This window comes from Cynocephalus volans, chromosome 1 (assembly GCF_027409185.1).
Source record: "Cynocephalus volans isolate mCynVol1 chromosome 1, mCynVol1.pri, whole genome shotgun sequence".
NCBI lineage: Eukaryota > Metazoa > Chordata > Mammalia > Dermoptera > Cynocephalidae > Cynocephalus > Cynocephalus volans.
In genome coordinates, this window is record NC_084460.1 from 113,076,971 (window position 1) to 113,365,328 (window position 288,358).

At 37.6% G+C, this 288,358-nt stretch overlaps 1 protein-coding gene across 1 annotated transcript; it reads right to left on the reverse strand.

The window, feature by feature from the left end:
• Positions 1-19,696: 19,696 nt before the first annotated feature.
• P3H2 (prolyl 3-hydroxylase 2) lies at positions 19,697-168,297 on the reverse strand. Its single transcript, XM_063101853.1, has 15 exons — positions 167,762-168,297; positions 51,576-51,728; positions 50,305-50,494; positions 44,851-44,982; positions 42,584-42,726; positions 42,165-42,254; positions 40,323-40,363; positions 39,098-39,192; positions 32,512-32,639; positions 31,871-31,966; positions 31,159-31,309; positions 30,483-30,600; positions 29,415-29,490; positions 25,337-25,477; positions 19,697-20,709 (listed from the first exon to the last, which is right to left on the reverse strand). Exons 1-15 carry the CDS (start codon positions 168,224-168,226, stop codon positions 20,617-20,619), a joined length of 2,112 nt encoding a protein of 703 aa, XP_062957923.1. The 5' UTR covers positions 168,227-168,297; the 3' UTR covers positions 19,697-20,616.
• Positions 168,298-288,358: the final 120,061 nt, after the last annotated feature.

Here is a 288,358-nt window from a genome sequence, read left to right on the forward strand (position 1 = left end):
GAGTGATTCCCAGACACTCTAGTAAGAAACTATATCAAATAATTAAGTTGACAGATGAAGTGGAAGAATCAACTAGAACTAGCTTAGGCTGGGTCTCTGACTATTTCCAAGATACAGCATCCTGGAGCCTAAGGTGAAAAGACATGGCTTTTAAAAAAAATACTAAAAAAAATTTCTTTTTTAATTGAGAAGGCCTTAAGTTGCTCAGCTCCTACCTTTTTCTCTTCCCGTCTTTTTTGATTTGCTCAACCATGTTGGGAACCCATTTTACCATGGGTTTTAGGGACAGCAGTGAAATGTTCACTACAGTTTTAGAGAATGACATGGCCGGGAGCTATGGAATGTTTAGAAAATGAAATTAACCTTCAAAAGCTGGATCATTTATTCTGTCTTATTGGTTCCTATTTTCTTAGGTATATTTATCCTTCTAACTGATGTGCTTTCAATTCATTCTGTGAGCCCCAATTTAGATTTAACTCCCATGTGAAGCCTTCACTGTCGCTCTCAGGCTAAACTACATCTCACTTTGTAATTCCCTAGTGTTTTGTATATGCCTCCATTTATAGAAATTACAAGGCATTTACTATTTTAAGGTCTATCTTTCCCTCTAACCAGAACTGAGGGTCTAGATTATCTGATTTATCTTTGTTTTTCCCATAGCAAATAAAGCATCCCTTGATATATTAGGGGCAGGCGATGTATACTAATACAATAAACAAATGAACAAATGAGTTGCTGGCCTCTTCCCTTTTCTTCCTGACACCATGGGTATAACTAGCCCTTTCTTGAGCACTGTGGGGACCTGCCACTCCCATGCTCTATCCTTGTGATGGGCCCCATGGGAATTTGCCCTGTCCTTGTCAGGTAGGTCACCACCCTTTTTGGTTGGAGAGTGATCAGGTCTGGGTGTTGAAAGTCAGCTCCACCACTGAGTCACAGTGCCTCTAGAGGCCATGGATACACTCCATGTGAAAGGTCTCTCTGAAGCATTCTTGCAAGATGTGTTTTCTAATTAGCTTGCCTTATAAGATGCCAGAAGGGACGATAGGTCAGCACTGGGGCCCACAGATAGGGAAATAGTGGCCAAGAGACTCTGCCTGAAGCCATTGGGTGGGCTGAAGCCTTACAGCTAACATATGGTGAGAATATGAGTCTACTCCCCACCCCAGGTTCCCTCACCCACCAGTATTCTCCATTTTTACCAGACCTGAACCTTGAGATCATGAAAGAGTGTCACCTGATTCTGTGACTGTGCTACTGGCTGCATTGTGCATTGGTCCAGGAAAGCACAGGCTGAAGTGACTTTGTCTTTAAGTGGCTAGAAGGGGACAGGATACTCCTCTGAGTACCCTTTGAATCTAGCATCTTTGTTTGGGATGCTCCAAAGGAAAAGAGCAGAGACAGGCCAAGAGTTTACAGAGTGGTAGAGATGTTGAATAATAACTGAAGAGCAATAACACTCACATGTGTTATGTCTTTGAATGTTTAAAGGACTTTTGTGTACCACTGCATGCAACTTTATGAAATATGTATTTTTAAAAATATATATCTCTTTAGGATAAAACTAGTAAATTTCTCAGTGTTAAAAATTGGAAAATATGAGAAGAAAAACAACCAAAAAATGTTTACTTACCATCCTACCATCTAGAAATAACAATGGTTGATATTTAGGTATTTCTCCTTTATATTTTTTTAACATAACTCTTCATACCATAAGGAATTGATAATTATAATTTCCATTTTATGGAGGAGGAAACGAGGTGGCTAAATGGCTGGATGAGTACTTTAGGAATGGAGAGATTCAGTAGTTCGGATCACTTATTGTGTGATCTTGCATACATCTTAAAAATTTTCCTAGTCCTTAATTTCTGCCCCCAAAGAAGGTAAGAGAATTGGAGTCAATGTCAAAACAATCTCCAAGCCCAGAGATGAAAGTTGATCTTTAAATTCCAAGTATTAGTGTGATGAAAAGTTCATGTACACTCAATGGGAAAAGGCACCTAAACTAACCTTTAACTTCAGACATGGTGCCAGAATTTCTATCAATTAAGGGGGATTGTCTTATAAGTAAATTCTTTACCTGATCCTTTCTTATTCTGCCCATATTTTTAGGTGGCTGAGGTCTAAAAAGGAAAGGGGATGAGGTAGCTCAAAAGACAAGTGAGATGAGAGGATCTGCTATTGTTTTGATCCAGGAAACAGGCGACACATGAATCATAGCGTGGACCATTCCTATCCAAGAAGTGAACTATCGTGTAAAAGGTAGTTTGCTGCATTCAAATTACCTCACATCTTATGACTTGAACATACACATTCTGTGGGCCTCACACCCTCTCCTCTGATGGGCAGACATCATGACAAGAGGACTACCTAAAATGGGCAAAGACTACAGATGAACGAATGCCCACTCTGGGTCAAAGGAATGACCCCCACCTTCAGCACCTACCTCTCCAGACTGGGAAAGCTAGTGGGGTACGAAAAGAAAAGAAAGTCTGGGTTTTCATTTTTGTGTTGCTGGCTGGTGGTTTCTTGACATTTTCCTACCACAAGGTACCTTCTGTTTAGGAGGAAACTCTGATTCTTTGGGGCCAGAGATACCAGGCTAGGACGTGCAAGAAAAAGGTGAGGGCTGGCAGCAGAGGCTTCGTCATGGGCTCTGGACTCCAATCTCTGGACTCAGGGAGAGAGAGGATCCGTCCTCACACTTATTGGTATGTAACCTAGTTTAGGGTAGGAAAGAAGAGGCTCTCAGGGCAGATGTACTTTTCAGGAATAAAGAATGGTCATTGGCTGGAGTATTCCTTGTATTTTACCATCTTGTGGATTGACAACAAAAAGCAAAGAACACCTCAAGTATATAATTTACAGAAATACCCAAACATTGCTGTTCGAACTCTGTTGAATATTGGTGATGATGATGATGGTGATGACTAGAATTATTGCTATTGAGTGTCTTCTGTGTGCCACCTGACGTGCATTATTCTCTCTATAACCCTGAACGATAGTTATCTCCTCCAAGGCACATTTGAAGAACATACTGCTCACATAGAAGGTAAACAATTCTTCCAAAATCATCCAGCTAGTTAGTAACCAGGCCAGAAAGTGAGGTTTTCACATCCTGTGAAATTTCTTTCACGTTTGGCTGTCTATCACCAGCTTTGTGTTAGAACCTTGGATTCAGTCCATTACAGGGAATGCAGGATGCAAAGTCTGAGGACTCCTGCACCCAAAGTGTCTGGGCTGCTGATCTAAGAAGCCCTCACAAGCAGACCCACCTTTACTGGGCGGTACAGGTAGATGGCACATTGCAGCAAAGGCTATATGAGCCTGAAGGGAAGGCTCAGCCCTCATAAATTGCACATTATTTCCCAAGATACCTTCTACAGGAAGAAAGAGATTTGGGCTCTAAAGATAAAGAGGAGAAAGGGCTGCGTTGGGGCCCAGGATGGAAGCAGGAGGCCTGTAGCTATTTCCTGCATCTGTCAGGGCAGGTCACAGCTCACTTAACTTCCCTCAGCCCCAAACAAGTACTTTTTTTTTTTTTTTTTATTTAGAAAAGAGATTATCTTTAGACAAAAGTGGCACTGATATCCTGTCATCCCGATTAAAAGCAGGATGGAGATAAAATGACTTCTCTATCCCTCATGGCCTAGGAAGCCAATGCCTCCCAGGGAAATGGCCCTCTCCCAGAGGCAGCCCAGCTCTCTACCTTTGAAGTGGCCTCTAAACCTGTTTGCTTTCAGAGAGCCAATAAGATTTGCACTCAGTGCTGCAGGCTGGCTCATCTAGGCCGCTCATGCTGAGACGTGGCAGGCTTCCCAGGGGAACAACCACAACAGTCAATTACATCAACCCAATTAGCAGCAGTGCCCACCTTGTCTCAAGCAAGGCTCACCTGCAGTCTTACCCATGTCTGGCAAAGGGCCCTTGGCCTTAGTGGGGAAGCTAGTGAGTTGGGAGGCTAAATGTTTATCAGTGACCTCCCCTCAGAACCCTCTTGTCTTGGAGATAAGCTGGAGAACCTGGAAAAAGACCAATCTCTTACACCATAGTCTGCTAAGCAGCCTGCAGATCATAATGGTTTTCAGATGATTCCACTGAGCAGAAACAAAGTCTTCCCTCAGCACCTAGTGAATGATCAGAGTTGGAACTTTATCAGATTTTGCCTTCGGTAATGAGGCTGTGTCTGCCTTGCCTCCAACAGAACACTAAGAACAGAGCCCTCTCTGTGGAAGGTGGGAGGCAGGCAAGGAATGGCAAGGCTGTTTTCCTTGGCTCCATGCTCATGTTTTCCACCTTTAAAGGGAATCAGAAATGCTGGCTTCAAAGGCAAAATCGAATCATCTATTAACTGCTTACCTTGGGCAGGTTGCTTAAACTCTCTGAGCCCTTGTTTTTTATTTGTTAGAAATGTGATTAAACAAACTATAAGAATGGAGAACAAACCCAGTGATTGCCAGGGAGTAAGTGGGGAAGGAATGACTACAGAGTCAGCAAGGTGGGGTGGGGAGGGTGGGGGAGAAGAACAGTTCCGTGTCATGAGTGTAGTGGTGGCCACACTACTCCATGCATTTGTCAAAACTCAGAGAATTTAGAACGCTAAAAGTTTAATAACTCCACATACTTAATAAAATAATAATTGTTTTTATTTTGATTGAGTCACAGCAGCCCAGAAAGAAGAAATGATTTTCCTGGGGCAGCCATCTGGTCAGCTGTGCTCTGGCTTCCAAAGAGTGATAGTTATAATATGTAACAACCAGCACATAACCACTCAGAACAAGTAAAGTTCTGGGGCCCCTTACATGCCAGGACGTACCCCTTCAGTCTGGATTGTGAGGCAGTCCCGGGGGTTACAGAAACTGAGAAAAGACTGAGGCATCTAGAGCTGGAGGAGTTGAAAAGTGTGAACTGTACTGTATGCAAATGTAAAAAGTAAACAACTTTAAAAGTGTGGTTAAAATAACTTTTAAAAGGGTAAATATGATAAAAGATTTGGAAGTACCTAGCACAATGAATGGTCCATCTATGTCCTAAATGTGTATCAGTTGTTTTCTTTTCTCTCTGAGACTGTTTCTCTCATTGATAAAATGGGAATCAAAATATTACTTTTTATAAAGCATAAAATGTCTTCTTCATTTGCATGGTGCAATGAGAATATGAGATTATGAATGTAAATGCTTTGTCAGCAGTCAAGACATCGCAATTTGTTCATTTATTCTTTCATTCACTCACATTTTTTGAATGCCCTTATTGGGTTAGGCCCTGTGGTGGGCCCTGCTGTAAAAGCGTAACAGAACCAGCCCCTCCCATCCTAATGTAGCTCATAGTCTGGAGAGGGAGACAGAGATGAAAACATCAGTGCAATGGATGCTTCATGGGTGAAGTTCGATTGGCAATAGAAATGTTTCTAAGAGACATCTAATGCAGACAAGGGGGATCAGAGATGGCTCCCTGAAGAAAATATTATCTAGAACGAGACTTGGAAGGCAAGTAAGAGAGAGGCACGAAAAGAAGCAGTGAAAGAGGAAGGTTATTGCAGGCTGACAAAACTACACATAGAAAGATCTAGAAGTGAGGGAGACCAAGGAGGAACAGAGCATCTTTCAGTCTGGTTAGGGTCAGGGATGATTCATCTCGAAGATTCAAGCATTAGACAGGGGATTGGACCAAGTGACCATTCAGGAGCCTTCTGCTCCCATGGGTACATAATTCTATGATGCATGGCTCCCTCTTTGTGCCCATTTGCAGGCAACTGAGGCCTCGGCCCTTTGCCCCCCTTGTTCATCTGTATCAGAACCTAGGAGAAAGTCTCTCTCTTGAGGAGTATGACCTTTCAGTTTTCTTGTATTTGCTTTGAGTAATCACCCAACTTCCAAACTGGGATTTTCACCACCAGTTGGGAGGTGACAGGAGTCATGAAAGGGTTTCAAATCCTCTAAGGCTGTTGGATGATGTCAACCCAATGACCAGAGACAGCACGATCTGAATGGCAATGCCCCTCAGGAATCTGCACCTGTGTGGATCTGGGTGGAATTCTTTGATGTGACACTTGGCTGGCAGAAGGTCTGCTCCTTCCTGCCTCTTTTTTCCTCTCCTGAAAAGGAAGCAGTATCTGCAGTAGGGCAAAGTCCCAGTAGCCTTAAAAGGGTTTCAGTAACTACAAGGAAACCCTGAACCTTTGGATATACTGCTGAGTGAATGCTTACAGGTTAGATAGTATTCATACAGAACTGATACTCCACTGTTATGCACCAGGATGGCAATACCAGTTATTAAATAATCCCAGACTATTTGTAATTAGCCACCTCTCAGCCCGAGCCCCAGCCCCTGGACCATCCCAACCCTGCTGCACTAGCTGCCTCAGTTTCTCCTGTAGGACTCCTGGGACTGCCTCATGATCCAGACTGAAGGGGTACATCCTGACATGGAATAGGCCCCTGGGCCCTGCCCCAGAGCTTTACCTGTTCCGAGTTATGTGCTGGTTGTTACATATTGCAAATATCACTCTTTGGAAGACAGAGGACAGCTGATCAGATGGCTGCCCTGAAAGAAGAAAATCATTTCTTCTTTCTGAGCTGCTAGGACTCAATAAAAATTAAAAAAAAGAATTATTTTATTAAGTATGTGGAGTTAATAAACTTGTTGATTTCTGAGATCTCTTCCACCCTGAGCAGTCTATGATGCTGTAAAGTCTGAAGAAATTCAGGTTTCCACATCTGAGGTCTGACGAGTGAGTCCTTGTCTCGTGGAAGGAGTTGATAGTCTGCATCTGGATATGAGAAGCAGCCTCTCACAATCTTAGATCCGTAGCGCTTTAGAGCTGGGAGAGAGTTAGAGCTCACCCAGCAGGTTTTTTGGATGTGGTCCACAGAGATCTATGAAGACTACAGAGGAAGAAGAGGAGGGCTCTGGGACAGGGCTGCAAATTCCTGACTCTTGCCCCAGTCCAAGCAGGCCTGACTTTTCCTGTTTTATTCACTGGTATTCTGTGTAAGATTTTATTTGAAGAAATGTTTCTGTGTCTGGGGAACAAATCCTAAAAAACTTACATCCCAACTTGACAACTTGCTCTCAGTAGGGCTTTAAGTATGTTATTTAACCTCTCTGAGCCTCAGTTTCCTTGTCTGTAAATGGAACCAATTGTACTAGCTCACAATGTTTAAGAGCAGCACAAAACATCCAGTGCAATGTCTGGCATGAGCTAGGAGTTTGATATCTATTAGTTGGATCTAAATCCAATCCATGGTTATTTCCTTGAGGTGGTAATCTAATTCCCAGAGCTGCTCTGTAAAGATGGACAGGGATGGTAAACACACACACACACACACACACACACACACACACACACACACACACACACACACACACACACACCCGCAGGGACTGCCAAGAGGACATTTCAACAGCAACAGTTACACTTGCAACACTTGCCATTGCTGTGTTACCAAACAAGGTGACAACAGCAAAAATCCCATTCAACCACAATGGTAGAGGGAGATCGTGCTGATAATCACAGCAACATCACAGATTTGGTTACTGCATAGTAACTCCCTGACCTTACTGGGCTTGAGGTTGTTTCCACATAGTAGCTATACAGGGGAAGTTGAATAACCAGTCTGGTCTCTGGAGCTCAGGGTGTGGCAGCTGTAGCACTTGAAGTGTTTCCTTTAAATTTACCAATCCAGCCCCTCTCTCCATGAACCCTTTCTAAGACTAAGTTGTTCCTCCCACCTGAGACAGCACAGCAGTAGACAAAAAGTTGTGTACATGGCGAACTACTTCCCTTTTCTGAAGGGATGATACTTTTCCAAGTGCAACAGCCCAGAACTTATATCTGTCTTCTCTTAAGCCCTCTGTTCTCATATGACTAATTTGAGAATACACCCACTCTGGGGGCCATTAGGCGGGTGCAGGAAAGATTTCCAGGCAGTGTTGTAGTCACAAATTGTATCAGTGCAGAGCTTTGTAGTCAGATGGGGATTGGCCCTCCCGTAGTGTCATTTTCCAGGCTCCTAGGGCAACTTAGCCTCGGGCTGAGGCTGAGTCCCAGCCCTATCGTGAGTTGTGCATCAGCTTGGCTCAGTCACCTGCCTTCTTTGCATTTCCTCACATATGGGATTCTCAAATCTCTTCTACATGGCTTTTTTTTTTTTTTTCTCTCAGTTGGAACTTGCATAATGTTTTTCTTTTTCTTGTTAATGTTTCTTACTTTAAAACTCTGTTTAACAACAAATTTGGATTCTGGTTCTTACTTACCATTGACTCCTAGACTTTGAGGATACCACTACTTATAGTGGCCTTAAAGAGTACTGAGCCTAATACCTTTATTTTATAGTTGAGGAAAATAAAAACTAAAGTGAGAAAGTAGTTTTCTCAAAGTTGCCGAAATCCTAAGTGACTGAGCTAAAATTTGTGACTCTCAGTCAATCACCCTTTCCACTATGTTTGTTCATTCCTTCATTTAATGATGTGTGCGTGCATGCATTTACTCAATCAATTAATCTTTCTGAGTTTCTTCTCTTTGTAACACACTATTTTAAATTCTGAAAATAGAGCAATGAATAAAATTCCTGCCCTAGAAATTATACTTTGGGTGGAGGCAGACAGTCAATAAACAAAATAAGTTAGGTAAAACGTAAGTAGATTTAGATGATAATAAGAGCTATGAAAAAATTAAGCAAAGAAGGGGAGTGTGAATACTGACTACAGGAGTTCCACTGTAAAAAGAGGTCATGGCAGATCTCCCTAGAAAGGTGAACTTTGATCTTGACTTGATGGACCTGAGGAATGAGCCACGTGAACACCTGAGGGAAGAATGGTTCAGGCATAAACAACAGTAAATGCAAAGGCCCTGAGGCTGGAGCATGCTAAGCATGTGTTGGGAATGGTGAGGAGGCCAGTGCCACTGTAGCCAACCTAGGGCAGAGTATATAGGAGACAAGGGCAGAGAGCTAGCTGGCTCAGATCTTGTGGCCTGTTGTAATAATTTAGCCAATGAAATGGAAAGCAGTGAAAGATTTCAAGCAGAGGAGTGGCATGATCTGACTCACGTTTTAAAAGGATTGCTCTGACTTTAGTGTTGAGTAAAGGGACAAGGGTGGAAGCAAGGAGAGAAGTCAGGAGGCTACTGCAGTAATTCAGCAGAGATGACGATTGCTTTGACCAGGGTGATGAGTGTGGTTGTGGCATGGAGACAGCTACTGTGGATAGCAGAGGACATGGACATAGACTCAGTAATGAGGAGTGTGAGAAGGTTCAGGAAGGGGAAGGGAGGTGGTGGCTGGACTACTCATCGGGAAGACCAGACTCAGCCTAGAAGTCTAAACGGGTCAGGGAAGGCTTCCTAGAGGAAGAAGTATCCAAGACTAAAGCTGACGAGTGATGTGGGGTGACCAACTGTTTGGGTTTGCCCGTGACTATCGTGGTTTAACAGTTCTCGTTCCCTGGGAAACCAGGATGGTTGGCTACGCTGCTGTGAGGATTTCCTGGTGACACTGGACTGGTGTTGGGAGGATGAGAGGACAGAAAGTAAACATCTCAGAGACAGCAGAGGGTGATGCTAGGGGACAGGGGGTAGGGGAAGAGAGCTGCAACATACAGGGTTGAGGAGGTAGGCAGGGCTCCAATGTGCAGAGTTCTGTGAACCAGAAGAATATTGCAGTTTGTTTTGATGTAACTGGAAAGATTTGAAGCAAGGAGTGGTAACACTAACAACTCGGCAGTTTTATCCCTCACCTTAGTTTATTTACTTGTAAAAGAGCTATTAAAAATCATTTATAAGTGTTCAGGTGAAGAAAAAGGTAAAAAGCAAGAAATCAATAAACAGAGTAGGAAATATATCTGCATCAAAACCTTCCAGATGAGTGTTCACTTGCTACTTGGAAGCTGTCATGTCCAATACGGTCACGTTCCCCAAGAAACCAATTTATTTGCTCCCTTGTTTCCCTATTTGCATCAATGACATCATTATTTTCCTAGGCTCAAAATCTCAGACTTAAGATTTTTATCTTTTTTCTTGGTGACTCTGTCAGCCTTCAAGTTCTTATTTCTTTTTCTTTCAAAATGTCTCTCCCTAGTCCTTTACTCTCAAGTCCCACTACTGCTAGCCTCAGCCAGGCTGTCCTCACATGTGCCTTGATAGCTATGGACTAAGGGGTGTGTGTGTTAGTGGGATTGGACTTCACTGGGTACAGGCAATTAAGGGGGGTATTGTATGTAGCGAATTGAAAACCAGTATAAAACCAATTAGAAGTCAGTCTGCCTTGTATTATTTCTATGTGCCAGCAATTGTACATAATGACAATGATAAAATCTCCTTCCCACTGGGGCAGACTACTCCCAAAATACCCCTATCCCCAGCCTTGATTATTGCAGCGTTTTTTTCACTTGTCTCCCTGACATCTCTTCTTTTTCTTCTAACCCTTCCTATGCTGACTTTGCTGATATACCAGCTGCAGCATATAAGCACTCATCTCTAGCTTCCCCAAATCTCAGAATCCTCCAAAGGTTTACAGGATCAAGCCCTAATACCTGTTTAGCTTTCAGTCTAGCCCTCAGTAACCCAAAGATAGCCTAACAGCTGAAACTTATCTTATTTACTCTGCATCCCAAATCCTCTTTTCTAGAGTCTGTATCACAACATTCATAGTTTCCAGCTACATTTGCAAAGAGAAAAACTAAGTTTGAATCCCAGCACTACTAGTGACTTCTGTTGTGACTTTAAGCAAGTCACTTTCCCTCTGAGAGCCTTGATTTTCTCATTAGTCAAATTAAGATAATAATACCTGTACAGCTGAAGTCATAAGATTGCAGTAAGGGCCAAATGACCTCATGGTTGTGAAAGCAGCCACCCATGTGAGCCATGATGACTATTAAAAGTGGTAGAGGTAGTGTCAGAGTAGTGGTGGTCATGGTTATCGTGTGGATGTCCATGGCAATGCATGGCTCTTTGCTGTAGACAAACTTCCTCACAAATTCTTCCTGGGCAACAAAAGCCTACCCTGAACTCTGCTCTCTTCATAAACCTCCAAAACAAACATCCTTTGTATTTAGGCAAGTACCACACGTATCTTATACTGTGCATAGTCTTCCCACCTGGACTGTAAGTGCCACATCTTACATTTGTTTAACACCCCTCTCAATGCTGAAACCACAGTGGATGTGACATCAAGACTTGCCAAAATGAAGAAATGAAGGCATAGAGACAGCTCTTTTTCTTTTACCCCTCAAAGCAAAATATGCTCATAGTGCCCTCTGCTGCTGATCAATGATTCTGTGTTTTCTACACAGTGGAAAAGCAAGGGACGGAATGCGTAGTAAAAGGAATAGGTAGAAATTGTGCCTTTCAAAGTGCTTGGGACAAGGTGGACAAGGAAAAGCAGCTGAAATGTCACAGTGAAGCTAGGAAGTCAGAGGGCCAGATGGGGTGGCTGTGGGAAGTCCAGGTATCTTCTTTCTAGACTAGTGATTGACAAGCCAGTTTGGAAGTAAAGCACCCTCTCAATTTTATATAACAAATTTCTCTTCTCCTCTGCCACTGCCCAGAAATAAGTGTGTTATATGTGGCCAGAGACTGTTTCTAAAAATAACTGGATGAAAATTAACTTCGAAGCTTCTGAAGTTCTTCATGGGATAATGCTTTAAAAAAAGAAAAAAAAAAAAAAAAAGATATGAGAGCTGGACAAACATTGCCAGAGAGCTACAGTCCTAATTATTTTCCTTCTTCTTAGGTGTTCTGACATAGTGACAATTGTCATTGTCTTTTAATGATTGCCTGCTATGTGCTTGGCACTTTTCTTCTATTAACTCAATTAAATCTCTTGCTAACTCTCGAGATAGGCATTCCTAGTCTTTTCTTTATAGATGAGGACATTGTAAATGAGAGGATTAGAAATGTGCTCATTATTAAAGAGCTAGCAAAAGGCAGCAAAGGGTGCCAGGCCTATGTGACACAGCCTGCACTCTTCTCTGCTGTACTCTAGATTCCTGAGATGGGGTTCTGAACTAGGACTCAGAACACCTGGGCCTCAGTTCATACTCTACCACTAACTTTTAAAGTAAAGTTGGGTAAATTACCTCCTTCCCTGGGCCTCAGTTTCCCCAACTCTAAAATAAGGGGTGTAGGACTAAGTGCTCTCTGAGGCCTCTTCCAACTTGGAGTCCATTATGTGCAATGGCTTTTATTTACAGAACCATAAATACAACACACTATTGTGGCTGTGATTCTCTCCAGGGGTCCCACCACAGACTTGATCTTCCCAATAACCAGCTCTGAAGAGTTCAGTGCTGACCACAGATCAACAATGGAAAGCACCCTGTGCTGAGCTTAGAGGGCCATTTAAATATCTTTCTGCTTAATTTGTAAATCCTTCTTCATGTAAATGATTTGTTTTTCCACAGAGTTCAAGGCATGGTGGTATATCCTACGCTGATTCTAAAGGCAGGGCAGGTTTAAGTTTTCAGCATGCCAATCTGTCACATTTGATATATTTGACAATCTCTCTCTAGCTGGTAAGTGCCTTGGTAGGCAATGTGTCCCAGGTTGATAGGCACAGCTAGGTAGAGCAGAGTCCCCAGGAACAGCGTTTCTGCATGGTGCCGTGCCTTTGAAGTGGCTCCCTAGTGCTTCAAAGCAGAGTTGCTGGTACAGGGAGCAACACCTGATGTACTTTTATTACCCTTAGAGACAAAAAAAACATCACTCAGAAGCCAAATGTCTGGAAGAAAAAATCTGTACCCTGCATTCAGCCCTGCGGCCTGGAAGTTCAGAGACGGCTCAAAGTGCTCCCTGTGAGGAAACAAGGGCATGTTTGAACAGAGCTTTAATCATACCTGACCTGACCGACTCAGAGCAGCAGCAGCAACCATCTTGCCGAAGACAGTCACCTCCCCATGGGTTTCCACCAGAGTGGGGAGGAGTGGGTGAGACCTGAGGTCAAATAAGCTCATAATAATTCCGCCTGCCTCCCAGCTATTCCAAAAATCAAAAATGGTCAGAACTGTAAAATGTCCTTAGCACAGCCACTTAAGTTTTACTTGAGGAACAGACATCTGCTGTGACTTTGACTTAAGTCAAATGATTCGTCTCCTCTGGCTTTTTTTTCTGTATATGCAAATACTGATCAAGTCTGCTGGGATGTTGTGCAAAGCTTAGTGACCCAGAGCTAAACGATGAAAGAAAGTGGAACATTCGCCCAGGAATCCTCACTTTGTCTAGTCAAGTGAGCTCCAACAATGCCTTTCACGCCTCTTCTTCACTTGATCCTAAGTAGCTAAAGGTAAAATAAATTGTAAATTAAGACAGCTCAAGCTCAGAAGTCAATTGTGCTAAAAGATGTTGTTATTCCTTTATTTCGGATACTGAGGGGGGAAAAAAATCCCTAAGTAGTCTTTATTTAATCACCAATATTAACTTCAAATAAATGTAATTCTAGTTCATATTATCTTGTGAGAAAAACATGTCCTGAAACTCTGAGCTCCATATATAATAAAAATACTGGTGTCTGTTCAGTAAATGTTGCTAAACCCTGGAATATCATGAGACCAGAATATTACTCTAGTGACCAGAAGCCTTGAAGTCAGCTTCTGAGCCTCAGGGACTCTATAATTTATTCTTAATCTAAGGAGTATGATTGCCTAAGACTTTCAAAGGCATTTGCAAAGTTTAACAAACCAAAAAATAGGTACAGAGAACAAACAAAATGGGGTGATTGGACACTTACTGCATGATGTTCCATTTGACTCTTTTATTTTATTTTATTTATTTTTATTTATTTTTTTTTTTGTCGTTTTTTCGTGACCGGCACTCAGCCAGTGAGTGCACCGGTCAGTCCTATATAGGATCCGAACCCGCGGCGGGAGCGTCGCCACGCTCCCAGCGCAGCACTCTACCAAGTGCGCCACGGGCTCGGCCCAACTCTTTGATTTTAAATGAGGCAAATTGGCCCCATTAATTCCTCCTTTTGGAGATGGTTCACTTCCAGTGACTCCTAAGCAGTCTGAAACCCTGTTCCCTGTTTTGACATTGGAAGCAATGTCCTTAAATAAAGAAGAAGCACGTGGTTTTCTGGTTTTATTAAAAGACTGAGTTTACAAAATGCTTTAGGCTTTTCAGACAATATGTCTGTGGGCTGGGCTGGGCTGGAATATCCTCATCATTCCCATTTCTGACATGAAAGTGTAAAGATTTAAGGGCATAGACCGGCTCCAGGGCATGTGGGGTAGAAAGTTTCACAGACTCATAAGCAGAAGGAAATGCTGCTGTAGAGCCCATGAATTTCAGTCTGAATGATGGGTTCACTTCAGCTATTTCTGACACTGGTTGCTCCTTTGCTTTTTAGTAGGAAGCGTGGTCATCGGGGGCTTCACTCCACCCACTTAAATAATAACTCCCTCGCAAGGGAATGTAATTAAACTTCCTCTTTAACTGGTACTTACTTGGATTTTCACAGCATGCATTAAAGTGCTTTCCCAAGGCAATCTGTAGTAAAGATCCAAATTCACCCCACCCCAAAATACCAACTTTAATATGAACTCTCCCAACTTCTCTAAAGGCTTAATATTTTGGAAGCCAAGAAATCATCCAGTTCAAATTCAACACATTTTTTTTTTTTTGTCTTTGTTGTGACCGGTAAGGGGATTGCAACCCTTGGCTTGGCGTCATCCGCACCACGCTCAGCCAGTGAGCGCACCGGCCAGCCCTATATAGGATCCGAACCCACGGTGGGAGCGCCACTGCGCTCCCAGTGCCGCACTCTCCCGAGTGCGCCACGGGGTCGGCCCAAATTCAACACATTTTAATGTTACTTTGTGTTGCTTTGCCCCCCAAGGATTTGTCACCCCACTTCCCCTGGGTGACGGAGATGCAAAGGATTACTCAAGGCCCATCTCTTCTGAGCAGTGAGAAGCCCCAAAGTGATTAACTTCCCTGGGACCCTCCAGCGAGAAGGATCCCTTCCTCAGGAAATTAATGCCGAATTGGGGTTCTCTTCCTGCATTTATTTTCCAGACCAGGAAATTACAGGAAGAGAACAAAGGTGGGGTTATAGTTTGACAATATAGGCTGGTAACTTTCAGTGGAACAAGCCAGATGACATTCCAGTAAGGCAGTTAACAAAAGCTCGATCTTAGCAAGCATTCCTTCTCCCCCTAGCAGTTTTCCAGCAACTTAGATATCAGTCAGTAACTAATCTGTCTTTGAGCCAGCAACCTTGCTGTGTCACAATTCTTTATCTTACACCAGAGGCATATAGCCTGAGGAAAATTTCCAGTCCTCCGCAAGGTCAATATTTGAAACTGCAAGACTTTGGAAAACCAAGCCCTGTGAAGTACATATGCTTTTTAGTATATTCCACATTTTAGTTGAGGACACTGGGTGAAATGAGAGGTCATTTGGCTCATTTTAGCTTATTGGTGAAAAAATAGGCACTCAAGACCCAGCTTAATGTCACCTCCTCTATAAACTTTTCCCTATCCTCAACCACTCCCTTTTCTGAACTCATAGGGCCTTTTCTACCTCCCTTTATCATAACCCTTCTACCATAGCATTTACCTTATTTTGTACTGATCAGTTGTTTACGTCTATTTTTTTCCACTTTAGTTTGAGGTCCTTAAAAGAAGGGATAACATTTTATTTCTCTTTGAACACCCCCCTATTCCCACTGCTGGGCAGCCACTCAAAAACTGTCTGAGGAATGAATTCATGAATGACTAAAGCTTTACTTTTCACCTTCCCTGTGACTATTCATTTTCTCCATTTACAAAATGAAGATTGCATTGATGTGTCTCTCAAGATAATTATAGTTACAAATGATTGCCAAGTGCTTCAAGACCATAAAAAAGCTTTATAATGCCAACCATGATTACTATCCTTGAAACAATGGGATATATGGTTAGCAAGTGGAAAAAGATGAGACATAGCAGATCATGTTTCTTCCCCAGTCCCCATTTCTACCCCTACCCACCACCAGAGAGTAACTTAGAGGTAAAAACATAAACTTGAAAGAAGGAAGAAGGGTTTAACAGGGTCTACATAGAATTTCCAGGACCTTTGCCATCACACTGCCATCATGAGGGAAAGCAATTAAGTCCGACAAGAGAGGCCCAGGGCAAGATTTCCCATATATATGGGTTATTTCCAATTCACTGCTGAAATGGAGACTCACATGAAGAAGGTACTCGGTCTTATCTACTCAAAGTTGGCTGGCCCTTCAAGAGCAAAAGATGAGAGAATCAGGAGAGAGACTGTCAAGATAGAAAAGTGGTCAAACTCTAAAGGATAGCCTGGATCTCCTGTGGCTGGCCCACCAAGGAAGGGAGGGCAGAATGTGTCTTGCTTACCTTCTATTCCTCCTTCCCCCAGATGTATCATAAAAAGTAGCCAGAAAGGGTGTGTCATGTATTGAATGAATGGAGCATTCAGATTCCCTCCCTTCCTCCCGCAATGTGTCAGGAAAGAGAGAGGGCATGGACATTTTGTTTAGTTATTTTTATTGGGGGCCCTAAACAAGATTTTTGCAGCCAGGCATGACTCATCAACCCAACTTTTCACATGGCTGATGACATCCATTGTAGAGCAAACCGGGATCAATGATCACATTGTCCAGACTTGACATTGTCTGGCCTCAGAGGTCAGCAGCAGGCACAGAAAACACCGTTGTTTACAGGGAGGAGGAGGTAAGTGGGGGAAGCTCTGGCAGAATGAGTCTGCAGCTCCAACCCAGCAGTGAGCTCCATGAGTGGTTGATGCTACTTGTCTCGATGTGTCTGAAGAAATCAACCAGGTCCAAAACAAAATGGGCCCTTGTGTCTCATGCTGGAAACATCAAATTAGCTGGCAGGAGAGGATTTGTGGGTGGGCTGCTGGGACTAGTTGGGGAGGTCACTTCACATCACAGGCTTCTTGGCAGGAGGTAGAAGAGCGATCATAACCATGGACGTGTGGTTTGCAGTTTTTACCAAATGGATCCTGTTTCCCCAGAGTTCTGGATGTGGGAACAGTTCAGCTTTTTCCCACTTCTCAGCCTTCCCATTGTCGGTCACCTCAGAATGTTTAATGCTTTGGCATAAGGAACCGGTGAGGCGGCCCCCATGACCTCCTTACTTGACGTCAGTGAGGGAGTTGCTCCCTGTGGCTGTCTTATGTGAAAATAATTCAGCATTCGTACTTCAATTAAACTTCGTAACTGTATATTATTAAAGGGTACTGACTCATGCCATGGCCTCTCCTTAGCCGCATCAGTGCCCAAAAATGTTACATATGTGTTCATAATGAAGAGTGCATTAAACTAAGATTTTTTTTGGTCCAACAATTTACATTCAAGGCTGGGAAGAAAGCACTTTCCTCATCCAGACTGTCATTCTGTCCTGTGTCAGTCTTTTCTGAAGAAGAAATTTAAGTTCAAGATTCTTTCTGCCTTGAAGAGAGAGAAATGATACCTGACTAGGATCCTCTCCCCTTTTGTGAGCTACAGGAAAGCAGGGCCAGGCACAGGTATGTTCGCAAAAATAGGGCTGAATCAAACTGAATTATGCAACCCATATTTAATATTTCCCAGAGGAGAGGAGAAATACACCATCACACATCACTCAGCAGGAAAATAAAAGAGGAAAAGAAGTTTTCTTGACTGTATAAAACCAAACACTTTTGTTCACATTAATTTATTATTTTATATTTAAATTGCCCAGGAGCATGGCTGGGGAGGTGACAACCCTGGTGCTTTTTTCTCTCCTCTGGCTCAAAAGACTCTGCTTCTAGCTCAGACTTTGATGCTCTGAGTTGAGTGACCACAGATGGCCACATCACCTCACCTCTCTCCATTTCTTATCTGCAAATGGGCACCATAATCCATGCCCAGAATGCCTCCCTGGGCTCCTGGCATGTGAATGTGCTCTGTGTTGTAAGCATTCTATATGATCATATAGGTGAAAATAAAAGCTGTGTGAGCTGTAGGCTTTTTACACAAGGGAGGGACAGTCATCAAGACAAATGGTAGTTCCCCAAGTGACTCAGATGAAAAGTACCAGTCATAAATATGGGGCTTTAAAAAGCACATACAGAACTTTGTGTGAATTACAAAAAGTTACCCTTTCTGGACAGACAGTCCTGGAGGTCTATCCATTGGTAAGCAAGTACCATTTTGGACCAAATAGAAAAAATCACCCCTTCCTCTAGGTGGATGAAGGCTGTGCAAGGATTCCAGCCCCCATGTACCGCAGGTCAGGCATTCTTCATAGCCAAATTCAATGGCACTGGCTTTGCCTGCTTTAGTTCTGTAATCATGGGATCCTCTTTCCCACCTCTGGCTCTCAGTTTCCACCCAAAGAGAAAGACAGAATTGAATTGTGATTTCTCCGGCCTTCTTCAGCTCCAAAAGCTACAAAAATTCTAATGTGTTTCCCCATCCATCTACACAAGAAACTATATAGCACACAAACTGCAATTTCTGAGCTCGATTTTTTTTTTTTTTTGGTCATCCAATGACACTCCCTTAATATTTGAATGAAATTATGTATGGTTTGATGTGGAACAGATTAAAAAATAAATGCTTTAGTATATACATGATGTTCTAAGTTAAAGCAACATGGTTAACCTGCAAAACAAGAATAACTACTGTGTTGTCAGCAAATAGCATAAGATGTGGATCTGACATGATGACATCTATTGAGGCCTTCACCCACTTTGTGTGCAACTAAATATCAGAATCAGCACTGAGGTCCCTGCCACTCCCAGCATGGCCATCGCACCCAGGAAGAGGGAATCGCAAGGAGCCAACAACTGTTTTCTTTGTTGATGCCTCGTTGCCAGAAAACAGAAATTAGATCCTAGCCCATATCCTCCTATCAGCAAATCTGAGTGCTGGCAAGCTCTTCGCAGTAAAAGAGCAAACAGATAGCAATCAACCTTTTCAAAACTCAGGAGCTTTTAGCCCTAAAATTAGGTTTGAGGTTTTAAAATTACATACATACATAACGAACCCATTCACAATTCTCAAAATGTTAGCAAAAGTAAATCTGCTTGTATTTGTGAATATTTCTAAAATTAGTTTTGTTTTTTATTTTTATTAGCTTTGTTTTGTATTTTGAGCAAGAGGAAAGGCTTCTAGAAACAATTACAACCCATTATGTCATTTTCAGAAAAAGAAACTGAAGCCCAGAAAGGGAAAGAGAGTAGCTCCACGTCACAGAGCAGGGATTATAATCTAATGCTCTTTCTACTTTCCCATGATAGAAAAGCAACCAGAAAGTTCAGTGGGAAACAGATGGCACATAAATCATGATAACTCAATTTTTGGCTTCAAAGAATAAATGTTCTTACCAGCAACCAAAATCACAAGTGGCAGAAAGTAAATCTTACCTCTATCACTGCCCATCACAAAGCCAGGCAGTCTCCCAATGGTTAATGGCACAGGCTGTCCTAGGCTAGAACAACCCCAGACCCTGTGAACAATGTCTCTGCAGTGTCCTTAGAATTGAGACCAAGAACCATACATTCTCTGGATTAATGCCCATCTGCTAGCCATCTCTGTTTTTCAAAAGCGATGTTCCCACCTTCCTTAGGGCCCCCAAGTGCCTGCCAGCAAAACTCGTCATGGCCCAATGTTTCCCCTATGTTGTCTCCAAAGTTCCTGGCAGAATCACAAAATCACTCTCTGAAAATAAACCAAACATTTGAGAGAAGAAAAATAAATACCAGATATTAAAATAAGGCTCCCTTTATTAAACAAATCAGACACAAGCACAAATCTGTGTGCTGGATAGCAGCAAGGTGGAGGGGCCGCCAAAATATATGCAGATGAAGACTGAATTCAATCCAAAATTCTTTTTTCTTGCTTAAGTTCAAAACATCCCTTTTCACCAGTGGACACCACTCTCAGGCAACCTGGCAATGGTGCCCTGATCCTGGCGGAATTAATGAGGTTCTTCCAAAGTCACTGGGATAAAGAGCCATTCTCTACACCTCTTCAAAGATACAGCTCATAGGGCAGTCCTTCCTGGAGCACTGTGGAGGGTGAATCGAAGCTTCCAGTGTAACTGAAAATACCAGAGCCAAAAACTTCACCAAGGCCCTGGGAAGACTCGGGGTCCCTGTCTCATAGAGCACTCATCAGGGAGGTTCCTTCCTGGTGACTAGGGACCCTCGTGCCTGCAATTCCTGAGGCAGTGTGGACTCTGCCAGGGCTCCTTAGACCTGAAGCTCAGCTGACTCTGTTGAGACAGAGTTTGTGGCCATCAGTACTGGGGGAGGAGGTGACTGGAAGGCCTTCTGAGAAAGGCCTCTGAGACCAAACTGCACAACAACTTTAGAACTGGAGCGTGCATGGGAGCTGCAGTTTCCCAAGAATGAGCTTATTCTGTCTGTTTGAGCTTTTGGATTTGCAGCAAATTAATTGCATCTGTGTATGTGTGTTGGAGAAGGGGCGACTAGACTTTGAGAGATGAACTGATGAAAAAATAAAAAAGACTGAGTGAGGCAAAGCAAGCATCCTTAGGAACAGAAGGGAGATCTGGTGACTCATATTAACCTGTTAATTTATACCACGGCTCTGTACAAAAATAAAAAAGTTCTCATAAGATAAACAATTTAAATAAATACTCGATAGAACATTCTTTTCATTTTTATAGCTCATCTTTGGGGTTGATATTCAGTTCATGCTTCCCTTGCTGTTCTCGATCCAGGATTGCAATCACTTCATCCGCCTGTATTCGCTCCTGCAAAAAAGACAATTTGCACATTTCTCTTACAAGAATAATAATGAGCTCCAGTGGCAGATGCTTTCCAAACACTTTCAGGCATCCATCTGTACATGATTGGTGCTAAATCCAGTTAAGGACTGAACCTCATCTTCATCCCCAGACTGGTGCCTTCTCCTGGCATCCCTATGTCCTAAACAATTACTTTCCAAGACTTCTCTCCTGCAAAGAAATCTCATATGTTCAACTGCTTACTACCTTTGTGCTTCATGGTCCCACAGACATCTCCAGCTCAGTTCAATGTTCCTACTGAACTCACCGTTTTCTCCTCACAGACCAACTCTGCTCTTCTTAACATATTCTCTCTCTCAGCAAAGACCACCAGGGCTCACACATTTGCCTTTAAAACCTGAGAAGTCCCCTAGTCTTCTCCGTTCTATGTCCTGTTCCTGCCCCTTTCTCTTCAATGCACGTTTCTGTTGCCTTAGTTTAGGACAAGGTTTCTCACCCTTGGCGCTACTGACATTTTAGATCAGACAATTCTCTATTGTGGGGGGCTGTCCTGCACATTGTAGGGTGTTTAGCAACATCCCTGGCCTCTACCTACTTCAGGTAGCCAATAGCATCTCCTGCTAAGTTGTGACAACCCAAAATGTCTCCAGACATTGCCAAATGCCACCTAGAGGGCAAAATCACTCCCTCTAGAGAGCCATGGGTTTAGGCCCTCAGCATCTCATAACTCACTTGCTGCAGCAGCCTCAAAATCCATCTGTAACTCCCTACTCCTCCCACACGCTTCTCATGATCCTGCTCACTTAAATCTGACCCCGTCACTTTCCTGCTCACTGCTCACATTCTTAATGGGTCCCTATTGCTTGAAGTTCCAGATCTAGTTTTCTTATGCTTATAAGGAGTTGCCTGATTCAGACCTTTCTTCTTTGGCCTTATTTTGTTGTCTTCTCTCTCCTCACTTTACACGCCAACCTCCTAACTTTTACCTCAAGGTCTCTGAATATGGCACTCTCAAAAGAACTCTCTAGTCTTAGTCTGGGTTAAACGCTCCTCTGCATGGTCCCATCATTTCCTATATTTTCTCTTATCTACCGTATCAGTCCATCAGCAGATCCAGCTGGTCTACCACCAAATTGCATCTCAAGCCTTCCACATCTTTTCTCCGTATCTGTTACTACCCAAGTCTAAGCCCACATTAGCTAAAGTAATCTTCCATATCCTGGAACTCCCCAGGACCGGGGAAGGTGGGTAGGGGGGACTATAATGGCTTCCCACCAGTTAGAATAAGTTTCACATTTCCTCATTGGCCAGTAGAATCTGCCCCCTGCCTCTTCTGTGTCTTCTCTACTTGCCACTGTCCCTCTTGCATGCCATGTTCCAGCCACTCGGGCCTTCTTTGTTTCTTAACCACTCCAAGCTCCCTCTTGTCTCTGGGCCTTTGCAACTTGTCCTCTGCCTGGAATACTCTTCTCCAGGCCTGTACCTTAGTCAGCTTCTTCTTGTCACTCAGGATGCAGCTCACATGTCATTGATCTCACAGGCCACCCATACTCCTTTACTCTCAAATAAGTTACCTTGTTCCATTTCCCACACATCATTTTTCACTGTCGGCAAAGCTCTTGATTATTTTTTTTTTTTTTAACTTATTTGTTGTCCATCTCCTTCCACTAGAATGTGAGCTCCATGACAGCAGGGAGTCATCTTGTTGGTCACTGCTGTACTTCCAGTGCCCAGAAAACTCCTGACATTTGGCAAGGGCTCCGTTACATGCATTTGATGAGTGAATACACAAATGGGTGAAGATTTTCCCTGTCTAAAATGCCTCTGTCTAAAGAAATCTTAATCATCCTTTAAGGCTTATTTCAAATATCTCAATGAAGCCATTTCTGACTGCTTGTTTACATCCCCTAAACACCATGCCTTCGCTGCTAATGATTTTTACTAAACTTTATCATGTGTTTTAATTATTCAGGTCACTGTATTATCTCTCCAATTTGACTTCAAGCTCCTTGAAAATAGGGGTCATGTCTTACCTACTTCGTATCCCCTATAGGTGATCCCTAGCACAGTCAGTTATAAAAATAACTTTTATGACTTGAAAACAAAGCCTCTTTCATTTAAAAGCTTTCAGTTGAAAATGGTATTATTGGCATAAAGGCAACTCAAAGGACCAGATATACTAAATAACAGAAAAGTAAATTGCTGTCATGATGTCTAAGTAAAATTCCTGACTACTACTTTATGGAAAGAACAATCTTGATGCTTAACAAATTGACACACATACAAAACTTCCAGATCTGCTGGCCACAGGAGATCATGCAATTATTGCAATCATGTCTCTTATAAACAGGAAGAAATTCAAGAGCTTTATATATAGAGAACACGCATATACTTATATATATCATTATATATATGCTTCGTGTATATATATTTCAGAAAGTTCATGGAAAAATAGAATTAAAAGATAATAGGAGTCTTTCCATGAACTTTTTGAAATACCCTCACGTATTTGTATGTGCGTGTGTGTGTGTGTGTGTGTGTGTGTATAACTGAAGCTTCTGATATCCTTGCATCATTAACAGTTTATGAAACTGAATACTCCATGAGAATTGAGCGCCTTTAAAGTGACGTATAACAAGCATGGAAATCTGCCAGCTCCAATGACTTGCTCACAGGCAGGCTTTTTTTGCTCAGGGATTCAATCAGAAAAGGTGTCCTAAGGCAAGGACTCCCAAACTTTGCTGCACATTAGAATCAGCTGAAGAGTTTTAAAATTCCTGATACCCAGGCCACACCCTACACCAGTTAAATCAGAATTTCTGTGTCTGGGAGCCAGATGTTAGTAGTTTGTAAAGATCCCCAGGTGATTACAATGTGTAGCAAAGTATGGGAATCACGGACTAAATTTTCTAATAGTTGCTGAAGAGGTTCTGGTCATTTTCCTCTGTGACCACTAGATGCCGCTACTGCCTGAAGAGTGGAGAAGTTTCCTAGCACTGTTTTTCCATCAGAGGGGGCATTAAACCTCAGAAACGGATGTTTTCTGATTATGTAGTAACAAAGAGAATCTATTTTGTGTTAGCTTATTTTGAAAGCTCTGTACTTTGGAAGAAAGGGTTTGAATATTGAATAATGCTGAATTGAATACTAAAATAATAAGGCGATTTTTCAACAATTTATCTTCATTGTCTACTCATTTCCCTGGGTTCCTTAGTACAGGAGTGCTTTGGAGGAGTTCTGGTGTTTTGGAAGTTAGAAACACAAGGTAACAAAAGGGTATTATATGTGAAGTTCAGTGCCCCTTGAAGTTTTCAGAACTCTGTGCTCTGTTCCCTTTCTCAGGACCATTCTTTCTCTCTGTGCTGGCTGTCATCTCTGAGTTTATCTAAGTCTTTCTCGATTCTCACTTCCTACAAAACACAAATTGCTGTCTTCTCATTGCATATTTACTTGTCAATCTCTCAAGTTCCCTGTGGTCAAAGACTGTGTTTTGCTCACCCCTGTACCTTTAGTGCCTACCTAGCAGAGCTTCCTAGGCACATAGTAGGTCTTTTGTACAATGTATGAAAGAATGCTTAGGGAATGTGGACAAAAAACCTTGTGAATTAAGCTTAGTGGTGAAAAGTATATGAGAAAGAGGGATTGTTCTTAAATAGGGGCTGATAAAATTGAGTTCAATTTAGGGATCTGAAGAGGAAAGTTGGGTAGAATGCTGTTTTGAAGAATGGGATTTTATGGATTCATCAGCAGTATGGGCTGGGGAAGACTTTACAGTCTTCAGTTTGGCCCTTGCTATGATGCTACAGTTTCAATTTCAGCATGTCAGGCCAAATAGTCGCCTAGGCTTTGATTGCAGCCATGATATCAGCACTTCCAAAGCAGACAATTCCACCGACAGTGGTGATTATTTGAAAGTTATTCCTTATGTTGAGCTCCTATTTTCCTCCCAGAGGTTTCTACTGGTTGATTTGAATTTATGCCTCTGCAACTTCACAGATAGAGATTATAATTTCTGTCCCAGGGCAACCAAAAGGATGAGATCATGGTCTTTTTTTCCAGGCTAAGTGCCCTCAGCTACTTCAAATATATGAAAATATTTCAATATTTTATTTAACTTAGTAATAATAATAAATAATACTAAACTTTCAGGTTCCCTCACCCTCTTCCAAATATGTTTCATAAATGACTCAATGCTCTTTTTAATGATTTGTTGAGAAAACAAATCAGTCTTCCTGGTGACCAGTAGAAAATGACTCTACTCTCCTGATGCTGCAGTTTGTTAATAAACTCAAGACTGATTAGTGACTGCCAAACGTCACCGACATATCTATTTCTGAAAACATCTTCCCCTAATAGAACTCATTTGGTTAAGAATCGCCCTCAGTGCCCCTCTTCTTTCCCTTGATTCACACTACAAACGTTACATGTGTACTTGCTCGGTCATAGATCTGATCAGGAAAATTTGCTCTTGTTTAGAAAACAGGGCCAGTGGTGGAAACTAGAAAGCACTCTGTAGAAGTGGTGTCATGAACTCTAAGGTTCCTGAAGGGTTATGGAGCAATTTAAAGAACTTTTCAGATAATCAGTTCATGAAGCAAGTCTAATTGGCTTTGTGGGTGGGTCAGAAACTCACCAATTCTCTATAAAGTGGGTCCAAGGTAAACCACAGAGCCACAGCACACCTCTGGCCCTTGGTGACTGCCTTCACTCCATGAGGGTTCTCTCCTCCAGATGAGAAGCTGATCATGCGCCCGCACTTTGGCTTTATAGAGGCCTGAGAAAGAAAGTGACAATTAGACTATCAATTCTCATATCATGAACATTTCTGCAGCCCTTCCTTCACTGGCCTTTGATGGGATTATTTGTGTTAAAGTTTGAACTAAAGGATAATGGAATCTAGGGATTGAAGGAGACATAGATTGTCACAATTTGCTCATGTATAAAACAAAGATAAGGTCAAAATGAGATCTATCTCAAAAAATAAATTTTTTCAAGTAAAATGTGTGACAAAGTCCATGCACATAGTAATTATTCAATACGTGGAATGTTGATTGCCCACAAATTTCAAGAAGGTAAAGGTTCTCTCTTTTAATTCACCTTTTTAGTTTTAGCATTAGCAAAGCATTTGGGTACAAAGTAGGTGTACATCCAATACTGGTGGAATTAAAAGAAACAAATGAAGAGGACATCTGGAGTACTGGAACTGTTCTGTAATTGATCTATGTAGTGGTTACATGAGTATGCCCTTTCTAAGTCTTTAATTGTACATTTATGGGTTTATGTACTTGTCACAATACAAAGATCGTAAGAAGTCAAGTCAAATTCCATATGATACTTACTTCCCTTTACAATATTTCTACCTAGTGGTCATTTAGGCATTGCTTGAAAGCTACCCCTTCAGGTGACCTCTTCCAGGATCACCAAGTGTTCTGAGATGATGGGCACAGAACTTGCAAGCATGTGCATTGCTCAGGTGGAGCTGTCCGCTAATGTGCAGGTAGAAGAGTGCAGTGAGGGAAAAAGAGATACTGCCGGCAGCACTGAGCTGGAGTGTAAAATAAAACGAGCAGGCTCTTCAAGTTGAGTGATCTTAATCAACTGAATACCTGGGGCCTTGCTTCTGTGTTTAAAGAAGTGTCTGACGTCAGTAGAGTTCATTTTTCTTTCTTGGGAAATACAACCTTACTAGTACCAAAGTAGAGCTTAGAGATGGAAAGTAAAATAAAAAAAGTGGTACTAGTCATTCTACTGTGTGATATGTCAAGCCTGTTCTAACTAGCTATTTTCTGAAGTGACTTGAGTTGACACATGTCCAATAGAAGTACCTTTGGTTTCCTTCTGCATAGAATGCGATGGCTATGTTTTTTTCACTGCTAGCTTTAGGAGAAATATTTGAAAAATTTCCTGAAGTCCCTGGATTCTGCATAACATAGGGACTTCTGTGTGACTACACATAGAAGGTCAGAGGTAGATGGAGGAATCAAAAAGTCAGAGACCTACGTGTGTACACGTGTGCCTATGTGTGCATATGTGTGATGTATTTGTGTGCCCGTGTGTGCGTGCATGCATGTGTTGTGTGTGAATGTTAAAGAGCAAAAATCAGCAGTTGGTTCTGATTACAATAATTGAAGAGTGATTTGCCTTTGCTGGGTAGAGACTTTTCTGATATAAATTTAGAGATTACTAGTTACTGGTGCTCTCAGTATCAATCTGATTCCATTTTTCTAAAGAAGAAACTTGCGCATTTTCACATAGAAACAGCAAAACAAATGATATTTGAAGCATATGAAGTAAGACAGAAAAGCCTTCCTGGCAAACGGCCTTGGGATCTGGAGTTTCTAATTTTCTAGGCTGCTCGTTCCTGGTGCTGGTCAGCACTCACTCATCTGCACATGGTTGCCATTGCTTCTTGTGATTAGTACCAAGTCTTGGTGACAAAATCTTATCAAAGATGTGGAGACAGTTTAATGTTTTTTCTCTGATGGAATTGGAAGAATTGAAAGTACTTTTAACCACAAAGAACTGTGGGAAGGTTTAGGAAAAAGAAGCTATCAGCTGCTTGAAGCAGCTGGAATTGATTATAGGTGGGTTCACAAGCATCTCTAGGACTAAGCTCATCAAACGGGGAGCATCAACTGTTATATGTCAGGTACGTGGAGGAATGAACAGGTTTTAGCGAACCTGTCTCCATGCATGTCAGTGCTTCTCTAGGAAAATATGTTCTGAAGTTGAGATAGATGATTGTGAACATACTGTTTGAACACAGCCCCATTCATACTGAATTTAATTTTTCATGAAGCAAATGGAACTTGTTAAATTTTATCTTTTTAAAATCTTATTTCTTGTTCATTTTTATCTTGTTTAATTTTAAACTTTCACAGAGAAATCAAAATCCCTTAATTCCCATGTCTCACAAATACATGCTGCTGTTGAAAATAACTCATGTATCTTCCAATATACTATATTCCAAGTATGATTTTAAAAATTCCTTGTGCTTTCCATCTAGCTGATGATTAAGGGTTGGAGAAGCATTTGTGTTGCACTCATTGTTGTTTACCATTGTTATCTTGAACAATGGTAAACATTCAGCCATCATTCAGTTAATTATACTATTTCCAGATTTTTCCAAAGTAAAGGACTTAGAAAACTGCTTTTTTGTGTGGCCCCAAGTTATGCCATTTCCGTGACTTATTTGTACCTCCAGAGTCAATGAGGGGAAGCAGAAACAAAAAACTATCCATTTCTCTTTGTTATTGGGACTGGAATAAATAGCCTGTGGGAAAGAGGTAAAAACTAACAAGAATTTTAATTATCTACAAATATCCTAAACAATGATCATATGCAAATACGAAGTGTAACTGATTTGAGAAAATAAGTGTTCTAAAGTTGGAGCCTTTGGTTTTAAAAACTGTTTAAATTGGTTTTACTTCTTTGGAGGGGGTTAGATTCAGTGCTTTTAGAAATAGTTATATCTTTTTCTTGAAATTGAAGATACATGAAAGGATAATATTATCTTCCACATCTTTCAAAAGCAGAATTCCAGTTAACTTTCAATCAACAATTGATGAAACTGATTCATACATAGTATTGCAGGCATCACTTGCTTTCAAACATTGATCATTTCCAAATATGGCCACTAGGTGGAGGAGAAGCAAAGAATATTTTTCAACCACCTGTCGGATTTTCTTTCAAACTGTGTGAGAAGCGAGCATTTTTGTACCTCAGTTTCAGTGTTAGCAGAGCTCGGAAATCAAATGCTTTCTACACACGAGCTCTTCTAAAAGCGAGAATCTTATCCACAGTAGTGTGTCATGAATGATATATGAATCACTATTAAGCAAAGTGTGCAAGCTAGGAGGGGAAAAACAAAAAACTCAGGAAAAGTTTTAGAACTAGCTTATATAATTCCAAAACTTTAGATTTTATCACATACATGACCCAAACTACTTAGATTTCATATGAAGGAAAGAGATACCTCATAATGTATTCATAATTTGATTATTTCCTTGATTAAGAAGCCTGTTTTTCTACCATTATATATGTTCCTTGGTTTAAAGACAAAAGATGGTAACTATATGATCTTTAAGTGCTAAGTCAGCTGGTTTTCCAAAGGCATTGCTTTGCTTAGGAAAGGACTGGTTGAATTTAACTGTTGATTTATATATTTGTGTGTATCAATTTGTAGGTATAGGTTTATTACTGATGTCACAATTATATACATAAATATATACATATAGATACACACATATATGATAATTTTAGTAACTAGGGATTTGAAGGCCAATAATCCAAGCATGCAGAACACCAGGTTACTTAAAAGCTGTTTCATCGAATCATTTGAATTATCCTAGAACTGAGTGACTTAGGAACTGAGGTTTTTATGTTTCCATCAGATGACTTGACAAAGAATCCGAAGACCTAGGTTCTGGTTCCAGGTCTAATACTAAGTAGCTGCATAATTATGATCAAATCCTTAATATCACGAATCTTTAATCTACTTATCTTTAAAATGAACTAGAATATTTTTATGGATGCTTCCATTTCTAACATTTTCGAATATATGAATTTACTAGGACTCTCTCCACCTCTTGAATTCTTGAGCTCAGAAGTATTTGAAATCCATCAGTCCATGAGTTCTTGGGAAAATGGCAAGACTGAGATAAAGAAAAAAAAAAAAAGCTAACTAAACTTGCAGGAATATATTTACTCACAGTCACAGTCTTAGCATCCATCTCAGTGAATATGAATTCTCCTCCTTCAAAGTCATCATTCATATAAAGGAGAGCACTATAAGAGAAAAGGGACAACCATTCTACTGCTTACTTGCTTACAACAACATCATGATAGAACACTCAGGTCTGGTGATGAACTGACCAGCCTGACTGGCAAGTTTACTTTGAACTAGACATTGAAATAATTGACCCTCCAAACCCTTGAAGGTAAGATCAGATATAGTTTGGGTTTCCCCCTGAATAATTTATTTATTCCACTTATGTTAAAATTTTAATCACATTTCAAAGCTTATGTCACATTTAACTTTCTACAATAAAACATAACTTGATTTAACTTAATCTGGGCCCATGAATCTGCCCAAAGTACTTATATAATTGTGACTTCTTTCCTTACATAATTGTGACTGTAAAGGATGCATTTTTCTCTCCCTAACTAGCTGGAGAGTTCCTTGTGGTCTAGCCTAACCTTGCAGATAGGGGGCGCTCTATAAATGTTTTTGAATGAACACAGTCTGGCAATAATTAACATACTATTATGCATGGTGACTACATCTCCGGACTCCTCTTTACACACTAAAATATCTGTCAATAAGATACAACATTCTTTTCTTCTGAGTTTCTAGTTTGTTATTTATAAAATGCAGACATAGTTCTTCATGCGTGTGAACACTGATAAGTGATGTGGTAAGACCCCTGTTATGTGTTGGAACACTATGCCCTTCAGTTCTCCGACTGAGATACACATAGGACAAGGGATATGTTTCAGTGAAAACAAAATGATTAAAAAAAAACATAAATTTTACATTTTACATTAAAATAAAAGATATTTTGTGGACTAGAATACAAAATATACCTTATTTTTTAAATATAAAAATGAGATGATGACAACAGTTCTCAGTTATGACAGCTACTTCAGGAGATTACTTAAAAATCTCTGCCTCATGGAGATGAATATGATGACAAGCAGAGCAGAAAGCTTTCTGGTTGCCATGGGGTTTTGTTAACTGTTGGATAAAAGCTTGGTTTGGAAGCAGATGCTGGCTGTACCTATAATCCCGGAAGGTATAAGCGGGAGGCTCTTTCCAGCATTCATTGGCCTCTGGATCCAACAGGCAGTTGTCAGCATGGATGGGATGACTGAGATCATTTCTTCTATCCTGCTGACCTGGCAGAAAAGGGAATGGGGAAGACTGAGAAACTGACAATTTGACTGTCTTCTCCCATTCTCTGGGTCCTCCACAAGCGTGGGGTGACAGAGCACAGGGTGGAATAGATGGAAGAACAGTGGAGTCAGGAGACTCTGGCCCACTTTCGATGTAAACCTGATGTGAATCCTTTTTAAAAAGTCTCTGCCTTTTTAAGAACATTTCTTTCAATAACCGCTTCATCGTCTATGATGCTTGTGGATGTAATGGCCACTGTGATTGTCCGGTTCCTGGTTCCTCGAAAAGGGAAGCCTGGAGCAGAAGAGCATTTTTCTGCATGACTTTGGCAATTAGGAGAAAGGGACTTGAAAGAGAAAATGTGCAAAAAGAGGGTCTTCTAAAACTTTAGGCACCCAGAAAGGAGAAAAAGAGAAGGGAAGAGTAAGAGTTTGTAAGCTTCTTTAGTTTTAGAAATCTAGAACTCTTCTAAAATATTCTTCTAAAATGTAATAGGGCCTTGTTTTGCATTGTTTTCTTTTGGTTGTTGAAAGAAACAAGTTCAGGTTATGGAATCTCACCAGTCAGGGCTGTTCTGCAGACCATGTGTGTATAGGAAAAATATAGGGTTGAGTTCAGCATGAAATAGGATTCTACGATCTTCCGAGCCTTCTCACTGATGTCATAAAACAGACGGGCGCTCTTCAGTGGGACTCGGCCTTCATAACCAAACTGAAAAAAATAAAAACATTAGACACCGAGTTGACTGGAGGACTTGAGAAAAAAATAGGCACTAGGTTTCATTAAGCCTGTGTAGGATAGTCGTTTCTGTGTGGACCTACGGGAATACTACTACGTGCTTGTGGCTTAGGGTTAGGACAGTGAACTCCTGAAATGAGCTCTTCCCAATCACAGAGGGGAAGTTAAAAGCTAATCGCTCTCTCCTCTCTTCTCTCATAATACGTTCGTCACTCCTCGCTAACAACACTTGGCAGGAGAGAATAATTACTTGTTAGGGTATGTCTCCGCTACTACATCATGAACTCTTTGAGGACAGGGCTTGTATATTTTTTGTCATGTACAAATTTAGGATATGTAAAGTTTGATAAATTGATGACTGAATAAAGAAATGATTCAAAACAACGAAAGTCCCATTTCATACTTGCTCCCTTCAACTGACCCGATGATGTAGGTATGTATTCTAAACTCAATTCTCTTTCCTGTTTCTGCCGTTCACAGAAGCTCCTGGATTGACACTTAGAAACCCAAACTCAAAAGAAATTTCAACTTTACTTTGAGCGCTTTCAGGACAGTTGCACCTTCAAACTTTTCATTGGGCGTATGGGGTGAAGTTTTTCCTCTGTATCCATCACCGACAAGCATGATTCCCTGGAAGCAAAATGCACGAAAGTACTTTGTCAGTGCTAACTATGAATTTATCGTGTCTGTCTTTCTGCCTTGGCTGCCAGAAATCTGAGAACCAAAGCCAATGCTCAGAACCATTCCCATTTTATTCTAGGATCCTGGGATAATTAACTCTTCCAATCAAAAGAGATATCTTTATTTAATCTTCCTTCTACATTTCATTATAAAATAGTTTCATTTGTCATAGAAATAAATAGAATGCAAATGATCAATATATTAATTTTCAATTAAAATAAAATGATTTTCCCAGTGACTTTATATGATAGGCAGGGCACTTGCTGGATGGCCATTGTCCTAGTAATTAAGCCACTAGCTATTCCAGATCCCACCTGGAAAAATTAAAATCATCCCAATCCAAAGGCTATGCAAGTGCCTTCACAATCAATGTCTTTTTCCTAAAGAGAAATTTCAGGCATTATTCCCTGCTTCAAATGAGACCAGGACCAAAGCACTTCCAGGCTTATGACAGGCTAGCACAATAGGGGTCCCCTTCCCCTCCAGGTCCTCACACTGGCCACGCTGTGGAGCTCTCGGCACTGTTCTTCTGACAGGACATTATCCAGGAGAACTCGCTGAGTCCCGTTCAGCTGCTCCGAGTTGTAGACAAATGTGACGTTCTCGTAGAGCAGAGGACCACCTGAAGGGACAGAGCACATCATCTTCGCTGTTACCCTGTCCCCAAGGAGGGGAGCACAGAATACCCAATAGCTTTCGATGTGCAGTTTTGGAGACTGTTTCCTCATGAATATTTGAGAATACAAAGACAAATTACAAATTAGGAAGCTTGATAAACACAATATGGATTCAGGAAAAAGGCAAATGTCTGGCTACCAGGTTTCCCCATAATATCATAATAATATGTTACATTTGCATAATATTTTGGTATGGGTAAACTATTTCTTCATTTGGTTCCATTGATGATCGTAAAAAGTAGACTGGGCACCTTATAGAATTCTTCTCTGAAAAGACCCAACTTCCTCCACAGCCCCTCATTCGCACCTGTTACATCACAGGCAATTACTTGATTATGTGTTTGTGTCCCCCAGGCATGACATGTACACCTTGGTTTCACTGGCATCTAGAGCAGTGCCTTTATCAGGTAACTCAGGTAGTCACACCTAAGTCACTGGACTCCTCCAGTCTTCTTCCCACTGCTTAAGTGACCCTAGATTGTCTTGCTTTGGGGGTATTTATTTTTCTCTACTGTCTAGGCAAAATCATTACATTGCTTTTGCTATGCAGGAGGTTTTCTTGTAGGCACCTGCTCTGTCCCTGGAGAGAGCCCATGACTTTATAAAATCAGCCTCATGTAGGCTCTTCAGAGGGTCATGCTTTTGGGTCACATTTTAGGTTGTGAAATTACATAATCCAAAGTTGACGAGGTCCTTTCCTCAAGGAGTAGGACTGAAGGACAAAGCCTCTGGTGGTGAGAAAATCTTTAGATGTAGCAGAGAGAAACATCTTGACCCAGAAAACTGAAAAGAAAATACCCCAGTGCTTTTCTACTCTATATAATACTCCTAAGAGACCTTGTATGTGCCTGTTCCTAACAGCAGCTCGCCAGCAAGGGAGGGGGGTGGGGAAGACACCACTCTTCTCTTTCTCCCCCAGTCTAGAAATGGCACCAGCTCATTAGTCTAAAACACATCTGTTGAGGAAGAAGAGACCATTAAAACTAGTGTCTGTTTTATCTCTGTAAAATGTATTAGCCAAACTAGGGAACAGTACTATCTAAGCGTTTACTAGCCTAGTTAGGATAAAAGATTCACTACAGCCCATTATTAATGTAATATTAAAAGAATGAGACAGTGTTGTGCCATCTTGAGTGATGCATGGTTACCTGTCAAAGCAAAGGTTCCCTTAGGGACTTTAGTGCTGACAAATTATTTTTACCATAATTTTATTTTTCATATTTGCAATCTATGTAGACATTATTTTTATAGTTCAATGCAACTATAATACCAAAAAAATTAAATAGATTAAATAAAAGCCAGACCATAAAACCAACTAAATTCAAAGTAACAATATTAATGAAATGGTTAATGTTATCTTGTTGAAAAAGAAAAGCCACATTCCACATGAATATTCTACTAACTGATCTGGCCCAGGTTGTTTTGAGCCAGCATTCCTTATAGTACTTTTGGTGTATAATGACTTCTTCTACCACAACTTTTCTCTCCTGAAGCTATTACAAAATCTTAGTTTACCATGATGAAGTTTGGCCTTCATTTGGTCCTAACATATTATTTATAAGTTCACCCTACCTCATTCATGGTTAGTCTTTAACCAATGAATTATTACCAACTGGTGCCAGTGTGACCACAGCTGCACTCACACCCACTGAGATGTGAAATCTCAAGCAGTATGTGGCTATAAGGTGGTCATTCAGATGATCCACTAATTGCCTCTCTTAATGTTTAAAATTGTCATCAAAATTTATAAACACAGAATTTCTTGAATTCCAAGAATATATCCAAAAGCTCACAGTTTCTTTATCACATCTTTTGAATAAATAGAAAAATATATATGTTTTACTACATTTCAATGTTTTTCAAACTTCATCATGCTGAAAAGTTTTTGGGAAGTCCTGCATTAAATAAAATTTAAGAGGATTTCTTGGAACTTTCAATATGTGAACAGGCCTTGTGAATCTCCAAAGTAGTGATATGGTATGTAGCAGTTCTCAGCCTTAATTGAACACAATACTCGTCTTTCTTTCTTTCCTTCCTTCCTTCCCTCCCCTTCCCTTCCTGCATCCATTCCCTTCCCTTCTTCTTTCCTATGACAGAGAGACTCTAAGATGGTCACCAATGATCATTGTCTCCTGGTATTCATACCCTTGAGTAATCTGCTTTCCACAAGCGTGGATGGGTCTGGAATTTGCTTCTAACCAGTAGAATATGGCAAAGGTGATGGGATGTCAACAGTGACACAATGTTACCTAAGATTGTGACTTCTATCTTACTAGCAGACTCAGTTTCCTGTCTTCCCAGTTTTCATGCTTTGATGAAGCAAGTGGTGGCACAGGAGAGGCTCACATGGCGAAGAATTGAGGCATCTTCTGGCTGACAACAAACTAGGAACTGAAGGACCAAAGCCCACCAACCCTTTAGGAGCTGAATTCTGCCATCTAACATGGAAGAAGATACTTCCCAGCCAAACCTCAGAAGAGACCCCAGCCCTGGTCAACAACTTGACTGAGGCCTTGTGAGAGACCCTAAGGCACTGGACTCAGCTAAGTTGTCCCCATACCCCTGACCCACAGAAACTATGAGATAACAAATTGATGTTGTAAGCTACTACCTTTGTCCTAAATTTTTTCAGAACAATAATTTTTTTTAAAAAAGTGGTCTCTTCCCCTCTCATAGAACTTCTTAATATAGAGCACAATTTGGGAAAGTTTGGTCTAGTCTTTGTAGTTGATTAAGATTCATAGTCAAAGTGAGGCAGGCTCTCTCTCAAATATCTGGAAAAGTGAACTGCGTATTCTACTCCAAACATTTCTTGAATAAGAAAGACAAGAGACTTTTCGGTTCACTGAAAACCATTTGCTAATATAAAATTAAAATAGTAAATAGAACACAGACAAGGGCTTTAGTGAACTAGGTTGGCTTGTACTTTGCCAAGTTTTCCTCCTTTTTTATATTGAGGGTATGTTATTTTAAATATAATTAGCTTATTTTTACAATATGATTTTTAAAGTTACTAAAACTTATAGAAAAATGCCTACCAGTCTTAAGCTCTGTCAAGTATTTATTATTATTATTATTATCATTATTATTAAATTAATAAACTATGCCTGGAATATTATGTTGAGTTCTGACTAGACATCTTAATAAGCATATGGCATAATAAGGTATATATAAAAGAGGGCTACTAAGATATTGACAATTCCCCTAACCATGCTGTAAGTAACATATAAAGATCAGGCAAGTGCCTGTGGAAGGGAGGGAGGGAGGGAGGAAGAAAGTGCCACGTGGAGTCTCAAATATCTAAATCCTAACAGGTTCAGGGGGAATCTGTATTAGACATCTGCCTTTCATGCAGCTAACATAATCACAAAGCATAGAGTTTTATTCAGAAATTTCCCACACATACATTTAACAAAAAAACAACCAATTACCTACTCACTAACCAAAAGGGGAAAAAAAAAAAAAGGAAGAAATAAACCCTGCCATTCAAAAGTCAGTCCACCAGCCTACAGATGACTAGTAGCACAGCAGACAGAAGAAAACATTGAAATAAAAATAAAAATGTAGTCCAATAAATTGTGGTTCCTGGGGCCTCATTTGATGACTTCAGCCAGTTCTTAACCACAGCCCAAGGAGATTTAGTCAAACAACTTAATTCTTCTCTCATTCATGAAGTATGTGCCTGGCTCTGACTCTCTGACTGCAAAAAAGAGGGATCATCTAGAAAAGTACTGCTTTGTGTTACTGCCTATGGCTCATGGCAAGAAGAATCATTTTACCCTACGTATCATAATGCCACGCAGGGCATGATGGGGTTGTGTACATTAACGAGGCCTATAGGAGGACAGCCCTTATAGTTTACAAAAAAGATGTTCATCATCTCAAACAAGTTATCATCCTTCTTTTACAGATAAGGATCACAGGGCCTAGAGAGATGAGTTTCTAGTTCTCTATAACTGTGGAGCACATCAGACTAAGATAATCCTAGAAGCAAAGGCTCCTGATCCCAAGTTCAATGTCATTTCTACTAAATCCCCACTGACTCTGGGATCTTTGATTACCAGACAGAGGCTTTCCAATTACGGTGTACGAAGAAATATATTTGGTCTTTGTTCCCTTTGGTCCTTTCACAGAGTTCTTAAACCCTTGGAATTTCCTGAGCGATAGGAATATCTCTTGTTATTCATAATGAGCCCATCTTGATCACACCTGAGTTTATGCTAATGAGGTGACTTAGGGTAGGGCACCTAGATAGACTCAGGATGGAGTGGGTCACCAAGTGATTAGTGTTGAAATATTTAGGCCCATCCACAAATATCTGGGAATGGGGTGGGGAGGGGCAGAGCTGGAGATCAAGCTCTATAAAAATTCCTGAACAAGGTTTGATGTGCTTCCTGTTTGCTGAACACATGGAGGTGTTGGGAGAGTGGTTTGCTCAGAGAGAGCATGGAAGCTCTGCTCCTCACACCCCCCACACCTTGCCCTATATACCCCTGCATCTGGCTGTTCATCTGTATCCTTTATCATATCTTTTACAATAACCAGTAAACACAAGTGTTTTCCTGAGTTCTGTGACCCATTCTAGAAAATTAATCGAATCCAAGGTGGGGGTTGAAAGAACCCCAGTTCTTAGCCAGTTGGTCAGAAGGTCGGTCAGAAGTATAGGTGACAACCTTCTACCTGCAATTGGCCTCTGAAGTGGGGTTAGTCTTGTGGGGCTAAGCCCTCAATCTGTGGGATCTGACACTGTCTCCAGGTACGTAGTGTCAGAGTTCAATTGATTTATAGGACACCCAGTTGCTGTCTGCTAGAGAACTGTTTGATGTGTAGAGAAAAAAAAACCCTATACATCAGGTCCCTGAAGTGTTCTCTGTTGAGTGGGAGTACAGTAGAAAAACAAGTTTCTTTTAAGACCAGTAGTTTCCCAAAGAACATTTTAAGATCCATTGGACAATTCAACTAAGAAAATTCTTCAGAAATTGTGATTTGAGTAGCTCTATCAGTCATGATCTTTCTCCATCACATGTTGTCTTCTGTTCTACTCTTCCCATTAACCTTCCAAGCAGTTGCTGGACATCAGATTCCCCGGTAGCCAAAAGAAAAAAATGCTTTGAAATTTGGCAACTGCGCTGGAGTTTCCCTAACATTTACAGCAAAGTGCTGGCTTTTTGGCATGCACTTCCTGGGTGATTTCTCAGCTTAAAAAGCAACATGAACTCTGGCTGACATGCAGCTCTCTGGCAGTTGTAAAACGGCTTGGGCTTTGTGGCTACAAACTGAGGTCCAGGTCAGATTAGATGAGCACATTATCCTGTTTACTGCTTCATACTGACTTGGAAGCTAAGGAAGGAAAGGGCTGGGAAATGCGAGAACTGTGCAGCCTGAGTTTTCAAATCAGCTGGAGGAACATGCCAACAAGCTCTCTTGGGGAAAGGAGCACTGCACTGTACTCGTACTTCTTCTCAATGCAGGTTTTTGAAAGCCTCTTCTTATATTGCAATTATTTAATCAATAGAGGATATGTTGTGGTTATCTAGAAACTTCTATGTTCCATGCAGCAGGTGAAAAAGAGAAAATAGGATTTGGATTCAAAGGTCTAGGTCCAAATGTCTGCTTAACCTGCTATAAGCTGTGAGACTCTGGAGAAGTCACTAAGTCTTCTCACATGAGATCCTGCTAGTATTAAAATGAATTGTGTCTGAAAAATGATAAAACATACAGAAATAACAACAATTGTTAAGAATTACGACGGCTCTTAGTACTAGTATTGCTAATAGTTTATTCGTATAACAATTGTTGGCTCTATTTGAAAACTATTTTTGGCAACACTCCATCTGTGTCTCCACTAATTTTGATCTTATATAAGTAGGACATAATGTTCTCTCCCTCCATCTCTGTGCCTTTGCTACGTTTGTTTTACTCACTAGAATGACTCTTTCCCCACACCTGTTTATTCAGCCTAAATTCCACTTTCTCTGAAAGCTCTGCTCAGGTCTATGTGCTTCAAGTGTCTTAGGTTAACTAACATAACATTCCACGTGACCTGTGTTCTCTCCACTTTCCTCTGATAAACACTCACTGGCTTTGTGACAGAAGTAAGTCATGTGGCCTCGATAAGCCACAGGTATTTAACCATGACCATATAGTCCCTGCCTAACTCACAGGACTCCTGTGGGAAACGATGAGGGAGTAAATTTAGAAGCACCTCTGTTGGAAACCAAAGGTGATGATATACAAACCTGAGATATTCCTGTCTTAGTTTCAGACTTTTATGAACTGTAGTAGCTTAGTCCTATTCTTTAGTTTTCAGAGTGTGGGTTCTGCCTTTCTCTGGATAAGAACTGGTCTAGCCTTAGCCTCTCCTTACACTCCTTCAACAGACTGAAAGCACACAGGTACTTACCTTCTCTTAGGTCTCGTTCTATCTTGGGTGATGACTTTTTTCCCACTGACAATCCATAAACTTCTGCCCCCTCCACGTTCACTCCTGAAGGGACTCTGCCCATTCAAACAAAAATTGAAATGGCAATTTTCCACTGAATAAAGATGTTCAAAGGCAAACGATAGTTTACCCAGGTAGTCTATGATTCTATGTTGCATATTTTTGTTGTATACAAGTCTACCTCTTTCAAGATCAAATTAAACATCACTGCTCCCATGAAGTTTATTTCTTCAAGAAGTATGGCATATTTCACTCTTTTAAATCTTTTTACCATCGTCTCTTAAAATTAATTGTATGTATAACTCATCCAACTTCAGATTAAACTTTAGTTCCAACATAGCAGAAAAAAATTGTCATGTGCATCTTTATAATGCTCACAGTTTCGTATTGTGCCGTGAGCATCGAGTGCATCACCGAACAATGACTGAATTGAAGTAAATTGTGTTCTAATGGAGTAGCTCTTGACTATTCTGATACAAAAGACACAGGTTTGTGTCAAAATTTGCAAACACACAAACCATAGCAGAATGTCCTTTTAATATATACAGACTGAACAAATCCGAGTGTACATATATATTCTTGGATATCCTGCAATAATTTTGGGCCACCCAAGGGTTGCATCCTTATAGCCTAGAGAAAGTCTTCAAGATTTTGAGTAAGAATATCTGAATCTTCCAGTCCCTTGTGGTGAGACTCTAAGCAAGTCTTCTGCCTTGTCAGGGCTTTAGCTTCCCAATTTAAAAATAAATAGGCCAGATGATGTGATCTCAAACATGGAACTCAAACATTCTATAAATTTGAGTTCAGATACGTAAATTGACTTTTACTGTTTTAAAAAACAAGCCCTCCTAATTTCTGATTTAGTTAGTGATACCTATATTTTAGCTTGCAGTATAACCTTCTTAACTTCTTGATTTCAAATAAGTACAGCAAAAGAATCCACCATCCAAAAGCAGCATCCAACTTTATCTGATTTGGAATTTCAGAATGTTAGTGCTCTGCGATCACCTGATTCAACCCCTTCATTTGAGGAAAAAACAGGAGACCCAGAGAAGAAGACAAATTACTTAGCGTCACACAAAAATGACCTGGAGAGCTGGGACCAGGATGCAGAGCTCCTAATTTGCAGCTTGGAACTCTTTTTCTTCCTTAAATAAAAAGTTTGTGTTTCGAATGGAGGACTCACCGATTTTCATCCTGTCGTCCTCCATATCTGATCCAATAATTCTGTTTTAAATTAAGAAAAAACACACTGTAATTTTGTCACTAAAACATCATTTACAAAAACAAGATTTAAAATATAATATGTATACTCAGAACACTCAAAAGACCTAAAATATTAGGAAAGTTACATACTATAGAAAGATACAATATATTTTTATTTAGAAATTTAATAAAAAGGAAGGCCAAGGTTGATGAAATTTTGGAAAAGACAAAATGTAGACCAAATGGACTAAAAATATAGTAAGGAACCGGCCTGGGCATCCATCCTTTGGTCCAAGAAAGTGATTTAGAATTTGGTGGCAGAAAGATACTTGAAAGATCATTCAGTCAAACTCCTTTATGATTAATCATCTGTATAAGATCGTGAAAATGCATAAGTGACATTTTCTAGTGTCTCTTGGGATAATGCAATTAAAAAAAAATAGTAAGTAGGAACAGATATAAATATATTAGAAGTATTAAATTAGATACATTACATTAAAACTAACCTAATTCTTTAAATATGCCAATGAGAACAAGACATAACTAAGAAAAATTAAAAAATATGCAAATAATTACTTTATAAACATATTAACATGTATCTTTTTTTATAAAATAACTTATACTATATAAGAAACTTACATAGAAACAAATAGATAAATAAACAAAGTCCATGCCCAGGTAATTCAAAGAGGAGGAAAAATAATTAATAATATGTGGAAAGATTATTCTTGCTGGTCATCAAAAGAATGCAGATTAAAACAGCAAAGATGTATCATTTTGTACATAATATATGAGTAATACAAGTGATTTAAAAATATCATTTCTCATTGCTGAGAAGTTTGTGGTCAGCTGGTGCTTAAGGTGTCAGAAAACTCTCTTAGAAAAGTAATTTAGTTTCAGGGACGGCCCGTGGCTCACTTGGGACAGTGTGGTGCTGATAACACCAAGGCCATGGGTTTGGATCCCTTTATAGGGATGGCCGGTTAGCTCACTTGGGAGACCATGGTGCTGACAACACCAAGCCAAGGGTTAAGATCCCCTTACCGGTCATCTTTTTTTTTAAAAAAAAAAAAAAAAAAGATATTTAGTTTTAGAAACTTTAGGACCTCATATCCATTGATGGCAGAACAATCCCACTCCTAGGTATGTAGTGAAGGATGTAGTTTAATAGAGAGAAAAATACTTAATGCATCAAGCATAGTAGAAAAAATAAGAAATAATTCAAATGTCCAGCAGCAGGAGAAGAGTTCATTTATTTATTGTACATCAACTCTGCATATGTAGCTAAAAAATAATTTTAAAAGTTGGACAAATATAGTAATTGCTTATGATATCTTTTAAAATAAAAATCAGGACACAAATCTATTTATACCATAGTATTAGTTCTGCAAAAAGTATGTCTTTACACAAACAATAATCAGAAGACAACATAGAAAAGGAGTAAAGTCAGCATGATGGGGAGTATAATTGTGACTGATGTTGTTCTTTTTGAAATTTCTTTAATTTTAGGTAATAAACAGGCATTAAGAGTAAATGTAAAATGTTGCATCCAGATTTGGAAAAATAAAGTCATTCTAAGACAAATGAATCATGTACAAAATACTTCTAACCAATATATTTGCTTTCGACTTTGGGCCTCACTGAAGTGAAAATCTGTTAAACTCTTAAAGTTCATCTCATATGTGGAATAAATATCTCCAATTTTTAACTCAAGGAGGGTATCAGAATCATCAGCAAATGGGAGTGGGGAATAAAAAGATAAGTAAGAATTCCACTGACTAGTTCTTTTAATAAACATTTTCTCTTTCCTCTTTGCTCTTACTGGTTCAGTATATGAAAATCCCAGACTCTCTGCAGCTGATTTAATCAATTCAGATTCCAGTTTATGACGTTTCACAAACATGGTCAAATCCTAGAGAAAGAAAGAAAGAAAATTTATGTTTAAATAATAGGTAAGAGATATAACATATGTTCGCATGGAAATTTTTTTGATTAGGTAGTGATAAATGAGCTAACAAACATTCAGAGCTGCAAAAAAAAAAGCTGTCCCATCTCAACAGATTTTCACAAGCTGACACATATGAGAAGAAAATGCTTCTGGAATGAATAATTAAAGTTTGAAGGAAATGAGTTCTATCTAACTAAATTGTTAGATATCTTTGATAGCAGTGGTATATTTCTATCACTCTCGCCACAGCACATAGCAGAATTAAGAGTTTCTTCTCAGAACATTGGTCTCACCTCTCTGGGCTCAATGGATGCTGAGTCAACGCTGTCATCCAACAGATTCTCATAGTATTCCACATTGTCTAGAACATCCTCATCATCTGGATGGAACAGAAGATAGGCCTTGGCACACTCCAAGGCCTTCACATATTCACCAACTGAAAGACCGAGGAGTTGTGGCATTAGAGTCAGCCTAGGTCTGCCCAAAGGATTTTAAAGAGAGACTTCAACATGTCTATAGAGGTAAGCATTAAACATCAATAATAGGGAATATAACTGAGGTTGAGCAGAGTGAGCAGAAACAGTACCAGACAAAAGGAAGGACAAGATTTCAGGTATTCAAAAGGGATTACCTTTGGTCTGCTTTGGTGCTATATGTTTTGCATAAATTATCAAAAGTGTCCTACCTGAAGATGTTTGTTGACAATTTATATTATTTAATATAGATAAACAGAAGAATTGTAGGAGTTAATTTTGATTTTGGTACTGAGTCTGAGTTAAGTAAACATCCTGAAGATGACCTTGTACAAAAATGACCAATATACATAGGTATCATTTTGTATGTAATGTATGAGTAATGCAAGTGATTTAAAATGTTATTTCTCATTGCTGCAAAGTTTGTGGTAAACTGGTACTTATATGCAAAGTCCTTCAGAGCCCCACATGCTCTGGAGGGCCCTCCCTCCACCCCCTCACTATACAACTACAGGAATTCCAACAGTAGCAAACTACTAAAGGAACTGATAAGAATGTTTAACTGTAAACTCTTTGTTATAGAAATAGCTATTATAAGAGGATTGTTTAGAAACATTTAGCTATTATAAGAGAAAAATTTAAATGCTGTATGTCTTATTTTCAAATAGGCCACAACATTGGATTTCTTTCAAAAGTATTTTCCTCCAGATATATCTGCTCAGAGATGGCTCTGATTTTTAATAAAAATGATAAAAATTAACTCTCAGTTCCTTTGAATTCACTTCTCATGACTGGAGCTTGAGTGCATACATGATTTATTGTTTTCCATCAGCGCCAGGATAATGAGTAATGTTTTGCTTTTGGAAAGGAAGAGGATTTTTGCCAAAGTAGCTTTAAAATGTTGGCTTAAGACTTTTTCTTATTATGATTTTAAAAGGGAAACACTTTCTTTACTGATGCTGGAGATAGTGAGAGATAATGAGAAGAGCAATGAACCAGGAATTATGACTTGTCACTAAACTAGGTGACTTTATGTGAGTTGCTTCTTTGCGAAATGAAGGCATTAAACAACCTGATACTTAAGACCAATTTCAGAAATCTGAATTCTATGCTCAATCTCTCTTCTTCTCAGTAAGGTAAGAGAAAACGAAACTATGTTGAAATATTAATTCTTACCTAATGGACTAGGGAATATCTAAAAATTTACTTATACATTCGTTGATGAGCAATGGAAAATGTAATCCAGATGGAGGAAAATTTGGCAACATCTATCAAAATTACAAATGAATAAACCATTTGACCAAGCAATTGTACTTTTAGATATTTATCTTATAGATATTTGCATACAGATGTGCAATGACAAATGTAAAATATTATTCATTTGAATGTTGATTGTAATAGCAAAAGATTATAAACAATTTTCCATCAGTATGGAAACACATGAAATAAATTATAGTACAATGATATGCAGATGTAAAGAAAAATGAATGAGAAAGATCTCTATATACTAATACAATTAAATTAACCATATAAACTTGCCAAGATGTAACCACTTTTGGCCTAAGAAAATAGTAATTTCCTAAGTCTAACCTACTAAAAAAAATCTGACATGTATTAAGTGTAGAAAACAACGTAAAATTAGTGTGAATAATATGCTAGCTTCTGTGTAAAAGAAGGAAAAATAAATCTGTATGCATGGGTAAGTACTTGTTTTTCTACAAAAGTTTGAAAAGGTGAATAAGAAATTAGGTTGTAGGGCATGAAACTGGATGGTAAAGACAGGAATGAGAGGGAGGCTTTATAATATTTGGTCTTTAAACTATGTGAAAATATTACCTATTAAAATTAAGTTAAAATTGTTTAAAAATCATATAAAACGTCAGTCTAGTACAGTTTTCAGGAAATTATCACAGTATTTGCCCACTTATGGTTTCACTTTCTGCTCTTCTTGCCTTGAGCTGCAGTGATGTGAGATGAGAGAGAAAACACATAAACGCCCACAGCAGTGGACTAAATCACAAACGTGCAATGTCTGTAATGATGAACAGTAACCCCACAAAGGTCTTCACGGATGATCCACGCTTTACCTCGATAGTAGGCAAACTGTAGGTAGTCATAATGCAGAGGAAGAAAGTTCTCAATTGGTGAGAGGCGGCCAGGGCGGGTGGCAAGTTCCCTCACGCATTCATGCTGACAAACCAGCACCTGCATGAAGTGGTCTGGAAGACAAGAGGCAAGAGGTGTGTCCCTGGCCCCGTCTGCCTGCCGAAAGCCCAAACTTCAAAGTCAGGGCCACGTTTACACAGGGCATTCCTCACCTCACCGTAGTCTGAGAGAGAAATCATTATCCTCACTTTGTGATGGTAAAACCTTTCCACAGAAAAAGCACAGTAGTCCCCCATTATCTGCAGGAAATACGTACCAAGACCCCCAGTGGATGCCAGAAGCCATGGATAGTACCAAACCCTTTCCTATCCAAGTCTTCCACTCATAAATCGAGTGCCTTTTCCATCATAACAAAGCACTTATCTTTCACTGTGGCTGTAACTTTTGCAGTTTGAGATGTGACAGCAAAACTAGCACAAATTCCTTTTTCCTTCTTCACAATTTCACGGACAAAAGATTCATTCTTACCATAGATCTTAGTAACCTAGGCATACAATTTTTTTTCCCTTCCTTATTAAGTTGAGAATTTTCACCTTTTCACTTAGAGAAAGCACTTTATGGCTTACTTTTGTCATATCTGAATTGCCAGCATCCCTACTCTTGCGCTTTTGAGCCATTATGAAGTAAAATAAAGGTTACTTGAAGACAAGTGCTGCAAAAGAGTGACAGCCAATCTGATAACCAGCAATCCTAAATCCTCTGGCTCCTGTTCTTTTCTGTATCCTGCACTTTTATACCCTTTTTTCTACCTCTCCAGAGAGGGATATAAGACGTTTCACCCCACTCACACCTAGTTGAATGTTGATTTTCTTATTTAACAATTTTGGGGCCTCTCTGGATACTTTAGATGGCCTGAGTGTCATGGAATCAGGATGGGAAGTTTAGATTCTGGTGATTTTAAGGAATAGTTCAAAGAAAGGAGCTGCCAGGTACATGGAGAGTTCAGACAGAGAAGTGAGGCAGAAGCGCTCTTTTTCCTTGTCAACATTTTCAAAACAAATTTTCCTAAAGGAAAATAAAAACATTATTTCTTTACATCTATTGATCAGAACCTTATTCTACCCCATTACAATTAGTCCATCACTTGGACGTTGCATATTTTAATACTGAAGGCATTGTACATTCTTTAACAGAGACTGGTAAAGTAGGGAGATGGATGAAAGCTAGAGAATGTTAAGCGTAGGGGTTTTCATGGCCCCGTTAGCTCTAGGCTCTATCTCATCCAAGCACGACATGAGGAAACCCAAGTGGGTAATGTCCCAGAGAAGAAAACACCTCCTACGTTTTGCCTGAACCCTGATTTTCACAATAAAGATAAGTACACTTTTCCAGAAAGAGGGTGTTGCCGTCATACTTGTGCTCAGTAGGTTCCCTTGAAGATGATGATAAAATCATTTGATTTCATAGCCGTACAATTTAATTTACCACAATTGCCTTCTTTCAAAACCTTCTCTGTTAGTCAGGTTTGGCTTGGATCTCAATGATCATGCAGAAGGACCCCAAAACACAACAGGAAGGAAATGCTTTTTTTGGTGTGAGAGAAAATGTGCCAGTTTTGCATAACCTGTCTAACTCCATCCTGTACAGCACAGCTAACAGAATCCCTGAAGTCCACTGGTATTAACCCCAACTGGGAGAAGTGAAGAGAGGAATGAGTTCTATTTGTTTGATTAGCATGTCAGAAATAAATAGCTAGCTGTTTTATTTCTTAAGGAAACAACAGCAAACAACTTTCAAATGTTTTCTCCTAGTTAACTGTCCATTCGCATTACTACACAGTCCTTCTTATTCCAAACGACAAGCAAAAGGGAAAAGTGGGCGACACATCCACCAAGAACTCAAAATCTGAATGAGGATGTTTTTCAAGGCAGGATATAAATAGCAGCAAAATAAGAGTGAAAAAAAAATTATAACTTTTAGAGTTCCAGCAAGCATAGCTAGTAGTAAATAACTACATGCAGGAATTATTTGTATTTTTCTCCAACTTTTAATGTCTCTTCTAACTATAAAATTCAAATATTCTGGCTTTCTAATTCATTCTGTATTTTATTTTATTTTATTTTATTTTATTTTTTTATTTTTTTTAATTTTATTTTGTCAATATACATTGTGGCTGATTATAGCTCCCCATCTCATTCTGTATTTTAAAAGAGAGTTTTACTCCTAGTTTAGGGCAATTTTGAACCAGACAAGAATTTACATAGTGAGAGTTGTCATATTACTTTTTCTTAATTGTATTCTTTGCCTCCTTTTTTTTTTTTAAATCTCAAATATCATTGAGCAATTAATGTCTTAATAAGTTTGAGAACCAAGACACTTGTGCAGGAATACTTTTAAAAATTTCCTTCTCATAATAAATTAATATGCTTCAAATTCCCAAGAAGACTTACCATATGTCTGTAATTGATAATATTTGATTTGGATTTATGTCTCTAATTTATAATATTTGATTTGGATTTATGTCTCTAATTTATAATATTTGATTTGAATTTGAGGGATTATAACTTTTTTCTTCTTTTAAAACACTTTTCTTTATTAGAAGTTGTGGTGGTGTTGGTGGTAGCTGTGTTAAGAATTAGAGACCCTGAGTTAGGAGACCCCTCTTCTTTTCCAGCAACCGACATGTTGTGGTGACCCTGAGCAATCACTAAATGCTAATCTGTGGGAAGCTGTCAGCCATTTACCCAAACCAGATCTAGGACATTTGTCAAAATTGTCTCATTTGTCAAAATTATCCCATTGATAAAGGCAGGTATAGAGGTGAACATGGGGGTAGAGTCTGGGCACAGATCCCCACAAAACCACAACACAGTAAATTACAATAAAGGAAAAGCCTGCCCGTCCCCAAATAAAAATTAAGTACAGAGAAATGCTCAGCAACTATAATGTGAAACACAGGTAAAAATGACATTCAAATGAGCAGTGCTCACAAAAATGTAGAAAAATGGATCTGGCACAGGCCCAGTGAAACAAAACTTTTGAAGAAAAAATCCTCAGTAATTCAGATAATTGTATAGCTTTTAGGTGAATTGAGTTGATTTGGGGTAACTGGTGTGTCACAAATTGGTCATTTGACATACTGATTTTCAGTTTACTTCCTAGTCTAAATTTTAATAGCTATTTTCTAATTGTCTCTCTAAAGAACCTTAACAATTTATGATCTACATTCTCACAAACATGGAGTATTATTAATCTTTTTTCTGCACTGTGACTGGCAGATATATCAACTCCTCCATTCATTCATTCATCAACCCGTTTATTTAACCAATATTTACTAAGCATCTACTATTTCCCAGTCACTGTACTTAGGCACTGAGGATTGAGCACTGAACAATATAGGGCTTTCACCAAATGTTAGAGGAAAACAACATTTTGAAAGTCTGCAAGTAGAAATGAGCATGGCATATGCAAGGAATTAAAAGAAATGTAGTAACAATAGATCAAAGAGAGAGAGAGAGAGGATGAAAACATATACAAGTGCCCGGCCATGAAAGTCCTTACTAAAGTTTGTGTATTTTATTCCAAATGGAATGTAAACCATTGGTGAATTTTAAGCAAGTCTATGAGCAGAATTTTCTATTTTTAGAGACTGTTCTCTCTGTCTGTGTCTGTCTGCAAAACCTGAACAGGACAGGGGGGCTGCAAGGAGGCAATCATACTGGGTTAGTTAAAATAGACTGTTGATTTGAGCCAGGGTGGTAGCAAAAGGGGTGGAGACAGCCAGGAAGTCTTAAGTGTTGTAAGGAGGTACCATCTATCAAAGTTTGGTAACAATCAGATGGGAATAGGAATTGAGGAAGATGTTGAATTGAAAGATAATTTCCTGGGATTTGGTTTAAGCTACTAGGTGAGTGCTGCTTTTTTAAAGAGACAGGAAACCTTAGAAGTTGGTGAGAGCAAAATGACTTCATTAATTTGTATTTCTATAAGTACATAAACTTGAACATTGTTTTACATATATATATATATATATATATAAATAACTAGGAAGACAACAAATATTTGGTAAACATTTATTATTGAATAAATTAACCTTTGCCCATTTTTAAAATTGTGTACACCTTAAAAGTACGGGTTCTAGACTCAGAAAACCTAGATTTGATTCCCAGCTTCACTTTAGTCACATTTCTGAGATACAAATTCCTCATTTAAAAGAGGGAGAGGAGAGTAGATAATACTATTTTTCTACAAAGAGCCGTTTAGAGGATTAAAAAAATATACATATACAAAGTGCTTGGTATGTTATAACTGCTACATAAGTGTTGGTTATTACTACTACTATTATTAATTAAAATGTAAATTATTACCAATAATAATTTGCATGCTCCCTTAAATATGAAGGATGTTACATATTGCACACAGGTATTGATACTCGACTCTGCACTCCACAGATATGTATGATCAACTATGTTACAACTAAAAAAAAAGTTAATTTGTAAACACACATACACACACAATATCAAGGATATTAATTTTTTGCCTGTAAAATATTTTACAATATTTCCATTTGTCTTTTGTAGATTAGCTTTGTTTATTGTATAAATCCATATTTATAAATTTCAAGTAAAGTCTACCTGTTTCTTCATTTTTCTTGTCTTTTGTTATGTTTAGAGGAGCTTTCTCTCTTCATATTATACAAATATTCTCTTACATTCCCTTTAACAGTTTTAATTTTTACATTTATATTGTTAACACAAATAGAACTTATTTTTGAATATGGTGTACATCAGAGAACCCACTTTTCCCCGTAAATGGTTAACAAGCCAATATCTCCAATTACTGTATAATGCATGTTATCTACTATTTTAAATGCCACTTTGCAATATATTAAATGCCCATATATAATAAAATACTCTATTAAGTAATTGAAGAAGACTATACAAAATTGTTCACTACTACATTGTTTATAATAATAAAAAACAGCAACTTCCCTAGTGTTCATCAGTAAAGCCCTGGTCAAATAAATTATGAAGTACCAATATAATAGAACATTACCCAGCCATTAAATGCAATATGGTAGATCTACATGTACTTACATGAGACGAAGTCCACAATATATTGTTAAGCATAAAATAAAACAAAAACAAAAAGTATGTTGAAAAGCACTATTTATAGTATTGCTCTATTTTTATGAAAAATAAAACAATAACTATGAATAAATACATAAATATTTACATAACGCACTCAAAAAGTTTGAGAGGACAATCACCAAAGTTTTAGCTACATAAATTTAGCTATGGGAGACTGGATGGGATAGACTTATAAAAGCTTTCAGTTTGTACAATGTATACTTCTATAGTGTTGGAATATTTTTACAAATTGCATGTAGTATTTTTATAATCAGAAAATAAATCAAGGTTAAAAATAAGCTTTACCTGCAATGGCTTCATAGAGTCCAGCTTTATACCTTAAATACTCATACTCTTCAAATCTCTGAGGCCCCTCACACAGACTTCGGCATTCCATATCTTCACTGAAATAGTCTCTTAAAGCTTGTTCAAAGTACTTGATAGCCTCCTCAAAGTCATCAGCCTCATAATGTTTAACTCCTGCACTGTAACTTTCCTGCAAAAAGAAAAAACTATATTTTCGAAGAGCAGGATATAGGCAGACTCAGGATCACTTAGGTAGGTGGGGTACTGTATTCTTGTGCTGCAGAGGGATAGAGAAGGGTTGTGCTGGGAGATAAAGTGTGACTTCTCCAACTTCAAATAAATTGTAAATGAGAGGGGACTTGCCAAGAAATTAGACTGCTATGGCACCAGTTAGTTTCATTTTCTTCCTGAGCACACATGAGACTGTATTTCCTATTCCCTTTGCCTGTAAGTGGGGCCATGTAGCAAGTGCAGGACAACAGGTGTGGGGGAAGTGACATCCTCTTCCCTCATCCTCTTCTTAATGGGCTAATGTACACTATGTATAGCAACCCAGCATCTTTCATGTGATCCTGAAGCTGAAAGGAGGAGAGCTTTGCCATGTACCTTTTCCCTTTAAAAGTCCCATCTCCATGAGTACAGAAAAGCGTCCCAGGGCTTTAAATTTAGCCTCTTCTAATTAGGCCTTGCCCAATTAAAAAAAAAAAGTCTTCCATCTGAAATCTTCCTCTCATCTTTTTCTGCAAAGATTTTCAAGGCCACGCATTGAGAATGGTGATGCCAAAAATTGAAAAACAAAAACAAAACCCTTTCAACATGAGATTTCAAGTACTATTTCCTAAACAAAGAATTATGTGTCTTTTAAAAGATTCGATAGAAAACAGTAGTGTGACCCTGAATGATTCACATGGACTTCAACTCTCAGGCATAAAATAAAAGCACTGGAGAGGAGTGAAGGCTCAGAGGGGGTTACATGTATTTATATGATGTTCTAGTTTTCACCACATTATACTAATTTTCTAAATTAATTTTCATTTCCTCTCAATGTTTACATTTTTATTTTTTTCATTTTTAATTAAAAATTTTTTAATTTTCAAAAAAAATTAATTTTCTCTTAACTTTTTTTAACCTTGATAATTATAATAAGTAAAAAATTTTACTGGTAATTGAGAATGAATTTGAGATACCCATTTATACAAATCTGCTTGAGTCAAATAAAACTTAGGAGAACCTAGCTCCATGTGGTAAGGTCAGGGGTCCCCAGAGCTCACCAGGTGTGGTTTGGCTTCTCGATCTACCAATTTGAATGCTTCGACACCTGCCATTGTTTTGTAATTCTCTATGTTCTGCTGCAATTCCATGTGCTCTGGATTGGCCATGAAAAATGTGTGGGCTGCTTCCATTGCCTTTTCCAGCTGGTTAAGCTATAGAGAGATAGAGGGGAAAAAAAAAAGAACCAAATGAAGGCAAATATTTCTAAACTGGCTCAGAGAAATAAAAAGATCAATCCAAGTTCTTACAGCTTGAATGTGGCAAGGCTAGGATTCCAGTTCACATTTACTATACTCAACCTCCTTACGTCTGTGCTGGGAGTCTGATAATAAACAGTGTTCCTAAAGTGACATATGAATAACTTGGCTTTGGTGAACAAGAATAAAAATGCTTTGTTCCAAATTTATTCTCTTCCCTTTCTTTTCTAACCCATCTGTGTTTTCTGGAAAATTGAATATATATGCTTTTCTTTGTTCTATGATTAATCAAAATAAAGAGCTGCCAGGGTCCTCCAATTCACATTTTCAACATTTTTGTCTTATATTTTCTCTTTTTTTCTTTTTGTTTGTTTTGCTTTTGATCCTGAAACTAGTAGTACAAACACACTTCTGGCTTTCCAAAGAAGGGGACTGAGTATCCCTCTCCCTCCACCAAATTTGTTCTCGAGTAAATTATTTCAATGCATAAAAGATGCTACATACAGCATATAAAATCTTCTCCACACTCCTTGAGTGAGGTATGTGATTGCAAACTTACACCTTTGATCCTCATTAATACAAAAGAAAGAATTTTTAGTTACCAGTACACGACACTGTCAATCTCCTCTAAACCTCTGCTCTCCATGTGAGAAGCAATAATGCATTTTTACAAAATGGAATTAAATTTACTCAGTGTAAGACATTTTGACATAAGCTTTAATTATGGAAAGTGCCTATAGACAGATCCACTTACCTCATATCAGAAAAATGAATATTTACATTAGCAGTCTTTTTCATGGAAAATCAAAAATATGTTTGATCTGTTTTAGAGTGTGAAGAAATGAAAACTCATTGTTATTGAGCAAGTAAATATAGACTCATGAAACAGCATATAAGATTCAACTGGGTCTGCTTTTGACAATCTAATCACTCAATTATTTAAAAATAGAAAGAAGTAGTAGGTTCACAAGTTCCCAGTCACTGCAATCTGGTTTTATGTAAGGAATCAGCTTTCATCGCAGAAAACATAAACTCCCCTACTTTAAGACCTAGTACTCTTAATTTGTCTAATAATAGTAAAACCTTCCCTTTTTTCATTTAACTTGCAGATTCTTAGCTAGTGACCTTCGTTCCCTTAAATCCTGCCTGAAATCTGCTGTCTTGCCACTTCTACCTTTATACTCAGTTCTGTGCACCCAGAATCATTTTGGCTGACAGAATCACTAATTTTGGATCTGGTTTCCTTCTCAATTTTAGTTTTCTTAATTTCTTACACACCAGTAGAGGTAAATAGGAATTGCATGGACATCTACATGGTGACAGTTATGTAGGCATAGAGGAAAAAGAATGGGTTCTAAAATGTGTGTGTGTCCACTTTTATTGAGAAAGAAAACCTGGAAAAGGTTTGAACATTTGTGGTTCAGTTTTCCTTTAGGAAAAAGTGCTCATACAAACTGCATACCAACATTTACTACTTAGGATTTTGGGAAGACTTAATTAATTGTGTAATATATATGAATGTGCTTCAGAAATCACTAAAGCACTAAAAAAATACATAATACCATACAATTTATAAATGATCTATCAGATTCAAGGATATGAATATGCTTCCCCTAATGAATACAGTTTATAGCTCCCATGAGCACATAATTTATGGGGATACAGTAGGTACTTATGGCTGGTGAAAACTATCTCCAGCTAATAGCCAAATAGTAAGTTATGAGTAAAATAGATTAGCACTAACAAACTCTGGTTCTTTAGCGCCAGACATTAAAGTGGATAGATCACAAATAAATATTTATGTTCTTCATTTTCCTACCTTCATGCTTTGGCTCACGCTGTTCCACTGACTTAGAGAACCTTGGTCTCTCTGTCTTTTCTCACTGAAATATCACATATCCTATAATGCCAAACTTAAATCCTGCCTTCTCTAAGAGACCTTTTCCCAACCCTATCTACAACTATAGACAAGCATTACAATATCATCTTATCCTTATTCCTCTATTGGTATTTACCATACTCTGCCTTATGCCATATGTATCTGAATATATTTGCTTCTCCCAGTAGAGCTCTCTGTGGATAGGAACCATATGACTTATATTTTTATTTTCCACCTATTTTACATATAAATGATGTCTATGATATGTCTAAAATGAAAAAAAAAAAAAACTTGTAAGAAGCAAATCTTTTACACCTAAATCAAAAGGTATATTACAGGTGAGTACTTCATAAGTAACAAGGTTTTACTAAAAGGATGTGAATTTGATAAAAAGATCTCCAAAGCCATCATTCACATTGACAGCTTCCAGTACTGGTTACCACAGAAGAATATGATTCAGTAGCTCTTGAAAACTGTCAGCCAATTTGGATAATCTGGTTCCTTTTCTTAAATTTGACAAAATTGACTTTTCACTTATTTGGTGCTTTCCCCCTTTATAACCCAGTATTCAACATAATACTATTTTCCCCAATATAAAAATAGATATAAAGGGGAGTCCATGACTTAAGGCTGAACCATAAAAATTCTTCATGAACCGGCTCTGGCTTTTAAATTATTGTGAACCAATTCAGGAAACTAGAATTGGCTGCCAGAGTCTATAAAATAGTACATTGTTTTAACTGGAAGCTTGATATCTTTGTACTCCATCTTAGAGATTAAATACACACATCTGAAGTGGTAGGAAAAGTCCAAATGAACATGTGTATACTACAAATAATGTTGTGCTATTGAATGAAAAAGATTTGCAAGGCCTTGTAAATACTAGGTTTCAGCTAAGAAAGGATCTACCCATGACTTCACTGAAACAGACCAAAAGCAAACTGCATATAAAGGTTCCAAACTGGACTTCCTTTAAGATTTTATTAACATACCACAGGAAAGAATAACTCTAATATGAGGGTAATTCCATGCATTAGAAAATAAATTGTGAAATAAAGAACAATTGAGGAAAGGGGAATGCTTTTACAAGAAGTTGGTATCAAACTCTTAAGGAGGGCCACTGCCCCACTGGGATGTGATAAATACTGGTGAGAAATGCCTTCCAGAAGCTCTGGGTCATTTCATCTCAGGCTGTGAAGAACTAAAGCAAACATTTTCTCCTGCCAGCCCAGAAGCACGACTGTATGCAGCAGTCACGCTACATGGAAAAACAAATGAACACTGACTAAATCAACACCCTGCTAACATTCAGAAGTTACACTGTCCTTGAATTGATGAGTGAAGGAGACTCTTCTGACACACAAATTGTTTTCCATTGCTAGTCATGAAAAAGGCACTTCTAAAGGACATGTTGACTATTCAAATATCTTCAGTAGCAATCTGCTGACCAGGAAAGAGATTCCAGACACTCTGCACCATGGCATTCAGGAACTCCAGGATATTTCCCCAGTCTTTCTAGCATAACTTCCTCCTATCTGCCATTATGCAAACTTTTCCTAGACAAAAGGAACCTCCTTAAGTTTTATAACTTACCATCCCCCTATTCAAAAAACACATTTAGGTCCAGTAGTCCACTCGTAACCAAATTCCTTATTTCACTCATTCACTTATGCAGCATGTATTTATTTTGTGCCATCTCTGTGCCAGACAAAAGGACAGTCAATGAGAATATCTACAAGGTCAAGACATACAAAGGCCCTTTTCTCTTGAGATAGATAGTCTTGAGAATATCTACATGGTCAAAACATACAAAGGCCTTATATTCTCATCAAAAGGGACAAGTCTCAAGTAAAAAAATTAATGAAAGTAATTTCAGATAGTGCTAATTGCTATGAAGAAATAAATGAGCAAATTTGTGAGCACAGACTGAGATTGGGAGGAGGACTCCCTTAGAAAAATTAGTTCTGATAAATTGTTTTATCTCTCTGCAACATAATTTTTGAGCTAAGACTTAAAAGTTGAGAAGCCAGTCATGAATGGAACAGGAGGAAGAGCATTCCAAGCAAAAGGAAGTCAGTGAAAGGGCCCTGAAGTGGAAAAAGTATTTGTGTGTTTTAAAAGCAGAGCAGACACTAAGGAGAGAGATTTGAGAAGAGGCTGGAGAAGGACAGATCACTGACAGGTTATGGGAAAGAGGCTGAATATCATTCAAAGTGCAAGAAGAAACCATTAAAGAATTTTAAGGAGAGATGTAACAAGATCTGATACACACGTTTAAGTGATAATTCAGTCTGCTGTCTGGAAAACAGATCTCTGTAGCAGGCAAGGGAGGACTGCCATGATTCAAGTCAGAGAAAATGCTTCTACTTTGCAAAATTAAAATAGGACCTGATAGGTCTGTCACTTCTTTCTTTCCTCTCCTCTCCATGCCCGTCATCCCTTTCTCTTCCTCTCTTTGCTGTAACAATGTTTCTCAATTCAAAAGGCAGGCACATAGCACAAAAGGAAAAACATTCTAAAATTTCCAAACGTATTATAGGGAAAGTATACAAGTTCCCTTTCTTCTGAATTAGGAAAAAATATAAAGCTCAGCTATTTTGGACATGAAATTGGGAACAGCTTGCAAGACCATGTGTAACAAAGAACAGGGGCTAATTCTGAAGCACATTGCAACATGTGAAGACCACTATGCACTTTTGAAATAGATTTTTGGCATCACTTTTTATCTTCTGAAGGCTTTCTGTACAATCAGAGTAAAACATCAAGCTAAAATAAGTAATTTCCATTCTTCTACCCAAACATCAATGTTTTCGATAAAGAAGGGAATTTTTTCTCCACTTTCATCACCCTTACTTTGGTAATTGATCCAATATCACACATTACATTTTGAAGAAGTGCTATATTTTTTTTCCTTGGTTCTTTACTTAATTTCACAATGTAGTGACTTTAGAGATTTTTGACCCCATATGGGATTTCTTATCAACTGATGAGCATGTAAGTAGACACTAAAGAGATCCTGTTTCTAAGCCATGACAGAACTTTTAAGTTCTAGCTAGCAGCATGAACACACTAGACAGAGAGACAGGAAGTCATCAGATTACAGCATGTATATCATACTAAACACTAAAAGCTCATGGGCTAAAAACATTAGTCTTTTCTTTAATGGAGCTAGCTATATTTTATATATATATATATATATCACACACCAAAAATTTTTATACATAGTTTATCGCTAGCTAAAGTCTCCAAATTTACCTTATTTTTTGACAATCCACTTAACTTTCCTTCACAAAACCAATAAGTAAGTAAATAAGTATTTTTTTTTTACAAATTAAACAACATGGTAGAAGAATATTCTCAAAATAAAAAACCATCAAATTTTGAAACAAAATTTGGAAGCAATTTGTTTGACCTACTGGATTAAACTAAATTCTATGAACTTAGTATAATGTAAAATGAGAATTCAATATTATTTTAGGAAATTTCTAAACATTTCTATATGATGGATTAAGATTTTTAGAGACAAAAAAGAAAATAACCATATATATATAAAAAAAAAACTTTGCATTTTATTTCACAATTGCTGATAATACTACCATTCTTTAAGTTAAAATAACTTGTAAGGAGAGTCATGTATGAAGTTATTTGTATAATTCAGTTACAGAAAGTAATAGTTTGTTTCTCCTGACAAATCGATAAATTTAATTTTAGCATACATTGAGAACTACATAATATACTGTGTTTTCTCTTTTGCCTTGACTACTAGGAAGCTCAGAAGTACATATTGAGTCTTGTTTACACTAACTATATTATGTTAGGTTTCTAGCATGTCAAGCTGAAGCTGGTATAATTCCCTTTTTTCTTTGATTGTTTTTGGTTTTGTTTCCATTTCAAAAATCTAATTATACAAATAATTGCTTTAGCCAGGCAATTCAAAGTCCTCTTGGACTTGGGAAAGGTAAAATTTATTAAAAAGATATACCCCCACAGTAAGAGAAATTTCTAAAAATTGTGTTTATTTCCTACATCTTAGAACATTTAGAAATTTCTAGCTTTAAAGAACACAGATTAATTCAACGTCAGGTGTTTATGCTAATGTAGAAAATAAACTTTGCATTTATGGAATGTTAGTCTAAAATGTAGTCATGGCTCTAAGTAAATATTTATAGCTTTCAAAATGCTATTTGGTAAGGACTAAATAGGAAATGACATTTCTAAAGAGTAACATTTCCTCTGTGGAGTAAGTTGGATAGAGAGAATATGTCTTTTAAAAGTACTTTCGTTTGCCAAACTTCTTATGCTCTTTCTTTCAATTACTTATGGTTCTAAGTCTGATTAATAGACTTTTGCTCTTTCTAAACACTCTAAGTTTTAATCTGATGTTTACATTTTAATGTTAAACACTGACAGTGAACAGCCGATGCTAATTGAGGCTACCCTTATGAGCTCAGTAGAACGACAGATTCCATCAACTAAATTTGCTAGAAGGTGGCTTATCTAAATAAAAACCATCTTTCTGGGTAAGGAAAACACTAAAATGAAGAAGCAGAATTTTAAACATGCTACTTTAGATTAGAGACCATTTAAAACAAAAACCTTTGATGTTTTAAGAAAACAAAAAAACAAAAAAAACCACCTCAGTGTATTAGCCAAAAAAAGTGCGTGCTTAATTGGACGAAATCCCTCAAGCCATCTGTGTATTGTCTAACTTCCTAACAAAAGAACAGCCAAAACTTGGATGGCTGCTGCCTAAGGAGGAAAGTGCACTATTTTAGTGACGGAATGTGGACAAGTCATCTCTTCCTCGGATCGAATGAAATTAGTGTGTGTAGCTGGTCGGTATATTGCTGTTGATTTTGATTCTAAACGCTAGGACAAGGTGAGGCTGAACAACTGGGCAGGCTCTTAACCTCTGCAGTGGTTGTCCAGCAGTCTCCCTTGAGGTGTCAGAGGATGACTAATGGTTACTAAAAAAGTGGGTTTGAGCCAAGACCTCGCTGACATTTGCTTCCTGCTACTGTTTTTGGAAACATGCCTCTAATCCTCTTCAAAAATTTCTTTTGAAGGTAGATGTCACTCATTTCATACTCCAGTTTTGCCAGCATCCCATGACTATTGTAATAGTCATCACAAAACAAGTAAAGAATCGTATTCACACCTGATTTTATTTGTTTTTGTCTTTTTCGTGACCGGCACTCAGCCACTGAGTGCACCGGCCATTCCTACATAGGATCCGAACCCGTGGCGGAAGCGTCGCTGCGCTCCCAACGCCGCACTCTCCCGAGTGTGCCACGGGCTCGGCCCACACCTGATTTTAAAATAGAAATAAATAGAAATCCAGTGTGAGCTCTGAACCATACGCCTCTCATAGGTGGCCCCCAAATTAATGAGTATAACCTAGTATGTGAAGTTGTTAATAATAAGAATTTACCCTTGTGTATTGTTGTAGAGTTTGCAAAGCACTTTACAATACTACTGATAAAAACAAAGGCAATAAAAATGATCATTTACTGAGTGCCTACTCAATAGGAATGTGAAATTCCTCAAAAAGCTGGGAGATGAGTCCCTACCACTACCTCAGGCCCAGTGCAGAAGATCATTATCTGCAAGCTCACATTATAAACATAAACAATGATTTACAGCGTCGAATAAAAATTTTGCTCGGACAGGCAGGGTTGCCCTTAATGAACTTCATGGTATAAAAACAAATTTTGTTGTGCTAACCCTATCTCATGTTTTGCTTTTGCCTGGTTTTTCATTATGATAAATGGAGATGAGTGCTGTCTTTCCCTAGTGACCCATTAAAAGACCGCTAGTTGGCCATTACTTCACTGGAGCCAAAAACCAGCTCCCTAACTGCTCATTGCCAGAGTTACGTCTCCGCAGCCATCAGCAGCCAGGTTACATTTTTCTCCCAAACTCTATGTCACAATCGTTTGAATTTATTTGTCAAATATGATATGATAGCAAAGTGGCAATTAACTATGGATTTCTGACTCAAAGATAACCTTTGAAAATCAGCAGTAAAATAGCTTAATATTGAGCCAAAACTGAGTTTTATGATCTTGAGAATATGCAAAAAATTTCAAAAATATTTTGTGTCTGCAACATTGTTTTGTGAAATAACAAAATGACAGTCATAAAATGCTTATTTTTAGGCAAGAAAGAGCAGGAGGCCCAAGGACTAGGCATCCAAATATGGGTTTATTTCCTGTTTCCCCATAAGTACCCCTGGTTCCTGAGTGGATTGCAGATGGAGGCATGTAGGTCAGAGAAAAGGAGAAATCAATTGGGCCTTGAGCACTTGTAACAGTGCCAGGATAGTACTGGAAACAGCCAGGTAAAATTGGTGATTTAAGGAAAGCCTTAAGGTACAGATAATTTCTATCATTACAATTTCTAACGTGCTTGGTCTCCCTTCCATTTTGTGTTTACAAAGCAAATTTAACATTCCACTCAAACCACTCCACTTTGAGAAATGCAAGAAAAACAAACAAGCAAATCAAAAGCTTTTCCACTTGTACCATTTTGGTATATTTATGCCACGTTCTTCTATAAAATACAAGCTCTTGCTCTTACAAGGGTAGGGATATTTACTTCAAAAAAAAAGTTTCCAAACACTCACTTCAGCTTATATAAAGGAATGCACCATGGCTGGGAGCCAAAAGGAGTTTCACTCCAAAGACCCCTCATGGAGAGAACTCTGAGAAGAGACCAAGGCCTTCATGTACTTAAGTTATCAAGTGAATGGATACACCTAACCTGATAGGCCATGTGGTCTCACTGACTTAGTGCTTTTGGTGATTCAGTTCTTTTATGTTTCATAAGCTCCTCTAGCATCATATGTGTACTTTTTAAAAAGTATTCAGTCACAGCAGTAACCTTCAGGCTGTATGGTAAATGAAATATCCCTGCCATACATACAGATTAAAAATAAACTCAAACATTTCCTCTGTACCTCAGCCAACAAACTATATTGGAAATAAAATTCCAGTCCATCTGAATTTCTGAGAACGCTAAAGTTTGGAAAAAATGCATTTATTGACTAAACATATCTGTTACTTTAGTGGCACTTGCATTGGTCCTATGAATACTAACTTCCATTAACCATAGAGAACTGTGGCTGGACCCTTTAAATTATAACCTTTAAATTATATATAAATTAAATATATATTATATATTATATATATAAATTAAATATATAAATATATAAATTAAATGTAACTACATTTTACAGATGGAATTAATATTTTCCCAGAAGATTACTGACAGGACTATTATTGGAATCTACATCTTTGATTAAAACAAACTTTCACAAACACACACAGGATTTTAGCCACCATCATCTCAAAGTAGAGGTCAGTTTGTGCATATCTCGTCCATGTTACAAGCCTCTGAGGATACAAAATAAATGCAACATGACGCTGACCTTTAATTAAATACAGTCCAGTTAAGACAAGCAGACATACACAGACTATTAGTACCAAGAACTGAGGTTCTGCAGGATTAGAGGGCAGAGTGAGTGAGTGGCAGGCAACGCAGTGCTCTAGAGATTGAGAGAAAAGGTGAAATCACAGTAACCTGGAAGGCTCAGGAAAGGCTCCATTGAGGAGGTGGGACTGACGGTCTTGAAGAAGAGGAAACACGTGGATGTCTCACGCAGAGTAGCATGAGAGAGGAGTAACAGGAATGCCTCCGATGAGTTTACAAAATAGTAATTTAGCTGACCTGGCTCATGTGGAAGGTTTGGATTGCAGAGTAATGGGAAATAAGGTTGAACAGGACTGGATTATGGGGATCTTTGAACACTAAACTGGGGTGCTTGGGTTTTTATTCCTTGCAAAAGGGAAGCAGACACATCTAAGTATGTGCCTATATGTGCATGTGTGTGAGTGTAGTCATGAAAATATATCCTATCCCATCACAAAAGGGACTTTTACAAATAAAAACTAAAATACGTGAGGTAGCTATGTAAGACTTCATTCCCCAGCAGGGAGAAGAGTGTGAGACTGGGGGCATATGATCAACTTGATGATATCCTTTTAGTTGTGGAAACATTAGCCTGGTTATGATGGAATTAACTGGAAGTGAGGGGAGACTGGAAAAGAGGTAAAGTTCTTGGGAAACTGTTGTAATTCCCTCTCTCGCATAAAGGAGAAGCAAGTCAGTCAAAGGAAATGTGTAAGGTAAGCGTATCCTCAACATTAAATGCCAGTCAACCAGGGATATGGTAGGAACAGCAATGGAAATCAGTATTTTTTTTAGGTGGTTACAAATTTTGGTTGTGGCGTGAAGGAAATTATCATTTCATTTTGGACTAGGTTGTGTTTGATATAATGGGAAGGTGTCCAAACAAATACATCTTCGTAGCAGTGAAGAACCTTGATCAGAAACCTGATTAACTGACTGCAGGGAAAAGTCTACATTTAAGACACACTTGAGGGTCTTTGGCTCAGAGAAGTCCAGAGAGAAGAGTTTCCAAAATGAGTGGACAATCAGTTATTATAAATAAGTCAGAACAACCCAGACGGACAGAAAATAATTTTTGGAGGTTTGTAGTCAGCCCATATCTTGCTAAGAAGTGTATTCCCCTGTTCATTAAGATTTATAAAAAATGCTTTTATAGTTAATAAAGAAAGGGTAAGATAAGCTGTAATAAGAGTTAAACATATTTCTTTAGGGTAAGGACTTTCAGAGTCTTTAATGTACTACTGTAATGGTTAATCTCCATAAATGAGAACCTATCTTCCACATTTTTTAAACTCTTTTGACCAAAAACCTTTTGGTCTTCTTCAGAGTGACTCAAAAGACTAATTAGCTTTCTGAGACTCTACTTTGTTGATACACACACACACACACACACACACACACACACACACACACACACACACACACACACACACACACGAGGGTACTTCAAAAAGTTTGTGCAAAAAATAGAATTAAAAAATAATGGGACTCTTTCCGTAAGCTTTTTGAAGTACCCTCATATATATACAAGTATATTCTCGGAAACATCAATAACTTTGATGAAAGAATAACTTTAATTGTAAAATCATGACCTAAATGATCTCAGAATCCCAAAATGCAGATAGTGAGATAGCCCCTTGAGATTATTAGGTGTAACACCTCCTCTCCTACTATACATATAAAAAAGATGTACCCCAAATACATCCCTCCAAAAGTCCGTGGTAGAAATATCTTCCTCCATGCCACCTAGAGTAAGCCAAATTTAAGTTGCAAAGTGACTACTAATTGTTATAGAAGAGAACTATAGGGTTATATTCAAATGAAAAGACTGGTTTGAATTGAACCACAGCCTAGATAATCATATCAAATAGACTGTGAAATTATATTCAGTGGTTTAAAAATCTCAGGGTTTCTGATTTCGATTTTGCATATATTGTGGGTTTACATTGGCTACCTTCCCCTTGAAATGTGACACTGTGTCAGAGTTTAGCAGCTGCATGTTTGGTCTGAGCTAAGAAAAGACTGCCACTATGAACTTCCACATATGGAGTCTGATGTTCCTACTTTGTTGGCATAGTATACCATAAGCTTTGCATTTCTAGAGGCCCTGAGGCTCAGGCTACTCTACTTCATCTTTCAATTCAATCTGACCAATATTTACTGAGGTTCTTATGCACAGCATTGAATGGGCAGGGATGATGGAGAGAAAACTGAGATATTTTCTGCTTTTTATTAGTTAATCTGGGGCATGGAGTGGGAAATTAGGCAAATACCTATAATCCAGGGTTGAGTAATGGACCTTAAGAGAAGTAAAAACAAATAGTGTAAGGATCCAAAGTACGAGAAAACACTTAAGAATAGGTGGATTTGGACCTAAAAAGTCTTCATGGAGATCTTATAATGAATATGACATTTGTAATGGACCTGATGGGTAAATGGGATTTCCACAGGAAGACGTGGCATGAAGGGTATTTCACCATGAGTAAGACACAGAGGAAGACTGTTATCCATGTGTAAATGCTAGTTTATTGGGTAGTAAAGTGTTGGCAGTGGAGTTTGCAGGAGCAGAGAATACTGAAAAGGTCATCTGGAACCAAACTGTGGTGGGGCTTGAAAGTAAAGCTCATATTGTGTTATATTTTGGGGAGCACATGAAAATTTTAGAGCAATGGAGTGACTTGAATCTTTTAAAACTCCCTTCCAGAAACATCTCCATCTGAATGCAAAGGAGAAAGTCTAGGTTACTAGCTTGTACCAGTAGCATAGGACAGTCTGTAGAGGGAGAGCTAGATTAGATTCATCCCACTGAGTGGCAGGTGCCAGCACACCCTACTCCCTCCAACCAAGTCTCCACCTGGCCTTGAACCCTGAGTGTTACTGAACCAGGCCGCATACTTATACTCCAAAAGTTCATTCAAGAGGACATGCCAACAGTGTGCTACATTGACACATTTCCCATGCCTGGAAGACATGCTTTCTGTTAATCTAAAGCCTTTCGTATGGTAAAGAGTCCATAACAAACCCAATTTTAAACCAGAGAGAAATCTTAGCCAAGTAATTAAAATAAATATGGCCTTCCGTCTGAGAGTTGCTGCCATCTCTACTGATCCTACCCAGAAGAACATGTGGTCTTATTACAAAACAATATAAGTAGTTTTTGTTCTTTTCATTTGAAAACACTCTCCTGGTGCACTAGAGGAATTCTCACTTTCCTCTACTTGGAGACAGTGAGGCCGAGAGATTCTGTTACACTTCCATTAATGTTTGCCCCTCACCCCATGTGAGCAGAGGAAGTTACTATGAGAAAGGCTACATGAATTGGCAGTGATTAACCTTGTGTGATTCTGTTCCAGTAACAGAGGGTGTTGAGACCATGTAAGAATAAAAAGATGAATGGGAGCCTAAATCCCACTCTTCCAACTCCCAGCTTTAATGTAAAACAAGCTAATAGCAAATGCCTGGAAGCAATTTTGCATATTCTCAAAGAGAAAAAGGTAAGTATATATGTTTGCATATGAGCAACAGTCTCCAGCCACTTTTTTACGAAGAACATTAACATAAATTATCTAAAGTCACTATATGTAGGTTGGGCAGATATTAATATCCCAATTTCACAAATGAGAAGAATGAAACTCAGAGAGGCCAAGAAATAATAGTTGCTACTATTATCAAACATTTAATATGCCAGAGACCTGAAATAAATGTCATACATATTACCAAGTGTTATAGGATGACCTGTGTTCCCAAAATGCATATACGTTGAAGCCCTAACCCCTAGTACTTCAGAATGTGATTGTATTTGGAGATAGAACCTTCGAAGAAGAAATTAAGTTAAAATGAGACCATTAGGGTGGACTGTAATCCAATCTGTCTAATCTTGTTGCAAGACGAGGAGATTAGGACACACTAAGAGACACGAGGGGCACACAGGCACTGAGGTAGACCATGTGAGGACACAGCAAGAAGGCACCATCTGCAAGTCAAGGAGAGAGGCCTCGGGAGAAAGCAAACCTGATCACCCTGATCCAGTACTTCCAGCCTCCAGAACTGTGAGAAAATGAATGTCTGTTGTTCAAGCTACCCAGTCTGTGGTATTGTTATTACAGCCCTAGCAAACTAATATAACACATTTTAAAACTGAAAATAACAGTTAGGTTGGCATCAGTAACTTCACTTACAATTGAGAAAACTAAAAACAAGAAGTAATGGAATCTGACATTAAACCCAATTCTGTCTTAGACCAGACTCAGGCCCTTAATCTCTATGCTCTATATTCTTCCAATGATATTAAATTAAGGCATTTTAACTTCAGTGTTCTTTCTAGAAAGGTATCATGATGTGACCTTGGTAGACCCATCATGACATTAAAGCAGGATAGAAAACAAGGTTATGAAAAAATAGAATTCCAATCAAAAATTAAAATGTCTGGTTTCCTTTTTAATTTCTCAGGATAAGACTAAAAAAATTAGGGCAAATAAATATTCTCTTGTGGGCATTCTGAGTGATACATTTTTTTTTTTTATTTGTGGTACTTAAACTTCCCATTTGTTTTATTCTAAAAAAAGGCTTGATCAAGACCCTCTTCCTCTAGGCATCTCTTTTCATTTTATTGTAAGTAAAAGGTTTTCCTAATGTAGAAAAATTACCAAAGGGAAGATACTTTCCTGGTATTATTTTGATTAGCTGGTAAAGTTCCTGAAAACACAGAATACCAGAGAATCAGACAGAGAAACCTTCCTGGGAAATGTCACCTTAATTTTTTGTAGCAGAATTTCTAAGACTCCATCTAAACTCTGGTCTGATTAAATTAAAGGCCAAAATTTCTAACAGGGATGTACTAAATCACAGCACAGTCATATGGTAAAATATTATATGTGTACTGAGAATAACGAGTTATGCAAAGATGCTCATGATATACTCTTAAATGAAAAAAGCAGACTGTATAACACTATGTACAGTATGATTCCACTCAAGTAATATAAATTCATATGAAAAATTTTATACAGCAAATATTAATAGTAAGTATATCTTAGTAGAGGCAGGGAACTTAATAATTAACTACTTTATATTTTTTTCTTCTTTTTTAATTTTAAGAACAGACATGTGGTATACATGCATGGCATATGAAGAAACAGAAATGGAAGCAGAACGAGAAAGTAAGCAAATATAGAAACTAATCATGATTTCCTGAATAAATATTTCAGGCAAGGAAAGGCTTGGAAGAAGGTCTGATAATGCCACCAACAAATTTGATTTATATAATTTATATAAGGCAAGTGAAATTCTGAAAAGCTGTGTCTGTGTAGGTAGGTAGGTAGAGTGGGGTGTGTGTGTGTGTGTGTGTGTGTGTGTGTGTGTGTGTGTGTGTGTGTGTGTGAATGTGTGTTTGTGTGTGTGTGTGTGTGAGAGAGAGAGAGAGAGAGAGAGAGAGAGAGAGAGAGAGAGAGAGAGAGAGAGAGAGAGAGAGAGATGGGCATAATATTTAAATGCACAAAGGAAAAAAGCTGTAGGGAATGTTCTTAATGAACTCCTACTCCCCTAATCTATTTACCACACTGCAGCCAGAGTGATCTTTCTAAAATGCAAATCCAATCTTAGCCCGCCCTGATTTAAAACGTTCAAAGGCTCCCCACTGGTCTGGGGATAAAGTTCAAATTCCTTCACGTGACTCACAAGCTCCTGCCCTATAACTGGTCCTGGTTCACCTGCCCAGAGACTCACTTCTCACTATTCTATTTTCTAAACTGTGGTCCGTTTGAAATCTGTCTCAGTTCCATTCACGGTCTCCCCTCTGAGTCTGTAATGTTCCTCTTCTTGGAAAATTCTCCTTCCAAATCTTTACCTGATTATTTCTCACTTATCTTTAGTGTTTAGTTTAGACATCACTTCCTCTGCTGTGTCTTCCATGAATAACCAAATCCCACGCGCTCCCACAGACCTCTGAACTCCCTCACGGAACGTCCCTCACAGCATCACAAATCATCCACTGATGTGGCTGAGTTCTCCGTTGGTTCTCTGGGGGCAGAGTTCTGAAAACATTGCTCACCAGTTTACAAAAGAAGATTAAGAGATATTGCAAGTTAAAAAAAGAATTAACTCATTTGTACAAAAACAGAATAGAACTATGTCCTGTCTTTTGAGATTTGCTCAGCTGAGGAAAAGCTGTGTTTTTCTGGCTGCTGTATTGCCAAGTCCTAGGCACACCTTGTACTCTCAGTAAGAACTTGAAGAAAGGCTGTTCACATAGTTCATCAAACATTTATCGACAGCCTTTGATGTGCCACTGTGGGCTTGTCACCAACTGAACATGATAGGCACACATGGAAAGAGTGTCTGTCAGTGTATGTCAATATCATTATAATAAGAGACAATAGCATTGTGAGGGCTACAAGCAAGTAAATAAACAAGACAATAAGCACCTAACTCAAAATGGGTGACAATTATTATATCACCAAGTTTTAAAAATAATAGCAGCTGGTTAAAAATTATAGCTGTCTCCTGATAACTGTTTCTAGTTTTTTTTAAGGAATTTAAACTGAAACTAGAAAGTCATTCTTAAGAATTCTTTTAAAACAGAAATAAACCAATGATAGTGTTGAGAATCTATTAGCAAAGTTTGATTAACTGAAAGGCATTTACTTGAAAAGGCGTAGACTTTATGATGGATACATCTGTGAAAGGACAAGCGGATCTGTCCTCCTGCCACGTGGGATGGGGCAAGGGTGAGGCATGTAAGAAGAGAAAAATAGACAAAATCTGTAAATTCCAAAGAGAAAACAGATTTTCCTTGTAAATATTTCCCCTTAGGACTTCTGACATCCTTTGGGGAAATGATGATTTTAACAACCATGGCTTTGCCCACTGCTACATTTTCAAATATCTTTTCCAGGATTAGAGAGTAATGGAATGGTCCTGTCTGCTAAATGCTGCCAAATGCTAATAGCTTGAAAATGCTCCATGAGGGAAGAAAAGCCAATTAAGATTCAATGAAATCATCACCTCACCATTCCTGCATTTGAAATATTCTGAGACCAAGAATTTGGTATGAGTAGGTTATCAGTAAACCTCTGCTTTGATCTTTTTTTTTTTAAAAAAAAATGGGAAAAATTGTGTTAATGTTTTCTGGTATTTTTCCTAAAGAAAATTACTCTCTGGGAATTTACTGTCTACGAGGAGGAAAAACTTTTGGTGGCAAAATATAAACAGTGAATTTATATATTAATTTTTAGCTCCCACCAATAAGTGAGAACATTTACACACACACACACACACACAAAACCGGGGGGGTGGGGGGGAAGAAGATATAACAACCACAATTACTTGAAGTTGATACGACAAGCAAACAGAAAGGACATTGTTGGGGGGGAGGGGGGGGGAAGGGAAGGAGGTTTTGGTGATGGGGAGCAATAATCAGCCACAATGTATATCGAGAAAATAAAATTTTAAAAAATAAAATATATAAACAGTGAATAGTTGACTTATGAGAAGTATTTATTACTTACAGGTGAGGAATTAGGAAATTATTCATGAAGATATAATATTTACACTGATCTTTGAAGAAAAGGTATGATTTGGCTATGAGGAGTGGTGCTCAGCAAAGGTTTGGTAAAGTAAAAAATGGAATGAATGAATACCTATTTCAGGTCTTCGTGAAGTTAGAAAATTTCTTAAATTTCCTTTTCATTGAAATTAATTTCTCCTATTTTTATCCCAATAATTTTTATTCCTTTTGAGAGAAAAGTAGCCAGGGGATAAAGAGGTATGGCTACGTGAGAAAGTATATCATTGGGGGAGAGAGAAGTAGGACTCCATAGAAGAGGGGACACTGGAGATGAACCTTGATAGGTAAATAGGGTTTGACAGCTGGAGATGAAAAGGATATTCTAGGTGAGGTAAGTATAACTGACAAAAGGAGCTGCCACTGGCTGCAGCTCTGGCTGATGACTGGGGAGATGTGGGGTATTCGGATGGAGGGGGGATCTACACTGAATGATTTGAATGTGTGTAGATGCCAACCCTGAGCCCACAACATCTTCTGTATCTTGAATCAAAATGGGAAACTCACTGTCTTCTTTGCTACTCCTGGTGGCCTTATGGCTTCTTCAGTGCTTTGGCCTCAGCATGGGAGACTTTCTTACCTACCATTCTGCTCTATATCACCCTTCCCATACTCCCAAGCTATCTTTAGAGCTTCAGGAATTTCTCTACTAGACTTGTGAGGAAGGGAACAGCCTTGGGCAAAGAGGAGCATGTGAGACTGGACTTAGGAGACAGAGAGAGATTCTAGATCTGGCTCTGCTGGCGACTTACTGAGCAACCTTAAGCAAGCCACTCAGTATCTCTGAATCTGCTATTACATCTGTAAAACGAAGGGGCCCTCACTACTTCAATCTCCTGGGTATTACCTGAATGAGCTAAGGTTCAGCCAGTGCCTTTGGAGAACTGTTTTGGACATGGTCATAATTGCTATACTCCTGCCTGGCTTGAAACCCTGCACTAAGGATAGGGCTGAAGATAAACGGTTTACTGGAATTAAGCAGTTTGGGGAAGTTTGGATAGAAAGGTGTGTGTGTATGCGTGCATGGTGGAGGGAGAAGATGTTTGCATTCTGTTTCCTGCTTGAATATTTTCCCTTAGAGTCCAGGCATGATGGTAGGTCTCTATTAAATGCCGGTCCTCTTTAGTTTGCCCTTCTGCATCTCAATCTTCTGCTTTAATTATCAGTCACTGAATCTGTGGCTCCTTTATACTGGGAGGAGAAGAAATCTACAACATACATCATTGGTGGGATTTTCTATTCTGCTCCCAGTCTGGGTATGTAATAAATCCTAATCTGTTTTAATCTAATTTGCCTAATATGTATAATGGCAATAATGACACCAATTCCTAATTTTTATTTTATTTTATTTTTTAATCTTGAATGTGATTTGTAAAAAAAAAAAAAAAAAACGCCAAGTTGGTAAATTAAAAACTCAACATAAATACAATATATTCCCACTGCTTTTTCTATTGAAAAAGCAATAGAATCTCAGTGATTAAAAAGTTCTTAAGAGTCATCTGGCCAAACCTCACCCTCTAATTCTGGTACTTGAATCCTCTGCAAAGTTTTATCAATTGTCATGTGATTTCTTGAATACACTCAAAAACAAGAAATTTACTGTCTTCCAAAACAGCCCATTCCAGCTTTGGATCGCTTTGGCCATTCAAAGTCCTTTCTTATGCTGACTAGAATCTATTCTAGAATTTCTACCAACTGGTCTTCAATCTCCCAGTCACAGCCATTCCAATGTATCCATTCAAGTATGGGTACACTCAATCAATGAGTTATTTCAGTAGAAAATGATGTTCCTATAAGAATATTTTTATCATGAGCTGCCCATATCTTGGATCTAAAGCCAGATAGGTGGCAGCACAATCTCTACTACGGAACCTGCTGCACCCTCTCTGTGTTCCTTTCTTTAGTCCTTTTCCAAGTGTCCTGTCAGTCAGGCATGGTCTCCCCATATCCTAAAGGATTTTGTTTAAGGAAGCAGTGATACATGATACATAGGGCAATGCCATTTCTTTTTCCTTCATGAATCAGCCACAACTAGAGCAGTGAAATTCTATTTAGTAGTATAAATTTAAGCCACCTCAGCTGCTCTCAGGAAAGAGAAAAATAAAAATTATTTTACTGTTGGTTCTCCAGTTACAAAAGTTTGGGAATCCTCCCAAAAAAATATTTCAAAAAGAGATATTATTTCCAGAGGCTAAATAGCACACACATGGGACACGAAAGATCTGTTGACTCTCTGGAGCCAGCAACAGCATGGTAAATATATTTGACTGCTGACAATAACCAAAACAAGTCCCAAAGACAGCCTGGTTAATGGGAAATGGATTTAAAAAGAAGTTCTCCTCTGGATTTCTCCTTAGCACAATCACTGCCAGCGGCCACAGTTCTGTGTTTGCCATTGGGCCACACCCCTAAGCCACAATGCATTATGCATGTGGTATGAGACCCTGAGTGTTGCTGATGCTACAGCCCTTGTTAGTCTTGGAACAGGAGGCAAACTTTGTTTGTAGATTCACAAGCAAACAGATGAACATTATATTTCTCTAGAGTCTATTTCCTGAAAGGTTTTCTCTTTGACTTGAATGATCCTGTTTTTGTGATCAAAGCCAAATTACTCAGGACATTGGAATGGTGAAAATTGATCCCAGGAGGGCAGAAAAGTGCTTTAATGGCCAAAAGTGCTTGTTAATACCACAGACACATACACCACCATATATACACATACATTCTAACCCAAGTATAACAGATCTGATCTGAACAAGTCAATGGAAACAAAAGTGTTTAGATTGTCTTTTCCATAAATTGTAAAGAGAGTGAAGTCACAGTGATCAATTTTATAGTTCTTTATAAATTCATCATCTTATTATAAAAGCATTTACATGCAATTAGCCAAGAATTGTGTGAAACTTTATGAGCAAGTGTTCTACTCAGCAAAGATAATTTCTAATGAGAGGACATCTAAGTTATTTTCTCAGTCATTGTGGTCTGTCTTACTGAATTAATTAATCACATTTTGCCACCAGTTCAGTCTCCCTTGCATACAGATGCACATTTCTGCAAAATAATAATAATAATGATGATGATAATAATAATGGTTATCATGTATTGCATCACCTTGCTAAGCACTTTAAATGTATTATCATACTTAATCTTCTTAACATTACTATTAGGTAGGTGTTAATAGTCCCATTTTTACAAATGAGAAAACCAAGACTTGATAAGTTAAGTACTTCAGATCTTTCTAACTCTACTGCTGCATGCTGCTAATTTATTTTTATGTAGGCTTAAGTAGGGAATGAACTGTAAGTGGTTGTTGATAAATTTCTGCATTCATCACAGCAGATTGTCGCACTCCTTTCTAAATTGTTCAATATTTTAGGAGAGAGCAAATATTTCTGTCTTTCTTTCTAATGCAGCCATCTGCAGACTCCTTACATGGTAATGGGCAACCTATTATGGAAATACATGCAGAAATCTTAATGCCACTGTGACGTATGTAGGAAGAAACTACTGGATTCTACACTACTCATCCCTCTCCAAAACACACATGGGAGACTCGGAACACAGTTTGACCAAGGCCTCCCCTGAGAAAGCCAAGGAAATTGCCATTCATTTCAATAACTGGGAAGATTCAATAAAGTCACTTTTTTGACCTGGTATTTAGGGAAAGGCTAGTTAGACAAACAGAAGAGAGGAAAACCCAAAGGCGATGGGCCCTCTCAGTGTCTGTGAACACAGACTCCTCTCAGGCAATGGAGACTAATGATGCTGATGTTATTTTTAACCACATTTTCCCCTGGAATGAATGTCTATTTTTATACCAAAAACCAAGGTATTTCTCTCCATTCTAGAAGTACAGTGTGAGAGCTTCATATTCAGAATACCAGAGAGAGGTTAAGCTTAGTTTCTTGAACTGAGATATGGTCAAAATACTCAAGGTACTGGTTCAGTGACTTATTTATTAATCCTTCCATGAAAATGTCCCTCTATCCCTACATCTGTACATGCCAGGGTGCTCATGGCCATTTCTTATGCCATTAATTTGGCACTTTGTAGTAATAAGAAGACAGATGACCTGGATCTGGCTTCAATTTTTCTGGAACCTGAGCCAAGTCAGCTCACCACCCTCTTAGTTTCAATAACCTCATTAATGAAATAGCAATGAACATTCCTGCTCAGGCTACTTCAAGTTGCTGTGAGGAACAAATGGGAAAATCCATGTGACATTACTTAGGAAACAAACAAACAAATACATATTCCCACAAACCCACAATTAATGTCATGGTAATTATCTCTATTTAAATCTGTCTTCTCTCCATCTTGATGACAAGGGCTTGTCATATATTTCATGTTATCTCAAGTGCTTAGGAAAGGAAGGCATCCAGAGGACATCAGTGGTCATGATGAGAATAAAATTTAACATAGCTTGCTCAGTGGACACTGCCAGTGGTCATGATAACTGTCATCAGGAGGGGGTACAGCCTGAGTGAGGACTTGGATTAGAGAGGCTCAGAGTTGATCTACTTCTGCAAAAAGGTGGGAAGCTATCAATTACTTTGAAATGTGTTCCATTATCTGTGGTAGCTGTTACCTTCAGAAAGGCTAAGACATTCAATACCAGGTTTCTGGTGAAAACAAAGGTATAGTGATTCAAGAAACCTGCATCAGATGTCTCAACAGCCTTGGGCATGAAATCAGGGATAAATTTTAGTGCATAAATGTGTGATCTCAATTATGTAAAAGTCAGAGATTTAGGAAAAAGTAAAATAACATTAGAATATTCCTTTTGAAAAAGGGTGAAAAATCTTTCTTAATAGCCAAGTTTGCCTTTTCTTTTCCATCTTAATCCAACTTTTTCTTCTTTTTATAAATTTAAGAAGTTTACCGAATCCCCAAATATAGTATCAGTGGTAACTTCAAAGAAGCCACGATGAGTCCTTCAAGGACTTTCCTTTATAGCATCCTTTTTGTGGCTCAACAGGCCTGACCTTCAGGTCTCATCTTAAAAGTCGAAGCTCTCCTTTTTCATGAAAGCCTCCTATGTCTGATCCGTCCCAGATACACAGCAAAGTTAAATACGGTCACAGTTTAGTGTGGGTCTCTAGTGTGAAGCCCATCCAGGGGTGGGGCAATTTTTCCTGTGTATGGTCTGGCTGGGGGACTGCCACACACACATGTCAAGTACTTTAAGCCTGCTGAAGTGCCTGAAGCCTAACCAGCTCTTTAGAAAGGTTTACGGAGTCATTTTCCAAGGAGTGGAGTCTCTCGAAAATGTAAAACAAAAGGAAGCAATGTCTACAAAATCCCAGTTAAAAATATGGGGTAAAAACTGGATGGCTATGGAGTTGCAAGGAACTTTTAGGCATACTTTAGTTCAAACTTCTCAATTTTATAAAAGGAGAAACTGAGACCCAGAAAGGGGAAATGATTTTTCAAAAGTCACTTGGGAAACTTCAGTCCCCAGGACCTTCATTAACCATCTTTGCCTTACACCAGGCTAGAGTCTTCCAGATGTTTAGTCTAAATAATGCCAAACCACAGACTTCTGGAAACATATTTATACAGAACCCAACATGAACTGCTTCCAAATAATCAGATATTTGGTTTGAAATAACAATATAACAAAAAATATTTGGGTGATTTTAGAGATTTCACACCATTTATGTAAATGTTTTAATCTGGTGGAGAAATAAATACAATCAGGAAGAACAAATGCGGTACCCTTTCTTATGCATCAGTGTAGCTCATTAAAATAATAATAATTTGCCTTTGTCTATGTTTATTTGCTGGCATTTTCTTAAGCCTGGAAAAGTGAAATTCAATTGGCCTGTTTCACCTTGTGTTTAATGTTGTCCTTGTTTGATATTTGGGTTTTATGACAATTAGATTTTCAACACTTATAGTGCATAAATACAAAGCAAACACATTTCTTCTTTCACAATTTCCTTTTTTCAAAAAGCAACTTTCTCATATCTGCAAATATTTTATTCCTAAATTATGTAAACTCTTTCCCATCCAGTTTTTAAACTTCTGGCTTAAATTGCACAAATCTGTAATATTCATACCAGCAGATGCCTATCCAGCTGACTGTGCATCTGTCTGCCCATCTATCCATCCCTCCATCCATCCACCCATCTACCCATCTATTCATTTTTCAGTTAATCTTTAATGAGTGTCTTTCATGTGCAAGGTACTAGTGATCCAAGTATGTAAAAGATAGATAACATCCCTGTCCTCACTGATCTAGTCTAGTGGTACTAAATTTTCAAATTCTGGATTTTGTTAGACAAATACCTATGTACAATATTAGAGGACAGTATGTTCCTATAATATAACTTGACATTGCAGTACAATTCTTAAAAGCTGTCAGTGATACTCTGTTACCTATCCATTCAACAGATATTAAATGAACACATACTATGTGCCAATTGCTATTTTAGGGATACATTAATGAAAAAAAAAATGCTCTCAGAAATATACAAAGACATTAGCCTGTAAATGGTTTTCAGAGTATCCTGGTTACAAATGACTGTTTAATCATACTTCTCCCAATAACTGAAAAACACATTTTACCATAGATTTATTTTTCTTGTAATAAACATCAAATAGCACTCTCAAATAATATTCTATATAATAAATAGTAGATCCCTAAAATTTGCAGATGTAACATTTGTGATATCAGCTATCTGGGAATGACTTCAAAGGCTTTTGGGAAGTAACAGATTTGTAATTTAAGGCACAGATGAGCCCTGCAGGCTGGAATGCACATACAAAGGAGCAGATCCAGCCAGGGACCAATACCCTTAGCTCAAAATGGCATTGCTTTTCTAAACTCCTGGTAACTAATGCACTTAACTCAGGAGCTGATAAGATCTTTGTTTCCTTATGAAGTAAAAGTTAATAAAGTGAAAGTTTCTTTAAGGTATTTTATAGAATCAAGTTGTACATTGTTATTTATTTAATATATTACCCTCAAAGAAACATGATTTGTTAAATAGTTAAATGCATGTACATAAATTTCTCTATTTGCCAATTTGAAGACTCAGGTGGTCTCCGAACAGGTCAAAACCCCAAATGCCTTCAGAGGCCAGGCAGGTAATGTCAATAATAATTAAAATCGTTGAGCAGTGGTTCTCAAACTTTGGTGAGCCTCAGAATGACCTGGGGGTCATGATAGGGCACAGATTGCTGGACCCCTTCCCCAAAGGTTCTGATTAAGTATAGGTCTGAGATGGGGCAAGAATAGTTGAATTGTTCCCAGGTGAAGCCGGTGCTGTTGATCTGAGGACTACACTGAGAAGACAGCTGCAGGAAAAGGTGGAGATCATGGAAAATTAAAGAGCCCTAGGCCTAATACTGGCAGATGTTTCAATTTTTATAGAGATTATGAGATCCTAGTTATTTCTATAAAATTTGTTTTGCAAAGAATTAAAAGGATCATGCAAATCTACACTTGGGAGCCAAAGAGACCAAGTCCATAGATAGAATTTGCCTTGAAAGCCAAAAAAAAAAAAAAAAAAAAAGAAAGAAAGATTTGTACCCTTTGTTCAACTGTATTTAGTTATTTTAGGTTTTAGGTTTAATGTGTCAATGTTTTATATAGTATTACAAACACAACATGATGTCCAGAGAGCTCTGTCAGCAAAACTCCTTGGTTTTATACATCCACCACATGTTGGTGGTGAGATGTCAGGTGAGTTACACAACTGTTATGGTCCTTAGTTTCATCTTCTGTAAAATAAATCTTATAAACATACTTGCTTCAAAGGAAAAACTATAATATTAAATGAGATAAGGATGTGGTACATGGCACCCTTACAGTTATTTAATGCAGGGGCCCTGCTTGGTATAAAATAAATAATATAATGTATAAATAATTGCTTTTAAATTTTAAAGTATCTATTATAGTACTTGGTGCACTTAGTAGACATCCGATATATTACGGCACTTCAAAAAGTTCATGGAAGGATTCATATTATGTTTTAATTCCATTTTTCCACAAACTTTTTGAAGTACCCTCATATAAATATTGGCAAATAAAGTAATATGCAAACCTTGTTCTTTAAAACAGATGGATTTAAACAGTCTGAATTATTTTATCCTTTCACGTTCATTGATAGAGCTCTTGGTAAATGTGTCTGATGCCTTCTGTCTACTTTGAGAGTCTCTACAAATTGTTGTACCTACCTGCAATGTTGTGAAACTCACTGCTAACAGTGGAGAAATCTTTATTTTTCCCAAACATAAAAGAAACATTGGAAAAATAAAGGAGGATTTCAAACAAATGACATGAGAGACAACATGTGGGATTATACTGTTTCTTAAAGAAAGTCTTAATATTGGAGTCATTTCATTACACCTAAACATCATCATTCACAGAAACCCCTCTTCACCCTAACACTCACTACCCTAAATGTGGCAAGTATTTTTGTCCTTGATATCCAAAGGAAAATACAGTCAATAAGCAGACTGACTCATCACAGGACAAAAAAACTTTAAAAAAGACTCTTAAAGGAACTATATAACTGGCACTGTATCAAGCCCTTGATATATACTATCCCATTTAGCACTTAAAATAGAACTACAAATATATAAACCACACAAAATGCAGACTTCCCATATAATGATTTCCCCATCTGACTTTTTCACTTACAGGCACTGGTAGATTTTTTTTTTCTTTTTGCCTTTAACTTAATGCCTCTCCATAAATAATTTTCCCCCACAATTGCTTTTCATCCTCTGTAGGCCAAAAGTCCATAAAGTTGTTACCTTTTATTTTTCTCTTTTGCAGGCTAAAAAAAACAAACTGCCTTTTTCTCAAAAATCATTAATCGCAATCTTTTAGTCATTAACAGGAAGCATGGTGAGTTAGTTAAGACTTCATACTCTGGAACTGAACTGGCTAGATTTAAATCCTAACTTTGTCACTTACAAGCTGTTTCCTTGTGCACTCATTAAATCCTCTATGCCTCTGTTTCCTCTTATCTAGAGATAATAATAGCATTCACTACTGGGGGTTCTGATGAGGATTATGTAAATAGATATTTGTTAAGCACTGAAAACTGTCCTTTGCACATGTGTTTGATAAATCGATTAATTACTGTCTCATCTAAATCTTCTCTTACTTCTTTACTTTGCAGCCCCAAAATGGAGAAAACTCAAGTATAAGTATGGCTAAAAGGATAAGAAAATAAATTTAAGTTATATGTTTAGAAACCGATTCATTTACAAATGGACTAACACATAGTCAGCCTCAGTCAGGATGCTTAGAAGCATCGATCAATGCTTCCTACGAGAATGGAAACTATCTGCAAATCTGGAGCAGAATCCTGACCATGTACAGAAAAAAATCTCTATGATTCTTTCAAAAAGCTAATTTAGAAATTCACTACATAATTTACAGTACACTCTTTAAGACAAAAAAACGGAAATTTGTCTTTTCAGTAAGTAAAGGTGCCTCTCAGAGTTGCTAACTTTATTTTGATTTTATTTTTTGTATTTATTAGCCATTATTTCTCAGGGTTTGGAAGCCCTTTTCCTTTCATTTAGGGAGGTCCTCTCAGCCAGCTTACAAAACTTGCAGCATTTCATTTTTTCAAATGAAATTTAACAGAGTTTTACCCCAGCTTTTACATGATGTGTGTGAACTTTCCCTTAGCCTGTTTACTTAAAAATGAAAGTCTTGGGAATTCTTAACAACGTCTGCCTCAAACTATTGTTGTAAGAATTAAACTAAAATGAGAAGTGCTTTGTAACTGAATGTATCATACAGTTATCAGTTGTTCTAACATCCAGGTCTGGTTTCTCAATCAGCGAAGAGCATGGTATATATCAGAGCTCAGTGAATATCTGCTGGGTATATAAAGCTATAAAATAAAAAGCATTAGACTATGAGAGAATTTCTAAATTTTATTTCAAATATGAGTGCTTTCTACAAGCCAAGCACTGTTTTAGGGGATTTACAAACATTAACTCACTTAATACATGTAACAGTTTTATAAGTAAGTACTATTGTCATCTTATTTACATATGACAAAACAGGCTCTGAGAAGTAAAAGTAATTTGCTCAAGCTAACAGGATAATAAATAACAGAGAGTGCTAATTTAAACCCAGGTAGCTTAGTTCTAAGGCCTGTGATTTTACACTATGATGCTTAACCAAATCCTTGCTACTTAGCTCTGGAGAGAGAAACCACCAAACAGATAATACCTTACTATAAAACAGGGATGATACGAACCTGCCTTGTGGCATTTTGTCTCTGTGTTCTATCTATGAGAGCCACCAGAAAAGGGTAGCACAGCTAGCTAATTCCACCCCTATGTAAAATACAGTAATTCATCCTCAACCGATGGGAGGGAGAATGATTGAGTATCTGAAAAGTCTTGGAATAAAATAATTAACTTTGAGGAAATTAGGACTTTATAATAAAATATCAGGTCATTAGCTGAGCTATAAAATTGCTTGTAAATATTTGTTATATCCCACCAAAATAAAAAAAAAATAGATCTCTAAATAGATATTGTTAATATTTATTGAATCTTAAGGGGGTAATGAACTCATATGTTACTAATTTCCTTTCATCATTCCCAGTTCAGGATTTCACTCTGCTGTTCTTCGCGCCCAGTGCTGCTACATGTGTTTTGCACGCAGGAGGTTCCCCTTGGTGGGTCTGAGTATCTGCCTCTTTTCTGCCATCACAGAATACAGTTCTAAGACCAGGCTTCCACTACCTTCTCTGCCCATAGTGTTCCCTGAACCCTCTCTACTCGGTTCCTTGGCCTTTCATTTGAAATAGCTTTTCTATTCCTATCAACAAATTCCCTCCATTTCCACACATTTTCAGGATGACTGATAATTCTAACAATTTCTGTGATATGGAACCTATATTTCATAGTACCATGCCCAATAAAAGGCTAAGAATAAATGTTACCCCTGTTCCTAAAGTGGTAATTACTGTATTTAGCAGGAGAAATAGCAAAGCCATTCTCAAATGAGTAATAATTCTTTGGCTGGCTTCTCACCCAGGATACCCAAAAGGAAATACAAGTGACTGATATTCCCCTTGAGTCCTACTCTGGCAGAGTGCAAAGTTGGGTTTAGGAGTCTAATGCAATGTCAGGACTGGGGGGAACAAGGAAACGGGCGTTTGAGAAGGTATCCCAGCTCTGGAAATCAGAAATCCTCCGTCTTCTTCTCAGTTGACTCTCACTTAGAGAGGGATGTTCTTTGCCAGATATTTCCATTACTGAGACACTCTCTCAGTGGTGCCCAGATCAGAGACCACAACTCAGACCAATGGTTTTTTTTGATCGCAAGTGTCAAAGTTTAATCTTCAAGTGTCAAAGTTTAATCTTCATCCTGTACAGGATTTGGCATTCAGTGACTGCTCCCAGAATTAATTAAAATTCTGTGGTTCTTAGAATGGAGAGACTCTGTGTTCTATTATGATTTTATTATTATTTTAATTTCTGTTTGGGGTTTCTCTTAGTTTTCTCTCAAAGTCTTAAAAGCTCAAATGTACCTCTGCAGATATAAGAGAAGAAATGAATAATGTGTCTGGACCTGGGCTAAGCTAGTCTAGGGCAAGGAATGTGAGGGAAGCCAGTGAGAAATTTCCAGGGAGCTGAGATGGAGGTAGAAAGCCTGAAATTACCAGTGACTCTGACAGCCACATACAGGCCTTTTCAAAATTTCTCTTTAGCTCATGACAACTCCTAGAGCACTAGCCTGAGTTTCTTAAGTAAATATTTGATTATCTCTTTTGGTTAGAGTGGGGGTGGTTACTATCTACTGAACGTCTACTGTGAGTTTGGCATCTTGCAGGCACCTCATGTATATTATCTGATTTAATAGGGCTCTCAATATCTGAATACAAACTGTTTATCCCAGCAACTGAGACTATTAATTCAATTCACCATGAAGTCCTTAAATCAGAGATAAACTTCTTATTTAATATCAGTCTTCTACTGATAATTACAAAGAAGGCCTTAAGAGATCAGAGAAATCTGGGGATTTTTCAAAGTCAAATACTGTTACCCATATCTATTCTTAAATATCCTCAAGTTGTCAATTTCATTTTGTGAGACTGGATATTCACATGCCATGTTGCGGTCAGTTGCTGAGAACCAATTGAATTAGGGTAAGTATAAAGGTTGTTGCCTTCGGGGGAGGTCGGCCTTTGTCCTAGGGTGCTGCAGACCCCTCGTCAAGAGTGACGGGTTAAGAGTGGGGACGAACAGTCAGAACTTTTGAGAAGTTTAGAGCCTAGGTGGAGGAAGAACAATGGAAAATTCCCCGTCTAAGAATAGGAGCCTATATATTGACGTTCTTTAACACACTAGCAAGCCGCAGTTGGCTGAGTTTTTGTTGTTTGTACAAGAGGTTAGTCCATGGTTTCCTGATAAAGGAACATTAAATTTAAAAACTTAAAATCAGTTAAAAAATAACATAAGACCACAGTATCAAAGCCATGAAGGAGCTAATATGCCGGTCTCTGCCTTTTCTATTTGGAGTGCATTGAGGCAGGCATTAAATGTAAATGAATTTACTGTACCGGGTGATAATTCTCAAGAGAGAGCTCCCTTGCTGTCAGACAAGAAGGGACCAACTTATGGGTCCCAAGATAGCTTATTCCTGGTTGCAGCTTCTAAGCAAAAGCTCAGTTTAACATCTAATAATCCATTGGATAAGGAAAGAACTAATGACTCTAATGATGATCTTTTAACCCCTAAAGAACAGGAAAAGTTAGATGAAGAGACAACTAAATATCATCAAGAAAAATGGCCTCCTAGTAAATTTTTTCTTCATCATCCTTTTTCAAAAAAGAAATAATCCCCAGAACTTGGGGAGATTGGCTTTCAAAGAGCAAAAAAACAGGCCCCAAAAGAAGGCGATTTCTCTTATTCTCCTGTGTCTTATGAGGGGAATGAGCCTAGATGGGAGCCGTTACCCTGCAAATTATTTAAAGAGTTAAAACATGCAGGTACAGATTATAGCCCTATATTTTGTCAGGAATTTGTAGATTGGGTTTTCCAAAAATCTCATAAAAATTTTCCTTCAATTTATTTAATTCATTATATAGATTATATTTTTGTTTTACAAGGATAAGGCCTATTTACAGGATGCTTTTATTCAATTCATTTTTGATTTGCAGTTTTCTTGGCTTTAAGGTGGCTCAAGAGAAAATTCAAGTTTGATCATGTTTTTCTTTCTTATCTGCATGATGCTTCTTTCCTCTCTTAAAAGCAGTGGTTCTTTTCTTAACTGCATGTGCAACTCTTTTTCTCTGAAGACTCTGGAGTTTTATGAAGAAAAGCAGCCATGGCGCCAACCAGACCCCTTTTGGGTCTACTGCTTTTCTCCTAAAATCCTCAAGAGTCAAATGGTTTCATTTCTAATTGTTGGCTCAGCTCTTGAGCTCAGTAACTCATTTGAGAAACAAAAATATAGACTAAGATTTACCTGTTTAATTAAATGGTCTCAAATTTTCTCGCATCCACTTGGTATTTTGAACAGACTTCTAAATTCTTTTCTAGTCTCATTTATGTAATTTTTTCACAAAATTTTATGGTAGAGTTTTATGCTATTTCCTTAAAGGAAGAAAATCTTTGCATTTTCTTGAAAAGGCTTGCATACTTTGCTTTACAATGTAAACTCATTATCTTGCTTTCTTTTAGGCAAGGAGAAGCCTCATCAATAACTTTTTTGGAAAAAACACAATCTAAACTTGACTGTCTTTTTTACTAGTGAGCTTTATTTACATCTTAAACAAAACTTATAAGATCCTTGTTTGTACTTGTTTATGTCTGCATATATGCGTGTGTAAGCTGTATGTTATGTCTGTATGTTCATGTCTGTTTATGTAATTGTTTTATGTGCAAGGTATCTAATTGGCTTATAATTAATGCGCGCTCATTAAATAGGCATATTTTTCAAGTTCACGTGACTTAAATTTTCTAAAGTTTTGATAAATATATTTTCAAAATTTGATTCAAACCTTTTACCTAAAATTGTCTCTAGGTCAATGTGTCTCCTTGTTATCTCAGCTCTGCCTCCTGGCCATGCTGGGAGAAACAATATCTTTTAGACATAGATAGTGGATACTGCCCTCTGCCTCTCTGGATTCCACATGGCTCCAAATGCCACATGGAAACCTGAGACCTGATATGGCTAGTGAAAAGAAACTTATGCCAAATATCTCATAAGTCTTAGTTAGCATTAACTGATAAGGGTCTAAATCTAATACACCAAGTTTTTGGCTGAGAAACCATAAATATGTATTTACTAAATTTAGCTAAAACTCAAACTGGGCTTTGTATAATTTGCTCTGATAAATGGATGCTTATTTACTAACCTAAAGGTATAAAAATGTTCTTATCAACAGACATTGTTGCCTGGGTTTACTAATCAAACAGGACTACATTTGTCTTTGCTAGAGGCTTTTAAATTGTAAACCCCACCAAAACCAAAAATAAAACTAAATATATATATAAAAAAAACCAAAAACCTTTTTTATATATAATTTTTAGACAAATTAGGCCAATTTAACATCAATAAAAAAGAAACAAGTATGTAAAAAGGAGGTGATTTTAAAAAGGCTATGGATGTGTGATAAGCTTATGGTTGGAGGGGCTAAAAAGAAAGAAAAATAATTTTTATGTAAAAAAGTATCTGGTACAGTGTATTTTTGTCTTAGAGTAAAATGACTGGCTATTTAAAAAGTAGGAAGTATGGGACAAAAACAGAATGTCTGAGTAAGTCTTGATAATGGTTTAGGTAAATAAGTTTGTTAAAAGGGTTTTACAAAAAAAAAAAAAAGAGAGAGAGAGAGAGAGAAAAAGACACTTGATCTCTCTTACTACAAAATTGTAAAAGGTTTTTCTTTATCTTTTAGATAACTGGCCTAGGGATCTTATTTCATGTTTTATCATGATAAGTTCTTGTGCTCTTTGCCTTTAAAACCCTTTGTCAGTTTGGTTTTATTTTTTGTAATAATTTGTGATTTTATTCAATTAAATGTTTTAAGCCTTTTGTTATTTAACACAGCTTTCCAACATTAAATTCTGAAACTTTAAAATAACTTTGGGAAATTCCAAGGGCCCTGGAGTTTCTCAAAGGATATCTAAAAGATGTATCAAAACTAATTGGCTTATTTAATAAATTTGACTATGTGGGAAAGCATTATTAATACTGAAGGTGTTATGGATATGTGTTCTAAAATTTTGTAAGGTTTTTAAATATCTGTTTTAATATAAATGTTACCAGTCATAATTTTGGTTTAATTATAATTTTAAAATGTTATGTTTTTAAATATTTTATGAGAAAACTTTGATAGGTACAGTTTCCTGACAAACTTTAAGTTTATAGCTTTAAATTGAAGTTCCAAAATTTTAATAAAAAAACTAATGGGTTTGTGAAATTGTTCACAAAGGTCAAAACAACAAAAGTTAATTGATAAATTAATTTAAAATGTTATAGGTTTTTGCAATATCCTTATTTTATTTTATTATTATTATTTTTTTAATTTTATTTTGTCGATATACATTGTGGCTGATTATTGCTCCCCATCACCAAAACCTCCCTCCCTTCTCCCTCCCCCCCTCCCCCCCAACAATGTCCTTTCTGTTTGCTTGTCGTATCAACTTCGAGTAATTGTGGTTGTTATATCTTCTTCCCCCCCCCCGTTTTCTGTGTGTGTGTGTGTGTGTGTGAGAATTTATTTATTAATTTTTAGCTCCCACCAATAAGTGAGAACATGTGGTATTTCTCTTTCTGTGCCTGACTTGTTTCACTTAATATAATTCTCTCGAGGTCCATCCATGTTGTTGCAAATGGCAGTATTTCATTCGTTTTTATAGCTGAGTAGTATTCCATTGTGTAGATGTACCACATTTTCCGTATCCACTCATCTGATAAAATGGGCAAAAGAGCTAAGTAGGCATTTCTCTAAGGAAGATATACAAATGGCCAACAGACATATGAAAAAATGCTCAACATCACTCAGCATCTGGGAAATGCAAATCAAAACCACATTGAGATACCATCTAACCCCAGTTAGGATGGCTAAAATCCAAAAGACTCTGAACGATAAATGCTGGCGAGGTTGCGGAAAAAAAGGAACTCTCATACACTGTTGGTGGGACTGCAAAACGGTGCAGCCTCTATGGAAAATGGTATGGAGGTTCCTCAAACAATTGCAGATAGATCTACCATACGACCCAGCTATCCCACTGTTGGGAATATACCCAGAGGAATGGAAATCATTAAGTCGAAGGTATACCTGTTCCCCAATGTTCATCGCAGCACTCTTTACAATAGCCAAGAGTTGGAACCAATATCCTTATTTTAAAACAAACCCTAACTCTCTCTCTCTCCTTTATTTCATTTAGCTTCTTGAGACCAAGAAGAAGTGAAAGTAACAACTAACCATTCTTGTCTTAGGTGGAGATCCTAATATTTATGAGAAGCCTCGTTTTTCACACCCTTTAAATTTTTCAGCTTCCACTGAGAAAATGCCTTTATGTTTCTCTTCTCCTAATGTTCTTCCTATTAAACATTGTGTTTCTACAGGTTATGGAACATTGTTAACCGATTCTTCTAGAATTACAGATTCTCAATCTAGTGCTGGCAAGCCAACTACTCGGTCGCCAACCATTAGTCGAGATCCTTGGACTTTATCTTTTGTTTCTTTAACAAATTTTAATGATTCTCATTTAAGCACTATGCCATCAATTTTTCTGCCTTCTTCTATTCCAGCATGTTTACAGAATAAGGCTCATACATGGGACGGGGTCTCTTCTTGAGCAGGTTTCCCCAATTGGTTTAATTGTGGTTTTAAAAATAAAACTGTTGTATTTTATTCTGACAATTATACTCAAAAGGTATATGACTGGTCTATTTCTAGCCCTGGTTATGATTATAGAAATTATTTAAATAATAATACTACAAAATTTAATTGGAACGATAATATTTTGCCCAAGCCAGATCTTATTCATTATTGGTATACACCTGGATGGGCTACACCTATTTGGATAAATAATAACACCAGAGCAACTCCACAAATGCAATTATACCGTTTGTTTGCTGCTCTAAATGTAACCAAATTTCATAGGCCACAAAATAATAGAACTTATTATATACAAGCTTGTGTACATGCCCCTTATGCTATTTTGGTTTACAATAATTCAAACCAATTAAATATAACTTATTCAGGAGATATAACCCATGTTGATTGTGTTAATTGTTCCATTACTAATGGTTTAGATCCCTTTTTCCCTCAGCAACATTATTTCTTATTAAGACGACCTTCTTATGTTTTACTTCCTGTAAATGTTTCACAATCCTGGTATGCTGATCTAGGATTCACCGCTTTACAAAAGTTAGAATATGCTTTGTCTCATCCTAAATGTTTTATTACAGCTTTAATTTTAGGAATTTCTGCTTTAATCACTATCATAGGGTCTGTCACTGCTTCTACTACTGCTTTGGTACAACAAGTTCATACAGCTGAACATATTAATAATTTCTCTTTTAAATGTCTCCACAGCTCTTTTTCAACAAGAAAAGATAGACAATTAGTAGATAGGATTAATGTATTAAAAGAAACAGTTTTCTTTTTTAGGACAAGAGATACAAAACATTAAGGTTCAACTTACAACTGCTTGTCACCATAATTATAAATGGATTTGTGTTACACCCCTTCCTTATAATGATTCTCATGCTCCATGGCAACAGATTCAGATGCACAGAAAAGGAATTTGTAATCATTCTACTCTAGGAGTAGATTTAACAAATTTACATCAAAAAATATCCGACCTTTCTCATGTCCAATTACAATCTATAGTCCCCGAAGATGTGGCCAACGGAATATTCCAGTCCCTTCATTCTGCTTTTACGAGTACTTCCTTTTGGTCTTTGAAATATTCAGCTGGTGTGTTAATAATTATAATAATTATTATTATTGTCTGTTTTCCAGTCCTCATCAGATACCTCGGATCCGCAATAAAGACAACACAACGAGAACTCCTTGCCCTCAAATTACAAAATAAAAAAGGGGGAGATGGCGCAGTCCACGCCATGGCAGGATCCTAAAGGGGTCAGCTTGGGCTGCCCTCTCCGAGTTGGCAAGGCCGCTGGAGGGAGAGCTGCTGGCAAGGCCGCAGCTACGAGCACTTGCTACAACCATAAGGGTTCCTGCCTCAGCTTCGTGGCTTTTGCCCTCTCTTTCGATATTTTGATTAGTGTGGCAGTTCTCTGAATTCCCAAAAGATTATAAAAATAACACAAATGATTATGTGGTCATTGAACTAAACATTCCCACAGAGGATCCGAGTAAATTGGACAATTTAAAATTTAATACCCCTTATGATAAATTGACCACACCAACATATGTTCCAAAAGCACCGCTCATGACTAAATATGAGCTGCAGCCTAATGTAAGTTGGCAAACATCATTTACTGCAGGTTATATTAATGGCAAGAGAATGGTTAGTATTAATGAGAAATTATATAATTGGGATAAATTGAGTATATGGGAATGAAACTGTAGAATTCCCTTTTACTTGGTGGTGTCCAGTTTTAATAAATCATTAAAAATCAGGTATTGGGATAAAAATATATGCTGTAAAATTATAAAACCTGCAAAATTAGACCTAAGAGGTAAATGTAACTGGTTTTGTGAGGGATGGTGCTGTGCACAACGACACTTTAACATTTAGATCAAGATTATAGGGCCAAAGTGAATGCATAACCTCAAGATGTGCATGATAATGCTGCTCAAATATCCACTGTTCTTTTTCCATATGAACAGTAGGTTCATTCCATTAGAACATAAGATCATTACACCCCCATTAGAATTTAAATGTTAGCATTGTTCCTTTTAGCAAATTTGTACTTACATTTAGCAATAGACATAGGTCATATGATAGTACTGTCTATCACTTTGTAACTGCAATAGTCCCACCCTGTTAATAGGGTAGATAATAACCACAGCTTGCCAACCAGAAAAGGTCACAGGTTAACTTCAGGACAATGAGAAGATGGTCCCAATCTGATAGATAACCTGATACCAAAAGGAGGAAGCACGAGCTAATCACCTGAGACGTGCTAACGAAGGGAAAAAAAAACTGGCTTTCCCTGTCCTTTTTAAATTATTAATTCAAGCTTGCTGATGTAATAAAAATGATACCCAAAAACCCCCTGCAGAGAAAAATCTAAATAAAAGGCATTGTCTCATGCTCTACTGTGCTCCAGCTGCAACACGCTGACAGCCCGCAGAGAGAGAACATGCATACTGATGCATTGAGGTCTCTGTCTGTGTTTTTTATTTTCGCCATCTTCCTCATCCCTCTTTCAAGGACCCACAACTTGACTGGAGCTGGTCTCCAGCAAATAATTACAAAGAAGGTCTTAAGAGATCAGAGAAATCTGGGGATTTTTCAAAGTCGAATACTGTTACCCATATCTATTCTTAAATATCCTCAAGTTGTCAATTTCATTTTGTGAGACTGGATATTCACATGCCATGTTGCGGTCAGTTGCTCAGAACCAATAATCCTCTAGAAATACCAATAAGCAATAGAAAACTGGTGACTTTTTTTTTTTTTTTTTTTTTACTTATTTCATTTAAGTATCTCATCTATGCCTTGCATTTGATATAATTTCTGATTCAAAAATTATACTTAATAATAACCCTAACCTCATTGGCGCTTAAATCCTCACTGTAACTGCTGATGGTGGGAAATCCTATTATGGTAATTGAAAGGTGGGCCCTTTAAGAGGTGGTTGTAAAACCATACTGTAGTGAATGGATTAATCATGGCGGTTGGGGCATTGTTCTAAGGGTTCAGTTAAATAGCTGTATAAAAATATATAATTATAGAAAAGTATTTAGTTTTCCCTACTCCTTTAGCAATCAATTTAAGTACATAATGGGAAAAGACAATATTTACTGACTTAATTTAAAAATTTAAAACATATCTTTATAAGTAATATGTGATAGCTACACAAAGAAAACTATAAAACTCCACTGAGATATAAAAGAGCTAAATAATTAGAAAAACAATGAGATTCTATCGGAACTTGACCAAATGATTCTGATTTTCATATGGAAAAATAAAAAGGCAAAAGAGAAGAGATAAAATCTGAAAAATCAAAAGTAGTGAAAGGGAACTTTCTATAACAAAGCAATTTATAAATTTAAAATAATCTATTAGTGAGAGAAAATTGAACATTAAATCAATGGAACAAACTAGATAGCCCATAAACAGATTGTAGTAGGTAAAGGAACATAATACAGAAAAAAATGAGGCAATACCAATCAATGAGTATATAAGAGGGTGCTTCAAAAAGTTCATGATAAAATAGAATTGAAAAATAATATGAACTACGGCTACACTTGGGAATGCAAGAATGGTTGAGAAAAGTTCCCTGTCCTTGAGGAAATTACAAGGTGTTTAACTGACATTAGCTGTTTTCCCAGAAATGTCTGTCCAACGTGATGGAAGATGTGCTTCTTTCCACATTCTATTCTAAAGTGGATTTTCATAAATTATTTGTTCTCTTTAAAATTCCAGAAATGTTTATAAAACTTCCTGGTCCACACTGTTCATTTTCAAGGACAAAATACTTCTTTTAAGTCACTATATTCCTGCAGGTGTGTTGTCAAAATGCTGACTCATCTGCTGAAGTATTTAATTTACTATATGGATTATCTTAAGATCCTGAGAATTTTCTAAATTCCGTGGCCCAAATCAACATGTGGAGATTTCAGTTCCACAATTTCTGTAGTTTAGTCTCAAGAAATTCAGAGTTAAAATTCAATGATAAAGTAACATTTAACCCCACAAGCAGGAGAAGGAAGGGGAGGAAGAAAGGGGTCGTGGTGGTAGTGTGGGGAAGGCAGGTAACCAGAGTGGTTCAAAAACATGAGAGCAAGCTTTGGACACTGACTCAGAAGCATAAGAACATTTACGGATTCACTTGAAGCTTTGGGTTTGTAGTTTCAGGATTTGAAGTTTTATTATTTTCTCCTAGAAACACTGTCTACAATCAAATTAAATTGTCACCAGATGACAGAGTCACCAAGATAGAGTGTTAAGTTTTGGCTTTCATTGTATATGTGATTTAACTGAGCAAATAATATTGTTTTGTTTTCCTTTTCAAAACAACCAGAATATGTCTTTATTAAAATTTAATATTAAAAACCTAGAAAGGCATACAGAAAAATCTGTGAAAAAATTAAATATCAAGTCAAATTTGCTACTTTTCTGATACTTTTTGACAGTAAATTATCTGTTATTTTTTAACTTTGCCATTTATAACTGCAAAGAGAAAACCTTTGATCCTTTCTTTCACTAGTTGATCTAGTACTTCTAGTGCATATCTATTGCTTAAGCCACTCAGCATCCATTCTGTCTTGTTCTGGTTGCAGATGAAAATTGAAATGTTGCTAACCATTCTTCCCTAGTACCTGTGATTTGGATGTGGCTGATCCTATACTACACATTTGGCTCTAAGAGTTCCCAAGGAAGAAACACCACTCTTATCAAGTTACTTGTGTCTGGTTTTCCTGCCTTTTAAACCCCATAGTTTAAGCTATTTACAAGGAACTACCTACAAAAGCCCACATAGCCTGAAATCCTATGTTGTTTATTTTTTCCAACCAGAAATGAGTACTATTCATATTCTATCACCCAAGGTGGAGAGGTTCTCCCCCTTTCAAAAGTTTGCTCTTTTATAGCTAAATACTTAATACACAGATATTTGCATACAATGGTTCCCTGAAGATCATATTTTCTGCTTTTAGATATATTTACTTTCCTAACATGGATTTTGCTACAAGTTCAAGCTCATGTTTCAAAATGCCTTCTGAAACAGTGTTAGAACTTAACACAATGTTGTTCTAAAAAGATTTAATGTGGTTCCCTATTGTGGCAAGATAAGACTCAACATGACAGAAAGACATTTTGCATAGACCTCTTTTATAAATAATGTTGCCCAGAGGGCTGGATAAAGAGCTAGTTGAGATACCTAATTACATATCAATAATGTTTCCTTATAAACTCAACTGAAACTCAGATTTAGTAATGATGGAGACACTCAAAGTGACAGCCCGGCTTGCATTTTCGGTGGTAGTACTTCCTCCAGGCATATTAGTACAGCCTTTAACTGGTAGAATTTGAACTACAGTTTGCCTCAGAATTTGGTCACCAGGTTTCACAACAAACATAAGAATTCAGAAGTTCCTACAGGATTGCACATTCAGTTCCAGATATAAATTAAAAATATAGAGAAATAATGACATATTCTCCATGTGACTCCCATCACCCATATAAAATATTTGAAAACAGAAAGATGCCAGTCTCAAAAGGCTTCATACTGTTTGATTTCATTTTTATAATTTCTTCAGTAGGCAAAACTCACGGGACAAAGAAACAGATCAATGACTGTCAGGGACTGGGGGGAGGAAAGAGTTGATTATAAAAGGGCGCATGAGGAAATTTTGGGGAGCGATGGTATTGCTCTGTATCTTAATTTTTGTGTGATGGTTGCATGACTGTATGCATTTGTTCTTTTTTTTTTCTTTTTTTAAAAAAAAAGGATGACCGGTAAGCAGATCTTAACCCTTGACTTGGTGTTGTCAGAACCAGGCTCTCCCAAGTGAGCTAACCGGCCATCCCTATGTAGGGGATCCAAACCCTTCGCCTTGATGTTATCAGCACCACACTCTCCCAAGTGAGCCATGGGCTGGCCCTGTACGCATTTGTTGAAAGTAACATATCTGTACATCAAAAAGAGTAAATTTTACTGTATGTAAATTTAAAATAAATAAATTTAAATATCTGGAAACATCTGGCCAAATGATTTCTTTTTTTCTTGTTTTTAATCTGCTTCTTTGGCAACTAGGATTAGTTGATAAAACAGATTTGGTATCAGAAGACCAGGATTTGATCTTTGGCTCCCACATTACTTGCATGACTTTAGGAAAACATTTTAACTTCTCTGGTTCGTTATATATAAGATAGATATGAAGATACTTGCCACCAAACCCACCTCCTTATATGTGGAAATTAAGTCAGTTCATCTACTTAAAATCCTATTAAAATTATCAGATTTTATATGAATATAAAGCTCTTGAAGTGATATTTTAATCTTTTAGATCCTTAAAAATGAAAGAGTCTTAAATCTTTAAAGAAATTTTGTTTGTTTTAAACCCTTGATTCAATTTCTCAGGACATCATGTTTGTCATTCCCTTTTAATCCACATTTATCTATATGGCAATTCTCTGTCACCCATTAATGATCCTATGAGTATTTTTTAACTGCTGCTATTTTATTGATACTATAATCATGCCCTTTGCTTTGATTTATATTAAAGAATGGCAGGATGGGAGTGTTGAACTATGTTTTTTTTTTTTTTTTTTCCGTGACCAGTAAGGGGATTCCAACCCTTGGCTTGGTGTCGTCTGCACCGCGCTCAGCCAGTGAGCGCACAGGCCATCCCTATATAGGATCCGAACCCGCGGCAGGAGCGCAGCTGCACTCCCAGTGCCGCACTCTCCCGAGTGAGCCACAGGGTTGGCCCGTATTGAACTATTGATAACACAAAGTTATTTCCATTTTAACAAAAGGCAAAAGGCCAAGAACCATCTGTTGAGCTTGAGGGGATTTGGGGGAATTGAAGCAAACCCAGATCTCATACTGGAACGTCTTGCTGGATTTTTTCCCTAAGCATGTGCTGCTAATTAGCAGTGAGATTTGATGTGGGGGCAGGGAACAAGAGGTACAAACAGGTTATGTGACCAATTGTTAAGTAGCTTTGTTTAAATCTTACCCAGTAAGCTGCAGTGAAGAGCCCCTGGAAACTATCTGCCAGGTGGATGAGTATTTCCCACCAATTGTTTTATTCTGTTTCAATCACTGTTTCTACTGTCTCTACTTCTGCATCATTTGGCTTCCCATTTTTGCACATTCAGAATGAAATTTTTTATGAAAGTTCTAGTTGCCAACACCACCCCCTCTCTACTTCTATTGTTCTCTAAACTTAAGGAGCAGTTTCTGTCTTTTTTCAAAACACATGACTCTTTTCTCCCAAATTCTTTCTCACGTTTTGATTAGTCTTTGATTTCTCATTTGAGAGATTTGCTCTTAACTAATACGTGTCCCACATACGAGTATTTCTTGTGTTGCCACACAAATTTACATACATATAGACTACATACATGTTTGAATAAATAAAATAGTAGTGAAATCCCATCATAAGAAAGTCAAGGTAATGATCAAATTGTTTTGCACCTCAAAATTTTGTTGAAATGATTATTCCTTAGTAATTAATTACATTTAAACTGGTATATCACTTTATAGTTGATAAACTGCATCCCACACAGATATAATTATTTTATGTTGACATAATCCTGTGAGATCATTCTTTTAAATCTCCATTTTAAAAACAGTTAACTTTGAGTCTTAAAGAGATTATGACTTTCTTAAGATTGCATGGTGGGAAGGCAGGAAATTCAACTCATAATCTAATGTCAACTTACATTTATTCCTATTCTTTCTATTTCTCCCTCAATCTCACTCATTCAACCTATATTTGACCTTAATTCAAAGAAAACAAAATTAGTTCTTCCAATTCCCTCTGCAGAATTTGACACAGGCCCAGGATACCCCTGCTCTGACCCTGAATGGCGATCTTTCCCCCTCACTAGATGTAGACCAGGCAGCAGCCATGGTGAATTACATACTTATACTGATTCACTTAGAAACAAAGGACTTCAAAGCCATGGGTGAATTATCATTCTTTGAGAAACTAAATTGACAACATTGGCAAGATATGTACATACTTGGAAATCGAATAACATTTTCAACTAACAAAGAAAAATATCATGGATTGGCAGATGCAGAAGCCCAAACAATAGTAGTTATCTTTATGTATGCAAATCTTTTATTGTTTGTTCTGGCCAATCATATAGCCCATTTCATGTCAATCTCAGGACTGAATGAATTATCAGTCTGTTTTGTATATAAAGATATTGTAGCTGAGTAATTTCTCTGAGGTCACATTGCTGGACGGGGGAGAACTAACAGCTGTAATTCATGCCTTTTCAACTCAATTTAGGACCCTGCCACTAAACACACTATCCTCCCTAAAAGAAGAAACAAATTATAAGTCCAAATCAACATTAGTGATTCTTAACATTACTGGGTTATTACTTTTAGAATCTAATGTAAGCTTTAGAGTCCTCCCCAGAAAGATGCTTACATATAGACAATTTTGCATAGGGCTTCATAGACCCCTAAGCCTCAAAAAGAATACAAACCCCAGGGAAGAATTGCTGCTCTGGATAGAGTCTGAAGGAAAAAAAAAAAATCATGATTTTGGATTTTAGCAAATGGATTGACCTAGTTACTCTCCATCATTTCTCTTCCCTCAGTCTCAATACGTCGGTCTCCCACACCTATGAACCTTGTTTGATGATACTGCTTTCTTCATTTAGTTATTGATCAATAAGGTTTTAAAGGCTATTTAAAATTATTGACACATCTTACATATTAATGATTTGAAATATGAATGCTGGTGATTTTACGGTAAGACATTTTGATAAAATCAGTTTGTAAGCAATTTATGCATACAGCATCCAAATTTTTTTGCACCTCCTTTGATATCATATATTGCAAGCACTCAATGTTTGTTAAAATAAAATCATGATTTTTTAAAAAATAAGACAATGGATTATTCCTATAGCAGTGGAAGCATCAACTGTGTTTTCAAATAATATTATTTATAAGTCACTTCCAGCATTTATTTTTTGTAACAAAGCCATTTTCCAGGCTGTAGTAAATTGACACTTCTTCACTGATCTCAAAGACTTCCAAAATGTAATAACAAGCTAGTGTTTACACTGGTGATGAAAATATTTTTTGGCAAATAAGAAAAATAAAACTGAATTAGAAGTTGGTATTAAGATATAGCTAAATCCAAGAAAAAATTAGAGCAAACTTTGGTTGATTCCCTTTCAATCTGTTTCACAAAATACTCATCCGCTGTGCCTAACAACACAGCAAATCAAGATCTGGCACAAACAAGGAACCCTGACTGGCCCCGAGCCTCCTGGAGACTGTGAGCGAGCAACATGGTGAGACGCACAGACCCTGCTGGCACTAGGACTGCTGAGGTCTCTCCCGGCCCCCTGCGCATCCACTCCACCTCCAAACACCTGGCACTCCCTGCATTAGCCCAATCGCCACAGGTATCCTCCTAGACAAAAATCTAGATATGAACAAGAAGAACTATAGAATGAGAAAGATTGTGAAAAACACAAGCAGAAGTAAAAAAAAAAAAAAAGCTGATGTTTATTCAGTTCACATTCCATCTAAAACTTCAGGGATAAAATAAGGATAGAAACTGGCATTATAGCTTAGAGAAAGTTGTTCCTCTAGGATGCATTAATCACTAAATCCAGAGATGAAAATGCCACCTAGCCATTTATTTCTTCTTCAAGACAAGCCAAAAACATAGCTTATGGTTTCCTTTCTAAAGTACATAAAGTATTTATCATGCCCTGAATAAAACCACATGTCACAATAATTCACATTGTATGGACAAGACAGAGGTTAAAAGTTTTAAAGATTAAACTAGAGTTAGTATGCTTCATTAGACCCTACTTTTTGATTTTTTGTTTAACAATTAAGCACTGTAAGGAAGGGAAATTTAGAGGCATATGATAGTTGAGTTCTACACTAATAATCAGGGCCTGCAGAATATCCCAAACATCACTACCAGTCATTGTTAAATGGCAACTCCTGGTTAAATAAAAGCACATATTCATTTTTAATAAGAGTGAATCTGTACATTGGTACAGTGCTTCACAGTTTGCAAAATTTAATGCATATAATTCTTATAACTTTATTAAATGCAGCACACATATTATCCTCACTTGTAGAAAAGGAAACAGGCCCCAGAGATACTAAATTACTAGCTAAAAGTCTTATACATTATTAGTGGTAAAACTATCAGATCATACATTTGTTTTAAAAACATGTGTTTAGCACATATATGTACCAAGTACTACTGTGAACCAGAGATACAAAGGTAAGGAAGGTCTTTGTCTTCCAGGAGTTCAAAGTTTACCAAGGAGTATAAAAGAAACACATATAAAACTCTAAAGTAATATAGACTTTGACATACCCCCCAAAAGGCTTCCAAAATGGCATGGAGATATGACTGACAGGAGGGAGAAATCAACACAAGAGATTATTTGAGTTAATTTTCTACTGACCATGAAGTCAGAAAGAGTAGAAAATGGAACATACTTATTCCTGTTTCTCCACGGAGCCTAGAACACTCTGCAAATGTTGGTTGGAAGGAATGAATAAATGATTACAGTAAGCTGTCTGTTGCCTGTATTTCCTTTGTATGATATTCATTTCTAAAATGATTACTGTACACTCTAGGAATAAGGAGCCGAACAAAAAGTTACTGGACTATGGAGAAATGAGAATGATGACTATAGTTGCATTAGATATCTCTTAAATTGATATTCAGCCTTTCAATCCTTCTCCATGTAATAATTCAGTATGAGTGTCATCATGTCCATGGTAACTGGCACCACAGAAATTTGCCATACACCTTTATCAAATGGCATATAGGAGATCACCAGTCCACAATGACTGCCCATTTGGCAGCACAGATTCCAGAGGAGATTTGAAGAATCTGGAATGGATATTTTTGCAAAGCACTGCCAGGCATTTAAAGAGTTTTATTGGGTCTATAAACCCTTGTGTTACTCATTTAGTCCACAAACCTGGTGTGCACAGAGGGGTTACCTGAGGCTTTTAAGAGGGAATGCCAGCTAACGTCTATTAAATCCGCCACCTGCAGAATCACTTTGGAAAGTCAGCCTGTTTCATCTCATTCAAGACACAAGTGCCCCATCTTTTCATTAGACAAGCATGGAATCTGATCTGGCTGGTCATTTAAGGACACGAGATGTATGGACTAAAAAAATCATCTCCACTACTTGTGAAAGCTGAAGGCAATGCTTTTATCTACATGATTATTAACATGCACAGTAGTGTTTTTTTCTAGGAGAGGTAGTAGTTTTCCTTTAGGTCATCCACATCTTCTGGTTTTTTGGCCTCACACAAAGCGGCCCTGACTTAAGACAAACTGCATTGTCTGTGGAAAATTACTGGACTTGCAGATAGATTGGATACATTATACACTATGTAAAACCTGAGCTGATCAACATGTAAGCCATACAACAAATATCTAATAAGCACCTACCAAAAAGCTGGTATGTAATAGTCATAAACTAAGTTCATATGGTGGGGTATGTGACCTTTAAGTAAGCACTAAAATCTGTGTTCAACATAAGTTCTTCATTTACTGTTTTTATATTGTTTCCTTTAAGGAGTACATTTTCATAAAGAAGGTGGGAGGGAATGTAGAGAAGGAACTTTTTACTGCTGACTCAGCAAAATGTCAAAATCTCAGTCCAATAAGGAGGTCCTGAGAGGCTCACAGCTGGCTTCTGCTTAGTGCAGTTACAGAATGCAAACTAGCACATCAGTCAGAGTCTGCTTAAAAGTTTCCATGTCTGGCTTGCAACGCTTAAAAGGAGTAATATCTCTTTTGCAAACTTTCAGCCCCAAAGACCTAGGCCAAAAGCTCAACATCTGGTCCGGTCATTGTTGACCCACTGTTAACATTAAAACCTAAATTAAATAATTTCTCCCAATTGCTTTTATGAGGCTTTATATGTCCCCAAGGAAAAGGAGAGGACACTCTGATTTTTAGGCCACAAAGACAATTTTTAAATTTTAAGTGTAAAGACTACTATTAACAGAACTTAAAAATTCATGGTCATGGGAAGTTCAACTTTCTGAAATTTCTCAACATATAAGAAGTACATGAAGAAAGTAAAAAGGAAGTAATTACTTACCTAGTTTGTTTTGTTTTTCTTACCTAGTTTGTTTTTCAGTTTAGCATCTCATAGGCATACCAAACACATTCCTCAAAGGCAAATACCTTAATCTTAGTGATTAAAGTCTGTAAGTGCCTCAAGCAATGCCATCTGGTAATCAGTGGCTTTAAATACTCTCAACTGGCCCCTATTATCTGAATCATTGGTAGAGTAGAGGGAGGGGTAGAAGAAAGTTATTTAATTTGTTGAACACTTATCTGGATCCCCTGATGCATGACTAACCTAATAGACATGAATAGGAATCTGAGATTCTGATTTGTGTTGGGGGCTGGGGGTCATTGCCATATTTGATGTGTTTGTTTAACTGATCCAGTCCACAGAGTTTGTGACTAGTAACCATAAAACCGCAGCGTAGACAGCAGAAAGTGCATAGTGCTAGAAATTAGATGACATAGTTCCAAAACTTTTTACTTGTTTACTTTGTGTGTTCTTGGTCAGGACATCCTAAGAACTTCATTGCCTTGTAAGATATACAACTATATTACTGTTCTGGTCACCTATCTCACATGAGTATTATGGGATATATCAAAGTATATCAAACTCTAAAGCTATATAGCAGTGTAAGAGATTATTACAATTGTAAGGAAAGATTTTAAAAATTAATGTAGCATCTTCCTTCAGAAAAACCCTATGGATAAAAATACTGGATTTTCTATTTTGCATCATTTATAGCCACTACACTAAATCTTTTGGCCTTAATTCAAAGGAATGGTTCCTATTTTACATTGGCATAGTTACTGTTCCCTTTTAGGGGTAAGAGGGAATCTAGCATGCCGATTATTCATAGAAACAAGAAGCAGGAGAAGGCAGTGAACATTTGTCCCTAGAGCCCACAGTTTGAAGAAAACTGGTGAGTCCTTAAGTTTGTTTTTCACTCATAAAAGAAGACTTTGGTAGGAAGCCACACCAAGAAAAAAGTTCAGTCGATTTTAATGCTGAGAATGAAGACAGACAGAACTTTTTATTTGAAATGTAACCATTAGAGATTGTCATTAATTTGTTTTCCTAAAATCACCTTCAGTTGCAGAACAGAGTAAGATACATGACCTATTATTAAAGGGTTGTAAGAGAGTAAGTATAGACAAGTGCTTGGAAATATAAGGAGTGAAATAGAATTCCAAAATCACTTCTTTTTTTTTTTTTTTTTTTTTGTCGTTTTTTCGTGACCAGCACTCAGCCAGTGAGTGCACCGGTCAGTCCTATATAGGATCCGAACCCGCGGCGGGAGCGTCGCCGCGCTGCCAGCGCAGCACTCTACCAAATGCGCCACAGGATCGGCCCCCAAAATCACTTCTATATTATCATTATTATAAAAAAATAAAAATGTGTGTGTGTTAAGATGTAGCAATACTCCTATCACATTTCTAATTAATTATAGTAAGATCTCATATGAGATCCTCCAAAAACCAAAGCAACAAATCAAAATTAAGGAATTACGGTCTTTAACATCTGGAAAACCTACTGATGAATGGAGATGATAAGACCGCAGAGTGAAGAGTGGAAAGGTATTGACTTATTATAGGTAATATACAGCTCGTGGCATCTTCTTGTAGTCCTTAAACTAGTAGCTTATAGTGATGGAAGAAAGAATGCCAGAATGCAGATAGTCTGTGAGAGCTTGGCACAATTTCATTATACAGAAATTTCCTATTTTTTTCATTTTCCAGCTTTATTGAGGTATAATTAACTAATAGAAATTGTACATAGTTAAAGTGTACAACATGATGTTTTAATATATGTATACATTGTGAAACAATTGCCACACTCATGCTAATTATCATCACCTCCCACAGTTACCTCTATTAAGCCCTTATACTGTTCTTGATATCAACCAAGTGTTTATATATCATGATTAGGAATGATAATTAGAGAAGGGATAATGAACCCTGAGCCAACAGGCTCCTCAGCCCTGTCTCCCAGACTCAGATGAAGGAGCCTGGAGCCACAGGGTGACTTGGACCCAGTCTAACCTTCTCATGGGGACAATGCAGTTCAGGAATGAATGGGGTGAGATCAGGAGGTTTACTCATGGTTCTTGAGAGTCAATAGCAAAATCAGAGATAAAATCAAGTTTTCTGACCCTCAGAGAAATGTTCTTTCCACTGTACTCACAGTTTCCCTTTTAGTTCTCCAGCAACTGCAGGAAGAGGAAGAAATAGATCTAATTCATTTGACTACTAAGGCAGAAAACTCATTTTGAAGGAATAGGAGAAAACAAAAACAAATAAAAAACAAACAAATTATGCTTTGAAGCCAAAAGCCCAGCTTTGAATTCCACTTTTATCAACTACTGGCAAAATACTAAGCCTCTATGATCCTTACTTGCTTAAGTTTTAACTAGGATAAAACATATGCATATATTCTGTTCTTAGTTTGTAGGACAGTATTTTACATTTAGTAAATTCTCAGTAAATGACAGTACCTAAGGGAGACATGAAGACTTAAATCTGTGGCTTTATATATACTCCAAATCAATTTCTTCACATATGTTTGCATCTACACTGCCACTGGGCTCTCCAGGCTGTGGGCGACCTTCTTTAGGAATGAGGAACTCACTACCCATTAGATTGGACCTGACCGTGTTGAGCTGTAACCCTGTGAAATGCTCCCATTTATACTAGTTCTGACTTCTCTATCCATTTCTAAAAATTCCCATCTCATTTCCACCTTATGGTCTTTCCAGAACATGACAATAGCTCTCAAATCTCCATGTCATCCCTCCTCCAGTTTAAACTTTCCCATTTCTTAATGTTCAATGAATTCCTTGTCTTTTTCTCATTGGCAACTTTTATGACTTGTGATTATTGTACACTGTAGGACCAAGGAATGCCACTGATGACACAATTTAGTATCTCATCTGACCACTGACACTTGGAGGGTAGTCATTTGATACATTTTTTTTCATCCTGTCCAAAGACAATCCAAAAAATTTGTACAAATAACCTGCTGTAATTTGGACCTTTATTTGTAACATTCCTCTCATTTACTCTTCTAGGTTTACAATTACTAAACCAACTTCAGCTAGAAAAGATATTCCTTTTGTAATTTATGGAAGTTAGCAAAATTACTGACTATAGGTCAATGTCAACCACTTAAATACTAAAAAAAAAAAAAAAAGATCATACGAGTTGCCAGCCTTTATCTACATCCAGTAAAAATTTTCCAGAAAGAAACGAGACCCAGTCAACTGAATTATTTCATAATTCAAATAATACAGATGATGTAGGTCATCTAAATGCATCAGGATACAGACTGAAAATCACATTCTTGCAAGAATGACTTCATAAAAGCAAATGTCATTTGGGGTAAGTTTCTCTTTCTGAAACTAAAACAGTCAAATCTGCAGAAGAGCAATTATAAAGCTTAAGTATTGCTTCTTGCTAATCATGAAAAACAATATTATTTCCTCTGAATTCAATTATGCTTGGTATCTATTGCCTGACTTGTTGCACATCCTTCTGTGATTATCAGCGTAGAAGCTGGTGAAGTTCTTTGCAGCTTATTCCCATTTTAGAAATTCCTAGACAAGATATAATCATTAGTTCATTGCTAAAAACTGCCCTACTGATATCTTGATAATCTACATAAATTCATGTCCACTCTACCATAGAACAATATGGGCAATACAAAAAATAGAATGTGACTTTTTTTCCATAAATGTCTGCTAGCTATGAAACCCAAACTTTGAAATTATAATCTGCCCATAAGACAACACTATTTTTTTCAGCATGCACATATTTAACATAATAGAATATAATGGAGAAGACATATCTTTTTTAAAAAAAAAATTTTTCTAGCAAATTTTCTAGCAAATTTGCCTTAAAATCAATCTTTTGTTACTGAAATAACAGTTTTAGAATGTTATATTGAATTCCAGGGAGAAAACAAAAGAAAATAACACAGAAATATAATGCTTTCCTAAACCTCCCAAGGAATAATAAATGCTTTGCAGACAGGTATAAAATGAAAGGGAAATTGTTACTTTTATTTTATTTCTAGTTAACATATTGCACATACATGCAGGGTCAAACAAGTATTTTTTAAGTAAAGCAAAACAAAAGCACAAACAAGGGAATGAATAGGTGCTCAACTATATTCCCAAGATATTTTGAAAATCATCAGCCAATTCTTCTTCAGCACTTGTTAGAAGTAGAAGCTATTCCCCAGATGCTCACCGCCTTCTCACCGCACTCTGTAATCCTAACACATGACATATTAGCTGCGGCTGAACCAGATGTGAAATGGGAGAAGTTTTACAGTACAGAGAAATTAGCGTGGTGGAATGATGCAGAAACTTTCAGCCAAGGCACAGTGCCTCGGCTCTCAATTCCCTTTCAGCTGCCACAATTTTTCCTACAACACACTGCACGCAGAATATAGGTTGACGTTTGCCCTCCTTGTGGTCCCAATAAGAATTCTAAGACATTAACACATTATATTTCACTCAGAACTGGAGCGTGAAACTCCTCATCTAGGACTCTTTATTAATTCTGCAAAAGCACACATTTATCAATAGAGCAGACACCGACAACTTCCAAAAATAATATTGTAAGGTAGTTTATAATAAAAATATATATAACCAGAAAATGTAGTGTTAGAAGGAAGGACAAAAAGAAGTCATATGGGAGAGAGTGATTGCACCTGGAAAGTGAATCAGGATCCATCCATCCATTCCATAAATATGGAGTAAACTCCTACTAAGTATCAAGTGAGGCTCTTGTCACTATCACTTGAGTGGAAAACAAAAGAGAGCCTCCCTCTGTTCTCAAAGATGTAGATAAAGTGAAGATATGTAATAACTAAGAAAACTATTAAATCACTAAGATTACCATAGATATAATTTTTCACTATAAAAATTAAAATGGGATAACGGGATAGAGTAATTCAGGGAAGAGGAGATTCCTTTACACAGGGTGACCAGGAAGTCCCCCTGAGGAAGTAACATTTGAGCTGGGGACTCCATAACAAAGTCAGGAGAGAGCAGATTTGGAGGAGGCAGATTTGGAGGAAGATGTTCAAGGCAAAGAGAAAAGCAAGTGAAAAGGCGGTTGGAAGAGGCCCGTTGGCATCTTGGAGGGAAAAAATAATGGTAGATTGTATGGGCCTTAACGTGAGGGAAGGCTGGATAAGCAGCCAGGGCCCAGATCATCTAAGGCGTTGTAAGCCAATGTAAAAAGCTTAGATTTTTTTCTAAGTGATGAGAGAATTAATGCAGTTGGGCTTTATACTCAGATCTGAGCTTCCTGGTAAATGAGATCTCTAAACTTATTTCTCTCTCAGCAAGAAAAAATAGGGCTGTCATTATTAAAAAAAAAAAAAAGACACCTAAAAATAAATTAATGAATAAATTCAAATTTCCTTCTTCCCATAAACCTGTGTTCTTGTCAGAGAATCTTATGCTCTCTTCCTCCCCTCAAAGTCTTTCATATATTCTAGTTCTAATTATAGCAGAGAGAGAGAAAAACAGAGAAAGAGAGAGAATAAGAACTAACTACAGAGGTGTGATAGGCAGTTTAATGCGTCAATTTTGCTAGACTACAATCCACAGCCAAACAATAATATAGGTATTCCTATAGAGATAATTTGTAGATGTGATTAAAATCCATAATCAGTTGACTTTATGTAAAGGAGATTATCCTAGATAATGTGGGTGGGTTCTGACTCATGTGAACTGTCAGGCTGAGCCTGTGCCTACCTTAGCTTTTGTCACCCCCACAGCATCTTCAGTCTTCCCAGGCTGCCACAGCTTCACCAGTTCAATGTCTGTTAAGTACCCACATCCCAGTTGCTTCTATCCTTCGTGTTCCCAGACTCCTTTAACATGGATATAAATCTTCCTGTCAGTATGTCTAACATGGCCACATCCCATTCATGTTCCTTGCTTATCAGTATACTCTGATCCCATATGTCCACCACCTCCATATTGGTGTTTCAAGAAGAATTCGAACTGGACCACAGTCACCCTGGAGGGTCCTCTCTGCTTCTCTAATGAGGAGAAATACAGTCTACTCATCGCTCTCCTCACGTGCCATAAACTTCCACTCCATACTGATCAGGTTTTCTCTGCTCTAGACTCCTTTCTCTACCCTCCACTTTTGACACAGAAATCTACTTATATTGCAGGAAGAACTCAGTTATCACTTATTTCATGAATTCTTGCCAGATCCTCTATTAACAAATCCCACTGAGCTCTCAAAGAATTGTTTCACCGTGCTATGATACTTAAGACAGGCTTCTGTTTTTGCTTTTCTAGATAGTTGAATCCATCTTCCTCTTAAGAGCAAGATTTTATCTTATTTATTTTATAATCTCATCAACATTTTTCTTATAGTAGATACCCAATGAGTAGTAAACAGAATTGAAATGGTCTGAAATGTGAAAGAAAAAAAAATAGCATTAAGAATAAAATGATAGACTACACCTTCCATCTTCGTTCTTCAAGCATCAGTATCATGCTGGAAATCAAAAGTACTGACTGACCGTATCCAACTAAAGAGTCCGTGGCTGTAAGATTCTGTCTTTTTGTGGGGATCTCATATAATCTAAAGCCAGTAGTTTCTAAACCTGGGTCACAAAAGACTCAATTAGGAAGGTTTTGTTAATTCAGTTATTTTAGTTTTTTGGACACAGATATCAGAGCCCAGCATAAGACCTACCAAATCAGAACCTCCAGGAATGTGACTCACAAACCTGTGTTTTCAAAAGCTCTGGATGTTCCTGAGTCATAGTGCTACTTGGGAAACCTGACCTAAAATATGTTCTTATATTTCACTGGTTTGGGAAGCAGCGACAATGAAAAACACAATAAGCCATATTATTCAAAGCAAGAGGTAAGTTTTTTGGAGGGAGATGTTGATCTAGATTTGTCTTATACTTCATCACAGAAAGCTCATTTTATCCTTCCTGAAGCATACAGGTCTTCTTATTTCGCATATCCTAGAGAATTGGTTGTCACACTATGTTCCTGGAGGCATCCAGAGGTGCCTTAAGGAATGTAGGATGCAGAAGAGATAGATTCACCAACACGACTCTCTTCATTTATTGTTCTTTTTTCTCTCTTTTTAAAATCACAACCACTCAAAAGATTCCATTTTTAAAATTGCTTCTGCTAGGTTAGGAAAAATGGCTTGAAAATAACTACACTAAATTTTGCTGTATTTTATTAAAGATACTTTTTACCTGGTAGGTTTCTGATGGACTATGACATTAAAAACCAAGTTCATTAAAAGCAAAAACAAACAAACAAACGAAAAACAAGAGAAAGTTAAAATTTAAGCTTGACATTATTGGCTGTAAAAATTAAGCTTCTCCTCTCTGGCCTAATTCAAAGCTATTACTTTCCATCTCTGGCTAACTGTATTGAGGTATGAACTATTTACATAAAATATTCTCCTGGAGGAGGTTAGCAGAATTGAAAACTTTTAATGTCTGGTTGGACTATAGGGACAGCAGCTGGAAATCAGCTACAACGTATCCTAGAAGCAATGTTTCTTCTGGGTCAGTATCATAGCACTAGCAAGTTAAAAAAAAGTTCTTTAAGAAACAGGAAAGGGATTCCCCTTGCTGTCTCCTATCTGCATGTCCTCCCAGCCTTAGGAACCTTCCAGAGAAACAAGAACAATAGCTTTGCAGGTGTGTGTGTGTGTGTGTGTGTGTGTGTGTCTGTGTGTGTGTCTGTGTGTGTGTGTGTCTGTGTGTGTGTGTACAGCATTTCAAGAATGAAAACGGCTGCCTGTCACAGCTGTGCTGGGATTTGCTACAGATTCTGGCACGTCCGTGACTCAGCCCTCAACTCCTGCCAAAGTAGTAGTTTTCTAGATAGAAAACTACAGGAAAAGAAAAACAGAAAGTCAGAAAAGAGAAGAGGAAGAGAAAGTGCATGCTCATAAGTCCTGCTCATAACTGAACCTCAAAGGTGTGAAAAGGGGAGCAGGATCAGGAGTGATTAGGCAAGAGAAATACACATACACAAGACACCCCCTAACGTTTCAATAGGTACATGGTTATTTTCCATCATATTAATTAAGTTCTGTGCATGGTGCTTACACATAAATAAAACCAGATGTTTAAGATGTGGTTTAAGATGTGGTTCGATCATTACCTCGTATTCCCCCCCCCCGCCCTCCTGTACTATTTTCAAGAAATCGGCTTTTTGCCTAAAAGGCAGGGGAGGAAAAGGAAGAAGAGGAAGAAGACAAACAAAACAAAAAACTCCTTTCTGGAGCTACAGGCTTACTCTCCTGTTAATGAGCACTTGTTCTCTCTCTGAGGGAACGTTAAGAATTGTAGTTGTCTTGAGGCAGTTGGGATTCTTAAAGGATTATTTATTCGTCACGCTATCAACTTATCAACCATCCTGAAAACTATTTCAGAGTTGTCAGCTACATATAAATAAGCCTTAAAACCCACCCTCTACTACACGTATGTGTATTTATAGGAAAGTGTTAATACATGTGAAGAGAATGGTTTCACAGAATCAAAGTCAGCTGGCACACTTCCTTTAAATCCATATCCCAATGAGTGTTTGTAAGCATACTTCCTCTATAATATGTGAAAAATGGGGGGAGGGGTAAATAAATTTGGGAAATGCTGGATTACACAAAGTTAACAGACTTCTATATTGTGGAACTTTTAGAATCTCTAATATGCTGATGTACATAGTGAATATTCAAGGGTATACCATATAACCAATCAAAGTGAGTTGGCCCATAATTGTGCAAAAGATCTTGTGAGAGTTGTTATCTTCAGGGCATGCAGTAAGAAATACTAATCTAAATTAACCCAGGGTGTTTGTCCAGTTTCTGATTAAATTTTCTCTGTGTAAAGAAAATCATTACTTTCCAAAAAAGTCCATTCTATCCTATAGAAGAACTAAGTCAAAACATAAGATTTTTCTTACACTGAAGGATAATCTTCTTTCCTAATACTTCCATCATTGCTCCTGGTTTTGCACTTTGGAAGCACAAAACAAGAATAATGTCATCTCTTTTTCCTGTGATAGCTTTTCAGGTGTTTGAAAGCAACAATCGTTTTCCCACAAAATCTTCCATTTTTCAGGAAAAAAATCTTCAGTTCTTAAATGAATGCATTAAATTATGAGCTCTAATCCTCTATATTTGTCAATGTCTTCTTTAAGACATGGCAACCCAGAAATGAACATGGAAATTCAGATATGCTTCTATAGAAACAGACCTAGATCTCATTAGTTTTTGGGGTTTTTTTGTTTATGGCAGGCATGGCTCATCATTGATTCCCATTAGTTTACTAAAACTTTTGAGTCCTCATAAGTATTGTGGCTAAGTCAATTATCTACAGGTATATATCTGTATAATTATTTGTTTATGTATATATGAGTTTTCTGAGCAATATTAGGGGAACACAAGTTCAATGGATTTCATTTACCCTCCATCACAGAGGCTCTGCTTTAGAATAAATTAGTCATCTTTTCTCAGCTACCACCTCTTATAAAGTTTCAGTTTCACCTGAATTTTATAACTTTAGGAGAATGGAGTACCCTGAAGCTTACTAGTAGAGACCTCCTTCCAGTTTCATACTAATTCATTATTTGATATCAGATAAGTCCTTTCAAGCAGTTACAAACCTAATCGGAAACATTTCTCTAGATAGTCACGTATAACGGAATGTGATAAAAGACACTGTCAAATGCCTTCTGAAATTAGATATTAATTTGTAGTAATTTCCTGATCTGCAAACTCAAATAGCTCAGTCTCATAGCTATAGATAATGCAATTCTTGTTAATTCACCGTCTATGGCATTAACAATAGTACCATCATGTAATCTGATATGTCATAAATGTCGTGGGAACAAAGGAAGGCTAATGGCAGTTGGTGTAGTTGCAGGTTAGGGTCTGAAGGAAGTAGGCTGTTATAAGCTAGGAGGTTGCTTTGAGTGACAGGACAATGAGGAGGCAATTGAAGAAAAAGTAGTCAAGACGTTGGACAGCCAGTACACAGCAAGACTTCCGTTTTCAGTTCTGTTTTTTCTCTATAAAAAATGGAAATGGAAAAAATGGCATAGAATTTTATGCCTTTAAGATAAGCAATGTCCTTTCAATCTTTACTCAAACAATGCAATTTACTATGACAAAGGTTAAATAATTTGCTCAAACTTCTGTACTACTATACTCCTCAGTGCAAAAACAAACAGACACAAAATCCCTGGGCATTTAGTAGCTGTAATAATAAGATCTTACTTAAAGAAGAGTTAGTTTTCTTTTTTGTTTGTTTTTTTTTTAAAAAAGATGATCGGTAAGGGGATCTTAACCCTTGACTTGGTGTTGTCAGCACCACGCTCTCCCAAGTGAGGTAACTGGCCATCCCCATATAGGGATCCAAAACCTGTGACCTTGGTGTTCTCAGCACCACACTCTCCCGAGTGAGCCATGGGTCGGCCCTAGAAGAGTTAGTTTTCTCAAGTTATAACTTAGTTTATTTTCTTTAAAGAAATTAAAAGAAGCAAAGGAAATCTGCCATTTGACAAATTCAAATGTTTTGTAGCAGACCTGCAAAATCCCCAACAATTTAACTGGAACACAGAAAATAATAAAACCTGCAATACTTGTTTGTCATTTTAAGAACAAATATTACTTTCAAATCACTTTCCCTCCCCAAGATCTAATCTGCCAGGTTTCAGCCCACAGTGAATTCCTGCAGCTAGATTAAGATCCCCCAAGAAAGGGCGTTCAAAACAGAAATGCTGAGGGAAGCATTTCAGCTAAGGGAGGCATTTCAGCTGTGGAGGAGGATGGAAAATTTCTGAGCTCAAGGACTTCCTCTCTCAGGCCTCAGAATGTTCTCAGGCCTTTCATTCTGAAAGGCTTCTTCACCCATTAGTTCTAGACACATATCCAGAGGAATGAGACCTTCTTAAAAAAATAAAAAAGACCAAAGTGCCTGAAAATAGTTCTTAAAAAAACACAGTTTCTTTCCTGGTAACAGAAACCTTCAAAAATAAAGAAGAAACAGAGAGGCAGAATAAACAAATCAATAAGGTTTAGAAGAAGTGAACTATTACCACAGGGTAATAATTTTAGCTAACATATACAGAAATCTTGCTCTGTGCTCAGCACTGTTATTCTCCATGAAGTAAATAATATATCCCCAATTTTTGCAAACATAAACTGAGGACAGAAAGGTTATTAAACTTGCCTAAGAACATATGGCTGTGCGTATGTAAGTGTATATATATGTGTGTGTATACACATATATGTGTATGTATAGATATACAAGGGTGCTTCAAAAGTTCATGGAAAGATTTGTGTTATCTTTTAATACCATTTTTCCACAAACTTTTTGAAGTATCCTCCTTGTATGTGTATGTGTGCAAATACACACATACATGTGTGTATATATATATATATATATATATATATATATACACACACACATATATATGTCTTTACTGAGGTATAATTGATGACCAATAAACTGTACATATTAGATATCATTTGAGTTTTGACATATGCAATAATCACCCATGAAAGCATACCACAATCAAGATAATGAATGTATCCATTACCCCTTAAAGTTTCCTTACAACACTTTGTAATTCATCTCTCTCCTTTGTTCATCTTGAGGCAGCTGCTGATCTGCTTTCTATCCAATAGGTTAGTTTGAATTTTTTTAGAATTTTACATAAAAGGAATCACACAGCATATGCTTTTTAATCTGACTTCTTTCACTCTGCAAAAATAGTTTGAGATTCAACCATATGTTGTGATACATATCAATAGTTTATTACTTGTTATTACTGAGTAGTATTCCATTGCATGGCAATACCATAATTTGTTTTGCTGTATACTTGTTGATGAACATTTGTTTCCAATTTTAGCTGTTATAAATAAAGCTGCTAAAAATGTTCAGATACAAGTCTTTCCTTTCTCTCATAATGTTGAGCACCTTTTCATGTACGTATTTGCTATCCATATAAAATCTTTGGTGAAATGTCTATTCAAATATTTCACTGTTTATTAAATTGGGTTTTCTTATTAAGTTGTGAGAGTTCTTTATATATTACAGATACACATCCTTTGTCAGGTACAGTTGTCTCTTGATATTGGAGAAGGGTTGGTTCCAGGACCCCTGCAGATACCAAAATCTGCAAATGCTCACGTCCCTTATATATAAAATGGTGTAGCAGTATTTTCATATAACCTACCCACATCCTCCCCATACTATAAATCATCTCTAGATTACTTACCTAATACAATGTAAATGCTATGTAAATAGCTGTTATACTGTATTTTTAATTTTTTAATTGTTTTTATTGATTTTTAAAAAATATTTCAATCTGTGATTGGTTGAATCTATGGATGTGGAACCTACAGATATAAAGGGCCAACTGTGTATACTTTGCACATATTTTCTCCCAGTCTATGGATGCATTTTCACTTTTATACCAGTGTCTTTTGAGGAGCAGCCATTCTTAATTTCAATGTGGTCGAATTCGTTAATTTTTTGATTTTTTAAGAAATATTGCCATATCCAAAGTTACTAAGATTTTCTCCTGTTTTCTTATAGAAGTTTTATAATTGAAAGTCTATAATCCACTTGAATTAATTTTTGTGTAAGGTCCAAGATTTTTTTTTTTTTTTTCATATGGCTATCCAATGCTTCCATCAGAATTTGCTGAATAAATTATTTTTTCTCCACTAAATTTCCTTAGTATATTAGTTGAAAATCAATTGACCATATGTGAGTATGTGGGTGCTATATGCAGACTATTCTTTTATGCTATTAACCACAATGTGCATTACACTCTCAGGCCACTAGCACAACAGTGAGGTCGGTGAAATAATGCCTAATCTGATCCCCCACATCCACCCATAATTTAATTTCTAAATGCCCAATTTATCATCAATAAAGCAATTTAGGCAACGAAAGAATCAGGTTTATATAATTATGATGTTCATAAGATCATAGTCTGAGGAACCTGCTTCTTGAACTAGTCCTGTGCAAGTGGACTGGCCTGGTCTCTGAGGATCTGGTGAATCCATCACCCACTCCTCAGACTGACTTGGGAGCCCACATCAGAAGGGACATTCAGCTTTGTCTTATCTGTGGGATGTGGTGGGAAAGAAAAGATCATAGAATCTCAGCACTGGGAGAGATACTGCTGGGCTTATAGTTCAGCTGTTTGATACCAGGATCCTCTTCACTCAGTCACCAAGCTTTGACTGGACTCCTACAGAGAGGCCAACATCACTCCCTCCCCTAATCCAGGCAGCCCATTCATCTACAGACAGTCCTTACTGCTTTAAAGCTTTTTCTCACACTGTATAATTTCTATGATTCTGAATCTTTCACATGTTAATCCAATAGGGGAAATTAGATCTACTGTGGCTTATGGATTCTACCTGCATGGCCATAAGGCATATGAAGACAGACATTCTCAGGTATTGCCCCAGTCTCCCCACTCCACACAATATTATGGGTAGGAACTATGGAAACTAAGCTTACTATTCCTACTTCTTCACTTTATAAAGTTGTATGTCCTTTCACCACTTTGTTCTCTATCTTGAATAGGTTTCTTTAGTCAATATCCCTTTTAAATGGTTAGCCCCCAAATGAACACAATTGTCCATGAATTATTCCACAAGAACAGTAGGAGAGTCAACTTCGATGTTCATTAGCTTCCCCAAGTCCTTTTCCCTCCCTCAGTAGTTGAAGGTACATGCAAACCTTTCTTGTTCTCTTTGAGAGGGGCCTCCTTCAATCATGGGACTCTCCCATCTGTCTTTCCCAGTAGAAACAGGGATGTGTAACACCGGCATCACATATTAAGGAGAACACTGACCTCTGTTCTCATAAACAAGCTTTAACAGTATTTTAGAGTTAAGAATAATAACAAGGTGCACATAATATACGGTCTCTTGTTCAGTACTTGCCTTCTTATTCAAGTTTATTTTGGTTTGGATAACAACTTCTAAAAATTTCCCAAGTTGATTTTCTTCTGCCAGAGTGACATTATTTTTAACTTATAAAACTCAGTTTGAAAAATTGAAATTCACATTAGTGCAATCTTAAATTGACCCCTTTCACTTAAAAAACAACCACCATAACAAAAAAAGTTTTCAATTCACTTTAACAAGGACCTTTTAATGCTAAACAAAATGTAAACAAAATTCTGGGAAAGAAACTCTTGCCAGATACGAAGAGCTATTTTTTTTCCCTTTCACTAGTTTCACTAAATGCGAAAGGTCCAGTAGTTAGATATGCAAGGCATCTAGTAATTACATTTCAAGAGTCACAATGGTCAAAGTTACATTTCACAAAAGGATCATATTCCCTTGAAGGAAGTCAAAGATTATGATGTGGGTGTTGAGGCAAGTACGAATAAAATAGACTCTGTATTCCAAACAACATACAGAATGCAGAGTCATTCTCAATTTTATTCTCCTGGCTCTTATGGTTTATATTTTTAATAGATAATAAAAGTAATCTTTCTAAAGTAATTCCATGGATTACAGCTCTAAAAGAAGAGCCTCTTTTCTTCCTTTTTCTTAGCATATGCCATACTTTGTAACTGGGTTTCATTTGTGTATTTACTTGTGTTATAAACTGAATGTTTGGGTCTCCCAAAATGTATATGTTGAAGCCCCAACTCCAGTGTGGCTGTATTTGGAGATAGAGCCTCTAAGAAAGTAATTAAGGTTAAATGAAGTCATTAGGATAAGGCTTGACATGATAGGATTGATATCCTTATAAGCGACACCAGAGGACTCTTTTTCTCATTTCCTCTGTCTCTCTCTGTCTCTCATGTGCCGCACCAAGGAAAGGCCACATGAGGATATAGCAGAAGGTAGCCATTTGCATGTCAAGAAGACAGCCCTCACCAGAAACCAAATCGGCTGGAGCCTTGATCTTGAACTTTTAGCTTCCAGAACTATGAAAAAATAAATGTCTGTTATTTAAGTCATCCAGTCTGTGGTATTTTGTTATGGCAGCCTGAGCAGACTAATACATCTTGTTAAGTGTCTGTCCTCCTGATCCAGACTGCAGGCAGTCCCATGAAGGCAGCTACCACCTCCGTTTTGTTCACCACTATTTTCCCAAGTACAAGTTCACAATACAGGGTCCATGGAGCAGGTGCTCAATAAACATCTATGGAAAAATAGGTAGCTTTAAACTAGATCCTTTTCAAATTAATTTTTGAAAACCTTTACATATTTTCATTTTATTCAGGATATGTGATATTAGATTCTCTATGAAAAGTCATTATCTGGGAACATAACTTCAAGAAGTCATGGACGATAACCTAAATTAATCCATCCCTTCTTCGAGCATCTTAAACTCTGATTAAGCTTCTAGGTACCCGTAGAAATGATGGAGGCTTTCCCAGCTGCAGTTCACTGGGATGCCTTAAACATGCCAGCACAGAGTCTATTTCCATAAGTCCAGGGGGCTGGGTTACAGAAGCGCAGGCAGCTGCTCTGGGCCTCCCCACTTCCTCTGCCTTGGGAATGTCCTCAAACCCGTGCTTTGCTCAGACTCTGCTCTGTCTTACAGCCAATATACTTCCCAGGCCTCAACTGTTCAAACAGACCCGCCCCCTTCACCACAGACTAGAAAAACGTTTTTGGAAAATGTGACCTCATCCCAGGGTAACTTAGGTTCGTTTATAGCAAAGAGGACTGATGAAGCTGCTGCCAACTGTTCAGACACGGGAGGAGGGGAAGGGGGAAACTGGAGCAGAAAGGGATGAAATTTAAAAGGGGATGTCTGCACTTCCTATAAATCAGTTCTGAAAAATTTGGAAGGTTTAAATTTAAACAGCTTCTTATTCTGTTTCCTTGTACATAACAATGGATAGTTTAGAGTGTTGCTACTTAAAAGTGTGATCCTCAGGCCAGAAGCAAAGGCATCACCTGAGAACTCCTTAGAAATGCTAATCTCAAACTCCAGCCCAGACCTACTGAACCAAAACCACGTTTTAACAAAATCCCCCATGTGATTTTATGCACCTGAAAGTTTGAGAAGTGTGAGTTGTCCGGGTTAGGAGTTAGAGCTAGGCAGGCATACATCTGAACCCCATTAGTTCTGATTCCTAATCAGGCCTGGGATGAACCTCTCTGCTCCCTCTCAGAGCTGTCTCCTAAGGCCTCCCCTCCACCAGGGCGATTCCTTTCTCTGGTTCCCTGTAAAAAGAATCCTGCATCACTTCTCCAACTGCAGCAGGCACTTGGTCCTTTGAGGATTTCCTCTGGGTGTCTGTTTAGGATAATGGTGTGGAGTTGAGAGGAAAGAAAGAAGCTGCTACACTTTATCTCCCAGGATCCTCCTGTAGAGGGAAGGGGGCCAAATAGAGATGGTGTGGGGGTGAGGTTTACACAGCTTTAAATTTATCTACATTTCAGTAATAACCCAAACTTTGGCTACTAAGAGCATTTTTCCATAGAAAGATGGGAGTGAAGAAAAAGATGAAGGAACAGGAAAAGTATTCAGCAGTAGAAACCTTCTTTCAGAATGTAAGGAAGATGGGTGAGGGCACCACTGGGAGAGTCTCTCCCTCTTCCCTTCTCTTTCTCAGGCATTCCCAGCACCAACACATGTTGCTCTTCGACCTGAAATAGCCATAAAGGAGAAAAGAATTTGGAGTCTGACTGCGGAAGATGGGGGTATTAGAGACAGAGAAGCAGGTGGAGCAGATCAAAAACAGAAAGAAAGACGCCCCCCCATCCCTCAAATAAAAGACTATAAGGGAGAGTATAAAAATTCCCAATATCACCTCAGTCCTTCCTGACTTAATATAATTTAGAAGAAAGTATAAGCTTCTGCATGTACCCTTCAGGGGCCAGCAAAATTCTCTGGGCATAGAAGATTTTAGTCCATGTTTGCTAATTGGCTTGTTGAAGACTTAGTCCTTTTCCAATAAGATGGTGGTAAGCTGTACTCTCCTGTCCACAGACAAGTAGCATTTATCAAATTTCTTATGGATCAATCTCTTAACCTCACAGTCAAGATAACGAGTTCTGATACCCACCCTGCCCCTCCACAAGAAAGTAAAAGTGTGTCCTGAGCCAAGGCAAAAACTGCCGGGCTCCATAGCCACTACAAGAGCCAGACCTTTGTAGTTTCAAACATGGGTCAAAGTTCTGAGACGGAATGAGGAGTAAATGGTCCCAGGAATGCTATAAGCCACTTGGGAACAGAGTGGGAGTGAGAAGAAAAGAGGGAATGACCACGTATGGAGAGGGCGAAATGTTTAAATCAATTTAAAAGAGTAAAAGAGACTAATTGCCTTGACAGGTTTAACAACATAGAAGCCAAGGGGAGACAGCCCCCCGCGCTTTGCTGATGCAGACAGCGTGTTATGGGAAGGATGTACAACGGTCAGCAAAATTCAGCTTCACTTGAGCTACAGCAGTTGTTTTAACCCTGTGCAAAGGGTCACAGTGTTCTGTCCCTGAAAATAAAAAGATGCTGGGAAAAGACCAGAGAAGGCACACTCACAAAGGAAACTCACTAAACAAACCTAGGTTTGGTGAAGGGAGAAAACAACTGACTTTTACTGGAGTCTTTATAGTGACACTTTGTGACTTCCTTCTTTACCTGCTGTTCTTTTAGCTTAATGGATGGGGGAAGGAGGGCATTCTTATTAGCTACCAACAATGCACATCCAGTTATGGAAGTTCTTTGATAACCACCCTCTGGATCGCTTCCTGCTATCCAGGACCTCCATCAGACAAATGCTGGGCCCCCAAGCAGAAGCAGGCTCAGACAGGCTGCACCTGCTTTGCTTTGCAGCAGCAGGCGATACTGCAGTGGCTTCCTGCTGTGTCTGTAGCCTTGTGGGGGTGCCTCTATTATCCCCCAACCTATGCCACAGCAGCCTAATTATCTGTCTTCATGTCTGTCTTCTTCACTGATCATGAGTCCCTTGAGCGGCAGGTCTGTGTAGCCCACACTTTTATACAGCAGGTGCACATAGTCGGTGCTCAGTAGTGTTTGGCAAGTGTATTCCAGAAAGACAGTCTTCATGAGTAAGGGTAAGTCTTCAGTTTGTCATCAACACCAGAGAATGGAAAATTGAAAAGGTCACTAGTTTCAGTCATGAAAGTGCTTTTCCTCCCTGCATCTCCAGTCATAGTGCCATGTTGAAAAAAAGCAAAGACCAAGGGGATGAGAAAGCTATGAACTGCCAGAACTGGAAAAAATGACATTGTCCTGTTTGTCATTTTATTCTCACGTCACTGTTCTCCTCCAGCATCCTCTCCAACAATACTTGCCACCAATTTCTACCAAAGCTGTTCTCCTCATTCTGGTACCATCATTAGGGTGTGAAAGAAAAACTTAATGCCAGCTAAGGGAACTGAACAAATATTGACCTTTTTTTAGTATCCTGAAAGAACAATAACCATGCTGTCTTCACAGCATGCTGTTATTCACACGTCTAACTGACTTAATTTTTTTACACTGTGGAAGTGAGGATTCTTGCTCATAATCTGAGATTTTTCAAGGCCAAAGGATTCCATCATGATTCTAAGTTATACTGGGAAACTCTGATAGATATGGTTCCATTTTCGGAAGAAAAGTTTTTCCAAGTATGATAAGTTGATGAGGAAGAAATTCAGAGGAATCCTGGACTGCCGAGATATTAAAGCTTTGTCCAAAATCAAGAATTTTCTTCCAAAAAATAGCTTTATGTAAATCACTTAAGAATTTTGAACATTTTTGATGAGGCTAATCCAATGCCTGAGAAATACCTGGGTTTTCCAACAAATAGCCAGAAATGTTTGTCCTGAATCACCTTTGGAAGCACCAAATTTATGGAAATTCATTGCTTTAAAGGTTCTAAAACGCCTGGAGGTTAAGGGGAAAAAGTAGCCATAGAAAAATACAATATCTGCCACTACTAATGAAGTATTTGGCTAAATCCTAATCCAGGGCATCTATTTTAAAATTAGGCCTGAGATTTGTAAGTAAATTCATATCTAACTTGCAACTCATTCAGCAGCTAAAGCTGCCAAATCTCTGAAGATTACAAGTGAACAGAAAATCTGTTCAAGTTCACATACTAATTTTGTATGAATTAGAGGAACCATGAATGCCAAATCAGACTTAAGAGAAAAATTTCCTGGATATTTTAAATAGTGACTCATGGAAGTATTTCCCTCTCAATTGATCTAATTCCCATTTTATTTATTTTTTAATAGTCGTCAGTGCTTTGGGTCAAGTTATCATCACTTCTCTGTTTTTAAGTAATTGGATGATGTAGTGTATCTTAGTCACAATGGCCTAATTTAGACAACGATTTCTACTTACTCAGATAAAGTATATCCCCAAGGGACAAAGCAAAGATTTACATCAAACTTCAATTTGGTGTTATTTTGTTCCTTTTCCTCATAAATGGGTAAATATGCTTATAAAAACTTCAGAGAAAAAAGAATGGATGATAAACCAAAAATCCATCTACTAACATGCTAGAATATAGAGAAGGGGAGAGTGGGAACGGCAAAAATGATTACATGGTTTGTTTTATTTTGATCACTGTTATGGAACACTGAGAACCTGCTTTATCCTTGAACAAAGGGCTCTTAGGGCAGCCAGTGCCATTATTTCTGACCAGAGGGCATACACAAAGTGAGATTGAGCTGGAATTAAAAACAAAATGAAAAACACCTTTTTTCCTTACTGTCCTTTCTTCTTACTTCCTCCACAACTGCCTGAGAATCCCTCTCCTACTTTCTTTTCTCTGGACCTCAGGACAGCATTTAATATGCTGTGTTTAGGAATTTACTGTGTACTAATACCCATAAGAACTGGAACCCATAAGAGCCCACATTCCATTGAAAGGGCGATTCTGGGAGCATATGGGTAGATTTTATTTAGTACAATATGGTTCTGTGGGGCCGAGCCTGTGGCGCACTCGGGAGGGTGCTGCGCTGGGAGCGCGGCGACGCTCCCGCCGCGGGTTCGGATCCTATATAGGAATGGCCGGTACACTCACTGGCTGAGTGCCGGTCACGAAAAAGAAAAAAGAAAAAAAAAAAAAAAAAAAAAAAACAATATGGTTCTGTGGTTTTAATGCAAAACTCATAAGAAGGTGGAAAGTTGTAATAGCTCAAAGAAAGGTTGGGAATTACAAAAATCATCTGCAGAATGATGGGAACATGGATTCAATCACAAAACTTTATGTTTATGTTTACCTATGGCTCGTACCTGCTTAAGTACACCAGTACCTCTTCATCTTGCCTCTTTCTAACTCATTAGGCAAACTGGTGCCAGGTGTCACATACTCTTCTGCTAAGAAATCTTTAATGGTTCCTCATTGCCTTCAGAAGAAAGAGATTATGACTGAACGGAAAGTTAGTATCCAGGTAAGCCTAGATTTAAATCCTGCTTTATGTTAATTGATCTTGAGAAAGTTTCTCAGTCTGTTTAGGCTTCAGTTTTTTCCTTGGTAGAATAGAAAACATAACAACTAATTGTGCTTGTAAGAATTACATGAAAAAAAGCGTGTAAAATGCCTTGTATATATTACTCAGTACATGACAGTTGATTTTTTTTCTCCTTAAGGTTCTCCATGGTATGCCAACTTACTTTTTCAACCTCAGCTTATTACTCCTTAACATGCAACAGTCAGAGAATTATACTCCTTGCTCTAAAATTCTTCCCCAGCTGTCTGCAAAGTATTTCTTCATTTCTCATTACAGACATCTTATACCAATTGTGTTCTTATGACAACTGCCCTTCAAAGTTAAACTAAAATACTATCTCTTTGTTCCCAAATCCTTCCCTATTTGCTTCAACTCTAATCTGTCTTAATCCTACAGTTCCTTATCTTACCTGTCTTTTCCTAATTCTGTGCCCTATACCATAGACTCCCTCCTGACACAATCCTTTGTGCAAACATCATTTATTTAACTCTTTAGTCTCAAAGTGCCTCACATAGAATAGTCCCATTTAATAAATTCAAATTGAATAAATAATTTCTCACTCTCAAGAGCTAGCTCTAATAACTGAAACTCTGGGGCCCACGCATTACCCTCTGCTCCATCACTGAATGTAGAATATCTGTATTTGCTTGTCATGGGCTTAATAGGTGTCCAGTAAATACTTATTGATTAATAACTCTCACAGTATTATCATGTGTGAACACTGCATTTTAAAAGCAAAGCCAGACTGCCTGTGCTGGAATCCCAGCTTTTCTACTTACTAGCTATGTAACCTTCGGCAAGTCACTTAATTTTTCTGTGCCCTGATTTTATCATCTGCAAAATGGGGATAATAAAGTAACTTGCTTCAATGTGTTTTTCCCCCATCTATACAATCTCTCATATATGCAACCACTCCACCCCAACCACCACCAAGGACTTCAATAGAGAGCAAGAACCAGGTGTAATGAACTGATGGGAAGAGAATACCAGAGTGAGATAATATCAGAATTGGGAGCAAGAGTGTGGAGGCAGGTGGCAGTTGGGAGCCATGTGAAAATCATACTGGATAATTTTGTTTATGTTTAGTTCTGTGCTTCCATTACCAAGATTACTCATTTAAAGGAATTATATTAAGCTAGTCTTCAACAAAGCCAGTATATTTGGTACCAAGCCATATTCCCCAATAAATAAATGGCTCTTGATATATTTTAAAATTAAGAGATCCATCTTTAAAAACTGCTTCCTAATCTAGTAAAAATGTTCCATGGGTGGAATGCAGCTACTGGTAAAGGACAAGCTGCTTCTAGTTAGTCAGTGATAGATAGTCTGCAGATAGCATGAGCTGTGGATTATTAAAATGTAAACAGTAATTCTGACCCGGACAGACAGAATTAATTATTTCCATGCTGGAGCACAACATCCTATTTCTCAGGATGCCAAAGGCAAATAAAAATGTTCTTGAGACAAAAACATTTTGCTAAACTCTTCCTCTGGTCAATGCATTTGGCTGTTATATTAGGGACAGTACTAATGCCTCTCTTTAAATAAGACAACCACACCTGACACTGCTTAGTACAAAAATTCTTTTTAAAAGTCCCTATCTGCAGTTGCTTCTAGACTTTCACTTTTCATTTTTAAAATCGATTATGCATACTCATGGAACACAGAGCTGTCAGCATCTGTGCCCATGATGTGATGATAAGATCAATACTGTCAGCATGCCCATTACCACATATTGCAATTATTCCCCCTGTCCCCCACCCAACCTCTCCCCAACCTCCCTCCCCAACCCCTGCACTGGCAACCCTAGATCTGTTCTCTCCCTCTGCAAGTCCACCACACCACTGTGGTCTTTCTTTCCTTTCTCTCTTAGCTCCTACTTATGAGTGAGGACATGCGGTATTTTTCCTGCTGTGCGTGGCTTATTTCACTTAACATAATTTTCTCCGTTTTGCATTTTTAAGTTTGAAAGGCTCTCTCTGCATGTTTAATGTGCAATTAAAAGCCAAATATGTGCTTTGTCAGAGATTCAAATAATAGTGCTCCAATAAAGTTTCCACCCTTGATGTTCTGTGACATACAAATGCATCCAAGTCTCCTCCCACCCACTGTGGTGGTGGTTGTAATTATAATTTTTGTTCTCGGAGTGAGTGAAACCTATGTGGTAATCATCACAGACTCTGATCTGCCTCTGGAATTCAAGCTGTCATGCCAGGATCTCCAGGAAAATCACTGGAAGGAGAGAAGCAGAGGCCTTAAAGGAAGAAGTTAATTTCTTATTTTCTCTAATAAATGAATTTGAGGAACCTCCATTCTCCTTTTATGATGAGTTATATTTGAGAATATTTATATTTAATTACATGTTTATCTAAACAGTTAAATTTAAATCAACCTTAAATAAAAATTAAAACAAAATAATTTTAGAATAAGCATTCTAAGCAGACATGATGAGTCTGATCCATCTTTCAGACTCATGACATTCAAGAAATATTGAATAAAAAATAAAAAGGGGAAGGGAAAAGAGGAGGAGGGATAAGAATTACTGTGAAGTCCTCGTCTATATTTTAGAAACTTGAGCTCCATGTTTTTTTCACAGAAGCAAAGAGACAGATCCTTGCATGACTTCCACATCCCTTTCGCTAATTATTTCCCTGACATGCCCAAAACAAAAGAAATAATTAGTGACATAAAAACTCCCTGTGAAAATTCCTCAAACAAATCCTACCATCCCATGTCATCTCAATTTCTCCAGGGTTTTTCTTTTGGATAACTTGTGATTCTGTGTTATTAATATTCAATATTTAATATTAGTTTACAGATGGTGCTGACACATTTGCCTAGTAAGCATATACTTCTGATTCTTCTCCCCTGTTAAGTGTCTGTTAAAGTTTTTAAAAATTTATTCATAAAAGCTTTCTGAGATAAATTTTACAAATCACTTACAAAATCCTTTCTTAAAACTGTAAAGAGAATACACGACTGTTAGGTTTGAATCTTGAAGGTTTTAGTCTCTAACCAGAGCAAAGAAAACCAGGAGCCAGGCAGTAAATTTAGGGTAGGCTTTAACGGGGGCACTCCCGGGCAAGTTTCCATGGCCCTGCAAGGGGGTGAGGTCGGGCAAGTCGCGCCCGGGCAAAAGCAGATGGGGTTTTTATAAGGGTGGGCCGCTGTTGGCCAGTAGCCCATATATGGTGCATAGCTGTGTAAAGTTAAGTTTCAGCTTCCTGCGTAGGTTCTATTTTCCCCAATGTGACGTGGCCCTGAGCCGTTGCTCTGATGGCAGGAGATCTCTTAGAAGGTGACCTTCGGGTCAGGCGGGAAAGTCTCAGGGGCAGGTCCAGCAAGATGGAGGCCCTGGTGCCATTTTGCTGAGATTCCCCTATTCCGCCGGTCCAACAACTATTATCAAACATTTTGAAATTTTCTTCAGGATGAAATTAACCTGGTTGAATTTCAGCAACAATCAAAACTAAAAGCAACAGCTAAATAACATTAGAACTGGAAAGAAGTTTGGCAAGTCAACCCCGTCTCATCCTCTGCAACATTATTGGATTACAACACCTCAACCCCAGCAGTTGCTCCATAGGTTTCTGCAGTGCCCTGGCCACACGGGGGTGTGTTCAGTCACCTGGACAAATACAGATGTTGGTAGGAAGTTATCCCACCATTTTTCCTCCCACAAAAGTTGTTGGGTCTTAAAAATGCCAGATTCAGTAAATTGGGCTCATTCTAAATACTAAGTGATATCAAACCTAAACAGTTTCCGATTTTTCATCATTTCAAAGAAGCTGGCAAAGATACATAGAGCAATGCTATGTAGAAGAATAGTTGTCTTTGAAAAACTACTGCTTGCTCAATTCACCAGTACAATATTCCTGGATGAAGATGCAGGTATAAACAGGACTATTTTATAAAAGCAAAATCTCCAATTTCTTGAATGAGAAGGCATATCACTTAAAAGTTTCCCTATTTTTCTCAGTGGAAAGACTGTTATTTGCTGATCAACACAATGTATATTTTTTTCTTTGACAATTATTTTCAGATCCCCTACATAGAGATGCTTTTGCATCCAAGAAATTTAAACCAAAGCATAATTTCTAAGACTTTCACACACAAAAAGCTGCAAATAAAAAATAAAAAGCAACCGGATTTAATTTAATCCCCTACTCTTGCTATATATGAGCATTCCATCCCATGTTTAGTGGTACAGTAGTATCCTGAGAAATCATGGAAAAACAAAACAAAACAAAAAGAACTTCACATCAATGAGGTCAGTATTTTCTTAAGTGGAACATTAATTAGTTTCAGTGAAAATTCTATTTTCTGGTATGTTTATCCAAGCCAGCCTCACCTATCATTGCCTTTCACATAGTTCAAGTTCAATAAATATTTTGGTAATGAAGGAGTAAATGTCAGTGTCCATGTGGTTTGACCCTAAACCCTAGAATACTCTTTGTAGAAAGTATACCAAGAAGAACAAGAAAGTCTATAATGACACTCCTGGTTTCTTTTCTAAGACATTGCTAAGACTTGGGTTTCCAATAAAAGGAAATTGCTTCAGTATGAGTCCTAATTAACTTACCAACTTCACTGAGTTAGCATCTGTTGAGTTTTAACCAATTTCAGGGATAAAAAAAACTGAAGGTTCACTGTCTCTCGAAATCTTTTCCTAGTCTTAGAGTAAATATTATATATTTAAAGGAATATTTCAAGCTCCTTCAGTAATGAACCTCCTCTTCACCCACCCTAAGCTCCAGCCAAACAAAACTTCTTGTCTGTAAAATTTATAACATATTCACCTTTCCACCTTTTCCTAGTCCCCCTTGTCTTCATTTTTGTGTGTTACAATTCTACCTATCTGTTCAATGACTGAGATTGAGTCATTCCAACATTCAGAGGTCCAGCAGAAAAAGAAGACCCAACAAAAGAGAGAGAAACTAGCCAGTTAAATAGAAGGAAATCTAGCAAGGGTTGGGGAAAAGATGCCTAGAGAAGGAAAGGTCCCAGATGCGAGGTCAGTGAACTGCTGCAGAGAGGTCAAGAGAGCTGAAAGCAGATAACCGACCACTGGTTCTAGCAAAATGTAGACAACTAAGGACTTTTATGTGTTATAGTTCAGTGCAGTGGTGCAGATGAAAGGAGGTAGAGTCAGCAAGTAGAGACAGCAAGTTTTTAAGGTTGTGATAATAAAGGAGAAGGGAAGTAAAAGGTGTTTTATTTGTTTTAAGATGCATGCATTAAGGTAGGTTTGTGTGCTGATGGCAATCATCCAGTGGCTACAGACAGACTGATGATGCAGGAAAAAATAAGAAAAGATAATTGCAAGCATTAAATCCTTTAGAAGGTCAGAGAAAATAGGCTAGATCCATGGTACTAGTCAAAAATTTTGAACTCATATTGGTCTTAGATAAAGATTTGTTATTACTATTTTTACTATTATTATTACTACTTATTAAAATAGGAAGGGAAGCAGATTCTGGCTACGTGTGTTGGAGGAATTGGTGGTGAGAAGATGAAATTGTTCTCATCTGATCTATCTTGTCGTCTTAGAAGTCACAGTATATTAGAAGATGTAGAAAGGGTTCTGGAAAGTGTCTGGTTCACCTTTCTTGCCTTGCAGACAGGGTGAGTCCTAGCAAGAGAGAGTATGTACCTTAAGTCACAAAGATTGAATGTTTTCCATCACCGTATCCAGTGACTTCTGGCCTTAGTCCTGCCACCTCCCCTCTTCTGCTCTAGCATGTTCATAACAGTGCTGTAATCAAGAGCACCCCGTCCAATAGGGAGTGGTCACTGTTGCATCAAAGAGGCAAGAGCTTATAGGACAATAAATCTTGACTATCTACATATAGAATTTTCTCTTTCTCACATTAAAAATCACTTATTACTAACAATCTATAAGAACAGCCAGTCTTCTCTGAAAACCTATCTTTAGAAAAAACACATTGTCTGCCTGAAGTGGGAATTTCCATTACCTCAAACTTGCCTCAAAGTCCAGCCTTTTGCTACAGCTTCAACTTTCACACTTACACATTGTCCTCACTTCATTAACTCCTGTTGATCAAGTCAAAAACATTCATGTTTAAGCTGACCAGAACAGAACATCATAAACATATTATATGCAGATGGCACAAGGTTTTTCAAAATAATTTTAAAACAGAATAAATTAAATAAAGGAAAATAACTTATTAGAGAAATTTTAGTAAGATAATCTTGGCTCTAATTCTGGATTCTAAAACATTTTCCACTAGCTTCCAAGAGATCCATCAAATCTAAAGTACCTAATTTCCTCAATAAATACTAACATGTTCCAGGATGACATATTTGCACTGAAACTGGTGAAATAAGCAAACCCCTATTGTAGAGGATTCATAAAGCAAATGTACCTCACAGGGCCTGGTTTTCCAAAGCCTTACAGTTTCAAATATTGACTTTGCAAAGGACAGGAAATTTCCCCCAGGGCATTGAGTCTCTGTTGCAAGATCAGAACTGTAACACAGCAAGGCTGCTGGTTCTAAGACACACAAGATACCAATTGATACGTAAAGTTACTAAAAATCTGCTAGAGGGAAAAGGAATGTCAGCTAAATCAAGCCTTTGTTAGTGGATCACTTAATTGCCTAACAGAATGTCATCTGACTTGTTTTTACTGAATGTTACCAGCTTCTATTGTAAAACTTGTTAAACTGTACTTAGCAAAGCCCCATCTATGTCTCTTCCTGTAACTTCTTGGTCTGGAGAATAAATGCAGGAAGAGAACCCCCGATTCGATTCGTGGTTAATTCCCAAATGGAAGGAATGCCTCTATCTTGAGGGTTCCGGGAGATTAACCTGTTTCTGGGGCTTCTCACTGCTCAAAAGAGATGGGTTTTGAGTAATCTTTGGCGGCTCTGTCACCAAGGGGAAAAGGGGTGACAAATCCGTGGGAGGCAAAGCAACACCCTATGGCATTGGCTTTACTATCACGGTTTGTTTTAGGCACTCAGACAGTATCCAAATATTTTCTAGGTACATGCTGAAATAAATACCCTCCAAAGAGCTTACAGAAACTTTGAAATCTCTTATTATAAACAACAGTAAAATGGCTTCTCAGTGCCAGTCCCTAAAAGGAATCTGTCACCTCAAATAAACACTGAATTAAACTTAAAATTTTTAGTAAGTTCTTTCCTGGCAAATTAGTTAAATCTACTTGCAATTCTAGGGACATGGAAATCCAGTCAACTTTTATACTAATCCTGAATTATATTAATCAATAAGCAAATATTGGTTGATAGTCACTATGGATTTTAATTAGAAAAGTTAAAAATTAGAATCATTACATTTATTCTAAATTATTCCAGTGAGAATTTTAAAAGCACTATTGGGCTATTTCACTACTTTTAATTCCAGGAAAGATCATAGTAACCATCTTCTTGTACTATTCATGATTTTTCTAGGCACATGCATGTTGAAATCACATAGAAAAAGTTGCAAATGTGAAAGAGTCCTCTGACAGTGATGAAAAAGAGAATTTTTCTAGTATCTAGGATTTATCTCAAATTAGTTCTGGGTAAATCTGCTGATTTCAGTTCTGAGTAAGAGTGATGAACATTCAAGGGACAGTAAGCAGCTAGGAAAATTATGTACAAACTTATGCATAAAATAAATCTTATATAGCAATAAAGAAAAAATACCTCAATAAAATGGACAAAAGACATGAACAATGAGCAATAAAGACATTTTAAAAATATTTTTAATACTGATAATCAAAAATGCATGTTAAGACAAAATGAATTTTTAATTTATCAGATTTTAGCAGTTTCCTTTATTTAAAGTATAATTTAGAGAGTTGGAAGTGGCTCTAGGAATCAAAGATTCTCATCCACTGCTATTTAGAGTGGTATGAACTTTCTATTTGGTCCAGCAATTCTACATCTAGGAATGCACTTTAAAGAAATGATAAGAAATTAATAATTAAATACAATAATAAGCATCAAATAATATATATGAGAGCACAAAACTGCACACAAATAACTAGCAAGTATTTGTTCAATAGATGCCAGTATATTCATACAATAGTTACACTACAGCCATTTAAAAATTTTAGAAGTATCATTTTATATATTTTAAATTAAAAAGTTATTTTTATTAATGAAAGTTATTATCTAACAAAAGTTACAAAACAACATGTACAATATGACTTAAATTTTGTTTAAATATTATCCATGTGGCATGTGTGTATTTAAAATGGTATGCTTCAAGTGTAGAGCTTAAGAACCTCAATCTTCTTTTCTCCTCGTTCTCTCATTCCTTCTTTCCTTTCTTCCTCCTTTCTTTCATTTCTTCCCCCTTACCTCCCTCAACCTTTCTCTCCTTGTCTCTCTGTCTTTCCTACTTTTTTACTTATTTAAATATAAAGGGGGTGCTTGAGAGTACAATTAGAAAAGAGCAAAATAAATAAAATAGTATACAGCAAAATATTGACAATGGTTAGATATGGGTGATGATGAGTACTGATTTCTTAAACTTTTTTTTTTTTTGTCTGTTTTGTGACCGGCCACACCGCGCTCAGCCAGTGAGCGCACCGGCTCTCCCGAGTACGCCACGGGGTTGGCCCCTGATTTCTTAAATTTTTTAACTGTACTTTGCTTCTCTGTATTTTAAAAATTATCTGTAATAAACATATTTTTCAGAAGAAGTAAACATTATTCTTAAATATATTCTTATAAATAAATATTCTTATTGTAGCAGTCTCATATCAGTTACTATCTCCTGTACTATTTTTTAACCGCATTTATATCATTTTGCATATAGAAAAAAAAAAGAGAGATAATACAAACTGTAGCTATGATCAACAGTAAAAACATTTATTATTAGAATTTGGCATTAATTAACATATACATCTAATTTGGAGTTTTTAATGAATCGCAGGTGATAGTAAATGTGTTCATTAAATGGATGCTCACTTTGGGATTTACAATCTGTGCACTTTTCAGTATGTATGTTATACTTTGGTTAAAGAGATTAAATATAACTCCAGTGTGTGACCCCCAGCTTGCATATTACAGATTCATAGCAGAGCTAGAAGGAAATCCAGGAGGTCATTTACTCCAACCGCTTACCTCACTTCTCTAGTGCTACAGATAAGAAATGCCGCCAAGGCTAGGATGTCGTTCCATTGCTACACAGCCTTGATAAAACCCTCTTCCTCACAATGAACCACAAACAACCTGCTTCATTTCAGCTTCTCAGGCAAGTCTTAGCTAATCAGTTACAGGCATGCTTGAGCATCGATGGTAAAAGGATCATCAAGCACCAAGGCCTGAACGCATCCTGTCATTTGTCCTGGAAACTGTGGCCGCCACAGCAGCTCTGGTGGGCATAACTGAAGGACAATGACAGCAGTGTGCCCAGAAACTGCAGTGCAGTCAAGGAAAGCAAGACAAGTGCAAAGAGTAGGGCCAGCATTTCTAGGCCTCATCTTATAGCAAACTAACTTTCATCTTCAAAGCCAGTGGCATATGTATGCCCAATAAATGTTTGTTGAAGGCAGAGGTACTTGCAATAATGCAAACAGTTAAAGTGAACCCAAAGATTATTGCTCTTTCTAAACTAAGGCCATACCTCAAATGAGCAGTAAATATAACTGTCTGGTGAATCGTTTCTTCAGCTGTATGAACTTTGCCTGAATTTTAAAAATGATAAACAAGACTTAATGAAAGACACTTTTGATGGTAGTGGACTTTTTTGAGGAAGGATCAGCTATTGAAGCAGATCATGCAGCAAATGATGTGTCATTAGATTAAGAAATACTCTCATATAAGTAAAAAACAAGACACTTAATCTACAAATCAAGACACTTGGATTTTGTCCTTGAGTCTTCATGAGAAAGCTATGTGACTCTAAATCACTCAATCTTGTACTGTTTCAGTTTCTTAATTAGTAAAGCATAATTGGATCACTTAATCTTAAGATCCCATTTATTCCAATAATTCTGAATTCAAATTGAAAACACTATGATTCTAAGTTTATAATCTCACACTAAAAGCATCACTGTAAAGAGAAAGAGATCTTCTAACTTATCAAAACACAATGTGATTCCCATATGTACAAAAGCTGTACCTACATGAATATTATAGAACCAATCCCATCTCATTACAACCACAAGGGGAAAGATAAAAATAGAGAGAGGGTATATGTATAAGTGAGCAGAAGCATAACACCTCCTCAACCAATCTCTTTTTTGATTGCCAACTATTTGTTTCATGTCTTTCACTTCCTCATGCATCCTCTTAGTTCCCTTTAATAGATTATTTAAAAAAAAAAAAATTCAGAAAGGAAAAATCTGAAAGTACAATAGGGAGAGGAAAATATACACAGTCAAATCCTTGGACGATTAACTACAACAGCTCTGTCTACAGTCACTTTTTAAAACCTCTCCTCTTGGTTAGAGGGGATCTGTCCTCTAACTTTGTAGTGTTGCTCTCTCTCCGCTCACTCTGAAAGAGGACATCTGAAAAACAGCACTTCCTTCAGATATCATTCATTCACTCCACTCTCACTTATCTGTATACGATGCGGGTGATGCTCTGAACAATACAGAGGTAAAATAGACAGAGACCTTGTTCTCAAGGAGCTCATGGCCTAGGAATGAAGAGAAGACAAGAACGTGAAATAAATAACTGTCACGCAAGGTGGAAAAGACTAAATGCACTGAGATGGTCACACATGAGACCGTCTGGGATTTCCAAGAAGGGAAATCTTTCTTCCAAACTGCAGAAGTCAGAGAGAACTTCCTGAAAGACACAGCAGGGGAGAGGGGCCTCGAAAAAAGAACAGGATTTGGACATGTGGAGATGAAGAGGGGGAAATACCAAGGAAGAGAGAAGTTGGAAAGACATATGGTTCAACCTTAGGGTACCTGAAAAGGATTAGTGAGAGATCAGGCTTAAAGATAGGGTGGGTCATATCCTGACAGTTTTGAATTCCAGGCTAAGGAAGTCAGACTCTGTATCCTATATAGGAATCACTAGAGAATGTATTTTGTAGGAACAATATGATTGAATCTGTACTTTAGAAAGATTCATAATTACACTTCCCAAAACTAAAGAATTTCTTCTGCAGATGTATCAATTACCTTTCAGGGAAAATCCTCCAGAGAAGTTTGAACACAGCTTTGTCTTGTACTGCTTGTGGTTACACAAACCGTCACTCTGCAAAGTATTAGATGTGAATTGAGCAGATTTCATTTCATCTGTTCAGTTCATATTTCTTGGACAATTTAGGTTTATTTCTTCCTGGTCTTAAACTTCAATATCAGTAGTGGTGGTTTCCAGCCATTTTAAGGTTTGAAGACACACACACACATACACACACACTGAAACAATTAAGGACAAATGTCCTTAATTTTGAGATATTTATGTGCTTTGGAAGGAGCACACTCTGGATTTTGAGAGCCAAGTGCTTCCTGATTCCTGGAATGTTGACAAAACAGAGAATGTGTTTGGCCATAAACAACCCAAAGCCAGAACATTCACTGAAGTTCTTTTCTGGCTCTAGGAAATGGAATGCTGGGCAATTCCTCAATACGGTCAAGTGCTGCCCTGATCACTCAGAAGCAAGGCAGTTATCAGTACAGCTCCAGGAGAGTGAGAATCCTTGTTCACTGGCTCACATCTTCTCCCTCTCCAAGTATACCTTGCGATTCCAGCATCTATGTACTTCAGGATTAATAGAAGCTAGTCTGGGTTGGTGACACCTCTCTGTGATCCTGGAACCAAATTAAGCTGAATATTCCACAAGTATTGTAATTCACAATTCTGGCCCCATTCATCTGAGAAAAAGGAAACGCATAGAGAAATATGACATGTCCAGGACTGCAAGGCTGCTTGACAGAAGCACAGGAATTAGTACTGAGTCCTTTTGAGTCCAGGTAAGGACACGCCACACTGTCTTCTCTTGCAAACATTGTGAAGAGTCTAGACTTTAATTCAGTAATGATGATTCATTTGACCAATAATTTCAACTACCTCAGAGGAGCTCTGAAGACAAGCAAGTTAAAACTCTCTTTGGGCTTACAATTCTTGAAGAAAACATTTTTTATTCTGAATGGTGGTTTAAAATACAGTACCATCTACGTGAAGGTGTCACTAACAATTTCTAAGCGTCTCATATCCACTGCTGCATCTTTAATTAGAAGTTTGTATCTTTCAAAAAATTAAAAAGGGGAAAAGCAAAAAAGAAGTAGAAAAACTTTCCTGACTGTGTTTAGCTCTGGTTGATTCTGACCTAGTCCTGCTGGCATGCATGATTCAACAGCTTATGTTAAACACGAATTCCAGCCCGGTGCCCTCCATCCGACATGTTCTCATTCCTGAGCCTGACAGCAGACCTGGTCTCCTAGCAACACTGAACATTTTCTCTGCCTAGTCATCTGTAGCAACTGGCCTTTTTCAAGGTTGTCCTTCTCTCATCCTCAGTCCAGACAAACCAAAAACCTTCCATGCCATCAAAGGGGTCTGACGTCTGAATTCAGATCTGGAAAACTAGTTGAGATTGAATTTCTTCCCTCCCTCCGAGGTCTTACTCTCGCCTTTTCTTTCTTCTTTCTCTTGCTCTCTCACACGCATACATACACACATGTGCACATACCCACACAAACCAGCAAACAGAAAGGCCGTGATATCTGTCCTGGGTAATAACAATGTTGTCTAGTACAAAAAACATGGAATTCCTCTTATCTATTGGTGGGATTAGGAATGACTCTTTGCCTCTTTGGTTACCTCATGATATAAAAGAGGGATGAGAAATATCTACCTCACAGTGTTATTGTGAGACTCAAAAGTTACAATGAATGATGAAAGGTTTTATAAAAATAACGATTACATAGATGTTAGTTATTATGTTAAGTATATTAATTTTAACAATAAGCAGAAAAATGTCCTTTAGACATGTATTTAAGAAGAGACACAACTCAGCAAGCCTGTGAAAAACAGTCATTATTCACTTAACATCAAAGCTTCTATCAGAACATGACTGAAATGTATTCTCTCTTCATCATCCACATTTCAAGTTTTACCAGAGCCCCCAAGGACCTACGGAGAGTACTGATTGCAACAGATGGGGCACATGAGACCAGGCAAAGCAAAACGTTATTAAATCTAACAATTTTTGATGGCCTCAAACTGCTTCTATTGGCCCAAGGCAAGTAAATCAAGGGCTCTTCCAATTGCTTCCAGCATAGCTCAAGATATCATGGAAGTACTGATGGATAGCAATTCTAAACTCTCTCCATCCCTTTTCTCAAGTGATAATACAATAGAACTGGAGTTTGGAGTTAAGTAAGGTGGAGGAATATCTAGGAGGAAGTGGAACTTGTTCAGCCCTCAAAGTCCCTGGACTATAAACTCCATGAATCCATAGAAAACATATTTATTTACTTAATAACTTGTTTGTTTAGCAACAAACGTGGAAAACATGTTTGTTTATTTGCTTAGCATGTTTGCATAAAGAAAATGTGTTTGTTTATTTGCTTCATTTTTTTAATTATCATTTTATTTTCAGTGCTTAGGACAGGGCCTAGCATTTGGTAATCTTTCAATAAATATTTGTTGAAAGAACAAATTCAGTAGTCAGGGCTATGAACCTGGTCATTTTGGCAGTTTTGATTGAATTTATGAATAATTTGATTAAATTTTATGATTACTACTATTAAGCAAGAAAATATGTATCAATCATTTGGCCTTTAATAGGAACTGAATAAATGAGAGCTGTTGTTCTAACTTCTACTTCTATCCAAATCAGTCATCATTCATTATCACCTACTAAAGGCAAGTAATTAGAGGAAATTATGCACAAGAAGCATTATAATCTAGCAAAGGAGACTGACAAGGTACAATAGCACCATGAGACAGGAGACCAAATGGTATATATATTCACAGACTGGAAAGGGCTATAGCAATTTCAAGTGTTACTATCCTCACTTAGTTTCACAGATAAGAAAAAACAGGCTTAGTTCACTCAGCTCTGATCATACACCCCAATTTTTTTTTTTTATTCTTTACAGAATCATTATTTCTTCCTGCAGACTAATACTTGCTCTTCTGGGGAAGCAACACATATGCTTAAAAGGAACCAGCACATATACATCAATGTTCTTAGTTAAAGGGTGGAAAAATGGTCAGGCACCTCCTTCAAGCCCTTCACTGGGAGGTGCAGGAGGGTCAGAGGATTGTTTGCATGAAGGCCGTGTACATGGTTTTTGGGACCATGGGCTCTGGGGTCCGAATGCCCACTATGCTCCAATCCTGGCTCAGTCACTCCCTGGCCATGTGACCTTCAGCATCAACTTAACCTATCTGTGCCTCACGAATCCACACTTGTAAATGCGTAACATAATGATAACTTACCACAAAGGATTGTTGTTTGAATTGAGTTAATACATGCAAAGCACAGATGAATGAGAAATAAATTCAAAATTTGTTTTTAGTAGGTTATGATTTGCCAGAATTCCTTCAGATTTTATGCCCACAGGTCATAACATCTTATTTACTTAATATCTGATCTTCCTACAATTGACAGACCCCTAATGACCCAAAGACACAGAGAGATGCTGCCCAGTGTGCACCACACTTTCCTCCCTCCACCAACACCACACATGGGGCTAGGAACTGGCATGCAGAAATGAAGAAGACATTGAACCTCCTCTTTCTTAATTCACTGGTTTGAGGCAGAAAGTTTTAGTCATCAAGAGCCTTAGCTTTAAAGCAGATAAACTTGAATTTAAATACTGGCTGCCATTTACTAGCTGTGTGAGCTAAGCAGTCAACCTACCAGTGCTCTGTTTTCTCATCTATAAAGTAGGGGAGGGAGAGTATTAATAGCAATTTCAGAGAATTGTGACATGTTATTTAAATAACATAGGAAAAGTGATTAGGGCAGTACTTGGACTACTTAATAAATAACTTCACAGTTATTATAGAACTTCAAAAACTCATGAAAAAATAGAATTAAAGACAATAGGAATCTTTCCATGAACATTTTTAAATTCCATTGGATAGTAGGGAAAGGGAAGTTATATATTAAACTCATAGTAAAGGCAGAAAAAAACAAATAGTATGAGAATTCAAAAGCAAGGATGGGTTAGGAAAATAGCTGTAGTCTCTAAAATCAGTTCAGGGGGTGGCACCAGGGCCTGACAGGAAAAAAGAAGAGCATAGTCAAAATCACAGATGCATGAATGAGCATGTTGCATTCAGGCAACCCCAGTATTTTGACTGGAGCTGGAGAACAAGATATGGGTAAGGAGTAGGCAATTAGGCTACAGAGTAAGCACGCAAGGCTACATGTGTGAAGGACCTTGCACACCGTGATGAGAGTTCTGGTCTTTACCTCACTGTTCCCAGGCAACCTCCCTACATCTGATCTTGTGGGTGAAGTTGGGAGTGAAAAAGATTTGAGCAATTTTTCTAATCCCCACTATAGGTGGTCTCTGTAAATGTAAGGGGCACATCTATGATGAAAGAATAAGAGAGACTGAAATACAAATAATGGCCTTCTCATCTGTTAGAATCACAGAAACCTCTAGAACATCTTAATTAAATAAGAAGAAAAATGCTGATGTTTCTTTCCTACACAGACAATAATTTACTTCAAAAGAAGTTCAGGGCTTAGATTACCATGCTTGTGTGAACAGCTATGGTTGACATTCTCACCCAGTTAGAACATCAAATGCGTACAGTGCCTCTCATCAAACAACTGGCACTTCAGTTCTTCAGTTTCTCCACCTGCATAAGAGGAAAGCAGGAATATTCCTCTCTTTTTCATATGGCCATAGAAATTATCAAATGATATGATGAATATAAATCAATCTGTAAACTATAAAGACTTTACATGTTTTGTGATATCATTTATAATTATCTCAAGTTAAATGTATAGTATTATACATTTAAATATATAGAAGTCCTTAAGATTTTTTCATCTGATTTCTTTTCCTTATCTTGGCATATAATTAAGATACAAAAAATATAACTCCATGTTACCATCGACCCTAAAGTAAGTGGCTATAACAGAAAGACTTTCTACATTGAGCTGTATATTAAAAATAAATGGAAAGAAAGAATAGTGACTTGGAAAAAAGGCAAAGGAACTTCAATTTTTTTCAAGGAAATGAGTTTGATTCCTACAAGTGAACTACCACCCAGTTTGACAATTTCCTCCTCTTCAGGCCTGAGAGAACAAGTGGCTCTCTCTAAGCTGACCATTCTCTGTGGTGGTGAGGCACTATGATGCACCTGCTAGCACTGTTTCTATGCCAGCCCTCAGTATTATTGCTTTGCATTACATTATCTTCCTAAATCTTTAAATGATGAATTTACTTTAAATCACTTCTATTTTAGAACGTGAATTAAGTTATAATATGAAATGCAGAAAAGTTGAAATGGCTAGAAAAATCAATGATAGGGCAGGGGCAGAAGAATAAATACTCAGCTAGTCATTCTAACCAAATTACAATTCATGGAATACAAAAATGTTTTGAAAAACTAAGGCTTTCTGAGACATCAGATTTAAGGCATTCAACTGAAGAGGCTAAACATGGTTAAAACATTGACCTTGGTTTCAGATGAACCTGGATACAAGTCCTGAATGTGCTTTCTCCTAATTTTGTGGATAGGCAGGAGATAGTCTTATTTCCTCATCTATAAAAAAAAGAGATTAATAATCATGCCTACCTTACGATTCTTATGAGAAATGAATAAATGATGTGATGTAATTAGCAGAGTGCTTTGCATAGAGTAAATGCTCAACAAGGATTAATTACCACCACTAATATTAATAGTAAGGGAACAAGGAGAATCACTTTTAGGAAGCATATATTTTAACAAAAATTGAAATTTTAGTATAATTATGTTTTGGTCTAAGAACATAATAGTCTAATTTTAGGTGAATGAATATGTATATATAATGAGGATTCCATAATGCTGAGGGTCGTGAAACTTACCTACATCCATCTAAAGTCATCAAACCTCCAAAACGAAGTGATATAGGAGGTGCTTAGTTTCCCTGCACTTGGGTTATGGGACACACTTCTGGGTTTCAAGCCACTCCCCTAGGTCTCAGATCCCTCCTCAGAGTCCTCCCCTAGAGGAAAGCTAGTGTTGCCCAGTTAGACCTATTTTCAGCACCAACATGGGAAAAATGAGACCACAAGGGGCTGGCTTATGCAAATCCAGTGGTTGGGCATGCTCAGTGAAGAAGGGTTATATAGCTGAATAACCTTTCACTAGAGGTGCTAGAGAGCACAGAATATTCCTGAATATGTCTGGTGCATATGATAGGATTTGACCAATGAACATGCTCCAAGAAGAGACCAACTGAGCATGTGTAAGACTAATGTTACATAACTTGGAACCTCCCCCTTAATTGAACATTCATTATTTGACAAAACTATAAAAGACAAATCCCAGTAGAAGGTAGGGTTGCTGCTCACTCTCCTGGAGTCGGCCTGCAGTCTGCCTGTGGAGTGTGTATTTCTTTCTTTTTGTATCAAACTTACTTTCAGCAAGTAGCTGCTCGGGCCGACCCCGTGGCGCACTCGGGAGAGTGCAGCGCTGGCAGCGCAGCAGCGCTCCCGCCATGGGTTCAGATCCTATATAGGGATGGCCGGTGCACTCACTGGCTGAGCGTGGTGCGGCCGGTCACAAAAAAGACAAAAAAAAAAAAAAAAAAAAAAAAAGGGAGCAAGTAGCTGCTCATTCTCTTGAGCCAGCCTGCACTTTGTACTAAACATTAAGTGTGTATTTCTTACTTCTGCAAAAAACATGGTGTGGGCCATGCTCAGTCTCTGGAGCTATGCCACACTCTCTCTGGAAAATCCATATCTCTTATTTGTTATATTAAACCTGTTCTCACTTTCTATTGTGACTCTGCTCTTGAATTCTTTCTTGTGGCAGACAGAGTCAAGAACCTGATAAGAGGACAGAGCAGGTTGAGGCCGATTATCGGACCCCCAGAACCTACCTCCAACATCACAAGCAGCTAATAATGGTGTCCAAGTCTTTTATGATAAAATCAATTTTCTAAAGTTTTGAAATGAAATTATGAAAATAATGTGCTTTTTCAGCATAATTTATCCAAGAACACATTTGGCCTGAGAAATGCAAAACATCTTACTTATATATTAAGGGAAAGACAAGGAGAAGGGATGGGATGCTCATGGTGAATTCTTAAAAGGAAACACTAAAGCCATCAGAAGTGTTAGGGAAGAGGTTATGTCTAATCCACATCAAAGTAGGAAAACCCACACCCCTTCTATTTTTGATACAGAAAAGGTCTCAAATCCCTGGTGTGTTCTCTTCAGCTGAAAACTACAGCCTACATAAATTTCCTCAAGACTGGAAAAAATCTGGACGTGCAAAAAGGATCAAACTATTTTCAAAGGATTTTTAAATGGTAGTCTTTTAACTGGGGAAAAATGAGTGGGTAAAAATTTTATCTGTCAAAGGATACTCCCTTCCGAAAACGTTTAATTGTGGTATGCCCTGCCCCATCACAGGCATAAAAGCAGCTTTAAATAAAAGTTCCTTCTAAAATTAACTGAGTATAAGAATTCCCTTGGCACCACAGATATCTAATCCATTCTCAAATCATGTATAGCCTCTCAGAAACATTTCAGATTAATACCAAACCTTTTTCCTTTTCCCTTGCCAATTGCATCCAAGACCAACCCTTGGCTCAGTAAAACAGAATCCTGTCTTGTGGTTCTCACTAGGTCTGTAGCTGTATAAAAAGCAATGCTTGTTTAAAAATGAACAAACAAATGTTAACCACAAACATAGTTGGATTTTAAAATGGGAACATGAATGTTTTGATTATAATAACAATCATTAGGTTAAGAACATCATTATTTGGCGGGCGGGAGTCAAAATTCACACACACACACACACACACACACACACACACACACACACACAAACCGGGGGGGGGGGGGGAGAAGATATAACAACCACAATTATTTGAAGTTGATACAACAAGCAAACAGAAAGGACATTGTTGGGGGGGAGGGGGGGAGGGAGAAGGGAGGGAGGTTTTGGTGATGGGGAGCAATAATCAGCTACAATGTATATCGACATAATAAAATTAAAAAAAACAAAAAAAAACAAAAGGTATTTGTGAAAGCAACTTGAGTTCTCAAGGAGAAGGCAATTTGAAGAGTGGTATATTCCCTCGGTGACTTAAACAAGGTCAAGGAACTTTTAAAGGACAGAGTCAGGATTTGAATCTACCCATGGAATTAGGACTTAAATGAACCGACTACATATATCACATATACTGCGTATGAAGCTGGGATTTCCTGAATAATTACTCACCATTCATTTTATTCACCTTGCACCAACACCTCCTCAATGTGTCTGCAGGTAACAAGCTGCAGAACAGGAAGAAGACCTAAGTAAGAGATCTCTGCTAACAAAGGGCATAAGGATGGCAATTAATCTGATGATTTTTTAACAAAACTTTGCCATCATTTTAAATAGCACACTAATACCATTCTTTTGTGTCTAAATTATTCAGAATAGTGTCTTAATTTTCTCGATCTCTTGGCCACAAGGCAGGCCTTTAGCTTTAGCTCACATTGTTTATATTTACAAGACTTAAAGGATATTCAGAAGTAAGTGAGACCCAACTGTGGACACAATAAAAAATAAGAGCAAAGAAGATGGACAGCTCAGAGTGGAACCTCTGTAGGAAGAAGCCAGTAGTCCCAATAATTTAATAAACAAATAATCATAGGTACTAATGCTAAAATTTTTATTCTGAAAAGTGATTTTGTATTTTTAAAATCTTAGCAATATTAGATGTAGAATAAAATATGAATATGCCTTTTCCATTTCTTTATTTTTCCTTTAGTAAGACAACATGAAACAATGCAAAATACACAAGCTTTTGGGTCACAAAGACCTTGTCTCTAATATTTTCTGAATTGAGATGTTTCTAGTCACAGTCACCTCAACCTGTAGAACAGACTTAATACTTCTCCCAGTAGGTGATTGCAAGTATAAGTAGGTCTATATAAAGCTTGTAGCACTCTATCTAAAGTTAATTCCTTTTTCCCAGCTTTTATTGAGAGTTCAAAGCAAAACAAAAAACTAACTATGAAGCTTTTGGGGAAAAATTTAGAATTGTGTTAATCCCAAATGTGGAATTAGAGAATATATGCTGCCTTGGCTTAAGGTCCTTTGTTTGGGGAGAAGACACTGAGTTATTCTTGTGTTGTACCTACTGAAATTCTCTCATTTCAAAGACGTAACAACTAAGGCCCAGAAAAGACTCGTGACTTTTGCTTAGGGTCACATTAAATCAGGGAAAGGAGAAGGAGCTAGATCGCAGTGTTCTTTCTGTTGCAATAGCCCAGTCTCTCATGATGCAGTCTTTTGTGATGTCTGCTGTTTTTATTGAGGGTAAGCATGATGTTAACCAACAAGGCCAAAATGATGACATATCTGTATCTGTCAATACAGACACACTTAAAGATAGCTTATTCCCTGAGATGCTGTAAGTCCCTGGATATATGTGGTTTAAATACACAATTTTCTGAACGGAGAACAAAAATGTTGCCACTGCTGGAAAATGATCGACTTCCTAACTACCTGACAATTGCCTACACAAATTATCTTCACTTGTGGCTACACAGAGTCTGACCAATTAAATATGCTATCTGTAAATAAGTGACTCTTTAGAACTCTTGCTCTTATTGGAGCTTACACATTTTTCTCTTTTGTAGCTTTTTTTTTCATTATTCAATAACAATTACTTTTAACCCTTTGTTTGAAACAATTAGAAAACCCAGAGGGAGAAAACACTAGTGTTTATGTGCAAAACTGACTTTTGAATTATTGGTATATTTAAAGTTCGTGAACTCCCCCTCCAGTCATTAACATAAATCATGAAAACATGGCATACTTCTGCTTTGTTGATAACTTCCTTCTTACCTAACTTGGGTCTTACATTTAAAAATCCGTGCTTTTATATATTCCCTGTAACTTTACAAAATTAATAATACATAACGTTCTAATTCTTGAATTTCTAGAGTATATTAGTCAGGGTTCTCTAGAGAGACAGAACCAATAGGATAAGTATATAAATATATGAGAGAGGACTTATAGGGGAATTGAGTCACATGATTATGAAAGCTGAAGAGTTTCATGGTAGGCTGTCTGCAAACCGCATGCTGGTACTGTGGCTCAGTCCAAGTTTGTAAGCCTCAGAACCAGGAAAGCCAATGGTGTGATTCTCAATTCAAAGCCAGAGGCCCAAGAGCTGGGGGTGCTGCTGGTGTAAGTCCTGGAACCCAAAGGCTGAAGAGTCTTGAGTTTGGATGTCCATGACAGAAGAGTATATCCCAGCTCCAGCAGATAGAGCAAGAAAGAGATTTGCCTTTTCCTCTGTTTTTGTTCTTTCTGGGCCCCCAGAGGACTGGATGGTGCCCATCCATATTGATGGCAGGTCTTCCCCTCTGTCCACTCTGGCTCACACGCTACTCTCCTCTGGAAACACCTTCACAGACACACCCCAAAATAATGCTTTATTAGGTTTTTTTTTTTTTTAATCATGTATTCCTTAATCTAATCAAGGTGACGTCTAAAATTAACCATCACACAGGATAGCACTTTTTACCAGACGGGTGAAGGGAGATAAAAATATTCTATTGGGTACAGAAAAGTTTACTAAGAAGGTCGAAATAAAGTTTATGTCTCATTACAAAAACTGGCCTAAATTCTGCAAACTCATTACTTTGATCAATGGCATCACTAACGCAAGCAACAAATGTTGAGGTCATCTTGAACCCCTCAGCCCCCCAATTCAAACTAAATCTATTTGATTCTAACCTTCCTAATGCATCTTGGATCTTCTTTTATTCCCCAAAGCCCCTGTCATATTTCAGAACCTCATTATCTCTCATGGGTAGTCTCCTAGGTGGTTTGCATGAGCAAAGAGGATGGACAGCTCAGAGTGGAACCTCTGTAGGAAGAAGCAAATATCTACTGCATGAAATGTCTGTTTCCCTGGGTGTCTCCTGGGGACAGCTGCTTGCCTCTAGATGACCAGCTCTTCTCTCTGCCTCCTAACCTGTGGAAGTCTTCCTGGATTCCTCAGTATCCTTACAGCTGGAAAGGGATTCAGAACTTCTGCTTGCACAGGGGAAATCTCATAATTGGCAAGATTGTGGATGTGCAGAGGCCTGAGGTCATGCAGTGAGGTTGCAGTGTATAAAAATTTCACAATTGCATAATGGTTAAGACTAAGGAAATCATGAATCCCAACTCTTCTCCCTTAAAGGTAAAGTGAGATCAACTGTACCTCAGTGAATGCCAACCCAGGAACAAAACCAGACCAGCATCTAGTGCACTCCATGAATATCTGGATGAATCTTCTCTGCTACCAAGAAGTCACATAAATTCTCTTAAATATCCACACATTATCTTGCAAAAGATCATGGGGAAGAGAGAGGAAATCTGATAGACTATTTTCTTGAAGAGATTGAGCCATTCAAAACAGACTAAACCAGAAGGGGATGTCATTAACTGCCAAGTCAAAGTTCCTCTCCCCAGCTCAGCCCTTACCCATTACCCAGTAAGATGAGAACTTGTGAGGAAGATTAGATCTATTATGGAGTATAAAGCTCTATTTATTTGCACATACAAGTCATAGTAAATAAGTTTTCAATCCCTATATGATAATCCATGCTATTTACTCTGCCTTGAAAACCCTGCAAACTTCTACTCCAGACCCAGTCAAAGTCAATTTTTCCTATGCATATTCAATAGTTTAAATTTACCTCTATAAGAATGCTTTTCAAATCCTATCACTTGCTGTTTACACATCTGAATTACCTGTTTTAATATAAAATTGTCAAGGAAAGGTCAAGATCTTGGCGCCGTGTAGGAACGCAATATTCAATGAAGAATTTACCAGTAACCCTAAATTCAGATCTATACAATTCCATAATGATCCCAATTTTTGTTTGTGTGTGTGGTATTTTGTTTGTTTGTTTGTTTCTGTATTTTAGTATTGTTTTTGATGATGATTCTTGGGTAGGGGATGAGTTAGAAAAAAGTAGAGGAAAGTGGAAGAAAGAAGACTTATAGACAAAACTTGTCTGACTTGTAAATTAAAGGCAGAGCTGACAACCTCAGCTCCCCTGAGCTGGGGAGAGAAACTTTGACTTGCCAGTTAATGACCTCTCAGCCCGTTCTGATTTTGTCTGTTTTGAATGGCTCAGTCTCTTGGAGAAAATAGTCTTTCAGATTTCCTCTCTCTTCTCCATGCTCCTTTGCAAGATAATGTCTGGGTATCTGAAATCCACAGTTTCACAGATAGGTAATCTGAAAGATGCCTTAATATATTTTGCGCACTAACAAATGTTAGAAATAAAGACATTGGTCTGAGTTTTTAACAAGTTCTTTAAAGTGATTGCCTTCTGACCTCTCAACACATGAATTATACTGTGGAAGTATTTCTTAACAAAACTTATGAGCTAGATTTTCAATTTGACTTTATTCAAGGTAAGTAACAGAGACCAAACATAAAATTCTATATAGAACACATGGAAGTCATCTTTATTTCAATAAATCTAAAGTCTCACTTGATGATGATCATAAAACTTAAAGCCACTTTTAAAGGAGTCCTTTCTTAGGTCCTTACAGCGAACAGACCCTTTGAAAAATATCTGAATGACTAAAATGTTATTTCTTCATAATATCGGTACGGCTAAATTACTTCTGGATACGCATGCTGCAGGGTAAATCTCTTGGCAATGCTGAGCGAAATAACTGAGCTGGACTCCATTCTGAGATGCCACAGGAGAGAAGGCAGATTATTCATTAAGCTCAAAAGTTCTCTCCTTTGTTGATTTGAAAAGTGGTGTCAACAAGGTAAAGTATGTACTCCTTTCTACACAGCTGATGTGTAAAGAAAACCTGTGAGTCTCTCTTGTGATTAGATTTAGTGCCACCCAATGAGTCACAGTTGGGGAAGGAAAGATAAAAATTGACTCTATTATCATGCCCTAGTCTTGGCTCATACTTGACAACTGCAGGATTAGGGTGAAAATTAACAGGACATGTGAGACTAGATCAGAAGGAGAGTAAACGCGTATTGGATTTTCTTTCCAGAATAGCTATGGACTTAAGAATGTCAAAGATTGAAAAGATGGATCCCCGTACTTGATTTTCTCATTTTTTTAAAAGCAAGAAACTTGAGATTCATTTTAATTAAAATGAAATTTTTTAAGTAGCATTTTTACATATACTCCTGCCACAAAGGCAGTTTCTGTAAAACTTGGGATGTTCATGAATCCACGCATGGATGAGGAAGTGTTTGACCCTCACCTACACTATCCTTCAACTCTCCCACACCTACACACCACACTGAGTATAGAGTGTAGGAGAGCCAGAGGGAAGACATAGACCCTGTTTTGTTAGAAACATATTGCAGTGTCCCCAGGCAGATGTTGGGAGCGCCACACTAACTTTGCATGCTCTAGCCCTTTATTTTATCTAATAGGGCCCCTATTATGCAAAATGACTACAGAAACTTCCAACTGAGTGAATCAGATGTGGATGATAATTAAATATTCCAGTGTAGTCATTTGACGTTTTTTTTTTTTTTTTTTTTTTTTTTTGTGACCGGCACTCAGCCCGTGAGTGCACCGGTCATTCCTATATAGGATCCGAACCCGCGGCGGGAACGTTGCCGCGCTCCCAGCGCAGCACTCTACCGAGTGCGCCACAGGCTCGGCCCCCAGTGTAGTCATTTGAAAGGAGGGCAACACAGAATGGGCCTCCATGTCCTGAGGCCAGATTATTAAGAACTGCTTAATCTCTCCTTCCTTTGGGACCTTCTGCTCCTGCCCTCCAAACCAGAGGCAGAACTGGCTGGATGGTTTCTCCTGACTCAAGGGGTGGTCACAAACGATTACCTTATACCCCATCCTCCATCTCCCCTCTTTCTGTATTCTGTCATTGCAGGGATACAGCATTTATAAATTAAGTCATGGAGGCATTGGAGACGTGTGAAGGGAAGTATGTCAGAAACTGGGAGACAAGTGCTGGTTGTCATGCTGGGGCTTCCCAAACCCATGGAATCATAATAACATGGGCAGGACAAGATGGGTGTCCAATTTATGAGGTCTGTTAAAAAAGACTTGGATACCACAGAACTATCACCCCAGTGTAATTTGGGCTTTTGATCTCATATTTAGCTAGTAATGCCTGATACCACATCACATTTCAATCACAGAGTGAAGACATGATGGGGGGGCGGGTCTTTGCTAGAGGCTTTCTGGGCCTGGCAAAGTCTCAGTGGTTGGTAAGGAAAAGAACATGTGGTCTGGTGTCTGTGTCATGAAGTGGAAAGAATCTGATATCAATGAATCCTCTCTTTAGGAAACTTATCTAGGGCCTTGTGGGTGAGTCTTTGGAACTGCTCCCAACAACATCCTTTCATTTCTCATCATACATCAGATCGAGCATGTTTCTTAACTAAATAAACACGGCTAGGTCCTCAAATAGGTTGGAAATTTCTTTATAAAATAGCATTTGTTTCCTTTCCATTTCTCTTTTTCATTCTGGGGTCTACCAGATCATAGGTACCAAATAAATACATTGAGTAAAACGCTTACTGGAAACAGAATATTCATCTGTACAGAAGGGTGAGTAGACAAACATTTTATAGACATAACTTCTGCAGTTCTCACTGAACATAATTTAGACTCAAAAAGTTTTTACCACCTATTACCTTAGAAAATGAACTACACACCTGGTAGAATTACTCAAGCACTTAAATACTTCCAACTCTTCATACACTTTATTCCTTTTACCTGGAGGACCCTACCCTTGCTCCTCTGTCTGGGGACTTCTCATTCACTTGTCAGGCATAACTTCAATGTCACCTTCTCAGAGAAGTTTTCCTTGACTCACCCAGGGTTACCTACATCCTCATCAGTACTATCATAATCCCTCTTATGTACTATTTTTAATATTGACCTATGTCTCTGCCTGCCGTCTCCCAAAACTATGAACAAACAAGGTAAGTCTGTGCTCCTCTCTATACCAGTAAGACAGGGATTCTGTCCAGTTCAGTATATGAGGACTGATCTATAAATGAATTAAATATTGAAGCTATTTTGTATTGAGCAAATAAAGAGGAATATCAGCTATGAATAAATCAAAAGGCAGGTAATCCAAAAATGATGTTTGTTAGCTTTGGTGATAATTCTGATTTGAGGAGACAAGTTTATCTTCTAGATTGTTTGCTAAGGGACATTAAGCTCAAATCTGCTGAATGGCTTATGGTACTATGTAAAGAATTCAGATTGACGAAAGTAATTCTGAGAGTAACATATGCCTTGTGGAAATACAAAGTGAACACATTTGTTACCTTAACAGTAACCTATTTTAATAAATACATACTCTAAATTTCATGCTTCTCCCTAATTCATAGTTAATGAAATAATATAACAGGCTGTCCTTGGCTATTTCCCAGTCTAACCAAGAAAAGAAAGGAATTGTTATTACAACATCGGTATACCAAGGGGAACAAGTTAGGTTATGAAAACATACATCCTAATGTCTGTAATTGGGCATTTGGTACTATTATATATGTTTTATGCCAAAAAGTTTTCTTTAAAAAATACCAATCTATGAAAGCTTCAAAGGAAAGATGCCACAATCCAGACCCTTAAAAAATGGACTACTTAGGTGATTCTGAAAAGAATAATGGCAGGGCTGGCCCCGTGGGAGTGCAGCGGCACTCCCACCGCGGGTTCGGATCCTATATAGGAATGGCCAGTGCCCGCGGTGCGGGCGACACCAAGCCAAGGGTTGCAATCCCCATCCCCTTACCGGTCACAAAAAGACGAAAGAAAAAAAAAAAAGGCAAATGAAGTTTTTTAAAAAAATCTATAGACTGGCAGAAGAAAACAGCATTCTGATAGTATAAAGGCAAATACATGTTGGAAACAATATCTGCTTCTTATGTTTTGACATCCTCTGTGAAGTGGGCAAAGTTAAATACAAAGAGGCTGGGATATTAAAGAAAACCCTACAGAAAGGGAAAAGAGAGCCTAACCTGATGTGTTAGGATAGAAACAACCTGGATCCCAGGTTTTACTACTCTGTCAATAAAGATGTGGGGTCATGTTTTAGACTAAAAATGTTTCCCAGTAGGTCTCAGCCACACATATCTCTATCAAGGATGAAATGTTTTAGCTGAAATAGTATGCAAGGCCCATGCAGCAGGTTGATATGAAAATAACCTCAACAACATGTGTCGCTTTATCACCATCTCCATCAATCTTTGACTTGCTAAAAAGAAAAACCTTCCTTAGAGACTATCCACGTAAGAAAATTGCTGGGCTTACGGCAAGGCACAAAAATCTAGAAAATATTATCATTAAGAGCTGCATTTAACTTACATGGCTATCTTTAAAAATAAGGAAAAGGGCAAGGGACTTATGGCATTTTTCCAAAGGCAAAATTCTGTTCTAGTTATCTAACGTAAGAGAGCTTAAACCTGACTTATTAAGAAGATTATTCTTTCTGAAAGCCAGGATCTGAACTCTTTCTTAGTCTTTCTGGTATGTGCCCTTTTATTTTGAAAGCTCATTAATTTCAAGCAATATTTTGTTTCTGTTTTACTTAAGGCAATTAAGCACAAATAATTGGACTTTTTAAAGGGACAAAGAGGAACAGTAGTGGCAAGAGTAAATAACATCCTTCTCCCTACTCTAGCTCCTCTCCTGAATTCCTTGTTTTTGTTCATGGAATCACAATCCATCAATCACCCAGGCTTCAAATCTCTGAGTCAATTCTAATCCCACTCTTTACCTTTACTTTTCCATTCATAAAAAATATTCAAACACCTATTAATTTCACCTGTTTAGTATCTCACACACATGCTCTCTTTTTCTCAACACATCACCCTAAATTCTGTACCTTATTAAAGCTTATCTTAGTAATGTGGGAGATAAAGTCATGCTGAGAATAAAGGGTTACAAATTTGAAGACGGCAGATGATTCTGAACATCAATTTTGGGAGAAAAATATTGAGCAACAGCAGAAGAAAACCAATAAACAATTCTAAAACCCTTGCTGCTATCACACAGTGACAATAAGAAGTAGATAGGAGACGCATGGCTGTGTGTCATTTGTCTGCAGTGTCCAATGAACAGGTGTTGAGCACTGTAAAGTTTGACGAGACAGAAAGTTAAGGAAAAGAGTGATAGTCAATCTTTGTTGCAGTGCAAATAGGCATATGCCTCTATACAAGTGAACAGATGAATAGGCTGGCATGGGGTTGGTCTGGACAGAAAGATAAAGGTAGGAGAAAAAAGCATCGAGGGAAGTTCTGAGATGTTGGATAGATAATAAGGGCAAAGCCAGATCAAGAAATTTGAGAAAATTAAAGGAAAATTACTGAAACAGTGTCTACATGGATGTTCAAAAAAAGGTTGGTAGCTGGAAAATGAACAGAAAGCAAGGACTGTAATGAACCACAATCCAGAAGCTGAAGTCATCAAGGAAGGTGACCAGGAGGGCTGGTGAGGGATCAGTAGATGCCACTGGCAGAAACATGACAGGGTAGAAATGAAAAACAGTGATCATTGCAATCTAGAGTGTTTGTCTGCTTTGTTTCATTTTGGTCTAATATCATTGTCAAACAGTAGATACACTGAAAATAATTAAAAAGCTGGTGGCTTTTTTTTTTTTGTAAGTTTTGCAAAACTCACCATATAAATCTTTAATGAAAATTGCATGAAAATTGAAGATTAAGTGCTAAAAGTTTGTATGGTTCACTGAAAGATTCCAATGAAGTCATTTAGGTTTTTTTTTACACAATGAAAAATTAACATCCTTTCCTCCATTATCACCTCTACTTCCAAAAAGAAAAATGGTGCTGGACAGTAGAAACCCAAGTGATTTTGATTAATCCTAAGAATTTCATAAATATTGAAACACAGCAACAGCTAACAATCTGACATACCATATAGACAGAATTGAGAACAAGAGGCTTTGGAAAATTAGTCTCTGCTGTATTGACTGGAACTGTGGAGCTATATACATCACAAAGACAATAATCAGCAGTCTAGTACTGATGCTATTTCTTCCATCCAGGAAAGTGAAATCTCAGACCATATCCTCACGTCTACATCCACATCCGTTTTGAGTTATAAGCAGGAAATCCCAAGCTTCAAGCTACAGTTCCTATTTAGCTTTCTTCACACTGCAACTAACCTTGAGATTCTTGCAGAAGGCATTACTTTGGGAAGTTATTTTCCATTTTTCTTGCATATCTGATGTCCTTCAATTCTATGACCTCAGTTGCTGGTAGCAACAAGAACCATTCTAGACAGATTTGTCCTGATTTATGAAATAGTGAACCAAATTTAGCAGCTAAGGAAAACAGCCCACTGATTCACATTTTCCCTGCCATTTCCACAGAACACAGGCACAGTTCCCTAAGCGTTGGGACAATGGTGGCCTTGGAAAGGCTGACTCAGGGTCACAAGCCCTGATGTAACAGTTTGGTTGTGCCTGAGTACAATATATTAACAACAGTGTGGTACTGGGTCCCTTTGATATTCTGCCCCATCCAAAATAGAAATTGGTAAACTGAGATAATAACACATGTATATAGTACTTTTTAATTTGCAAAGCACTTAACACAGCCAATATAAAAAACATCCTCCCAATAATCCAGTAAAGAAAGGAGACCGAGAATAAGTGTGCTACTTTTCTTCATCAGAAGAAAAAAATAAGATCCAAAGGTTCAAATTGATTGGTACAATGTCATGAGCTAGAAAGGAAATGATCAGGACAACTATCCAGATTTCTTGACTGATCACCCATGATTCTGTCATTATATCAAGACAATTCTGCCATAGCCAGGCCAGATATAATCAATATCACAAATTTGAAAACTTGCTGAAAGAACAGACAGTATTTTCCAAAGTGAGACCCATTAGTTTTTACAGAAAAGTTAACATGTAATTCAAGCTTATGACTTGCCAGGCGTATCTAAGTACTTTATGTACATTAACTCATTTAATTCTCATAACAGTCCTAGGAATTACCCATTTTACAGACAGGAAACTGAGACTCATTATGCTTATTTTACAGATGATAAAACTGAGTCATAGAGATGTTAGTGTGCCAAAGTTACACAGCTGTACACGGGAGCTTGAAGTTGAACTGTGTCTCAAAACCAAATTGTTTCAAAATCTAAAAAACATAAAGAATTACTCCTCAAAAAGTTAAGCAATGGACCCATATCTACACCAAAAAAAGTGATACAATATTCAACCTTTTGCTTATAATTCCCCAATGTGAAAGAACAACAAGTCCCATCCAATAGTTGAATAGCAGAGATCTAAGTTCAAATTTCTCTTTGGTCTCATAATGAGCAACAATAATAGAGGGCAAAGTCCACAAAGACATGTCAACTTAAAGGAAAATGAAAAATCAAAAACAGGTCATAATTCTAACTCATTATAACTCAAGAGAAAAGCATGTAAATACAGTACAAAAAGCAAAAAAACAAACAAAAAAACACATGTAATCACAAACCATCTCTATCTTAGATTCTGAAAATCACGTAGTCCTTTACCTCATCAGAGAATGAAATCCAGCACTGTACCTTAGTTTACACAGAGTACGGACAGAATGTTTAGAAACAGAACACAAATGTACACCAAGCACAGGACAATTAGACCTAGGACCATACAACTTCCATTTCCTTTAAATGAAACAGACAATTGAAAATATTATCCATGGGGCTCTAGAAAGGAAGGTGGGTGTGGATTGCATCTCAGATGGAAAAAGCTTTTGGGTGATCCCACTTTTGGTTGTGCCGTTGTGCTAGCTCTGGCTGGAAACAGTATGCTCTCACTTAGCTCCTCTCGTGACTGTCACAGATCAGTGAGCACAGACACAAGGCCCAAATTCTCCATATATTAAACTGTGGGGCAAATGACTGAATAATAATCTCTTTAGCTTGGAAATACCACATATCAGAAAAGATAAAGACACGTAAGAGTGGTATCATGAGGGCCTTGAAATGGAAATTTATTAGCATTTGTAGCTTTGTGTTCTACAAAGAACGTCATACCTCAACAGATAGCAATTATGACATTTTGGCAAGAATTCTGGCCTTGGAGTAAGAAAACCTCTACTGAGTCATAGCTCTGCCATGGTCTCAGTATGACTGAATAAGCCATTGAACTCAGCTTTCTCTTTGGGCTTTCATGAGGCAGTGGAGATGTGTTAACATACTTTATAAATTTCAAAGCATGATGCAAACACAAGAGGTGATTATCTTCATTCCCATTATAACTCTCACCATTCAAAGGCAAAGAGAATCAGTTCAGGCAGCTGACAGCTGGAACATATTATGCAGGTCCTGAGTCTCACTGATGTGCTGCATGACTTAAAGAAAGGAACTGCTCTGATTTTCCCCAAACTGGTTCTTTCCATACATTTGAAAATCAGAAATAATGGTGCTAGTTTCTCATGTACAGTTCAATAAAGGAGTCAGTAAGAGACTGACTCACACCCACAAACAGGCTATTGACCAAAAAACAAAACTATAATCACGCCTGTTATGACTTAAAAAGTAATGAGACCCCAACTTACTATATCATGGGGCCAACTCAGACTCCCCCTTGCAAGATCACATTTCTCTTCTTTCTTTCTGCCTCATGTATCATTATCTAGAAAGTCTCACATGAAGTCCCAATTTTTACTGTTGCTAGATTTCCCACAAATTGCTAGCTAATCTTTAGCAGTTGATGTTATCATAGAAATTCAAAACAAGAAGGTGCAAATATTCTAACCATTGGCCTAATCAAACAATCCTGCTCCAAGTGTTGTTTTAAGCAACAGCTTCGACCCTTCACTCCCCAGCCCCCAAGAATAAAGGCACACATGGGTCTGGAATGTATTAAAGGAGGTCAGAGGCCTTAAAAATTTCAAAAACAAAAAGAAACCTCTACATATGCTCTCTTATGTCTGCACTACCCATATCTGATTTATGTAAGCTCGACATTTGGAAAAATACTTTAGGTCATAATATTTAGCTTTATGGCCAGTATGGGTATTGTCATTTTTAATGTAAAAATAAGCAATTCAATGTGGTGAAAAATAAAAAGAAACACTTTTTTAACACAGTGAAAGTAATTTTTAAAAGTAAAACAATTTTATAAACTACAAATGCTCGTATGAATAAGACATGACCTTACTTTTACATTACATGTGTACAGAACTTGAACATTTAGAAAATACTTTTCTCAGTTTTTTTTTTTTTTTTTTTTGCAAACTTGTTCCGTAGACACAATAACTATGAGTAGTCCCCATTGTACAAAAAGGGAAACTGAGTTTCAAAAAGTTAGTTTTGCCAGGACTTGTGGACCAGTCTTACTGTTTTATTATAGATTGTGTAAAATTTAGATTCTAACAGTAGGGTAGAGTTAATCCCATGCTACAAAATTAAAAATTAAGAGATGGGGTCTGAAAATAACAATTGTCACAATTCTCCTTAGTTCATATTAGTGAGACAGGATAATAGATAAATAGTCCATTAGAAAAACAGTAATGATAACATCAGCAACAATTATTATTTACTAAATGCTTATTACAAGTCAGTGCTGTTCTAAGTGCCGCGGCTTCGTTTCGGATCCTATATAGGAATGGCCGGTGCACTCACTGGCTGAGTGCCGGTCACGAAAAAGACAAAAAAAATAAAAAAAAAAGTTGTATTCACTAACAAAATCCTCACAATACCACTATAACTGACTCCTTCCCAGATGAAGAAACAGAGGCACAGAGGCTTTAAGTAAATTGCACAAGGTCATAAAACACCATCTTCCTTATTTCTCTAGATCAGTGAATCTCAAAATATATCTGTCATCTGTGCTTTACTACATGAACTGGCAACAGCTTCAGATTTAAAAGTGATTTGGTTCAGTTATATTTCACAAATTTGAAATGCAAGCTTAATTTGAAATGCATTCCCATGTGTTCTTAATAATTATGACATTCTTAAGGTCACACAAGCTCTTTATCAGATTCCACTGGGTGTTTCCTGTTAGCTACCATTTAGTTAATAAGGTACAGTTAATCTTGCTTACTTTATACTCGTATTGTTTACACAATTTTGTTTACCTTTATTAAATTTGCATTTTAGTAACACTGCTTGTTTTGCTTTAACTCCATTGAACAACAACAACAACAAAACAACCCCACAGTTCCTTAGTGATTCACTAAAGCCTAATAGTAGAGATAAAATAGTAACAAATACTAGACCTAAAAATAATGTAACTAATAAAAAAAAAAGTATTTTGCAAAGCTATACTTCTTGAAGCAAAAAAAGTTACATTAAATACTATAGCCTAAAAGATTTTTAAAAGTTCCTCAACATTAATAACACATATTATGCTTGGAAAGAAAGAAGTATGAGCTTCTGGCAAAATTCTCTTTTCAAATAATGTTGCAGAATATCACATAACGTACTACAATACACGCAATAGAGAAGGACAATTATTGCGCATTTACATCAGCAGACATTGCTTTACAGTTGCACAAACCACTAGATAAGGATCATATCTGGACAACTGATACACATGCAGTAGAGAAGTGTGGAATAACTTCTTGTTTCTTTATAATTAAAGTCTCATGCATCATGAAAAAGACTGTTTTTCTGGAAATTCACAATATTCTGTGAATCAGAACATAGGTGTGTGGGACCAAAGTATATTGAAATAAAACTGGATGACAGAGGACTGATTCGTGTGTGTGGGAAGCAAAAAAAAAAAAAATACATTTCAAATAAGAGGTCTTAACCTGAATGCCAATCTACAAAACTGCTTTACTCATAGAAAACAGTTCATGTTAACAATTCATATCCTGATCTTGATTTAGCATCACAGGAAATAGTGAAAATTTTGAATAAAATTGAATCTCAGCCATTAGCTTACATCATTTCAGAGGAGAGTGCAGAACTGTGTAGCAAGTACAATAGTTTTTCTAATATTGACTGTAAGGAGGAGAAGTACTAAGCTAGTTTTTTTTTTTTTTTTTTAACTTCTCAATATACATTGTAGTTGATTTTCGTGTCCCTTTACCCATTCCTTTTTCCTGAGTAATGAGATCAAAATATTTTTTTAAGGACACTGATACTGCTACAAATGAACATTTCTATGATTACAAAGGACTTGCCCTTGTGACTTTCTGCTCTAATATTTGCAGTATTTTGTATTGCCTAAGCTTATCATTTTAGGGTCTAAGTATCAGGTGTTGAGGGTAAGATACTAGGTTTATTAAGATCAAACTGAGGAGCAAACAGCTGCTGAGAGTTTCAGTTTAGTAACATTTAATAAATTTGTTTATCAGAGGAAACACTCTGTCAAATATCAAAATATATTAAAGCTGGTAGAGACTTACAAGATCATATATTCTAATCATCTCATTTTGTAAATGAATAAACTGAGACCAAGAAAGGGTTAATTGCCACAAAGCCCTACAGGCCTTACGCCATAAAGGCCTAGTTATATTTAGAGCCACCATTTTCTAACTCCTTACTCTAACACTGTTTCCAAGGTATCCCACCCAATTTTATGTTATTAATCTTAAATTGACCTATGAAGTTAGTGTCCTTATGAAAGAGCTCTTCTTTAAAAGAAAAATTATGATCAAGTGCACAGAATCGTATTTTTTAATTATTTAGGTATTTCTAAATATCTAACTATGCAGAGAGTCATTGGGACAAACCCATGTCCTAGGAGAACTGACCATTCACATTTAACAAACATGTGTTGCATTTCTACCAAATGCCAAGACTCAAAGAGTGATGTCAACCATATGTGAATGTTTAGGTCAAAGATTCTCACATCATAATCTGGAACTTAGTGTGTCTTGATTATGGAAATGTCATATTTATTCTGGGACAATGGGCTAGAGAATAAAAGAATCCTTATTTGGGAGCATTTTTTTCTCTTATTCCAAATTCTGAGAAAATTGTTTTTCCATATATAACATATGAGGTGAATCTTTGTTAACTATCCTACTGGGAAAATGGACCAGAATGATCAAATATTTATTTATTTATGAAGAGTAAATCACAGTGCTCCAGAGAGGCCTCCTCTAGGGACCTATAAACAAGTGAAAGGGCAGGCTGGTGGCAATTTAGCAAGAGTGCTGGGACTTTTTGCACTTCTAAAGCAGATGTAGGAAAGAATATTCTTTACCACTTGACGTGAACTATAGCAAAATCCACTTGATCTACTTAGGGTTGATTTAGTGGTGGTGACAAAAAGTTTACTAGAGATTATTATTAGAGATTAGAAAAGCTTTTCTGTAGCTTTTTGTGGCAAAGTATTGGTTAACAAGGCTCTGTTAGAGTTCTGAAATCAAGTTCATGTCAAACTGTATTCATTACCATCATCATCGTGCAAAGATCATTTAAAGTCTACATGAAGACTTCTGGTTCTGAACAAGATTAAGTACAACTGAAAATTCTGGACATAATACAACAGACAAACCCAGGAAGGCTCTGGAAAGAAGAAGATGAACTGGCTAGAGACCTCAGCACGTGAAGAACACAGTGGTGAGTTTTCTGTGTCATCTTTTTATATCCCATATATCCAAGACTGGGTTCTGGAGAAGCCTGAAACCTGGAAATGCCAATGGGAACAGACAAACAGCCCCCCGCCCCCCACCCCCGAAAAGAGCATACTATAATTAAAAAAAAGAAAGAAAGAAAAAAGAAAAAAAAAAAACCAGGAGAAATTGGGCATAGCAGAACAGAAATGTTTGTAACAACACCTACTCTACTCCAGGAATTTCCAGTACGAGGGAAAAAATATGTCCCAACCTACCTTGGTGTCAGCTGGTGGGACAGAGAACCTGGACTTCCACTCAATCCCCTCCTCCAGCGGTGGCAGCAGGCATCCCTCCCCTTCTCAACTAGAGAGTAAGGAAAGAATTTTGGGAACGAGGGAGCCAGATAAAAGGATTCTTGAAATATTCTTTAAGAATATTTAATGTATTAATATCCTTTAAATATTTTTAAACAATAGTTAATTCAAGAATATTTAATAGACTTTAAATATTCTTAAATATGAAGTCCTGGGAAGATACCCTGGCAACCCCATATAAAATTGACCAACATTAACACAGTCAAAGGTTTGTGAACTGAACCACAGTGTAGAATATTGCCAGGTTTTCAGATTGGCCTCTGGACAGCACAAAAATGAAGCAAATCAGAATAGGATTGCAAAGCCTCTAAATAATTTTTTTTTCTTAATGTATCATGATGTATTTGCTAAAAGATGTGCACTCACTTTTAATTCCTAAGCACGGATATTCTGATCAGTTGTAATAAATTTAACTTAAAACTCCCAGTGGTACTCTGTAGCCACAACTAAATCCATTTCATATGTTATCTCAGACAGACTTGAGTCAGAAGACAGATGACTGATGCCAATCATACATGTGGATATTGTTACTGCTAAATATTCCGTGAGTATGTGTTCCTGCATGTGTGTTTTAAGACCTTGGTACTATTTTTTTCTCTTTCCTTTTTTGCATACATACATTATTTATAGAAAGTGTGCTGGTGACCCTGGTCTAAGATTATATTAACCAGAATTAAATAGCAAAACAGAGAACTGTAGGACTTTTCCAATGAAAAAGTCTTTACTGATCCCATCTGTGGGTACAAGACAAATTTACATTTCATAAAATCATGAAGTCTTATTGACTCTGGATTGAAAAATATGTTAAGTCTCATCTATTTCATAATCACTCTGGTGCTTGAACCTTAAATACAACCTCCCTATTAGACATTTGTCCGACTCATGTTTAAACACCTTCTTCTGGGGCTTCCTATTATATCTTGGAACAGCTGTCAGTGTTAGGAAAGTCTTTCACATTTGAGTCAAGATATTGTTCTCTGTAACTTCTGTTACTTGGTCCTAGTGCTTTAATTCCTCAATGCAATGAAGATCAAGAATAATTGCCTCAAATGATGATTTAAAAAAAAAAAAAAAAAAAAACCTCCAAGAAGAGATTTCTGTTTGTCTCTTTTCCCTGTTAGTCTACTCATCCCTATTTTTACTGTTTCTTATATAACATGGCTTTGAGTCTTTTATCTATTTTCCTTGCCTTTCTTGAACATGGCCTAGTTTACCTTGTCCTTTTAAAGTACCACCAAGTAAAATATTAATATGATTTCAAGTTTTACTTTAGAGTGATTCATTGTCCAAAGGTGAGAACTGGCATCAGACACACTGGAGGTACTTCCTTTCTTGTAACCTTTTAATCTTCTTTTATCTCCATTGAACGTCATATTCCATTTCATTATTATCTCATTAACTTTCTCTTGCTATAGTTAGATTGTGGGCATGCTGTATGAGTCCACTAAAGTATTTTAAAATCTCAAGATGGCCACTGTAGAAGAGCTCATGGAAACCATCAGATCCAATGCTGCCTTTCTCCACAGCAAGACCCAAGGGCTAGAGAAAAACAGTAGTGACAGACTGGAGATGGAGCTTAAATAGCTGGATTGCTATGCTAGCAACCCTTTACTTTTTTATTTGACCTCCTCTCCCATTTACCTGACTTCTACAAAAAGCAGTATCATCTTTGGTGTCTGTGATGAAGAGATGTTTGTTGATTCCCAAACCTAGGCCTTCTCCCATGGGCACATGACATGGTGGGGAAGAAGCTTACTACAGTTTAAAGTTCCCAAGATGTGTTGGTCTGTGGGAAGAGATTTTATCTATTAATATGAAACAGAGAAGGTTTGGAATGTGTTTGAACACAGTCCATTTTTTTGAAAAATACAAAGGAGAGGCCACAATCTCAAGGAAATTGTGAAATCAGAAAAGGGCTTTTCTTAACACAGCAAACAAAGAGTCCCACGTTTTCATTAAGAAGATAATTTTTGTTTCAGCCTGATGGTGAAAAGGCTAGTAAGTCTGTGCTCCAATGTGTAGAGTATTGAACTTGAAGCCAATAGCTCAAATTGAACAGGTCAAGTTTTTGTTTTGTGTGTCTCCAGTTTTCTGTACCTGTTTTATGTGTAAATTAGCTTTTCCATTTATAATGATACATTTGTCTAAATATCCTTCTGCCCTTCATTTTCCCTCATAAGTTAGTCCTCTGCCTAGAAGTCAGGATGCAAGGAAAAATCTAATCCCTCCCCCTTTTTTTTAATTAACTTTCCACAAGAACATGGAAAGTAGCTAAGATTATCCACATGATTATCCCCATTTTCCAGACAGGAAATGTGGACTCATACAGGCAAGCTTTCCCAGCGTCATACAACTAATAGAAGGTAGGACTTTTTTTTGACTATCCATCTGTTTGACTTTGAAACCCGCATTGTGGGAAGTAAATGAGAACTCAAGTTTTGTAATCAGAACAACCTGGATTCAGATTCTGACTCTGTTACTTCCTAGCAATGTAATCTCAGACATTATTTAACCTTTCAAGCTTCAGTATCTTTATGACAGAATGAACGTCATCCCAGAATCTATATCTTAAGGTTGTAAGAATTTGATGAGAAAATTCATGTAAAGTTTTTATCCACAATACCTGAAACATAGTAATAGTCAATAAATAGAATCTTTTATTACTAATAATTATAAAATATACTGACTCAAAGCTAAGTCCAAGTGTTTGTTTCTGGTGACTTTTTAAGTCTGTTAAAGGAAATGTCATTTTTCCATTTCTTTATCATCTTTTTTGCAAACAAAATGCATCAAGACCATAATATGATATGGTTTTCAAGTTTAATAGCAATTGTCCTATATGGGTGTTTATTTTAGTCTTTTTATTCATATATATACACAAAAGTCTCTTTTTATAAGTTTAATGAGTTCATTATTACATTTATTATTACATTTGAGGTAAAAAATAATTCAATAGGTTATTTTGACATAGTAGGAAAATTCTTTGACATGTGTTTCAGCTGTGTGAAGTAATGGAAAATTTTCTTCTTGTTGCTCTTTCATACCATTTTTGTGTACATAATTTAATCTACTAATAGAGATTTTAATTTCTCTCTTTTTTCATTCCTCATTCTGTGTATGCTTATTCTCATAGTGACTTTTATAAATATTTCATTTTATCCTTTCATCAACCCTGTGAGTTAGGTCATTTTTATTTCCTTTTCACAGAGATAAAAACTGGGACACAAAGAGAGTGAATAACTTGGAAAACTGTAAAAAGAAAGGTTGAACTACACCTAGGATTTCAAAGAAACCTGAAATGGCAAAATGGCATTTCCTCTAACAAATTAAAAAAAAAAAAAATCACTGAAACTACATTTCACTTGGACTTAACTTCAAGGTAATATGTTTTATAATTATAATTATTAGTAAAATTCCCTAAAAGGCATTTTATATGTTACCATACATTGATTCTTTTAAGCCTCAGAATAATACACATTTTTTAAGATATATGATCAATCAAATTTATTCTTAAAACTGCCTGTATTCTTGATTAAATTAATTCTCTGAATTTTTCATTATATCTGTTTCCAATAGTTCTTCTTTTTTATTCCTTTTTTCTATCCAAATGTTAAAAAGTACCAGTAATTTTTAAATGGAATTTCTCATATAGCACATATCTTTAAATTAAATCTTTTCCATATCTAATTATATTGATTTTATACAAAATATTCTTGAATTGCCACTACCTAATCGCATAGGAGTACCTCTGTTTCTCATCCGAAGGATTAATATCATAGCTACACACGCATTTGTTTCCCTCAATGGATTATAACTTACTTGATGGTAGGGAAAGTGTCTTATTCATATTCTTACCTCTAGAGCCTATCAGAGGTTACACCTAAACGGCCTAACAAATTCTTTAATTGCTATTTGGGAAAGTAGTATAATTGAATGCTAATAAATTAATAGTTAACATTTTTATTGGCAATCTGAGGATTCTGTTTTGTTTTGTTTTGTTTTTTTAGAAAAAGATCATATTGTTTGGAAAATATTCAGTGCTCTGCATGTGGAAGCTTTCCCTGCTCCCCTTGCCTCCCCCCGCCCCAATTCCTTCCTTCTGTTACCCCAAGGAAACTGACTGGCTCTGCTAACCTGGGCTCTACCAAGGCAGAGTCTCAACAGAGTACAGTCTTATGGTGATACAGGATTGAAGAAAGACCAACATCTGCTTCTGAATCACTAGTTTTATTACAGAGACGTGGATATCAGAGTGTGTGATATCCAAGATTTGTTCTGTGCAGCCTCCTTTCACACCTGAGATCCTGCCTGGACTTCAGGTTGATTGCTCTTGCTTTTCTTTAGTTCATTTTTGCTTACTATCTCTCCATCCTTCGCCCTCTATTTCTGTATCTCCCTCTGACTCTTTCTCACTCTCTCTCTCTCATCTCAATGTCATTTCTTCTTTCCTCTGACCTCCTCTTATTTTCCCTACTTCCCAGACTTTTATGTATTGGCATTTTGGTTTGAGTCAAGCTGCTTCTTAAGAATATATGTGATGCAGAGCTAACCCCAACAAAACTTAAGAGTTGGATTGGATTACTTTTAAATAATTGGGTTTGGGTACTTTCCAAGTTGAATGAGAAATACATTATTTCTAGAGTATGGAGTTCACAACTAAGAGGTATTAGTATTGCTAAAGCAACCTGTCCTGACATGTTAGGACAATAAGTAGAGAAAAGCCAGGTCCTCTGATCTTTTCTACAAGCTGAACTATTGCAGCTATGGACAACCAGCTATGGGATACGAGCCCAGGGCTTTGAGTCTTGCAGAGCAAGGCTCTGTTTCTAATTGATTTCCCCTTATAAAAGATGTCAAGTTGTAGCCAAACTTTTTCATGAATATCATGATTCATCAGTGGGCAGGTTGTCATCTAGAACATATTGTCAAAATTTTGAATTGTACTTTCTAGCCTTGATGTGCAGGCATCTTAAATATGGCTAAATGTTTAAATCAGTGGTTCTCAGTCTGAGGTGATTTTTATCTCCAAAGGACATTTTGCAAAGTATGAAGAAATCTTTGTCGTCACAGCTTTGAGGGTCGTGGGGTATTTTGCTACCAGCATCTAGTAGGTACAGGCCAGGGATGCTGCTAACCATCCTAAAATGCACAGGGCAGCTCACCACAACAAAGAATTAGTCATCTCAAAATATAAGTCAAGGGTGAAAAACCCCAGTTTAAACGCCTACTGACCTGAAACCCTGAAGATTCATTGTTTAATTGAGCCCTTGGTAATTCTTTAGAAACAATGATTGACTGTGAAAGTCTCTGTCCCTGGTGGTGTTTATAAATGCCATGTGTTAGAATCAAATGCTGATTGTTAATCCTGAATTTGATCTGAAAAATATTATCCAGAAATAGCTCTTGCTTCAGTAGAGAAGTAGTTTGTATGGTCTACTGGATTTGTCTTTGATACTATAATTTGAGATCATTTTTTAAAACAGCCATATTTGATTTTAAGGTAACTCTCTGTGTCTGGAGTCTTAATTGTGTGTTGATTTCTCCATGCAACTCTATTGATCTTGGCAGAGTTAAAGCTAAAAATTTAGCATCCAAGCAAGAAGAATAAATCAAAATTGGCTCAATTAACTCTCCTGTGCTTCAGGGTTTGTTAACTGTTTCTATGTTTTGTAGTCATTTATTTTATTATGACTTTTGCTTTTATCCATTCCTTTTCAGTGTCCCAGTACAATTACACTGCAATCACTAGCAACATTTCATTACTTGCACAAAAACCAAATCCATTAATATTTGCAGATAATGAATTCCAGCAGGATCATTCTGATAGCCCCAAACTTCTGGAAATTCTGACATCTTGAATCTCCCTCTTTCTGGCTCTTATTCCTTCATTTCCCTTCCAAAGAAAATTCTTTGCCTCATTCATTTTCATTAGGCTTACTGGGGAACAGTATTGACCTAGGTTCCCATTCCTCAGCTTTTCCCAGAAGTAGGCAGAATAGTAGTGCAAGAAATAACATTGCGTAAGGAGATGGTGGCTTTTATTTTCAGGGTCTCTTTCATTTAGCAAATAATGTAAGTGGCATGCAAGGTGTTTCATTTTAATTTTGTTGAGTACATGTTTTCAGTGTGGGTCTTACAAATAGTGGTCAAAAGCAATGTCACAGAGGTGGGAGTCAGGTTCTTGGATTCCAATCCTAGTTCTTCCACTAAATTGCTGGATAAATTTGGGAAACTGAATTCTCTTTGGGGCTTTATATTTCATCTGTAAAATGGGATGTCTGGAATACTACTATTTCATGAATGTAGAAGAGTGCACCTGCAGAATGATGGGGGATGTGGGGTGGGGAAGAGAAATGCCTTCTTTTATTCAACCAGAGGGCCTCTACTTTAATATATTTTACATGGAGGTGCCACTGTAGCTTTCATGTCTATATCCAAAACCCCTATTTGGAAACTATCATCAGCCCCTCTAGAATAGGCCTATTTTAAGCATTACTTCCTTCACGTAACCTATTTTTGGTTCTTCCTACTCCCCACTTTGAAGTGACTCCTCCTTTCTTATGAACTCTCATTGAGAGGCAGAATTTTGTAAAGAATCCCAGGTCATCTAATCTTACTCTTTATCTTATGCATTAATTCTCAGCATAAACAGTATCCTTGACAGCCTCAATCTCAGAGCCACAGAGCTGGAGGAACATAAATAATTAAGCTATTCCAGCCACTTCCATCCATTGAAAGTCATAGAAGAAGCTCAGGGAGAGAAAAAGAAACTTGTTTAAATGGTTAATATCCCTAAAGTTGAGTTACTTTCCTTATCATAAATGAAATAGCTGGGAGCACAATAAAAATAGTCTTCTAAAATGTGTGGTGTTGACAATTTCCCCTGTGGGCCTTGTATTATAACCATGTGCCATCTTAAATTCTCTCTGTTAGATATAAGCTCATTGAGGGTAGTGACCTTACAAATGGTGAACAGTGGCAATGTCACAGAAGAGGGTAAGAGACTGGTTCCTGAATTCTAATCCTGGCTTTTCCATTTAATTGTATTAACTTTGGTCAAATCAATTCTCTTTGGGGCTTTATTTTACCATCTGTAAAATCAGATGGTTGTAGCACTAATGCTCCGTGAATGTGGCAGGGGGCAGTTGCAGAAAGATAGGGAGCTGGAGAGATGTATCTTTCCCCAACCCATGCCCAAGACTTGCACAACACACATGGGGGTAAGGGACATGAGAAGAATATTAAAGTAGATGGCTATGACTGTTTTTCAAATTAAATAAAATATGGTTTTCATTTATTAGAGCCAGAAACCTGACCTTGCCTCTACCTCTGTCTTTTTTCTCTTATCCCATTCATCACCTCAACACTCTTCTTTTCAGATGTACTATCACTACGTAGATACCAATAGGCAAATGTAGGGGTGCAGGTTGAAAGAAAAGCAGGAAAATAAGTATAAAAAACTATATAGTATATAAAGTATAAAGGAGTATATGGCCAAGTGAAATCGGCTTCTTTTAACAAGTCTTCAGTCCTCCTCAGTACTAAAATAAGAAAATCACACACTCAGCACTAGGCATATCACTCAGAAGCTTGACACTAAATCATTTTTTTAAAGATGTGTCTGAGCCATTTGGCAAATTATGGCCAGTTCTGGTGGAAATTACATAGCTAGGAAGTCAGACAACAGGAAAGGAGGGATGAATAAAAAGACAGAAAAAGAATTATAGAAGAAAACTGAATGGAAAAAAAAAAGACAGAAGAAATTATTTTCCCAATGACAAATGCAAAATTTTCCGCCAGAAAACTGTGACTCTTGGCTAAATGACCTATGCATCATCTGAATGAACAGGCAGGGAGGAAGGGCAGTCCAGGAATACATGCCTTGTGAATCTGCCCTGTCTCTGAATGCAGAGGGTTCTCTGCAGGTCTCAATAGCACCACTGATTCAGCAGACCACCCTCAGGTGGAAGTCATGCCCATTACATAGAGTCTGGAGAGAGAGAGCACAGGGCTATACATTAGAATGTCTGCATTCTGGACCCAGCTTCACTTGCCGACCCTCTTTGATTTGTCATGGAACCTCTGAGGCTAGTGTCATCACCTGTTAAGTGAGAGGGATAGATGTCTTCATGTTCTTTGAGGGCCCTTAAAGCAATAGCATTTTTTATAGATTCAATAATTATCACCCACATCCTTGCTAGATCACATTTCTTGAACAAAATAGTTATCACTCTGTCCCTCACTCCTCCTTCACTGCCTAAAAGCAATTATCTGACTTGAAGATGCTGTCCTGCAGTCCCGCCCAGCTCTAAGATCTGTAATTCTAAGAAACCAACAGCTTACTCAATTCCTTAGCAATACAAAAGGACCATTGTTATACCAAATCTGGTAAGTTTTCATTTTAGGTGAACCTGCCCACCTTTCAGAATTTATCTAGTCCCATCCGTGAAGCAAGCTTACACTTTATCAAACATTTCCAAAAGAATGCCATATAGCTACTCTTTTGGAATTTATCAGTGAGCAAATGATATTAGTGTCAGAATTCATTTGACTCTCAGAGATGGGATCTGAAAAGAAAGAGAGACAAGCAGTTTACTACTTTCCTTTATTAAAACCTGTAAAGGAATCTCTGATTCACCAGGCTGAGATGGGAAAAAACATGTAAGCAGTTGCTGCCCTCATCTAATTGAATTTTAAGCCTCTGTGGCACTTGTTATGGATAAGAATGAGGGATGACTGATAAAGGGCTGACCCAGCCTTCAGGTGGGCAACTCTCTATAAGGAAACAATTGTGATTCTAACTCCTTAGCACACAGGACCTAAGGACAGGCTAGACAAAGAATCTCTCAGGTTTCCTTCCTAAGGGTGGGACATAAACATGGTGACCAGTACATTTTCATGATTCAAGTACACACACACACACACACACACACACACAAAGTTCAATTGTGAGAGAGACAGAGAGGGAAAAAAGCCCCAACTCTTGAGAAATAACCATTAGAACAATTTCAGAACACCTATTTCAAGAAGACATAAAGCCAACCTCCTATTTGAAATAATTTGGGGACAAAAATATACATATTCTTCAAATAGGTAAAAATAAATTTAAATGTGGGATTCAAGAAAGTTTTTTTATTCTGAACTAACAGGATCCATGTGATGCAGTTTTTGTCTAGGTTTTCAATTTCCATATTTAAGGCATGCATTCTAGAAAGAAAGCACCCAATAAAGCAGAATAAGAGTGAAGAAATTCCTTAAGATTATGTTTTATTCTTTTCTAGAAATCACTAATAAAATAGATTATGATGAAGATAAAGGGAGTTTAGGGAGATGACTCTAGGAGGCAGACAGAATTGCTTCACTTAATTGCATTTCTTCCCCCCCCCCACCCCCCACCCCTTTAATCCTAAGAAGAAAAACAAAGGTCAAATGGCACAAAGCACCAACTCAGAAACAAAACATACAGGGGCAAGTTTGTTTTAAGTAAAAAAAATAAACAGCCGTAGTGTTTTGCTTTATTTTGTTTTCTTAAATGGTTGGGAATAGTGGGAGATAAAAACAGATATTGTCAAATAATTCCTGATTATAGAGGACACAGATAAGAAGAAAAGTACTTCTCTTATATTTGTTTAAATTCCACAAATGTACATAAAGCAGGTACGATGTGTCAAGGATTTTCTGAAGCACAGCTTTAAGTAATAAAAATTAAATTAGAAAAAAAGGTGGAGGGAGAGAAGGTGGAGGTTCCCAACACTGTCCAGAACTTCTAAGTGGAAAACAGTGAGAAGTCAGGCAGTCCACAGTCCTTCTGGAACTTTCTCCCAAAACTGACCAGACAGGAAACCAAACAACTAATGTGAGAAAACCTCCTGCCACCAACAATATTTCATACATATGGAACTAAGCTATTATTCATTCAACAGACACATACTGAGCATCTATTGCTACCACCCCCTGTTTGAGGTATTTGGAAGGAACAGAGTTGCTGATGGCCTAACTCAGACTTACTGAGTCTAAATATCTAATTTTAAATCATATTTTAATGCCCCAGAAGATTAATAATAATGATCTATTTAATAATCATCCAGATCTGGGAACCTTTGCTTCAGGAGATGCAAAAATAACTAAGACAGTTCTTGATTTCAAGGAGCTCACATAAGTGATAGCAAATATATCAATTTTTCCAAAATAAGATTATAAATAAAAAGTGATAAGAGAGGAACAAATTCCTTGCTGTAGGCATCCAGAAAAGGGAGAGATTGACTGCTAAGAGTTTTGAAGGGAGTGAAGGATAGCCTCACAGAAATAGGTATGTTTGTGTTAAGACAGTTATTATTTAAACATGTAGAAAATGAGGAGGAAAGTTCTACTATTACAGCTAATAATAAGGAGAAACACATCTCCAGTGTTTATTGAGAATCTGACCCTGTTCTGGACACTTTACATCAATCACATCTTAAAGTTAATCTCATCATTTCCCCATTTTGCAGATGGGAATACTAAGGCTCAGAAGTCACAGACACACAAATAGAGATCGAAAGGTAAAATTTAACCCCAGATCTATCCTATTCCAGAGGCTATTTGCCTCTCTCAAGGAAGAATAAACAAGGCCAAGAGATGTAAAAGTGTCAGTCATAAGACAAAGCGTCCATTGTTCTCTTTGGCTGGCGGATGAAGGAGCTGGGGGAGACAGGACTGGGAAGGTTAAGGGAAGGCAGGTTGTGGATGCTGCATTCGACTATTTGGGCTTTATACAAGTATAGTAGCAAGGGGAACCATTGAAGGGTTCTGAGCAGAGAATGTTATGCTGAAAGCTATATCTTAGTTTTTAGGCTATGAATCATGAGTTATATCTTACCATCTGAAATGATAAAAATCAAAAGTTTGAAGAGCCTCACCCTGCCTTTAAACAAAAAGTGTGGCTAGGAGCCAAGCAGAGCTACCACTTCACAGCTGTCCAGACAAATCCCCAGCATGCCAGGCCTTGAGGAAAATTCTTCAGAGCTGGCCTCAAGATAAACGCAGTGAGTGTCTGTTACCCCACAGGACAAGGACCTACTCATCCCTAGAGCTGTCCAAATCTGGCATAAGGATAGCCCTGGGGAATACAGCATTCTCTGGCACCTGAGGTGACCCCACGCGGCAGCAGACACAGCAGAGGCATGGCAATCAGTGACTGGCAGAGCCCCGACTCCAGACTCCCATTCCTGTGCTCATCTCATCAAATCATGTTGATCTGCCACTAAATGTGTGACACTGAGCAGGCCCCTTTCCCTTTGTGGACCTCCCTTTCCCCATCTGTGAAACATGAAATTGAACTCAACACATCTCAGACTTCACAATTCCCAATCCTTCTTCCCCTCTCTCCACACACCAGCACGGAGGATCCACTTCCATGGGGCTCACTAACCAGGATGTGGATGAGAAGCAGCATCTCCTGAGAGCTTCGGCGGTTTGTAAACCGCCTAGCTGAGAATAACTGTACTTCCTTAGCTCTGCGAAGCCTTCCAGTCCTCACAGCATTTGATCTAGCCCAGGATTATCCTTTAAGTGTAAACTGGATCACTGATGTCAAAAGTAATTCAACAATACGGGGCACAGACAGGGAACCCATCATCTTATCATCAGGAAACGAACACCTCAGAATCCAGGCCTGTCAGAGCTTGAGGATGTTCTTTTACTATTTGAGAGTTTCGTTTTAGTCTCAAAACAAAAGTGTGTGTGGTGCAGGAGAGGGAAGAACCTTGAACCATGATGCATCTTTTAGATGTTCACAAACGTTAACTATCAAAAATGAATTTCTAAAGAGGTAAAAATATTTCCTCCTTAAAAGATTATCGATTACGTAGATCCAAGAAACTTTGCCTGTGAGAGTGAAGGTGAAGCAGAAAAAAGATGCAAGACTTGTTCTGCTCTCAGGAGCACTGCCCGTACAACAGGAATTAACACAAAAACCACACATTTTTGAAAGAACGTCTTAAACTTCATTGCTTCATCAGACAATGTCCAGTAGTTCACCCACAGAGGTGCCCATGTGTGACTTGTTCCTGTTATCAATTCACTGCAAAAATTTGAGGCATTTTAAACCTATGAGTTCACTTTCTTTGACTTCAATCAGGGACAGGAGCAGGGGAATGAATGATAAATGTTAACATCGACAGTGAAGTAAGTGTAATTACAGAACCAAAGAAACCCAGATGTTGAGAGTTATTTCATGGTTATTTATTTTTATAGGATTGAACACGAATATGTATTCCTTCTCAGGTCCTAAGAAAGGAAAATCTGTACAAGATGTGTGACAGAATTATCAGCAGGACTGTCAACCTCACATCTGAGGCTCCCAGGAGGACCACACTGCAGGGACCATGCTGAAGGACCACCCACCTTCTGCTCTGGAAACTAGCTTAGGATATCTTCCTTACCAGGTACTCAAGATTCCATCTTCCCCCAGTAGTGACTGATTCTGTAAGACCACCAAAAACCGTGCCACTCACTTAGAAATTAGTTACGTTAAAACACATGCCTTAGCAAATCTATCAGGAGACACAAGCAACTAGAAATCTAGTCCTAGAAAGAATTTGGGCTTTCTCAGTTCTTGCCCAAGATACTCGTCTAGTGAACTCCAGCACCTTAACCATAGCGCACTAGGAGCTGAGTTAGTCTCAAACTCCACTGACAGTTGTGAATCTGAGAGAGCCCTCTCACTTGTGAGGACAGAGACCCCTGGGATGAGCTGCTGAAGGAATTTGGATGTCTGAACACGGTGTGTATTTTCATCCTCATGGAAATGCAGCTTGGTTCATTGACTGGCAGACCAACCAACCCTAGAGCTGCCACTTCTCCAACAGCTGTAGAAGAGAAATGGATGTATTGACATAGAGGCCAGAAGTGGAGTAGAAAGAGTGTAAATTCAGAGCAATATGGGTGAGTAGGTCTGGAGGTAGAGAAACTCTTTCTACATTCCCTCTGCTGAAGCATCCAGACGGACCATCAAACTTATGGAAGTGGAAAACATGACAATCTACACTGTACACCTCCACTAACTTCAGGCAAGTTGCATACGCTCCTTCTAGAGTGCTGAGCATTGATGTAGCCCAGTCGAAAGCGTACCTGAAAAAATTGGAAGCCCTCTATCAAAAGAGAAAAGGCCAGCACTTTCTGCTAACGCATGTAGTGAGATCGCCTCACACTGCTTCACCTGCTCCGAGAATACCTTCACTTTAACCTCTGATCTTTACTTTTTTGTAGGTGAAGGGGAGAAGAGAGAAACAAATTTGTTCCGGAACATGTCTATTTTTAACTCCACTACTTTGCGGATGCTTTCTTTCAAACTTCAGAGAAAAAGTGCAGACTAACAGTGTATGAGAGTTGAGGAAGAGGAGAAAGAAGAGAGATGGGGACGGGACTATAGCAAGGAATGAACGGAGAGAAGAGAACTTTGTATCAGACCCAGCTCTGCCAAAGCCTCACGAATGAGCATTGATCGGGTACCTTAAAAAGACATCTTTTCGAGAGAGAATTTGAGGCTGAGAGAGACAAGGAGTCGCCCACGTCCATCCAGTGTTGGTTGCAGAGCTTGGACCACCAGATATTTAGAGTCACAAACATGAGACAGAAATGAGGAGGCCCAATAGGAAAGACTGAAGGACAGAGCCATGTCAAGATGACAGGAATAGCGCCCGCTCTGGGTACCTTGATGTAGGCCCGCTGCAGGTAGTTGTAGGGCACCCTGCGCTGGAAGTCGCTGCGCACATCCTCGCTGACGCGGTGGCGGGATGCGGGTCCCCCGAGGCGCTGGGTCTCACAGCTGCGGTAGCAGCGTGCCCGCTCCAGCACGGCGCGGAAGAAGGGCAGCTCGGCCCCGGGGCCGGCGCCGGGGGGCGCGAGCGGGCGGCGCAGGGCGCAGTGGCGGGCACAGCGCGCGCGGACCTCCCGCAGGCGCCGGTGGCTGCGCAGCGCCGCTTCCAAGTCGCGCACCGCTCGCTCGTAGTCCCCGCCGTAGTAGGCGGCCACACCGCTGGCGTAGAGCAGGTCAAAGGGCTGCAGAGGCCCGGACTCGGGCTCCAGCTCCGGGCGCGGGCTGTCCGGGGGGCCGGCCCACAGCGGCGGCGGGAGCAGCAGCGGCAGCAGCAGCGGCGCCCAGATGCGCTCCCGCATCCTCCGGCGCGGAGAGGCGCGGGACGGCCACGCTCCGAGACGGCTCCGGGGCACCTCGCGGCCGGGTCCCCTCTCCAACCTCCGCGGGCAAGCGCGGCGGTCTGGCTGGCGCACGAGCCCAGGTGACCGCCGGCGCTGCGCGGACTGAGAGGCGGAGGCCGTGCGCGGCCCGCGGCTCTTAAAGGGACGCCCACAGCTCACACGCTCCTCCTGCTGCCCGAGCCGCCGCGAGCCGCTGTCCCAGGCTCCCGGCCCAGCGCGGGGCTGCCAGCGGCCGTATGCTCAAGTGCCCGGCAAAGAGCTAGCGTCGCTTGAGGCCACCCGGCCAGGAGCTTCGCACGTGGGTGCCCTTCCAGGTTGCGGAAGTTATTCCTGCCCGTTTTTAGAGGTGAAGAAAATTCAGGTTAGTAAGGTTAGGGCCTCTGTCATTTTATCATTTTCTGGAATCTGCACATGACATCGAGGTGCGCAGAGTCCGTCACCTTCAGATGAAGCCTGAAGCTTCATCTCAGGCTATTAAGTCCTAGAGGAGCTATAGGTGTAGCTGCGGAAGTTCTAGAAGAAAAGTGGTTTGGCCAAGTTTATAGAGTTAACTGGCAAAGCAAGGACCCAACCCTGGGCCTTCGGAATCTTCCTTCGGGAGGGTCTCTCCCCCGTCGTCTCATCCCACGTTGTGTGCATGTGTGTGTCTGTGCACTGGAGCGGGGCGGAAACAATGAACAGCCCGCCTTTCCTGGGCAGCCCATTGTATTACAGGACACAGACAACTGTCGGAGGAAGGGGGAGTTGTACTTATGTTCTGCCTCTGTCGGTTTACCAGCTGCGTGACCTCCCGCAACTGAGCCTCAGTTTCCTCATCTCTTACGACAGCCAAACGTTCCAGCAAGTCAGATGGTACTCAGATATTAATTCTTATTCTAAGAGTTGAACAAAGAGGCAATTTAATAAAACCAAGTATCCCCAGGACTTAAGCAATAAGTATCAATCTAGGAATGGGAAAGCTGACAGAAATGGCTGCCAGACTCCAAGGCACTAGCTGGAGGCTTTCCTGTTCTGCTTCTCCTCAGTCATAAATACCTTCTTAGCCAAGGTGTTCCCCTCTTTGCTGTTCCTTGGCTCCACACTCTCACAAGAATGTGTGTGAGCTTATGCGCTGGACCCTGGACTCCAGCCTGCCTCCTGGAGGCATTCCTGTGGTGTGCTAGTGTCTGTAGGAATGTCACCAAAGTTTCTCTGCCACTGACATGGTGAGCGGAGGGAAGGGTGATGGGAAAGAGCCACATATATCACCTAGTTGGTATGAATTTCTCAAAGAAGTCTCTTGTGTGGAATCACCACTATGCTGAGGAGGTTGTCAGAGTTTCATGCTCATTCCTTCATTCATTTTGTTGGATTTGACTACTCTGGCAGTGAACAGCCCTGGCTGTGTAACTCTGAGCGACACTGAAGAATTATGCTGTTATTATTTTTTTCACCAAATCTCACTAATTTGTCTCATCCCACTGTTGGAAAAGCTCCAGTTTGGAGCTGAGTGTGTACTGAATGCCTTGGGTATGCAGTGTTCCAGAATTAGCATCTGGGTCATCTGCCCAGACTTTTTTTCTCTAGTGATTATCTCTGTTTTCAGATCAAGACTATGGAGTTTAGATTATCAATCCACTTGTGGAAGGTTTTTTGGTTTTTTTTGTTCTTTTTGACCGGTAAGGGGATCGCAACCCTCGGCACGGTGTGGTCTGCACCACCCTCGGCATGGTGTGGTCTGCACCACGCTCAGCCAGTGAGCGCACCAGCCATCCCTATATAAGATCCGAACCCATGGCCTCGGCGCTCCCAGCACCACACTCTCCAGAGTGAGCCACGGGGCCAGCCCTTGAAGACATTAAGATACAGACTGAAGGCAAAGTGCCACGATGCTTTGCTATAGACTATCTCTGCATTCAGTGACATTTCTACATCATTTAATATATGCCAATTAATTTCATATCTTCGGATGCCAACTCTCAAAGTAGGTATTCTGGGAGAAAGAGGAGATGAATAAGCCAGAATCCTGATCTCTAAGAGCTCACAATGTTGTACAGGAGACAAATATGATGTGCAGAATTATAAGGTAGAATGTGGTACATGTTAGACTCAAAGTGCTGTGGAACACAGAGGCTGCAAAGATGACTTCTGGCTGGAAGGATTTAGGAAAACTTAGAATTGCATTGTCACAGAGTCAAAAGCTTAAAGACTATAGCCACAGCAAACATCCTGCCGATTCCCAAACTGGCCTTGTCATTTTAAGTCTTTTTCATGCCCTACTGTCTTACCTCTCTCTATACAGCCCCCACCTCACTTTAGAGATACTGTTCAATGAACACCTCAAGTTTATCTGAACATTGGAATCATCTGAGGGAGTTAAAGTATTGATATCTGTCTCCTGTTGTGAGAGTTTCTGATTTAATTGGACTGGGGTTTGTCCTAAACACTGGGATTGTTAGAAGTTTCCCAGGTGACTTTAATATGAAGCCAAAGTTGAGAGCCACTAGTCTAGAGTCAATGCCACAGCACAAATAGTAAGTCTGTGAGTTGAGGTTCCAGGGACTGGGGGAGATTCATGAGTCTGAAATATGGGAGGAGACAGCCTTTTATGCTGTCCCTTAGATCTACCCTCCCCAAGAAGGCCAATCTGATATGCCTTTTAAGGTTGGATCAGGACAAAAAGTTCATGACCATATGGTGGTAAAAGCCATGCAGTGCATAGAAGTTGATTCCAGGTCATTCTCTGCCAAGTGTTACCCACTCTGTGTTTGAAGAGGCAGTCCTCCATGGGTCTCTTGAACTCCTCAACTTCTTGCTGGGTGTGCCAAGAACTTACTTCATCCTTACTTGGTCTTTCTTGGACAACTGAGTCCCATCTCAGAATTCTCGATTCACTAAATCATAAGTAGAGCCCCAAAATTTGCACTTCTAACAAGTTCCTTGGTGATAATGAGGCTCTTGATGCAGGAACCATACTTCGTTATCCAATTCCTTATGAACAGTGGTTGTCAAACTTTTCTGTGTTATCAAAAAGCTAATTAAAAAACACAGAAGACTTGGCTTTTGGAAGTGGAATCAAGTCTGGTGTTTAGTAAAAAATCAAGTTTCAGGTGATTCTGATACCCACAAAAGTTTGAGAATCACTGCTTTAACTAAAAATTGGGGGTGATTTTGCCCCCAAGGAGACATTTGACAATGTCTTGAGACATTTTTGGTTGTCACAACTGGGGGCAGTTGGAGCAGTCATACTATTGGCATCTAATTGGTAGAAGCCAGGGATAGTGTTAACCATTCTACAATGCACAGGACAGCTTCCCACAAGAAAGAATGATCCAGCCTAAAGTGTCAATAGTGCCAAACTTGAGGAACCCCGGGACAGAGCATAGTTTGAGCACTGCAGGCCTTGTCCAATTCCCTTGTTTTACAAATGAGGAAACTTAGATCCACAACTCACACTGATAGGCAGTAGCTGGAGTAAGATCCTTAGTTTTTATACCGAAATATAAAACATATATACTCCATGTCATGGAGTGCTGGGTGATAGAATTTTTTAAAATTCTTTTTTAAGAAAAGAAAATAAAAATGAAAGTAAGAAAGAACGAAATTATGATTTGAAAAAAGGAGGTATTAGAAACATATGATGTTGAAATTTCTACTAAGATAGATATGAACTGTGAGCCTAAAATTCGCTTTTGTTCCTTACTAAGCCTTACAAATCCAAAGAATAGCCAAAGCATAAGAGAGCCCATCCAAAATCTTTAAAAGGGATTCAATCACTTCCTTTTATATTATATTTGGAATGAATCTTGACAGAAGCTTGAATTTCCCTTTGACTTCTATTGAACAGCAAGTCAACAGCATCATTGTATCCTCTTGCTTTAGGGAATGGTCTTCAGGAAAGAATTCAGAGAAGAGATCTTCAAATGCTTCCTTTTCCCCAATTCAGCTTTTTTTTTTTTTTAAAGCTGACTTTTTCCTCCCTACGAAATCCTTTTGGAACAATAAAAAGTATACTTAGACTTCAGCAGACGTAATCAACACTTTCTATAATCAAATCTGATAGTAGTTTATTTTGGTCATGTATAACCAGGGCTCTTACTTGCCCCAAACATCTTTGATTCCTTTGAAATGAAAGGGATAATTCTCACTGTGCAACAAACCAACCCGTGTTCAGCTTCTGTTGATGCTGGCGACAAAAGAGTTGTTTTGAAGATTTTTTTTTTTTTTCCTTACACAAATTGGATCATCTGAAGATTTTTTTTTCTCCAAATAAGTTAGTGTGAAAGGCATGTTACCAACAACCTGTCAACATAATAGAATGTGAGAGAAAGGCCTCCCTAGGAGAAGAGGGGTTTTTTTAGAAAAATTAATATTTAACTTATATTTAAAATCAAACAGGAGCTGCCACATTCCAGGACTGTCTGTTCCTTTCCGATTTCCTTAATAGCTTGGTCCCTATGCTTACCTTAATTCCTGATTGAGCTTTAAAATTCCAAATCAAACAAAATATGTGCATACTTTGTCCTCACACTCACATCACAGAGACATTCTAACCTCATTCCTTGGAAGACTTGCATTTAGTTGAACAACAAAAAAATTAAAACAAACATTGCTAATTATTCCCAAAGTAATTTAAGCTGAAAACACAATTCAGATTGAAATTCAGAGTGTTGATTATATCCTATATTCTGGGTAAGGCATTAGTACTGTAATTTTACCAGTGAGGTAACTGAGGCTAATAAAAGAAAAATGACTTGCTCAAGGACACAGTTTGTAAGTGACAGGGCCAGGACTGAAGCCCATTCGGTGCTTTTCCCACTGCACTGCACTGCCTCCTTCTAAGCCTAAAATATCTTCATAGCTCCTGTCAAAATTCGGCTTTGTTTCAACTTACACAGACCACATTTTTTCTTTAATCACCAACTTTGTTTTTTATATTCGCCATTCGGCTAGAGTTACAGACACATAAAATTATTTTGCAAAATAATATGGACAAGAGGAGTGTGTGTGAGAGAGAGAGAAAGTGTATATGTGTAAAGCCATATGTATTGGACAGAGGCTAAATACTACTGTGAACTCAATGGGTGACATAATGCGTATAGAAATGGTCATGACAGAAGAAGTAAATAGGCCTCAATTCATTCCTACACAAGACATGCCAGATCACTGTGTATGGAAGCACAGGAAAACCTTATCTATCAGAAATTCTGGGAGTGAAGTATACTTTGCATGCATGAGGTGATTTGTCATTCTGCGATAACTCTCATACCTTGCCTGTCTTTGAGACCTTCTTCCCATCTCTATCCCTGCACTCTTTCTAGCAGGGGTCCCTAGACCCCACATTTCAGACTGAACCCTGTTGCAGGCTCTAGAGACTAAGTTTGGCCCTAATCACCCTGTACTTTAGGAGGGCTTTGTCCCATGGCAATGTATGTTCCACTGTTCTCCTACTGGCCTGCTCTGCTTTTGAATCCTGGTTTAGAACTGAACCCTTGTAGTCTCCTGTTTGGGGATATTAGGGCTAATTAATTACTTATATTTCTCAACTTCAATTTTGGGACCACTTGAGTAGACCCAGAAATGGAAGAGATAAATACCCAAGTATCACCTTTATTGCTGAAAAAGCAGGTTTGAAGAACATGGGTTTTGATCTGCAGTAAATGGTCTTTCTATTACATCTGCCACCCATATCCTCAAATCAGACTTACCTGCCTATTCCCAAGCCAAGCTGGAGAAATGTGAAACATTACTCTAGAAGTTTCCTCATTCGGACATTTAAGGAAAATGAGAGCTGCCCTCCACTATTCTACTTGACTATATAGAAAAATTATCACTCCATATCTTCTGAAATAAGGCCCTTGCCTTTTTGCTGTTGGCTCTGAGATTGTTCCTAAACTCAAGACCCTGTTCCCAGCTGTCAGACATTAGTAATGCCATTAACCTGAATAGACCAAATCCTACTTCTTGCTAACAGACTCCTTGAGGGTAAGTTTCATCTCTCTGCTATGGCATCCTCTTGTCTCCTCTTAAAGCCACCCTGATACTGACTACTTTGTCATTGGACACCTGCATTTCGTACTGTTGCTTGCTACTTGTGTGTCTCAAAGTCTGGCCCACCAAAGTGTTCTGACCAGTTGTCAGGACCTTCCCTCTGGACTGGGCCTGCTCTGCTTGTCAGGGCTCCCAAGATGACAGTCTGCACTGGATCCTGGCCTGGCTAGGCAGAGCTGTTGCTGTGCTTATCTCTGTGGCCTCCACTTCATGGGGGAAGGATGGAGAAGCCCATTTCAAAATGAATCATACCTTGTACCCATTTCCAGCCAAAACATGCTGCTGCAGTTTGTGCATTTTGTTAAGGATCTAGGTGAAAAGCCAAATATAGAAAGCACAGGAAGAAATACAAAGATATTTCTTGACTAGTAGAGAATTTACATAAAATTCCCTCATGGCATTGCACTTTCATCTTTGTTCAGTTTTAACTAATACCAACTGAGGATTCTGACCTAAAAATATTTTGTGACTTTAATCCTTGGGGTTGGAAGGTGGGGAGGAATTAAAGGATATACAATTATAAAATTGTACAAATGAAGAAATTTGGATGTAAAAAGTTTAAAAAAAAAAAAAAAAGTCCGCCGAACACAAGTTAGGGAGTAAGGACTTGAATCTGCATCCAGAGCCCATTATGCTGAAGATCTCTTCCTTCTCTTCTTAGGGTTTCTAGACATGAATTCCTTTTAGCACCTGCCAACAGGATGCCTCGTTTTAGTCAGCTGCTCCAGCCTTTTTCTGGTTGTTTTCAAACACATCTTCAGGTGGGTTCACAGGAAATAAAAAGAGCCAAATACCAGGGCAGTAAAGCCTCAAATACTAAGACACGCTTAATTCTACTGCTGGGGCCTGTCTCTCATTATTCTAGGCTGCTCTGCCCGTACTTACCATTTCCCTCTTTCTGGACCTTCCCTAATAATGTCCACACCATGAATGGTCTGACCTGTGCGACCTTGCATGCTGGCACTGAGGCGCTCACCTGGCCTCGCATCGCTATTTCCTTGCACTTTGTATAGCGTCTAGATATGTCTCTACCAGGGCTGTTGAGCCTGCTCTTCTGCTGTATTCTTTAGTGCCTGATTGGTACTAGCAGCCCATGCCAACCAGCTGGAGGATGAGGTCCCTCCAAGTCGAAAGGAGTTGCATAGTCTTTCCCTACCCCTGGCCTCAGAAATCTCACTATCTCACTAATTAATAGCCTCGTCTGTGGCAAATCTGGGATAAATTGCATTAGAAGTAATAAGATGACATAATATATAATTTTAAATTTTAAATATATATAAAACATAAGTACCTTATCTTTTACCGAAATCTGATTTTTAATCACAAAGATTAACTACTCATATCATTTAATACTGACCATAGAATAAAAGGTAATTAGACAAAGAGCCAGCTTCATATAAATATATATATTTGTGTGAGAGAGAACAAAGTTAGGAGGAAAAAGAACGATATGTTTTACTATTGAATAAAGAAAAGTGTCTTGAATTTAGTCTGCAGAAATTTCAGTTTAATCTTGTTGATCAAAAAAATAAAATTATCAAAGCTAAAATACCAAATATATGTCATTAAAATTGATTATTTTGCTTGTTACAGAGATTTTAAAGAATTCATTCAAACATAAATGTTGATACAACCTGTAAAATTCGCCAGTGTGGCTCTGCTGGAGAGCACCTCACTCATCGTACCTGCATATTCTAGATTCTGATGTCACTATTCATTTTGGCTCCCCTGAAAATAGATCGATTACCTGACCACCTGTTCCTCACCAGCCTGGCAGGGCGCCTGCCTGTGGTCTCTTTAACCAGGCTGTTCCATACGACCATTTGCTGCACTGTGTTCACTTCCAAACTACCTCTCATTCGCGGTATCTGACCGTGTGCAGATTGCCCAAATGGAAATTTATTTACAGAGATAAACTACTGATCATCATCCTCTTAACCTCTTGGGAAGAAAGAGATTTATTAGATCCCAGCACTGGGTCTACATTCTAACAAATAATATTTGTGTTTGGATGAGTAAACAAAATGAATTTGATTCCAAAAGAGATATACACATAAAATAACTCTGGGCAGAATACCTCAGATCTGTCCTGGTTCTGCCATGAACTAGTTGTGATCATAGGCAAGTCCTTTTGCTCTAGATTTCTTTTACCCCCATCAGTTAAGGCAAGTATGGAACCAGACCTCTGAGACCCCTTCCAGCTCTCTGTATTCTCTGATCCTGTCATTTAAAAACTACAATGTTATCACATTCCTAATGGTCCCAAAGCATTGCTCCCTCTCTCCCTACATCTATCTCTATGATAAAGTTAAACTTTGGTTCCCAAGCAAATTTTCAAGCTTCCTCTGGGGTCATTAAAAGTCTCAGTTAACTCAGAGTTTGTTGCTTTTGCCTAGAAATATCAGTGGGCCAGTAGAACTGGAGACTGCTGTTATTGTTTTGAGCTAACCCGTAGCATAGTAACAATTCCGGGCACTAGAGAGTTGATCCATACGCCCCAGCTCCCACAGGAACATCCCTCTTCAGTCTGTCCAGCATGTGTGTTCTGCTTCTGTCTCTCTGCCTTTACTCACAGGAAAGAAAAATTATAAAGAGAATCCAGGACTGAGAGAAAATAAGAAGCGGAGAGATAGCCATGCTAGTCTCCTGTATCACACAATAAATGGAAGATCTGAGACTCAGATACTTTATGAAGTAGCTCACTTGAAAAAATAAATAATAAATGACTAACTAAACCAATTTCTTAACTGCTCTCTTCCATCTAATGTGATCCCCTTACCACTCTGTTTCTTGGAGAAACTCAGAATGCAAATAGGAAACCAACCTGGAACAATGTAGTTTGGGGGGATAGGGACATTTTATATACAAAAATGAACTTAACTAACTTTAAACCACTTTCAAACTTTTAATCACTACTTTTGAGATACTGTGAAAATATACATACACATACTTACAAACTTTCTCTTACTTTCAGTGATGCAAGCTATATAAATAACATCTCCATTTCCTCCCACTTCAAACCTTATGTACCCACAAGAAAATATGGTCATTAATGTCACATTCTGCATCTGAAACACTACCAGACCTCCAGTTCTACTGTACAAAATGTAATCATAAATTGACTTGTTAAAATAAACATGAGAAATTGTAGAGTTAATTTCCTTTAAAGTAGACACCTTGGGATGCCATACGCTGATTCCTCTGATGATACCAAGGCTTGGGAAGAACTTGTAGAGAAATTTTGTATATTATTCTATAATCAAAATGGAATTTTTACCAAAAAAAAAAAAGTCTTCCTTAACTTATCTTCCAGAATTAACTTCAGATGACATTTAGATGTTTCCTGGATTCAAGTGCGCTTCAAAAGTTAAAGAATCACTCTTATTAAAGTCAGTGTTCTAAAGAGTCAGAGGCTTTCCTCTTGGTTCATGAATAATCATTTCATATATAATAATAATCATTGGTTTTAAAAAAATAACATCACGTCAATTTTTGTGGAACTTGATCATTTTCAAAGCCCTTCCACACATGTAAAATGATAGTGATACAGCTGCTTTCTCCCCAACTGGTCGGGTCTCCTGGGCATTTCTTGTACAAGCACTTTGGATTATGTTGCAAAGCTGGGGAAATTCAAACTCTCTCACTGACCCGCTAGGACTGCTTTTAGCAAACCAAGACAATCTGCTCACCCATAGTCAGTGACTCCATACTCCCAAAATAATGTGGCCCTCCTCTTTTTTCCATAACCCCATCAAATCTTCCTCATTATTGAAAAATTAGCTAGGAAAAAAACAATTTTATTAAAGCAATACTCTTATCTAAGAGACATTCTCTGCACTTCAGAGTTTTGTTGCACTTTGAGAAATGAACTTAAAATAAATCTCAAATATTGGGATATATGAAAGAGTTACTGTCGAATGCCTCCTTTATCTATTTTTTTACCCCACTTCATTCCTGATATACTGACACACACAAAAAAGGGTAACTAAATTTCACAGTCTGAATCTGAAAGACTGCCCGACCTCAGATTCTGCCACACAGAATTTGAAATTTTCCAGGAATCTCCTTCCGTGCTATTGCAGGGTAACAGAAAAATAACAGATGAAAGTAGAAGCTTATTTTTGTATTACACTTGCTACCTTATTTTAATTGGCAAATTTTATGACCATTCCCTTGGAAGATTATGTCATCATTGACTAAGGCTTTCTGATAAGGACATTAAAAATCTGAGATAAAATTTTTATTTATTCATTTCTCTTCAGTGACATCTTTTAAGAGGGCTTCTCATCTGGCATCTTAAGAACAGAACAATGTGGCCAGATTGGGCATTTATTCATATTCTCTGTTCTTTTTCTCATGAGTATAGATCAAAACTTCTCAAATTTTCCCAGTGATGAAATAGATCATAACCTGAGGATTAGTGTTATCCCAAATCCCAGTAAATCTGGAACCAAGTCAGTGAATGAGATTCAGTGACTAGCTTTCTATTAGTGATGGTTAGCCAAATCACACAGCCTCCTACTATATCATTCTTGTCCCAACTTCCCACTGCCTTCCCTTTCCCTTACAGCTATACACTGACCTACCACTCAAAGGGAAAGTTGAAGAGGTTGTTGTGAGCATGAAACTTAACAGCTACAAGCTTGACTAGTTAAGCTCATTGGATACTCTGGGCTCAGAGAGAGTTTCAAGATCATCTTGACTCAGCTGAAGACCCGGGGGCATAGATTGGAAAGTGATTTGTTAACATACAAGCATATAGTGATTTGGTGGTTGAACTAGCATGAAACTCATGCTTTTGTAGATAATACTTTTGGGGGGGGGGGAACTTACAAGATTGAGGTTTGAACTCTTCTTTGTTGGTTTACCTAAAATTGTAGTTAGACTGCAATCTTTTTTTGATGCTCGCAAACGTCTTAGAGTCCCTGAGGCCTTTTGGACCCTCTGCTCCCAATTCAGCTAGAGCACTTGGACTTTATTTGCATGTAATCTATTAGAAAAACAATAAGATACTGTTGCTTTGAAACTTAGAAAAACCCTCGCTTCAAAAATGCCATATGTCCAACCAACATACCACCATAAACCCAGGCAGGATCTGTGGCGAAGACATTCCTGAGGACAAAGAAAACATACAAAATTTCTCAAGAGCCCAGAGTTGAAAACATCAATATTGTTTAACTGCACAAAACTTTAGAAATTTCTTTCGCTTTTACTTTCAACTGCATTTGTGGTGGACTTCGATTTCTGTGGAAAAGGATATTTTTGTTTACTTCTAGGCTACAGGTCAAGATGATCAAGTAAACAAATCAAGCAACTATGATCCAACAGTAGAGTATGAAGAGGGATCTAAACGGAAATTCAATGAGGACTCACGGATGAACTCTGAACAATAATTTTAAATCTAAGGAAGCAAGTTGAAACTTGGGAGCACAAAGACAAAGCTACTGAGCAGATCCAGCCACATTGCCCTTGGAACACCAGCGAAATGAGGAAGTGTCTGTTTATTTTGAGTCCTTCCCCTAAATCTCATCTGTCCTTTTTCAGTCTTTCCCTTATCATTAAATCTGTCAACATCCACCAAGTTGTTCAAGCAAAATATCCTAAAATTATTCTTGAAATCTCTTTTCCTCCTTCTCAATAGTTCAGCCTTATTTTTCAAAATTAAAAACATATCACAAATCCATCCCATTTCTTTCTAATCTAGGCCACCATTCTAGAGCAAACCATCATAATCTCTCTCTTGGTAAACCAAAGTTGCCTTCTTACTTGACTCCCAGATTCCATTTCCATCTCTTTCAATTTTTTCATTATATGACAGCCAAAATGGTCTATTAACAAAAATATTCTGGAACTAATAGGTGATTCGAGTAGTTTGCAGGATACAAGGTTAGCATGCAAAAGTCAATAGCTTTCCTATATACCAGTCATGAACAAGTAGAAGTTGAAACTAAAAACAAAATGCCATTTACATTAGCACCCCCAAAATAAAATAATTACATTTAAATCTAACAAAATATGTACAAGACTTATATGAGGAAAATTACAAAACTCCAATGAAAGAATTAAAAATAATAATAATAATAATAAAAGGAGAACTATTTCATGTTCACGAATAAGAAGGCTCCGTATTGTCAAGATGTCAGTTCTTCCCAATTTTATCTATATATTCAATGCAATCCCAATCAAAATTCCAGCAAGTTATTTTGTAAATATTGACAAACTGATTCTAAAGTTTATATGGAGAGGCAAAAGACTCAGAACAGCCAACACAATATTGAAGCAGAAGAACAAAGTTGATGGATGACACTAGCGAACATCATTGCTTACTAGAAAGCTACAGAAATCAATAATGTGTGTGCTGGTGAAAGAATAGACAAACCGATCAATGAAACAGAACAGAGAGCTCAGAAATAGACCCACATGAATATAAATATAATCAACTGATCTTTGCCAGTGGAGCAAAGGCAATATAACAAAGAAAAGATTGCTTTCAACAAATGGTGATAGAACATCTGCACATTCTCATGTGAAAAAAAAAAAATCTAGACACAGACATCACAAAAATACGAAAATTAATTCAAAATGTACTACAGATCTAAGTGTAAAATGCAGAACTATAAACCTTCTAGAAGATAATGCAGGAGAAAACTTACATGACATGACCCTGGTTTAGTGATGACCTTTTTGATACAATGCTAAGGTATGATCTATGAAATAAAGAATTAATAAAATGAACTTCACTAAAATTTAGAATTTCTGCTATGCAAAAATCACTTTAAAGTGATTAAAAAGACAAGCCACATTAGGGGAAAATGTTTGCAAAAGACATATCTTATAAAGAACTGTTATCCAAAATAGACAAAGAACTGTTAATATTCAACAATAAGAAAACAACTCAATTGAAAAATGGGCCAAAACATTAACAGACACCTCACCAAAGAAGATATACAGATAGCAAATAAGCATGTAAAAAGATGCTAAACCATATGTCATGAAGGAAATGCAATAACACAACAATGAGATACCACTACACACCTATTAGAATGTCAAGATTCAGAACATTGACAACACCAAATGCTGACCAGGAAGTCAAACAGCAGGAATGCTCATTCATTGCTGGTAGGAATGCAAAACGATACAGCCACTTTGGAAGACATTTTGGCAATTTCTGACAAAGCTATACCTACTTATCATATGATCTGGCAATTACACTTTTTGGTATTTACCCAAAGAAGTTAAAATCTATGTCTACACAAAACCATGGATGTTTATAATAGCTTCATTTATAATTACCAAAGCAACCGAGATGTTCCTCAGTGGGTAAATAGATAAATAAACTACAGTACATCCAGACAATGGAATATTATTAAAAGAAATCAGCTATCAAGCCATGAAAAATCATGGAAGAAACTTAAATACATTTTACTAATTGAAAGAAACCAATCTGAAAAGGATACAGACCATATAGTTCCAGCTCTATGACATTCTGGAAAAGGCAAAACTATGGAAAAAAAAAATCAGTGATTGCCAGAGATTAGGGGAGAGGGAGAAATGAATAGGTGGAGCACAGAGGATTTTTAAGGCAATAAAAATGCTCTATGATACTATAATGATGGATGCATGTCATTATACTAGGGTAGTTCAAAAAGTTCGTGGAAAAATAGAATTAAAGGATAATACAAATCTTTCCATGAACTTTTTGAAGTACCCTTGTACATTTCTCCAAACCCACAGAATATATAAGTAAGATATTAAAAGATATAACTATATAGATACTTTTTAAATATTAAAATTAAGTATAAATAATAAACTGTGAGAAAATTTCAAAATATATTACAAAGTGTTATTATCATTAATATAGTTTTCATAAATCAGTAAGGTGAATGCTTCGACTATGAAAGAACAAGACATAATAGCAATGTCAAAAGAAAGAAAATGTGAGTATTAATGAATAACATAAAAAGTACAAAATTTTAAATATTTTATTTTTGCTTATCAAATTGGTAAAATCTAAAAATAATAGTGCTTGAAAGTTCTATAAATCACCACTCTCATCCACTCTATGAAGAAGTATAAATTGGTATTGTCCATAATCCCTTAGCCACACTTCCAAATTTCAAAACTTTTTCATAGCTCATTTGGTTTTAAAAACTGTCTTGAATTCATATGAAGCTATGCATAGTTTTTATTTATTCTACTTAGTGAGACTATTAATATGTTTTGCTAAGAGAATAGTAATGTCTTTGATTCAGAGTGGTTTCCCAGACCCCAACAAGGAGGTTCCCTAATAGACGGTAAAGGCAACATATTATCTTTCTAAAATCCCAAAGTTATAGATCCTTTGGGAACTTTTTCTAAAAAAAAAGTAGTCAGTGAAATGCAGAAATGTTTATAAATATGTATATCCATCAGAGTGTTACATGTAATAGTAAGAAACTAAAAATAATCTGTATGTTCATTAATAAGAAAATGCAAGATAAATGATGGTGTCAATTCGTATGCTTTAACACCATAGTAAAAGCATGCTTTCAAGGAAATTTAATGGCATGTTCCAGAACTGAGATAAGAACAAAACACGTAAGCATACATGAAACAATAGTGGTAATTGTATATGTATAGAAAAAACACTTGAAGGAAAAGATTATCTCTGGGAAGTGAAATTATGGGTTATTTAAATTTTTTAAACTTAACTCTTGTGTTTTATGAATCTCCCACAAATCATGCATTGCTATTATGAACAGAAAAAAGTAAATGCTATTTAATTCTACATTTTGAGATCCTTTCACTTATTTGAGCTCAGAAAGGGCTTTCAAAAATAGAGGCCCACACTTAAAATTTGGACTAATATTTGTATGGTGCAGACTTCCAGACTTAATTAAATCAATTAAATACAATTAGCCTTTGTAATTAAAAAAAAATACTTTCTGTTCACCAATTGTTGACTTACTCAAGTATATATTTCAGGGTATTTGTTACTATTTGTCATTTATTAAATGGAATGTTGAGTCTTAGCACAGTTTAAACCTCAAGATTAAAAGTTACAGTATGTTTAAAAATGATCCTATGTTTATGTAGCTTTTCACACTGTAATATCTTTTTTCTAATTTCCTCTTTAGGTGTTTATCTATGTTTCTGTGTTTTATAAAAATAAAGTTCAAAAATTACAAAAACATGCAAAGAATAACATAAATTTCTGAATTCTTACTACCTAGCATTAATAACTGTTAACATTTTGCCATTAAAAAAAAAAAGAATGAACACATTCTATCTAAAACTGAAATCCTCTGACTACTTGTCCATCCACATTTATACATTTAGTTCATATGTATGTACATATATGTATATACACATATGTCTCCATGAACAATATATAGTATCATTTTGTGTTATGTGGAAGGAATGGGTATTTTAAATTCTATATAATTTTTTACCGTACATTTTTTTCTTTCAATGTTATATTCTAACTTCTACCCATATTGACGTGTGCATGTGTGTGTATATGTGTATATATATGCATGTCATTCCATTGTGTAAACTACCAAATTTTGTTGTCATTTGTTCTTCACAATAACCCTGTAAGTTAAGTAAGGCAGGGATTTTTATCCCACTTGCAGATGAAATATTGAGATTTACCAAGGTTTATGACAAAAGGCTTAACTGGAATTGTTCTAAGTCTAGTTCAGTGTTCAGTGTTCCTTCTCTGATAAAAAGCATTTTCAGATAGAAAAGCTAATCTTACAGAAACATGGAAATTCATCACTGGTTATCATTTGATTTTGCTCAAGAGAACATCTGATTTTTCTATTTCTGAGGGATGAAGAGAGTTGGAAACAATGACATTACCATTCACTAGTATAACTCAAGTGTTGAAGATGTGACAAATTACATAACTGTATGTGTCTCTGACTGTCCTTTAAATTTTAATCAGTGGAATTAAGTGTTCAGGGACCCTGGATGACACCTCAACAGGCACTGTCACTTCAATTCTTAGGTTATATTCTTCTGGTTATTTTAAGTGTGAACACAGTTTGAATTTGGAAACTACAATGTCCTGCCCACGATATTAGCCAAAATCCTGAGCCTGACACATCAGCTAATTGCACGCCTGGTCAAGTTTGGGTCTATTTCAGGCTGGAGGCTTTCAATGAGGCAGGACCTGAGCTGCAGGTGGCAGGGTACTTCCTCTCTCCACTGCCTCCCTGCTTGCTTTCTGCCCACTCACTAGCAGTTTTCAGGTTTCATTCACTATAGGAGTCTAAACAGAAAAAAAAAAAAAAAAAAAAAAAAGGAAAGATAAAGGAATAGGGTATTTCTTACTTGGTGGGTTGTGGAATATATTATAAAGCATATGTACTTCACAGGGCCTGGTTTTCCAAAGTCTTGCAGTTTCAAATATTGACCTTGTGGAGGACTGGAAATTTTCCTCAGGCTATAAGTCTCTAGTGTGAGATAAAGATTTGTGGCATAGCAGGTTGCTGGCTCAAAGACAGACTAGTTAGTGATTGTTATGTAAAGATACTGAGAGATTGCTGTAAGAAGGAATGTTTGCTAAGATCAAGCTTGTGTTGATAAGATCACTTAATTGCCTACTGGAATGTCATCTGACTTGTTTCACTGAAAGTTACCAGCCTATATTGTTAAACTATAACCCTACCTATGTTCTCTTCCTGTAACTTCTTGGTCTGGAAAATAAATGCAGGAAGAGAGCCCCAATTTGGTGTTAATTTCCCAAGGAAGGGATCCCTCTTACTGGAGGGTCCTAGGGAAGTTAACCACTTCGGGGCTTCTCACTGCTCAGAAGAGAAGGGCTTTGAGTAATCCTTTGTGTCTCCATCACCCAGGGGAAGTGGGGTGACAAATCCGTGGGGGGCAGGGGGGGGGGGCAAAGCAACACAAAGCAACAGTGGGTGGCTTTCTGTTCTAGGAACCTGACAGAAGAGCAAAGCTGCTGCCCCTAAGTGGGCTGGCAGATGATATGAGCTAAATCTTTCTCTTGGTGAAGCTTTGTGACTTCTGTGATGGTTCCTTGCTGAGTTTCTCTCCCAAATCACCCTAACACCTCTCCTTCTGGTAGGTGGCTATTTCTTCAGCACCCAGCTATCCATGGTTACACATCCAGTGTCTTTCACTGAGATCTTTTTGCCACTCCAGCAGCACTGTTGGACAGAGACAAGAAGACATTTTTGGCTTTCTCTCATATGACCTTGATCTGACTCTTGGAAAGCCTCAGCACCCTGACCCAGTGTGAGGTGACGGGTGCCAATGCAGAGCCCTCTCCAGGCCCTAGCAGGCCTGCTTTTCCCCTTCAGATTCCCTAGTTTACAGTTCTATAAAGCTTCCTCAGGAGTGAGACAGGCACAGTGCATTGTACCTCCCGATTACTGGAAACACATCTCAGAGCTCTTTCAATTCTTTCCTTGAAACCTGTCTCCCTGTATTTTGGGTAAGAAGTTAACAACCTTCCTCTACAAAAGGATGAAGTGGAGATTTAGAGCACAATGACATATTTCCAAAGAAACTTCTCTGCATATCTGCTGACGACATCTTCTATAGACGAGGTATTATTGCATGTGTGAAACTGCATCCATGGGAAAGAGTTTGCCTTATACTTTGATAACTGATGCTTTTCTTATAAGCACAGAAAAAATTTCAGTCTAATTTCTTGCGTTACCTGACCGAGTGACACAGGGAAAATTATTTAACAACTCTGCAATTTACCTATATTTAAAATGAGTATTAAATGAGATAATGGGATAACAGTAGTACTTAACTCATAGGGTTGTTGTATTAAATGGGTTAATACAAGTAAAGGCTTAGAATATGTCTGGCCTATCATAAGAACTAAGTAAGTGTTAGTTGCTACAATTTTTCTTTCAAAATTCAACCTAACTGACATTTTACTAATAAGCTTTTCATAGTTTATCCTGTCAGTGTTAAACATGCCTTCCAGTGTGTTCCCAGAGAACCTTAGGTGTGTTCTGTCTTTTTGTGCTTTCCAGTTTACGTATTACATTCCTACAAATAGGTGTTTATATGTCTGTGTTCCTCTTTAGCCCCTGAAGCCAGAGACTTTGATCTGTTTATTTATGTTTCCCAGGCATTTAGTGTGTTTGATGGATGAACAAATGGACAGGAGAGATGGGATGGTTAGATACCCGAGAACAGATAAATCAGTTTACTCAATGGTGTCCATAGATGGTTGGCTCTGCTGAGGTAGACGAGCAAATGAATGAAGCCACATAGCAAACAAGTCCCTGAAAGCTCTCAAAGAGTACAGAAATATGCACAGTTTACACATGGCTGTGCCAATATTTTCCCATTAAAGCCATAAGAATTTGTAACAAAAACAGACTAAAAAAGCATTGGATTCTGCTAGACATTTAATGTCGCTGGACTGTGTTCAGAAAGGAAAGCAAATACCTTTATAATCCTTCTATGTTGGTAATTTCTTGAAAGAATATCATTTTAAAAAATGGTAGTCAATAGCTCCCTATTTTGGTTGGGTAATTCTAGCTGTTCATTATTCTCTAGATCTCAAAGAGAGAGAGTGGAAATTCATTACTGACCAAATTAACTGGATGATGGAACTCCTGAGTATTAACACTGAAAGGTATAATAACATTTAAAATAATTTTTAATTATAATCACCTGGTACTTATAATGACTATGAATGAAAGGCTTTAATAAATACAGAGTTAAATATAGAATTAAGTTATTTTTTCTTTTGATTCATGAAGAGGTTATAGTATTAAATTCATTCTTTAAAAATAATATAGCATTGATTGGAACTGAAAGGCACCCAAACAAAAAGAAGATTGATTTCCTTGGCATTTAAAAATGATTTAGTTATTTTGCAAATGAATACTTTTTGCAGTTGTAGAAGGCAGCAGCTAAAAAACAATAATCATTAAGAAAAAAATTATAGTAAATTTTTTTGTTTCTTTGTTTCTTTCTTTTCTTTCTTTCTTTCTTTCTTTCTTTCTTTTTTTTTTTTTTTTAAGCCAAAATGTACTTGTACTTAGTTCCATAAGATCTGAAGCACTTAGGACTTTTTTGAGCGATGAAAAATAAAATTACCTTAGCCCACATAATTCTCCATGGATTCGTCTCCATAGCATGGCTTTAAGAATTCTTGTGGAAGCTATGCCTGAACTTTGAATATGTCCTCTTGGGCAACCATGTTTCTACCTACTTCAGTCCTACAAAGATGAGCTGCTCTGAAAAGATTTGGATGGTGATAGAGGGAATGAAGACCTGACTTAGACTCATTCTGACTTCAATGTGCTATCCGACTTTGGGCAAGTTATTCAACTATGGCTTTAGTTATAAAATGGGACATCTATTTAGTTATTGGTAAACTGGGGATGAGTACATTTACTTTCCAGGGCTATTTTAAAGTTCAGCATGGTCAGTCTTTATTAAGTGCCTTAGAAATTTCTACATGTCTTCTAAAAATAAGATTATTATTATTATAGTACTAGATTTTATTTGCAAGGAACAGAAACTAATTCAAATAAAGGGATGGGTGGGTAGTACTTTCCACAGGGACTGGAGGGTGGGTGGGTCCACTCTTTTCTGTTCTCAACTTGGGATATAATAACACACTTTAGCTCAGAGGGACTCACCCCTCAACTCACCAGGTAAAGGCACACTTATTTTGTATGAAAACTTTAAGCACAGGGAGGGTATTTAATTCACTCACAGTTTGTCTGGATGTTTAATTCTGAAGTATACGCAGGACAAGTCTCCTCTTTATACCATGCGACTTTTCCTAAGCAACCAGAAGCTGGCCAAGATACTTAGTCAGTTCTGTTGAGCACTGCTCTGGGCATTTGAATGGTCCTTTTCCAAGTCCTCGGGACTTGCTGGTTTATAAGCCATAGACCACTGTGATGGTCCAGCTTCACATGTAAATTGAAATAGAGACATCTTTCTTGAGAAAATTGTAGATGTGTCTTTAAAGAATGGCGCCCATAAGAAATTCCAGCTCGCTTTCTGCTTTCATGAACCATCTTCTTTAGGCTTTTCTCCTTCAGAAACTCTCATTTAGTTTCTTGTCCTTTATGGGCTTAATTGACCAATTAGGAGTTTAATGGCCCAATCATATGCAGCCCCATGACTTTGAAACACAAAATACACTTTATACCCTTATTCAATGTATGGGGGTCAAATCCTTAGAAACACAGTTGCTGCTCTTTGCTGTCTGGAGGGAAGGGACAATGATTTATTTCCTTCCTGATTTATCAACAGTTGACAACTATGGCTTCCTGATAAAGTAGCAAAAATAAATAAGTACTAAAAGTCCAAAATATGAGCAGAATTTTCCTGCTTTGTCATAATACCATAGACATTCTCCCAGATTTTCAAGTGAGGAAATAAGATACTATAGTCAAGCCAATATTTTGACAATCTTACTAGCATCTTAAAAGGGAGGGATGGGTTTCAGGGATGAATATGAGAATTTGGAGGCCTACTTTAAGGTAAGTTTTTCAGTGCCAGGGCCAACTTTGGATTGGACTAGCTTGTGATCTAATAGTTTAGGGTTGGTGGACACTGAAGATTTCTAAGAGTCTTAAAGAGTAAACAGTCTTTTGATGAGCCTACTGGAGTAGCGTATTGTCCTAAAAAGGAATAAGGGGAGTGAGCAGTCTGTTGTTCAGATAAATGGATTTGGGGAGTAGTTCTCGAAGTAAACAATAAAGCCATTTGGAACTTCATCTTCCTCAGACAGTCTCCTAAAGTTGTGTTAATTTAAACTGAACTTTGTGTAATATGTTTATTTGTTTTGAATTTTCAATGCTGTCTTTTACTAGAATCAGACAGAGAAGGGAGACCATTAAAAAATATATATATAGTGCACCCCACACCAGGACATCAAAATTGTATCTATAGGAGAGGTGCTTGGGCACTGGTACATTTTTAAAAAGCTTCCCAAGTGATTCTAATGCTCCTCCATGGTAGCAAACCAATGGCCTAGATCATCATTTGAAGCAAAGCCACATAACCCCATGGTTTTTCTGTGTTTGGACACACCTGTTGTGGGAGGTGGGTAGGTGAGATATGTAAAATATAAGATTGCTTTTTCTAGGGACTATGGGTGTGGCGAGTAGCTGGAAACTTGTCTACTGGAGGTATTTATGTTCTCTAGGGCGTGCTTGGTCTGGGATGAATCACAGTATGTGCACTCCACCTACATTTTTTATCCAGGTGTTAAAAGGCCAACACCCCTGGAAGTCATAGGGGGTTAAACTGCCAGTACATGAGTCTGTCTAGAGCTTGTGTGGACTGGATATACCAGGTGTCCTGGCTGCTGTTGATGACTAGAAGTGGGTGGAGTTAGCAAGGGAATTTTGTTGTTCCTGGGCCACAGCCCTGAGGCTCCAAAGATCAGGCACTGAAATGGTGATGAGTCATTTAATCAATGTGACAGTGCCACATCATGGTCAGGAAAAGGCTGTGGGAAACATCAGGGAAATGGAGAAGTAGGAGAGTGACCTGAGGCCTGTTAGGGCAGGAAAGGGGCTCGACGAGTATCCCATGGTGTTCTTGATGGGGGCGGGCAAGCCAGGTAGGAACTGGGGATGAGGCCTTAAAGAAAACATTAAAAAGAATCTGGCCACAAATTAGCAGAGAGAAAAAAAAAAAAAGATCCAGTTTAGGAACAGCTGTTGCTGGTGCTTTGATCTCAGGCTACTTGAAAAAAGCAGAACTGTAAGGATTATATACAATGACCAACCACAACCAACAGAGAATAGAGGGTTAGTGACAGAAAATGTGAAGAGACAATCCTCCAATGTTTTCCCCAATGCAATGTGCCAAAAAACAAAAGCAAAGATGGTTGAGGTCAAATGAGAAAGCTATACCTCAGAGAGCTGTTGTTCTCAGGGAGAAATCTAATGGCATCAAATCCATTGTTACTTATCTACGAGGAAAATTAGAAGGGAGGACAAACAGCCATAAGATTGACCAAAAATTAAATAAATAAATAAATAAATAAATAAACAAATAAATAAATAAATAAAATTAGGCAAATACTAATGTGGCAAGATTATAGAGACACAACTGTTTCATATAATATCAATTTATAAAATCCCTTTGAAGAGCAGTTCATCATCATTTACTAAACCAAAAAATGACCCAATGATTCCACTTCCAGGTACAACTCCTAAATATCTTATATGTGTACACAAGAAGACATTTACAAGTATGCTCATTGAAATATTGATTGTAGAGCAAAAAACTAAAAATAATCCCATTTGTTGAAGAATGGCTAAATTAACCATGATTTATTTATATGATTGAATACCGTATGTTAATTAAAATAAATAACTTAGACTATAAGAGTTGACGTTTACAGATAATAAGTAAAAAAGCAAGTTGCAGTAGAATACATGCAGTATGGTAACATTTAAATATATATTTTAAATATATAGGATAGTAATAAAATTAATTTATTGATACATACAGAGATTTAGAAAAGGTAAAAAATATAGATTGTATATGCACCAAGTCTATAAAAATAGTTGCTTCTGGAGAGGGAATTGAGGTTTTAAATGGCATCACAACACTATGCATAATTTTTATTTTTAAAAATCTGAAGCATATTTAATATAATATTATCATTTATAGATTCAGTTTGGTAGGCTCATCAGTGTTGTTTATATTTTCCTTTGGTTTTACTGATTCTAAAACAAACCAACCAGAAGTACATATACAAACAAGAACAGAAAAGCTTGATCCCATGGTGCTCTTCAAAATATTTGCTGAATTGTATTTACTCAATTTATCAAACACTGTATAGATCACTGAGGATACCAAGGACAAGAACATTTAGTTCATGCTTCTAATGAGTTTGCAATATCTAAAGAAAACAGACACACACGTGATTACAAGGGTAAGTATAAACTTTTATGGAAACACATGTAAAGGAGATATAGTTTTGTTAAAAAAAGAGAAGTCAAGAAAAACTAGAAAGAGGATAGAACATTTCATATCGGCCACTTGGAAAGAGTTGTTTTTTATAATAGCCAAAAACAAAAATGGTGTTCGGGAAGGGGGAACAACACGAACAAAGACACAGAGATATAAAACAAGTAGACATCCGGCCAGTCACCAAAAATCAAATCAAATAAAATAAAACAAGTAGACATTTTTAATAACAACACTTAGTGTTATGTGATTGGATTATATGGATTATAAAGGCAAATGGCAGAGAATGGACCTAGACATTGGGAGTAGTTAGTAAAGAGCCTAGAATGTCATATTAAGAAGTTTGGGATAAAGGGGTGCATTTCAGTAAAATAATGATGTTGGTGATATGAAGGATAGATTGAATAGATGCAGGTCTGAAGGAAGAAATGCAAAAATCCAAGGAAGGAATACCCACTATGTATTACAAGATGATGGGCAATATTTAATGGAGTTGCATCCTCATCACCCACCACAAACATAGCCTCGACATTTCAAAAGTTGTACTCAATATCAAAACTGGAGGGATTAGCCTGCTGGTGACTGGTTGCAACTCCAGAAATAAGCCAATATTGAGGGTCAAAATAACTAGAAAAGCAGAACGCAAAATTACTTTCTACCCAATAGAGAAAGCTTTCTGTTGACCATCTATTACTCATTATAAAGAGTAAATAAATATATAACGCACACCCTCTAGGCAAAGAGGGTTATATCTGTTTGCAAAGCAAAACCAACTTTCTGTAAAAAGAAGCCCTTTGTAATTGCACCCTTAATAGTCTGGTGAACCTGCCAAAGGGTGGGTCACCTTGGCTCAAGTAGTAACACAGACTGGCTCCTCCACGGGAAAAATTAAGGATTTGCAATAAACCAAGGACCCTGAAAACCCTTGTCTGAGTGACAGTGGTACTTGTTGGAGTGACACTGTGGACCTAGACAGAATTTTTTCTTTGCCTTAGTTACACTCTTTTATCTCATGAGTTCTTTAGAAAGTTGCTTTATCTCTCTGGGTTCCAGGGCCTTCATCTGGAAGTAAATTTTATTTCTTTCAACAAACTACATCTTGGCCTTGAACCATGTTTCTCAGTAGTTTGGCTCAACTTGCTGACTCAATCGTCTTTCAAATCTCTTCTACTAATTCAAGCAAAGGGAGTGCAATTCTGGAGGTGTCTGAAAAATGAAGGGAATGATGATCCAGATGTAATCACCAATCTTTAGAGAATTAGACACAGAGCAATAGTTCAAGGCCCAACAAGGAGAAGATGAGTGCAGCCCAACTGATCCCAAAGGATCTGAGAGCTTGGCTCCAGGCGAGCCTTTCATCAGTATTCTCTGGCCTTTTCTATACTGCCAAGGGGAAAGGCCTCCTGGAGAACTTCTTCAGAGATAAATTACATGCTTGGCTGCTATCTTGGACTTTTTTTATGGCTCTTGTTTCTGTTTCTAACATGTGGTTCAATTAGAGAGTCTTCCTCTCTCTTATGATGAGGTTGGAGGCCTCACCTCTCTTACCCCTCAGAGTTTTGTTAATGAATTTTAATTAATGTCTGTGGTCATGCCCACCACCCAAGAAGCAGCTGGACAGGCTCCCTCACTGCAGCCTCACCTAGTGTCCTTACCCACTGATTAGTCCATTTTTGTGTTGCTATAACAGAATACCCATATCTGGGTAATTGATAAAGAAGAGATTTAATTGGCTCAAGATTCTAGGACAGCTGCATCTCGTGCAGGCATCAGGCTGCTTCTACTCACAACAGAAAGCGTCAGGCAGGGGGGTGCAAGCAGATCGCATGGCGAGTGGCGAGAAGAAGCGAGGGTGGGGGAGGTGCCAGGGTCTTTTTAAACAAGGAGCTCTCACAAGAACTAATAGAGCAAGAACTCACTCATTACCCCCAAACCCCAGGGAGAGCATTAATCCATTCATGAGGGACCCGCCCCCATGACTCAAACAGCTCCCAACACTGCCACATAGGGGATTAGATTTCCACATGAGTTTTTTGGGGAAAACATGTCCAAACTCTATCATTCCACCCCTGCTCCCCAAAACTTATGTCCCTCTTGCATACAAAATACATCGTTCCATCCCAAGAGTCCCAAAAGTCTTAGCTTGTTCCAGCACCAACTTAAAAGTACAAAGTCCAAAGTTTCATCTGAGACCAAAGGCAAAACTCCTTCCAGCTGTGAACCTGTAAAAATCAAAAACAAATTTATCTACTGCAAAGATACAATGGCAGAATAGACACTGGGTGCATATTCCCATTCCAAAAAGGAAATAGGCCAAAAGAAAGGAGAAACAATCCCCAAACAAGTCTGAAACCGAGCGGGGCAGACATTAAATCTTAAAGCTCCAAAATAATCTTCTTTGACTTCAAGTCATGCATCCTGGGCACAATGGGGATCTTGGGTCCCCAAAGCCTCATGTAGCCCCACCCCCATAGCTCTGCCTGGTGCAGCCCACCGGGCTGCACTGGTGCCTGAAGCTTTTCTAGGCTGGTATTACACATTGCCAGTGGCCCTACAGTTCTGGGGTTCTGGTGGTGGCTTCACTAGACATTTCCTTGGTGAGGTCTCTCTGTGGGGCTCCAACCTCATATTTCTCCTTTGCATTGCTCTAGTAGATGGCCTCTGTGACAGCTCCACCCTGCAGCAGGGCTCTGCCTGGGCCCCCAGGCTTTTCCATATATCTTCTGAAATCTGGATGGAGACTGCCATGTCTCCACTGCTCTCATGTTCTGCTGACCTGCAGACTTAATACAACGTGGATGCCACCAACGTTTCTGGCTTGTGCTCCCCATAGCTGCTGCACACACCATACTTGGGGCTGCTTGAGGCAGGGCTGTTCCAGCCAGAGTGGCTGGGATGTAGAAAGCAGGTTTCTGAGGGCAGCAGCACCCCAAGTCTGTACTCCGGAACAACTTGGTCCTCCTAAGCCTCTGGGTCTGTGATGGGAGGGACTCCCTTCCAGACTTCTGAAATGCTTTCAGGGCCTTTCTCCCATTGTTTCAGCTATTAGCATCTGGCTGCCTCATCACCAAGCTAATGTCTTTAGCAACCAGTCTATTAGCTGCAACCTTGCATTTTTCTCCTGAAAGGACTCTCTCATTCTCTACCACATGGCCAGGCTTCAAATTTTCCAAATCTTTACATGCTGCTTTCCTTCTAAATTCTGGCTTTATATCATGCCTTTTCTGCCATAACTCAGAATAGGCTGTTGCAAGTAGCCATACAGCCTCCTTAATATTTTGCTGCTTGGAAATTTCTTCTGCCAAATATTCTGGTTCACAGCTCTTACATACCACCTACCACAAAGTTCTAGGGCATGGACACAATGCAACCAAGTTCCTTGCTATAGTGTAGTAAGGATTATCTTTTGTCCAGTTCCCAATAAGTTCCTCATTTATACCTGAGACCTCATCATCAGCATGGCCTTTTCTGTCCACATTTATATCAGCATTCTGGTCACAATCATTTAACCAATCTCTAAAATGTTCCAAACTTTTCCCCGTCTTTTTTGTCTTCTTTTGAGTCCTCCAAACCCCTCCAGTCTTTGCCTATTACCTAGCTCCAAAGCCACTTCTACATTTTCAGGTATCTGTATAGCAATACCCCACTCCTCGGTACCAACTTTCTGTATTAGTCTGTTTATTCTACTTATAATAAAGTACATGGAACTGGGTATTTTATAAAGGAAACAAAATTTATTGCTTATTTTTTTTAGGTTAGGAAATTCTATGTCCATCTGGTGGTGGTCTTGGTGGTGGTGATAGTGACCCAGGGTCACATTGAGAGATGGCAGAAGCAGAGAAAGCAGAGAGTGAGAAACACAGACTCTCCTCTTCTTTTAAAGCCCTCAGAACCACACCACTGGCCACCATTTTTAATACATTCACTACTGCATGGTCCTACAATCCAATCACCTTTTCAAGGCTCCACCTTTCAATTACCATAATAAGATTTCCCACCCTCTTAACAGTCACAGTGGGGGCTAAGTTTCTAATACGTAAAACTTGGGAGACACAATTCAAGCTTCCAATGAGTTTTGGGGGGATATTGTTCAGTCCACTACACCTACTTCCTGAGAAGTAGCTCAGCAGCTCTTCCCTTGACAGTCCAGCTCCTGAAACACAGAAGGAAGCACAACCTTGCATTGGGCCCCAAGAACTGGCACAGCAGAAGAGGCATTGGCAGACCCACATTCAGCTAGCTGAGCCAACATACATCCATGCCCCTGACTCAGAGAAATAGCTCAGCTTTCATGCCTGTGGAAGACCTGTCACCAAGTCTTTGAGCCATAACACACACATGCATCTGAGTGAGAAAAAGCCTGGTTGATGTACCCCTGGAAGGCCCACCACTGGTCAGAGAAGCAGAACAGAAACCCTGCCACTGGCAGACCAGTCCTGGAGATCCTGAAACACCCTAGACTCACATCCCCAGCCTGAGAATCAAACCAGCAATCACATCTCCTGAGACGACTGACCCACAGGATGCATGTGCTTACCTCTAGCCTGTGAACCAAACCCACAATACATCCCCCAGCAAAGCTGTGCCATTGCTATCATAAACTTCCAAAGCATGGGTAACTGAATCACTTTCCAACATAGTGAAATCCATTTCACTTGGATGCATTTGCAGGTAAAAGTATTTTCTCATGCAAGCCACTTTACAAAACTCAAAAAAAGTGACTGTTCCACCAGATGCACAGATATCAATGCAGAGAAACAAGAAAGATGAAAACACAATGTCACATGACACTATTAAAAAAATAAAGTAATTCTCCAGTCACTGATCCCAAAGAATCAGAAATTGTCAACTTTCTGGAAAAGGACTTCAAATTAATGATCTTAAGGAAACTCACTGAGATACAAGCGAATACAGACAAACAGTCCAGTGAAATCAGAAAAAAACAATTCACAATCTAAATGAGACATTCAACAAAGAGATCATTATCATTATAAAAAGTCTAGCAGAAGTCTTAGAATTGAAAAATTCATTATAATAGATAGATATTAAAAATATCGAGCAGAAATATTGGAATTGAAAACATACATCTGAGAGTCTCAACAATAGAGTAGATCAAGCAGACAAAAGAATCTCTGATCTTGAATACACCAGCTTTAAAATAACACAGAAAGACAAAAAATAAAGTAAGAATAAAAAAGAATGAACAAAGTTTGCAAGATCTATGGGATACTATTAAGCAAACAAATATTAGAATTTGGTCATTTTAGAAGGAGAAGAAAACAAAAAAGATTTTGAAAATGTATTTAAAGATAGAATAGTTTCCCCAGTCTTGGAAAAGATGAAAACATTCATATCCAGGAAGTTCAAAGTTCCTTAAATAGATTCAACCCAAATAAATCATTTCCAAGACATAATGTAGTCAAACTACCCAAAGTTAAAGACAAAGGGAATACTCAAAATAGCAAGAGAAAAACATCAAGTCACTTATAAGGGAATCCCTATTAGACTAACAGCAGACTTCTCAGAAGAAACTCTAAAGACCAAGAGAAAATGAGATGATATATTTAAAGTATTGAAAGAAAAAAACTGCCATCCAAAAATGTTATATCCAGCAATGCTATCTTTCAGAAATGAAGGAAAAATAAAGTCTTTCTCAGACAAGCAAACCTTAGGGGAATTAATGACCACTAGACTAGCCTTACCAGATACACTTATGGGAGTCCTACATCTAGAAGAGAAAGAACAATAACAACCATCATAAAAAAAATACCTGAAAATACAAAACTTACTGGTAGAACAGATATAAAAATTAGAAAAAGAAAGGAATCAAGCCTTATCAATGCAAAAAAACACCAAACCACAAGGACAAACATTAAGTGAGAAATAAGGAAGAAAGCATATACAAAACAATCAGAAAATAACAAAGCAAATGATAGGAGTAAGACCACACTTATTGGTAATAACCTTGAATGTAAAGGGATTAAATGCTCCAATTAGAAGACATAGACTGGCTGAATGGATTTTAAAAATATAACCCATCCACATATTGCCTAAAAGAAACACAACTTACCTACCTAGGCACACATAGACTGAAAGTGAAGGGATGAAAAAAGATATTCCATGCAAATGGAAAACAAAAGCAAGCAAGAATAGCTGTATTTATATCAGGTAAAATAGACTTTAAATCAAAATCTGTACTAAGAGACAAGGGCCTTATGATGATAAAGGGATCAATATAGCAAGAGCATATACAATTTTAAATGTATATATGCACCCAAAACCAGAGCATCCAGATATGTAAAACAAATATTCTCAGATCTGAAGGGAGAGATAGATACTAACACAATAATAGTTGGGTACTTTAACACCCCACTGTCAGCACCAGACAGATTGAGACAGGTAATCAACAAGGAAACTTTGGATTTAAATGGCACCATAGACCAGATTGACCTAACAGACATTTACAGAGCATTTTATCCAAGAGCTCCAGAATACACGTTATTTTCATCAGCACATAGAACATTCTCTAGGATTGACCATATGTTAGGCCACAAAATAAGTCTCAACAAGTTAAAAAAAAACAAAATGATATCAAGTATTTTTCCTGACTATAATGGAATAAAACCAGAAATCAATAATAAGAGGAACGAGAAAATATCCACAAATACACAGAAATTAAACAGCATACTCTTGAGCAACCTTTGGGTCAAAAGAGAGATTAAGAGGGAAATCAAATTTCTTGAAATTAATGAAGACAGAAACACAACAAACCAAAACCTAGGGGATATAGCCAAGGCAGTATTAAAAAGGAAGTTTATAGCAATAAACACCTGCATCAAAAAAATAGAAAGATTTCAAATCAACTACCTAAAAATGTACCCCAAGGAACTAGAGAAGCAAGAACAAACTAAATCCTAGATAAATAAAATTAGAAATGCAAATGGAGACATTATAACAGATAGCACTGTACTACAAAGGATCATCAGAGACTATTATGAGCAACTATACACAAATAAATGTGAAAACCTAGAGGAAATGGACAAATTCCTGGACACATATGCTCTATGAAGACTGAACCAAGAAGAAGTAAAAAACCTAAATAGGCCAATAACAAGTAATGAGATAGAATAAGTAATAAAAAGTTCCCCAACAGAGAAAAGCCCAGGACCAGATGGCTTTACTGCTGAATTCTACCAAACATTTAAAGAAGAACTAATACCAATACTTCTTAAACTATTTCAAAAAATTGAAGTGGATGGAATTATTCCAAATGCATACTATGAGGTCATCATTACTCTGATTCCAAAACCAGTTAAGGACACAACAAGAAAAGAAAACTACAGGCCAATATTCCTAATGAACACAGATTCAAAAATCTTCAATGAAATACTAGCAAACTGAATCCAGCAGCACATCAAAAATATTATACACCATGATCAAGTGGAATTTATCCCAGAGATGCAAGGATGGTTCAACATATGCAAATCAATAAATGTAATACATCAAACCAACAGAATGAAAGAAAATAAACATATGATCATCTTGATAGATGCAGACAAAGCATTTGATAAAATTTAACATCCCTTCATGATAAAGATTCTCAACAAATTAAGTATAGAAAGAAAGTATATTAGTAAATATAGGCTATGTATGACAAAACCACAGATAACATCATACTGAATGGGTAAAGATGAAAGCTTTCTCCTAATAACTGGAACAAGGCAAGGATGCCCACCATCACCACTTCTATTCAACATAATATTGGAAGTCCTAGCCAGAGCAGTTAGGCAAGAGAAAGAAATAAAGGACATCCAAACTGGAAAGGATGAAGTCAAGTTGTCCCTCTTTGTACATGACATGATTTATATAGAGGGAAACCTAAAGACTCTACCAAAAAACTCCTAGACCTGATAAACTCAGTAAAGTTGCAGGATATAAATTAACAATACAAAAAATCAATAGCACTTCTTTACAACAATGAAGTAGCAGAAAAAAGTCAGGAAAGCTACCCCATTTAAAATAGCAACAACAACAAAAAATACCTAGGAATAAATTTAATCAGAGGTGAAAGAGCTCTACAATGAAAACTATAAAACACTGATTAAAGACATGAAAGAAGACACACAAAAAAATGGAATGACATCCCATACTCACAGATTGAACGAATCAATATCATCAAAATGACCATACTACCCACAGCAATCTATAGATTTGTTGCACTGTCTTTGTCACCTCTCTCCCCCTGGGTGACAGAGATGCAAAGGATTACTCAAAGCCCATTTCTTCTGAGCATAATTTCCTGGAACTCTCAAGAGAGAGGCATTTCTCCTTGGGAAATTAACACTGGACTGGGGTCTGTCTCAGTATTTATTCCCCAGGCCAGAAAGTTACAGAAAAGGAATGTAGGTGGAGTTATGGCTAAGTATAGTTTAACAATAGAGGCTGGTAACATCAGTGAAATAACAAAGTGACATTCCATAATGCAATTTGCAAAAGGTTAAGTTGATCCACCAATAAAAGCTTATTCTTAGCAAATATTGTCTTTTCCTACAGCAGTTTCCTCAGTATTTTTATGTAACAATAAAGCAACTTTAGGTTAACCTGCTCCAAGGACATCTTTCCTTGAGCCCTCAATTTTACTGTATTATGATTCTTTATCTACATCAGATACTTTAGCCTGGGGAAAGTTTCCTATCTTTTGCAAGCTTAACATTGCTACATGTAATTTTTAAAAATTAGGTTATACCTAAAACCACGCCATGTGAAATACATTTGCTTTATAAATGTTTGTATACTCCACATAGATTCAGTGCAATCCCTATCAAACTACCAATGGCATACTTCATAGAAATAGAAAAAAAAAATTCAAAAACTTATGTGGAACAAGACACCCTAAATATCTAAAGCAATCCTGATTAAAAAGAACAAAGCAGAAGTTATCATACTCCATGACTTCAAAATATACTAATCAAAACAGCATGGTACTGGCACAAAACAGACTGATAGACCAATGGAACAGAATAGAGAATTCAGAAATAAATCCACATACCTACAGCCAACTGATCTTTGATGAAGGAGCCAAGAGCATACATTGGGGAAAGGACAGTCTCTTTAATAAATGATGCTGGGAAAATTGGAGATCCATGTGTGGAAGAATAAAACTAGATTCCTATCTCTCACCATATACCAAAATCAACTGAAGATGGAATAAAGACTTAAATGTAAGACCCAAAACTATAAAACTTCTAGAAGAAAATATAAGGGAAACTTCAGGACCTAGGTCTGGGCAGATTTTATGAATAATACTTCAGAAGCACAGGGAACAAAAGTAAAAATTAACAAATGGGATTATATCAAACTAAAAAGCTTCTGCACAACAAAGAAAACAATCAATAGAGTGAAAAGAAAACCTGCAGAATGAGAGAAAATATTTGCAATCTATGCATCTGACAAGGGATTAGTATCTGGAATATACAAAAAACTCAAACAACTCAATAGTAAAAAAACCAAATAATAGGAATAAACACTGGGCAAAGTAATTGAACAAACATACAAATGGCCAATTGGCATACGAAAAAATCCTTAACAAAACTAATCATCAGAGAATGGCAAATCAAAAGTACAATGAGATATCATCTCACCCAAGTCAGAATGGCTGTTATCACAAGACAGAAAATAACAAATACTGATGAGGATGCAGAGAAAGGAGTCTTATACATTGTTTATGAGAATCTAAATTAGTACAGTCACTGTGGTAAACAGTATGGAGATTTCTCAGACAACTACAGATAGAACTATCATACGATCCAGCAATCCCTCTACTTGGTATATATCCAAAGGAATGGAAATCAACTAGTCAAAAGGACACCTGTACTCCTATGTTTATTGCAGCTCTATTCACAATAGCCAAGAGTTGGAACCAGTGTAAATGTCCTTCCATGGGTGATTGGATAAAGAAAATATGGTGTATATACCCAATGGAATACTACTTAGCTTCTCACTGGATGAATTTGGAGAAAATTATGTTAAGTGAAATAATCCAGGCACAGAGAGAGAAATGCTACATGTTCTGACTCATATGTGAAACTAAAAATGCTGATCTTGTAGTAATAGAAAGTAGAAATAGTGGTTACTAAAGACTGGTTGGGAGAAGGGGAAAGGGGGATGGAGAGAGGGTGGTCAGTGAATACAAAATATTAGATAGAAAGGAAGAATAGGGCCTAGGGATCCATAGTAATATAGAGCGACTATAGTTAAAAACAAAGTAATGCATGTCTTTGAACAGCTAGTTAAGATGATGTTGTATGTTCCTAACACAAAGTAGTGACAAATGTTTGAGGTGATGAGTATACTAAGCCCCCTGATATGATCATTGCACACAGTATGAATGTAGCCAATTATATTGTACTCCATAAATGTATACAACTATCATGGGTCAATTAAGAAAAATAAATTAAAAAGAGAGAGAGGAAAAAGAGAGAAATAGAGAGAATAGTGATTATCAGAGGCAGGGAAAGGGACTGGGGAGGGGGGCCAGGGAAAAGTTGGCAGACTGGTACAAAGTTACAAGGTTACGGTAAAATAGGAAGAATAAGTTCTGGTGCTCTAAAGTGACAATATTACTAATGATATTGTATATTTCAAGATAGCTAGAGAAAAGATATTGAATGCTCTAATGGCAAAGAAATGATAAATGTTTAGGTGATAGATACAAAATGCTAACTATTCTGAATAACTCATACAATATATGCATGTATTAAAACAATAAATTATATGCATAAACATGTACAATGAAAAAAATAAAATGAAAATCTGCAAAAAACCACAAAAAACAAAAATAAAAAAATTAAAGACTGTGCTTCTCTTTTAAAGAAAGAATTTCAACAAGTAATTTAAAGGTCCTTTCAAAATCAATATTCTCAGTCTTGCCAAGGGATTTCAGCTGTGCTTGGGAAATAAAAGGCAGTGTGGAAAAAGCTTTGATAAAAGTCTTTTATTAAGTGTGAAACCTTAAGCAAACTATTTGCCTTTCAAGATCTTTAATTTATTTATAATTAAAACCATAGAAAAAGTGTCCACTTACAAAAATTGTTATGATGATCACTTGAAGGAGGAGATTTATGTAAGAAATTTTGGAGAAAAGGTATTTAGTAATCATTAGTTTAAGTAACTATACTACTCAGTATAATCCACCAAGAAAAAAATGCTGTTGCATTCTAGTGGCAATCTCAAATTTCAAAACTGAATTTTTGTAAGTCACTTTTTTTCAGTTTTAATTTTAAGACAAAAAAACTAATGTTGTTATGAATAGAGTACAGTAAGTGAGAACAGGGTAGGAGTGGGAGGTGGGATGGTGATCTTACTTTTTCATCTACTGATCTTCTCCTCAACTGACTACACCATTACCAGCTGCTATTATGCCTCACAACTGAATGGTTTATACCTTTCCCTTTCCATTGATCTTGCTGAGGAGAAGCCAACTTTATGATTACTCTGTGTTCACACCTGAGTAGCCAAAAGTAGGTGGAGAAAAACATAGGCTTCCTTTAGATTTACAACTCACTTTAGATTTACAACACAAACGTCAGATATGACCTCGGGGGTACTAAGCAATCTGCCTAGGTCTCATGAGTTATTACACCCTCCTCTTCTCTTTAGACATCTATTTTATGCCTTTTTCCTATCTGTAAACATTCTCACTGATAGCATATGATTTTGTTTGTCATATTCACCTGAAAAATAAAAGTGATTAAAATAGAGCTTTATCATCTTCCCTTCAACAAACTATCACTGAGCTGTATCAGAATTCATATTTTGCACTGTTCTTTCTGTTAAAATGATGAGCTATTCCTATTCCAATTTAAGGTCAGAATTTTTATTTGTGCACTGAAACACATTTTTTCTTCTCAAAAACTTAACTCCTATGTCATAAATGTTACACATTCAACAAATTATTCCTGCCAATATCAACCTACTGTAATATATTTTACCTTTAGAAAAACCTTATAGATCCCATGTTTTCTGCTATTCAGAAAGTAGTTTGTACATGCCACCTTCACCACTGTCCTCCTGTTAATACATAAACATACTCTAATCAGCAAGCCATTCCACCCCATCACTTAAACCACTTATCAAGCTTCAAAAACCAAACCTGATGATCAGTTCTCAGTTCTCATATTATTTAACTTAGAAGCTACATTATCAGAGTTGATTATTTCTGTTTTGAAATACTTCTTTTGGTTTTTAATACCTTCTCAGTTTGACAAAAAATTTTACATTTATGAAGGGGCATTATCCCACAGCAGCTTCACATGTAAGCTAAAACAGAGAAAGATTTTCCTCAGAAAAATTATAGATGAGTAGGCAGTGATGCCAAATCAATTTCGTGAGAAATGCACAAAGGTTGAGAGAAAAAACAACTCCAGCTTTGATTAAGAGACTGAGAGAATCTAAAAGGAAAATTAACATCTTGGGCCTCCAAATTTTTATGGGCAAGAAATAGGCTGAGAAAACTACTCAGCTGCAAACACAGGCCATTTCTCATTGAAAATGAAAGACATCTCAAAGGGTGGAGCTGAGACAGAGAAGAACACTGGTTTAATGAACAATTGATTGAATTGAAAACATTGGATTAAAGAACTTAATCACATTCCCTGAGTGATGCCAACAAGATGGCAAAAGAAGAGTTACCTCACATATATCCCCCACAGAAACAAGAATTTGATGGCTACCAATGGACAAAAGTGCCTTTGTGGGAGTTTGGGATCCAGGTAGGAGGCTATAAAACCCTGGTGTAGCCCAGGACTGAGGAAGGCTCTTTCATGAAGGCAGGCCCATACCCAGGTGTCAGTCTCACCAACTGTGGTGCAGGCATGCAGACTTTAGTCTCAGCTGTGGACACTGACACAGCCCTGTGACTCAGTTACACCCTGTATGAGCCAAGGTTCAGGGCCAGTCCTTCCTGCCCAGGGACCAACCAAGTGACACAGTAGAAGCCCTCCTAAGGACCCAGGGGGAATCATACCAGTCTGCACACCTGATAATAGGCCCACCATCTATGGACCCAACTGTAGATCCTGAAGTGGTCCTGGAGGCAATCCAGTCTGCTCAGGCCTACTTAAACCCCTGAGAGCAGGCCCACCAACCATTGACTGCACTGCAGATGCAGCAGCAACCATGTGACTTGGCTCTAATCCTACTTGACTGCAATCCTAGGGCCAATCCAATTAACACACAGACCTAACAGGAAAAGGTTTTTATGCGCTGAAACCAGTTTGTAAACCCTAGAATAGGTATTTGCTCCTTTAAATGCACAGACACCAATGCAAAGCTATACGAATAACAAACAAATCAGGCAAACATGACACCACCAAAGGAAACTAATAAAGCTCCAGTAACTGACCACAAAAAAATGGAAATCTATAAACTGCATGACAAAGACTTCAAAATAATTATCTTAAAAAAGCTTAATGAGATGCAAGAGAACAAAATCAGGTAAACAATGCATAAATGAAATGAAAAATTCAATAAAGAAATAGAAACAATGAAAAAGAACCCCACAAAAATCTGGAGATAAAGAAAACAATGTTAGAATGAAAAAAAAATAGAGCTTTGACAACAGACTTAATCATGCAAAAGGATGAATTACTGAACTCAAAGCCAGGCCATTTGAACATAGTTAGTTAGAGGAACAAAAACAAAAAATAAATTAAAAAACTCGGGAGAGTGCAGCGCTGGGAGCACGGCGATGTTCCCGCTGCGGGTTCGGATCCTATATAGGAATGGCCAGTGCACTCACTGGCTGAGTACCAGTCACGAAAAAGACAAAAAAAAAAAAAAAAAAAGTGTGAAGAATACATAAGTAACCTATGGTATACCATCAAACAAGCAAATATACAAATAATGGAATTCCAGAGGAGAAGAAAGGGATGAGTAAAAGTCTTAATTAAAGAAATAATGACTGAAAACTTTCCAAATCTTAGGGAAATATGGACATCCAGATAAATGAAGTTCAAATGATCCCAAAGAAGATTACCCAGAGAAGAATACCCCAAGATACATTAGAATTAAATTGCCCAGAGTCAAATACAAAGAGAGAATCTTGAAAGCAGCAAGAGAAAAGAGACTTATCACATACAAGGGGAGTTCCATAAGACTATCAGTGAACCTTTCAGCAGAAACCTTGAAGGCCTGGATGGAGGGGGATGATATATTCAAAGTTCAGAAAGAAATAATATAGCCTACCATGGATACTACACTCAGCAAAAGCTGTCCTTCAGAAATGAAGAAGTGGTCATTAGAAAGCAAAGAATGCCAACATGGGACTGCTAGAGCTCAGAGGAAGAGTAGGAGAGATGTACAGAGCTCTTGAAGGCAGGAGAAGCCATGATAAGAGAAAGAAAGGACCACTCTGACCATTTTGAGCCCCAACCACTTCAAGACTGGCCCCAGTGAGCACACAGAGCAAGAGCTGCCAAAAGCTACTCCTGTTCCCATTGTAAGAAGTTGTTTTGGGGTGTCAGGGGAGGAGAGGGTCTTGATGGCTCCCAGGACAGCAAGACCACTAACAGGTTTCCCATGAACCCACATAGAAGTGAGGGGCCACACACAACCGGAAAAAAGAAACCACTCAGAGGCTGGTGAGTCATAGCAAGAGATCAGTGCATGGCCCATCCCATGCGAAGAGTTTGGAGTGTGGGAGGTGGAGGAGATGGACCCACCAGGGGAACATTGGGGCACAGCATGGACAGCTGATCTGCCCTCCTAGCAGGACAGGCCCACTCAGTGGAGACTGGTCAGGAATTTAGAACTGCAGGGGTGTAGTATGCTGAAAAGACTCAGGCCCAGAGCAGAGTTTCTACACAACCCAGGTGTACCAGAACTCACAAGACATGGAAGTGCTTACAAGGCCAACAACTACATCTGAGCTGCACAAAAAGCCTTCCCCAGAGATTCAGCAGCAAAGCAGCAATTTAGCTCAATCATGCGGTTCAAGTGCTTGCCCCCATAGGACATTCCCCTAGTTTTGAAGAAAGCAAAGGACAACAAATTAGTTCCAGTGCAGAGTTTAAGTGGTGGGAATAGCAAATAATCCAACACAGAACTGTAAGAAAAGACAAAAAACCCACATATCAGAGACAAAGTTCTTATATTAACCAGTAAAGGTGTAATACTACCAAAGAACACCTATATAACCTACAAGGACTGGAAAACCCCAGGTTCCCAAGTCAGGGTGAGAGGAGGGCCAAGAGTCTCAACCATACCCCCCTAACATCCACATCCAGCCCAGCGATGACCACCAGGCCACTGCTGGAAGCACCCTAGGCTCCTGAGCTGGGTCGATGGGGGGCTGAAGGCTTCAGCCACAATCCCCCAAAATCCAGATGTAGCCCAGCCATGACCAAGCTGCCACTGGGAGCCCCCTGGGCTTCCCAACCAGAATGAGACGGTGCCACAGGCCTCGACCACACCCCCACTTCCTCGTCCCACCCTATTCCTCCTCCATTTTCCCGTCTTTCTCTCCCTGACAACTGCTCCACAACATCTTAGAATGTAAATAATAATAATAATAATAATAATAATAAATAAATTAAAAATAAATTAAAAATCAGGAAGTTGTAGATGTATAAATTTATTGGTAAGACATGGAGCAAACTCCAAGAAGATGTAGCTAGAAAATTTTTAAACGGTTGCTTCTGGGTGGCAATGCCAGGACTGGGGAGGTAGGGGCATGGTGGAAAACAAAAGACTATTGTTTTCATTTTAAATTCCTTTGTACTGTTGGATTTTTTAAGACTGTAAACAATTGAATAAAATTAATTGTTTAAATAAAAAAAAAGAGGAGGGATAAAGACATTCCCAGACAAGCAAAAGCTGAGGGAATTTATCGCTACTAGACCTATCTCACAAGAAATGCTAAAGGGAGTTCTTTTGAGTTGAAATGAGAAAGGATGCTAAATAATAACATGAAAGCATATAAAAGTATAAAACTCATTATAAAAGTAAGAATATAGTTAAATGTGGAATATTCTAATACTGTTATGGTGGTGCCTAAATCACTTTTAACTCTAGAATAAAAGTTGAAAGACAAAAGTATTAAAAACAACTATAGCTATAATAATTTGTTAATGGACACAATGTAAAAAGATGTAAAGTGTCACATCAATAGCATAAACAATGGAGATGGATGTGTAAAAGTGTAACATGTTTGTGATTGAAGTTGCTACCAAATAGTAATAAAATGTTATAACTATAAGATGTTTAATGTAAGCCCAATGAGAACCACAAAGGGAAAAACCTCTAGTAGGCACACAGAAAATAAAGAAAAAGGAATACCACTACAAAAAAACCCAAAAAACCCCCAAAACTCACAAAAGAATACAGCAAGAGAGGAAGAAAGGAACTACAAAACAGTCAGAAAACAATTAACAAAATGGCAATTTTAAGTCCTATCTTCCAATAATTATTTTAAAAGTAAATGAATTAAATTTTCTAATCAAAAGATGGAGTGGTTGAATGAATAATAATAATTTTAAAAATCCGACAATATATTGCATACAAAAGACCCACTTTGGCCTCAAGAATGCAAATAAGCTGAAAGTGAATGGATGGAAAAACATATTTCATATAAATGGTAACCAAAAGAAAACAGGGTGGCTATATTTATATCAGACGAAATAGACTTTCAGTCAAAATCTGTCACAAGAGACAAAGAAAGTCAGTATATAATGATAAAGAGATCAATTCATCAACACGTTATAAAAATTACAAATATATATGCACCCAACATGGGAGTGCCTAAATATATAAAGCACATATTAACAGAACTAAAGAGAAAATTGAGATTAATACAATAATAATTGGTGACTTCAATATCCCACTTTCAACAATGGATAGATCATCCACACAGAAAATCAACACAGAAACAGTGGACTTGAATAACAAAAATCAAGGAAAAAAGAGGGAGGATTCTAATAATTTTTTAAAAATTATAAATGAAAGAGGAGACATTACAATTGGTACTACACAATACAAAGAGACTACTATGAACAATTATATGCCAACAAATTGGATAACCTAGAAAAAAAATGGATAAATTCCTAGAAACATGCAACCTACCACAATTAAATTATGAAGAAGTAGAAACTCTGATCAGACTATAACAAGCAAGGAAAATGAATCAGTAAAAACAAGCCCAGTGGACAGACAGACAGACAGACAGACAGATATAGATAGATGGATTGCACTGGGAATGCAATATTATTCAGTCATTAGAAAGAAAAAATCCTTTCATCTGTGATGACATGGATGAACCTGGATGACATTATGTTAATTGAAATAAGCCAGACACAGAAAGACAAATACTTTGAACCCACTTTTATTTGGAATCTAAAAAAGTTGAACTAATAGAAGCAGAATGTACAATGATGGTTGCCAGGGGCTAGTGCATGGGAAGAATGAGATGTTGGTCAAAAGATACAGGCTTTCAGCTATCAGATAAATAAGTTCTAGGGGGTCTAATGTACAGCATGGTGATTATAGTTTATGCCATGTAGTTATTATTATCTTTATTGATTTCCTAGTTTTAGCATTTAGGGATTGTGATATATATTCCCTTAAGGATTTTCCAAATAGAATATCATCACTCAGAAAGCAGTAATATTAATCACAATGGTAGGAAAAAATATATACTCCAACACCTTCTACACCTAGATCCAGAGTTTCTGTCTATTGGTATCAAGTACCTTGCTCAAAAGATCGAAGTTGGGCATAAATCCTCTTTTTGGTGCTTAGGTGGTTTTGCTCCATTTTTATCACAAGTCTGAATCAGTCCAAACTGTTGACAACAGAAAAGAAAGAGGTGAGGAAATATAACTGGATCTGCCCAAACCCATTTTTACCATGAAAAAGAGCATACAACCTGTGAGCAAGTTAGTAACATCATTATTACTCATAAAAATGGAGCACATTTAGGTATTTTAATCTTGGACTTCAAAGTTCAGAAAGACTTTAAAACAGAAGAATAAAACTATTTTTTTGTTGTTTTTATAAGCAATTGCTGGTTTTCCAATGGCCCTTAGGCCAATCATCTGCTTATGCCTATTAAAACGAGGGTAAAATTTTATACCTTTTAGAATCAGAAAACCAGTTCATTTTGGAACACATTGTTAGAAATTTCGATTTATCTGTTTAATTCCTTCATTTAACACATGTCTACCCTGTGTCCTGGAGAGGTGAGAGATCAAGAATCAATGGCAGAAATGGAGCTAGAATTTGTCTTCAAATTCCAGTCCGTAGATTTTCTGTCAAATAATACCGAGGCCAACAAGAAGTCTACGCACTATTTTTAGTCATAAAATTATTTTATATGAGTTTCAGAGCAGAGCAATAAATGTATAAATATCTAACATTATTTTCTCATTTTTTGAATGCTAAAGCATGTGAGCATCTTATTCTATTATATTTAATTAGGAATATCGTTCCACTATTTCTTCATTAAACGCTAATGAGTAGATTCCTCTGGAGACTTGGCGTTTCTTCCTCAACTAGAATTAAAGAAAGTTTTCTCCTGAAACAACTGGAAGCAGCATATGTTCTATATACTGCGTCACACCAGAGTCAGCCTTATAATTCCTTTTCTGATTTTGTCTGGACAAGTCCAAATTATCTACTACGTGACTAGCCCAGACAGCCTTTCATAATCAAAATTGGTTGGCAAGTGGCAGGAACTTTGGCTAAAGCTGAGTTTTCCTGTGCTGTTATAAATTGCCTAGTTCAGAGGAAAGTGAGAGTTGGACAATTGCTCATTTTCTAACGAATTTTAGAATCATAATGTGGTAGATTATATTAGAACAAAAAGTCCCTTTGAGGATTATTTAGTCCTGTGTTTCTATGGAAATGACCAAATTATTGGTTGTGTTTTCTTCTCCAATCTGTGAGATATTAATACTTTTGTAAAAATAGAATAAAAAATGAGTTACTAGAAAAAAAGATATTCAAAATTAGACCCTATGTTTTATTAGATCCAGCAGAAATAAAATTACTTTGTCAAAATGCTCTGAAATGTTTTAAAACATTTGCTCTCTGTTTCTGTCCTCATCTCATGTCAGACAAGTAACAAACATTAGAAAAACTGGTACCAGTCTTGGGTCATATGTTGAATAACAGTAATAGAGTTCACCTCGCTCATTTTACTTATGGTGTCCCTGAAACCCCTGGAGGAGAAAAGAATCACTTACGATCACAGAGACAATTGGAAGCGGAGATAGGACCTGATCCCATGACCTTTGATGCATAAGCCAATGGTCTTTGTAACAGAGTGGGCTGCCTCAACTAATAACTGTTAATGAGAATGCAAGGAGGTCCTGAAAGACTCAAATTCAGGCACCTGTGCAAGTCACCACCAGAATTCTAATGGATTTTTAAAAGTTTCACTTTTGTATAAATTCTAGAACACTTAGGCGTTGAGTTTTTTGATACTTCCCTTAGAAGCTATTTTGACAGATAAAAAGGGCTTTGAGAAATTTTTAATGTAAATTTTATATTTTTATTTAAAAACTAGGAATATTAGCTTTGCTAAATAATTAAGTTGAATGTAACCATTTTAAAATTTGACTTTACCTGGGAGTTCAAAACATAGCAAGTCTATATAATTTGTGCATTTATTCATTTTTTTCATTTTCTTCTGAATGAAGACTGATATCCAGACTGATGACACTTATTTTGTCTCCCTAATTAAATTTCCCCTGGGGAATAGACTACCTGACCAACACTGATAATTTTATGTGTCACTGAGTACTCACAGAAAAAGATTTTTTTAAAAAAGAAACAACTCCACAGGTAAGTCTGTAAGTTGAAAAATGTATGAACTCTTAGAATACCTATTTAAACTTCCTAGTTCTCATCTTGGCTACATGTTACTGATTTAAATTAGAAAAAATTAAGTTAATAATACTGTATACATTTTACTATATGTTCATACAATTATATGTTATAAATTGCCTTGTGTCTAACTTATTAATGGGTTTATCTATTAATGATTAAAATGTTAATTTCTAGGTAGTGTATTTTTAACTTACTTTGTAATTTCCCATAGGAAAAATTTTATAAATGATTTTCAAGTGCCTAGGCTACTAAATAGATTTATTTTATATATAATATACCTGAGTTATAATACATAGAGAATGATAGAACCTTACTATCATGCCTAGCATTGTGTTAATCTTTAAAATGTGCACAGAATTTCAGGGAAGCAAGGATAAACATGACTCATTCTTCGTTAAATCACAGACTGCTTCGCCCCAACAGCCAATATCTCCCTGTTATAGTAGGATGCTTTCTCTCCCGGTTGTGTAAAAATGGCAACTCCTATCACTTTAAGGGCTACGAGGACAAATACGAGTCAATAGACATTTTAGCCAGGCACCCTAGCTTTGAACCTCTCATCTCCAATTAACTGTAGTTATTCAACAATGTTCAAAGGCCTGTTTGATCCCAAAGCCTCTACTCTTGTTAGCAGAAACATCATAAAAGCATATTTTTACATAGGCTGATACAGAATAATCTCAAATCATCTCTCTTCTCTCAGTCATTTTGAATATACAATAGTTAACGAGAAGCTGGGATAAAAAGTGACCCACTGGGACAAGTTAAGATGGTGAACACTAAGAAGCTGATGAAGGGTGTGAAGAAATCCACAAATGTAGAATAAAAAGCTTTTATAAAACTCCAGTTAATTAACCTGTTTTGTTGATTTTGCAAGCAGTATTGTTATGGACACCTCCCCCTCGCTAAAATAAAAGGTCTAGAGAATGAAATAAACTTTTCTGCAGACCAAAGCAGATTTACCACAGAACTAATGAAGAGTCCTCGCATTGCCACCATGTAGTCTTACATTTTTATAAAGTTTACAAAATTTTCTTTTCATTCCATCTTCCCTTCTGTATTGACATCAAGTATGGACTTGGGGTGGCCACAGGGAATTTGAGTTGGGGACTCAAAATATTTAGTTTGGGTTTAGAGGAATATATTTATGTGGTTTTCATTTATGTAGGTTAAAAGTATTTAAATGCTATACACCAGCAGCAAGGAGCACAAAATTTTAGAACACAGATTTTGGTTTCTAATGCTATTCCACTGAAAGGAATCAGGGCTTTTTGGAGTTATGGATGGTACCAGGATTGGGGCGGGTACAAAGTGAGCCTACTGAATAACTTGTTAGTCCAGAAAATAAAGTGCTCAAAAAAGTACAGGAGCATGCACAAGGACACAGGAGCCAGGTTGAAGGGGCTGACAATGGTCATATGTGGAACAATTTAATGACCGACATAATTAAATACAGTAATGAATTATAACCATTGAATAAATAGGAATTCATGAGTCCACATGATAAAAAATAAATGAGTAAATAAGTGGAGGAAAAAAGAGAAAGTATGCAAAATAATAAAGCAAAGGGGGTAAAATATTAGCAATAGGTGAATCTGGGTTAAGGTATGTAACTTGTTCTTTTACCATTTTTATTTTTGCAGTGTTTGTGTAAGTTTGAAGTTACTTCCAAATTAATAGCTTTTATGAAAAGTGGGCTACTGCTAACTTCCCCTGAGTAGGAATGATTTTCAGGAATACATCTACTGCCACTGTGTCCACTCATCTAGCAAAAAGTGCAGAGTCAGAAGGTCCTAGCATGATGAAAATGGGTCCTACAGGACCCAGCACATGAAATATAGGGTAGTAGAAGAAAAAACAAGCTTTGAAATGCATTGACCCAGAAGATAGTGTATAGAAAATTCTTCCAAATATATGTAAAAACTGTAAACAGACACTTAAGTTAGCTTCTAATCAAAAGGAAAGCTCTGCTGATAGAAGTATACTTGATGTTGCAGGATATGCAATTATAAATATCATCTTTCTAAGAAAAAGTTTGGTTAGGCACTGTGCAAAATAGAATATCACAATATCTGTGGTGGGACAAACCTACAAGGTGCTACAAAAGTGAGCTCATCTGTGAGGGAACACTGATGTCTTACATATTCCAACATATGGAATTTGTCTCACCTTGCCATAACAAGTCTGGAGCCTCCAGATGAAATAGCATGTAAAATTACCTTTGGCACAGTAAAATGGCCTGAAGGAAAAGGTGTTCCAGTGACAAATCTTCTACATGTTTTCATCAGTAAGTCAGTTTATGCAGTATAGTAATTATTTGATCACACAATTATGTAACCCAATATGCCATATCAGGTAATTTCAGAAGCATTTGAATTGCTCTCGTGTATGGCATGTCCAATACTGACTTATAAAGTTGAAAGACACTTTAAAACTCAGGAATGAAAACAAACTTGGATCAATCACACTAGAGCAAATATTGAATTATCTTTTTGCCATATACAGAAAATGGTATTATGAAATTATTGTCTTATGAAGAGAGATCAAATTGTATGGAGCCAAAAGTGTAGGGGGGTAAAATGGGATATAGAGGTGTGTCAGACAGTTAAATGATAAATAATATTATGTTATTTTCTGGATTTTTTGACATTTGTGGTATTTAGCAGCTTTAAAAAAATTGTAGCTAGTAACTATTTTCTCATTCTAATAAATATTCTCTTTCATGCCTCACTTTGTTTTTATTTCTACGTACACTTTCTCTAAACTAATTTTATTATAAAATGTTATAGGATGCAAAAAAAATGCACGAAAGAAATGTATGGATGAGTGGAGTGTGAGCACTCTTGTAACCGACATGCGGGTCAGAAACAGAACTTAGCCAGCCACCCCGGCAGCCCTCTACTGCCTTCTCCCAGTCATAGTCCTCCTTTCCTCCCCTATAAAACTAAGAGCTATCCTGATATTTATGATCATCACTTCCTTGCTCTTCTTTACGGTTTTATAACAATGTGTGCATCCCTAAACACTGTAATCTTCATTCTTTCAAAAATCGAATATGTCCTTTAAGTCTCCTTAATTGAGTAGGTTATTGCCCATCTTTGTTTATACAATTGAGTAATGTTTTTACATTGAATAAATCATCTCATTGATTCTATAGGATTTCCGTCCATATGAATTTTGGTGATTGCATTACTTGGGTGTGTTTTGAATTGGTTTCCTGGCATTGTTATTTTCTGCATATGGTAGTTAGATTCACAGGCTTGAGCAGGTTTAGATTCAATTTATTTGGCAGGACTCCCTAATGTTATTGATTTTCCCCATCACTGTAGACTTGTAATGTCTCATCGTTTCCCTTTTTGTGATGTTAGCAGTCACCAATGATCAATGCCCAGGTCCATTAATTTAGTACAGGGTTCAAAATTTGGATATTCTAATTCTATCACATCTTCATTTATTAGTGCAAATATTTCTATAAAGAGAAATTTTCCTTAAGCTTTGGTTGTTCAGTAAAATACTTTTGATAGGAAAGTCAGGATAAAAACTATATTCTTTTTCTTTACTTTCAGTTTTCTAAATAATTAGTGGGTACCTTAGCATTCTACAAGTGTGACCAATTAATTTCTATGATAATGATTAACTCATAGATGTAAACATTTTTGTTCTGCTATAGTAAATACCCTATTGATTCTCAGATTTCCCCTTCTTGGATAGCTGAAGCCTCTGTAGTGTATTTGCCAAGTCCTTCAGACATAAACTTAGCATTCCTTCAGAACCTCCTTGCTACCTCCGAATATTTCAGGTTCACCTTATATATTCATGCCCCAGTTTTGGAATCAGCCATTTTTCCAAAAGAACCAGTTTCTATTTAGTGGAAAATATATGAAAGGATATAATTTAGGTACTAGAGGTGCTAATTGGTATTGGTTTTTACATCATTATTTCTGGGCCTTCCTAGTGGAGAGAGAGGAATGAATGCTATATAGGACTTCTGTTTCTGGCCAGTGGAGTTAGTGGGACTAAATTTACCTTTCCTCCCCCTACCATACACATCTGGATATCTGGACAACAACTGAACACCTGGACAAAATGACAAAATATGTGAAATGATTTTCAACACACTGGACATCAAGAGACAAGGAGCTGTGATCTCTGAGGGAGAGTGAACAAAGGAGCAGTGCAATTGCTCTAGCTGACTGCCTTGAGAAGGTTCCAGACTGAAAGGTTTCCCACTCAGAGGGGGAACCCAAGTGGAGCCAATAGACTCAAGGATTGAGGAGAGCGTGGGAAGTAAAAGGCAACATGTGACAGAGTGTCACAGAGCTGACTGCTGTGCATAAAGACAACTGCAGAGATCTGCAAAGAGTCCCCTCACATATTCAGCAGAGTATTGATAAATGAATACACAAGAGGAAATTACGTGAGGTGGGAGAAAGAACCACCTAAAAGAATTTGCAATAACTGTATGTGTCTTTTTCCACATAGCCAGACTGGAAAAACTTTCTTTATGAAGCATTAGGGGGTGTGCTTAGTAGAAGGATCTCATCTCAGTAGTAAGGTAGAATTAGCCCTAGAATAAATGTCACTCTACTATCTCTTAGAAAAGCTTAAAACAAGACCCCAAAGGATCAAACTGTTCTGAGAAACTTAACTGCATTCTAGAACAAAGCTCAAAAATCTTCATAAGAATACAAAAATATCTAGCACTGTGTTTATTTCCTAGGGCTGCTGTAATAACACACACACAAAAAATGGGTGGCTTAAAACTTCAGAAATTTATTGTCTTGCAGTTCTGGATGCTAGAAGTATGAAATCAAGCTGACAGCTGGGCCGTGCTACCTCTGAAGGTTCTAGGGAAGGACTGTTCCGAGCCATCCTCCTGGCTTCTGGTGGCCTCAGGTGTTTCTTGGCTTGTAGGTGCATCCCTCTAGTCTTCCATCTTCACATGTATTCTCTGTGTGTCTTCACATTGTTTTCTCTCTGTGTTTTTCTGTCTCTATCTAAATTTCTTCTTTTTATAAAGAATCATTCATATTGGATTAGGAGCTTCCCCTACTCAAGTATGACCTCTTCACTGATCACCTTTGCAATGACCCTATTCCCAAATAAGGTCATATTCTGAGGTACTGGAGGTTAGGACTTGAACATATTTTCTTTAGGAAACACAATTCAACTCCTAAAAAGCATCCAACAATGTAAAATTCAGAATGTCTGTCATCTAATCAAAAATTACCTGCCATGCAAACAAACAGGAAAACACAATTCATGCTGAAGAGAAAAATTTATCAGCCCAGAACTGACACTGATTTTAGATTTATTGGACAAGTACATTAAAATAATCATTATAACTGTATTTGATATCTTCAAAAAGCTGGATAAGGATTGATCATAGTAAATAGAAACATGGAATATATTATTTAAAAGACACAAATTGAATTTCTGGAGATGAAAATTATAATATCTGAAATAACAAATGCATTGCCTTGTTTAGTGACAGATTATATGCGGCAGAAAAAAACACAGTGAATTGAGGCATAAGGATAGAGACTGTCAAAATGAAATATACAGAGAAAAAGAGACTAGATAAACAAAAAATAAAAAATAAACACAGCATAAGTGAGCTGTAGGAGAATGTCAGGGTACTGAATCTGCATGTAACTTGAGCCCCTGCAGGAGAGTAAAGGCAGGACAAAAAAATTTGCAGAAATAATAACCATACTTTTTCCAAATTTAATAAAAATGATATACTTAACAGAATCAATACGCTTCACAAATTTCAAGCACAAGAATCATAAAGACAACTAAACAAAGACATAATAATCAAATTACACAACACCAGAAAAACTTAAAAACAGACAAATAAAAAAGACAGGATACATACAGAAGAACAAAGAAGGATAACAGAAAATTTCTTGTAGGAAACGATGCAAGAGGAAGACAATGAGACAGAACCTTTAAAGTATTTAAAAGAACCAAAATGTCAGTCTGGAATACTATAACCACTGAAGTATCTTTCAAAACTAAAGGCAAAATAAAGATTTTTTTTAAACATACAAAAGCTAAAAAACATTATTGCCAGCACACCAGCACAAGAAATGTTAAAGGAAGTCCTTCAGACAAAAGGCAATATGATATCAGATAAAAACAAAAGAATTAATAAGATTGAAAATGTAACTATCTAAGTTAAATATATAAGATTTTTTAAAATTATCATTTAAATCCATTTAAAAATAATTAGCCATTTTAACAAAAATAACAGCAATACAGTTTTATGTTTATAATACCTGTATAGATAACCAATAACTTAAAGACCATGAGAGAACAAATAGAAGTACACCATTGTAAGTTTCTCGTGTTATATGTGAAGTGGTATAATATCACTTGACTATGATAAGGTGTAGAATATGATAAGGTAAAGATATGTACTATAAAATCTAAAGAAACTGCTAGCACAAGAAAACAAACGGTTGTAGCTAATAGGCCATCAAAGGATATAGAATGGAATCTTAATAAAAACCAAAAGAAGGAAGAAAGGGAGAGGAAGGAAACAAAGAATAGATGAGACAAATAGGATGCAAAAAACAAGATGGAAGATTTAAGTCTGAACATATCAATAAGTACATTAAACGTCATTCGTCCAAAAATCCTAATTAAAAGACAAAGACTGTCAAGTTGAATAAAAAAAGCAAGTGCCAACTATATGCTGTGTAAAAGAAACCCACTTTAAATATACAGACACAAGTTAAAAATAAAATGATAGAAAAAGACATAAAAAATTAATACTAGTCTGAAGAAAGCTGTAATGGCTATATTAAAATCAGACCAAGTAGATTTTGGAGCAAAGAATGTTACCAGGGACAATGAAGAGCATTTCATAATGATAAAGGGGTTCAATTACTCAAGAGAACATACCAGTGCTACAGATTTATGCACCTAATGACAGAGCTACAAAATGAAACAAGAAAAAAAAAAACTGACAGAAATGCAAGGGAAAATAGACAAATTCACAAAGATCTTAATAATCCTCTCTTAGTGATTGATCAAACAAATAGACAAAAAATCAGTAAGCATTTAGAGGACTTGAACGCTATCAACCAACTTGACCTAATTGACATTTATATAATAGTCTACCTGACAAGGTCAGAATCCACATTATTTTTAAGTGTACATAAAAGAATTTACCAAGATAGAGCATATTCTGTCCCATAAAATGAATCTCAATAAATGTAAAAGAATTCAAGTCATACAGTGTATGTTATCTGACCACAATGGACCTAAATTAGAAAGTAATCAGTGACAATCTGATTACTATCTGGAAAACCCCCTCATATTTGGAAACTAAATATGCATCTAAATAACCTATGGGTCAAAAGATATTTCAAAAGGGAAATTAGAAAGTATTTTAAATTAAATGAAAATAAAGATATCCTCAAAATTTGTAGGATGCAACTAAAGCAATACTTAAAGGGAATTTTATAACACTAAACACCTAATCAGCAAAGAAGAGAAGACTTAAATCAATGACTTCAGCTTCCACTTTAAGAAACTTTATAAAGTACAATATATTTAACCCAAATAAAGCAGAAAAAAATTTGAATAGTAAAGATCACAGAAGAAGTTAAAGAAATAAATAGCAGAAAACAATAATAAAAATTAATGAAAGTAAAGCTGTTTTTTTTAGATCAATAAAATTTATAAATATCTAGCCAGACATATCAAGGAAAAAAAAGAAGAAACAAATTACCAATATCAGGAATGAGAGAGATGAAATTACTGCAGATTCTATATACAATAAAAGAATAAAAAAGGAATGAACACCTATATGACCCTACCTTGGATAACATAGATGGAACAGAAACATTTCTGGAAAGACACAAACTAGTAAAACTTACATGAGAAAAAATAGATATCTAAATAGCCTTATATGGCGTAAAAAATAAGTTAAATTATAGTAAAAAAAAGAAAAAAAGAAAAAAAAAATCTTCCCATAAACAAAAGTCTATCCCAGATGGCTTTATTGGTGATTTCTACCAAACACTTAAGAAAGAAATAATATGAATTCTAAACAAAATCTTCAAGAAAATTGAAAAGGAGGGACATTTTTCAACTTTTACTATCAGTCCAGAATTATCCTGTTATTAAATCCAGACAAGGGCAACACAAGAAAAGAAAAAATATATATATTTATATCTATTATGCATACATTTATATTTATTTATTTAAGGTAAAACACCTCATGAGTTCATATTGATACTTCCAATTAAAATTCAGGACTCTAGAATTTTCACTTAATCCCTTCAATCTTACATCTTTTTTTTTTTTGTCTTTTTCATGACCGGCACTCAGCCAGTGAGTGCACCGGCCAGTCCTATATAGGATCCGAACCCGCGGAGGGAGCGTCACCGCGCTCCCAGCGCCATACTCTCCCGAGTGCGCCACGGGCTCAGCCCTCAATCTTACATCTTTATCTTGGTATATATCAAAAATCTTGGTATGTTAAAGACATCTCAAAAACATCAAAGATGATATAATGAGAATATAACATTATTATGCATTTGCTTTATTCCATATTATACATCGTACTGTCTAAGAAATCCACATCAATACTGTAACTAACATTATGATCACTAAAAATAGTTAAAAGTTTTAGTATGTAATTTTTTTTCTCTCATCCAGATAGCTCAGTAAGTTGATTCTCTCCTTGAAAAATTAAAACACCCCAAATTTGTCTGATCATAAATGAAATGCAGGGTTTAGGCTGACACTCACGTAGTATAAGAAAGATAATAGACTTTATAATTAGACACATTATGTTCGAATTTCTGCACTACAACTTTTTGAGTTTTTGAGTTTGAACAAGGTAATTTACCTCTGTCTTCCTCATCTGTTAAATGAAGATAATCTCTACATTTCATAGTTGTTGTAAGTGTTAACATTCATACATTTCAAATGCTTAGTATTTGATAAGCACTCAATAAATAAAATTTATCGTATTTGAAGGAAATATAAACAAATGAGCCAGTGGCTGTAGATGGACTTGGACATGTTACTAATAAGGATCTCCCACCTACAATATGGCTATAAAACTACACAGAAATGATCCAGGTGGTTATTGACTTTTCTTAGTAAATGCTTAGACACCTGGCTGTGTCAGAATTTCTGAGTACTTTTACGTACATTTTCTTCCTAAAGGCTCTTAATGAATCAGTGAGGTATTAATGTTTTCTTTTACATATGAAGAGATTAACTCAGAGAGTTGAAGTGGCTTTGAGGCCACACACCCTGTTAGTAGTGACCAACATCTATAGCTTTGGAATTATAAGCCAGTGCTCTTTATTGTCTCAGATACAAGAAGGTCTGATTTACTGTGAAGCATATATACATATATAACCAAAGCATGTATATATAACCAAGACATTGAACAGATGGAAAAGTGTAAATGATAGAAATCTGGGCAATGTCTCTTTAGAATTTCCAGCACTACTGCTCCCTTCCTCTTTATTTTCTCCAGAACACACATTTTGAGGCCAGGACAATGCCTTTATTGAGGAACTTTACTGGGGACACAGCCAGGAACATCCTCAGCAGAGAGACATTTTACAAGGTTTGGCCAAGAGACCCTGGCGTATTTTCCATGTGATACATTTTTCAACTGAAGATGTGGTTTGAGGATTTATTATCTCTTAGCAGTTCCTGCTGGTTAAACCATTTTATTTTCTCCATTTGAAAGGCTTGTGGAATTAAGTTGTGATCCACTTGTAGTGGAATACAGAGTAGAGAAAAACAAACCATTTGAAGTAGAATAAGGACTGGAGAAAAACATTTTATTGTCTTAGTCAAGGATGCCATTGGCTGGAAGAAGATGACTTAAATGAGTTGTTGTCTGCCAGACCACAGCTTGTGGCAGACAAACAGAAAACAATGAGGTCATGCAGAAGTAGCTCATTACCCCAAACGCAAAAATAGCCTGGCAACACAGCTTGGTGCAATGGTAAAAAGCACTGAACTGGAGGTCAAGACATGTGGGTTCTAGTCCTAATTTTACTGGTAACCAGATGTATGATTTTAGTCAATTCTGTTTTTGGCCTCAGTACTCCTGTTTATGAATAATGAAGGGATAAGATTAGATAACATCTATGGCCTTTTCCAGCTTAGCAATCAATTGATATATATTTATTTAGCACCTACTATGTGCCAGGAATGTTATTATGTGCCGGGAATATATTAGCAAATAGAACAGACTCGATTCCTCCCTTTGTTTCAACATTAGAAAGAGCCAACACAAATTTATTGATAAGGATTTTATAGGGCCTCAAATATTAGCTGATGAGTAAGAACACCCCAGAAGTTCTATTGCTGTGTCTGAAGGGGATTATGTATTTGTATTAAAATTGTAACTTTACCGCCACTTCCCACTTTATGCTCTTACTGCTTGTGGGGAAAATAGGATAATTCAGTCGGGCTCCCTCGGCTCAGGTCTGGTTGGGGGTGGAGCAGCACATTTCCTCTAAACAAGTTGTGTGTGGGTGGAGTTAGTGTGCATGTGCACCAATGTATCTTTTTAGTTTGGTTACTATTGTGTGTTCTTTAGTTTGTGAAGCAGAAGCTGGCCAGCAGAGCTCAAGTCTAAAAATAGAGCATGTTTACTCTGCTGGCAGCTGCTCAGTTTTTCAGTGAACTTTGCCAGTAGCAGTTGAGTTTCTGAGTTTCTCCTTTGTACTGCCTAGCTCCTAGAGGTGTGTGTGCTGAATAAAGACTATTCGTTCTTCAACCAAGGTTCCAAGGACCTTTTTGTTGGTTACTTAGGTCATAGATCTGCATGTGAAGGGTTTGTGAATGGACTTGAGGGGTCTGTGAGCACCAGACCCTAGCCCTAGCACTACAGTACCTTTTGCTGGAAAAATAGCAATCACCTCCTCATCAGTCTCCTTGTCTCCATTCTCAGCCCATCCATACAGCTGTGCGAATTGCTGTCAGCAATTGCTATCAGTATCCTAACAAACTGTCAATATCATTCCCCTTTTCATGAAATCTTGTTCTTCCCACAGCACACCAAAGTGCATACAAATTCCTTAAAATGAGATTCAAAGCCTTTCATTATCTGGTCTGAAGTCCCCTTCCTATTCATGTTCATCACATGCTTTAGTGGAGACAAGTTACTTATCTCAACAACCTGTATTACAATCTGAGTTACTGGTGTCAGTTTCAGTCACTGTACCTGGAGCCCGTGGAGAGAAGAGATGGCTTCTGATTCATCTCTGAACCCTGCTGTGTAAGCTAGCACTTGGTGGCAAGTAGGCACTCAGTATTTGTGGAATCGATCGGACACTCTTTTGGTGAGATATTTCTGTTTCTCTCACACAGCAAACTCTCAATAAATAACTGCTGACTGTTGCCTAAATCAGTGCTACTCAAAGTATGGTCTATTAGTCTCACCTGGGAGCTTGTTAGAATGCAAATTCTTGAGACTTATCCCAAGTATCTTTGAAGGTGGAAACTGGAAAACCTCCATGCTTCTCCAGAATTCTTATGCATGCCAAAGTTTGAAAGCACAACCATAAACCATTACCAGGAACTAATTTATAGACCCGGGGGAGATGCTGACTCATTTTTCATTTAATAAAAATGTGGTTGTTTAACCAGTGCCAAAACACTTAGGCCAGGGGTTCCAATGGTTGACAAAATCTTAAGATAAAGGCAGGATAAAGCCCAAGTGCAAAAAATTTTTTTAAGCTGCTCTGCTTATCACAGCTCCAACTGTGGTGTTTTGCTCCACTCCCAATGAAAAACATCAAAAATAAACACACAATATGATCAAACTTCCTTATGTTGTAGTACTGACGTGTGTTAGGCAAGTTCTAGGGAGGTGTTAGTGTGTTAATCCTCCTAGATAATACAACTTTAATTTATGGGGAGCTCTTTGACATCAATCCTTTTTTACTAGTTGGATCATTTATCCTTTTAACTAATATTTATTGAGGTCCCACTATGTGTAATAATTATACTAATTACTGTGGCACTACACAAATAATTAAAAGGCACAGTATCTGCACTCAAATTGCTGACTATGATGGAGGAAACACAATAAATGTGCTATTTATTTAATTGGCATATATTGATTGTACATACTTATGGGGTACAGAGTCATATTTCAATACATGTGTACAACGTGTGATGATCAAATCAGGGTAATTAGCATATTTGTCATCACAAAAAGTTATTTCTTCATGATGAGAATTTTAAAATAATTCCATTTATATGACTAGGTGTAAATACCATCTGTTAACCAGGCCAGTGTGTGAACCTTAACGCAGTCTACAAAGCCTGGGAGACTTCCTGAAAGAATCGGTCTGCTAGCTGTGGTCAATGGCACAAGTTGGAATTATCCAGAATGAGGGTACAAGGAGAAGGGATGGAGTGGTAAAAGGATGCTACAAGTGTTGAAAATTGCATTTACACAGGCCAGAGAACAGGGTGGGAACAGCAGCAAGGTTCCTTTATGGAACTGTAAGTTGGACGGAACAGAGAATACAGAAGAGAGATGGGGGTGGTGAGACACAGGGGAATTAAAAGTCGCTTAAGCCACACTGAAGTGCATTGAGGTGCCTGAACTTTTTCCCAGAGAAAGAATGAAAAGATCAGTGGTGTGGGGGTGGGGTGGGGGGGATTCAGCCACACACACACACACAAAAAAAAAAAAAAAAAAAAAAAAAAAATTCTGGAGAGTTTTAAAGCAGCGAAATAGCCACAGTCTACTTTCTGTTTTAGAAGAGTAGTCTGCTTGACTGTGTATAACTGCTTGGAATGGGGTAGGACTTGAGGCAGGCAGGCCAAATAAAAGTATGTTGACCTGAACCAAGTTTCAGCAAGGAAGGAAGAAGGATGGATTCCAGAGAGTAAGTACTAAGAAGCAACAGGCTTGCTGTTATACTGGATGTGGGGTGGGAAAACTAGTCTAAGATGGTACTGAGGTGCAGCCTTGGATAAACAGTGGGTAGAGGTTCACTGAGGTAGGGAATTCAAGAGTTACAGTGAGGTGGGGACCCAGCAAGTGGATAGCAGAAGTTGACAGAATCATGATGAAGTGGCTTGCTTTAAACCCAAGGTGGGGATATTTTTTGAAAGCTGGAAGTCTGTTGCTCTTCAAAGGCACACTGTGAGACTACCAGTTCTGCTCTGAGTGTTCCACTTTGTTTCTGAATAAACAGGCTCTGTTGCACAGGGCAAGGGTCTGCTGGGCACTCTGGATTGAATGGCTTTTTCACTATCTGGTTCAGTGAGCCAAGAAAAGGACTTAAAACCCGAGACCCTGTGCTTACATTGCTCTATAACCTGTCTATTTTGACTTTTTACTGCGTGAAGTGGGAGAAATATTAACTTATTGTACACAGCTGCCCTAAGGACTATTCAGCTAAAATAAATATAAAGCATTCTAAAAACTGAACATGACTGTAAATGCATAACTACAGACTGAAAGGAAAAACCCTGGCCCGAGTGCAAAATAAGACACACCAGGACACAGGGACTCAACCGAAGTGTATTAGGCAGGCAAAATGAACAAGCGGGCTGCCGTCTCGAAAGTGGGAGCAGCAGCAGGGAGAGGCGGGGTGGGCCTTTTATATCCAGTTAGGCTGAGATGGACTGTTCCTATTGGCTAAGAAGGAAGGTGAGGGAAGCGAGTGGGGTTTAAGCTGAGCTGGGACTTTCTCATAGGTGGGCAAAATTGCACGCAAAATTGTGCGCGTGGGAAGGTGACGTGGCAGCTAGGGGATTTTTCTGGGTAGGGGTTTTCCGGGAAACTTTCTCAGGCACAATTTTGTGTATCTTGGTCTTTAACACCATTTGCTTTTCTGGTCGAGGATATATTAGCCAACACAGACCTGCAAAACATTAAAAAAAAAAAGAAGAAGAAAAGAAAAAATGATTCCTAATCTGTGAAGCTTTTCACCATTCTGGAACTTCTTTGAAGCCACAAATCTTGAATTTTGTAAATTGAGTGTTTACCATCTCATCCTTAGCTTGGGAGAATATAATATTTCTTCATATAAGAAAAATCAAGTAACATGTTAACCTTAGAAAACTTTGTTTTCCTGCTGTATACCTAAGCTTTTGGCTACTGGTTCTGTATTACTGTTCTGTAGTGTCTATTATCCTATTCTGATTTGAAGGTGATGTTTTGAAGGTAAAGAATCCCCTGATCAGTTTCAGAGAATGTGGACTCGAGTCCCTGCTTTGTCACTGCCTAGCTGGGTGACCCCTGGCAGGCCTCTTTGTCATTCATACCTCAATTACCTCGTTTGTACCATAAAATGGAGGTTATGGTTCTTGTTTTGCTTTTCTCACTGGCATGATTAAACATTTATTTAGGAAGGATTTACTTAGTGCTTACTGAATGCAAGGCAGTTTGCAAGGTTTGAGGAAGGAGAGGGAATGCATGCTATGGCTGTGGAGGTGCATATTTAATTGGAAACATTACAAAACATATGGCACTTGCTGTTCATTTCTTCAAGCATCTGCCTAAGGACAAAGAACAGAACTAACTGCCTGGGCAAATCAAGGATGGCTTTGTAAAGAAGGTGACATTTGAGCTATGTCTTGAAGAATCAGGTTGAGAAAATGGGTGGTGGAAAGCCTTTGTATGCATCAGAATAGCATGTAATAAAGGCACAAGGTATGTGGGAGCAGCAGCAGGGAGAGGCGGGGTGGGCCTTTTATATCCAGTTAGGCTGAGATGGACTGTTCCTATTGGCTAAGAAGGAGAAACAATTAGTAATATTAAGAGTCATCACTATCTATATGTATGAGTACTACTGAAAAGAAAGATGCAAAGCTCAGATAATCTTTTCCAGCTACAAGGCCCATGTCATTGCTCATCACTATTACTTTACCCAAACTATCCAAATACTCCCTTGCAGTACCCCAGTGTGAGTGCTGCACAACGACTCTGTGGTCTGAAATAAGGGCAAGGTTATGATCCAAAGAATATTTATTACCTGAGGGATCCAAAAGCAATGCACTTGAAGGGTGAGTATGGGCCAAAGTCTTCAATGTTCAAAATGGTTCCAAGCCAGGGAATCCATGCCAAGTCCAAAGGGAAGTAGGAAGTCCACATCAAGGAAATGAATTCAAGAGTCAAGCGCTGGAGAGAAAACGGCTTGGCACCAGGTCTTGAAAGGAGGAAAGGTCCTGGAATTTAGTACTGGAATCCTGTAACTTGCTTTTACTGGGCCAAGGAATTAGTTGTGTATGATCACTTTTATTTTTTTCTCCTTATTCTGCTTTTTGTATATTCTTAATTCTGCTTCATGTATTACTGTATAATTTGTATCTTGGTTTAAAAACAGTTCTGACTTTTAAATCCAACTTGACCTTTCTATCTTTACTTTTACCTTACCCACCCCAGACATTAATTGATTCCACAGATAATCTAATTCTCTCTTTCTTTTTCTTGTAAGTTAATTTTTTTAAATGTTTATCCGAATTTTATTTAAGTACCTACTGATGAAAGAAATTAAACCTTTTTTTATATGAGATTTTCCTTTTAAAATTAGAGGCATAGATTAAAAAACTCAGAATGCACTAAAATAGGCATTTTCATACCGTTTTGAAGGAAGTGAAGAAAGAATTGTAAATATCTTAGAAAAATGATTAACCAGTGATCAAATATTATTCAAAACATTGAGCAAAATTTTCAGGACCCCAAAATTTGTTTACTTATTTTTAAAGAAATACAAAATACAACAGTTAGATACTGCTTGTACTCCAGTAGGTTTTTGACAGTTGAAAGTTTTAATATCCCATGTTGACAAGGCAATAAGGAGACGGACGTCCTTTAGGACTGCTGAGGAGAATTAAAAATAGGCACAGCTTTCTAGTGAGCAATTTGACTATGTGTGTAAAACTTTAGAAAATGTCTCATACCATTTGTCTCAGAAGATCCATTCCCAGACATTTAGCTTCTAGATGGAAAATATTATGGCCCTATATTCTGATTGTCCCAGAAATTCATTTCACAGCAAAGGAAGATGCAGGAATGAGTGCATGTCCCTGAAATGGAATGGTCTTTTGTAAGTTAATCTTAAATACTTTCTGAATTCTAGTCTCTTTCCTTCTCCCATAAAAAAGAGAATTTCAAATTCTAAACCACGCTATGTGCAAGAACTATATACATTGGGCACATGTGACACTGTGTCTGAGTCAATCTGAACACGTGTATGATGCCATCAGTTCACACTTCCCTTTTCTTTTTTTTAACTTTATTTGAGATTTTATTTTACTTTTCAAATTAAGAATTTTTCTTCTAATTTTATAAGAAAGAAACTTTATGTGTTTAAGACAAAAGTTGGGTAGCTTGGAGCCTAAAAAAACAATGTGCTCCAAACATCACAAATACATATCTACTGTTAAAAAGTTAAAACAAAATTAATTGTCTCCCAATTTTAATAATTGAGTTATTAAATATTGAGTTTTCTGATCTGCAACTTATATTTTATTTATTATATTTTGTGTAATGACTTAATACTTATCTAAGTCTTTTAAGATATAATATTTCTTTCTCACAAAGACCTTATGACTAAGGCTCTAACTTTATTCCCATTTTACAGATGATGAAACTGAGTCTCACAGTGGTGAAGTGACTTGAAGAAGATTTCAGCTAGTAGTTTCAAGCTGGGCCTCAGCACCATGTCTTCTGCCTCCAGGACCCAGGCACTTTGTGTAACATTAGATGCCTTCCTGGTCTCCTCAAGATCTCTTGGAACCATTCCACAATTTTTGGCAATGTCTCTCTCCTAGACTGTGCATTTTTTTCAATAGGTCTTCTCCATGGAATCCTCTAGTTGTGTCTGCAACCAGAACACTCAAAGGCATCTAGAAGTCCTTTTTCCAGAGACTCTGGATTCACAAATACTTCTCAAATACTGGCATTTACCTCGGCCATGTGCCACATCAGTGAAACCTCACTAAGGTCACATTCTTTGGTCCACGAGGAATCCCTCTGGCCATTGTGAGCATTCTCCCTCTTCCCCATGCATATGCAAGCTTTTGGGTTGGAGAACTACTTTAAGAGTCTGGAAAATCCAAAGATATTTATAAACTGAGACTAATATTTATTTTTCTCTTTCTGTACCCTGAAAATACTCATATTATTACTTCTGCTAGACAGCTTTTTGGAGCCCAACTTCAAATCAGGCATACTTGGAAATAGCAAAAATATTTAAACTGCTTTTGAATCAGTTGTGAAAATGACAGCATATAATATATCAGTATTTACAAAGGCTTCAATGATACTGCCAAATGCTAGAGTACCCCAGAGAATATTGGCTCTTACTCTGGTATAAAGCAATGTAGAGTGATAATCCACAATGAGATGAATTGACTACTAAATTTATTAGGTTTTGTACAAACTCTTCCCTTTGACATTTGAGATCCACCATCATACAGTTCGAACTCTATTGTCAGTCACATCTTCCATCAGATCCTAAGCCTCTAATTGGTATGGATTATCTAGTTTTTGCAAACATGACTTTCGTGTTCATCCTTCAGCTCTTACTCTTGGCTGATCCTTTGACTTGGCAGAATAATAGTCTGGTTTTTAATAAGAGCCAACATTTTCACAAACATGTCTATGGGTTTTACAGCATCCCACTCCCATTTTATAAATTAAAAAGATGAAAACATGGGAGAGAAATACCATATTGCCAGAAAGTTATAGATCTGAGATTTGAATCTAGGGTCCAAAGCTATACCACGCCATACTGTCTCTACTGAAACAATTTAAGTGAAAGTCAGGGAAAGGTATTTTTAATAAATACAGGCACACATCATCTAGTTTAATCAAGTCATATATTAACAAATGGATATAAATATCAGTGGGATTAAAAATAAATAAAATAAAATAATTCAGACTTAAGAACAGCAGGAAATAGAAAGACATTCTTTATATCTATTTCCTCCGACTAGAACATTTATTCCCGTTTTTGTAATTCTACTCATCACTAAAGTTTTAGCTTATATCACTTCCTGTAGGGTGCCTTTTCTGATCACCCTTTTTGAAACTGAAGTAAATGGCCTTGCCATGGGATCCTGTGGTACTGTGATTTCTCTATTGTAGCCATTGAGACAGTTTATTATTTCTTGTTTAATTTTCTGTCTTTGCTGTTAGAGTGAAAGCACCAATGGAGGGCACATACTGCATCTAACTTCCCTACTGTCTACCAGTACCATACATATCTCCAGGTGCATGGTAGCCATGTGTATGTGGTGAATGAAAGAAAGGCAGAGAGAGAGAGACGAGAGGGGGGGGACAGTGGGAGGGGGGATGGGGGTATAGGGAGATAGGGAGGAAGGGAAGGAAGAAGAGAAGGAAGAAGGGAAGGAAGGGAGAGAGGAAAGGAGGGCTATAGAAAGCCCTTAGCCTCTGGAGTCAGGCCAAACTTTGTCACTTATGAGTTTTTATGGAGACATTTATGGTTGTTACAATAGGCAATGGGGATTGGCATCTAGAGGGCAGAGGTCAAGGATGCTGCTAAACATCCTACGGTGTACAGGACAACAAAGAATTATTTGACACAAAGAATTACATGACAATGAATTATTGAACCCCAAATGTCAATAGTGCTGAGGTTGAGAAACATTTGTCTATACTACGGGGCTAGCAAACTTTCAAGACCAGCATTGTAAGCATTGGTCTTTGAAATTGCTGGCAGTACCATGTAATTTGCTGGTGGAAAAAAAGGGCTGGCTTCTTTCACAAAGTGCTTTAATTGCCCCAAATTTCAATAGGATCTGAAGTTGCCTTTTTTAGAAGGAGTTATGTAGATTCTAAACTTTAGAACAGCATTCTCAAAGTGATTCAGGGACCCTTGAAGTTCCCTGTGACATTTTCAGGGACTATTCAAAGTTAAAACATTTTTGTAATAATATTAAGATGCTACTTGCCTTTTTCACTCTCATCCTCTTATTAGAGTGGAGTTTTGCAGAGTCTACATGATCAGCAATATTGTAGCAGATTGAATTCAGAAGACAGCCTGAGCATCCAGCTGCTTTCTATTAAAACAGACATAAAGGAGATTTGCAAAAATCTATAGCAATGCCACGCTTCTCACAATTTTCTGTTTTATAAAAATGCAGCAATTTTTCCATAAAAGTGTGTGATTTATGTTAATATGTAATTGGTTTATTATTGTTTTGTTAAATGAATTAATATGTAAATGATTTTGAAAGTCTGCAGTTCTCATTTCTAATACAGGAGATAACAACAGATATAACTCACATAAACAATAGCACTTTGGGATCCTCAATGTTTTTAAGTGTGTAAAGGGGTTGAGAGATCAAAAAGTTTGAGAATTGTTATGTGTATTAAGTGTCTTTGTGTATATAATATGTTAATACACATATTTTGATTCTGTAGGTGTAATGGTCCATTTTATGTGTCAACTTAACTAGGCTACAGGGTGCCCAGAACTTTGATGAAGCATTATTCTGGTGTGTCTGTGAGGGTGTTCCTGGATAAGATTAACATTTGAATCAATAGACTGAGTAAAGCAAATCGCTCTCTCTAATGTGGGTGGGCCTCATCCAAGAAGTTGAAGACTTCAATAGAACAAAAAGGCTGACTGTCCACAAGTAAGAGGAAATTTCCTTCTGCCTGTCTGCCTTGAACGGGGATATATCAGTTTATTCCTGCCTTCAGACTCAAATGAAAACATCAACTCTTCCTGGGTCTGGAGCCTGCAGGTTTTCACACTGGAACTAGACCATTGGTTCTCCTTCGTCTCCAGCTTGCCAGCTGCATATCTTGGGACATGTCAGCGTTCATAATCTGATGAACAAATTCTTGAAGAACCCTGATTAATCCAGTAGTTCCAAGATGTGCCTGAGCTTCTGCATTCTGACATCTTCCCAGATGATGTTCTATGCGCCCTACTTCTAGGGACAAAGGTCAGAGCATCAGCACCACCTAGGAGTTTATTAGAAATATAGAATCCCAGACCCTGCTCCAGACCTACTGAAGCAGAATCATTTTTATTATTATTATCAACAAGACAGTGCTCAGTTCACTTTTTTTTTTTTCTTTTTTTTTTTGGTGGCTGGGCAGTACAGGGATCAAATCCTGGGCCTTGGTAGAATCCTTATTTTAACAAGATCCCTAGCTGGCTCATTTGAAAACTAAAATTAAAGAAGCACTGCTTGAGTAGTAGTTCTCAACCCTGACTGTGCAGTAGAATCACCTGAATAGCTTTAAAAAGAAAAGAACCAATGATGCTGGGACTACACCCCAATTAAGTCAGAATCTCAGAGAACAGAGCCTGGACATTCTTATGTTTTAAAAGCTGCACAGGTAACATTAATGTGCCGTCATGAATGAAAACTATTGGTCTAAAGAAAAGACTTAAGACCAGCAATGACAGTCTCTGAGGCTTTTAATGAAAGAAAATCAATGATCTAGATAACTGGATGAGAGTAAAAGGTCTCTCAAATGAACACTTAGTATTTCTGGATATAAAGTTGATAGTTAACCAAGCAGCCAAAACTTTAAGCAAAACACCAAAGGAAATATGGCACTATTGTCTGTAGGAAGAATATCTTCTTAATGGAATGTGGACTTAGTTTTGAGGGTTACTAAAAATTCTAAGTTGAGGGTTCTTAAATCATTATGGGCTGCATGATAGATGCAGAACTACAGAGCTGGAAGTATTCTTAGGGATTATCTAGTCCAACTATTTAATTCATAGATGGAGAAACTGGGGCTCAGAGAGCCCCACTTGTCAAAGGAGGAAGCATAGTTTAGTGAAGGCAATAGATCTGAGTTCAACTACCAGTTCCTACACTTTGCCTGAAGCCGTCCCTCTGTTCCAATGATGGGTTACATAATTCCGCCAGCACCGCCAGCAGTCTAGAAGTAGACTGATCAGAATGCCTCCAGTAAAATGTTTCTAACTATTTACAGAATATTTTATATATCTAAACATATTTTTCAATTATTCATTTAACAACTATTTACAGAGAACCCACCCCAAGTGCTGCCAGGAAATTAAACACTATTAAAAGTACTTATTTTGTCACACTACAATCATTTGCAGAGTTATTTAATAGAGCCTGGGTCTCCTGATTTCCACTTCAGTGTTTCTTTAACTGCATGCCATACTACCCTCTTTGGCAGATGAAGATAGCTGAAAAATTGAACTATTCACCCAGCTGAGAAATTGGGGCTGGGACCTAGATTTCTGGACCGATTACACCACTCTATTTGCAAACAGACTGTGGCCTTAAGAGCAGAGATGACATTGGAAATCATTAGTAACTGAAAGTTCCTCCCAGCTTTTTCTCCTTTCTCTGGAAATAGAACTACTTGAAAAGATAGAGAGAGAAGGAAAAAAAAGAAAGAAAGAAAAGGCACAGTTTGATGTACTGTATGTTGGAGGGCTTTGAAAAAATTTATAATGTGTTCTGTGCTCGGAAACAAAATTTTCCAAGAGGACATTTACACTATTTTCTTCCAAGAGTCTGTATCCTGTTATACTCTGGAAGAAGTGACCTCATGGTGTTTGTATTTGTCTCTCTCACAAAAACCTCTTTTATAGTATTAATGCATGTGCAGATCTTAGGATATGTAATACATTAGGCTCTGACTTTGGTAGGTCATTTAAAGAACATGCTGCTTCTTTCATTACGGCGTCATCTTGTTTTATAGTAGAAGAGGGGATGGGAGGGGAAAAGCCAGCTAGGAGAAAGTTCTACACCAAATTACTTGGAAAATATATGCCACTGCAATTGAAGGAACCTAATAAAAGTGAAAGAATATTAAATAGTGATACATGTTACTAGTCTCAGAGGAATTGACAGTAATCACTATAATCCCTTAGAGCATATTAGAATTATAAGGTGATTGCTTGCTTGTAACATCATTTGTACGGCACTTCATAGTTTATAAAGTGCTTCCCCATAGCTCATCTTGGTTGTTTCTTCCAACATCCATGTGAAGAATGCAGTACCAGTATTATCCCAAATTTATAAATGAGAAAACTGAGGCTTTGAAAGAAACAAAAACAGCAACTGATTTTACATAGAACTTGACATTAAAAATCCATATAGTGAGTTCATTTGACTTCCACAACTGATCTATGTAGTAAATAAAATTATTATTAATCCCATTTTGCATATAAGGAAGCCAACAGACAGGATTAAATGACTATACACAGATTTCACAGTAAATAAGTGGCAGAGTGAGATGTTAGATGCGGACTATCTGCAAGGTGCTCTTTCTACTAAATAAAACTGCCTCTTTGGGCCAAGCCCGTGGCGCACTCGGGAGAGTGCGGCGCTGGGAGCGCAGCGACGCTCCCGCCACGGTTCGGATCCTATATAGGAATGGCCGGTGCACTCACTGGCTGAGTGCCGGTCACGAAAAAGACAAAAAAAAAAAAAAAAAAAAAAAATGCCTCTTTATAGATCATGGGCTTTGGAGTCAGCCAGACCTGGGTATAAAACTTGGCTCCTATACAGGTGGGCTGTAGATGAAGCCCGAGAAAGCACGTAACCTCACTACCATAGCCTTCTAATCAGTTAAACAGGAAAAGTAATTTCTACAACTAGGAATTACTTTGAGGAAAATGTGAGCTAATGTTTGTAAAATGTTTAACAGAGTGCTGACACATTGAAAGAGTCCAATGACTGTTACTGTAATAAATTTTATCTCTGGCCCCTATTAGTACCAACCCATTGGAAAATGTCATTTTTTTTCCAACGGAAGCTGTAGACTCTACTGGAAGCAAAGATTTGAAGCGCCAGTGCTTTCATCTCCCTTCTCTCTGTCTTCTAGAACCCATGCAAGGCCTCTCCTTTCCAGGCCCTGTCCCAGCTGCAGGTCTGAGTGAGCAGGATACAGCGAGAATGCAACTCAGAAGGAAAGCAAACCTGGGCTCCGTCGGAGCAGATGGTTGACATTCCAGAGCCCAGGACCCCGCACTAAGAGGCTCCTGCTGGCCTCAGACCTGCAGCACCTCTGTCACCCTCAGCTGTGTCTATGGCACTTCTACGATGTCACCCACCCAATAAGCCAGTTTTGAGTCCAAAACCAGCCCTGAGAGTGAGGGAATAATGAAAGTAACCATCAGCCCAGGTCACATATTTGTTAAACATGCTGCCGATGCTCACGGGAGACAGATGCTTCTCCAGCGTTTTTCTCTCCTGCGTGGACTCTGCCTTATCTTGAGGCTGACGGGTGTCATCAGCCGGCCCCGCTGCGCTCTGCAGCCTCACCGCGAGCGTTCCCTTACAGACGCCTCTCAGCCCGCCCCCGTCTTGCTTTGAGTTCTCCAAACGCACCTCACCACTCATTTGTGCTTTTGCACAAATTGTTCTTTTTATCTAGAATTCTCCCTCAGCCCCTGAACTATGCCTGCGAGGTGAGCTCCTACTTTTCTTGAAGATGTAGTTCAAGGAGCTCTTCTTCCAAGGAATGTTTGCTGGTGGCCCCTATTTCTGAGTCGTCGTCTGGAGTATCACTGGTAGTTTTCTTTTGTCCCACCACCTCTCCGCTGGCCTTTAAGTGCGATATTTATAACTGATGTTCACACGTCTATTTCCTTCACAAGTCTCTGACTTCACTAAGGCTAGTTTTTTTTCAGTTGATTTACGAACCCCCAGTGCCAAGCACCTGTAGGGGTTTAGTTTTTTTTTTTTTTTTTTTTTTTAAGGTAGTTTTAGAAGAGTTAAAGAGTTTCTGAATCTTAACCTTTTTAACATGGTGTACATCTTTGGATGCCTTGGACCTCCAGTACTATTGTGATTTTTCTTTTCTTTTCTTTCTTTTTTTGCCATCATTCATCGTGAAGAATGTTAAATTTAAGTTAAGGATTAGTATAAAACATGTAATCATTAAATGTATTAGTATAACATTAGTATAAGAAAGCACAATTTTTTTCTAATCCAGGTTAATGGACCCTGTGAATTCTATCCCCATACTCCTGATTAAAAGCCCCTAGAAAGTAAGAAATTTAGGATCAAACAGACTGAGATTCAAATGTCAAAATCTCTCCATACTAAGTAAATATGAGCTTTCTGAAATTCTGTTTCATTGTAATAAAATCTACCTGCGTGGGAGGTGGTGTGAGAAAAACAGAAAATATCTGTAATGACGTCTAGCATGTGGTCACTGCTAAACAAATGTGAAATATTGTTAGTTTATTCAGACTTCATGGACAACGAAAGAAGTCCAAAATACCCTGGACTTGTATCCCAGCCTTGCTTCTACTACGGACATGACCCAGACCTCTTTAAACCTCAGTTTACTCATCTGGATTATGGGGATAATAATACCTACTATGGAGGTTTTTTGTAACAAGGGCACAGTAAGAAATGTCCTAGCATGGGCCTAGAAAATAGGAAATGCTCGATAAACAATTGATTGAATGAATGAGTGGCTGACATTTCTAATTCTACTTCTTTGGATCTGACAAATTTCAGTTCCTGATGAAATTAAAAAGTCTCAAAAAGATGATGTTGATTTTATCCATTCATTCAAAATCAATTAAAGATAAAAAATTATTGATTATCTTAAAATACAAAGTTAATATTTTTAAATGCTCTCAATTCTTGACAGTTAACAAATCCTCTCTACTTTGTTTTAGAAATATCTTTTTATCAGATGTCAAGATTTTTCTGAAATAATCTAAAGAAGGAGCAAGTTAAGTAAGCAAAGCATATTTCAATTAAAAGATCAATGTGATTACAAGAAAATAAAATTTTAATTGGACATAGGTAATTATTCATTTCATTGTAAACTCTGTTTTTATGTATTAAAAACATTTTTTAACATATTATCTAGGATCTAGGAACACAGAGTTTAAAAATGGACATAAACATGAGTAAATAAATACTTTGGGGGAAAAACAGCTATTGAAATATCTAAGCAGTCACCGAATACAAGGGCTAAATATTTATTAAACACAGGTCCCCCTGACACATACTAGAGCCAGTTAGATTCCACAATCCTGTCGTTCAGAAGAGAGGCCTAGTTTCTCATCCATCCTGCAAATTTGCCCTCTGATTAACTGATGACTATTGCATTTCCCCCTCATGCACATCAATGCCTGAAAGGCCCGGATGGATGGCATGTGCTGCATGTGTGTGACACCACTCTGGCCACCCCAGAGAGCTCCTCCTAAGTATCTAGCTGATGTTTAACATGAGAATAAAACATTAACAGATGCTGTGTCTTAACTTTGCCTGCTGTCTTACTGTCTTCTCTGGTGGGTTCCTCTCATCCAAAGATTGACTCTAACTTTGGAAAGCTGCCTCGTAGTGTAAAGGAAGGGAGGGAGGGGGAGACAAAGAGAGAAAAGAGGGAGAAAGAGAGAGGAAGAAGGGGAGGAAGGGGGAGAGGGAGAGAGAAAGAAAACATCTTGCATTGTGCTGGGAATCAAGACGTGAGGAATGGACTTCCACTGCTGCCACTAACTTGCTGTGGGGGCTGGAGCAAGTTACTCCTCCTTTCCATGCCATAGTTACCTCATCTATAAAATAAAGCAACAATATTTGTTGTTCTAAAATCCCTTCTAAGGCTAACTTAGTGGTGTGCAATGCTTGAACTGCAGTAATTAATTACAATTCATCCTGCACAAGTAAAACCTTACCCAAACAGTAAAACCTCTATTAATAAGACTGACCTAGGCATTCAGATGGATGTTTTATTGTATCATCAATAATATGAAGGAGGACACTAATAATGCACTTGCCACCTGTCATACATTTTCATATAGTTCTTTTACATCATGACAGACTTGTAAGGTGGTGTATCCTCATTAGGATAGGATAGACCATAGAGAAAGGCAAAATTATGTTCCAGCTGTAAATAAACTAAGGTCAAGATATTAATCAGCAAAGTCAGGATTTGATTCTTTCAATTTATTCATTGATTTCTTCAATAAATATTGTTGAGCACCATGCCAGGTAATGGTTTAGACGTAGGGATAGAGCAGGGAACAAAGTATCTCCAAAAATCATGTGTCTTTTCTTACTAGACTAAAGGTATATTCTCGTCAGAAAATCTTAAGAGTGTCAAGGAACCAAATAATTTTAATTTTCCAAAATACATGAAATACTTGGTAGAAGAGACCACTGACTCACTTTTATGGTAGTTTTCCAACATCTAAGCTTTGATTCTGCCCATTTTACATTTGAAACATTGACTTTATAATGAAGAAAAATAATTTTATTAATCTCTTCTCCATAAAAGCAAAGCATACAAATATTTCTACTTTTTTTTTTTTTAAGGAATTTTAATACCTTACAATTTTCACTACAAAATGGTGGGTATAAACGGCATTTTTAGGAAAACATCCTCTCATATAAAAGGCAAACACAAGTACTTAGAAACAATAATATTAAAAGACTAGTAAAATAACTAAAATTAATATTTAGATAACATTAAGATCAAACACTGATCACAGTTATACCCTATTATCGAGTGCATTCTATGCACTTGACATTAAGCTAGGTAGTACGGAGGTTAAAAAGTTCAAAAGTGCCGAGATCATACCATAAGTTAGTGAAAGGGTAAGCAGGTTCTCTTGATTTCTTTCAAGATTGTTGTTACTGCTGTTAAAAACAATGATTAACTTTTATTGTGTTCTTTCTATTTACATGATACTGTGTTAAGTGCTTGAAAGTATTATAGCTTTAACCTCAATGGCTCTATAACATAGGTACTATTGTCATTTCATTTTATAAATGAGGAGGTCTGAGAATTAAAGATGCTAAGTAACATGCACAAAGACACAGAGAAAAGAAGCAAAGCTGATATTCAAGGAGAAATTCTTCTGAGTCCAAAGTCAATGATCTCAACATCTAGTCTAATGCCCATTTTGGGATTTCAATCCCTAGTAATTAATAGAAATGTGATATTATTAACACAATACAAATCAAGATATGAGCTCATGTGGCACAAAGAAGATGAATTAAGTTTCCAAGTGTTCACTTTTAAGAGACAGTAAGTGTACGTCAATGGATTCCAGCATGATGAGGGTTTAGACCTGCTCTTGCAAAAAAGTCAGGCAAAGATATAGCCTACAGCAGAGCTTAAAGGATAACATGCAGGAACTCTGAAGCTAATTATGGTAGGAGAGATGGAAGAACTTGAGACAGCTAACCAGCTCTGGAGAAGCTAGGATTTCTAAGACTTTAAGAAAACCTCTAGGTAGATTTCAGTGGTCCCATACACCAAGAACCACTGAGTGGGAGTTCAACATTTGTGCAAAGGCTCTGAGGGGACACGGTATGAGGTTACCTGGTATACTTCAGAAAGTGATGCTTTGGGATCCTCCCTTATTTGGGGCAAGATGAAGTCTGAGAGATTCTAGTAGATTTCTTGTTTCTTTTTCAAACTTTATTGAGTGTGACCTATAGTATTAAATACATTTTTATCACAACCCAGTACATTTATTCATATAGATGCATATACAAGAGTGCTTCACATGGTTCATAGAAAAGTAGATTTGAAAGATAATATGAATCGTTCCATGAACTTTTTAAAGTATTCTTGTATTTAGCTGAGAAAAATATCTCACAAAAGAAACATCTGTCCTTATCATAGCATTGTACTCTGACATTTTTCTACCACATTATATTTCTGTCTTATATTGCTGGATGCAACTAACTAAATTGATTTTGCAACCCAGTAATGGGACACAACTTCTTGTTTGGAAAATATTAGCTGCAAGAATACTGAGGACTGTAAATGCTGGCTACCTATGTGTCACAGAGGAAGGAAAGGGCTTGGTAGCCTACAGGCCAGATTGGTCTATTATGAAAAATGTGAGACTTGAGGATGAAAGTGAGTTTAGGGCCATGGGAAGTTATGGGCACAGAGGCGATGTTTAACGTCCTGGAGTAATAAGTTATTTGGAGGGTGAAAACCAAAAAGAACAGAGTAAACCAGAACATCCAAATTTGAACTCTGCAGAACACCCACAGTTTTGCAGTAGAGTAAAGAAGAGGAACTAGAAGAAGAACAAAAAATATATTTGTGTGAGGAATTTAATAACGTAGAATAGTTTATGACAATTGCTTTTTTTTAGGTCAATCATTCTGCAGGCAGAAATCATTGGTCCATTTCATATTAAAGGCATTTTATAGGACAATATTATTGTTAGTGAATGCTGGTGTGTTGTGGACTATAAAATAATTAATTTTTCTCAGTGTGGTTGTGAATCAAGAGTTTCTTATCTAAAAATGTTTAGACAAGTCCAGTAAAGATGACTTGTTCTGCCATCTAGTGGTCCATTTAATTATGCTATCAGCTGCAAATTGACAAGTACTGAATTGGAAAGAAACAAACCAAAACTTACTGAAACATTTTAATTATGGTACATGCTATGCGTATATTGGGGGCCAGCCAAGAGAGCTAGGAAAATCAAAATCTAAGGTAGACTCTACTTTTAAAGTTGATATTGGGCACCCTTTCAGAATATTTCATCCCATAAAATTTTAGGGAAAAACCATAAACTGAGTAGGAATAAGCCTAACATGAAATGAATAAGACATTTATAAAGAAAATTATAGAACTCATCTAAGGAACACAGAAGAATATCAAGATACACTGTGCTATTTAAAGGAAGATTCATTATTATAAACATGTGTATTCTTCCCAAATGAACCTATACACAAACGAAAAATCCTAGGCAACCCTTCTCCCCCAAAATTTTATGTATGAGAACATTATAAAACTGATTTCAGACTTCAAATGAAAAAGAAAATGTAAAACAATAATCAAAAAAAAGAAAATGTACTTGCTTAAGATATATATTAAAAAGTATTTTAAAATAATAGTCATTAAAAAGATGTAAGATTACACAAGAATTACAAGTAAGCCAATTGAATAGCACAGGCATTCCAGAAACAACTCATGAAAAATATTGAAACTCAGCTGACGATTAAAGTGACAACTCGAATTGGTTGTAAAAAAGAGAACAAGTATTTAATGAACAGTGTTTTGAAAATTTATTATGCATTTGGAAAAAATATAGTTATTTCAACTTCAAGCCATATACCAACATGAATGCCTAATGCTTACAGAGGTAAATGTGAAAAACAAAATTATGAAAATGTTACGGAGAAAATGCAGGAGAATTTTTATTACCATGTGGTTGGAAAAGTCTAAGCAAAACACAGTCCTAGAGACATAAAGACAAGGTTTGACACACTTAACTACATAAAAATTTTCAATTTCTATGATGAAAGATACAATAAGCAAAGTTAAACAACAAGTGACAGGCTGGAAATTACATTCAGAATATAAAAGTGCTTCTACACATCAATAAGAAAACAAGTCAATGGAAAATGGGCAAATGATTTGGACTGAGATTCACGAAAGAAATACAAATGGCCAATAAACTATGAAAAGATGCACAACTTTAACACTGATTAAAAAGTGCAAATACAAATAAGATATTTTAATTTATTTTTAGAGTTTGGTAATATCAGGAAGGTATGATAATGTTGGAAAACAGGCACTCTCAAATACTCTTGAAAAGTTGTAAATTTCTAAATCATTTTTGGAAAGCAGTTTAGCAAAAATTATAAATTTTTTTTTATTGGTTATGCATATTCATGGAGTACAAAGCTGACTATCATTACTTGTGCACTAGATATGATGGCCAGGTTGATACTAGCAGCATGCCCGTTACCACAAATTGCAATTATCCCCCTTGTCCCCCACCCAACCAATCCCTGACCTCCCTCCCCCGCCTCCTCGCACCCCCTCCGCAACCCTAAGTATGTTCTCTCCCTCTGAAAGTCCAACACACCTCTGTGGTCTTTCTTCCCTTTCTTCTTTCTCTCTTAGCTCCCACTTATGAGTGAGGACATGCGGTATTTTTCTCACTGTGCCTGGCTCATTTCATTCAATATAATTTTTTCCAAGCTCATCCATGTTGCTACGAATGGCAGAATTTCATTCTTTTTTATGGCAGACTAGTATTCCATGGTGTACACACACACACACACACACACACACACACACACACACACACCACGATTTCCTTATCCAATCTCCCATTGATGGACATTTAGGTTGGTTCCATATCTTGGCTATTGTAAACAGAGCTGCAGTGGACATGGGAGTGCAGGTATCCCTTCAATATGATGATTTCCATTCCTTTGGGTATATACCCAGAAGTAAGATTGCTGTATCATATGGTGGATCTAACCAGTTTTTTGAAAAATCTCCATTCTGTTTCCCATAGCGGCTGTACTAATTTGCAGTCCCCACCAACAGTGTAGCAGCATTTTCCTCTCTCCACACCCTCATCAGCATTTGTTTTTCTCGATCTTTTTGATTATAGCCAGTCTAACTGGGGTGAGGTGATATCTCAATGTGGTTTTAATTTGCATTTCCCTGATGATTAGTGATGTTGAGCATTTTTTAAAGTGCCTGTTAGTCATTTGTATGTCTTCCTTAGAAAAATGCCTATTAAAAGTTATAAAATTTTTAAATGTACTTTTTTTTTTTTTTTGACATAGCAATTCTACTTCTGGAATCAATACTAAGGAAATATTCACATATGTGCACAAAGATATATGTGTTCATTTTCTCCATGTTTTAAAATAGTAGTGAAAAATGGGAAACACGTTAAAGTGAAGCAACTTTCTTCACTTGCTTTCCAAAACAACACACTCTCTGACTTTCTCACTTCTTCATTGGTCAGACCAGGTCTCTTTTCTTGGTTCCTCTTCCTTTCTCCCACCACCCTCTTTCTGAACAGTTCCCCAGGGCTCAGCACTAAGATCTGTTTCAACTTCCTTCTCTGTTGACCTTTTCTGGTCTCGGTTTTCTGACAACATCCCCTCCTCTCCACTTGACTCACTCAATGCTGGTGACTCCCCAATTTATATTTTTGCTCAGATTCCACCTCTAATCCCCAGCCTCATAAATCTACCTGCTGGCCTGACATCTCCTTTTCTTCACTTAATATGCATGTCAAACTTAACGTGAAAAACACACCCTTGAATTTTTCTTCCAAATCTCTTCTGGCCTTAATCTTCTAGATTTCAGCAAATAGAAACTTCATCGTTTCAGTTGCTCAGGCTGAAATCCCAGAAGTCATATTTGAAACCACTTTGTCTCATGTCCTCCATCCAATTAGTCAGCAATTTGTTTAGCCCTATTATCGGCTGTACTTTCAAGATGTATGAAGAATCCAACCACATTTCACCTCTTCCATTCTTCCTACTCTGGTCTGAGCCACCATTATCTCTTACTTGAATGACTAAAACAGCCTCCTAACTGGTCCCCCAACTTCCACCCTTATCCCTCTGTGGTCTGTTTTTAGTAGAGCAGGTGGAGACACCCACCTTCCCTCTTTCAAATCTTAAAAATCTTTGGACATAGGGCCTACGTGCTTCCTGTTTCCTCAGCCTGTATTTTGTCAATCGTTCCCTCACCTATTTCAAGCTTTAATTCAAATGTCACCTCACTGAGACTTTCTTGACACCTCTATTTAAAATTGCAGGATTCATTACTATATGAAATAGTATATATTGAATGCTTTATGAATTTTTATATTTATTTTTTGTCTCTTCCAACTGGATTGCTTCTTGGCCAGGTTTTTTGTTTTGATTGGTTGATTTTTGTTAATTACTATTCACTAATGTACCTCCCACTCTTAAAGTAGTTGTTTGGCACAAAGTAGGTGCCAGTATCTGCTGACTGAAGGAATAATGGAAGTCCATCAGCAGGAGAGTATCAGTAGAAGTCATAAGACGATGACCTTTACGTTTTGTTCACATATTCTGCAAAAGAATTCGAGAAACTATGACATTAACTTACTTTAATTATACTGTTGTATTGCAAAATGTGTGATTCTGATGTTTTTAATATTGTATACATGCTTTAAGTATATTTTTGTCAAAACCTAGATGCTGTGAATTTACTTATTCAACTTATGGAAAATGTGTGCCATGCAATCCAAATAACAAAGATAGTTCTAACTTTGTATCAGAAAAATTTCACTTCATTTACAATTCAAATAAATATATAAGTACCAGTTTTAGTGGCAACCATCTATCTCACTTTTGAATTACACCTCTAAGCTATTCCAATTGCCTGAGTTAAATAAATGTCATCCCCCTCAATACGTTAAAAGTTAAGGTGACTTGCTCTGCCTGGCTCCTTCCCCCAGGAGCGATGCATTCTCCAACTGTCCCTTGATTTGTACCCCAAAATCTTTTACACCTGAGGCAATTGCATCATAGTTAATATTGGAGTGCTTTTCTGCTATAATGGGGATTGACTGATTGTGAAAGTGAAGGGAAGAAAAGAGAGCAGTCAAAACACAGAGGCATTTTCAAGCAAATCAATTTTAGGAAAAAATAAATTTGCAAGTTGAAGATCTGGAAATCAATTTCTCTTAAACTTCCCATTCCCATATATTCCTGGAAAGTCTATGAGCAACCCTGGATATTCAGGCTCTCATATACCATTCTAAATATGTTACACTGTAGAATTCTATGCAACAATAATAAAGAAAGATATATCTATATGTAATGATGTAAACATTTTCAAGAAATGATTTAATGTGACAAAAGCAAGTTGCATAACAATGCTTCCCATTTATCTTTGAAAAATGTATTTATTCTACATGAATACACATGCCAATTAATACAGGAGAGGGCAAGGAGACATACAAAGCTATTGATAGCGACTACCTCTGAGGAGTGGTTCAGGGACACAAAGTGATACATTCTTATTTTGCTCAGTTAATTTTTATGGTTAGAATTATTTTTTAAAATTTCATATACTGCTTAAAGAAAATTAAAGTTAATTACAAATTAATTAAGAATAAAATTTAACAGTCTAACAGACTCTGATATTGTAGCGCTGATGTAACCTTTTAAAATATTTTTTAGAGCAGTTTGTAAATATTACCAATAGCTTTACCAAAATAAAAGTTCATTTAGTTGCAATGAACTCTCACTTTTCCGGCTCCCTTCTCACACTGGCATTTTCCTGTCACCTCCTGTTGATAGTCACTTGTGGCGTTCATCACATCACGTGTTATGTTACAGCTCTTTGTGCCTATATCTGTCTGCCTCACTAAATAGTATGGTCCTTAAAGGACTTTGCAATCCTCACACTTCATACAATGCTTGAAACATACTTGTGCCACAATGATTTTTTGAATGAATTAATGAGTAAATCAATTAATGGAAGCGAGTGGTTTATCCCCCTGTTCTCTTCTTTGTCTCATTGACTTAAAAACAAATGAATTCTTGTTTTATCTTGTGTGGCTGATGGTTCTTCTATACTTATTTGATAGTAAGCTCTAGACATTTAATACATTACAGACATTATCTCATTTTTCTTCCCTATTTTGTGGTGAAGAACTATGGGTGGAAAATAGACTCAGCTTAAAACAGGGAAGCAGAAGTCCCCAGACAGAAAACACCTTTCTAAATGCACAGCCACAGACACTGTGACCATTAGATTATAACTGTTGACCTAGCCCCGTGAAGATCTATGGATAACTTTAATAGCCAATAACTCTTGTAATGATTCTTCTAATATGCCATTTGAGATTTAAAACATGTTTAAAAAGACTGGGCATTCTTTAATAAGTTAAATATAATTTATTAAATTATGTTTTAGATGGTTCCTTAAATATCATTGAAAGAAACCCTTAGCCAGTTCTTAAAATCTTTTTTAAAACAGCAGGTAGAGGCATCTCAATGGAAATATTTTTCAAAGGGAAAAAGAGAATGATTATTTTTATGATATGGGCTTGTGCTTATGTGTATATATCAACATGAAAGCAAAATGAAAATTTACAAAAATAGAAAATTTTTATTTGTGTTTATGTTCTACAGTGCTTTTGGTATTAAATATTATGAACAGGAGCGGTAATAAATATCAGTGAAGTAAGATAATGAAACCAAGCAGAAAAATTGTAGAAGATTTCAACACCATTCCCCATGCCTCCTTCAGAAATATGAAACTTTTGCTGAAGAAAAGTAATAGAGCCATTTATGGACTATACATAAATTATTACAAAGCTTTATGGAGTGGCTAGGGCAGGACAATCTTCTAGGTCTCTAATTAGTGCTGTATTTTCCACATCTATTTCAGTCCTAGGCACACAGAAATGTAATTTTTTTAGGGACATAAGTGAATAGAAAGTAGACTATTGTACTCTCAGTATAGAGACTACTAGATCAACAGGTTTGGTCCATTCCAACAACAGTTGCATAGTTTTTCTTCCTTTCTTTTTTCTTTAAAGACTATATTACACAATTGAAATTTAATAACCAACTCCAGATCTTCCAGGAATATATTACCCTACACAAAGACAAATGACCCAAAAAGAGAAGCCAGAAAATCTTAGGAAAAAAGCTTCATAGATGACAACTAAATACTAAAAATTTAACTAAGTGTTGCATGCATCAACCAGATCTTCAGATTAATTTAAGAGGAAAATATTCTCCCAGTAATCAGTTGGAGAGAAATATACATCTAGGGAGAAGCGCTCATATTATATAAATAATAATACCAAGAGGATCTCATTCAAAAAAAGAATGAAGAAGAAAACAAAACAAAACAGAACAAAAAATGTTTTTAAAAATAAGAAACACTCACAGGAACAAAGAAGATATTCTTCAATGTAGAATAGGCAAATAGTTCTCATACTTGTGGTTGGAGATTACTTCTGTAATATATCACATCAATGCAACAGAGGATATAATAATATAATCACTTCAATTTTTGTTGAAAGACGTTTAATTATAATTTTTATTTCTGATAAAAATTTTAGAAAGCTAGAAATATAACAATGGTTATTTTGCTTAAAGATGGCATATGGGAAATACGATAAAATAACCCCATTAAAATGATACAATTTTTGAAAAATGAGCAAATTCTTAACCACACTCAAAAACACATAAGAGAACTGTTTGTGGACCAGAACTGGAGAGGCATTCCCAAAAGAGTAAAGCAAATTTAACAGCACAGCAAAGGCTGCTCCTTTACCAGCATGTTGCTGAAACTACAGCCACATTGCTCAGCAACTAATTCTGAGGCTTCCCTGCCCGGTAAGGCGAATCTAAAGCTAAGCTACCTTCAAGGTTAGTATTGATGCGATTGTGATGCTTCTTCAGTAAGTGACATCTCCACCACAGGATGTGAAAATAAGAATTTATCTGCAAACAACCAAGAATCACAAGACAGCTAAGTAACAACATCTGTACCGAACCACAGTAAACTCAAGCACCAAAATAACTTATTACCATAGAAATTAAGATAATAATGCAGCCTACACAGAATTTTAAATATTTAAAATTTATATCTAATATTCTCAAAGAGCCAAAGGGAGTAACTTGTTCCAATAAGCAAGAACCAGATATTACAAAAAAGGTAAGGAGCAAATGATTATGAAGAACAAATTAAGAATTATAGAAAATTTGAAAGTGTACTTTAATTTTAAAAAAGTCAACAGAGGAGCAAAAATATGCTAGAAAATTGAGCTGAGAAATTTCATTGAACACAGACCATAAAATGGAAAATATTAAGAAAAAAATTAAAAGACAAGAATAGATCCAGAAGGCTAATATTCAGCTAAAAGAAGTTTCAAAGGAAAAGAATAGACAGAATGGAGGGGAGACAATATTTAGATAAATATATAGCCAAGAATTTTCCAAAAGTGAAGAAAGACTTGACTCCTAAGATTACAGGGTCTTTTAATTGCCAAGGAAGATTACTAAACAAACACGAGGACAAACACCCATAACTAGAAATAATAAAATAAAACCTAAGAAAATAATGGTAATAAGTTAACTTCTAAGGAAACTTTACACACACACAAAAAATAAATGACTTAGGAATGAGAAACAGAATAACATCAGTAAAACTGTATTTAAAAAGACACAGCAATATCTTTATATTATTGAATAAGATAACATAAAATAAAACTTATATAAAATGAAATAAATTTGAATACAGAATCCTATACTGGGCCAACAGTTTTAGATATACAATGATTATAAATGTTGCTCACAGTTCTTCTCTGAGAGGACAAATAACTAAGATTGTCTACCAAGAATGAAAATTAACTTAATAGTAAATATTAGGAAGCACGAAGGAAGAGCGAGCCCACTCCACCAAAAAAGTAAATGAGATTAGTCAATCTAAGTATTGTTCATTTAAAAAAAAAAAAGCTTTAAATGGCAAAGGGGGGGCTAACTGAACTTTTAGAGAATATCAGCATGAGGGTTGAATAAAGGTACAAATAAGTAAGATTTTTGTTAAAATAATTTTAAATGTGTATGTCAAATATTTAGTTACTAAAAGAATGGGAACAGAATATGTATCTTTTAAAAATTAAAGAAAAATGAAAATGAACACTGGATCAATCTGAGAGAAAGCTAAAAAAGAAAAGGCAGTGAAAACAAGGAGTGAAAACATGGCAATTCATAGATTTTTTTTCTATATCCAAGTTTTAAATGTTAATGCAACTAAACATATAAATCTTTTATCTTTTTTGCTTTTGTGCTTGTTTATGAAGATTTTCTTCTGATCTAGAGCTATGATAAATTTTATTACAATTTCTTCTAATAATTTAGATTTTGTTTTTATTATTGTCATGTGGATAGTTCCATCTGAAATTTGTTTTTGAATACCAAATTAAATGTGAATTTACGTTTTTGACTAATCTATTTTTTTTAATCATGCTTTCTTCACTGATTTTAGATGTCAATGCATGAGTCTATATTTTTTTCATCTTTCCATTGTGTTTCATTGATCGACTTGATTTTTCCTGTGAAAGCGTATTGCTTTAGTTACTATAATTTAAAAACACATCTTAAAAATCGTCTTTACTCATCTTTCAAAATTACTTCTGCCCTTATTCTCACAAGATAGAGGAAGATCTACTACACATGAAAGTAATTAATTAAATTAGCAAGAAAAATTTAATTAAAATTTGGTAAACAACTGAATACTGATATCAAGACCCCATAGATGATCTTAAAAACAAAAAACAGCCACCCAGAAATGCCAGAAATGATATTTGCAATGTATATGACAGATGTTATATTAATGTAATCAACCCACAAAAAGCTCTTATATATCCATAAGATATACACTAACTCTCTAACTGAATAATAAGCAAAATACATAAATTTACAAAAAGAAATATGAATTACTAATTAAACTCATGAAGGGCTGTTTCAATCTCCCTAATAATTAAAGAAGTTTAATAAAAATAACAAAACATTTTTAACCTAAAGAGTTGGAAACAATTCGAACTACTGAGAAAATTACCTTGTAGGTGTAATCAGAGTTGTAAACAATGAAGTTTAATCATCAGTTTTATGATTAAAAATGAGAAAATATCTAAAGACTTTTAAAGATATATTATAAAATATTGGTATAATACAACATCATGATCTCAATAAAATTATGAATTTGAAGAATTCTTACTGGTACAATGAAATTATCAGGACAGCATATTAAATGAAGAAAAACAAGATTTAAACTGAAAATTGTTACCCTGATTTTATTTTTAAAATATATAATAATGACAGTAACTCGTAATGTGAGACAGATGAAGAGTCATTACTTTATGCTCCTGTTCATGTGGATCTCTCTCGCTCTCTCTCACACACATGCCCCCCATACACTGGTTTCCCTCCCTATCCCATAACTCATTCTATCCTGTATCTTCATCTTCCCTAATTGACACAAAGAAAGCTTCAAGAAAGAGCAATCACTCTGAAGTCCTTACTCTAAGTATTCAGAGCCAGAGATTAATCAAATATCTCTTTTTCTGAAAAATAATCAGGGCTAATTCCTACATGTCCCATATTTCTGTTTATTTCAACACTAAAGTATTGTCTCAAGATCTGTTTTCTAGGAAAGTCAGTGAAGACAGATGTCTTCCTTGTCTCCCCTTGACACTTAAAAATCATTTCTTCTCCTTACTTCTTCAGAAATTCCACCTACTCTCATACCATCTGACTGCATAATCCACAGACTTCCGTATCACTCTTATATCCTGGCCTTATTCATTGAAAATTTTATCTTCTGAGTTACTCTCTCCCTTTCCATATTTACTGTAATATCATCAACATCATCATCTTGCTCATTCTCATCATTGTTGCCACAGAAAACACATGTAGCACTTACCAGGAGTAAATAATAGACACTATTGTTAGCATTTCACATGTATTAATGCTGTCCTCACAAAACCCAATGAGGCACCAATCGTTATTATTTCCATTTTGAAAAGAAAAAACAAACATTCAGACAAATTGGCCACTTGCTTAAAGTGTCATAACTTGTAAGTGGCAAAGCTGGCATTTTGGCCCTTATGGTCTAGCTCCAGACTATGCTATTAACTAATATTCATCTTGTCTCTCAATATAATTAAGATTTATTCTTGATGTCTTCAGTATTCATGTAGATATTCAACACTCTCATCTGCCAATTTCTTGGCCACCCTGTTTTTCAAGAAAAATCTTATAGCTCAGGCTAATGAGTTTCTCTTTATATTTGTGAGAAGTCTGAGCCTGGGTTCTCCTGCAAGCAGAGTCTAAAGAAAGGTTGGTGTGATGGTTAATTTTATGTGTTATCTTGGCTAGACTATGGTGCCCAGTTGTTTGGTCAAACACTAGTCTAGAAGTCGCTGTGAAGGTATTTTATAGATATGATTAACTTTACAATCAGTTTACTTTAAGCAAGGGCGCTTACTCTTGGTAGCATGGTTGGACCTCATCCAATTAGCTGCAGTTCTTAAGAGCAGAAACTGAGGTTTCCTGAAGAAGAAGGAATTCTGTCTCAAGACTGTAACACAGAAAACCTGCCTAAGTTTCCAGCCTGCCCTATATATTTCAGACTTGCAAGTATGTGTATTTATATACATATAAGCGCGTGTGTGTGTATGTGTGTGCATGTGTGTGTGTGTATCTTTTTCTCTGGAAAACCCTGAATCATAAGGTAGATGATTAATTGAAATTCGATCCAGGGAGTTTCAAGCACCAGTGATTACAAACAAGGAAGGAGAAAAATATAAAATGTGAGTTTATTATCAAGTTGGTTAACATAGAGATCAAGCCCACTGGGGACTTCTAAGGAGCACTTTGACCCTCAGAATTGTCCATCTGAGAATCAATGAAAACATCACTTCTCTATTGACTCCCATACCCTGTCGGTTGAGAGTTACCACGGACTGTACATGGGTGTTTGTGTTAGGTGAACTAATGCCAGTGTCATAGAAGCCCCAGTACAGAAAGCAAAAAATGCTTGGTGTAGGTTTGAGATGAGACACTATCTGGGCAAAGTGAGTTAAAGCTTATCCAGATTGATGCACTGGCCTCACAGTTGGTATAAGAGGTAAGGCCAAGAGAATGTAAGGCAGAGAGCAATGAGTGCCTGAAATAAGCCACTGCTTTTTTATGTTGGTACTCTACATTAAAACCATGTCCTCAGCCCTCAAAGTGCTAACCAGAATAATTTAAAGGAATGACATAACACACAAGAGTCAGTGCAACAAACTATAATCACTACTGCAACAATTGTGCCAAGTATATAACTGTGATTCATCATCTTTTCTTTCTGTCTCCTGTTCTGGATCACCCTCACTCTCAGCTGGTACTTCAGAAGCCCTAGTTTTAACATCAGGTAGGCAAACCCAGATCTTTACCCTAGAAAGTTCTAAGACGTTAGTTGTCTTGCCCTTAACAGGACGTGGTTCCTACATTTGCCTTTTCATGGTTACCCCAGGCCTGGGATAACCAAGAAATCACCCTAATGAATCTCTTGTGTTCCACATATGCTCCTTACTTCCCACTGGTGTGTAGCAGAAATAATAGCGTTTTATAATAATGAGGGTAGATTTCCTAACTTCCTCTCCATTATAACTTTCCTGCTAGTGTACTGGCATGAGAAGCCTGCAGTGAGCAGATGTGCTATGGTTTGAATGTTTTAGTCCCTTCCAAAATTTATGTTGAAACTTAATCATGTCCAGAATTCAGGTATTGCCAATGTAATAGTATTACCATGTGGGGCCTTTAAAAGGTGATTAAGCCATGAGGGCTGCTCCCTCATTCCTGGGATTAAGGCCCTTCTAAAAGAGATTTCACTGCAGAGTTCTGCTAGCTAGCTCACTAACCCTTCTCCCTTCCACCGTGTGAGGACACAGCAAGAAGGCCCTCACCAGACCAATTGCTAGTGCCTGATCTTAGACTTCCCAGCCTCCAGAAATGTGAGAAAATAAATTTCTCCTTTTTATAAATTACCCAGTCTGAGGTATTCTGTTATAGCAGGACAGAAGTAGTAATCATACCTTCGGATTTAGTAGGACTTTTACTGGTGAAAACATTCTTCCCACTTGGAACCAGAACCTCTAATGTAAGCAAAGATAAAAAGTTGCTGGTAGAGGAAGCACAAATTCTGTAATTAGGTCTCTGTGAGTCATACTGAGAAGTGAGCTAGGCTAAGCCTATTTCTCCTCTCTGTTTTCTTTCCTGGACTTGTGCATTTTAACTGTTGTGGATATAACACCATGTATTGAAATTTGGTTCAGAGAATATACTCGACATCCTAAGGAAAAAAATGACCCAATCTGGCAGAATGTCATTCCATTTTTTTTTTCTTAATTTTATTTTGTCGATATACAATGTGGTTGATTATTGTGGCCCATTACCGAAACCCCCCTCCCACCCAACAATATCCTTTCTGTTTGCTTGTCATACCATCTTCAAGGAATTGTAGTTGTTATGTCTTCTCCCCCCCCTTTTTTTTTTTTTTTGAGAACATGTGGTATTTCTCTTTCTGTGCCTGACTGGTTTCACTTAGTATAATTCTCTCAAGGTCCATCCATGTTGTTGCAAATGGCAGGATTTCATTCGATTTTATAGCTGAGTAGTATTCCATTGTGTAGATATACTACATTTTCTGTATCCACTCATCCGATGATGGACATTTGGGCTGGTTCCAACTCTTGGCTATTGTAAATAGTGCTGCGATGAACATTGGGGAACAGGTATACCTTCGACTTGATGATTTCCATTCCTCTGGGTATATTCCCAGCAGTGGGATAGCTGGGTCATATGGCAGATCTATCTGCAATTGTTTGAGGAACCTCCATACCATTTTCCGTAGAGGCTGCACCATTTTGCAGTCCCACCAACAATGTATGAGAGTTCCTTTTTCTCCACAACCTCGCCAGCATTTATCGTTCAGAGTCTTTTGGATTTTAGCCATCCTAACTGGGGTGAGATGGTATCTCAGTGTGGTTTTGATTTGCATTTCCCGGATGCTGAGTGATGTTGAGCATTTTTTCATATGTCTGTTGGCCATTTGTATATCTTCCTTAGAGAAATACCTACTTAGCTCTTTTGCCCATTTTTTTAATTGGGTTGCTTGTTTTTTTCTTGTAAAGTTGTTTGAGTTCCTTGTATATTCTGGATATTAATCCTTTGTCAGATATATATTTTGCAAATATTTTCTCCCACTCTGTTGGTTGTCTTTTAACTCTGTTAATTGTTACTTTTGCTGTGCAGAAGCTCTTTAGTTTGATATAATCCCATTTGTTTATTTTTCCTTTGGTTGCCCGTGCTTTTGGTGTCGTATTCGTGAAGTCTGTGTCCAGTCCTATTTCCTGAAGTGTTTCTCCTATGTTTTCTTTAAGAAGTTTTATTGTTTTAGGGTGTATATTTAATTCTTTAATCCATTTTGAGTTGAGTTTAGGTACGGTGAAAGGTATGGGTCTAGTTTCATTCTCCTGCATATTGATATCCAGTTATCCCAGCACCATTTGCTAAAGAGGCAGTCCCTTCGCCAGTGAATAGGCTTGGTGCCTTTGTCAAAGATCAGATGACTGTAGGTGTGTGGGTTGATTTCTGGATTCTCTATTCTATTCCATTGGTCAGTGTGTCTGTTTTTGTGCCAGTACCGTACTGTTTTGGTTATTATAGCTTTGTAGTATAGTTTAAAGTCAGGTAGTGTTATACCTCCAGCTTTATTTTTTTTTTTGCTCAGCATTGTTTTGGCTATGCGTGGTCTTTTGTTATTCCATATAAATGTCTGGATAGTTCTTTCCATTTCTGAGAAAAACGTCATTGGAATTTTGATGGGGATTGCATTGAATTTGTATGTCACTTTGGGTAGTATGGACATTTTCACTATGTTGATTCTTCCAATCCAAGAGCATGGGATATCTTTCCATCTTCTTGTATCCTCTCTAATTTCTCTCAGGAGTGGTTTGTAGTTCTCATTATAGAGATTTTTCACCTCCTTGGTTAACTCAATTCCTAAGTATTTTATTTTTTTAGTGGCTATTGTAAATAGGCAGGCTTTCTTGATTTCTCTTTCTGCATGTTCACTATTGGAGAATAGAAATGCTACTGATTTTTGTGTATTGATTTTGTATCCTGTTACTGTGGTGAAATCATTTATCAACTCCAAGAGTTTTTGGTAGAGGCTTTAGGCTGTTCGATATATAGGATCATGTCATCTGCAAACAGGGACAGTTTGACTTCATCTTTTCCAATCTGGATGCCCTTTATTTCCTTCTCTTCTCTGATTGCTCTGGCTAGTACTTCCAACACTATGTTGAATAGGAGTTGTGAGAGTGGGCATCCTTGTCTAGTTCCTGTTCTTAAAGGAAAAGCTTTCAGCTTTTCCCCATTCAGGATGATATTGGCAGTGGGTTTGGCATATATGGCTTTAATTATGTTGAGATACTTTCCCTCTATACCTAACTTATAGAGGGTCTTTGTCATGAATGAGTGTTGAATTTTATCAAATGCTTTTTCAGCATCTATAGAGATGATCATATGGTCCCTGTGTTTGATTTTATTAATATGGTGTATCACATTTATTGATTTGCATATGTTGAACCAACCTCGCATCCCTGGGATGAATCCCACTTGATCGTGGTGAATAATTTTACGTATGTGTTGCTGTATTCTGTTTGCTAGTATTTTAGTGAGGATTTTTGCATCTATATTCATCAAGGATATCGGCCTGTAGTTTTCTTTTTAGGTTATATCTTTACCTGGTTTTGGTATCAGGATGATGTTTGCTTCATAGAATGAGTTTGGGAGATTTGCGTCTGTTTCAATCTTTTGGAATAGTTTGTAAAGAATCGGTGTCAATTCCTCTTTGAATGTTTGGTAAAATTCTGCTGTGAGTCCATCTGGTCCTGGGCTTTCATTCCAGATAATAGGCCATTCCATCCTTCTGCTAGGCCAGTGGATTCCCAGTAGTACAATATGTGTATGATCAGTGGATACCATGGCTCTGTGTCCACTGTTGCAATTCTTTTACCATCAAATGAGTCCCTTGGTCTGCCACCATGTTGTGTTTGTACATAAGTATCTTGTGAGTTTTGTTTTTTCTAGAAGATCACTGTATTAGTCAGCTTGGGCTGCCATAACAAAATGTCATAGATTGGGTGGCTTAAAGATTAGAAATTTATTTTCTCACAGTTGTGGAAACTAGAAATTACAGATGAAGGTTCAGCAGGGTTAGTTTCTGAAGAGGGCTCTCTTCCTGGCTTGCAAATTGTTGCCTTCTTGTTGTGTCCTCACACAGAGTGGAGAAAGAGAAAGAGAGACTTTTTTCTTCTTATAAAGCCACCAATTCTATCAGATTAAAGCCCAATCTTTATGATCTCATTTAACCTTAATTACTCTTAAAAACCCCTATCTTTAAAAACAGTCACACTGGGGATTAGGGTTTCAATATATGAATTTTTGGGGGAAAAGATTTAGTCCATAACAGTCACTGTGGGTGGGGAAGGTATACTTATAACCAGAAGAGATCTTAACTCCAGTGTTTTAGTCTGTTTGTGTTGCTATAACAGAAATACCTGAGACTGGGTAATTCATAAGAAAAAGAGGTTTATTTGACTTACAATTCCAGGACAGCTGTGTGTGGCATGGGCCTCAGGCTGCTTCTACTCATGGTGGAAGGCGGCAGGCAGCCAGTGGGTATAAGCAGATCACATGGTGAGAGGAAGCAAGATAGAGACGGAAGGTGCCAGGATTTTAAACAACCAGTTCTCACAGGAACTAATAGAATGAGAACTCACTCATTAATCCCCACACCTAGGGAGAGCCTTAATCCATTCGTGAGGGATCCACCCCCATGTCTCAGTTTCCAACACTGCCACACTGGGGATCAGATTTCCACATGAGTTTTGGAGGGGACAACACATCCAAACTCCATCATTCAGTAGGGTCAAACTTCTGCTCCTTTCAGGGAAGGAGGTCTGATATAATAAAATTTCGACCAAGTGACTGCCCAGGTTCTGCAAGGGATGATACCATATTAAAACACAGCAGTTGGCTCCACTATTGGCAGGTAGGGCATGCAGCAGTGGCAGTAGCTAGATCATCTTTCGTAAGATGATGGCCTACGTATCACCTCCAGTTCTGGCACAATGGCCATTCCATTCAGTCAAGCACTGAAGTATTCAAATCGGGAGGCTTATGGACACCCACTAGAGGAATTATCTTGCTTTCCTCATGACAAGTGTCTCTTTTATGGTAGTTTCTGGTAGGCACTAATATGAGACACATAAGCTTACACTCTGTGGTGTTTCCAATAGATCCACCGCATGCTCCTCTTTCTCTTATTTCTATATCTCAGATATTCCAATCTTGTTCCTTACAGGCCAGTCACGCCAATTTCCACTTCCCAGGAGTCAGTGTAGGTATTTACGTTAAAGTCATTTCTTCCACACAGGTATAGGTCATAGTTCTGCTTAATGGAAAAAATTCCACTCTCTACCACTGAGTGAGTCTGTAGTGTGGTAGCAGTCCATTGTAGTCTTGGATTAACATATTGAGTCAAGTGTGTCATCTTGGATATCTAATAAGTATCTCCAAATTAATAGGATGATAACAAAACTCTTAATTTCCCATGTACAAAACCTGTTTCCCCCTATTTTTCCTATCATGGTAAAAGATATCACCATTAACCCAGCTGTTGAAGCCTAAAATCTACAAATTTTCTCTTTTTCTTACTGTCTTATTATTGTTATTTTTTCCTGATTAGTCATCAAGTCCTGTTCTATCTCCTAGTTCCATCTCCTTCTACTTCCTCTACCATCATCTCAGTCAAAAGCACTACCAACTTTTCCAGGACAAAAGTCTCCTAAGTGTTCCCCTAAATTTTGGTTTGCCAATCTCCAATTTATTTCTCTTTAAACACATCAGTTATCCTTCTTTAATTAAACCAGATTTGCTGTTCTCCTGCTAAAAACTTTTCAGTGTTTTTCACTGATGCTGGAGTAAAATCCAGCCTTGTTGAAATGGGGCCTACAACACCTGCAGAATCTGGCTGTTGCCCATCTTTCCCAAATTATCTCAAATTTCTCTACGACAAATTCTCTACAGTCTTCACAATGGCCTTATTTCTATTTCTGGAGTATGCCAAGCCCTTCCCCACGCTAGGCTTCTTTATATATCTAGAGTATTTCCCCAGTGCACTGCATAGCTTTCTCTCTTTGTTTTCATCTTTCAAGTCTCTAGTTACATGTCACTTCCTTGGAAGAACTTTTCCTGACTATTTTGCTACAGTGGTCTCCCCCTGTTACTTTCTATCTCATCTCTCTATTTCATTCATAGCCCTGCATATAATTATTTTATGTATTTGTTTACTTTTATGACCCAACCACATTATAACACAAGCTCCATGATCTTTCTTGGCTTTTTTTTACTTCTATATTACTTTATATATCACTTTAAACACCTGTTACATTGCCTGGCACATAGTAATTATTCAATAAATGTATATTGAATAAATGGATATATTTAATGAGTACTTACCATGTGCCAGGCATATGCTAAATTATTAACATGCATTAATTCATTTAATTTTTGTATGGACTCTATTAGCAATTATATTTTACAGATTAAGAAATAGGATTAGAAAGTTTAAGCAGCTTACCTGAAGTTGTACAGTTTGGAAATGAAAGAACCAGTGTTCAAGCCCTAATTCAATCCAGAATCTATGTCCTTGACCCTCTCCATACATGACTATCAAAATATGAATTATAATTATTTCCTGTTGTTTGTTTTATGGGTAGATTATTACCCGCTGTTTCTTCAACATTTCCATATTTTCAAATTTTAATTTAAGGAGCATGTGTTAGTTATTAAATATATATATTTAAAAAGATTTAAAATATTGTGTCGATAAGCTATTAAAATGTTATATCTAGCTTACTAAGATCTGGACTAAATATTATGTAGAAATATAAATGTAAAACGGTGGGGTCACGTTATGTAGGGCTTGAGAAAAAAAAAAAAAAAAACAAGTGCCTACCAGCCGAGACCTTCAACACCTGGCTCAGCAGTTACCTACTTTTTGAATAAGCCCCAAACCTACTCCTGTGTCTCCCTCACACTGTGCTGCTTGAGCACTGCATTCCACTTAGTTTATACAACATGGCTTTGATAGGTTCCCTTCTAGGAATCTTAATTTGCGTTGTTTGAACATTGCTGAATCCGTTTCTTCAAGAGTTTGTTTACTCACTCATCAGCAGTTATTTCATTCAATTCACTTATCCAGAAACAATTATTTGGGTTTTTATAATGTTCAGGGCTTATATTAGTCACTGTGAATGTTTGCACATACATTAGTTAGTTGATTATACCTCTTCTCATCCTGGTGAAAATCTGCGAGAGTAAAAAAAATAAAAAATGTATAGCTCTTGTCCTCAAATAAATCACAGAATGGTTATAAACTCACACATAAATATTAAAAGCATCATAAAGCATTATAAGTAAAATGTGTTGGGAATACAGAATAGAGAAAGCTTACTTCCTGAGTCTGAAAGTCAGGAGACTACTGATGGGAGGGATGTAAGTTATCTGAGACTTGATGTGTCATCATAATTCTTAGAGTTAGAGATAGTAGGAACAGATTTCAAGCACTCTCATGCAGAACTAAGGAGATTGATTCTTGAACTGCAAGGTCTTCAGCTCCATATCACTGTGGTCCCTGAACCTCCGCCACTAATTTGCATTCAAATTGGTACAGTGGTCTCATTTTGGGTCTTGGTTTTGACATCTATCCAATTGAGAGGATAATAATGTTTCAATTCTGTCCTATTAGAAGGATTAACTAATAAAAATGGCTATATGAGATCCACATTCTATAAAAGATGTTATTTTTGTTGTAAATATTTATGGTTATTGGTTATTTTCAGCATAGTTGAACATAGACTCCAAAGAAATCACAACAAAAGTAGTATTTTAATATGGTCTCTAGAATGTGAGAGGTCTTGTTAAATTTTTATTACAATGTCTCAACAATGTGAAGTCCTTTAACGTAGCTCTTAAAAATAAAATGAGTACCTATTTTACAGATCGCCAGCATTTACAAGCTAAGCAGCTCATCTCATTATTCAGACCAGAGTGGAACACGTTTTCCTGGAAAAATGTGACTCTGTCAGCTCTGCTCCATGGATTGAACTGTCACTTAGACACCTAATGCCACTTGAAAGACCTCAATGACCAAGTATCTGAAAGACATTCCTGCCTATAGGTGGAGCCACACGAACACAATTTTTAAAAAAATTTAAAGAGCTGTTTATTTAACCTTAAATCATACCTCAAGCAGATATGTCTCTTTTTTCTTTTCTTCTCTCTCTCTCTCTCTCTCTCTCTTTTTTTTGCTAACCAAAATTTCTCTCTTCCATTCTTTGGTTATTTCTTTCTTTCTCTTTCTCTTTTTCCTTTCCTTGTTTCTTTCTCCATGCATTCCTTCCTTCTTTCTCCTTCTTTCTTAATTAAAATAAAAATCATAGAAATATATTATTTTTTTAAACACTGAAATGTCAGAATCGGAGTTTTATACTTAAAGGTGTCCTTGGTGATGTTCTAGCCTAGTCTCTTCTGCATTGGTTTCTGAGACCCAAGTCTTAGGGCTTTAAGCATTCATCAGAAATCTTGCTTTCTCAACTGATTAAATATATAGCAGGAAACTTGAGAAAGAGCATTTTTTTCTTTCCTTTTTACAAAATAAGTCTACTGCTTCCTGTAGCTTCAAAACAGTGTTTTTCTCTCCCTAATCAACATGCTACACATCATAGCTGTATCCCTCAGTGTTAATTTTCTCACAAGATGCTCACCTTCCCTTGAAGAAAAAAAAAAAAAAAAAAAGAATTTGGGGCCAAGGTGGCGATGAAAGTAATTCAATTATTTGCTCAACAAATATTTCTTATGCACCTTCTAGGTACCAGCAATTTTTGTTCGGTATCTCTCTCTAACTGCTTCCTCTTCTAACAGTTACTAAAGCAGCTGCAGCATCAGTGGTGACCTGATGTCACTGGAAAGGGTGGTAGGAACAGACGGTAACTGTAGCAATGAGAGAGGATAAAAACAAGTCTTTACACTAAGAGAAAGGGGAAAATTAGAAAATAGCCTTTCTCATTTAAGCTTTCTAGACATCAGGCCCCCAACATCACTGAAGCCCTGGCCTTAATTACATGAAATTTGTCACTTTAATTTCCTAGAGAAGTGATAATCTTTCAGATCTCTAAACATGAAAAAGGAAAACCTCTGAATTCACATCCTGAGGGCTTTTATTGCAAAAGACATTGCATTTGATTTTGTGGCAAATTTTCATGGAAGTGGAAAGCATTGTCTTTGTTCTTGAGGCACTAAAAACTAAAGTGAGTGAAAGCGGAACCAACCCCGCTGGAAAGACATAAGATTTTAAAGATTATCATGGAAACGTAGTACACATCTCTATACAACTATGGTTACACTAAGATAAACTCAATTCATACAATCCAGTAAAAAGCCTTTGTGGAAGGCTAGTTATGGAAGGAGGTTAGCAGCATTTAGGAGAAAAGAGGCTCAACTCATCAGACAGGAAGGATCAATGAATTTACATGGAAAGGCCAATGAATTGCATGGGCAGAATTCCATGCGAAAGGGAGGGACTGTACTTGTTATGTAAACTCTAAGAACAAAGCAACCGCTTCATTTACTTAGGAAAGTAAAGCATTTTTTTCTGATCAGAGTAGAGAATATGTATTGGGGCAAAGTGAGACAAGATGTTTTGAAGGTAGTAAATGGAGGTAGGAGAAACTATTGCAGTTCTACAATGATTTAGGTGGTAATTTGGAAATCTATAAGAGAAAACTTTTTTTATTCGATTTACTATGGAAATTTTTTAACTTACACCAAAGTAAAATAGTATAATGAATCTCTATGTGCCCATTACTTACCTTCTGATAAATATCAACCTTTTACCAAATATTTGAATGGGTGTTACTGCCGCTGAATATGTGAATTGTTCAGGCTTCTGCTGGTGGTGATGTGTACTTGAATAGGTTACCAGAGGGGAATTGTGAGAAAGGTGTATTTTTAAGCCAGAATGGGTTTAAACATTCAGGATAAGTCAGATCAGTTCTGTTTTGAAATTGGCTCCCCACAGACCAGAAACAGGAACATAATGGGAGTTAGGTTTTGATATGAATGTCTTGCCAAAGGAGCTGACATGAAGAAGGAAAGTGTCTGTTGGACAGTTGTTCTAAACTGGGCACAGATATAAATGTAGTTTAATTATAACTAAAGAAACCAAGTATTTCTAACCACAGTGGCTGACTAGTAACTACGTTTCAGATACTGGAAATGGAAATAACATTTGATAAGAACTCTGCCACATGCTATACTGGATATTTTCCCCATGTTATTTCATTTAAATCTCACAAAACCCACTGAAGGAAGCTATTGTTTCCCCATTTTATATGTAAGTTAATTGAGGCATAGAGCTGTTAGTTCACTTACCCATGACACACAACCAGTAAGTGCTAGATCTAGGACTGCAACACAGTTTAGTCTGATTCCTAATTGTGCTTATTCTCTCATAAAACCAAGGAACTAGAGAAAGAAAACCTGGTTTCACTCAACATCACGCTGCCCAGGGACCCAAAGCCAGAATGACCTCTAGGAGCAATGAAATGGACCATGCTCGACAGTTTAGGTTGTTCTGATTATCAGAAGATGAATATGCAGTCTAGGTAAGAAAGTAGCTTCTTTACCATGAAGAAGGTAGACGGGGGCACAATTAAAAATCTGTGCCTTTTTAAGTCACCACTTAATGAGCTTGTTTGAAAAAAAAAAATCCTCTGTGCATTTGGTTTGTCGTTCCTCTCAATTTTCTAATAAAGTGCTAGCTTGGCAATGAAAAGGAATTTGCCCACACATAGGTCAGTATAGAAAAGGGCTCAGAAAGGTGGGCCCAGATACTGCTAGGTGCAGTTCCAGGATGGGTAGACCTAGTGCACTGGACAGGTGTGGAGAAGAAACCTAAGAGGCGAAGAGTGACAGCAGCTAAGATTTTGGCTCCGTTCTCAGCTGGACTTTGCCTCACCTATTGTCTTCTCTGTTAGGAGGACAGCTTCCTGTAGAATCCAAATAGCTTTGGAAAATCGGGGTTTTTCAAAGTGTGATTTGTTTACCATTGATGATATACAAGATTTTAGTTGTCCATGGTTAACATTTTAAAAAATTATTTATTAAGTTTCATGTGTATTAGAAAAAAGACTTTTGCGGTGAATTCATGATTATTATTAGTTAGAACAAATCTAAAGTTTTACAGATTAATCAATTTTGAGAAAAATATTAAGTTAATAGTAGTGTGGAGACTACTATTGAGTCGGAAGACTAAAATAAAGCATAGCTGAGTAAGATATTAATTACCAAATAAGAATAGATTGGAAGATGAGGAAAGAAATGATGGGAATGTGAGTGTGGAAAGGTGGGAAGTAAAACTAGAAAAGCTAACACTGCAATATAGTAGGCCATACGTAAGTGGCATTTCACGAACTTCCTCATCTCACAAAGGAAAATCTGAGGTCTACAGAAGAGAATCACCCAAGATCACATGGGAAGTTAGTTACAGAGCAACAGCTGGAGCTCAGGACTTTTGCTTCATAATCAGTAATTAAAAACAAAATAACTAAACTAAATCACTCCCTTCTCCTTAAAAAAGAAATAAAGAAATACTTTGGTTACATATGAACAATGTTATAGCTTAATTCATCATGTTGTACACTGTTATTCATACCCTTATTTATATATTAACTTGTTTTCAGTTTAACTCAAAAAGCATTTGTCTAGAAGATGTTCAATATTTTCATGATACCATTTGAAAGTAGTCTATGGGTAGATCCAAATGATTGAAAATGTTTTTTAAGTTCATGTAATTAAAATAAAATATTTTTGAAAGAAAAAAGGTGGGGCTTTTGATAGAAAGGCAATACTGCCTAATAATAAGAGCAGGGCAAACTTCGCAGAGACCCACTCTGAATCCTGCTCCTACCTGATCCACAGAAGGACTTTAAGCAATGTACTTAGATTCTTGGCGTCTTGGTTTCTATAAGATGGGAACAAAAATAACCTTCATGCAAGATGTTTTTGAAGATTACAGATAATGAAGATTACCAATCAGCTCCTGACACCTAGAAGTTATTAAATATGTGGCAGCTGTTGTCATGCACGTGATAGAGATTAGTAGACAGTAAGAGAAAGGAAAGGGAATGCTATGGAATGGACTCAAGGCCAGAAACAGGAAGCATTTGATGTGATACCAACAGAAGTGGATAAGCAGGAAGGGAAGGGCGACTTTGGTTTTTAGAATCACTTCCAGGGGAGCTGGTAGGTATGCGTGTTCTGCTTGTGTCAGGATCCTCATTCTAAAGAATGAATCATCTTCCTCCCTTTAGAGGTTTTGGTAGTTATGTTATTTCACTTAATATTTCTGCAAAAATACCAAAAATTCAAAAGGGAATTTCCTATGCCAAAGCTTAAATTCAAGTGTGTGGGTTTATGAAAGTACAGTGTTGACAGCTCTTAATGAACATTTTCAGCATCTGGATAGTATCAGCTTTCATCAGATCGTACATAGAACTTATATCTTTCCCAACTTTTAGTAATATTGTTTCCACGTGTCTTTATTTCTTTGTGTAGCAGGACACAGAAAATATGAAGTGCTTTTTACAAAGTACTTTGACACATACTATTTCATTTACTTTTCATGACAATGCTGTGATGTAGGTACTAATCTTCTCATTTTGTAGATGAGGCCACAAAAACTCAGAGTTGAGGTAGTTCAGGGCCACATGGCTACTAAGCAGTTGATTCAGATCATCTGACTCCAAATTCAGTATAGTTTTCATTCTCCATCTCCAATTCTCATTTTCATCATTCCGTGTAAAATGAAACATGAAATGTAGAATTTTCAATTTCATTTGGCATAGAACACACTTATTACACACATTTAGGTGAAACGTGAACGGGTAAAGAGACTGAGGTTACTCTGAGTGGGAGCGGTCAGAAGTATATCACAGAGAAGGTAAGAAGAAAGGGTAAGAAGAATATCTTTAGAGAGTAGAAGACCAAGTACCCATTTTGGGTGATTGTAATAATCAAGTCATCCCCTATCCCCAGGCTGTAACTCTCATCTGTAAACATTCCAGAAGGAATAGGACATTGCATTCTTGGCTGGAAATGAAACAAGCAAATGAGTCATCTGAAAATTCAGGGTTGGAGTAGGTTTTCATCTGATTAGAATGAGAGATACCAATGTTCACGGGCTGCCTGCTGACAGTGCACTCCATGATAACCAAATCTGTGATATTTGCCAACTTTTACATTCTGCTGCTGGGAGCCTTACTCAGAACCAGAGTTCAAAGAATCAAACCATAACTTTTTTGAGCCATTGAGTCAACAGTGGAAAAGAGACAAAAGAAAGAGCACTGAATTAGTATTCAGCACTGGGTTTTGTCTTTGTTTTATAGCAACTGCATGAGGATGACCTTGAGGAACAGACTTCATCTCCCTGCATTCCACTTTCCTCATCTGTACAATGGGGCTAGTGACACCTGTCCAGTCTACCTTTTCCCAAAGAATAGATGAGGTGCCATAGATATGGCCATGAAGTGCCCTGTAAATAGTAAAATATATATAAAATATCGCATAAATGTACAAATTATACAAATACTGTACACACAAGATACAATTTTCTACAATATGATGATTCGCAAGGGATTCTTTTAATAAAATCCCATCCAATTCTCTGTTTCAACTTAGTAAGCCACTCTAAAAAAAATTTGTTTGCCTCATCATAATTCCCATATATCTGATGTACACAGAAATTATTGTGAAGCTATTGCATGCAAAACCTAGTGGAAAAAGAGTCATTTCCCCCTTTGTCTACTCTTTATTGAAACTCTTGGTTGTCATTTAAAATAGGGATCACTAGGTTAGGTGAGCATTTGTATTATCACTAGATATGTGGGTTAATGTGAAGGGTTGTGGTAGGAGTTGGTGAAGGAAGGGAAAAGCTAAAATGTAAAGAATATCCTTCCTTGAAAACTTGTTAAAATAAGCTAGTAACCACCAATGACTGTGTGACACTTTACTCTCTACTGTACTTTATGGACAACAGCATAGAACATCATCTAGGAGCTTGTTAAAAATGCAGACTCCTAGGTCCTTCCCCAGACCTACCAAATCAGAATTTGTATGTTAACACAACCCTCGGGATATTTGTATGCATATTAAAGTTTGAGACTTATTGGCCTCTGAGGCACTTTCAGATACATTATGCCATTTGATTCTCAAGGCTATTCTGTTAAAAACAGTATTAATACCTTGCCCTCCTCATACCCCATTTTCTAGTGAAACACAGAGAAGTTAAGCCAGAGTGACATTTAGGTGTGGTAGCTGAGGGATTTAAATGTTGATCTGCTGATTCTAAAGCCTATACTTCTCCCACTGCAGACTTCTTCTGGTCCATCCCTCTCTCTCAGATATTATACATGAGGACCTACCTTGAAACCAGATTTGACCTCTGGAAATCCTTTCTGGCTTTAAGATCCACTAATTTGTCTAAGATACCCTACTCACGTAACCCTGCCTTGTGGTGCAGGAAACATCACAGAAGCAGCGGAAGAACTGCTTTCCTTTGTGGCATGTTCAGACCCTTTGGGTCTGTGCCAAGGAGGTGACGGGAAGTTTCCATTTCACATTCTTCTTCTTTTACTTGGATAATTGAGGTTCTTAAATGATGTCAGACTTTCTGAGGTCTTTCTGTGAATTCTTTCTTGGCTGATCCCATCATCAAATACCACTATTATAGGGCACCACCCATGGAATTTTTCAACCCCAGTGGCTCACTAGACTTCCTTAGAGTGCCTCAAGGTGGCCACTTAGACCAGAGTCTGCTTATGTTGTAAGGTGAAAGTCTGATTCACTTACTTACTAGAAGTGCTTGAAATAAGTTGCTGGAGGTCCTCCAGCTTTCTCTTTCTTAACAGATTCCCAACCTTATCACAGAAAACATGTTTGGGACAGCAGTAAACAGGCAGTGGTTTGAAAATTTTTATTATCAGTGATTTATTACAGCTGAGAACTCTGTGATTAACCACACCCTACTAATGGCAAACTACATATATAGGAATGAAAAGAAAGGACTAAAAAAAAAAAAAAAAAAGCAAACAAACAAACAAACAAATCCAAGGAGTAATAAAGATACTAAGATTGTGCTCTGAAGCTTCCTGGAATACCCAGCATGACAACCTTATTGCTATCCAGAGATGAGGCTTTTATCACGTTCCTTCAAGTTCTCATGAGTGAGCTCAACTGGCTTTGCAGGCGAAGGAAATTGGCCCTGCAATGTCTCACCTCTTTCCTATCTACCCCTAAGATGCAGCATAGAAGACACGAGCAAGACCTAGAAAGCTTTAAGATAAGACACCTGTGGAAATCCTCAGTAAGTAGTTAGACTGAGTCACTCTCAAAATGAGAATGAAAGCCCAGATGGTTGTTTCTGTTTAGTTCATGTCAATAAGAAATGACATTTTATTCCCTACTAGGTCTTTGTGTTCATCATTAGAGTCACAGCCTTCTTAAAAATGCATTTAACTCTTGCACTATTGTGCCTATCTACAGACACTTGCAGATCTCTGCTTATAGTGTTCTTTTCAGAACACTGAAATGTTCTTCACCGTCTTTCCAAATCCCAGGCATCATTCAGTGCAATTCTTTTCTGGAGCCTCCCCTGATTACTCAGATCAAATATAACTATAGTTCATAGCTTATGTCTCTACTAGATAACTTAAGTGTTCTGCCTATTTCAGAGTTATTTGTGTAATTGTTAGCCTCACCTACTGGCACATATCAATGTTTTACTAGGTTGTGTTTTACTTGTTTGTAGGATTTTACGAGCTCATACATATAACACTGATTTCTTACTCATTCTGAAAACCATAGCTGCAATAGTAAATCACCATTTGAATAGGAACAGTTGTCTCAAGGTAAAGAAAGAAATAGCAGGCCCTGCTCCTGTAGTGTGGAGTAGGCAAGTCATGACTATAAACCTCAAACCCTGTGGTCCTCTGAGATTGCCTCTGCACCCCAAAGGCTGTATCCAGACCTGTAGGACTAGTTCTCCAGCCTCTTGAAAAGAGCTCTTTACTTCAAAAAAAGGTTCCAGCCTTTCCCATTTCATAAAACCCAGTGCCTTGCTCTAATCCAACATAGATATGTGTAGTAGATGTTGAGATTTGTTATCTTTAAGAAATTAATATTTGTGACCCAAGGGGTATAAGAATAAATTTATGGAAATTGGAAGAGTAGAAACTTTAATAAATCCTACTATTTTTTCTACATAATTATGTTTTATGTTCTTTCCTATATTGCTACATAGATGAAAGATTTCAAATAATTTTGACAAAAAGTAGTAATTATTCCATGACTGAGACTGTTACAAGGAAGATGGCTTGAAAAGATAGGTGACTAAAAAACATATAAAGATTTTGTAAAGGATTCCAATGAGGCAGAAATGGAGGATTAAAAGGAGATTAAAAAATAAAATTGGGAAGAGGAGCTTTCAATGACAAAATATCTCTAGTGGAACTAAAGAAAAGACTACTCTGGGCTGGATGGTTAGCTTAGTTGGTTAGAGCATGGTGTTGTTAACACCAAGATCAAGGGTTCAGATCCCTGTACCAACCCGCTGCCAAAAGGAAACAAAAAATACTATTCTTAGTTCAATAAAATCAAATTCTTCACAAAATAAAAGGGCATGACAATAGTCAGGGTCAGAAAAAGGCACACTTAAGACTCAACTCAAGGGTGGCAATGATCCTTGTTTGGGATGGATGTTGTAAAGTTACGAGATACCAGCGAAAAAATGGATGTTTTAAGTTCTCCTTAGTATCCTTTTACTCTATTAATAGATATTTGAAGGTAGTCAGACTAGCAAAAAAAAAAAAACTAGACTTAAGATTATTTTAGTAATTAAACAAATGAGTAGAAACTAAAGGACACAAATTATGAATTTATGTAAAAAACATGTTAACAAACAGGATTATGTAGTAAAACTTTAGGCTGTCTAGGGAGACAAAGGGTTCCCTCTGAATGACTCAATAAAGTTAGAAGCCACTTTTTAACCACATGTGGCGAAGTCAAGTGAGGAGACTGAGAGTTTGGATTCTCAAGCCGAATTGAGGTTAGATCTCCACTCACTAGCTGACAGGTTACTTAATTTCTCTGTGCTTCAGTTTCCTCATCTCTCAAATAAGGATAATGGTACGACCTCAATGAAGAATTATGAGGATTAAATGACTTAATATATGAAAAAGAATTAGAACAGTGCCTGGTACAAGGCAAGTATGTGTAGCTTTCTTTATATTATCTTTAAAACTTCCTCCAGTTCAGCAATTTCATTCTCAGATTTACTGAGATCCAAAACATATTATTAAAATGGCAACAAAGCCACAAAGCAGCATTTTATGGAAAGCCTATTATGTTATAAGCATTTATCTCATTTTATAAAATCCTAATTTATTTCATAAATATAAATAATATATTTCATATACTTTTAAATAAATTGTATATGTTATTTTATATATCCCTTATAAAATATCCCTTTCACATTTTTAGTAACATAAAATATCATCAATTGCGGGATGCATCCCAGTTCAAAGATGTGAAAGTGTGAATGCATGTGTATCTTAGCATCAATGACATAGGGGAACCTTACTCCTCTTTTATGCCCCTTCATTTTTTAACAAATAGGAGGTAAGGCACAAATATTTAGAAAACTTATTCTAAATCACATGGCTTGTTTCCAGAAGGGGATTTGACTTCACAGCACTGGACACTTCTTAAAAACTGTAAGAGCAATAACAACAACAAAAATAATAAAAGAAGCAAAACTAATGGAATACGAATGATTTGATACTGTTAACATTAAACATCTTTATGTAAAACACAAACCAAGAAAAATATTTGATAAAGAATTAATATACTAAATACATGTAAGTTGACATATGCCTATCTTTTTTCAAAAAAACTTTATTTGGAAATAATTTCAAACTTACAAAAGGTTGCAATAATAATAATAGTATAAGGAACAACTGTAAGAACCCAAATGCCCCAAGGGATCACACCCTGATCACATAAGCCCTTCTCGGCTGCACCCCATCATGGCACTGGTTGCCCTTCTCTTCCGCATTCTCCTTCCCGCCAGCACGAATCGCACGCCAATCAGCTCCCCCCCCAAGCCCCATGTGGTATGCTAAATAGGGATTGTATTTTAAACCAATCAGCTTTCCCTTAAAGCTCTCTCTATATGTGTGTGTGCTGCCTAATAAACGAGCTCTCTCCAGTGGATCGTCACTCGTCCTTTCATTTGGTGCCGAAACCTGGGATGGAGTTCCCCTCGAGCGGCAACACTTTTCGAATCACAGCAGCAACACTTTCCGAATCGCCCCTCGGGGCTCCCTCGAGCAGCAACACTTTTCGAATTGCAGCAGCAACTTTTCGAGTTGCCCCTCGGGAACTCCGTCCTGCCAGGACCGGCCTCCCTTCCACCGCTCACCACTGACGGTCCACCCTCGTCCATTCTTTTTGGCGCTGGCTCCTTCCACTCACCATCGGCTCATCATTAGGTAAGCCCCCTTTCCTAAAGGGCACCAGCCCTTTTTCAGGCTACCGCAGGGAGTCTAGCCGTGATCGTCCGGTAGCCCTTAACGCCCAATACCCCATCCCACCACGGTCTTCACGACCACCATAAATTCCCAAACTATAACAGGTTCTGAAAAACCTCACCAACCTTTCCCTCAGGCTGGATATTAAGCCCAAACTCCTCACCAAATTCTGTACACAAGATTGGCCTTATTATCCTTTAGATAATCAAAACACATGGCCCCCTGAGGGCACACTAGACGCTAACATTCTATGAGACCTCTTTAACTACTGCCAGTGCCTAAAAAAATGGAAGGAGATCCCCTACATCGAGGCTTTTTGCCTCTTGGCTCAGAACCCCACCCTCTGCTCCTCCTGTGCTCCCTCTCAAGTCCTTTTAGCCTGTAAACCATCTTCACAGTCATCCCTCGATTCTTCCACCTTCGACCCTGCTGATGAACCCCCACCCTACCGACCTCCTCCTCCCCTGTCACCTTCTGTACCTCCTGCACCATCCACTCCTCCATCTTTACCCTCACCTACTCCTGACCCACTAAGCCCCCCTTTCACCCGTTCCCGAGGTCCTCCCCCAACCCCTTTAACAATCGCCCCACTACGTGAGGTAGCTGGGGCTGAAGGAGTAGTTAGGGTCCATGTTCCCTTTTCCCTAGCTGACCTTACAGAATTAGAAAAAAGACTAGGTTCTTTCTCTACTAACCCTACCACCTACATTAAAGAATTCCAATGGATCCTGCAGGCCTACAGCCTCACACATCATGACATCTTCATACTCCTAGCCAATACCCTCCTCCCTGAGGAATGCCGCAGGGTCTGGGATACAGCCCAAACCCATGCCACTGACACCCATCGTACAATCCGAATCACCCACCAGGCCCCCAAGCAGTCCCAGAACAGGAACCTAATTGGGATTATAACACAGCCCAGGGAATCTAGGCTCGAGACCGTTTTGCCTTTTGCTTAATAATTGGCCTCAAAAAATCGGTTCGCAAGGTCGTCAATTTCCAAAAAATTCAAGAAATTGTCCAAAAAAAGGAGGAAACTCCCTCCGATTTCCTCAATAGATTAACTCAGGCCTTTCAACAATACACTAACTTAGACCCCAACTCAGAAGACGGCCGGCATGTCCTTATGACCTATTTCCTGGCCCAATCCTACCTCGACATTAAAACTAAACTTAAAAAATTAGAGCAGGGTCCTGCAACCCCTCAGACCGAAATCCTGTCAGTGGCCTTCAAGGTTTTTCATAATCGGGAGGAGGAAAAGGAATGTCGAAAACAAAAGGCCAACCACGCCAACTTCCAGATGTTGGCCTGGCTTATCAAACCCCCTGGGCGCCCTCCCACAGCCTCCACCTCTAAGCCTCCACCTGGAGCCTGCTTTAAATGTGGAAAGGAAGGGCATTGGGCAAAGGCTTGCCCCACCCCCAGGCCCCCCACCACTCCTTGTCCAAAATGCAAAAAGAAGGGACATTGGGGATCTGATTGCCCCCTCGTCCAAAGGGGTGAGGGACCAACTGCCCCACAGTCCCACGAACCGTGGACACCACCTATGGTGGGCCTCGCTGAGGAGGACTGACGGAGCCTTGGGCCCTTCCCAACCATCTCTATAACAAAGCAGGAGCCCAGGGTATCCATGGTTGTGGACGGCCACCGAATATCTTTCCTCCTGGACACTGGAGCCACCTTTTCAGTCTTAAGGGAATATAAAGGCCCCACCACCTCTAGCAGCTCTCCTATAGTCGGGGTAGGAGGTAAACAAATCTTTCCCCAAAAAAACCCTCTTTTAACCTACTGCCTTCAAGGCACTCAGTCCGTTTTCTCCCATTCCTTTCTAGTCATGCCACAATGCGCCGTCCCCTTGTTGGGTCGGGACATTCTATCACGGCTTCTATAATATGAGTAAGGGTCCTCCTGAAGAACCTTTACTCTCCTCACCTCAGCGCCCTTTTCTCAAGCTTCGGCAGGCCCTTCTAACAGCCCCTGCACTTCATCTCCCTGATCTAACTAAACCCTTTTTCCTCTATGTTCATGAAAATACGGGACAAGCTCTAGGCGTCCTAGGACAGAATTATGGCCCCTCCTTTGCCCCGGTAGCATACCTATCAAAACAGTTGGACCCCACTGTACGAGGCTGGGCACCCTGTCTAAGAGCTCTAGCAGCGGGGCAGTTACTGCATAAGGAGGCATCCAAATTAACATTTGGGGCACCTCTCACCGTTCTCTCACCACATCACCTCAAAGACCTCCTTACCTATAAGGCTCTCCAATCCCTCCCACCTTCCAGAATCCTAACCCTCCTATCCTCATTTCTGGAAAATCCTGCCCTATCCTTCACTACCTGCCCACCCCTAAATCCGGCTACGCTACTGCCTATACCAGATTCCCCCAACACCCCTTTGCACAGCTGCGCAGAAAGCCTTCAAAATTTTATACCTTACCACTCTTCCATCACTGAGGGACCCCTATCTCACGCTAATCTCACATGGTTCATGGATGGGTCCTCATTCAAGGAAGGAAACACTCATTACACAGGGTATGCCATAGTCTCCCTTGACTCGGTTATAGAGGCCCAACCTTTACCCAAGGGTACTACCAACCAGCAGGCCGAACTTATCGCCGCCACGTGAGCCTGCGTTCTAGCTGAAGGAAGAACTCTTAACTTATACACTGACTCCAAATATGTCTTTCATATACTTCTCTCTCATGCCACCATATGGAAAGAACGCGGTCTGCTTAACACCAAGGGTAACACAATCACCAACTCAGCTTTAATCTCCACATTAATTGAGGCATCCCATTTACCTTGTGAATTAGGAGTCATTCATTGCAGAGCCCACCAGAGGGATGATTCCCCAATCACTTGCGGGAATTGTAAGGCTGACGTCACCGCACGCACTGCGGCAATGCACCCACAGACACAAAACCAACTTCCCATTCTTCCATACGGCTCCCAAGGTTCACAGACACCCTCTCAGCCTCAACCACCTAATGATGATAAGTCCTCTGTCTTTCGCTTGCTCCATGACCTGTTTCATTCTAGCCCCCAAGCTTTATCCCAGTTTTTACAAGCCTTCTTCTCAATCACCCCATCTGACAAAGCCCTCTTGCAAAAAATTTCCTCCTCATGCACAATCTGCCAACGTACCAATCCTAACACCCCTCTCAAACCTGGGCCATACCCCTCCCACCAGGCCAGAGGTCTCACACCCGCGGCCGACTGGCAAGTCGATTTTACGCACATGCCTTCTGTCCGGCGCCTTAAATACCTCTTGGTGTTTGTTGATACCTTTTCAGGATGGGTAGAGGCATTCCCAACATCCATTAAAAAGGCCTCCACTGTAGCCCAGACTCTCCTTTACCAAATCATCCCACAATTTGGGATGCCCACTTCCATTCAATCTGAGAATGGACCTGAATTTACCACCCAGTTAATACAAAAACTCTCCCAGTCACTCTCTCTCCCCTGGCACCTACATTGCCCTTATCGACCTCAGGCATCTGGAAAGGTAGAGAGAACCAACAGAACCTTAAAGGACATACTAACTAAATTGTCTCTGGAATTACACCTTGATTGGGTCCGTCTTCTACCTCTCGCTCTACTCAAGACCAGAGCTCTCCCCAAAAGGCCCTCCAATCTTTCTCCTTTTGAAGTCATGTATGGTAGGCCCCTCCTACCCCTGGGGATCACAGCAACTGAAGGACCCATACCACCCACCATGGCCTTACTCTTGCTCTCCCAACTTCGCACCGAATTATGGAAGTACCAGGACTGGCTACTTCCAGATCCGTCACTTTCCAAAAATAACCTTTCACTCAGCCCAGGCCAATTAGTATTCTACACTTCCCCGGAACCCAAAACCCCCCTAACCCCTCTGTGGGAAGGCCCATGTCCTGTCATCCTTTGCACTCCAACTGCTGCTAAACTTGCCCTGCCAGGTAATCATGTTACTCCATGGATTCATATTTCCAGGCTGAAGCCTTACACTCAGAATCCGCCCTCGGCCACCGAGAACTCCAATAACAACCTGCAAAAGAACTTAACACACCGTTCTTTTAAGTGTATCCCTCATCCTACTGACCTTTCAAACTCCGCCTATCCCGGACCTCAGCCTTACCCCCAATTCCGGAGACATGAACCTTCTCCTTGGCCTTCTCCTGTTCTTTTCATTTCACCCAGGGAGCTTTCAGGCCCCTCTGCTAGCTCCCCAGGGTCACCCATTTACACCTGGCAACGGATCATTTCTGAAACACTCATCTTTCTCTCTCTCTCCTGGAAATTGTTTTCTCTCATGCGACCGCTCCTGGCGGCCGTCCCCTTAAATGCTTCCCTTCCTCAACCATTTATAACCACACTGTCGCCCCACCAGGCTCTTTCTTCTGGTGCAATGGAACCCTCTCTACCTCCATCCTGCCTAATCTTACTGCCCCATGCCTTCTTGTCACCATCGTCCCTCAACTCACTCTGTACTCCTATTGAGAACTGTTCTATCTTCTTCATCCACCCTCAAAACAAAAAGGGGCCGCCTTCCTCCCGATCATGGTTGGTATTTCCCTAACAACATCAGCTGTCGGAGCCGGCCTGTCGGGAGGAGACTTAGGACACAATTTATGGGCAGTCGAAGACATAAATGCTAAACTTGAAGGGGCTCTGACTTCCACTGCCGAATCTCTTTCCTCTCTACAGAGACAAATCACCTCTTTAGCTCAGGTCACCCTCGAAAACCATAGAGCACTAGACCTCCTCACTGCAGAAAAAGGAGGTACTTGCATCTTCCTTGGAGAAGAATGCTGTTATTCCTCATAACCTGCCTTTTCTTGCCCTGCATCATTCTTCAAGCCCAAGTGGGAAAAATTTCTAATCAGGCCTTTAACCAGCTTTTACTTAGAAACTACCAGCTCCTAGATACCGATGAACCCCCCGCCTCATCTCGTGAGCGCCTCAGCTGATGCTGAAGAGACACCACCTTACAGAGGAAACGCGTCCTACACGCCCTCGCCACCGACGCCTGGCTGCTCCCTCCAGTCTCCGACTACAAACAATGGAACCAGTGCATGTGCGACTTGTGGCTTCAAGAAACGTTTATGGACTTCTCCGCTTTTGAAATTACTTGTTTCTCCACCCTCCTTTGGGGTTTCATAATGGGTATTTATGTACCTTCCTCCTTTTGCCCCCCCCACAATGCCCCAGTTCAGCAGGAAGTAGCTCGATGACCTCAACGTCCCCTTTCCTAAAACAAGAAAAAGGGAGGAATGTAAGACCCCAAATGCCCCAAGGGATCACACCCTGATCACATAAGTCCTTCTCAGCCACACCCCATCATGGCGCTGGTTGCCCTTCTCTTCCCCATTCTCCTTCCCGCCGGCGTGAATCACACGCCAATCAGCCCCCCCCCCCCCCCCCCCCCCCGCCCAAGCCCCATGTGGTATGCTAAGTAGGGATTGTATTTTAAACCAATCAGCTTTCCCTTAAAGCCCTATATATGTGTGTGTGTGATGCCTAATAAAACGAGCTCTCTCCGGTGGATCGTCAACTGGTGTCGACTCGTCCTTTCAACAACCATATACCCTTCATCCAGATTTAACTATTAGCATTTTATCTCATTTCCTTTTTTTTTTCTTGGTTTTTGTTATCTCTTGCATTATTTGTATGTGTGTGTAAAAGTATTTCCTCAGCTATTCGAAGGTTGGTTGTTTGTACCATGGTCCTTTGCTTCTAAATACTTCAGTGTGTATTTCCCAAAAAGAGATATTCTCTTACTAAACATAATCCAGTTACCGACTTCATAAAGTGGTGTTTATTTATCGTTTTCCTAGTTTTTTTAGTCTAATAATTTTCAGTATAGCTTTTTTCCCTGCAGTATACAATGGGGCTAGCTAGTTTCAATTATTACATTTAAATGTTGTCATTTACCATGACTGAACATTTATATTTGCCAAGGACCTTCTCAAAATGAGCACTGAAATTCCTAAGTCCCAGGAAATTCATTAGTCCTGGGCAAACCAGGACAGTTGGTCATGCTGTGTCAAGTCTCTTTTGCTTCCTTTTACCTAGAACATTTCTACAGCCTGTCTTTTATGGCAATTGACATTTTTGAAGTTACTGTCTGCCCCATCTTTTCTGTTTGTTTTTAATGTAACGTTCCTCATTTTGTGTTTTTGTTTGCCTTGTGTTTTCTCAAGATCAGATTCAGACTACACATTGTCAGCTAGAACACTGTATGCAATGCTGTGTCCCCAGTACATTATACATGGAGGCACATAATATCCAACTTTCTGTCATAGGTAGGTGATGTTAATTTTGGTCTTCTGGTAATGATGTTGATTTTTCCACTGTAATTACTGCTTATGTTTTCTCCCTTGTAACTAATAAGCAGTCTGTAAAGAAACACTTTAAAATCATGCAAATATCATATTCCTTACCATGATTTTCCCCTAGATCTAGCATCCATTGAAGATTCTTGCCTGATCCAGTCTTTACCATGATGATTGTAAAATCTTATTACGCTCACTATGCAGCATTTAGAAAATATGGAAATTTAAAATGAATAAAAGAAAAATGTGAAAAAAAACTGTCCACCCATTACATAAATAAATGTATGTGACAATTCTGATGTATTCTTTTTCTTCTCTTGAATGTGGAGATAATTGGAATATATATTTTGTGATGTGATGATGCAACTCAAGCACTCCCTACACATTTGCCGTATAACTTTTGTCATTCTACTGTAAGCTAGAGCCATAAGGCCCTCTATGGCCAATGCTCTCATGCAGGGATGAATGTCGAGTGAACACAAAAGGAAGTATCCTATCAGTATCCTATCAGTAAAATTGTTTAAATGAGCTTCTATGGTACTACATTAAGAACAATCAAAAGAGGTCATAGTCACTATCATTGAACAGCATGAAATTTTGTAAAGAACCAGATCAAGAGTCAAATGCCTTTAACATGCATGTATTTCCCAATAAGTGAAAGAAAAAGTGCAAAGTATATATTCATTTTTTGTATGCCTAGTATTTAAAATTCTTCCTTTAAACAAAATGTACAGGAGTCCATTAATTTGGACTGAGCTCCTGCACTAGGCCCAACAGACCAAACCAAAATGGCATCATTCATGCTGAAGTTCCCTGTCACCAAGTTGTTTATCTGACCTTCAGGACAGAGATAATAAGCAAATCCCCAAACAGGCTAGTTTTAGTCAGCATGATAAGGAAGTCCTTGCTGCTCTATCTTTTACAAGAAAAGCAAATTTGAAATTGCCAAACAAAGACAAATTTTTGTTTTCTGTCTCTGCTTTTCCCAGCCCTTTTCTGTCTATAAAACTAACCTCTTCTGCTCAGCTCATTGGAACACTCATACTAGAACTGCAAATAAGGCCAACTGAGATCTTTAAATTTGTGATACTTTGTCTTTTGACACTTCCTAAATATGATGGTTCCATACTGTCAGTAGCTAATATCTCAAGACACACTGTACATTTTGGGCAACATCTCCTACTAAAAATAGTGAAAGTAAGTTTTTATATAAAGTACTCTTACTGGAAATTATTGCTTTTTTGGCTGATTGCTTGTCGGTTCTGATTAGATCACGTGGGAGAGAAAAAAAATAATTTTCTCTCTGCCGTTCATCATTCTTAGTTGGGATGGACCCCTGTCACAAAAGAGAGATTAACAAGAGAAAAACATACAGAAGTTTAATAACATGTATCTCTCATGTATACATGTGAGATATCCAGTAAAATGAGTAAATCTCAAAGAAGTGACTTTGAGTTCAGGCTCAAATACCATCTTCAGCTGAAACAAAGAAGGGTGCGGGAGATGGCCAGTTATGGGGAAGTATCCAAGAAAAGTAAGGTGAACAAGAGCAAGGTTTTTATGCAGATATAAGTTGTTGCCTTCTCCATTGATAAGAGTATCCAGTGATTCAGAATCATCCTTCTCTTCCTGGAGCAGAGGGACACGCTTATGAATGGAGATTGCTTCATAGATGTAAATTTATCTTACATGTACGCTTGTTTTGAGAGCTTCTCCCATGTCTGCAATCTCCCAAAATAAACAGTTCAAAATAGCCCTTATGCACAAAAAGTCATATTTTGAAATGGGATATTCTAGTCTCTAATCATCATATTTTGGGGTGGCATATTTTTGGTCTCCCACAGTCATTGTTGTTTTTAATACTATAAGGTGGTTGATGAAGAGCTCATACTAGGGTTAGGAAGTGTCAGCACTGCTGAGTGTTTTTAGTTCTGCTTTTTAATTAAATTTAAGATGCTACTAATTGCAGAACACATCATTCTTTTATGTACACTGAAAATGAAAAATGTTGCTAGTCAAATATAAAATGCCACTGACTATAAGAATAATCCTGATTCAAAGATGTTAAAATGTAAAAAAAAAAAAAGTGTCTTAGAGTTGACAAATTATGATATTATTAATTTCTTCACAAAAATCTTCTAAAACCTCTTTGTAATTTTGTGAGAATTAGTTCAGCCAAAAGTGAATAATATAATCTATATATCTGCTTAACTGAGTTTCTCTGACAACATACTGAAAATAAATGATTGAGTTAGGGCACTACTATTCCTCTCCATCTTGTGGAACTCTCACTCTTCCCTCAAGACATCTTCAGTAATGAGTGGGACACACAATATTTGAGACATACAACTATCTGCCATACAAGCCTAGTGAGGACACCAGTGTTAATGTGTGTATTAAATGTAACTTCAAATTATAGCAATTTTTTATTCCTTAAAATCTTAACCTAACTTTTGCTGTTATCAAAGTTATGCATTAACCTGATTTAAAAAAAAAAAGAGTCCAATAATACAAAGAGGCCTGTTATGAAACATATGAACCCTTCTGTTCCCTCCTATTTCACACTTGATAGGGGACAATCATTAGAACTCTTTTAGCTGATTCCATCGTGTTTCCTCCCTATCTCCCTACAAGATGCTTATGTTGCTACTTAAGGATTTTTCCATTTGGGATATTGTTTTTTGACTGTTGACTAGGGAAGATGAGGTTTTGGCTGACTTTCCTCCTGCCCCACATCACAGCTCCAACAGCGTATTCCTCCATCTGCCCAGGACAGGTATATTGCAGCCGAGTCAGACACACATTCAGTTCCTTCACTGTTATAACTGTGTACCGTTAGTATATATTAGGATTAATATGCCTTTATTACACAATTTATTACTTTTTTCTGGGATTAATAATTATCTTTTTATTTGGGTGGGGGAAAGGACCTTGGTTTTCTATGTACTTACTGCTAATTCAACATCACATTTTAAGTTTTATATATTTTCTCTCAATATGTTTAAACACATTATGTAGTCTAGCAATTTCATATTTTTAAAAAGGTCTCCAGGAGCTTTCTAATGAGCTATTGGCTGTATCTGATAAGTGGCTTTAGCAGTTGGGCTCCTTTTTACCATTGTTTTAGAATTACTTACAATTCTCTTGTGTGTCAATCTCCTTTTCTCCTATCCTCAAATATCCATTTTTGGCTTTACTTACTCATGTTTGTTGAGCATGGGAAAAAATGATTTTTTTTTCTATACCTTGCATACCTAAAAATGTCTTTATACTACCTACCCACTTAACTACTAGCTTGACTGGATTCACACTTCTTGATTGATAAACTTTCTTCAGGATTTTGAGAGTATTGCTCCATAGTTCTCTAAATTCTAATACTGCTATTAAGTAAGTCAATGCTAACCTGATTCTTGATCCTTGTTATTAAATCCATTGTATTCTATGGAAACTTACAGGATCTTGTCTTTGTAATATTCTGACATTTCATAAACATGTAGCCTGCATTGGGCCTACTTTCTTCCATTAAACTAGTCACTTGGAGCACCCTTTTAACCTGAAATCTCATGTCCTTTATTTCTGGGAAATTTTCTTGTGTGATGTCTTAATGTTGTCTTCTTCCTTTCTGTTTTTTCTGTTCTCTCTTCATGGAATACCTGTAATTTGAACATTGGACCTTACGAACTGGTTCTCAGTTATTCTTATTTCTTATTGCCTACCTTTCATATCGTTATCCTCTCCAAAGCCCCACCTTTCAACTACCGCAATTGGATTTCCCACCTTCTTAACACTACCACAGTGGGGACCGATGCTCCAACACATTAAATATTTGGAGGACACAATTCAATCCACAATATCATTATCTTTAGATTTCCATAAATGTTATATCCACGAACAAGACATAACGCTATAAAAATATGCTAACAACAGTGAAAAGCTCTAAGAAATTAACAATCAACACTTAAAAAAGAATTAGTAGATGAAACTGGAGAAATTTTCTAAAATATAGCAAAAGGATAAAGATATGGAAGGTAGGCAATAAGAAATAAGAATAACTGAGAACTAATTATTTAATTTTATTTTGGTTTTTTATATTTTATTTTATTTTACTTCTCAATATACATTGTAGCTGATTTTCATGCCCCTTTACCCATTCCTCTCCACCTCCTCCCCGCCCTCCCCCACATCATATCTCTTCACTTGACTTAAACAGTTCAAGGAATTTTTGTGGTTATTCTGTCTTCTTCCCCCCCATCCTTGATTTGTTTGTGTGTTTATTTATTTATTTATATTTAGCTCCCACAAATAAGTGAGAACACGAGGTATTTCTCTTTCTGTGCCTGACTTGTTTCACTTAATATAATTTTCTCTAAGTCCATCCGTGTTGTTGCAAATGGTAGTATTTTGTTCTTTTTCATAGCAGAGTAGTAGTCCATTGTGTAGATATACCACAGGCTGGTCCCCGCCCTGGGAGAGACTTAAGAAGCTGGGAGCCCCCACATCACAAGCCAGCCATGCTGGAGAAGGCAAGCAGGGTGGGACTTCTGGCCCAGGCTGGTCCCTGCCATCAGGAGTGTCTTAAGAGGCTTGGGGCCCCCACACCCTGAGCTGGCCATGCTGGAGAAGGCAGGCAAGTCTGGACCTCTGGCCCAGGCCAATCCCTGCTGCCAGGAGAGACATAAGAGGCTTGGGGACCACACACCCTGAGCCAGCTGTGCTGGAGAAGGAAAGTGGGGCAGGACTTCTGGCCCAGGCCAGTCCCTGCCCCCAGGAGAGACTTAAGAGGCTTGGGGACCTCTCACCCCAAGCCAGCTATGCCAGAGAAGGCAGTCAGGGAAGCACCTCTGGCCCAGGCCAATCCCTGCCCCCGGGAGAGACTGAAGAGCCTTGGGGCCCCCACAGCCTGAGCCAGCTGTCCCAGAACAGGCAAGCACAGTGGGAACCGCAGCCCAGGCTAATTCCTGCTGACCAGAAGCAGTAGTCCCTTCAGGATCCAACCCAGACATCAGGGTGAAATGAGTGGACTGTGATACCCCGGGATACAACGATAAAACACCAAAGGAAAGACAACAGAAATATGAAAAATCAAGAAAGTACATCACCACCAAAAGAAAATAATAACTCTCAAGCACTATATCATATAGAACAGGAAGTCTTTGAAATGACAGACAAGGAATTTAGAGTAACAATTCTAAGGAAACTAAATGAGATGCAAGAAAACTCAGACAACACAATGAAATGAGAAAAAATATTATGGATCTGAAAGAAGAAATGTACAAAGAAATCAATGCCTTGAAAAAGAATGTAGCTGAGCTTGTGGAGCTGAAGGATTCATTCAACAAAATAAAAAACACAACAGAGAGTTTAATCAGCAGACTTGAACAAGCAGAAGGGAGAATTTCTGACCTTGAAGAAAGGCTGTTTGAATTAACACAAGCAGACCAGAAAAAAGAAGAGAATCAAAAAATTGAAGAAAATCTAAGAGAGACTACAGACAACATTAAGTGCTCAAATATCCAAATCATGGGTATTCTAGAAGGGGAGGGAAAAGGAAATGGAATTGAAAACATATTCAGTGAAATAATAGCAGAAAACTTCCCAGGTATAGGGGAAGTCACAGATCTCCAGATTCAGGAAGCCCAAAGATCCCCAAACACATTCAACCCGAAAAGATCTTCTCCAATACATGTGATAATCAAACTGGCAAAACTCAAATACAAAGAGAGAATCTTAAAAGCTGCAAGAGAGAAGCGGCAAGTCACCTATAAGGGAGCCCCAGTTAGCATAACAGACTTTTAATCAGAAACCCTAAAAGCCAAGAAAGAATGGGATGATATATTCAAAACACTAATGGACAAAAATTGCCAGCCAAGAATACTTTTCCCAGCAAGGCTATCCTTCTGAAATGAAGGACAAATAGTATATTTCTCAGACAGACAAAAACTGTGGGAGTTTACTACCACACAACCAGCTCTACAAGAAATTCTCAAGGAAATACTGGGTTTGATACCATAAAAACAACCATCACTGCCATGAATAGTCAAGAAAGAACAATACCTACTGGCAAAAAAAAAAAAATGCTAACAAAAGAGAAAAAAACAGTTTATCTGTCACCCCAAGAAACCAATAAATACAGAAGACAAACAGAAAATTTAGAAAGAAAGGAAGAAAAGATACTTAAGACATGTAAACAAAGATCAGTAAAATGCTAGGTGTAAGTCAACACCTTTCAATAATAACTCTAAATGTAAAGGGATTAAATTCCCCATTCAAAAGACACAGATTGACTGACTGGATTAAAAAGATGTACCCAATAATATGCTGTCTTCAAGAGACTCACTTGACCTGTAAAGATACACATAGACTAAGAGTGAAAGGATGGAAAAAGATATATCATGCAAATAGAAATGAAAAACGAGCTGGAGTAGTTATTCTTATATCAGATTAAATAGACTTTAAGGCAAAAACCATAAAAAGAGATTAAAAAAAAGGCCACTATATAATGATAAAAGGATCTATCCATCAAGAAGACATAACAATCATAAATATATACACACACAATGTCGGAGCAGCCAGACTTACACAGCAAACACTATTAGACCTAAAGAGATAGACACTAAGACCATAATAGCAGGGAACCTGAACACCCCACTCTCATCATTGGACAGATCATCTAGGCAAAAAATCAATAGAGAAACACAAGATCTAAACCCAACTTTAGATCAACTGGACTTAGCAGATATCTACAGAACATTCCATCCAACAAACTCAGAATATTCATTCTTCTCATCAGCACATGGAACATTCTCCAGGATAGACCACATGTTAGGTCACAAAGCAAGTCACAATAAATTCAAAAAAATCAGAATTATTCCATGTATTTTTTCCAATCACAATGGATTAAAATTAGAAATCAATAATAAATGAAACTCTGGAAACTATACAAACACATGGAAATTAAACAACATTCTGCTTAAATGACATATGGGTCCAAGAAGAAATTAAACAGGAATTCAAAAAATTTCTTGAAACTAATGAAAATAATGACACATCATCCCAAAACCTGTGGGATACTGCAAAAGCAGTATTAAGGGGGAAATTTATTGCATTAAATGCTTACTTCAGAAAAATGGAAAGATGACAAATAAACAACCTAACACTTCACCTTAAAGATCTAGAAAAACAAGAACAATCCAAACCTAAAGTTAGTAGATGGAAAGAAGTAATTAAGATTGGAGCAGAATTAAATGAGTTAGAAACCCAAAAAACAATACAAAAGATCAATTAAACAAAAAGTTGGATTTTGAAAAGATAAATAAAATTGACAAACCTTTAGCAAGATTAACTAAGAAAAGAAGAGAGAAGACACAAATAACAAAAATTAGAAATGAAAAATGTGATATTACAACTGACACCTCAGAAATACAAGGAATCATTAGCGACCACTATAAACAACTATCTGCCAACAATTAGAAAATCTGGAGGAAATGGATAAATTTCTGGATGCATAAAAACTATCAAAACTGAGCCAAAAAGATATAGATAATCTTAACAGACCAATAACAATAAAAGAGATTGAAGCTATTATCAGAAGTCTCCCAACAAGGAAAAACCCAAGACCAGACAGGTTCACTGTAGAGTTCTACCAAACCTTCAAAAAGGAACTGATACCAATTCTCTACAAACTCTTCCAAAAGATTGAAACAGAGGCCACTCTCCCAAACTCATTCTACGAGGCAACCATCACCCTGATACCAAAACCAGACAAAGATGCATCAAAAATAGAAAACTACAAGCCAATATCCTTGATGAATATAGATGCAAAAATCCTCAATAAAATACTAGCTAACAGAATACAGCAACACATACACAAAATTATACACCATGATCAAGTGGGACTCATCCCAGGGATGCAAGGTTGGTTCGACATACGCAAATCAATAAATGTGATACACCACAACAATAAAAGCAAAGACAAAAAAACAGATGATCATCTCTATAGATGCTGAAAAGGCATTTGACAAAGTTCAACATTCTTTCATGATAAAGACTCTCTACAAGCTAGGCATAGATGGAATGTATCTCAACATAATTAAAACCATATATGATAAGCCCACTGGCAATATCATCCTGAATGGGGAAAAGCTTTCAGCTTAAAAACAGGAATGAGACAAGGATCCCCACTCTCACCACTCCTATTTAACATAGTGTTGAAATTACTAGCCAGAGCAATTAGAGAAGAGAAGGAAATAAATGACGTTCAGATTGGAAAGGATGAAGTCAGTTTTCCCTGTTTGCAGATGATTTGATCCTATGTATCAAACAGCCTAAAGCCTCTATAAAAAAACTCGTACTCCTAGAGTTGATAAATGATTTCAGCAAAGTTGCAGGACACAAAATCACCACACAAATCAGTAGCATTTCTGTACTCCAACAGTGACATGCAGAAAAAGAAATAAAGCTAGCCCATTTACAATAGCCACCAAAAAAATAAAATACTTAGGAATAAAGCTGACCAAGCATGTGAAAAATCTCTATGAAGAGAACTACAAACCATTGTTGAGAAATTAAAGAGGACACAAGAAGATGGAAAGATATCCCTTGCTCTTGGATTGGAAGAATTAACATTGTGAAAATGTCCATATTACCCAAAGTGATCTACAGATTCAATGCAATCCCCATCAAAATTCCAATGACATTTTTCTCTGAGATGGAAAAAGCTATTCAGACATTTATATGGAACAACAAAAGACCATGTATAGCCAAAGCAATCCTGAGCAAAAAAAAAAAAGTTGGAGGCATAAAACTACCTGACTTTAAACTATATCAGAAAGCTATAATAACCAAAACAGCATGGCACTGGCATAAAAAATAGACACATGGATCAATGGAATAGAATAGAGAACCCAGAAATCAATACATATGCCTACAGCCCTCTGATCTTTGACAAAGGCAGCAAATCTACATACTGGGGAGGAGACTGCCTTTTCAACAAGTGCTGCTGGGAAAATTGGATACTCATATGTAGGAGAATGAAACTAGACTCGTACCTTTTACCATATACCAAAATCTACTCAAAATGGATTAATGAATTAAATATAATCCTGAAACAATAAAACTTCTTAAAGAAAACATAGGGGAAACACCCCAGGAAGTAGGAGTGGGTAAAGACTTCATGAATAGGACCCAAAAAGCACATGCAACTATAGGAAAAATAAACAAATGGGATTATATCAAACTAAAAACTTCTGCACAGTGAAAGAAACAATGAGCAGAGTAGAAAGACAACCAACAGAGTGGGAGAAAATACTTCCAAAATATACATCTCACAAAGGATTAATATGTAGAATATATAAGAAACTCAAACAACTTTACAGCAAAAAACAAATAACCCAATTAGAAAATGGGCAAAGGAGCTGAATAGGAATTTCTCAAAGGAAGATATATGAATGGCCAACAGACACATGAAAAAATGCTCAACCTCACTAAGCATCCAGGAAATGCAAATCAAGACCACTTTGAGATACCATGTCACTCCAGTTAGGATGGCTAGCATCCAAAAGACTGAGAATGATAAGTACTGTAGAGGTTGAGGAGAGAAAGGAACTCTCATACACTGTTGGTGGGGCTGCAAAATGGTGCAGCCTTTATGGGAAATCATATGGAGATTTCTCAAACAATTACAGATAGATCTACCATATGACCCAGCTATTCCACTGCTGGGAATATACCCAGAGGAATGGAAATCATCATGCCGAAGGGATACCTGTACTCCAATGTTTATTGCAGCTCTATTTGCAATAGCCAAGAGTTAGAACCAGCCGAAATGTCCATCATCTGATGACTGGATAAGGAAACTGTGGTATATCTACACAATGGAATACTACTCTGCTATAAAAAAGAATAAAAAATTACCATTCACAACAACATGGATGGACTTAGAGAATATTATATTAAGTGAAACAAGTCAGGCACAGAAAGAGAAATACCACATGTTCTCACTTATTTGTGGGAGCTAAAAATAAATAAATAAATAAACACACAAACAAATCAAGGGTCAGGGGGGAAAAGACAGAATAACCACAAAAATTCCTTGAACTGTTTAAGTCAAGTGAACAGATATGATGTGGGGGAGGGAGTGGAGAAGAATGGATAAAGGGGCATGAAAATCAACTACAATGCATATTGAAAAGTAAAATAAAATAATATAAAATATAAAATAATAATAATAATAAAGAAATAACACATGAAAATTCCTGGAAATAAAGGACATGAGAGTTCAGATTAAAAAAAAATTTTTTGTTTAGTTGTGTGTCCTGTATGCTTATTTGCTAAATCTTGTAACATTAGTTCTAACCATTGTAGGATATTTAGCAGTATCCCTGGGCCTTTGTCCACTAGATGGTAGTATCAACTCCATGCCTCAATTGTGAAACTAGAAATGTCTCCAGATACTGTCAAATGTTCTCTGGGAGGCAAAAATCTTCCCTGGCTAAGGACCACCTCCTTAGAACTTGTTAGAAATGCAAACTGTAAGGCTCCGCCCAACCCTACTGAATCAGAAACTCAGTAGGAGGGGATTTAGCAATCTGTGTTTTAACAAGCCTTGCAGCTGATGCTTGGTTCTGATGCAACTAAAGTCTGAGAACAACACTGGTCTTATCTATACCTTAGGCAAGTATGTCCCAGAGGATATAAACTAGTATTTCTTAGTGTTGGGACCCATGGTTTATTTACATCAGAATCACCTTCATTGTATCACCTTTGTTGTCACCTCAAGTAACATCTTGAGGTCCACCCTAGAGCTCTTTAACCAGAATTTCAAAGGGGCTGAGGAAGGTGAGAGTGAAGTAGAAAAAAGAGACCCAGAGTTTTACTTTTTTTTTTTTTTTTAAGTAAACCTCTCCCAATGACTGTCATGTACACAAATGTCTGAGCACTACTGACATGTATAGACTCTTCCGGCTTTCTTTATTCGTGTCACTGACATCCCAAATTCCAGTTTTGTGTTTCCAAAACAAATTCTGATGACAAATTACCTTCTGGTCTAGACCTACCTACAGCAATGTTTCTCAGCCCAGGTAGCATATTTAAGCCACCTGGGAAACTTTTAAAAATACCAGTGCCCTGTCCCCACCCAAGACCAATTATATTAGAACCTCTGGGGGTGGTATTTCTTTAGGTCCCAGATTATTCTAATACGCAACTAGGCTTGGAAACCTCTGGCCAGTGGGGTAAAATCCACTTACTAATGGTAACATTCCAGTTTGTTTAATGCTTATGTTTCTCATTATAAGTTATAAAATTAATATTCTGGTTTATATTTCCTATTTTTTTGTGTCTCTTAAATTTATTCATGTTCTGAGGTCCTGATCAAACTGCGGACCACCGCCAAATATCAGATCCTGGAATGCGATGGTATGATTGAGATATCCCCCTTCACCCTGCCCCCTCTGTTGGCTTCTCCTCTACTCCACCCACCATCTCTTGTAACTCATTCAAACTTCAACTAATTATCAGGCCTTTATTTCATTAATTACGATAAAGAAATGACTGCAAATTTCTATCTTAAACAATAGAGGCACTTTGATGTTAACATAATCAAGCCTTTAGATCTAACTTCCAGTTCATAGAAAATATGAAGGATAGAGGAACAAATTAAGCATCCATAAGGAAACATTTAGACTAATTTAGAAAGTGGACATTTTATAGAATTATTTTCTTGTCTCTTCAACAAGTCATTATTATGAAAACAAAATAATAAATGAAATTAAATCACATGACGACATTAAAAGGGAGAATGTCTTAAATTAAAAGATATTTAAGAGACATAACAATCAGAGGCAACGAGTGGGCCTTGATTAGATCTCATTTGCACAAACCAGCTGTAAATAAAATTATTGTCCTTGCAGCCACAGGAAGAATTTGAATATGGTTTGTGTATTAGATGATATTGAGTAATCATTCTTAATTTTGTTAGGTGTGGTAATGGTGGTGTGGTTACATAGGAAAATATCTTTAGTTTTTAGAAAGGTATAACAGGGGCAAAATGTCATGCTATCTATAATTTGCTTTAAATTACTTTAGTCAAAAAAAGAGACAATGTAAATGTAGCATATATTAGCAATTGTTCAATCTAGATTATAAAAATGAGTGTTCATTATACTGTTTCCTTTTTTCATTCGCTTAAAAGTTTTCATAAAAATTTGAGATTGTAAAATTTTAAAAAAGAGGTAGTAAAAATAAGAAGAAAGAGAATATACAAAGAAAGATTAGATAGTGGAGAAACCTCTGGAATGGGAATAAAACCACCTGAGTCTGGTCTTGACTCTGAGTAGTCTCTCTGGGACTCAGTTGCCTTCCATGCCAAATGGAGGGTTAGACCAAGATTGTTCCTCCTGTAATCCTGTGGTGATTTTCCTCACACACAATTTTATTAGAACCTGGTATAGTAGCTGGCAAATGTAAAAGCAAAATATTGTCCCAAATATGATTTGGGATATCTCTGAGTGGTAGCAATTGTGCGTGGAGGGTTTTTCTGTTTGTTTGTTTGCAAAGATTTTTCTATTACTCATATTTCAATAATAAATATTTTAGCTTTTTTTTTTTTCTGAAGTTTGTGAAAGACTAGAGTCCTATAACTGAAAGTAGGAAAGCATGAGAATTTTCTTATGTCAAAAATTTCAAAGCAGAAACTACTCAGGGTGCAATCACGTCTGAAGTGTGAACAAAGCTAACACTTTATTTTATTCCAGACTTGACTACATAAAGAAGGATAACATTCTAAGAGGACCATTGTGTTTATTATGGAATTGAAAGCAGGCTGTTCTCGAGGTGTTAGCTTCCTCTGGGAGTAGGAAAGCACACTATAAAAGACGTCAGGGCCATTCGTTTGAGGAAATCCTCACTAAGCACCTCCTGTGTGTCAGCC

What these genes read in the sequence shown, in the direction of transcription:
- P3H2 (XM_063101853.1), bottom strand. Translation starts at nt 168,226, where the DNA reads ATGCGGGAGCGCATCTGGGCGCCGCTGCTGCTGCCGCTGCTGCTCCCG. An exon ending in TATACCTTCCGGGATTATAG is followed by an intron (nt 29,491 to 30,482) that starts GTACAGCCAGCA and finishes TTTCTCTTATAG; the next exon opens with TGCTCTCCTTTATATGAATG. An exon ending in TGGATGCTAAGACTGTGACT is followed by an intron (nt 25,478 to 29,414) that starts GTGAGTAAATAT and finishes TTTCTTTCTCAG; the next exon opens with GCCTCTATAAAGCCAAAGTG.